The sequence below is a fragment of the Ochotona curzoniae genome, unplaced genomic scaffold (assembly GCF_017591425.1).
Source record: "Ochotona curzoniae isolate NIBS_2020 unplaced genomic scaffold, NIBS_Ocur_1.0 scaffold_4506, whole genome shotgun sequence".
NCBI lineage: Eukaryota > Metazoa > Chordata > Mammalia > Lagomorpha > Ochotonidae > Ochotona > Ochotona curzoniae.
The window spans coordinates 52,716,291-53,004,648 of NW_024467119.1; the positions used below are offsets into that span (position 1 = coordinate 52,716,291).

Genomic DNA, 288,358 nt, shown 5'->3' on the forward strand with positions numbered 1-288,358 from the left:
AGAGAGAGGGGGAGAGGGACAGAGATACAAACAGGTGCAAAGATTGCTGTAGTGCTAGCCCTGGAGGGGCAGGAAGGGGCCGAGAGCCTAGCAAGGCCGCCTTCCTCCCAAAGGTCAGCCCAAGTGAGGAAACGCCTTGCCAACCCGTTTTAGACTTTGACCTCCTTAACTGTTAGATAACAAAGTTGTGTTGTTATACACTAATAATTCTGTGATGATTTGTTAACACTGGCAATAGGAAACTGGACTCATGATTTTTCAATGGAAATTTAGAAAAAAACGGTTACAAGTGAAATGTTTATATATTTTGCTGTCCAATTAGTATGTATGCAAATTGATTGAGCTTGATAATAGTGTCTGCCCAGGCATCCTGTCTTGTTCAGGCTCAGGAACAGCCTGCTTGTGTGTGTGTTTCAGTTGTCCAATGGCATCATCTCCTGAGAAAAGGAAAGCACTGCTCCTGCTGTACTCCCGATTCTGTGGCTTGTTAAAATCCGTTGTATAAAAGCAACGTGTGCCCCTGCAGTCCCCTTGCACTGCAGATCTGCGTTGCTGTGTTGCTCATACGTGACTGCAGGGGATGCTTCACCCTGTTTGCTGTCTGTAAATACTGACTCCCAGTGACTCAGGGGTATTGTGCATTGTTGATCCCAAACACAAATCTTCCACAGAAAAGGCAGAAGGAAAAATCTGGAATTTGGATTTTGGTCAGGCTAAACTTGCTTTTCAGAGTTTTTTCTTTATCCTTTTTTTAAAGCAAAACCAGAAACACCATATTTTAAACCGTATTTTCCCTGAACGCTGGAGGAGATATTTAATGCATTTTTAGAATGTGGTTTGCTTCAGTGTTGGTCTCCTCCCAGCCTCCCCCTCCCAGCCAAGCACTGGAAGAGAGGCTGGAAGAACGTTTGCGTTGAACAGGTATGTCTGTTCCTTGTGTGGGGCAGCTGCAGGCAGAATCAGGAAAGCACAGATTTACCATAGTGATCAGAGGCAGTAGAGGCCATTGATTAGAAAGGCCCATTGGTATTGCCAGCAACTCTCCAGAAAACTCTTAGCCATACCCAGGAAACTCAGTGATTGTGGCTGGTGTGGAGCTTTGGGGAGAGGGTTGATCAGGTAGTTTGGAGACACTGGTTTTTTTTTTTTTAATTTTTAAAAAAATTTTGACAATCTTTACATAGGTAATTAGGGTAAAAAGGTTCAAGGGCTACAGGACAGTGGATAAGACTAATATTTTCTTCCATATTGTTTCCTTCATGTTTGAAGGGGGATATTAAGCGAGAAGGCCCACCCAATTTCCCACCCTCCCCAGGTCCCGAATGTAGGGCATGCTCTGAGGATCTTGCTCATGTGGTTTTGATATTTCAAGAGTTATGAATCGCTGCCAGTCTTGCCACTCCAAGCACTATGAGGTCTTTGAAAGTTCCACTGATTGACATAGTCCATCATAGCTGAGATGGTTGGTTGACCTGTTTTGTCTTCTCTCTTTTCTTGGTTAGGGTTCTGAGTCTAGCATTTAGATTAGGAAGATCTCCAAAGAAACTTTGAGGTGTTCTCCGACCAGATTCTTGTATGTGCTAGCAAGTACAAGGCTCGGCACAGTCCATGGCCCTGATCAGCTGGTGGTTGTAATTGCTGGGTTGGTTCTGTTTTCACTCCCGACTTCCACTGGAACCAATGGGTGTTTCAGTCCAGCCTGGTTCTGCCCAGCACATACTTGGCCCTCACATAAACCAGTGGGAGCTGCAGCCTAGTTGGAGCGACCCACAATAACCCCCACCAGGCCCGCCCCCTACCCTGGTTTGCCAGTATATGTAGCAGTAAACCAGTCTGTCCCACACCCCATTCCACCCCAGCCGCTGTCTTAGTTTTATGCCCTCCCATGGAAGTGGTAACCCAAGAGGGAGGAGCCCACTATTTTCCTCCCAGGCCTTTCCCACTCCCTGATTATGCACTCTCCAGATAGTTCTGTGGTTTAACTTGACAGAACTAGCCCCCAGTGCCAGCTTCTGCCAGCTGATGCTGTGGCTAAGCCCAAACCACCCTCACCCACTCTAATTTTGTTTGCACCAGTAGGAATAATCAGCCCAGCCGGCTTTTCCCTGATCTAGTCCACATGAGGCCCACAGGTGTTGTAGCCCTGCTTAGTCTGGTCTCCCCCCATCCCAGCTCATGCTCTCCTGCGGGAGTAGCTGTCCAGCAAAGGAACCCTCCCTTATTCCCCTGCCGGCTCTGCCCCCTCCCTTCCTTGTTCTCACATGTGCTGTTGGGCACTGCGGTCCCTTCCGGTACAGGCAACCTCACCCTGGCATTCTGTATTGTGCACTAGTCTTTGTTGCGACTGAACCTGGCTCAACCTATACTGTTCTGGTGCTTGGATTTGCCAGTGGATGACGTGGACAGATTCAGCCTGGTCTTCCCCCGACCCCTGCCAATTGTATGCCAGTGGGTAACTTTCCATGGCCTGTTCTGGGCTGTTTCCTATCAGAAGACACTGTTTAGTATGGAGAACATCAGTTTACTTTCATATGATTCGAACCCCTGCCCCTCCCACTAACCAGACCTTGGTGTAGCTCAAATACCCAGACACAACTAGGGTTTCTCCTAGAAGCTCAACTGTGGGTTTAAAGGACATTTGTTTCATTTAATAAACTGTTTTTCAATATTTAAATACTTATACTTTGTAAAATATATGTAATATTTATCATATATAAGCATGATAACAGGGAAGTATTAATACATACCAGGAGGGCCTTTCATGTTTTCTAGTCTGGGGGTTAGACATGCTCTTTCTTCTGTCTGATGTACTCATTCTGTTGCACTTCATTGAATCAGATGGCACAACTTTAAGGGAAATCTGCTGAAAATCTCAAGTTCAACTTAAGTACCTACTCCACACCTTGAGTACATAAACAGAATAATGTTTGTCCTCATGTGTATCCTCCACTGAATTAGAAGCTCCATGAGATCATGTCATTTAGTTAACCCCAATCTGCTGCTTTATTAAATAACCTACTATTGTTAAATAGTAAGTGCATGTCTTCTTTTGGTTGTTTATTATTTATTTTTTACAATAAATCTAGTCACCTCCATAATTCACACAGCTAAAATGAGGAGCAGCAGAAAGAAATGTTACACATGGCACTTAGCCAGTTGCTTTTGATTCAAATAATCATGATTCCCCGTTCATACCTCTTGGGTGTTTTTATGTTGGACAAACCATTTGTCAATTGGAAAACACCACCCCCCTTTTTCCCCCTGAGCTGTAGGCTGAATGTAGCTACAAGTTGTTGGGAACATTCTCTGCAACTTCAAAATGTTTCTGTCAGTTTAATATTCCTGTGTCTTAAAACAAGAAAATCATGATTTGCCATTTCCATAGATCAAATGCAGGAATTCGAGTTTGCAGTGAACGCAGCACAGCTAATGCAAGAATATGGGCTCAAGAGAGTTGTCAAAGGCATCCCTTTCCCGTAGGGAGGAAGGTTGTCTTTGTGAATGGAATATTGAGGATGTTTCACTAGAGAGAAAATCCTGAGGGTCTGTCTGTCTTCGGGGCAAAGCACAGTATTTTAACTCTCAAGAAAAAATCCATAAATACTTCATTTCCTCTCTACTTTTGACTTTACCTTAAATTCTCTATTTATTTTTTTCCAGTCACTTTTCTCTAGTTGCTAAAACATCTCTGAAAAAGCATTTTGATTCTTAAGACCTGTGACATGCCTCTTTAAATTCAGCTGAAACTCTGCTGCTCTCTAGTGGGCAGACCATCTAAAGCACTGTTTGTTCCACAGGAGATTTTACGTGGCTTTTCTCCTAAGCGTTGTGCAGGCTTAAGTTAGATTTTCTGCCCCACACGAAGAGAGCTTCTCTAGTGGCCAAATACAAAATCACAAATTCCACCTTTAATCATCCCGCCATACTTGTAGACCAGTAACATGGAGACGTGTCTTGCAGACTGGGCAGGCATGACAATAGCTATTATCAGATGAACTAGATGAAGAATGTGAACCATAAAAACCCAAACAAAACCAAATGTGCAGGGTGAGGCAGTGTCTCATGTTTCTACCCACCCAGCATGATCCAGTAAGAATGGAATGGATTGGGACCTTTACAATTCAAACAGAGAGCTAACCAGAATACATACCTATGTTGAAACTAGACAGATCTGAGCCTAAACCCAGCCCATGTCATTTGCCAAGCTTTTAACTCCTAAGCCTGGCTCCCGATGTAGCATAAGGCTGGTGGTAATCTGCTTCCACAGAGTTGTTACGGACTTGAAGTGAAGAGGATGGAAATTGTTGTCCTCCAGGTGGTGGTAAAGGTGTTAATAAAAGCGAGACTATGGGCCCGTCATGATCGTGTATTGGTTAAAGTCCTCACCTTGCACTTGCTGGGATCCCATATGGGCACTGTTTCTAATCTTGGCGGACCCACTTCCCATGCAGCTCCCTGCCTGTGGCCTGGGAAAGCAATTGAGAATGGCCCAAAGCCTTGGGACCCTGCACCTGTGTGGGAGACCTGGAAGAGCTCCTGGCTCCTGGCTTCGGATTGGCTTAGCTCCAGCCACTGTGTTCACTTGGGGAGTGAACCATCGGATGGAAGATCTTCTTCTCTGTCTCTTCTCCTCTTTGTATATCTGCCTTTCCAATAAAAATAAATAAATCTTCAAAAAAAAAAAAAAGCAAGACTATTACTGAGGGAATCTGTGCTAAGAAAAAAATTATTTTAACCCATATTTTTCTTCAGGAAATAAGATCACAGATTAGTTTCATGAAAGTTAAAAAGCCCCTTCTCTCTCCCTAAAATCCACCATTAAAATTCAAAGCCCCCCACCTAATAATCATACAACATTCATAGCTCCTTGTTCATTCTTTTTATTTTTTACAAAGCATGAAAAAATGAGGGAACAATGGACAAGTGAAGAATTTGCACAATGGAAAATGAGTGTATCTCATTCAAGCAGATCAGAGGTGGATAAGTGTTCTTACAAAGCAAGTTTGCCAGAGGAGCCATCTGATACGATGCCCAAGGTGAAGGAAAGGGAAAGAAAAAATATCAACATTCACAATGATTTAAAATGACTTAAAAGTTAAACATAATATACATAGTAACTCCTTTATCCTAGTATAAAAATAGTGCCAGAAACTATATATTTGTTCAAATATATTGAAAAGGTATAAGAATACAAATAGATATTAACAGTGGCTAGTGATGGTACAGAAGATTTTTAACTGTAATAGAAATTTACATTTTCAACTATTTACAGTGCTTTCAACAACATTCATGAGGACGTGCTTACACAGGGTTTTGATAAGGATATGGAAGGGCAAGTGAGCTTTAACACTTTCTTCTTCGCTCCCTCTGGTAGAGCAGAAGGGGTCCAAAAATGAAACAGTTTAACAGTGCAGAACTCTGAGTAACTCCTGTCTGTATAACGTGTTCTTTAAGCAACCAACAGGTTAAGTGATTTGTTTTTGAAAGAAGACAGGATGTTCATGGATAGATTCTTACTGAATTTTAGGTAAAGAAGATACACAATACATGTTATGAGAACAGAAAGTGATATACTCTACCCTAAGTTTTATCACCCCGTTGGCAGGATCAGAGACTGTGACACAGTGTGCAGAGGCTGTGAGCTCCTGGAAGTCACTGCCATGTCTCCCAGGCTGAGCATAGCACCTAACAAGGCGCGGCCCTTTCTGAAAGATGAACTGATGAGTGACTGATACCTAGTCATTTGATTGGGCCACCTTGGTTTAGCTAAGTTCACAGTAGAGGATGGGAATACATTTCCCCTCTCATTTTACATCAGTCTTGTAAAAACAGAGGCAAATCACTTGGCCTGTGATGGCCTGGTCAGCTCCATCATCATTGTGGTTTGTTCCTTGGGCAAGGCACTGAAGGAGCTCTGAGCCTCATAACCACTAGTGACCTGCATGGGAAGCTGAGTCTTTGCTTTGTTTCAATCTTGGAAATGCAACATAAGAAATGACACACAGGACCAGCTCAGTTGCTCTTCAGTCCATGATTTAATTTTCTCAAGTGCTCACCAGGACACCCTGGGGTATACAAAGTAGTTTCTGTGATATTCTCCTTTAAGAGAAAGGCTTTGCCCAAACTCACTGCCTCTAGTGCCTAACTTGCTCAGAAACACAGAAGTTAAGTAATTTACTCAAGTTCACACATGACTGTGATAGCGCAAGGCCAATCCCCTGAAAGGAAAAAAAAAAAGGTCTGGCAATTTAACAGAGACCTTTGAACAGGTGAGTGAAATAGTGGCAACTTTTCTGCCTGAGAGTTGAAATGAAAGCTATGTTACTGTGCTCTAGCTACACAAACACCCTAGGATAAGAACAACTTCTTGTCAGGTATGGGTAATATAAATATAGGATAAGGTGAAGGAGAAAGATTTTTTTTAGTCAACTTAAGAAGAAATGAGAACGAAAATATTCACATATGAACAAAAATTTTAATTTGTGCCCACGTACCGCAGATAGTTCATGTATGGAATGATTTTACTAAAAACTAAGCATCATTTGGGCCAATTAACTAGCCCTAAAGAAATACTATTGTTTTGCATTTACTAAAAATATTGAACAATAAAGTAAAATAGGCATGGCCTTGCCCTATTCCTAAATACTCAACTAGTGAAGTAAAGTAAACCAATATCCAAAGGCAGACCAAACAACTTCTACTCTAAATATATCTTATTATTAAATAATACACATGTAAATCCTCCATCTATCATGTCTTGAAAAAAACAAAACAAAATAAAAACTTCAGTGAGACACCTTAAAGGGGTCTAACTAACCCATTGAAGTGCATGACTACATGCTTTAGCATAGCTGCTATATTACAATGTGTGTGTGCTAAGAAGGTAGATTTGTTAAAGATTACTGTTCCTTAAACAATCTTCCTATACTAAGGAGTTATGTATGTGTGCACAGCTATTTCCTAGTAAGTAAATATGACTGTTTTAAGTGATAATCTGTATAATTTACACACCAGTGCCACCAAGAGGCTACCTGACAGATTTCATCAATATGACATAAAAACACTCTGAAAATACAAGTATTACCATGGTAACGTGTAAAACATTAAAGAGTTGATAAATCCCTAGATTATCTCTTACTAGTATAAAATACTGGAAATAGAATTTGTTTTGCTGTTGTTTTTTATACCAAATTATATATAAAAAGAAAGCGACATCACTTCACAATATATATACATATCCAGGATTTCAAAAAATATAGTAAGTTGAATATAGGTAGTTTCAGGGGGGAAAGGACATGAATGACAAATGTGCTTTTGTGAAAGGTCTCTGAGAATGCTGTGCTAGCATATTGCTAAGAGATGTTCTATCCAAACTGGTGATATTCCCATCAGCTCTTTTCTTTGGGTAGTGGGGTTTTGGAGCAAACAAATCAAATCTCTTCCTGCTCTGCCCACATCCAAACAGAAGCTACTCATTTCACCTTCCATTTCTCCAGTGCTAAAGAAACATGTAGCCAAGGGTTTACAAGGACAGTGGCACCCTAGTTAAATGAACTCAAATCCAAAGAAAATGTTAACTGTATTGAAAGCTGTGGGAAGGCAATAACACTAACAGCAAACTAAGGGCCAGTGTTTGGGGTACACACCCACACTTCTGTGATTCTAGATAGATTCATCCTATAAACAGCTGTTTCTCAAAACACAGTCAGGTTTTACTTGGGGGTAAGGTGTCTTTTCTTTCTGTTCCCTCCAATTCATGTTTGATCCAAGTATTGGCAATAGCCTTTTACTCTTTACATAATTTGAATTTTTCTATAATGTCACTTGATGCAGAATACAACATTCACTTTTTACTCCTCTCACTGACAGTCATGTCTCACTTCATTGTGTCTCAACTCCTTCCCTCAGGGGTATCTTCCCACAGAATATTGCACTGACAGATCCTCTCTGAATCACACCCATCCCTTAAGAAGACAGGGACCAGACCGACTCCTGCTTTACATCATATGGATGAACTTGAAGTGATTTGGATTGATAGACTGCACTTAAAATGGCGTTTTCTATTGTCATTTCTTTCTCAAAAATAACAAATCAAATAAAACATGTTCTTCATGTCCTCACAGTCTTTCCCTTAGTTTCAGAGTCTTAACTTTTTTGTTGACACTATTTACTGTTGACAAATACACATTACCCCCCCAAAATCCACTCAGCTTTTAAAAAAACAAAAACCTTAATGAAGGCCTTAAATGTCACAGAATGTGTTCAATTTACTCCTAACCTACTTTTGAGAAAAGATTCCAAACATTCTCGAAAGTCTAGTAATTCACAGAACACAGCAAAAAAATTATTTGAAATCCCTACGCAAACACAAAAAACAAAAACAACCTCAGTGCAAGGAAGCTACTTGCCTTCTGCAATACACAAGATGCTCCAAACAGAATTCTCATGAGAAATGAGGTTATCATTGATCATCTCAGCTCAGTGGTGTAAAACAAATATACAGAATATATGCTATAGTCTAAAACACTTCATGCTATGCTCTCAAGAGTTGTGCAAAAATAAAAATAGAGCAGTGGCAAGTATAACCCAAGTCTGTACAGTGCATAGGGACACCAGGCAGAATGCAAAATACACCAGCTCTGTAAACTTCAACTCTGCAAGAAACTGGCTGCTCAGTTCCGCTTGGCCTGGCTGCCTTCCCCATTGATCAGCATCTTCTCCTGCTGTTCTGCCAGAGCCTGCCATTTCTGCCTATTTTTTCTGCAGCCATCCAGCAAAGGGAAACAGTCCTTGGACACGTGAGTTAGAGCCTAAGGAAAGAAAAAGAAAGCAAACATCTGGGAGGACACCTGGAGACAAGGCTTGTCACAAAGGGCCACGTCCCACACTCAGCTCTTGAGCATGCCCACTGTTGGGGTCAGCACAGGTTGTATGAACACACAGATCCTTTACAAGTGAGTCCTCTTAAGTCAGGCAGGTAAGAAGGATGTGCTGAGCAACTGAATGGGAAAATGCACACATTCCCAAATCAGTTCATTGAGCACTGGATACAGGTCTAAGTGGAATCTGGTAGTTTGGAGGAAATGGTACATTAGGTTTCTATGTAGTTCACTCTCTCTAATTTCAGCTTCAGGGGGAGACAGTTTTTGCACTTTTCTATAAAATGTAATTATGTAGGTTTTTATCCATGATTTTAACAAAAATTAGTTAGTAACTAATAACTCCTAGAGTTATTTTTTTTTTTTTTACCAACCATAGTACCATAATCATTTAACTCCAGTTACGTTCATTGCAGATTTCTTTGTAACAAGGACATTATTGAAAATGACAACTACTTAATAACAGGTTAAGATATATTACATCACTATTCTGTAGCCATTAAAAGTGTCACACAAGACATTTTAACACAGAAATATGAATATTGTGAATATTATAAAAAGCAATTTTATTGAAGCAAGAATTTCATAAAGTATATAAACATAATTATCTCTGAGTGGTGGGATTATTGATGATTTTATCTTTTCTGCTTCTTCATGCTCTGATTGTTCTATCAGAGCATGTTATTTTTTCAGTATGGTTAAAATCCACATTCATATCACATAGAAAATGAACCTTTGCAGACAATTACATGAAGCATACAAGGGCAAATCTATAATAGGTCATCTGATTACTATTTTGACTATTTTGCAAGGATGGGGGAAAAATGAAAAGAGCCATTATTATTTTTAATGGAGGAACACTTTATCCAACAGATAAGAAAAGCATCTGCTATGGAAAGAACAAGCTGATAAAGCCTGTTTCAAACCCTGCCGCAAGGGAGATCTTGTGAACGGGACTGGAGGAGTGGCTTGCTGGGCAGAGGTGGTATGCAGCGGTGTGAAGGCCCAGCACGTGCTGCTTTTCCCCTCCGCTCTGTATTGTCTGCATTGCCCCTGGAGAGTCTCTTGTCCCTTTCTTCTCATATCCCTCAGCAGCAACAGCTTCCTTACCAGATTCTTTCCATGGCTGGCACCCAGAACCAGTGGTGAACGAGAACTGGACTGTAGAGCCAGTTTTCACATTAACTACTTGTTGGGGTCAAATACTCCATATTTCTGGAAGATAAACTTTACTAATGCAATCACCAAATATATGAAATATCTGTATTAGAAAATGTCTAGGTCTTGACATTTTATGATAATGTCATGATAAATGTTGCATTCCCAAATAATTCAAATAGTTTTCTGCTTAAATTCTTAAGACAGCATCTATTTTCTGTGCTTGTGTCAATAACATCTAAACTAGTAAATTGTATATTTTAGGGAGGATGCATTTGTTTAAAAAAAAAAAACAACAAACTCCAAAAGCCAAGTCAGTGATAAATGGAAAAGGAAGCCCATAATATGTATCTGGCCTTCTAATCCTCATAAACATTTACTTGAGAATATTAAATTTACATGAAAACAATGAAAAAAAGTTGTGTGATATTGCTTTTCCTTATTTAGGCTAACATGTAGGCACTTAATACTTAGACTTAAACTAATTACTTTTTTGAGAAGTAGTCATCATATAACATGCAAACATGTTTACCAGAAAAAGAATCAATATTACTCAAAATTTTTATTTCTTGTATTTTTTATGTAATAGCAAAATACCAATGGATAGTACTAATCTGTTTAAATTACTTTAGGTTATAATTCACAAGATAGTCTAAGTAAGACAAACCTATTCGTTTTGATATAAATACCTCATACAGTTGCAAGCAGATGGCATCTATGAACCCAACTTGCATACTTGGGATTTTGTTTTTCTTCTCCCTGTTCATTAGATCCTGGAAATATAATTAAAAATATGAAAATATAGTTAAAGAGTATAATGCAACTTAACTCCAGAAAAAAATAATGAAAAATCTGTGGATTAGCTTAGATCAGATAGCAGCCGAATGAATAAAAGAAAGAGCAAAATCATCCCAAAAGACAGAAGTGGTTTAAAGAATCTCTTGTGGATACATCCTCTATGGGAAAAGGTAGTGTATATCAAACATTTCCACCTTGTGAGCCCTTTGTTACAGCAATTCTGGGAATTTGTCCTAACGAGATAACAAAGCATGCCACTGAAAAACTCAGCAATGTAGATGCTTGCAACATTGCAAACATCGTTACTCCAAAGGAAGTGGGTAAATTATTACAGTGACTTCATGTAACAAAAAGAGCATTTGTTACAATAAAAAGTGGCTATTACATGGATAATAGGGGTACAAAATAATACTTGCCAAAATCATTTTTGTCCTCTTTTGCATTCTCTAATGAACACATATAATTTTTCTAATATGAATGGTGTTTTAAAATAATTAGAAAAGGTATGGCTGAGAGATTGCACAAAAGTGTAAAAAGAAACTGACAATGAAAAACTACATTTTAATAATGCCTCATACCACATAATGCAATGCAATAAATTTTTAAAAAAATAATGCCTCATACTTACAGTTGGCTCTATGTTGAGTTCTTTTCTCTCTCTGTCTCCTTGATCAAAAAATTCAGTTGCCACAAGTTCTGCTATCTGAAATAAGTAACAGACCAAGTGTTGGCAGTGTAAAACATGCAACTTTTGAAAACAGATTTTTAATGAAGATGAGAAAATATTTCAAAGCTATAGTGTTCAACCACATCAGCAAAAATCAGAATAAAGCAGTATGAGTAACAAATTTTATATGCTTTTTTTCAAATGTGTAACTAATCACAAGAGTAAGGTTTGTGATTTTCTGTAACAAAGCATGAAAAAAGCCCATCTAATTTCAACTCACCAACGTGGAAAACCCGTGTGCCCATCCTTGTTTGTAATCAGTGATATTTATTAAGCACCTGATAATAAAACGTGCTGTGAAAAACACAGTATCAAATAGGCCCAAATATCCCAACTGGCTGACCGGTCTTTTAAGTTTCTTTTAATAGTAACATTTTAAACATTTTTCATTGCAAATGCCTGTTGGTGTTGATGAATGGGTTAAGTTATTTATTTATATTGCTGTTTCCCAGAGTCTGGCGTTTGCAGATTTGCATTCTTATTATATTATTATATTATATTATCATGATTCCCTGTATGCTGCATTTCCAGACACTCACTGGTTTTAAGAGCTAGAGACATGATTAGATTGAGATTTTAATTAATTCATTCACAGATTAACCTGGGGGTGTGGGCATGGCTACTCCATAGGTTTGCTGTTTAGTTCCTCAGGTGGGAGTATAAAGTGCTTGATTTCTTGTCTTCTGGATAATTATCAGTTATTAATGATCTATGCCTACAAGTGTTGTCAAAAGGTGATTGTCAAAGTTAAGATTCCTTTTTCATAATTATCCTGAAGTGTAATTTGTATAAGAAAAGGAGAAAAATGTGTGGTCTCTTCCACTTTATTATTTTTGAAAATAACATGATTTTTGGACCAAGCATGGTAGCCTAGTGGGTAAGACCTTCGCCTTGCACTTGCAGGATCCCACATGAGTGCCGTTATGTGTCCTGGCTGCTCCACTTCCCATCCAGCTCCATGCCTGTGGCCTGAAAAGGCAGTCAAGGACAGCCCAAAGCCTTGGGACACTGCACCCACATGGGAGACCTGGAAGAGGCTCTTGGCTCCTGGCTTCAGATTGGCTCAGCTCAGACCATTGTGGCCACTTGGGGAGTGAATAGGTGTATGGAAGATCTTTCTGTCACTCCTCCTCTCTGTATATCTGACTTTCCAATTACAACAGCAGCAACAACAACAACAACAACAACAACAAATTTGTTTTAAAAAGTCGTAAGAAGAGAAAATAACATGATTCTCAGTCATTCACCAAATCTGACTGTGGAAGATTTTAAAGATTCTTTATTGTTATATTGAACACTGTGATTTAAACATATTTAATGTATTTGAACCTTTGTTAATGTGTAGATCTGTATATTTTGGTCAGAGGGACATTTTTGAGTCAGTTCTTCATCTTGTGGACATACCCCCACATCTTTGCTTTCTGGTTTAACAAGACAGTGTAGACTTTTCCGCAATGGTTCCAGCTCTGGCACTGAAATCAGCCTGTTTCCTAGAGCCCTGATTCCTTTAGGCTGTGGTAGTTAGTGTCCGTGCTCACACTGGATTCTTTTTTTATCACTCCTGGGTTACTCACTATTGTTAAGTCTATTTAGGGAGTAGAGATAGAATACCACATACGTTCATGCAATAGTTCCAGTTCATACTTAGGCCTATAGGATTTTTGCATAACTTCATTTGCCTTGATTTTTCGACTCATCCTGAAAACCTTCGTTCTCAGCAATTTCACATTTGTGGTCATGTCACACCTCCCATACCTACTAAATATCAGTACAAAGTTACCACTAATATGATTCTACAAGCTTTTTTGTTTGTTCCTTTTGGCTTTAGGGTACTTGTTACTGCATTGTGCAGAATGAATTAGTTTCTCTTAGCTTGGTTTTGCAACCAAATTCAGGTTTGCTTCATTTTGTTTTCAAGGATCAATGAGTTATTTTATAACCGAGAAAATTATTAATATGATTCTCAGGTTAGATCTACAACAAGCACACTAAAGGAAATTTGCTCTTATATCTCTTTCCTCAGCCTTATCCTCTCCTTCCTCTATTGGAAATCATTAGCTGTTTGGGGTTTAATCTGCTTTTAAAATGTAAACAACCACAAATCTATTATCATATTTTACTTTGGTAGATATATAACAGCACGCCATGCACATTTTCTTTTCTTTTTTTTCCAATTAAACTTTATCTTCCTAATCGCTTCCCAGCAGTAGATAGTATTATTTCTCATTGCAGCAGAACAGAGCCTGTGTTAATGTACTATTTATTCAATCACTGTTCTCTGACACTTGTAGTCTTTTTTTATTACAAATAGTACAAAAAATGAATATTTTGTAGATATCTTGTTATATTCTTTCCAGCATATCTTTCAGATAAAGAGTTCTAGAAATTATGATAAATGTGTGTATATTGATACACTTCCAAAGGGTTGTACAAGTGTACACTCTGTTTTTTTTTCCCCTACAGTTTACCCAGCAGAGTAGGTTGTAAAATTTTTGGATTTTTGCCAGTTTAACTCTTAGGAAATGATTTTCTCAATGAATTTTTTTTATAAAGTTGATTTTACATAGTTTGATCTGCATATATATTAAACTCATTGTATTTAAATTCAGAAAAACAAGTAATGCACACTCCACCCAAGATTACAGATTATTTCCATCATCCAAGAAGGTGCCTTCTTGCTCTGTCCTGGTATTTCTCTTTTTTTCCCACTTCCCCCACAATTACTGTTTCAATTTCTCTCATAAATGATTAATTCTACTTATCCTAAAATTCACATAAATGAAATCAAAAATTTTTTTATGTCTATCCCATTTCGTTCCACATAATGTTTATAAGAGTTTATATGAGTCATCCTTGATGCCATGTGTATCAACAGTTTATTTTTATTGTTGAGCCGCTATTCTATTACACAAAGGAATATGCTTCCAGATGTTAAGCCATTTTCCTTTTGAAAGATGTCTAAGTTGCTTCTAGCATTTCACATATGGCATTAATATAGTTTTAATTTGCATTTCTGTTATGATTGAGGATCTGAAAATCTTTTCAAATTGGTAAAGGCCATTCATTTTTTCCTACCAATTTGTATTTAAAAATGTGCCCCACTTTTCTTCTGTAGGATGGTTGGTCTTTCTCTTCCTATTTTTTTTTGCCAAGTTCTTTGTGCATTAGGAATATAAGATATTTGTTACATATATTTTTTGTTAGTTTTGCATTATCATTGACATTGCTTTTTGTTTTTGTTTTTTTGCCATGAAAATTTTTTCTTTTTATGTAACTTAGATGATCAGGCTTTTCCTTTGTTTCGGAATGTCAAGCTGAGATTAGAAACGCTTTCTCCCTCCTGGGTTATCAAAAACTCCACATGTACTTTTATCTATGTTGAACTCTATTTCACTTGAAACCCAATCATGTAGAGTAGAAACAATTTTGGTTTTTTCTTCTGGTTATTTATTTATCTCTAAATACTTAATCAGTGTCTACATTTGTCCATGTATTTCAAATGCTGTCTTATTCTATACCTAATGTCCTATGTAATGCTTGATTTTCTACTGCGTTCCATTGTCTGCTACCAATATCCAACTTTTAATTTTAGGGATTTTCTAGTATTGTTTCCATGTCTGTCAAAAAAAACCCCTTGTTTATGTGTTCCATGTTTTCAAGGATTTTCTGGGCATTTCTGATTCCCTTCTACCTCCCAAATGAGTTTTGACATTAGTTTTCTTGACTTTTGAAACAAAAATTGATGGGATTTGTATTCCAGTTGCATGAAATATAGGAATTAACGTAGAGAGGGAGAAAGAATGTATACTGATGAGTTTTTTAAGAACACAGAGTATCGGGCCCGGTGGCATGGCCTAGTGGCTAAAGTGCTTGCCTTGAACACACCAGGATCCCCTGTGGGCACTGGTTCTAATCCCGGCAGCTCCACTTCCCATCCAGATCCCTGCTTGTGGCCCGGGAAAGCAGTCGAGGACGGCCCAACGCTTTGGGACCCTGCACCTGTGTGGGAGACCCAGAGGAAGTTCCTGGCTCCTGGCTCCGGATCGACATGGCATCGGCCGTTGTGCTCACTTGGGGAGTGAATCATCGGATGGAAGATCTTCCTCTCTGTATATCTGACTTTCCAATAAATAAATAAATTTTTTAAAAAAAGAACACAGAGTATCTTTCCATTTATCACAGTCTACTTTTAAAATAATGTTTTCTAATTTTTTTCATAATTTTAACTTTTCTTTGTAGTTAGATATTTTATTAATACTATTTATTATTCATAAATATGGCCTTCTTCTCCATTATGTTTTTAGCTAGTTTGCTTGGTTAGGGTTTTTAATTGCTTATTGTGGGTTCAGGGCCAAAAATTCAGATATAAAATCTTTTATGCACAAATAGAGATGATTTTAGTTCATTATTTCTAATACTGACGACTTGCATTCACTCTCCTTTCTACTTCCACTGGTTGATATGTTCAATACAAAGTTTCTTTTTTTAGATTTATTATTTTTTATTTTATTATTTTATTATTTATTGGAAAGGCAGATATACAGAGAGGAAAGACAGAGAGGAAGATCTTCCGTCCAATGATTCACTCCCCAAGTGAGCGCAACGGCCGATGCCTTGCCGATCCGAAGCCAGGAGCCTCTTCTGGGTCTCCCACATGGGTGCAGGGTCCCAAAGCGTTGGGCCGTCCTCGACTGCTTTCCCAGGCCACAGGCAGGGATCTGGATGGGAAGCTGGGCTGCCGGGATAGAACCGGCGCCCATATGGGATCTCGGGTGTGCAAGGCGAGGACCTTAACCACTGTGCCACCGCGCTGGGCCCCAAAGTTTCTGATCATTTGAAATAAATCATATTTTAAGGAAGTATAATTACTTCAACATGAATAGATATTACATGTTGACAAATATCGTTGCTCTATTTGTCTATATGATCATATTTTTCTCTTGAGTTCTATAAACATAATGAAAACTACTGTTTAGAACTGCAGTATTTCACATCATTCTGAAATTAGGTGTTGGATTGACTGAATTAATAAAGAATGATAGGGCCTGGTGCTGTGGCCTAGCGGCTAAAGTCCTTGCCTTGAATGCGCCAGGATCCCATATGGGGGCCGGTTCTAATCCTGGCAGCCCCACTTCCCATGCAGCTCCCTGCCTGTGGCCTGGGAAAGCAGAAGAGGACAGCCCAGAGCTTTGGGACCCTGTACCTGTGTGGGAGACCTGGAGGAAGTTCCTGGGTCCTGGCTTTGTATTCGCACAGCACTGGCATTTGCAGTCATTTGGGGAGTGAATCATCGGACAGAGGTATATAGATATATCTTTGCAATAAACAAATGAATCTTTTAAAAAAATAAAGAATGATAGTCCAAAGGTTGAACGGTGCTGTTTGTGAGGAGAGAGATCATGGCTCGTGGGACTTCACTGTCATCAGCACAGATGGTACAAGAAATAAGCGTTTACTATAGACCAAGTGTTGCCATTTATTTCTCAAAATAATCATATGAAGTGTACATCACCATCTGGGAAACTGAGGTCCAAGAAGAAGTAACTCACTCAAGGATAATATCTTATAAGTAGCAGCATAAAACTACAATATAAATAATCCATGCCCAGAGCATGGTCTAGTGACTGTCACCTATTTACTTCCCTGCTTCCATAAATTTCTTTCTCCTTAGTAATTTCCAACATTTTTAGTTTTACACTCTATTTAGGTTCTTTTTCATTTAAATTTATTTTTGTCCTCTAATAAATACCATTTGCTACTATAATGAGACACTTGAGAGAAGCTAATTTTATAAATAGAAAAAGTTTCTGACATGATTTTGGAAGTTTAAGCCCAGCTCAGGCTTTTAGGATCAATCCTCTCAAGACTTAGAAGTTTAAATGGCTAAATGAGTTTGAGGGCTGTATCTTAGTCAAATCATAGCACTTCCCACAAAACAATAGGTGGAAGAGGTTAATTAAGAAGACAAAAATGGGCCCAGTGCCATGACTCAATGGCTAAATCCTTGAGTAGTAAGCTCTGGGATCCCATACAGACACTGGTTAGTTCATGTCCTAGCTGCTCCAATTCCAATCCAGCTCCCTGCTTGTGACCTGGGAAAGTGGTGGAGGATGGCCCAAGGGTTTGAGATTCTGCACCTGTGTGGGAGACCCGGAAGAAGCTCCTGACTCTTGGCTTTGGATCAGCTCAGTTCTAGCCAATGTGGCCATTTGGGGAGTGAACCAGCAGATGGGAGATTTTTCTGTTTCTCCTCTCTGTAAATCTGCCTTTCCAATAGAAATAAATATATCCTTAAAAAAAAAAAAAGGCAAAAGGGTGGTGGGGGACAAGCATTTAGCATAGCATTTACGTTGTTGCTACATCAGATTGCCTGGCTTCAAGTCCTGTCTTTCTGATTCCATCTTCCTGATAATGCACACCTGGGAGGCAGCAGGTGCTGGCTCAAGTACTGGAGTCCCTGGCACTCCTATGGCATTCCTGAGTTGACTTCGTGGCTCTTGTATCCCTTATCCCCACATGGTGTGGGTTTAGGGAGCGAACCAGTAGATGTAAGACCTCTCTCTCTGCCTTTTGAATAAGTAAAAATAAATAAGTGAAATTTTAAAAAAGAAAAGAAGAAAGAAAAAAATTCAGTGAAAAGACATATTTCCTCCCTCTTCCATCCTTGCCCCTATTTATTATGGAATAGCATAGGTGAAGATTACCTTTGGTAAGTTATGGCCTGTCAGGTTAGGTTTCTCATCTTGTTTTCTCAGCATGTGTGTTCATGAGATGAGTCTGTAGTTACTGAACTTCAACTCTAAGCAGCCTTGTGTCTTGACCAACAATCTTAGTGCATTAAGGCTTACTCAACATGCAGTCTCAGAAACAAAAAAGTGTAGCCATCATATACCCACTGCTTTTTTGTTGTTGTTGCTGTCCCTGGGAAGTCTTCTGGCAACTGATTATTTGGAAAGGATTTATTTCTATTCCCCTAGTCAAAGGCCCTGATCAGATCCCCCTGGATATTCTGTATCTACAAGTTTTGTACTCACACATCCTAGACATGTTAAGTTCCACCTGTTAATACCTATTTGGAACTAAGATATAACATAGCAGGATAGTTATAGCATGGTAGGTTAACCCTAAGAAATAATTGTGCTGCTTCTAATGTTAATGTTTTTAAAATATTTCAAAACAAATAATAGGGAGAGGATTTTGAATATTCCCAGCAGTTATTGACAAGTGAACCAATGATATATGTCTGAATTGATAGATATGCCAAGTATTCTGATCTGCTCATTCTGCATTGTATATGTGCATTGTAGTAACACACTGTACCCCATAAATAGTTAGTATGTGTCAATTAAAAAGTAAAAAACAAAACAAAACAAAACTGAAGAGTACAAAAAAAAAATCCTAAAGAATGGGGGCCAGTGTGGTGGAATATCAGGCTAATTCTTAACCTATAGTGTTGGCATTCCATATGTGTGCTTGGTTCTAGTCTTGGCTACTCCATTTCTGAGCCGACTTCCTCGGACAATGGCCTGAGAAATCAGTGGAGGGTGGCCCTAGGCCTTGGGACCCTGTACCCACTTGGGAGATTAAGAAGAAGCTCTAGGCTCCCAGCTTCAGCTCAGCTCAACTCTGGCCATTGCAGCTATTTGGGAAGTGAACCAGCAGATGAAGATCTCTCTTTGTAATATTCTGACTTTCAAGTAAACAAAGCTTTTAAAAAATTCAAAAGTCAGAAACAGTGCTAAAATCCAAGTTTGTCAACAGCTAGGTTTTTAAAAATTGTGATAATATACATACTAGCTTTCTTAATATAGCTTTCAAATATTAAGTATAAGTGAACCTTATAAAAGGGAAATCCTTTTTATGCACATCTGTCTACTTTTAATACTACTGGAGAATTAGGTAAGAGTACTAGAGCTACCTTAAAGAATAGAGACCGTTCTTATTTTGACTTGAATGTTCCTAGCTGATCACTAAGTGACCTACCCGTTGTTGAATGGGCCAGGGCTTTGTAATTGCCGAAAGATCACAGGCAGTCATCAGCATTGCTCTGTGAAGGAAAAAGAAATCCAAGACTCCTATTAATTCCTATGTGAACATACACACTGAGGAAACGGTTATTAGTAAACAGTTAAAACCCAATGAATGAGGGGAATGGCACCTGTCATCTTCTGCAAGACTAAAGAAACAGGACTTACATAAAATCTGTTGCAGTGATAATACGGTGCCGTTGTCTTGGTTATCCTGTAAACCACTGGAATTTGCCCTCAAATTTTTTTTTTATTTAACTCCACAGTTGTACAAAGAAAAATGACTAAATATTAGATGTTACTATATGTTTTTTTTTCCCACCGTTCAGTGACAGTAAGATGAAAGTACAGTCATTTCTAATATTTGAACACTTAAAGATGATATCAGGTATCTTACTGGTAGAAGTCCTCTCTCAAAAATTATGGCAGCTATCTTAATTCACTTGACAGATGTACTGGCTTTTGCAAGAAAATCTTCTGGAATGATTAAGAAGCATCTGCTGGAGCAGTAGATAAGTGGAAACATTAGTGGATGGTATTTTTCAGTTCTTCCTTTGTCAGGGCAGCAAAGTCCTTATTGGTTTCTTGAGTCAGTAATATGATGCTTTAAAATAGAATCCTACAATTCTTGCATTGAAAGTGGTTCTGTCTTTAACAAAGTGTCCTCCCTTGTCAGATCCAAATATCTTAGAATCCTTTTAATTTGAAGAAATGGGCAAAAAGGCATTTCTGTAATCTGGAAACACTAAGCATCATTTGTACCTCTAGTGACACTCAATTTAAAAGCATAGTCTCCATTTTTAAGGCCATAAAGAAAATGCATTCTACTATAATTCTCTTACACAGACTCTCTTGTGAGAAACAAATGCAGCTGAGCTATTTCCAATCACTATTTGCTCCCAATTTCATTAATGATTTCAGTAAGAATTGCCAATACAAACCATCTATTCCAAAAGAGTTTAAGTATCATTCTCAAAAGGAAATATCAAAAAGTTCCAGCTCTATTGTATACATTTCTATGAGTGGTCCTAAATCAGAAGAGTGGAGCAGAGACTTGGAATTTCAATTGTAGAAAAGTTATGCAACAATCACAGAATGCCTGACTTTGAAAGGTGCTATCTAAAAAAACACATGGGCAGCCACTAAGTAAAGTATTCCTGCAAAACAGTGGGGACATTTGAATATTGTTTTCTTATACTTTGCATTTTCAATCACATGCTAAGTCATAGAAATCTATGTAAAGAAGTGTTGATTTCAAAACTACTACTGTGATGTATCAGGCAGTATGCATGTATGTATCTCTATTAATGACTCCTTGTTCCCTTTTATGGATCTAGTCCTTACAATGGCGAAAGTAGCATTAATAGTAGCAAAGCGGCAGTATGACAGAAAACAGAGGGACCAGTGTACTGATCTTGGAAGACAACTCTTCAATTGCCCAGTTCTGCCATCGGTGCTGTGCCAGCATCTTGCTCCTACAAACCTTGGATGTTACTTTGAGCTCTCTCATCCCAAAGATTTAGGAAAATGAACAAGGGAATCCTGAAACTTTGTATAATATTCTATCACATTTTCAAGCTCTGTCCAAAATAAAGGAAAAATTCATTCAATTGAATTTGCAAATGCATTTGCTCTCAAGTAGACATATTCACTCCTTTGTACAGCACTCTGGAGAAGTTCGAGAACCTCCAAGATGATCATGTTCCACAAATAACTACTTTAAAAGCTGCTAGAGAAATTAGTTGGATTACAAAACTTTGGCTCAAAGTATAGAAAAACTACTTACAAAAATAACTCTTTCTGACGAGGGTCTTCCACATCAAATTGGTTTTTTCTTATAAGCTCGAAGAATTCTCCTCGCCTCCTTGAAAGTAAAGAAAAAAATACTTGGTAATACTGAAAGGTTGCCAAGCCATTATCTTTTTGGTCTCCAATGACTCACAGAGCAATTCTGGGGGGAAAAATGGAGACCCTAATAAAAAATTATTATTTAAAACTGGGTAATATTTCACCATCCTCATTTTATTATTTCATTGGGTAAAGCATTGAATTTCATGTAATTCTTAACTTTAGATCCTCAGTAGTTTCCCAGTTTTTGAGTATTATTTTTAAGAAAAATGAGTTAAAATTTGGATTCTCTGAGGGATTTATGATGTATTAAGTTCATGAATAATAAGATCTAGATGTTTTAGTTTTTTTTTTTTTATTTTTTTTTTTAAAGATTTATTTTTATTATTTTTTTATTGGAAAGGCGGATATACAGAGAGGAGAGACAGAGAGGAAGATCTTCCGTCCAATGATTCACTCCCCAAGTGAGCGCAACGGGCCGATACTATGCCGATCCGAAGCCAGGAGCCTCTTCTGGGCCTCCCACGCGGGTGCAGGTTCCCAAAGCTTTGGGCTGTCCTCGACTGCTTTCCCAGGCCACAGGCAGGGAGCTGGAAGGGAAGCGGGGCTGCCGGGATTAGAACCGGCGCCCATATGGGATCCCGGGCGTGCAAGGCGAGGACCTTTAACCACTTGCGCCACCGCGCCGGGCCCTAGATGTTTTAGTTTAATTTCACTTGTTTATATATATCATGGTCTAAGGTAAAAAAATGTTTGGGGTTTCTTTTGAAGCAGAGAAAGATCAAGTAAAATTAAAATAATATTTGATATTCAATGAATATATTATGTCTGTATCCAATGACTATTCACTGGGTAGTGAATATTTCTTACATGTCCAAAGTTGTTAAACATCTTCATAAGTCCTAAAACAAGGGTTGTTCTTTTCATAGTGTTTAAAATCTAGTGGAAGGAACAAGATGCAATGCAAGCAAAACTTCTGTAATAAAATCATGTATGATTATCAAAAATGAAAAATGAATTTTAAAAAGATTCAGAAGAGAGACCTCTGTGGCTTGGAAAAGTTGGAGACACTTTGCAGCTACAGATATTTTTCAAATTCTCAGTGATCTGATAATATTCTGAACACACTGGTTTATTTTCTTTTCTTTTGTTGTAGTAACTTTAAAGGTCTCCAAAATCCAAATGAAAGAGTGGCAGGCAGTTACTTTGGAAGATTTACAATAGTGTATATCTGGCATTTGATTTTGTGGGTTCTATTCATTTTTATTTCTCATAAGTGTGACTAAAAGCCTAGATGTGAATCCCTGTATAGAGGAAGAGAGACTTACATTACAGGGAAATCTTAAATGTGAAACCTCTCATTTTCATATGTGCAATCTTTAATTATCACAATCTATAATTTGGAAACTAATGATTGCCTAGATGCGGGAAAGTATGTTCTAGTTTCTAGAGAGGGAGTTTAATCATACAAATGCATAAATCACAAATACCACCCCAAAGCATGCTCTGACTTTAGAAACTAACTGCAAAGGTCCACATCAATACTCCTCTGACAAAATCAAATAAACAGAAACAAGAGAAATTTTGGTTCTTTCGTCTACTTGCCTAGGCTTGGATGACAGCATAAAGGAAATGTGAAATGAATACAAGCTGGGTGAATGAGGGAAAAGGATGGAAAGCGGGTGGCCTATAGACTCTACAGATAATCTGACTTGGAATGACCTTCAGATGGCTGTTTGATTTACACAGAGCTTCGGAGACATAACAGTAGTTTCACATCAGAAATAATTAAGTATCCTGTAATTTTATCAGTAAGGAAGCCAAAGAAGGAAAATTTTCTGGCTACTGTTAAGAAACTGCTCCACAATCTGACACACAGCTTTGCCAGAACATCTACCCTGGTAATATAAAACTTTCCCAGTGTAGATGTTAAAAGTTTCCAACAAAGCAGACATTTCCAAGATTTATTTCTCACGGTATCTCTTACAACTTACTTAATGTACAGTGCTAGGTCTGTAGCTAAAATAGCTTGCTTGATTATTTTCAAGGTGGTCTTGTATTCTTCAATGGAGAGGCCACTGAGAATTTGATTGCCCTTTATAAAAAAAAAAAGAGAGAGAGAACCATCATTAGTATCCCTTCAGAAAAAGCTGCTGAGAGGAATATCTTAAAGTCAAGTCACAAATTTCAATGTATTCTGAACTCATGAATATGGAAGACATTTCTGTACTTAGAGTAAGTACTGGGAAAAATTTCCCCTGTGCATGAGTGCCTCCAAACTATCCTGTTATGTAAATAAAAACAACTTCATGGTGTTACAGCTGCCTACAGAAGCGTGTTTCCCAACTCTTGACATGTTAGGTCTGAGTCCAGACTGAAAACCTAATAGCTACTTTTCCTATGGTCAGATGGACCACGATGATCTGATAGCAAGATTGAAAACCAAAGTGGTATTAATACATATTAGGAATGGAATGATGAGATTTTAAACAAACAAAAGTTATTGTTCTGTGGCTTTTGTAATAAAAGCAGTAGCATTTCTGGTGTGGATTTATGTACTTTTAGATTTGTCAACATAGACAACAGTGTGTGTTCCTTAGGAACTTGTCTAAACGGATGGACAGAGGGCTGGTTAGTAAAGGTGCTGGCACAAAGAAGGTAGAGTTGAAACATCAATAAGGAACATTTCAAAGGTGGCCAATCCACGTGTGAATCATTTCACTTTGTTCACTATCTAAGCATGTTTTAATGTCTTTCCTATAATTGAAAGTATACAGGGTCTCTAATCTTGAGCTAAATAAAACGCACAATTTGGGCACCCAGAATATGTTCAAAACAACATTTGTGAATTGAGTCAGATATGCTTGCTAAATCCCAAGGCCAAGGAGAAACCCAGAGGCTTAGGAATGACACTGGTGGTAAAGGATTTCTTATGAAGATAGAACTACTGCTTGTGCCAAGCTGGGGGCAAAACGCATTGGTTAGGGGCATGGGGCATGGATCTAATTAATGACAAAAAAAAAAAAAACCCTGCAATTACAACCATAGGCATCATTTTAAATAGGAAATAATTTTAGACTCTTGGCCAAACAGAAAACCATTCAGAAAATATTTTGATACATTGATTTATTTATTATACCACAAAAAATTTCAAGTGGAAAGTTTTAGTATTGTATTTTTATCTTTCCTCTCAAGAGCAGTGGCTGGATAACTGTCCTTAAAAAGATGAAAAATATTGAGATCTTATGATTTGAGCCAGCCATATAAATACAGCCAGATTCTTCCTATGTTAAGTCAAAATATGATACATGGTAAGTTATATTATTTAGTAACAGAGGTAAATATGTCACAGTGTTGGGAGCTATATATATATATTTTTTAAAGATTTATTTTATTTTTATTGGAAAGGCAGATATACAGAGAGGAGGAGAGACAGAGAGAGGAAGATCTTCCGTCCAATGATTCACTCCCCAAGTGAGCACTACGGCCGATACTATGCTGGTCCGAAGCCAGGAGGCTCTTCCAGGCCTCCCGTGTGGGTGCAGGACCCCAAAGCTTTGGGCCATCCTCGACTGCTTTCCTGGACCACAGGCAGGGAGCTGGATGGGAAGCGGGGCCGCTGGGATTAGAACCGGCGCCCATATGGGATCCTGGGCATGCAAGGCAAGGACCTTAACCACTTGCGCCATCGCTCTGGGCCCCAGGAACTATATTTTTAAAAATAATATTGGCATATTTTCTTTTCCTGGAACTGAATTTCAGTATTTAAGATTACTTATTGAAAACAGTAGAATTAGAGAGAGACAGGGAACCAAATTTATAATAGCATTTTTTTTTATATATAATAGTATGTTAAAATATAAAATTTACCTCAAACACATAGAAAGAAAATTCCAGTAAATGTATTAGATAATATAAACACTCCTGAAAAGCTTCAGTTCTGAAGACTTGTACAATAAACACAATTTGTAGGAAAAATAGTGTTCAGGCATACCTCTCAAAGCCTATACAGCTTTGGAAGAAGAGCACAAACCAAAGCAAAGGCTAGTCCTCTGGAGGTCCTGCAAGCCTGGAGGCTGCCCTGAGAGCATTAAGAATGCATAAAACTGAGTAGGAATGCTGACTTGTTAAGGACCCTGAGACGATGCAGATAGGACTGGACTACTGAGACACTGGGGCTATTCAGGTAGGCAATGAAGAATGAATCATGTGCCAAGAGCCTGCAGCTGTCCAAGTGAGACAGCACACACACACACACAAACAGAGAGAGAGAGAGAGAGAGAGAGAGAAAGAAAGAAAGAAAGAAAGGAGTGTACTCCATCCACTGATTCAATTACCAAATACCCACAAAGCCTGGGGCTGAGGCCAGGAATTAGAAACATAATACAGGTCTCCTCGAGAGTGGCAGGGACTCAATTTTGCTGCCTCCCAGGGCCTTCATCAGTAAGAAGCTGGAGTAAAGAGCCAGAATTGGAAATCAAACCCAAGTGCTCGCTGATGGTGGTGGTGGTAAGTCTTAACAAACAGGCTAATTACCAGCTCCTCAAGGAAGTATATTTTTAATATTGGTCAAAGGAAAAGGACTATTTGTGCTGAAGCCAAGTGGAAGGTTTTTTTTCTTTGTTGCTGAAGATCAAGATTGAACTCCCAGAATTCTGGCAGGTCATATCCCAGAGAACCTGTGTATAAAATGATATAGCTCCCAGAGTACACTGGCATCGTTCTTCTACTGAGCATTAAGACATAAACTGTGCTCGCTTCGGCAGCACATATACTAAAATTGGAACAAGACATAAACTAATTTACAGGAAACAATTGCATAAAGTAGCAAAATTGTACTGGAGCATGTGCAGCCTGGATTAGGAGATTTCCAAACTGGTTGCACCTTGGACCTTCACCCAATGCAGTGGTTTAGGGAGAGAAGAAAACACTCCCTTAAGTTCAAGCATGGGACAGGTGTTGAAGTCCTTGTGTAGTTTGATGTGTAAATTTGTGACTAGAGTGGTGCAGGCTGAGTGGGCCCCTAATAGCTATTATTGGGGGTGTCCCCACAGTGAGGGTACTTTGCAGAGATCATGAAACTACCCTTAAGAAAAGAATTCAACTTGAACATTTCCAGGCACCAAAGCATAAGATACCCAATGCATAACAGTATATTAGGAGTGTTCCAGCTCATCCTCTATCTTATTTTCCTGTTCCATTCTCTGAATTTGGACAAGTAGGAAACCACAGGGATGACTGAGACAAAATTGTGAAGACAAGAAAAGCCAACCATTGCATAAGGAGGAAAACCTTAGAGTTAAAACTAGGTCCAAACTCTAGGCTATTTATTATTAAAGACTGGACACGGTGGATCCTGAAGTGAACTTGATTGGGATCTTAAGTATGCAAGAAATTTCAAGTAATCAAAGAGTGTTTGTTTATAAAGTGGTGACCAGGAAATACACTGGTATCTTCAATTTTCTTCCAGATTAGGAAAGAATTGGTCCTGCTGAGCAAACTTAGTGATATGGTGATAAAATGTCTTAAAGGTTACATACCATACATTGGGTTTGTTTAATATAATAGCTCCAACTTTCATTTTTCTTTATTAGAAAGGTAACACATGCATAAATGAATGTGAAAAATAAGAAATAGAACAATATTAATTTCATTAGGTGAACACAGCTATTGTTAATATTCTGGTGTATATTTCTCTAATCTTATTTTCTTTAGCACAATTATGTTTTGCATTGCATATATTTTCTTACATAGATAAATATTCATATAAACCGAGTTGTTCAATAACTCTATTCCTGCACAAAAGTTGGTTCATGATGAGAAACTTCAATAGAAAGATGGAAAGGCAGTGCTTTTTGTGAAGGCAAACCCTAGAACCATAAAAACTGCTTTCACTTGATTAGAAAAAGAAATCGCAGAATTAACAGAAAGTCACAAAATACCAGTTTTGTTGCTAAATTGGAGTAGCCAAGTAGAGTTGAGTAGTCAAATTTCCCTTATCGGGCAACATTTAGACAGTTTTGGCTGTTCAGAGAAAGAGAAGGTTGTGAGGATCTCAAATGTTTTGGCTTTGCCTTCCTTACCCAAAAAGGAATAAAGTATGTTCAAGAATTTATGATGCTGGGAATATGTCCAAAACCTAAAAATAAAACTGAATTTATAAAGCTCTCTTTTAAAATTCCACAACAATAAATTAGGTACTTACTGGGCTATTAAGAATCATCAGGCACTGGTCAAAATGATGGTGTTCCATGATTGAATGGCAGTAGAGCTGAGCAAGTGGGTGTTCACTTCTGAAAAATATTTTGTGGAAGAAAGAGGAAAACAAAATCAATTTTCCCAATAGGTCTATCAATTTTGTTTTCTTCTTCTTTGTTATCTAAAATAGAGGTAACTTGACAAAATTAGGCAACCTATTCATTTTTTTCCCATTTTGCTGAGAAAAGTGTGATCTCTGAAAAATAAATGAAAAATTTCAAATTATTTTCAAATATCAATGTAACTGATGCTAGTTTGAACCACTTCATTTAAGACTGATGAGAAGTAAGGAATAAGGAGAAAAACCTCATTTCTCTAGACATGAAAAAAATTGCCACAAGGGTTTTCTCAATAATACTTCTCAAATTCATACCTGTAATTGAGTTAAAGTGTGAAATTTGCATGCTGGCCTTTCCTACAAGATATTGCTAGGGGTGAAAATCAGCTTATTCATGTGGATCTCAGTCCAAGGGAAGAGCTTAGTGCGTTGGACCGCCACTAGTGTGAGCAAAGGAAGCTGAGGGAGACGAGGACAATCAGTGCCCACGCCCCCTTGGAAGGAGAAAAGATGGACATGTTAACTGAATCACAAGATCCTCGTGTGTAGGGCTCAGGCTCCTGGAGTGCAGGCTGTCCTGCCAGCTGTGGAAATGGAACTTGGACAGGCTGAACAGACACTCTGGCTGGTGAAGAGACAGGGAAGGATACTGCCCTCAGTTTATCGTATGCATGGGACAGTCACAAATCAAGTCCTAGTATGACATCCACAGTCCCCCACTTCATATTTCTCATGACCCCCTCATATGCGAGTATCAGGCAGGATTTTTGCTATTTGCTCTTTAAAAGAAAATGTTTGTGAAAGTGCGTTTTTAAAATTTATGGGAACGTGGTTTATGAATTGTATACCAAAATGTTATTTTTTCAGATAACCAAATCATGATTTCACTTTTCATTTAATTTGTTAAAATAGAGAAACTATTCAAGATTGAAGAAATTTAACAGAGGAAAAATATGGTAGACAGAAGCTTGAGGGCAAACAGAGCAGTCAGATGAAAACTAAGGAGAATGGGTAATCTAGCCCATTCCCATGACTTAAATTTTTCTCTCTACGTTGACTTAATGTCACTGCCACTGTTGTAACCGTTCCTAGTTTCATTTTTGTCTGCTTCTCTCCTGTGTCTCCATCCTGTTTATTGAGCTGTGCTGTGAGTTTGATACATTACTCATCACTGGCAAATGACAAGACAGCAAATGGAGTAACATGAGCAGATTTAGGAAAAATGGCAAATTTGCTGGAAACAAACTTGGGGAGGTAGGGAGAACACTTGTTAGGAAACTCTTGGGAAAGAGACAGCCTAGATGAGAGCGTGAGCATCCCAAAGGACAAGAATAGGTGGGTGAGTGTGAAGGGAGGGAGGGGGAAAGAGAGAGTGAGTGGAAAACAGATGTCTGGGAGTCAGACTATATAGGAATGGCAATGAACTGGGAGTGAGATGAAGAATACAGAAAAATGGTTAGTTCAATACTTCACATGTCCATTTTCAGGTGCCTGAGACTGGTCCTAATGGATGCAAAGGTTTCATTCCAGTTCAGGGCTAGATGTACAGATTGGGAATGTGTCCACATGTTAGTGGTCACCTTAGCCATGGGAGTGCAGGATATTATCTGAGAAGGTGGCCCACCATGTGAAGACAGAACCAGTGGTCACTTTAGTTTTGAATGTGCTTTGTGTTCTATATTCTATATCTAGGTAAACTCTTTTGTCATTATTCAGTCTAGATGTATTAAAATTAGTCAAACAATCGGCACTTGGTCACCCCTCCATTTAAAATAAAAGGAAAAGCTTCTAAATTGTTATTTTCATTCATATAAGAAATTCAAGGACATGTGGTAATATTTATTATACAAAGTGATAACTATGCCTAAGCTTATTATCGTGTTAGCTGGCAAACCTCTTGAATTTGGTATTTGTTTTCCTTTATGATAACAATTATCATGGACTGAGAGCCTATAACATGTCAGACATTGTGTCATGCAGTTCTTATTAATGCTTACACTAAATGTTTTAGGATGTTTCCATTCCTCATTTCAAAATTCTCACTCCCATTTCTGCAGTAACTGAAGTAATGTCCGGCCGGCTTCATGGATGTACTATCAGACCTCAATCTGGTAACCACGGGAAGATGCCTTGTACTGGCAGACCCTGCATCACTTGTTCTGCCCTGACGCTCTTTAACCCCTTGGCTACTTCCCACTGGAACACTCTCTGCATTCACCCTTTTCAGTTTGGAAGTGTGAAGGAGTTAAGGAAGGGCTGTGTGGCCACCTCTGAATGAGTACAGGGACCCATAGAAACTGGCTTTTGCCTTGTAGGTTAAGTTCCAGGACCCATTTCATAAAATACTTCAAAAAGCACTGGCGGGACTGCGTACCAGTTGGCTGTCTGAATAACTTATCCTTCTACTGACTTTCCCTTCTGCCTTATTTTACTCCTTCTGGCCCTGCATTCCTGCTCTCTGTGATCACATTCACTAACGAAAGAGATGTATACTAACTTAACCTAGGCTAGCCTTCTGGGTAATGTGCAGGCTGAAATTTTCTCTAACACTGGCACTTTAATATTTGTAACCAGAGGCTCACAGAGGCTGCCTAACTTGCTCACATTAATGTAAATGGTAGAGGTAGGATCCTGCACGATCTCCTGACCCCATAGTACTTTGCACATAGTCTCAGCTTACTGACGTAGTTAGAAACTGGAGTAGGAAATGCAATTAGGTGGCTGTAACACAAACAAGTTAGAACCCCAAATGCATATTACATTTTCAGATGGTGCTGAAAAGGACTGTTTCCCATTAGAGAAAATTCTTGGCTTGTGAGATAAATGAGTGCAAATTGTGTTTGTCTTTACTTATGAGGACATTCTAAAAATACAGATTTATGAATCAGTAAAGGGTGACAAATGTCCCCAGTTTCCTGTTTACAAAAATATTCATAGAAACCACAATATTCTACATCCTTTTGCTTTTCATTTTTTTTCCCCAAACACAAGACTCTTAATTTGAGGTTGCTGTAAAAGGACTTATTTAACTGACTACTGCTGCAAAATTTTATTCTCAAATTGGTGTCACTGGGATTATTGCATTGGCATACTCTTCTTGCATTTTCCTCTGTCCAGCACAGTTGTTCTACTCTGAGAGTAGAATTAAGATGCCCAGACAAAAAAATAATCAGACCAATATCCTGAAATAAAAACGTTTAGAAACCAATAAAAAATATGAAAACCTATGAGAAAAACAATTTTTCTATCCTGGGGTTCCATTTTATCAATGCTAAAAATGTCCTCCTTCTGTTTATCATCCATATATATTACTCTGGGCTTCAATCTGAACTTTGTACCCTACATCAACTCCATTTAGGTTCAGTTTGTTCTATTAGTTCTCTCCAAATCTTTACTACGATTTTATCCTGTTAGCCAGGGATTCTTTGGCTTTCTCGTCTCTGCAATCGTATTCCATGACACAAATATTCAAGCCAGTGACTCAGACATTTTGACCTCACAGATCTTTGACCTTATTGATAGTACTGTTTCTTTTAACCTTATCTTTTGCCATTCCCTTCCAGCTAATGATAAAGCAAGAGCTTGAACTCCTACTTGTCATGAATAGCTAAAACCTGCAGAGCTTTTGGTGTGTTTCAGGTACCATTCCAAGCACTTTACAAATATTTGTTTTTCTTTAATTCTTGTCAAAAACACTACGTGACAGGAAATAGCATTACCTCATTAAACAGAAAAAAAAAATAAAAGGAGATTAAATACCTGGTCTGTGGTCAAATAGTAAGATTAGATGTCAGGATTTGAACCAGGCATTACACTTGATTTGGCTTTAACTACCATAACCATCACAACCTCTACACAGTGGTAGAAGGACCAACTAACATACAAAGTCCTAAAAAGAGTTCCAAGTACCACATAATAAGAACTATATTAAATCTTAGCTTATAATTATTTTTAGCATCATTATTTGACATTGGAACTAACTGAACTTGCATGTTTAATTTTTTACATATTCTCATTTCGAGTCTCTCAAGACCTCCAATGTCTCAGGGATGATTTCATTTCTGAGTATAATGGACTCGACCCAGTTTGATTTCATAAGTGATTTGTGTCTTTGGAGAACCCTGTTGTTTCTCTCAGATCTTGCCAGCCCTCTCTTACCATAGTGCCAGTTCACGACTCCAGTGCATTTCTGTTTCTCTCTTACAGGGCAGACCGGACCATTGTAGGGTGAATTTTCCAAGGTCTAATTAGTTTTCATGGTCTGATTGTGGCTACCAAGGCTATTTTTTTTCTGATTTTTTTTGTACCTTCCATCTTGAATAAAAACATTCAATGATCATTTTGCCTCTTTTACCTATTTCTTAGATATTAGTTTCCCCTCATTGCCAAAACTTCTTTACCCTCCACCCTTCCCAGCATAATCACTTCCAAATTTTTGAACCAGAAGTCATATTTCCCTTTTCTCCTGCATTTAAGTAGATGTTCAAAAAGGAACCAAAAACGTTTTTCTTTTAACCTCTAGCCAGCTTTCAATTTATCGTAGCAGCTTTTGGGTGGAGTTCTGTGTCATCCTATTTTCTACCCATTTGCCTTGTAAGCTTACTTTCAGACTTTCTGACTAAACACTACCTTTGTTACACTGTATGCTGTATTGGCTCCTTGTTTTTCACTATATAAAACGCCAAATGCATTAATTTCATAGCCCTGCCCTAGAAAGGTCTTAAAACATTCACCCTCTTAGTTTTCATTCCTACTCAGTGTGAGCCTTGAAACTACTGCCAAGCTAGCCATCATCAGTTTCACGAAAATGTCCACCTTGTAACATTCCTGGGATATCTTGATCTTGTTGCCTCCAAATCCTATCCACTGTTTACAAGCCAGTTAAGTCTCACTTCCTCCATGAAAAGTGAAGTTGGACTTTAATGGTCTCAGCCTGTTTATTCTCTGTTGAGCATTTACAGTCCCCCTTGTTAAACAATGCAGGACTCACTAGATATTTTCTTGAAGTGATCCCCCCATTATTTCATGAGATTATGACAATTTCTTTAGGTAGGAACAGAATCTTAAGAGGTAGTAACTGCTCATTATCCATCAGGTATATATTAGCTGTTATGCTAATGCAGGGAAATTCTCTATCTAACCCAAGTGTTACAGATCCTCTACTGGGTGTCTATACTTCACATATTTTGTTCCTGTTACTGCGTATTTGAAAAATAATAATTCATTATCTACCTCAGCCACACCTTCCTTTATCTGCATGGGAGAATTTAAGCATGCACAGTGAACTGTGAAGCTAAGTATTTCACCAGCCTACATATGCTAGTCCCTCACAATAAAAGTCTTATCAAAGAATTACATAATGAATTAAGAGACATCCTCCTCTTCAAGGAATACCTTACTTCAAAAAAAAAAAACTTCTGAGATTCAAAAAATGAAGAAAACTTTAGTTTCTATAACTTTGCTATTACATGGTACTTTTTCTTTTTTTCAGTATTGCACTTATGTCTGTGTCTCCCTTTATTATTTAGGTTTCCTTTACATATTGATTTGAATATCTGATCAGATCCAGACACAGTGTGCCTTTTTAGATGGATATTTATATGGGAATGTTTATGGTAGTCCTATTCTCCCAAGAGTTCCCTGGCTAAACAAAATCCTACTTTGAGTATACTCATTGACCAATGAGGAAAGAAAAAAAGGAAACATCCCTGGAAAATTCTTGGCTTCTCTTACTCAAACCACAAGGATGTAGGAAGAAATAAAAACCTCTGCTACTGTTCTAACTTGAAAAAAAAAAGTTATTATTACTTGATGAAAATCTGCCCTGCGCTGTATGTGAAAGCAAGATTCTGTAGTCTATGATTTTTTCCCAGGCCATTTATTTTTTTGAAGAGACAAGGACATTTCTCCAGATGTTTTTGCAGGGAATTATTTTAAATAAACAAAGGGGGGAAAAACCCAGTTGTGCTTTGTTTTCACTCTAGAGTAGGGCAATGTAGTGTTCTAGTGCAATACATACATGAGAGGTCATGTACTAATCACATGACATCCGGTTCTGAAGCAGTGGGAGAACGTGACCCACGCTGACCTCTAGGTAGTGGCTGGTCAAAAAGCTATACCATGTGTCCTGGCTCTGCACTGCTGATCTCTTCATGCTGGTGTGTTCCCTTTCATAACTGATCTCAGTATCCATGGGAAGTACAACTCATATGACAGAGCCCAGAGGACAAGAGACATGCCATCCAGTCAGTTCTCCAAAATATTGGATTTTCAAGAGGAAACAGCCAGACCCTGACACTGGAGCAAGAGCTTGCTATCTGTTCCCATCAGAGGTCAGTGGAGGACATGGTTGCTACATCCCTACAATTCTTTTTACATGAAGTTTTCCATTTGTTTAGATAAAGGGAATGTGATTAGAGAGCTTTCTGGAATTCTTTCTAGATATCAGACAGCTGGAATTTCCTTAAGAGAGATCTCTCCATTAGTTAAATCACTTGCATACTTTAAGAAAATGCTCAGTAGTGAGATATAGAGTCTTCAACCAAATGTTTGGAAAAAAAAATACAAATATCATAACAACTTAAAGATTTAATGAAACATATGTCACCTTTAAGATCTTATTTGCTATTGTAAATGCTACTTCAGTGTGGACCTTGAAGATGCCTGAATAGTCTTGTCTTAAAGGTTGAAGAGAGGTGCTGGTTCACTCTCCAAATGATTTCAATGCTTGAGCTGGGCCAGGTCAAAGCTAACAGCCAGGAGCTTCTAGTGGGTGCATAGAACCAAGAACTTGGGGCATCCTCTGCTGCTCACCTAGGTATATTACAGGGAGCTGCACTGGAAGTGGAGCAGATAGAACTAAAAGGGGGAGCATATGAGATGTAGGTGCAGGTGATGGCATAACATGTTGCACCATAGCTTGTTCCAGGGATCTTTTTCTTAGAATCAGTCTAGGAGAGACTGTGGTGGTGATGGTACAACCAACTCTAGCACCTACTGTACAGATTTAACAGTTATGTTAGTGTGTGTATCAGAAATGCTACTTGGTACTGTGTACAATCTCGTCAAACTTACACCAAACCCACTTCCACTGCCCAAGGCCAAGCAGAGACTGTAGCAGATGAGCAATCCAAACCCGGGTCTGTCTGCACAGCCCAGCCTCCTCGAAGACGTGCTCTACTACTTTCATTAATACCAGATGCTGCCTCCTGCTTAACACTTCCTAAGCATGTAGGGCTGAGCTAAGCACTTTTCAAATATTATCTTTTCTATTCTTGGGCAAAATTCTACCTTTTCCAAACTGGTATTAATAGTTTTCTAAAGAAACTCTTAAGCTGTGTACACATGAACTAAAGCAAAAATCCTGGTAATTATCTAATAAAATGAGAATCTCAACATCAATTTTTTTCAACTTTGGGTTGTAACATTACCAACAGAAGATTGGACATAATATTATTTTTTTTCACTTCCCTTAAATGTAACCAGATTATGTTATCGAACCTTCACGAGTTTAAGTTGTGTGCCATCAGATTTTGCTATGGCTCTAACTTTAACAAAAATACAGTTAACTAGCAGTAACTTTTCCTTGTTTCCCTGGGGAAAATCCCACCTCTGTATATAAGAGTTATTGACACCACGGTGATCCAGATCATGGCTTAGTGCAGCAATCAGCAAGGCAAGTATCTCCAGGTCAGTTAGCTTGTTCTGCATGATCAAAGGCATGGAGGAGAGAGAAAGACATAACTCAGTAAAGGGCAATGTGTTAAGTCTTTTCTGTGGTTTGTTTTTTTTTTTCTCCCACTTTATATCTTTACAATCACAAACTTTTTTTCTAGAATCCTATTATCCAGGAAATTGGCTGTATTTTATCATACAGGATAAGGCTATGACAGATGTTCCTTATCAATAGAAAGTAATCTGTCAATAGTAAATTTCACTAATTCTTAAACATGCAACAATCAGCTCTAAAAATCCTGAGTTTCTTTCTTTCAGCCCCCTGCAGAGTCTGCTGTTGTACTGTGCTATCAGTTTCTGGGTTCTTAAGGAATGTGAAGATGTGAATATTAGATGAAATATCAGAAAAAAATTATTAGGAATGCAAATTTGACTTTAAAATTTGCATAATATATTTCCAACTGAAATGTGTATTAATTTTGAGCATCTGCCTTTTGTTTTATCCATACTACTATACTCCTTTATTAATTAAGAGAAAAATAGGATAAAATTATCACCATCTCTTTTCTGTTGGAACTCTCAACATTCTATACAGGATTTACAGTATATTTGAAAAAAATTTTATATATTTTTTATTCCTTACAAAAAATAGGATAGTTTTCAGTGGTGATAATCTTCTGGTCCTTTCCATAACCCCAAAAACATAAGTTATTCTATTTTTTATGAATGTTTGCTATGGCAGGAAATACTACAATATCAACTTCCTTGTTGGCAACAATCAGTTCTTTTAGATCTGTTGAGTTAAAATGTAAACCCTATAATCGTCCCCAGAATACTATTTTTTAGAATGCATATGGTTCAAAATGAGCAAGGGACTTCTGAATTAAAAACAGCTACATGATGGATGCCTAGAATCACCTAGAATAACTAATTGATCTAAGGACAGGGACATGGATAAAATTTGGCCTGGAAAGGAATGAATTACTTGAATGTTTTCTTTACTGATCTTCCCTCTAAACAGTCTCTGGTCAATGTACATGAAACCAAATCCTTAACACAAATGAAGACTTGTAAAATTGAGTGTTCTAAGACAAAGTACAATGGAGAATCCTTGAATCATCTGTATAGCTGCATGCAAGTCTTGGGATAGGTGTTGAAGGATTCTATGATGGAGCAGGTTGAGTGTGAACAACAAAAATAACAATAATATATACTTTTTTACTTTCTAAATACTGTAGTATTTTCCTCTGTAGGAAATACTTATTTTTCCAAAGCTATTTGCAGTATACATTTTCAAAGCACCCATAATTTATTCCAAAAACTTTACATCATGTATGCATAAAATTTAGTAACTAAGTATGTTGCCACATTAATCCACTTTAATTAGAAAAACATTATTTTTAAGTAGTGCAGCATAAGAAATTTGGAAGACTGTGCAGTATGTTTTACTAAGAAGTAGCAAAATGTCCCAACTATATGGATGGCTCCAAAAAGTACCTGGATTTTGCCTGCTTTAAGAGCAGCAAACATGCACTGAGCTGTGTTGAAAGCATGTCTCCAATTATGGTAGGCAACATTCTTCCGATAATTCTTCTTAACACTTAAAATCCATCTGCACAGAACCTTTAGGAAATAAAGCATAAAAAGTAACAATAACAGCTCATGCTTATCACACATTTACTATGTTCTAGGCACCATACAAATCAATCATGTTTGCCCTTTACAACTGTTGAGAGCCACATTACTGTTTTGACCATCTCACAGACAAGAAAATTGACACTCAGACCTTACTGAAGGTCACACTGCTAGAAATGTGAGCAGTTTGATTCTGCAGTCTACCAAGTTGAGCACTAAGTTAGCCAGACTGGATATAAAATGTGAGATATCTCTAGGAGAGGTCTATCTGGAATGGTAGGATCCTAACTAGCTTTTGAAAGGGTAAGATAGCCATATGTCATCCATTAAGAGTAAAAACTCATATGTACAAGAATGCACTTTGCGAGAGCCAACATCTCAGCCACTCTCAAATTCTTCCCACACTCCTGTGGTGTGCAGCTGCAAAGGTATTTAGTGCAAAGTTCTGGGCTGCGAACAAAGTATACAACACACATCCAAGGACAAGTTAGAGCTACAAGTCCCACTATCATAAAAATCTTTGTTCTTTTAAACTATGATTAAATATCCAGGCGGAAGTACTCCTTGGTTTTCAAGATGTAACCTTTGAAAAATATATGCAAAATAAAGCTGTGGGGTCCATAGGAAAAAACAAACAAAGTTCAAAGATGGAAAAAAAGAATAGCTTGTTAAGCAAGTATCACAAGTTGGGTTTAATTCAACATCTAAGTGGTGTGTTATGTAAAATACCCTGGGACTCAGGGGCCCTAAGCATGGCTATGCTGTGCTTGTGCTAACGCCAGAGTTAACCTCTCTTCAAATGCGGATGATTTACTAGACTTTGGTGGATTTGCAAAAATAAATATGTGCTTCTCTCTTGCATATATCACTGGAGATGCTTGAAACACAAAGAGCATTGCCATGGGGAAATGGAAAAAGTAACAGAGAAAAGAATGCTGCCCTGACAATATTCAACATGATATAATCGGCCACAGAGGTAGGCCTAAACAAGGTTTCTCCATTGTTGACAGAAACTGCTGACAGAGGATATGGTAGAAAATGGAATGCTTTCATGTTCTCTCATTTCTCTTCAGATCTTTTTATTTCTATTCTATGTCTCAGTTCACCAGGAATCCTGATAACAAAGAACCTATTGTTTCCAAGCTCTTCCTCCCTGAGTTGCTGCATTTCAAGCAGAGGACTTGTGCGTGCCTATGGCTGACATGTTCATTTTAAGTACACTGCAGCTTCTTTCATTATGACCATTGTTGAATAAAGTTCATCCAGAAGATGGTGGATTAATCTCATTAGGGAAATTTTTAAGAGCTATAAACTGCCTTTGAAATGTTTAGGAACTATAAAATAGCATGTTATAGAAATAACTAGTGCAGCAAGAAACTGCACAATAAGTATCTCTACTCTCAGATAAGAGGGCTCCCAGTGAAACTGTTAAACACACTTTGACAATTTGATATTAGACTTACTAACATTGCCTATATCTACAATATAATAATACACGTAAGTAACAATGTTAAATTGGTACTGTTACTGAAGAACTATACCTGTGTAATAACATGGGAGAAAATGATGGAGGTGGAAACATGGGGTGGGAGAAAGTAAAGAAGGGGGATTCTCTATACCTACAAAACTGTATCATGGAAAGTAATAATAACAATAAAATTTTAAAAATTACACAGTAAAGTGCAGAAATTTAACCTGTATATATGCCCTTTAATCATAAGTGTACAGGTACAAATACATATTCACACATGCCATATAATGTGAAGCAATGATCAGAGCGACTCTGTGGAACATAATTTCTGATGAGTTATTCTATTAGATTCTGTTAAGACAGATTTAACAGAATTGGACAACCCAGTGGATATCACAGTTAGCAAACAACTACATTTAAGCTCTGTTTCAGATTTTTTAATCAGGAGGTTCGGAATAGCATACAGGAAATTTTGGATATGCTGAAAACACAAATCAGTAACTATATTTTGTATACAATTATTTATAGTTGCTTGTTCTTTAGATGACTGTAGATAATATGTTTGTAACACATTGGATCAATCACCAATAATTATGGAAGGATTCCTAAGAATGATAGGGACAAATGGAAGAAACAGAAAACAGGTCAGGACTTGCCTTTCAGAAATTGACTCAGCATTGAAAATAACAAAAATGCATACATCCAGGAAATAAAGATAACACGAAGAGTGCAAATTTATAAACTGCTAAGCTGTGACCCAAGTGGCATGAAGTCAATTCCAGAGTCCTTTCATGGAGAGAGACATTGAGTCAGGCTCTGAGGAAAAGTATGTTGTGGCATGGAGTAGAACAGGTATAGCTCAAGAGAAAAACGACATGTAAGAGACAGAGGGTGAAACTGCCAAAGAGACCACGGGGAACTGGAATGCCTTTGGAGGCCGAGAACTCAGAGGACATTCCCCCCGCCCTCTGGACCTACCATACGGGATGGAAGAAGCCCGAGCCCTTCATCGCGGGACTGAGAGCCATCGGAACAACAGACAGGAACCCTGATTGATCCTCAGAACCAGAACAGTAAACCTCCTTCGGAATTGGGGAGAGGAGCTTTCTCTAGCCCTTGCTTGGTTCCAGCTTTGGGTCCTCACCCTCTCTGCAATGACCATTGGGATTGCTCCAGAGCCCCCCCCTTCAAACACACACACAAGTTAGAATAGATAGGCAGAGAACAAAAAGGAAAGCCTGATGACCATAAACTCATACACACTTCACTACAGAGGACACAAAGATTAAGTACTCCTCAACAAGGTACTGAGAATTTCTCTGCATAACAGCCCTCCTAAACTGTTTCGCACCTCAATTGTTGAAATGTCATCGAAGTAGTCACAGGATGTGGTTAAGAACTTACTTACTTGATACTATGTCAGTTCCACAATATTGTATATCGTTGCTGATGTTATGTTGGGGCTTGTAACTGACCGGGATTTTACTTTGTTGGCTCTAACTTTGGACCAGAGAGGGTCTCCCCAAGAAGCTGTTGAACTTATCCGGACGATGAGATGCTGGACTCTATGCTAAGTATAGGCTCACAGGGAAGGAGTCTCAACTGAACTTGAACTGTGGACACGCAACAAGGTGGAGGAATCCACCATGGGGGGAGGATTGTGGGAGGAGAGGGGGGAATTCCAGTACCTAAAAAGCTGTATCACGTAATGCAACGTAATAAATTGGGGGAAAAAAAAAGAGAGACAGAGGGTGAAAACAAGCACAGCACATTCAGAATATGTTGCAGAGGTCAACAAGAGGCAGTGCTTACAATTGTTACTGAAGAGTTACTTAGGATTCAGAAGCCAAGCAGAGACATGAAGACACATCCATCAATATGAAATGTTCTCTGTCACAGCAACTTCATAAATCTTAACATCCTTCTCTAGCAGTAACATTTTAATTTTATCATCCTAACATTATACTGACAGCAATATCTGAAATAAACAAAGCAAAAGAGGCAGTACGGCAGGAAGGCCATTCAGAATGATTAGGATGCTCAAGTTGATGTTGGCCAGATCCAGAATAGTGGTTATTCAAATAGAAAAAGAAGGTAGGTGAATCAGATTGGGAAGAAATGTTTTCCCAATGAACAAAAATCTAAGAAAAGATGAGAATAAATATTACAGCAGAAAGTTTAAATATCTATCTTCAATACCTAATCATCAAGCGCTACCCTCAAGCCAAGCAAGAACAAAATCTCAACTTACATACATTTCATTTAAAAAAAAGGACCACACCAGTTTTCTGAACAAACCCTTTCACCAGAATCATCACTAGCTTCAAGCATACGAGCTCTCAGGAACAGAAAAGGATTTGAGATATTAGGTAGATTTACAGGTCCTACAACTAGCAAGATGCAGTGTTCAGATTCACAGTTTAGAACCTCTGGCTAATGAGATATTCATCTCATTACTAGAGAAGGCTGCTACAAATGAGGCTTGTAACCTGCAATAAAGAAATAATAAAGAAATTGGATGATTGTAACCATAAAATTTGGCCCAAGAATATGATAACTGACCTGGACTCTGAGTGTTAAACAGGACCTGAGACACAGGTGCACACATACACAAAAGCACATTGATAGATGTGCCAGCACTCCATGTATAAGCATATCAAGGCTCTTAGTGGGTGTGTGTATGGGGGGGCGGTAATACCATTTACCCCTTACGAACATACGAACATACGAGGAAAGTGACAATGTTGAGAGATCAACTGCCCAGGGAAATACGACATATTGCTGGTAGATCTATGACTCAAAATTCACAATCTTCCCACTCTACACTGCAGTCTCAACTCCTGTGCTTGTAAGACTGGAAGAGAGCTTTATAAACAAAATGACATTACATTCCTTAACACATTCTCACAAGAGTCAAGTTTTGTTAGCGAAGTCTATGGTCCATTGTTCTTTTTTCCTACCCAGGAAAGAGGAACAGGTACTGCAAAAACATTTCTGGAAATACACATTATGAAAAAAAAACTATATGAAAAACGATTCCAATTTTTTGCACAAAAATAGACACTTTAATTCTTTTGTCCACAAATTTTTGAAGTGATCTCATAGGACATTTGGTTAAACCAAGGGAAGGCAAAAACTACAATCAGGAACCCAGTAAGGCCACTAATGATGCTGTATTAGTTTTATCTGTATTCATCCTTTGTTTTTATTCTGAACTGTGAGGCCTTTGATAGCAGAGGGAGCTCGCTGCTGAAATATGCACCTGGCCTAGTTCTGAGTACATAGTGTATGCTAATACATTTCTATCCTATGAGTTAATGGAATGCTAAATGGTAGAGGCCTTTAAGACATTTAATTTTTCGGATAAGAAAGCTATATAGAGAGACCAGACATTAAGCTTATCAGAAAAGTAACTCTGAAGGCAAGTTACTGAGGATTTTTCTCCAGCTGTCCCTTCTGTTTTCCCTTATTCTTTGATGCTACAGAGTTCCCTGATCTCAGCAAACTGATAACAAAAGGCACTGATTAAAGTCTTGCTATTTCCTGAGAGGAGAATAAGATCATCTAAGTGATTAAAATCAGTTTTCATCTTCAGCTGATATAGGTATGCTTGGCTTTACACTAATCCCCTTCCTCTCTGTGTTCTCCCTTTGGGCATCCCCCCATTGCTGCCCTGCTTTGGATTCCTCAGCACCTACCACTGTTTCCAGCTTGCAATCCCGATGAATGGTGTACAAGGTCCTGCGTAACTTTCTTACCTTGCTATCCAGCTGCTTCTCTTGCCACACTCACCCCTCAACTACTGTTCTATACCGTTTGCATGGTTCTCACTTCTAGTACCACTCTCGTTTGTTCTTCAACTTAGTGCTGGCATGGCAGAGAACCTAACATATGTCTTTCTGTTTCTTTAAAAATATCAGGTATGTACTGGGTGATAGAACCTTAATGGATGAAGCTACATTATCCCTGTTCCTTACTGGCACTCAAAACCAGTTCAGTACATTCCCCTCACACTCACCCCTGGGCCAGAGGATGCAATCTAGGTAGCCACACACACACACACACACACACACACACACACACACACACTTTCCTAAAGGACACCACTCTTACCTCATGTTTCATCTGGAAGTTCTGCACGAGGTTGAGGTCAGTGAACATCCGAATTGTGCACAACGCTGTTTCCAGATCGGACAACTCGAAGTCACTGAAGCTGAAGTCAGTGATTTTAAGGGTCTGGGCGGATGGCACCACAGCAGCCTTAGGTTTGAGGAGAAAAAGAAAGTACAGTAAGCTGGTAATTAAAGCCACAGTGGTTCACACAGTTTTTTTATTTTGCTGTAGGAATATGGCACATTGTGGTCACTGTTTTCCCTTTTTAAGTGGTGCATTAGAAATATAACAGTACAGGGACAACTTCTACTTATTAAAAAAAAAAAAGCCTGAGCCACATGGCAGTAAGAAATATAGGTCCAGCTAGCTTAGGAGGAGAGCACGGAATGCTGCTGTGAGACTGTACTTAGAACTTTAAATAGCATGAAGATGCCTAATGATTTAGCGCCTTTATGCATCCCTGTACTTATTCATTCAACACTTATTATGGAGTAATCATTCTGGCACCATCACAGGGGTTTTGGCTGAGATCCATGCAATTATAATAAATACTGGTAATTTCTTCAAACATAACTTGTTGTTTCCCATTAGTGTTTCCACTGTCCCTTCTACTACTCCTGTGAAAGAGCCTGCTCTTTGCTCAACTCCTTTTAAGATCTCCCATTTACTCTGCATTTAGTCTGCCAACACTTGGTGAAACATCTTAGCCACATTAGGTTGAGACTGACCTAATGAAAAGAGCTTTTATTCAATTTGAGAAAGAAAGATGAAGAAAGTGGAAGTAGGTCCCTAAACCCCTTAGGCTTTCTATAAATATCTGAGATGTCATTAACTCCGCTTTCCTGCCATTTTGGTGAGAGAGGAAAAGAAATGGATACACAATAAAATCGTACAGAACAGCCAAGAGCCCCAGAGTAGCACACCACATTCAAGGGCACCTGCATGTTCTCTTGCTCATCCTGGTCTTCAGCTTTCGTTTCCGGATCCCAAACCTGTTTATAAACAGAGAATGCCACCCTCTTTCTACTCTTATCAGTCTTTCCCAAGACCAGAATTCACAAGAAAACATGCATTTTGTTAAGTTAGTTCCATGGGATAAAGTGTCGGCTGAACTGGACAGAAAGAGAAGGACTGAAAATGTTTACATAAAGGCTTTAGTTGTTGACCCCAGCCTCCTGCATCCGCGGTGGAGCTGTCAATCTCCGTAGGGAGAGCGTAGAGGTGGACACAAGCCCACCTTTTTTTTTTTTTTTTTTAACTCAAAGCAGATAACAGCTGCTTTCCTTATACTGCACTGGACAGGAGAACAGATGTTTCCTTCCTCAGGGCATCATTATTCTTATGACAGGAAGTTTTCTTTCTTTCCTTCCACAAAGAATTCTCTAAAAGCTACAGGGAAGGGGGAGCCAACACAACTTGTACTGCTCGCCAGGCACACTCTACTTCCCAGCCCCTCTCCATGGAGCAAAAAGAAGCTTTTGTTTGGTTTTTCAGTCACGTCACACACCACAACTCAGACCGTGTTAGCTGACCCCATGTGGACACGGAGGCCTCTTCCTTTAGAGCTTTTTGTGCTTGGGAAGACTGAGTTTCTGGATTCAGAGGATGGCTTACTAATGCCATGACAAAATTAGACATCATTCAGATGTATTCTTTCTAAAGTCTGCTTCTTTGACCATGACAAGAGGATTCAGTGCTGTTTGCCTGGGAAGCTTAGGGATAATGGTGACTTTATATAAACCCACCACTCTTATCATATCATAACACAAAATATTCTAAGTTTTTACTAAAACAGCTGGCCATTAAAATATGTCATAGTTCTGAGACACAGCAAGTATGTGTAAGTGTAGATGTTAACAGCTTTTTATGTGATGGTGCTATTCAGTAGAATTTACAAAGTGAAATTTTTGAGTCGGAGCTGGTAGTGTGGCATGGTGGGCCAGTTCCAGTCCCAGCTGCTCCACTAGTAGGCCAGTCCCCTGCAAAAGGCCTAGAAAAAGCAGCAGAGGATGGGCCAAGTGCCTCTGTCCCTGCTACCCATGTGGGAGACTGAATGAGGCACCTGGCTTCTGCTTGGCCCAGCCCTGGCTATTGTGGCCATCTGTGGAGTGAATCAGTGGGATGGAAGATCTCTCTCCCTGTCCTTCGCTCTCTTTTTGTAACTCTTTCAAAAAGGAAAATTCCAAGCCTGACTTCTTAAAAGAGGACATTATAATTTATTGCATTATCATCTTTGAAGACTAATAAAGATAACACACTTTAAATATTCTGTATATCAACAAAGTTAATATACATACAAATGGGTATGTATATTTTGATGGTTTAATAATTCCATTTAAAACCTACAAAACTGTAATACCACCTAAGCCACCAAAATATTGCCCATATCTCTACATGAGAACACATGCCTGTGAGTTATGAAGCCTCAGCATTTAGCTGAATTCAAATATGGTTAAGTTAAGCTCTTGTGGATCCATACTTTTAATTTGTGCCACATAAGCCAAATATGGACCACAAAAAACAAACTCATTGAGTTAAAGAGTCAATCTAATAAACAGCTTAGTAGTACATATTTTCTTCTGGGTTTTTGATTGAATCTGTTAGTCTAATAAAGAAATTAGTTTGTCCTGAATGATAATTTAAAGGAAATTCTTCACTGGAGTCACATTTTAAAAAACATTTCAGATATATAATCATCAACCCCGGAAGTGAAATTCACTGAATGGGATCAGAGCTATCTGAGAGGCAGACTGTCTAGAGTTAGCAGAGGCAATGGTCAGTCATTAAAATATTTTTATTTCCCAGTGACCTCAGGGCAAAACAATTGTTCTAAATACTACAGGCCTGTTAATGAGCTAAATACGAAGCTGGTCACCAGTTGACAAAATCATAAATCAGCTGCAACATTTGCAAGGTGAAGCTTGTGGTGACTGATGTTGCACAGACTTTTGTCAAACTAAACCCAATGGAACCTCTCTATTTCTTCAAACTGTGAAGTGATAAAATTAGATTAGACTAACTCTTAGATTTAATAGTTTCTGAGTTTAAAATGATAGCGTTTTTATGGATTTCTTAAAATATTAGTGTAATATCAAAGCAGCCAGAACCCAGACACAGTATTATCCTGCAGCTTGGGGACTTATAGTGTATCCTGAAATCACAGCCTTGCCCACCTCCTTGGGTGAAAGTTAGAACACAGACTAGCAAAGGATGGAACACCACGCAATGGGTAGAGTATAAATTCTTGAATAGCTATTTATAATTTCATAATGTCCTGTACTTTACACTGTTCAGTTACTATCATTATAATTATATAGTATGAAATTATTATGTCATATCTATACAACTATTTATTAATTGTTATATTTGTAGTATCTAATATAAGGCCTGCATAGAGTAGGGAGAAAATATTGAATGAATAAATAAATAGGATTTTATTTCTCAAGCACCTAAAGAGTTCTCAATGTTATGCAGAGATTTTTCATATAGATTTAACTTGGCAAAGAGTTATAGCACAGCCCATAAAGAACCAGATAGGGACAGAAACAACATGTTGTTGTATAGTTCAATTACTCATCCTATTTGCTTTTGAAAAATGTTAATTATGTTTTTATCAGCATAATGAATATTTAATTAGTATAGTTTGAAAATCAGTTTCAGCTTGTCTTATGTCAATCAAGATCAATTCTCTTATAAAAATTTTGGAAACACAGGGTGATAAAATATCAACCAAAATTTTCCTACTTTTTAGCATCTCTGGTATGAAGTTACTTAAAATGATCAATCCTGGATCACTCCCTACAAGTACAGAATTGATTCTACTTTACAAAACAAAGGGTTTTTATGTGCTCTAGTAATACATGATGGTTTTTCCTGAAGTTTTCCATCTATTGGTATAATTCACTGGGTGGCTCATTAGTAGGATGCCTTAGTATATGATAATGACATAAGAATCTTGATGCTGCCTGCTATTACTAGGTATTTAAAATTGATTTCCCATACCCTTGTCCGGGAACAAAGTATTCCTGCACTAGCAGTAATGAATACTCAACAGGAGTGGTGATGGTGGCAGCATCCATATCAGAGCCTCTGGTCACTGTAATTCTGTGTGGCATACTTATTCTAGATGAAGCAGCTGTGGCACAGAATCATCATATTTTTACCTGAAATCACAGGGCCTCTTGATTTGTCTAGCTCTCATATCAGATAGCATGCTTATAAATTATCTTGGTAAGTCGATTAAAGAACTTGCCCAGCAATCATGTAGTGATATTATTATCATGACTTAAAAATAGCTTTATAGGGCCCAGCATGGTAGTCCAGTGGCTAAAGTCCTCGCCTTGCACATGCCAGGATCCCATACAGGCAATGGTTCTAATCCCAGACACCCTGTTTCCCATCCAGCTCCCTGCTTGTGGCCTGGGAAAGCAGTGGAGGACAGCCCAAAGATTTGGGACCCTGCACCAGCATGGGAGACCTGGATGAAGCTCCAGGCTCCTGGTTTCGGATCGGCTCAGCTCTGCCAGTTGTGGCCACTTACAGAGTGATTCATCAGATGGAAGATCTTCCTCTGTCTCTCCTCTCTGTATATATGCCTTTCCAATAAAAATAAAGAAATCTTAAAAAAAATAGCCTGATAGAAGAGACATAAATAACTGACATATGCAGTTTTAAAGTGCAAAAACAGGAACGTGTTCGGAGCTGGCATAAAAGATCTCTAATAACACAATGATAGGGAACTCATGTCTACATGAAACCACACTCTGTGGTTGATATTCATCTTTCTAAGCTTATCAGTGACTTAAGATAATTGTTAGTCCTTATTTTGCTCAACTAAGATTATTGGTCACTGTGAAGGCCATTTACACAGCAGAAACAGCACATTTGTGTCCCTATTACACAAGTATGGAGGGGAGGGTGCCTTTTGTTTATTCAATAGAGAAATGAAAAAAAGTAATAAATTCATAAACTACATGGTCTTCTTGAAACCCATAAAGCATACATTAATGGGAAGTAATATACTTGGGTAAAGTAAAATATAATGACCACTTGAAAATCAAGTTTCTTATTTTTGGTGGATGCCTCATGAAAAAGGTTTATATTTAGCCTGTGGCAAAGTCTCTGGAAACCTCAGGCGAAAATAAAGCTATCTGACTACACAATTTGCTCAACTGTGTATTCTCTATACATAGGAAAGGTCGTGCTGTTATCAAAGACATCCTGCCTGCCTTAGGTCTGAAACATCAATTCTCAAGAGCCAAAATAAAAATTGTGGAAACTAGAAACAACCCCCCAATGGCCAGCTGTTAAGAAAAGGCTACTCACTGAGAAAGTTCTTTACTGAGTCTGCAAAGAAGGGCAGTGACTAAATGTGTTCTGCCATAAATGTCAAATTCTTAAAATTAGCTTCAGTGTTTTATAAAGCCATTCTGTTACATTACTTCTTATTATTTGTTCAGTATAAATGTTAAGAGGAAAATAGATCTTAATGTCAATGATCTATTTTCTAAGGAAATTATTTTCATGGATAAAGTAGTATAAGAGATAACAGTCTAGTTCCAAATTTTTGGGTAAAGCTGCCTTGATAACCATCACATTGACTTTACTGAAAACTATTTTCCCTTTCTCACTTCGAATATGCTTCAAAACATGTTTTAAAAAACTTAGACCATTAGTTTATCAGTTTACTAGCAATCATTTTTCTCTAATGAATAAGAGAATACAAATGCAAATGAGAAAGAAATATAGAAAGGGCAATGAATGACACTAGAATGCTGTACCATTCTCTATGCCTATGTCGGGATAGACTCAAATAGAAGAATGATGGACATGTAACTGTTGTTGAGGGACTAAACTAATTTTATAAATAGGACAAAACACTGGGGGAGGTACAGGGAGTAGGAGGGCAAATCCCTGAGCCTAAGGAAATGTATCATGAAAAACAAAGAATTGAAAAAAAAGTGTCAATTAGTGGCTCACTGGAATTCTGCAGGACTGTCGCAGAGTTTTTGTGGCATTGTTGGAGAAAGGGGGGTGCCTCCCAGGATGCACCCAGGGTTCAGTGATCTTGGATTCCAGGATCCTGGTTGCCAGTTGATCCTAGAATCAATTCTTTGTCGTCTAAATTTTTTTCCATTTATAATCTGGCTATCCACTGAGGCTTCTTACATTACGAAGGAATGTGATGATCATATTTCTTAAAGAATTCTGATCTGTACTGCTTTTGCTGTCACAGATTTGAGTCAGGTGCCTGGTTCTGCCTCTTGCAGCAATCACAGAGACTGGGGCCACGTGATATTTCTGGTTCTGAGAGGCTGAGGTTCAGATGAGGTGATTTCTGTCCCAGGAAATCTGCCTGAAGCACTAAGCTTTTCATCTCATCATTCTGGCACAGGAAATCCTTCAGGATCACTAAAGTGCTTGTCGGCTTCTAGATTGATCACTTCTGATTAAAGACACTACAATAAGTCAGAAGCTGAAAAGACTGAACTGAATGAGCACTGATCCTATTGCAAAACTGAGGGGCTTGTATACCTTAATAAATACTTCTTGACTGCTTTTCGAGCAGGAAGGGAAGGCGGAAAAGGTAGTCAGTCAACATTGAACAAGAATCCAACCAGTCACTTTCTGGTGGTTTGTTACACTCTGATATCTTAACTAATTTTCCAGTTACCATAGCTGTCAGTTAGGGTTCTTCTATTGTTATTTTAACAATATACCACTAGGATCAATAAAAGGTATCTGGCAAAATGTTCTGTTTAAGTCTCTGTTTCTGTTACACCCACTTTTAAGCTAAGAAAAGATTAGATTAAAAGTGGGATAAGCAATTCGAATCAAGCAAGGGGTAAAAATAAGGATCTTGAATTTCCTACCAGTTTCTCTGTTATGATCTGAGAACTTTTCCAGATGGGCACAACTGTTTCATATGTTTCAGCAAATTGTTTAATTCTTTTCAGAATACATTTTTTAGCAAGCAAAATTAAGTCTCACCACTGCTATTTAGTATAATAAGTTTTAGCCAGAGCCATTAACCAAGAAACAGAAATCAAACAGGGACAAAGGTACAAACTGCAATGACAAATTCAAGCTATCCCTGCTTGCGGATAACATTATACCCTTTATTGAGGCTCCCCTCTACTAAGGGGAAGCGTAGATTCTTCTAAGAGATGCTGAAACTCATAAGACAGTTTGGTAAAGTTGCAGGATATAAAATCAACACAGAAATCAATAGTCTGTGTGTACAAACAACTCCATAGCTGAGAAAGAACAGTCCTGTTCACAATTGCTACAAAGAAACCTTAAATATCTTGGAATGCATTTTATAAGGTTAAATCTGAAGAAAACAAAAAGAAATAAAACTAAAAATGGAAAAAAAAAGCCTTCCACATTAGTTTGTTGGTAGAATTATTATCAAAATGTTCATACTAACAAAAGCAATTTACAGAATAAGTGTGATCCAAATCAAACTACCTATGACATTCTTCTCAGATCTAGAAAAAAATTATACTAAAATTCATATGAAAAATATAAGAGACCCACAGATATCCAGAGGAGTTTTAAAACAAAGCTGGGGGAATCATAATATCAGACTTTAATAGTACTAGAGGGGAGTTGTAATTAAAACAACCTAGTACTGGCACAGAAACAGACATGTAAATTAATGAAGCACAACATATATTCCAGAAATTAACCCATATATCTACAACCAAATAGTTTTTGACAAGAATACTGAAATCAATTCAAGGAAAAATGCTAGTCTCTTCAACGGATGATTCATGGAAAGCTGGATTCTACATCTGCAGAATTATGAAACAAAACCCTTATCTTTTTTTTTTTTAAAGTAAGGTATTTTTTTTTTTTAAAGATTTATTTTTATTATTTTTTCTTTGGAAAGGCGGATATACAGAGAGGAGAGACAGAGAGGAAGATCTTCTGTCCGATGATTCACTCCCCAAGTGAGCACAACGGGCCGATACTATGCCGATCCGAAGCCAGGAGCCTCTTCTGGGTCTCCCACGCGGGTGCAGGTTCCCAAAGCCTTGGGCCGTCCTCGACTGCTTTCCCGGGCCACAGGCAGGGAGCTGGAAGGGAAGCGGGGCTGCCGGGATTAGAACCGGCGCCCATATGGGATCCCGGGCGTGCAAGGCGAGGACCTTTAACCACTTGCGCCACCGCGCCGGGCCCAAAACCCTTATCTTACATGTTGTACAAAAATCAACTCAACATGGATCAAATGTTTAAATCTAACAACCTGATAACATCAGATTACTAAAGCAAAACATTGGGGGAACTCTGTATGAGGCAAAAGATCCTTGGAAAAGACCCCAGAAACACAGGCAATGGAATAAAAAATAAACAAATGGGATACATCAAGCTGTGCTGCAAAGGCAACTGTCAACAAACTGAAGAGGCAACCAACAGAATGGTAAGAAATTTTTACAAACTATGTAATTGATTGAAAATATTCAGAATCTATAAAGAGCTCAATAAATTCAATAAAAGTAGTACAATTCAGTTAAGAAATGGGCAAAGGACATGAATAGGTAATCTTCAAAAAGATTGTTAAAAAATTCTCAGGAAAATTAAGTAAAAATGAGATTTTACCTCATCCTACTTAGAATGGCTATCATTCAAAATTAAAAAAAAAAAATGCTGGTGAGGATGTGGGGAGGAAAAAGTACCTGAATTCAGTGTTGGAGTGTACTCGTACAACCAGTGTGGAGATCAGTGTATTCTACCATGCGTCTAGATGCTATTCTTGGAAATATACTTAATCGAAATGAAATCAGAATACAAGAGAGCTATTTGCACACCTATGTTCCTTGTAGCTAAAATCACAATAGCTGAGATACAAAATCAATGCAGATGTCCATCAACTGATGACTGGATAAACAAATCGCTTTAAATAAGCTGTATAGAATAACACACAGCCATAAACAGAATGAATCCTGTCTTGTGACAAAATAGATACAACTGGAGATCATTATGCTTAGTGAATAAGGCAGTCTCCAAAAGACAGAGATCATTTTCCCCTGATCTGTGATAACTACTCTACAGAATACAAAGAGTTATATGAGTGAGATTGACATGTTGATATTTGATTATTGTTTACAGCCTCTGTCTATACTCTTAAGGAACAATAAAGTTTTTTTTCCTACTTGTTAGCTGTTGAATTCTGTCCCTAATGTGTTCAGTCTGTGAGTAAACAGTGAATTGAAAGTATGCTACTGCAAAAATTAAAAAGAAAAAAAAAAGAAAGGAGAAAGGAAAAGAGTGTGTGGGGGTGCAGGCAGAGAGTAGATTGAGAAGCTTCACGATGCTCCTACTTGTATTGTTAAAGACATGAAGTTTGTTCACTTGACAGAAATAAAACAAATTATCCAAAAAATGAAAATTAAGAAAAAAAATTGACAGCTCTACAAGTTATTTTTACTGCAAGTAATTAGACATAGGACAAAGACAGTTTTGGTAATTGTTGGGTGTTTCAGACACCTGTGTAGCCAGCCTGTAAAGAGATTTCTATTGAACTGAGAGAAAACTGGAATTGAAAGCAGTTGCTGAAATTCAATTTAAATGAATTACTTGACCTGCAAGCTATGTAACCCTGAATTTCTCTTTGCAGCTGCCAGAAATCTATTTTCCCAAATGGAACAACAGATGGTTTTGAACAATACAACAATGCAGCAATTTTCACTTACTCTCAGAGTGTTGTTTTTTTCTTGCTAATTTTATAAACATAATTGAGGAAATAATTTTCAGATTTTTCTGAGAAACCATCTATTTTAAAAGTGAAAAAGTTTAATATACTATTGACTTTTTAGCATTTTATGTAGAATTTGAAAAATTTTTATTTACCTAAAACAACCTAGGAACATTTTAGAACTAACTTAATAGCCTTGCAGAGTTTCTACGATCTACAATATGTATCCTGTCATGTGATAATTTTCCAAGGTGCAGTACACTTTTAGAGGAAAAGCATATCTTCTCAGGAGGCAAAAGGTAACTGGAACAGTTAAGCCTGAGGCAAACGACAAATTTAAATGCATGAATCTTTGTAGAAACATTTGGTACAACAACAGGGGGCAGGTATGACAATGGTGGTCTAGGACTATAATGGAGTTGATATATTCCTATTGTTTATGACAGCATGATTGTCTTTGCCTTCTACAGAGTACATTTCTCATGTATTTGTGGTGATGCTAGTATGATCAAACTGCATTGCATTTGGATAAAAGTATAGCACATATAATTATGTTCAATACAAAAGACTTAATAATAAATGACTATGTTACTGGCTTATGTGATTCCTAAACTATGAATCATTATTTTAGATCTGTATTCCACATACAGATCAAAGTTTACTGAAAAACACTATGCTATGTTACATCTGCAACAGCTTCTTGTGTCTCATAATTACTGATTCTTGTGATTGCATCAGGAAGTCACATGGAATGAATATCTAGGTGTGTGTAAGTCCACCATTTCTCATCCAATGATGAACTCATCTAATGATATCTGTCTCAGAACATGTCCCCACCATTAAGTGATGCCTGAATGTAACATAATAACTGCTCATTGCTTCAAACATCATCATGAAAAACACAAAATAATTATAGTCACTTCCATGTTAGACCAATTTTTCATAGAATCTTAACCTTTCAGGTGAACTCATCTAAAGTTCCAAGAATAGTTTTGGCAAAATGATTCCGTTTCCTACCTACTGCTTTACTTACCTGAAGATGTCTCCACATTTATACCCCCTTCCTTTCTAACTGCCTCACCAGTGCTGTGCAATGGCTTTGAAGCCAAGATGGTCCAGATTTAATAAGTGTTGAGGTCCTGAGAAAGCCCATCTATATGCCCTTTTTTCAATTCCCTTTCACAAGATACAAATAATAACAACCATCTATGTTGTTCCGGCTTAAATGTACTCAGTAAACAACTTAGAACATGGCAGGTAAAGGAGTGGTTATTAGCATCCCTGTCCTTTTTTTCTGGCAGCAGAAATGACTCCTGAGTAAGCCACAGCAAGACCCATGTCTCTCCCCTTGTTTTGCATGGTCCTTTTCATACTTATGCCTATATCTTCCAAAAAACAAGTTGGGTCCCTTGATTGTTGAGCAATCTCTGTTCACAAATTCACAGAAAAATATTTCCCATGATTCAGCCAATAACCTTTGTATTTACTGCTCCACTCCATTTGACTTTTAAACAAAACTTATTTTAAATCTACTTCCTCCATTTTCCCACCATTGAAACTTTTTTCTCAGAATTCACTTCATCACCAAATCCTTCAGTCTTATCTTAGTCTTGTTTCGTAACATTACTACAAATCCTCCAAAATACTCAGCCACACAAAAGTTTAAAATCCTATCTTTTTCAACAAATGGATGTAACAAGAGATCATTATGCTCACTTTAATAAACCAGTCTCGGGCTCGGCGGCGTGGCCTAGCGGCTAAAGTCCTCACCTTGAACTCGCCAGTATCCCATATGGGCACAGGTTCTAATCCCGGCAGCTCCACTTCCCATCCAGCTCCCTGCTTGTGGCCTGGGAAGGCAGTCGAGGATGGCCCAAGGCTTTGGGACCCTGCACCCATGTGGGATACCCGGAAGAAGTTCCTGGATCCTGGCTTTGGATTGGCACAGCATCGGCCATTGCGCTCACTTGGGGAGTGAATCATTGGATGGAAGATCTTCCTGTCTCTTCTCTTCTCTGTATATCTGACTTTCCAATATATAAAAAAAATCTTTTTAAAAAAATAAACCAGTCTCACAGAGTCATATATTTTCTATAATTTCTGGTATCTAATACATGGAATACAAGAAAAAATGACATACATGAGTTTATTATCAAGAATCCACTCCACATTATCAAAATTGGGACTGGATTTAATTTCTGATCAAATAGCTTATGGAGTGCTCCTTGAAACTGGTTTCAAAAAAGGTCAGCTAATGAATTTTGATCATATTGTTATTTAGTATATGGTGAGAGAAAAACACATTGATATGTAAGTGTGTTGCAGTACTTGGTTGGGATAACCTTGATTAGGGTAATGAATATTTGAGGCACTTATATATTTGTAACACAGTACTCCTATAAACCTTTCTCCCTACTTCACTGTTACTTTTCAATCTTAGCAGCTGCTAAGAGCACCTGCTCCTTCCAGCTTAACCTATACTCACGAGACCCATTCCCAGTCTTCTACACTCCTCTGCACTCTCGACTCCTATGATTCCTCTATCATGGAATGTCAAGCCCCAAGTCCTCACCTCTGGTTCTCACCACCACCTCATCACCACTCTAGGCTGCCTTTTCTTAGAGTTTAAGAAGTTCACTTGGTTGTTCCACCAGCATCACAAATTTATCTCACCTAAATCAATTATGCTCTTTTTTTGTTAATAATTGCCACTCTTACTGATTAATGGCATTGTTCCTTGAAATACCAAGTTCAAAATATCAGAGTTTAATTTTGACTACATAATCACATAACAGATGTTATATATAGGGCTCTGGAGGGAGACTGTGAGCTTGTATCCAAAATCGCCCACTTCATGACAATGTGACTTCAAGAAAGTTACTTGATTTCTTAGGCATCAGTGTGATCTTCCTAACTCACTTATGTGGTTTACATAAGAAAATGTACATAAAAACAAGACACAGTTAGCATAGGATGATAATGACAATGAACCATTCAAACTCTCCATTTTTAATTGACTCTCATCACATTTCACATAGGCAGATCTATGTAAGTCACAGCCAAGGCATTGAATTCAGAAGGCAGTCTTGGTTGCGAATGCATTACGTGTCTTAAATATTCATGACTCCAATCAAAGCCATTCCAACCAAGAGCTGAAACATACTATGTGTTTTTCTCTTATCATATACTAAATAACAGTGTAATCAAAATTCACTAACTGACCTTATTTAAAATCAATTTCAAAGAGCACTCTGTAAGCCATTTGGTAATATATTAAAATCTTTCATTCATTTATAAAATAAGCCATAAATTATTAATTCTTGATAAGGTGGAATAGATTCTTGGTGATAAACAATCAGCTCTACATTGTCATTAGGCAAATTACGGACCTGGGAGTCACTGGTATTCATTTCACCAGGAACTGAAAATTAATTTCAATGTTGGCCTAAAGTAGATGTAAAGATAAGACAGAATCATGTAATATACCGCAAAGTCAATAAAATCCGTTGCCTCTTGTCCTGTACTGTCAGTGACTTTGTACTTCTGGAAGACAGCAAATCACAACAGCAAAAGAAAGAGTTGCTGAAATATATTTGAGCATTTACCTAAATAATTATAAATTTTATTACATGCTGAGGGGACAAATGGTAGTAAAGAAAAATATACTCGTGTAGGAATTTGATGTCGGCAAATGGTAATTTTTAAGAAGAAAGAGACTTACCGCTAAGGACTGGAGCTCTCTTGTCTCTTCCTCTGCTGCGGAAGCATGATAGGACAGAACCTACAGGGAAGAAACGCAGAGCTCAGGTTGAAGAGAGCTGGAACGAGGAATGCAGACCTGGGGTTCAGGCATGGCATTTCATCAAGATTTCTTCCCCAAGACAGCCAGCCTCCTGGGAAGAGCAAGCTTCATCCGCTGCTTTGTGCAACAGTCCAAGTTCCAGACTCAGACTCTGCTGCTTCCTTCAGAGAAAGTTATCACCCCTACATTCCAAGAAAACTCCTGTAACTTCCACTCCGGCAGTGCTGAGGTCATGAAAACACTGTTTATAAGACACATTAGAAATAACTACGGGCTCAAACATGGCTGAAAATTTACAAAGAAACAGGTTAAAACAAAACAAAACCTGACTTTAGTTATTTTTGCTTATATAAGGGGAAAACAACCTTTATGTAAACTGACATTTTCATATTGATATGTGGAAAGAAGCTGAGAAATAGCCCGCATATGAGGCCTGTAATTAAGGTAAAACTCATACAAAAATGTTATATGGCTAGGATTTCATTTATAGGTACTTAAGGACCATATTAAACTCATAATTCTAGAGGTGAGAAGAGTTGTGCTGACCTATACAGCCCCCATAAACCACAGGTGACACTGAGGCTGACAGGTCACACCGTAAAGAGGACAAAGCCGGGGAATTTGCTTTCAACTTCTGCTCCATGACACTTTGCGCTACTCTTGTGGAGTTTAAGAATCAGGCTGACGGGCCCAGTGTGGTAGCCTAGCGGCTAAAGTCATCGCCTTGAATGTACTAGGATCCAACATAGTCACTGGTTCTAGCCCCAGCAGCCCCGCTTCCCATCCAGCTCCCTGCTTGTGCCCTGGGAAAGCAGTCCAGGATGGCTCAAAGCCTTGGGACCCTGCACCCGCATGGGAGACCCAGAAGAAGCTCCTGGCTCCTGGCTTTGGATTGGCTTAGCTTTCACTTGGGAAGTGAATCAATGGATGGAAGATCTTCCTCTCTATATCTTACTTTCCAATAAAAATAACTAAATCTTAAGAAAAAAAAAACCTGGGGAACTAAGAATTGTTGCCTTTGGTCCAAGTGACTCTGACGTGTCATAGCTGTTCACATTTGCTGCCGACGTCACAGGGGCAGGCTGTGGAAAGATTACACTAAGACTGGTCCTGTGAACTGGTCTATTATTAAATGAAGGAAAAACCAAACACATTCTAATTAAAAAAAATTACCATAAACTGAAAATAACATGAGTAAGAAACAATTTTTCCAAATGTATTAGAATATGAAAGATGCATTTGATGAATGTTAACTATTTTATTATCTCTGTTTAATTGTTATTGTAATATCACATCTCCTAGATCAAAATGTTTCATTTTCCTTGGGACACTGGAGGGGTCTGCATCCTCGTTTCACAAACATTATCATAAGGCGAGACCTGTGATCTCAGGAATAACTTCACATCACAGCCTGAAATTGAAAACTTTCTATACCAATTGAAAGCTAACCATTCATACACTCAACAAAAACACAACTAAATTCACTGGGGACGATATTTGGAGATTCTGAATACAAGGGTATGATGTCTGAGATTTGCTTCAAAATAATGCAGTGGAAGAAAAGAGTACACAGGAGATGGGGGTTATAGATAGATGGGGGTTAATGCTGGCTGATGAGTACAAGGGATTCTTAAACTAGTTCATGGCTAGCTTCGATGTACTTCTGTAATACAAACCCAATAAAAACCAGAAAAAATGATTAAAATGATATGCGTATACATTAACACAAAGTATACATTCATGCATATAGTTGAAACTATGCTTTCATGTACATGCATGTATAAATTAAAACTTCCTGAAATATGTATATATAAATATGAAATATATTTTCATTTATAATTTTAAATATCCTGGTTATTAGTTAGCCTTGTTGGATAAAGAATATCTTTCTATTTTCTGATATTTATTTATCAAGGATAGGAGGAAAGGTTTCTATGCCCCAAACATCAATTTTCACTGACACCAATTTGATAAGAATAGATATATTTGATAAGAATAGATATATTTGATAAGAATAGATATATTTCATAACATTATAGGAATGCCTAAGTAAAAACATTTATCCATTCAGTAAAGTCTACTCCCTTAAACTGGCCTATGATGTAAGAAATCTCCATGTTAGGCAAAATACATGCTTTGCAGCCAGCTGGTGAAAAATACGTGGCAGGGACTGGCTTCACGGGAGGCCTATGCCACTGCTTCATGTGCTTCCAGCACATTCGAATCTCCCAGGGGCACTCTGGATACACAGACCATGGAGCCTACAAGCTTCAGCTCACCTCTAATGTGACCATTTGCTTGGCCATGGCTCTCTCCACCGCCTCATACATTTGTGTATTCTGGATCCCCAAGCCACAGAAGATGACAAAAGCTTCCAGAAACTGTTCATCGTTGCGGTTGAAAGGCTTAACCTTACCAGTATTCTCCTCCATCTTATTTACAAGTTGGCAGACCCCTGTAGCAATTGAAGAAATTGGGCATATGTTACTTCAGTGATCATGACTTTGCATTGACTTTGACATCCATACCCCCAGATTAGCTACTGACTTTGCTTTAGGAATGCCTCGTAGCTCCAAAAAGAGCAAATGAATCCTCACAACTGTGAGCCAAAAGAGTAAAAAATAGGTTACAAGAGAACCAAGTTCACATGCTCCTAAATGCAAAATGCCTGAGTTCATAAAATACTAGACTCAGTCATGCAGTTTAGATCATCTGAATCCCCAAAGACAATCTGTCCTTTGGAAGCTAATTGGATTTTTGTATACTTGCCAAGAGAACAATTTTGATATATACACATCAGAATTTTAGGTCACACAGATTGCCTTTCCTGAGAAACCAGAAGTTAAAAAACACAATTATGGACAGAACAGAATGAATAAATGCCAGGCAATTCACACAGTCTCTAATTTCTATTATGTAATTAGTATATCTAGGAGAACTGTATTTACAGACAACTTTAATGAAACCAATGCATGAAAATAAAAATGACCATTAATTTAGAACTCTTAAACAGATATAATCTTTGAAGACAATCATAATCCCTAAATCCTACCTGTCTTGGAAAACCAAACTTCTAGTCCCTAAGAATGGAAGAGTCCATCAACATCACGCCTATCGTTATTGAACTGATTGTTCTGTGAGATTCTGAGTCTGTTGGTTTCACCAAGAGTACAGTGAAATAGCCTGCCTCTAGACAAAACACTTTAAATCTCTATCACTTTATTTCCAAATATATAATAGACTTGTACCAAAGGTACACTGGTGGTACCGGCATTGTGCAAAATACTTCTGTAGACACATGTTCATTAGTGCTCACAATTTATAGTATAAGGTAAGTGTGATCACCCTATTATTTTTAAGATTAGTTAATTAATTATTTTTATTGTTAGATTTTATAAGTTAGATTTACAGAGAGAAGCAAAAATAGAGAAGGATCTTCCGTCTACTGGTTTACTTCCCAAGTGGCTTCAATGGCTGGAGCTGAGCCAATTTGAAGCCAGGGGCCTCCTTCAGGTCTCCCACATGATGCAGGGTCCCAAAGCTTTGGACCATCTTCTATTGTTTTCTCAGGCCACAAGCAGGGAGCTGGATGAGAAGTGGAGCTGCCAGGATTAGAAACAGCACCCATATGGGATCCCAGTGCTTGCAAGGTGAGGACTTCAGCCATTAGGCTACCACACTGGGCCCTTATCCCTATTTTTAAAGAAAGATTTATTTGTTTGAAAGGCAGACCCTACAGCGAGGGTGTGGGAGAGAAACAAGGAAGGGGTAATGGGAATAGAGAAAGAGAGAGAGAGAGGCAGACAGAGAGAACTGATTGACTGATTTAGAGTAACCTTTCCACAGGTTTACTCCTCAAATGGTTGGAATAGCTGGAGCTGGGCCTGTCTGGAAATCAGCTCCAGGAGTTTCCTCCAGGTCTCCCATGTGGGTGTAGGGATCCATGGACTCAGACTACCCTCTCCTGCTTTCTCAGATACATTTTTGGGGAGCTCCATCAGACGTGGAATAGATGGGACTTGAACTGGCCTCTGAATGAAATATTGGCACTGCAGGTACTAGTTGTACAGGCTACACTACAGCAGCGACCCCACTGATCTTATTTTACAAAAGAGTTGTGTTCATTCAAAGCCTGTCAGCTACCACACATGGATCTGAAATCCAAACTTCTGCTCATTTTTGCACTACCCCCTTCCACTGAGGTGCTAAAGGGCTCTTCACCACACTCAGCTGTCAGATCACTTCTGGCTGCTCTCTTTGCATGTTGTCTGCCTTAACACCTACCCCTGAGCTTTGCCACAGCAGGATGGCTCCCTCAATGCCCTCCTAACCAGTGTCTAATCCCTACACCTGCTCCATGAGGAGCTCTGGAGGTCACTCGCCTTCCAGGTATAGCTGGCACTTCTCTGTTCTCTGCCTTTAACACTATCATCTAGTTATCACGGTGGAGTTTTATTTTTTCTCTCAGCATCTCAGCAGCAAATATTTTGGGCTTAGATTTTTTTTTTTAGTCCAATTTCATTAGCTAGCAACATGACTGGCAAATAGCAGAAAAAAAAAAAACTCAGTCAATTAGAGAATGCAGGACTGTAGCTATTACCCAAACAACTTTCCCATGAAGATTATAGTCTATTGGGCTTTATTTTTCCTGGAACACAAAAGGATTGTGTAAAATCTGTGATGACATGAGAACATTTCAAAAAGTTCATGGAAAGTGAAAATAAGAGATAAGTTTGCTTCAGTGCAGAAAGATTGGGAAACTCTGCCTATTTTTTTTTCTTTCTTTCTTTTTTCATGATATAAATGTTCCACAATCGTTTACAGTACTCCTCAGATGCATGGATTGTCTCTTTCCCAGCATTGGTGTGTGCCTAATTTTTACACGACAAAAACTGTGTTCTTTTTGTTCCTTTTAAGGGTCTACTTTCAACAGAAAAGGCTTCTATGTGTTACCTACCATCATTAGTATGACAGTAATGACTTCTCTTAACCAAAGAAAATGCTGAAACATGTTTTATAATGAATTTGGACACGATAAGTAAAAACCATGTACTAAATGCAAGTCAACACTTATTTTAAAAGTGCATATCCCAATGTACAGAAAAAACACATGGGTTACGTTCCTCCAGTCTTTGTGAATCGCCAGATTATAAATATGGAACTGTTTATATAGGCTCTGGCTGTGTCCCACATCACATTTTCTTGAGAGTCAATGCGTTTCATGCCCTTAACACTTACACCACAGTGGAACTGCCTTTTCATTTTTACTAAATTCTTCTCCTACTTGATGGTCAGCTTGCATAAACAAAGCTTTTCTTCACTACTTCATGGGAATTCCTATATGTACAACAAGGGAAGCATAACAAGGAGGAGTGGATGCAGGCGGTCAGCTAGGCTTATGACTTAGCTAACTGTTGCACTTAGCAGTTTAACCTATGCCTCAGTCAAATTCACCCTGTGAAGACTGGAGGTGCTAAGTCATACCTCTGGAATTGCTTCCACCTCATTTAAATGGAATGTCAAGTATATAAATATGAAGACTCTGCTATATCAGCCAAGCTCAGAACAGAGCAGTTAACACGTGTCTGTGTTACCACACAGACAGAATTATTCAGATTCGGGGCAAGGGAATGCATCCCAAAGACAAATCATTCATGAGTCATTGATTGAGCTCTCCTTGGAAGGTAGAATGGGCAGCCGCTCTGATATAGTTCTCATTGCAATCCCATTGATCTCTTCATACCTTATAGAAAAGTTAATTATATCAAACAAAAATATCTAAATTTTAAAAAAGGCTATAATGAATGTTCATTCAAATGAAGGTTGTCATGAGAGAAAACTTGGTCCCATTCGCAGATAGTTTACACAGCTGTCATTAATTATGTAGAAGACTGGATATAAAGTATAATGTAATAGAAACTAGGAATTTGAGATGCAATGCCTGCTAGTAAGTCATAGGAAATCAGATTCATTTACACATAAAAGCCAGTTAATATAGAACCAAAAATATAAGAAAGCCATTCAGCAAAATTCAGTAAGTGCAGGCATAATGGGGAAAACCAAGTCGGATGGTAAATCAAAGGTTTAATATAATATTGAAAGTTCACAGATTTCTTTCATATAGATGCTATTTCACTTGAACATGACACTGAAGTCACCTCTGAAAATAATCAAACCACACAGTACTGCAGGTGCGGGTGTCCCTAACCTCTTGGCTTTTCAGCAGAAAAGGGGCCAACTCTTCCCTTGCTTGTGGTCTTCTAGAGTCTCACACAATACTGATTCCAAAATAAGCATGCTGTCTTATTAATTTGTAAAACCCATCCTAATCATGTATCCTGTCCTTTGTCAGTTATCTTTATACCTTAATTCTCTGATTTGCTGAAATGCCATCTTATAAATGTTTATTTTTTCAATTATTATTACTGTTTTAACTTTTCTCAGTTTTGAAATTAGAATAGCTTGTCATAGTTAATTGATTATTATTTTCAATTATTTCATAGTTATTTTCTTTCTTGGAGATACATAAAAGTTTATCTTTCAATCAATGGTATCTTATTTATAGAGCAATGAAATGTACTCTGTTCTATAAAATCACAAAATTATACACAACATATTAGATTCTGCATTTTGATTTTCTGCTGTGTTCCATCAATTTTGCCATCTCTTCTGGTACATTTACTGTAATTTATCTATTTTTTTAAAAAATAATTTTTATTATATTTTACTTTTTTTGAAGGGAAAGAGAGGAAGTGCTCGCTTCTTCCTACTGGTTTACTCCCCCAATACCTGTTCCGGCTGGGGCTGGTCTACATGAGAACTGGGAATGAGGAAGTCAATCCTGGTCTTCCATGGGGATACTAAGACCCTGATTACCTGAGTCATTGCTGCTTACCAGGGCGTGCGTGATCAGGAACCTGACATCAGAAGACAGAGCTAGCAATTCAGTCCAGAGACTCCAATGTGAGATGCAGTTTTCTTAACTGCTGACCACTAGGCTAAATGCCCACCCCTGCTGTAACTTTGATGATATTATTTTAATTCTTGATCAGGCAATTCTGTAACTATGGTAATAATTCTTTTTTATAATGTTTTTACAAATGTTGATTGAGAAAACTTCTGAGCCTTCCTATAAGTTGGACAAGGGCATGTATGTACTAAATTGATAAAAATCTGATCTGGAGAGAGTTGATAAGTTAGAAAACAGAAGCAAATCATCCAGAAAGCACTTCAGGTGTTAAGGACTTTTGAGTTAGTAGACTTTTAATTAATTAACTAATGTTAAAATTTTTATTTTTGAAATTTATCATACAAGTTTGTATAGTCTGGGATTACCCTCCCCCCACTTTCTGCCCCCAACTGATTTTTCCCATAAGGTCACACTCTTCCTAAGGAGTTACATTTCCATCAGTCTGCTATTTAAGTGTGCCCCGACAATTTTGGTACGGACAACGTAGACAGTCTATCATCCTATTGTCTAGATATATCCAACTATAGATCCCATTGTCTAGATATATATCCCAATTTTCATTGGGAGTCCATCTTTTGTTTGGAAGCAGAGATGCATGTTGTACTGTGTCTTCATTTCTGGATATGAGCTTTTCTTTTATATATGGTGCCTATTTCTGGCTAAGTTTGTTCCTTGTTTACATGTTAAATAAGATTTATTTCCATTTTTTCCCCCTAACAAATTTGTCTCAGTACATATTAAAGTTATTTCACAACCAGATACTAACTAAAAACACTCTTTTTTTTAGATACATACTCTTACATGATCCTATTAGGGCTTTCCATTTAAATCATCATTTCATGTGAACTCATTTAATTTTGCTGTCTCTTTCTGTGTCTCACCTTATTCCATTTTCTTATCTGATAGCTTTTATCAGAATTTTTAAAATTATGTTTTGCCTTTGTATTATTTTTTTTGCTTTCTGTGGGGCCAATAGTTAAAAAAAAAAACCCACAAAATTTACAATAACTTTTCCAATTGCTCCCATGAAAAACTTAAAATATCTTCTGAATAGATGGTGAGAAAGAGAAAAGTCTTGTTTTTTGAAGTTCCCTGAATGTTCAGTTAAAATAAATGTTATTGAGGCATGCAGGTTAAATTATTGTTTGAGATGCCAGCATCTTACATGAGTGCCTTAGTTCCTGTCCCCACTACTCTGCTTCCCCTCCTGCTTCTTGTTGATAATCTTGGGATGGCAGAAGATGGCTCTTGCATGGGATACTGCCACTCATGTGGGACTACAGGATGGAGTCTCTGGCTCCTGGCTATGGATTGACCCAGCCTTGGCTGATGTGGCCATTTGCAAATAAATTAGATGACAGAGCTTTCTCTCTCTCAGCATTTGTGTTTTTCAAAATATATGAATAAATATTTTTTTAAAAGTCATTTTTAAATAATAATAAAATATTTAGGCTATATATTTTCCTCTGAGTATAGCTTTGGCCACGTGCCTTGATTTTATGTTAAATTGATACAATTATTTGTATAAAAGGGTACAACTGAATTTTGACTTTTAATTTTTCTCATTAGGAGAATACTTCAGTGTCTGAATTTTTCCGCCCAACATATTTTTTATTGCATATTTCCAGTTTTTGTGTACTGTGATGTATACAAGCAACTTCTATGTATATATCATTAATATTTATTAATTTAGATAGTTATTTTATGAAAATTTGTATTTTTTCAAATTTCATATTTCAAATACAAAAGAAAAATATATTTTGAATATATTTCAAATGTTATTTCAATATAAAAGAAATCTTTTAAATGCATTTAATTGTTAAATTCTAGTGCTTCCTTATTTTTTTTCTTGTACTTTATTATTCTGTGAGAGATAAACTAAAGGTCTACTATGACCACTATTCTATTTCTACTTATGTTTTTAATAGTTTTGGCTTTTGCATTCTAATTATGCTGATTATTAGCAATGATGCAGGTGTGTGTCCAGCTTAAACCCGCTAACAGAGCAAGTGTGAAAATACAGATATGTGTAACTTAATCATGAGGACACTCCCTGAGAAATGTGTCATCAAGCAATTCCATATTGTGTGAACATCACAGTGTGTGCTTACTCAAAGCAAGACAGGTCTGTCACCAAGCAATAATTCCACATATTTTGCATACACCATAGTTTTGCACAGGCCAATGGTGACTGAAATGTAGTCAGTTATGTGAGAGAGTGACAAAATTCACTGTGGAAATAAGAAACAATGTTGAAATATATACTCAGTCTCAGTCTCTCTATGTGTATATATATTACATATATATATTCCATAACAAATGCATATTGTATTTCTCTGAAACAATGCACAGTACAGTGCTGTAATTTTTATCATGTATTTTTTTTTTGTTTGCTTGTTTTTACAATCAAGGAGACAAACACAAGCTCTTCAAAGTGGAGATGTTTCAAGCATTTTTCTGGATGGTAATAGACTAATTTCTTCAAAAAAGGCATCAGAATATATGGTAAAATGATGGAGAAAAACAAAAGGGCATATTTTACATGATAAATACGGGAAACAATGGGGTAAAATAAGTTTTGAGAAGAAAAAAAAATTCTTTACAGTGTTGGAAGTCAAGTGGTAGAAACTCTGTGCCAGTCAGAGCTCTAAGCAAACATTTGATGATGTGAAACAATACCTCAGGGAATAAATGGAATGCTACAACAGACCCTGGACTGATCTAATGGCTATAATTTCATCTACATGTCAGTAAAAGGGGAAAAAATGAGGAGGACAGGAGAAAATGACAAAAAACAGACAAGTCTGCCTGTCCTTCTGTATATGACTCAATAAGGCTTCTCTGTCAGAATCACCTGAGCTTGGCATCTGGTTTGTGACTTGCAAGACAAACGAGTTGAAACTGGGATATTGCCATGCTGCAAATATGGGTAAGTAAGTATGGTTCAGAGCTCAGACTCTCAGTATTATCACTTCAACAATAGCAGGGAACACTGCACGTTTTCTCTGTCCTAACTGAGCTCAACTTGAACAGCCTCCCTCTGCTGCAACATCTCTGTGTGAATCATGGCTTTGCGTCCCTTTCTACTTACTGGGAATTTTTCCTCTCCAAAAAATACCTGTATACTTTTGGTTCAGTTATCAGGTTGGGTGACACAAAACAGATGCCAAGAGAAGTCTGATGATTACAAAGGCTGTCTTTCAATTTTGTTGTTCACTTACCTGAAACAGCAACAAAACCAGAGCATGTGAATTGAATTCTGGAAGCTTCCTGGGTTCAACTACCCAGAGGTACGGGATGCACTCTAATTATTTACATCAAGAGCAAATACACTGGGAGTCCCCTTCCTAGTCAGGTGCTATTTGCACCTCCTCTACACGGCTCTTTCCATCTGTGCACAGCAAGAAAGAGCTTCTGACCATCGCTTCTGCCAGCCAAACCTGTTCCCAGAGATGACCGTAGAGGGAAAATGAAGATAGGGCTTACTGTCTGAGGAGTTGCTATTCTGTCTTCCTTCTTATGACAATGTACTGGTAAGTATAGTATTCCTCCTGGATTTTAACTTGACATTTTTATAGGTTATAGGCAGCTTTATAGTAAATCTTTAGACTTACATGAAAATCATTTTAAAAATAACATTAAAAATGCAGCTTCCCCTCCTTGATCTGCCCAGGATTTTAGAATGTATCATTTGTGTGGTATTGCTAGTAAGGCAGGCTCTGCAGCTTTCTTCTAAGGCTTTCTTAGGTATCTTGCTAGTGATCTTTTTCAAAAGAGAGTCTACATGTTCATAGGCCTCTATTCTTTTGCTCTGAGAATGACAGAAGAGTATAGTTGACCAAAGAACCAAGCTGGGAGTTGGCACGCTGCCTCCTAAGTTACTTTTGTGTGTAATTCTTTGGGTTCAGGATTTGAACTTCAGTCTTGCTGATTTAGAGTCTAGATGACAAACTGGGGACAGATTTCTTCCCCTCTCTCTCTCATGAAGTCATAGTTCCTAATTTGACAACACTGATTTATAAAGCCAGAATATTTATTAATGCACAACGAAAAATAGATTTGTTGCACGAACAAGAGTCTGTGTACCTGCAGCTGCAACCCATTGCTTCAAGTCCACTTTGCTAATTTACAGAGGGAAGCAATTGTCCAAACATCTAATGTATTTGAGATGACATGAATAATGCATTCACTTCTTATGAGCTAATCTACATTGGAAAGAAAAATAATCGGAACAAGGGAAGTGCAGATGGGTAGGCCTGGAATCCGAGCAAGGGAAGTCAGTGTCACGGAATGTTTAATGGCAGTAAGCCGAGGTATCCATCTCACACTGGGACGCATATTAACATTAGCAAGGGACTGGAAGTGTTGAGAGGCTGCTGGCTACAACCTGCAGCATGCTTCATCTCCACCTCAGTTGTGGCGTGTCACATGGCCAGAATCCTCAGTACATACCGACACTACTCTGTAACCATCTCCGCCTTCAGGGACAAATGTTTCCTCACCTCTGGACAGAACTTAGATAGATGCTTCAAATATCTACCTTTTGCTCCCTGCTTCATTAATAATCCCTCCTGCTCTCTCGTTCTGCTACTTAACATAAATAAGGTTACTGTCAAATCTTGTGACCTGAAATTGTTCAGATATAAGGCAAATTTACATATGTAACTACTGCTTCCTTTAGCTACGCAATGTTAAAGTTTAGCATTTACAAGTCATTCTATATTTTCTTTATTTTTAGGTTTTTGGGACAATGATAATAGTTCATATGACTTTTACTATGTCAGTCGCAGATGGTTGACATAGATAAAAATGCCAATTCTCTGCCACATTTTAAATGTAAATGCAATTTAAGAAAATGTTAATAATAGGAGAAATGTTGATAATTTGTCCATTCCATCTTTGCTATAATGTGTTCTTCCATTATTCCTGAAGAAGAGCATTTTCATAACCTTCAGACGAGACAATAAGCTCCTGCAGTAAGGGTTTCTGCTGTGTTCACTGATTTATCCTAAGTGCCATGAACAAAGATGCTTCCAATAAATGTTTCCTGAATGAATGAATCAATACAACCTACATTCCAAATTACATTAAAAAAAAACCCTGGAAACCAGGAAGTAAGATTCTAAAACATTACACATTATCAGTTTGATGTCTCCCATTTACTCTATTAATTTTCAACACAATACCATTCTAAACTGAGATATACTTCTGAACAGGATTATAATTACATAGTTGTTAACAAGGCTTAACAGACATCTGTTGACACTAATATAAAATTATTTACAAATTTTCTCACTTTCTACTTTCTTCAACATTTCATTTTTTAAGTTTGTGCTTGAAAAAAAGAGGTAGTTGGGAATGCATTTAAAGCAGAAGTGCAGCACAGAGATTAACAGAAAGGCCTTTACCTATGACTTTATTCTTCTTTCCATTTTTTATAGGTGTACAAAGCAAACTTCGAATGCACTGCTGGCTTACATTTCCTGTGCTTTCATTCTAAATAAAAACAAAAACAGAACAGTTAAAATGAAAAACAAAACAAAACAAAACAAAACCCCAAGATTGGTTTGTTCACTATAGGCCATATGAACCATATGGCATTTGTCAGCCCAATAACAGAGTCCCATTTATTAGCTGGAGAAAGGCTATCGCACAGGAAAAATACATGTTATAATGAAGCTCACATAAATGCAATGTAACCCCATCAGTCTTTATTTTATAATAGCCAGGATTTATAGTTTTTCCACATGAAAATTTCCCAAGTAATTTTCAGTAAAATATTCCTGTATAGTATACCAGCTGAACAGATATCTCAAATGAATTCACAGGAGGTGCATAATTCAAAAGCATCCTGCCACCCAGAACACCATGTTGCAACAATTCTTCTTTAGATACCAGTGTTTCTATGGCTCACAATATAAAAGTTCCAAAAAGCTCTCCCAGATTTGCAAATAATAAAATCAAAGCAGCTGCTTTTCTGACATAACTGTAAGAAAATGCCAGAATGCAAAGTTTCAGGCATCCAAGAAATAATTTTCATGGCTTTGCCATCAAAGAAAACAGTTCCTCAGTTTTTCTGTGGAGCAACTCACTACGATAGATTACCATCTACACATGTTCAAGTCTAATGCAATTAAATTTATGTGGATAAAATGAGGAACACCAGCAATGCCAGCTAAGAAATGTAACTGACATTATTATGTAGGTAATAAGTTATCTAGAAATTGAATGAGTATATAATTCATTTCTACATGTTTTTGAAACCTGCAAACAGTACAGGGAAAAACACCTACATACAGCACTCAATAAAGTTTTGTAAGATGTTTTATTGTATTTTATCAGATCAAGGAAAGCATGGATTACTTCTCAGTCAATTCATTTGAGGACTGTCCTTCAGTTGACAGCACCTGCTGAAGTATCCAGTGAGAGGAAAACAGTCTTTTAGTCTCACATCTGAAACTGGGTTACTTACTGTCCAGGGAAATCTTTTATCTTTACTGACATCTGGGATATTAAGTGGTTCCATAGTATTTTTGACATATTGAGCATACATGTAATTGATTTTGTTTGCATCACGTTCCCTGTGAAAATAACAGATATCAGTTCCTTCAGTGGCATAAAAAAGAAAATCTAAACAGTGAATAAATGATAAAAAAGAAACACAGCAGTCTTAGATGAAAGGGCAAAATCTATTATGCTAATTGAAAGATGCAGCCTGTCAATTTGCTTAATGATTTATAACTCTAGTAGCACCTACAAATATTTTACAAAGATAAAATTCCACCATTATTTAGTTACCTAAAACAAATTTACGGTATGTTTTAAGTAAGGCTGTACACTCCTAATCTGAAAGTCAGAAATCTAAAACACTGCAAAATATGAAAGCTTTAAAATAATGAATGAGAAAAATTCCACAGCTGACTTTGATAAGTCACAATTAAAATGCAGGTATGCTGTATTTTTTCAGGTTATGTGCATAAGGCATATGTGAAACAAAAATGGATTTCTTGCTTATATCTGACTCCCATCCCTAAGACGTATCATTACGTATAAGCAAACATTCTGAAATCTGATGCTTCTACTCCCAAGAATTTTGGATAAAGGATGCTCTACCTGTATCACCATAAACGGCCATGTTGATTGTTGATCTCATTCAGCGTAAGATTCACAAGGTTTGTCATCCATGATTTACTTACATATTTTTAAAAATTTACAGGATGACTAAAGTCTAGCATGCATCTTGCTTCCTCAAGTACTTTTTTTGGTAGTTATCCTAATAAAACATTCTAACACAGGAAAGGAAAAATCATGTAGGCCTTGAAGAATGTTAACACACTCTTCCCTCTACTTGAACCATTTTCTTTTTTCCCTTTTTTTCTGGTCTCCTCTTTCTTAAGCATTTTTTTTCTTCATTCAGCTACTTCCCTTTTTTTTTTTTTCTGCTTTGAAGGACTTTATGACACTTTCAAAAGTAAAAATTTTACCTCCTGCCAAAAATTTTATGAGTACACAATATTTTTAAGCCAAACTTTTTCAGTCTCTTTCTAATGGGATGAACCTAAAAGACTAATTTGATGTCAGATGATTTAGTGCCAATCCGGGGAGGGGAAATAGAATGTAAATATTTTGCCATTAACAGCTCCGTATGTTCTTCGGTGATGGTGATGAGGTTGTCAAAGTGGATCTTCTTCTCCCTCCATCCCTCTTTCAAATAAATATAAATCTTTAAAAAATCACAAGTCTCTTGAACCTTTTTACCCGTTAACTATGTAAAGATTGTCAAAATAAAAAACAAACAAACAAAAATTACAAGTCTCCACATATAGCTCTTGTGCATACGAGCTATTCAAAAACAGTTAACTTTGACGTACATGGCTTCTGAAACCAGACTAACACTTTCAACCTCATCGATCAGGTTATAGAAAAGGACTTCCACAAATAAGACATGCTTGCTCAATTGTAGTATCTCTAACTGAAGAAACAGGAAGGCCCACTAACAGGAGATATTTAAAAACACACGCCTCAGGCACAATGTTCACTCATTCTGAATTCTCAAAGCCCCAAGGTAACTTCGTCTGTTTTCTGTTACTTGCACCCAACTTTCACAAGCTGCTCCTTGGCACAGTGGTGTCATTCAGTGTTCTCAAATGCTAGCGTTTCTTCAAAGACTCCTGCAGTCTAAGGGCTCACTCCTGGCCAAGAAGGGTTGCTTTTTTGTTTTGTTTTGTTTTTTAATCCCTTGCTGTACATTGAAATTAAAATGCAGCTTCATCAAGCTAGGCACTGACCACTTCTTCAGCACGTATCAATTAAAAAGAATAAAAAGGAAGTGATAGAAAACTAACATAGGATTAATGAAGTTGATTACTTTTGAGACTAAACTGATAATCTGTGAAGGCATGCAAATTATCATACACAGAAGATGTCATCATATTCTCTCGGGGCCCCATTCTATCCATATTGTCTGCGTGACATCCAAAGAAACATTAAAAGGATGTTTAAAACTGCAGATACTTTATTAACAGCAACAGACTCCAGAAAAGTAAATAAGAAAAATCTGCAATAATGGTGAGAAATAAAAATCCCACAGAAATCAGTCTCACACCAATCTTTAAAGAAACAATAATTACCATCACCATTATGTCAACAGCAAGAGCCAGCAGAAACTCAAAATGGTAAAGCAAATTGTAAGAGGTCGTAAATTCAGAGTCCCAAGAGTTGACCAGAGAATGGAAACACTACAATTACATATAAATCAACAGATTGTTAATTCTTTTTATAATCTTAAATTTTTCCTTAGGTTACCTTAGTGAAAAGTATAAACCAAATTTATTAGAGTTCCAGGATTTCATGTCTCTTTATTATTTCATAAGGGATTTTAATAAATTCTTAGTTCTGCACTCAGCAAACACAGATGAAACATCTGTTCCATTAGACAAACGTATATAGAACAGCAACTCCCAGAAAGAGCTTCCAATCGAGTTCAGGGCTGTGCAGAATGAAAAAGTATGAGCTGTACTAATTGTGAGGGTAGAGGCTAGACCAGAAGACTTTGTTCAAAACGTTGGAGTTGCTGAACAGCATAGTTTAGTTTTTGGTGAGATTAGGCCTGAGATCTAATTTTTAAAATAAAATTTTAAATGTATAAGATTAATAAAAAAAAAATCTTTTACTGACCCATTAGAATAAAGAATAGCTTTGAAATACTTCGCGGACATAAAGCTTTTAACTTCAAATAACTGCTATTCCTATAAAATTAGTGAATCAATGAACTAAAATGAGTTTTTAAAACATTCATACTCATTCATACTGATTTATGGATTGTTTACAAACAAAACTTTGTTTCAGGATTGTTTTGAAATGGTTTCTTAAGTGGGGGGAGGGTGTGAGAAGGGCTACTGATTTTGCGGTACAGAGAGTTTAGCCACTGTTTATGACACCAGCATTCCATAAGGGAGTACTGGTTTGCATCCCAGCTGCTCTGCTTCCTATACTGTTTCCTGCTAATGTGTCTGTGAAGGCAGTGAATAATGGCCCAATCTGAGATGCCAGAATGGGATTCCCACCTCCCAGCTTCAGCCACCGAGACCTGGCTGTAGAAGCTGTTTGGGGAGTGAACCAGCAGACAGAAGTTCTCTCTACCCCCCAACTCACCCTCTATCACTCTGCATCTCAAATAAATATTTATTTTAATGTGTAGATACCTTCCATTTTGTCTACAAAAGGGAAATGTGGTATTCATCAGAAACAAATTAGATTTTGCTTTTGCTGTTTTAAAAAATGCATATTCACCAGCAGAGGTCACTATTCTACCAGGTCAGTGGGCTTGCTCCCCATCTTCAAAATTACAAGACATTCTTGTATTAATAATAAAAATCAAAATACCAACAGTCTATAGTTATATAGACCTAAGACCTATGCTAGGTAAATATAAATAATTCATCATTTCACACTTTAATATGTATATATCAATTTTTGTATTGTCCTATGAAGATAAAAGTAAATAAGTAGAATCAGTGTGTATGTTTATAGATATAGTGGAATCTATATTGCATGGGTTTTGATTTTTTCTGTTAGTTTCATCTTTTCAAAACACTTTTCTTCTGATTAACTTCTTCACTGACTCTCAGATCATACAGTAGCATCATTTTCTGCAATAAGGTTCTTGATTTTCATTTCTTCAGCTACACGTTAGGCATTTTTTAGCATGTTATTTAACTTCACAGTGTTGTTAATTTCTTTTTTCTTCCTGACGTTGATTTTGTTTAGTGGCTTTTCATTTAAGGGGATGTATAGTAACTGTGTAATGGAGACTGTTATATCTAGTAACATGTCATTTAATTTCATGGCATTGTAAATTTCTATTTTTCTTTGTATTGTTGATTCTGTATTATGACTTTTCATTTGAGGGGATGTATAGTAGCTGCAAAATGGAGACTAACATCCAGATGTGAGGATACAATATAATATGCATTTCTACTTCCAGACAAAGAAGGACTTGCAATGAAACTGTGTGCTATATCTTGACAATAGGATGCTGGGCTCTCTGCCATTGTCCATGCCCTCAATGATGGACATATGACTGTGTATGAAGCACTATACTTTAGTAATGATATAGAGGAACTAGGTGGGGGGGGGAGGGAATTGGGCCTGGGATATGGGAAATACCAGGAGCCTATGGAACTGTGTCATAAAACGATAGTAATAATAAAAAAATAAATAAAATTTTTAAAAAGAGTAAAAAAAGGTAACCAAGATGTTAGAGCATTGTACAATCAAGATAATATATATTAGTAATCTTCTAAAGGATAATAAATTTCATAACTGAACAAAGCTATATGGTTTAGTACCAGAATTTAATTATACTAGGTCAGTCATATATTACTGTACACTAAAATTTTTGTCAATGCAAACTAATGCAATGTCAAATGTGGGAGAAAATGCAAACAGCATGTGTTTAAGCAAAGAATAGGCTTGGGAATAAGATATTAAGCTTCAGCTAATGACCAATAAGAAAAAGGGAGGGTAAAGATTGGCAATCAATTATGACCATGTGAATTAAAAAACTGGGCAGACACTACACCCCACCATCTTGACTATCCATTCCACACCCTTCTGCACACAAGCACACACTCAGGTAGACTTTCTGAATCCAAAGAATTTCTCATTTGTGCAGTTGTATCTCTGTCCTCTGTTTTTTCTAATTTTTTTTAAAAAATAAAAGAACTTTCGTTATATCACATTGTTCATGTAGCAGTTTCACAATAATGTGCTTTGATATTAATATGCCTATTTACAAACTAACAACTCTAAGCCACTGTGGGATCAGTAGTTTATCCACCTCCATAGAAAACTTGAGAATGAGACACAAGAGCCGAAAGACGAGGGGAAAGGAGAAAGGGAAAGGTCCACGCTAACGGCCACGCTTGTTGCCTCTGCAGACCTCTAAGCTCTCCACCCCACAACTCCTCTCCGGCACAGCAGAGGGGGACCAGCAGGGGCCCGTGGTATGGCCAGGGACTCATGAAAACCAGCAGGGCCCGCATTACACATCCAGGGACTCTGAGGAAAACTGGTAGGGGCCTCACCACATACAGGGACCCGAGGAGGACCAGCAGGGGCCTCACCACACACCGGGACCCCGAGGAGGACCAGCAGGGGCCTCACCACAAGGGGACTGAAGGAGGACCAGCAGGGGCCTCATCACACACCGGGACCCCGAGGAGGACCAGCAGGGGCCTCACCACACACGGGGACTCTGAGAAGCATCAGCATGGAGTTCCGCACCACACCATGAGGAACTCCATACTTGCAGCTGCACATTCCAGCAGTTTTCTGAATATGATCTGCAGAGATGTTTTTTACATTATTCTGTTTCTACTTACAAATACCTTTTCCCCCATTTTAAAATGAGGAATTTTTAAAATATAGAGTATAAATAAAAAAAAGCTGAAAGAAAAGTTAACATCCTGCTGTTGGTTTGAACAGTTTTTTATTATTTTGTCACATCCCAACGGCCTTATCTATGCATGTATGTGTGTGTATATTATTTATTTAATATATTAAATATCAATGGATCTACTTATTTACCTTTGGCTGCACCACGTTAAAGTAAGTTGTAGACATTATTATACTTTATCCTCAGATGTTTCAGCATGAATCTCTTAAAACTAAGAACATTCTTCAACTAATGATAATTGCTTTAATTCCCCTCACCCCCCCAAAAAAGTCACTATCACCCATCTAGTATCCAGTACATACGCAAATGTCCAACTTTTCTAAAAATGGCTTTGGGAACTGTTTTGTTTTGTTTTGTTTTCCACTGGGATCTAATCAAGGTTTGAGTAATGCGTTTAGCTGTTAGGCAAACAACACCAGTGCTCTCCATCCATTTTATTCAACGATAGTGACCTAGAGCCCTTGTCATTTATGTTCCAGAATGTTCTATAGTCTACATGTGCACAAAGCTAATTTCTAAAGTGCCAACACTAAGATACATAGTCACTAAGAACCCTAGGATATTCAGTGACACCACTCTACATGAAATAATTCTTTATTCAATCAATTGCCCTGAAAAAAACCTATCAGGTTGTATAGTTAAAATCATGTTCTATTTCCACCTGAGGATTTTAGATACCATATCAATAATAGAAGTAAAATAGTGGGAAAAATGAACAATAAGCAATACATTCCTAACATATTAGCCTAGAAAATGCATATTCCTTAGGATAGCTTATCACTTGAAAAACGCAAAAGTTTTTTGTTGTTGTTGTTGTTTATTTTTTTGCCAAGGATGAAAAAGAAGTACAATGAAGAACATTTGGTAGTTTATATCCATTTAAAATTCTTCAGAAATTTGAAAGTTACATACCATCTTTATATTTTATAGTGTAAATTAGGATAACATCTATAAGCTATATCAAGTAAGTCATTTAGGTTATTTTTTAGTAACATAGCAGCATAAAATGAATACAAATTTGAAAACAGTGAAAAATGTGGAAAAGCTCTAAACTACTATGGAGACATCTGATCTGTTTCTAGGTGAGATATGTGTGCTGGCAATGAACGTGGGTACTATAAACTTCCTGCTGTTATTTAAATCCTCAAGGGCAAGTCCAAATCAGAACAGCCTAACAGGAAACTGTGTTTAGAAGACAATGAAATTTCCAGTAAGGGTTTAATATGCAATGAATAAAACTACCTTAAATACAGTATTTATAGGTTTTTAATTAATCTGTTCATATAAACATTTAACTGAATATTATAGTGATTTTAGCACAATTCACTGAACAAAATAATTCTCAGGCAGATTAACTGTAGGGAAATAGAGAAGTATATTCACAAATAAAATTATTTTGGAGGAAAACTGGCCTGTAGGTTATATTTATATGTCTTTAGTCTGACAGATCATGAAGTAATTCATTAGTCAATATTATACACCTGTAATAAAAATAGAGAATACATTGTTACCTTGTTAAGTTATCAGATGATTTTTCTAATTCTTCACATTCCATGTGGAACACGCTAGAAAAAGAATCCTGAAAACAGAATGACCACTGAGATGTTTTAATTAAGTTTTACAAAGCTATGGATGCTATTTAGACACAGAATTATGTACTGTGCAATTAGACACTAACACTTTTCATATATTTTTACTTATCCTCAAATTATACTTGCCTAACTACACATTTTATAACATCCTCAAAGGTAATTTCTATCAATCAAGGCTTTGTTTACATAGCTTTTGATTTTCACTTGCCAAAAAACTTTGAGTACTATTTTGTCTTTTCCTCTTTATCGAGTATTAAATCTATTCACTTCAAAATTTCTCTATGTTCCAGCAGGCCTTTGGTGTGGTTCTGCTTGAGACACCTGTGTTGGCTGTCAGAGTGAGTGGCAGTGGAGCCTGCCTCTAATCCCCGACTGCAGCTTCCTGCTGCTGAAGACCGTGGGTCGTGCCAGTGATGGCTCAAGTGCCACATCCAAGTGGGAGAGTTCGGATTCTGTCCCCAACTCCCAGCTTTGGCCTAGCTGTCATGGACTTGTGGAGAGTGAACAAACTGATGAGAATTTTCTACCTCTCCATAAACAAACTAAAATTTTTTTCCAATTTTCTACATTTATTCAAAGTACTTAAATCTTGTCATTAGACACATATTTATTAATGCTAAATTCCAGTTAAAGAATGCTTCTTTGAAAAGATGCGTCATTCAGTAATATTTTAATTAAATAATGTGTTATTATTACATCATGATTATGGAAACATATTCATATATAAATATAAAAATATCTAAAATATACATTGTATACAAATATATAAAATAATTGTGAACACTTTAGAGAAATGCTTTCAGAGTTATACTGAAACTCAGAATGCATACTTGTATCCATTTACAACAGAATATAGAAGAATTAGAACAAAATGAAGAAATAGAACCATGATGTGATAATCATGAAAAAAACAGTACCTTTTCTTTTGCCTTCAGTTTGATGTTGGCTCATATTAAAATGTTTTTAGTAAAAGAAAAATTGTAAGATAAATGAGAACCAAGACATCTAATGCATTTTCTAAATCTAACAAGTTGTCAAAAAATGAACAGAACATGAGGTACAGTGCTATGTGCCACTGATCCAAAAGAATCTGCTACCATGACAAACGGCAGAAGCATGCACTGAATGCTAATTAAAGCGATGTTTAATTTTCTAAAAAAGAAACGTCTCATGTATAACTTTCAAATATTAAATGCTAAAGAGCAGGTCATGAAAAATGATGAATTTACATATCACTTTAATGAATTTTGGCCTGAACTTTAGAAGGATAGTTACTACCTTAGAATCACCTCTATGCTAAGAATTTTATAACTGATTGAAAACACAAAATAGGAGCTGGGAAAATACTGATCAGGTTTTAGCTCAGTGATCTATTATTTGATATCCTATTAACTATATCTGTGTATTAATCAATACTTCTTTTTGACACATACATACACAAGATGAATTGGATTATGTTGGATCATATAATCTAGTCAGTATCTGAGTCAATTAAACATTTTCAGATACTCTGTAAGCATTCAATGCCTTTTGCTATTCTATGTTTTCCCCCAATAGATCAACCCAGATACCACATAAGGATTGCAACTAACCAACAACAGTGGTAGCATCACTGTTTCCTGTTAATTCAACAATGAACTGCCTACGTGTAGACTAAAGGAAAAAGAAAGCACCTAATGAAGGAAGAATATTACACATCGAAAAAGATTTTCCATATCAAAAAGAAATATTCCACCAATAATGGTTCATAGGTTGAGAATGAAGAAAATTTCAGAAAGAAAATTCCTGGTGCTGGCATCTAGCATCTTTTGGCAAACTCCAGGCAAGTGGCCTGTCAACAAGCACCTGGCACCACAGAGCACATCATCTTTACCATATCCAAAAATGTTTTTCATTTTACAAATAAAAAAACTGAGATCTACCAATTATAACAGTTTACTGGTTTCCTTCATTCCCTCTCTCTCTCTCTTCTTTTGACTTACTTCAGAGCTGGAGCTGTGGTGCTGGCACCCCACAAGCGCAGTGTTTTAAGTCTCAGGTGCTTTACTTCTGAGCTTATTCCCTGCTAAAGTGCCTGGGAAAGCATCTGAAGATGACCCAAGTGCATGGGTCCTGCCACCCATCTGTGAGTCCCAGGTAAAGTTCCTAATTACTGGTTTTGGACAGGCACAGTCCCAGCCGTTGTTACCGTTTGGGGAATGAACCAGTGGGCAGAAAATATTTCTCTCTGTAAATCTGCCTTTCAAATAAATAAACGAATCTTTTTCTTTTTTAAAAGAATTGAAACCTTAGAAAAAGAAAGATTTATTTTATTCATGTAAAAGGCAGAGCTACAGAGAGAGAGAGGGAGAAAAAGAGAAAGAGCTTTTCCAGGTCACCAACATGAGTGTAGGTGCCCAAGGACTTGGGCTGTTTTCTTCTGTTTTCCCAAGAATATTAGCAGGGAGCTGGTTCAGAAGTGGAGCAGTTTGTTCATTTTGGATGCCTGCACTGCAGGAGGCAGCTTTATCTGCAACAACACCACAGAGTCAGCCCCAGTTGATTTGTCAAGGATATGGGATTTTATTAGTACATGTAGATATCCTCTCTGTATTGGGCAATATTATCCAGTTTCTAAACAAATCTTGATGAAAAGAAATAGGTGTAATCAACGCAGTTAAAATGGGAATCAATCTGTTCTTAGCAATTCCCAACAGTGAAAGACAGAGAGAGAGAGAGACAAAGGGAGAGACAGAGAGACTGAGAGAGAGAGGAGAGGAGAGAGGGATCCTCTATCTACTAGTTCACTCCCCCAAATGGCTGCAATGGCCAGTGCATGGCCAGGTTGAACCTAGAAGCTAGGAACTCCACATGGGGCTCCCATGTGGATGTCAGGGCCTGAACACCTGAGCAAACTTCTTCTGGTCTTCCCAGGCCGCCAGTAGAGAGATGGATCAGAAGCAGAGAAGCCAAGACACAAACCAGATGGCAGCATCACAGGTGAAAGCTTTGCCAGATATACCACAATACTAGCCCCAAGTTCTGTCTTTACGAAAATAAAAAAGTCATGTTGTGTACTCACGGAGCAATCTTCATCCACTATGAAAATGGTGCATTTCTGCACCTGCATGAATGAGATAATAGTGGCAGCTATTTTCTTTAAAATTACTTCTAATGATTGTTGCTCTTCAAAAATTAAGCTAGCAAGGTCAAGTAGCACCTAGGTTTAAAAAAAAAGTAGAGGTCATTATTTAGTAATTGCAATTATTAAAGCAATGCAATGATGTACAAGCAAAGTATAACCAAGTTTGTATTCAAGTATTAAATGTGCTTCCATACTAAATCCCTATTGGTAGTTAATATAGAAAGAATAGTGTTTAAAATCCCAGAGACTGAAGTCAGAGTAATCAGTTTTTAATTCCAACTTTCATTTCTGTGAGATTTGTGACCTAGGAAAAGTTTTGGAAAACAGGGTTACTAGCACAAAATCATACGTCTATTAAGGGCGAAAATATCTGTAAAGCATTTTGGATAGTATCTTATACATAAAATGCTACATGGGCGGAAAGGAAGCATTTCAGGCAAATGGAATTGAGCTAAAGCAGCACACTAAAAGCTGTGATCAAGCTTTATGGGAACACAGAATACAAAGAGAAAAACTGAGATCACAGGATGAAGCAGAGAAGGAACCATCAAAGCCTTGAATACTTTTGAAGCAATTTGGACTGTGCTAGATTGCAGAAGGAAGTGCTGTGCTGACATTTGTGTGTTATGAATGGGGACTGAATCAAGGGATGGCAGGAATGAAGTGGGAAAAACACATAAAAGTACAGCTGAAGACAATGGAAGCTTGACACCTTATTAACACAAGTTACTCTTTAAAAATATTTATTTTTATTGGAAAAGCAGATGAAATTCATGGAGAAGAGAGACAGAAATATCTTCCGTTCACTGGTTCACTTGCCAAATGGCAGCAACAGCTGGAGCTGAGCTGATCCAGTCAGGAGCCAGGAGTCTTGTCTGAGTCTCCCAGGTAGGTACAGGATCCCAAGGCTTTGGGACATCTTTTGATGCTTTCTCAGGCTACAAAGAGGGAGCTAGTATTTGGGAAGTGAACAACAGATGGGAAGTTTCTCTCTCTGTCTCCCCACATACCACCTGTCAAGCAAATAACAATGCAAATGAAAGATGAAGAAGCTCAGTTTGGACACTTCCAAGAAACGGGACAACTCAACAGAATGCCTAATACAACAGAGTTTGAGGAGGAAATAAACACCAAAAAGTGAAGAATACAAGGGCAAACAGTCTAAGGAAATAAGAAAGGAATTCAGAAATATCACAAAAAAATAGAAGGATACATAAAAATAATATCAACATGGTCATAGAAATCATAAACACCTTTTCAAAAGGAACTGTAGAATCACAAACCATAAAGTACAGAATAGTGAATAAAGAAAGAGTTGAACACACTATTTAAAATCATTATAAGACCCACACAGTAACTTCAAACAGTGATACGATGACACTGGAAGATGAGGGTAATATCAAAGGGGCATCATGGCATAGTAGGCTAACCCTCCACCTGCGGTAGTGGCATTTCACATAAGTAGCAGTTCAAGTTCGTGCTGCTCCACTTCCAATCCAGCTCCCTGCTTGTGGCCTGGGAAAGGAGCAAAGGATGGACCTTGTGTTTGGAGCTCTGCACCCACATGAGAGATGTGGAAGATGCTACATTCTGCACCCTGGCTTCAGACTGGCTGAGCTCCAGTCATTGCAGCCATTTGGGGAATGAAGCAGCAGATGGAAGATCTCTCTCTGTTTCTCTTTCTCTCTCTCTCTCTGTAAAATCTGTCTTTTAAGTAAAAATAAAATATTTAAATATTTAAAACACTTAGGCTGATGAGTACTATTTAACAGTGACAAAACAACTCAGCATGGAAAACGGACAGGAAAATAACAATTAGGAGATACAGGTAAAACATTTAGAAACTCAACCAACATGTCTGGGATTTTTGTGAAACATGCATTCATTATTTGCAGAACTTTGTTTTTAGAGGAATGGTATCCCTTTTCCTCTTTACTTGCCAGACTTACCTGGTTTCTCCTGTTCTCCAGTAATGAAGTCTCATAGAGTTGAGCATTGTGAAGAACAATACCACAAAATGCCAAATAAGCAGCAAAGTCCTAGAAAACCCATAAGACAACAGCCAAGTCAGAACTGTCCACACAATGGCTGAGCTATATTTTCTGAAACACAAAACACATCCAGAAGTATTTACACTTCTCATAAATATGAGGAAGCCAGAAGCATAGATATTTGTTCTGTATAAAACTGGAACTAGTGCAAACCCAGTGTTGGCAAAATGACATGGTGTCAAATATTAGTACGACCATGTGTTAGATGTAAACTAATAAGGAGAAAGAGGAGAGGGACTAACAAAGTTTTCTTTATATCATTTGGAATAGCAACTTGATCTGCGCAAAATTTGGATCTATTCTGAGACTAAATAGTTTGCAACTTGTTGCTGCAGCAAAAGAAAGCTCACATCCTCGTTAAAAGCAGACTAGCAATAATAGCTTCAAAGCAAAGATTTATAAACTTGCAAATATTAACTTAAATAGTCTCTTTTTAACATGGATTTACTACTTCATAATATACTAGTATGATATGCTTACAATCGTATTAATTACAGGGTAAAAGAAATCTTTAAGCAGCATGCTATTTCAGAATTATAGCTTTAATTTTGCCAAGATGTGATAGAACCTAAACACTGTAAATTACTTGACGAGTGGTTAACATGATGATGAGCATAATGATGAATACAACAGTAATCTAAGAACTGTCTTTCCCACTTAAGAATCTCAGGTGTCATTAATGGAACAGGAAGTCACACGTCAATAACTGATTTACAGAGGTCCTTGGCATTTTCTGAAGCAATTCAAACACGGGTTAATCTATCTGCAGCATGGAGAGAAAAATGACTGTCTTGTATGAACATCTTCCACATCCAAAGCCTCTTCTCCTCTTCAGTGGAGCAACATAAATAGCAATGGGCTTGGAATAGGAAGAATTCAGTCACAATGACATGCATATAATATGACTCAAGAAGAGAAATAAGAAAACCTGCCACTAGAAAGAAGTTAGAAACATGCCGGGGAGCTCGCTTAAATGGTTAGCACATCAATGTGGTGTGTACTACATATTCACTCAGAGTTGGATGAGAAAGAGTAATAAAATAATGCTTACTGCTGCTTTTTCTGAAGCAAAATTCACATCATTCAGACTGAATTTGCACCTTGGCGCCCCACCGTCTGTGTGGAAAGCTTATAAAACATTGGGAAATTTGCTTCATCAGGAAGCAATTCCAGTTTTCAGCCAACCTGGCATGCTGATCTTGGAGCAACGTTTTTAGGGTGTTTTCATACTCAAGGTTGAATTTCTCCTTTTTTATTGTAATTTTTTTATTACTATTAAGCTGACATTGAATTTCTTTATAGCAGTGACGAAAGGTCAATGAGATGGTTAAAGCACTATCCATTTTCTTCTATGTGGCTCCAACACACAAGGAGCAGAGGGGGGCTTGGTGGCGTGGTGAGAACTTCTGGGGGAGTCCACACACTGAAACACCCAGTCTCTCCCAAATTAAATCAAAACTGTATTTAGCTGAAGAGATACTTCTGGTTCTTTTAAACCATTTTTAGCCATGATGCTTTATGAACTCAACCATCTTGGCAATGGGTGATCCTTAGAAGTGCATACAGAGCAAGAAGAAAGCATTTTCCAAAAACTAGCATCATGCCAGACAGAAATTTTGGTACCTTTTCATCTTTTTCAGTGAATGTCCCACCATTTCCTGATTTCTTGTTGATGGCTTGGGCCACGCCAACAACCTAGAAGGAGAGAAAAGTGACATGTTTTTCCATGACTGAATGACTAGTATAAATTTATGTCCATGTGTTTACAGTAGATACCCCAGAGGGCATTAAAATAACAGTTAGCTACAAAATGCTAAGTATGGTATTAAATAGCACAAAATACAAAACAGCCCAGCATTTGGACAAGTTCTGTATCATATATCACTTGCCTTTCCCCCAAACACTGTCAAAGAATGTGTTTAGTTTTATGGAGAACAAACTATATTGGAGTCTGTGATTTTGCCCTGCATTGGTGGATGAATTTTTGAAATCACTGAAAGTAAATATTATACTGTAAGTAAATATTTTCCATAGATTTTGCAAATAACCAATGCATTTTTATTTCATTTTGAATAGACTAGTCAACGTGTATTTTATATTAAGTACATTTAAAGAGGGCTGGGGTTCCCTCGCTAAGAGTGTTAACAGGACCCACGGGCCAATCACAGCAGGAATACGGGGTGATAAGGAAGGCAAAAAAGAATCTTAAGGTAGGAAGGTGTTATAGCTTCTTATTATTAACAGATATATTTTGGGAAAAATAAAAATAGAAATTAACAGGCTGAGCCATATTTCAAATATACCTTAAGGTATTTGAAAGACAAATTACACCTCTAGAGCCAAACTTTGTGAATATACTTTAACTTTCTACAAAAGGTTTAGCAAGACTTTACAAATCCTCTCATCTTCCAGCTTCAAAGTGTATCTCCCTGACTTGCTTAATTCCAACTTCGGTATGACTTTTTCCATTAGTCCTAGAAATGACTCCAACTAACTTACTTTTGGCTTCTCTTTATTTATTTGACTCTTTCCTTCCCTCAAGGTAGTACCCATGAAATAAAATATTATCTTCCAAATGGTTGTATTTTAGGAATGTGCAGTCTCTAGTTTTCTATGGAAGTTTCATTCTCATTTTTTTTCAGCTCACTCTAGATACTTAGCTTTAATTTTAAAAAAGTATGTAAAATTCCCTCTAGGGTAGCAGAAGATGGAAGGAGAAATAGATCTGCAACAACTCTAGATGCTTAGCTTTAATAAAAAGCATGCAAAATTCTCTCTAGGATAGCAGAAGATGGAAGTGGAAACAGATCCATGATGGCTGAAATGGTTTCTGTTCTTTTCTGCCCCTTTCTTTTACGAGAGAGAGAGAGAGGAGAGAGAGAGAGAAAGGAAGGCATGGTGACAATAATAAACAGAATTGTGCAGTTATCTTAAATTTTATATGGTTTTAAGATTTACTTATTTGAAATAATGAGATGGATGATGACTAGCTAATTAGCTCCCATCTAGTGGTTCCCTCTCCTAGTGGCCATAGCACGCAGGGTTCAGTCAGGTCAAAGTCTGGAGTTCTGAAGTCCAAATGGGTCTCCCATGTCAGCTTAAGGAACCCAAGAACTTGGGCCTTTTTATTGCATTTAGTTCAAAATTTTTTTTTTACACTCTAAGCTGTTGACAGCTTTCTGCACGTCTTAATCTCGGAGACAAAACACCTAGGAAAGCTCAGCCTAATGTCAGACATGTTCTGTAGCCAGGATTATTCGCTCGAAACCAAGCTGATGGAACCATTGGGGGTCATTGTGTCTAGTATACAGTAGCATGATCTAACTTGGTATTTTAAGCGTTCATTAATTCATTCAGTTCCTCAGCTGAGGTGCCTACTATGTATCAAAGATAAAAACTTTGGAATAAAGACTACACTGAAGGATCTCAGGATCAAAAATGGGTAGAGTTTATATCATTCTCTATACTTACAATGTCAAGATATACTTAAATAGCAGAATGATGGACTTGTGACTGCTGTTGAAGGACTAAACTATTATTATAATATAGGGGAAGGGAGTTTGGGGAGGGTGGAAGGGGAAGTCCTTGAGCCTAAGGAACTATATCATGAAAAATACAGAATTCAGAAAACAACTGAACATAAAAATATTTTGAAAAAATGGTGCGTCAACATACAATATACTGTTTGTTTATTTTATTTGAAAGGCAAAGCGTTTATTTTATTTGGAAGGCAAAGAGAGAGAGTTTTCAACCACTAGTTCATTCCCCAAATGCCTTATAACAATTGGGGGCTAAACCAAAATAGAAGCTGAAAACTCAATCACGGTCTGTAAAGTGGGTGGGAGGAAGCCAACTACTTAAACCATCACTTGTTGCCTCCCAGGATATGCATTAGCAGACTGCTGGAATCACAGCCAGGATTGGATCCCAGTGACTTGGACATGGGAAGTGTGTGCCCCAAGTGGATCTGTTAACTGCTACACTAAACACCTGTGCTAAAAAAAATGGCTTTACAGAATAAAGATTTAATTCCTGAATTTTCATTTTAAACAAGATGAGTTGAAACCAAGGAATTACACAGTTTGAGGTATACTTCATACACTGTTTGTACTTGAAGCTATGTGGTACAACATGCTTGACAAGAAAGTAGGCAGGGAGAGGTCTGCTTGCTCCAACACACAATGCAGGATGCATGACTCACCTAGTAGTTAACTTGTCAGGATATACATGCCCCGTATAGGACTGAGCAGCACTCCTGGTTTTGGCTTCTGATTTCAGTTTCTTGCTAATGCAGACACGGGGTTTCCAAAAGTCAGTGATAATGGCTCAAGTTGGCAAGTTTCTACCACTCACGTGGGAGACTTATGTTGAGTTCCTGTCTCCCAGCTCTGGTATTGGTCTAGCCATTGGTGTTTGGAACGTTAAACTGGTAGACGGGAATTACACTCCCTCTCTCTCCAAATTAATTTTTTAAAAGTAACACCTTAAAAATTATTTTAGAGGTGGACAGAGAAAGGTAGAGCTCTCAGCTGCTGGTTTATTACCCACATGCACATGACAGTCAAGGCTGGGCCTGAGCTAGAGGCTGGAACCAGGAGCTCAATGCAGATCTCCTATAAGGGAGGCAGGGCTCTAAATACTCGAGACATCACCACTGACTTCTGGAGATAAAGTCAGGAGCCTGGTCCAGGCATCATATCTAGGTGCTGTGGCACAGCATATGGGAGTCTTAATTGACATCTTAACCATTGGGCTAAATACCCAATGCCAGCTGCTTTTAAAATGGCCAATAAACTATACTCATACTAATGGTTTAGTATTATATTACCACAAATTGACTTGTAATGATAGTTTTTTCTTCTAAGCCTTAAAAGAAAAATAAAATCTGCACAACGTAATAGTTCCTTGGAGTCCCCTAAAATTGAGGTAAAAGTTTGCATGGGCCAGTTAGCTCACTGTAGTCCATGGCTGCTAACTCGATATTCTCAACCTAGACAATGATCTGTATGTGGAGTGTCCTAATGATGATATGGGATTATAGGGGAGAGATTAAAAGGAAGACAATGTACATATTTTATGCTAGGGGGAAAGAATCAATCCATACTAGAGTGGCAGAAGTAAACAAGGCCCATTCCCATTGGATATACAGCATCTCCCATGGAAGTGCTAGAGCACTTAAAACCAGATTTTTCAGTAGACATGGGGATTGTCTCCAGAACTCTCTCCTTATTAAAACCTAAACCTCAGTCTCAATTTAGTTCTTATCTACATGCTTTATACTCTGGATGGTAAGTACTGTTTCTAACTCTAAGCTAAAGTTTTCTACCTGACTAAAAGAACATAGTCTTGGAAACCAGGTGGAGTTTACACCATTAGTCAGTTTTGATGACTATATTATTTTCTGAAATTTATGTATGATTGTTCTCTTCAAATCTGTCTTTCTTCTCCTTCCTTTAGATACTAGTTTCTGTCCTCTGCAGGGACTGTTTTCCATGAGACGTTCATGTTTCTTGAGTCAGGCAGTGAGCAGACCCTATGATGATGTTTGTCCTTTCACTGCAACAGAGGTGAAAACTTGTCCTCTTTTGGTGTAGGCAGAAGCAAGCATCCCTGTTGCTTCTCCCAGCTGCTATATTAGGCCCACGGTCATGGAAGGAACTTTGCAAACTTAGACTTTCCACAGGCACCAACTTCATTCTATGGCCTACAGGTGTTACCCTCACATACCCTACTCTCACTAGATGGAACCTTGAACCTCCATGGGCCCATTTGGCTTTTGGTCACTCTATTTTCTCACTTCAGATTTTTTTCTTGAGCTCATCTGTGTGTTTTAAAAACTGGCTTTGGTGAATTCTAGCTTATGCATTTTTCAGTCTGCAGAAACCTAGTTCAAAGGTTTCATTCAAAACTTACTTGGTATTTCCTGAATACTAGATATTTGCTGCTTAGTTTTTTTAAAGGAAAATGTCTTCATTAGACAACTTCATGATATATATGAGTGTATTCATATATTTGTGCATATTATTGTATGTATTTTACATATTTATACATACGTACACAAACACACATATATGTGTATATACATATATGTATGTATTTCTTCTTTCTGGTAATTGGTTATTTAACTTAATGATTCTATAGATTTAGTAGTAGCTAATTTCTCTAAGGGATGATTAGTGGGATATAATTTCTATAAAAAGCAATGCAATCAAGTTTGCTTAGAATTATCTGATGAGGAAAATTTATCTTATGTGTATATGTGGCTCCATTTCTAGATGGATGACATTTTAAAGCAACCCTGATAAAAAAACATCAGACAAAAATAGAATAGATGAAAGAGTGTTTGTTCAAGGTCAGACAATGAAAGACACAGAACAAGGTAATTCCCTGAATTTTAAGAATTGGGAGCAAAACTAGTACCTTCTGCCCTCCATGTGTTGATCCAAAATCATCTGTTGCTCCTTTAAGCAAATTAATTAATTTTCTTCAGGTCAAGTGGCTGTTAACTAAGGGTCTTTAAATGTCAGGTTTCAAAGATAGCTTTCAGTGCAAGACTCTCTCAGCCATTATAGATGTTAAGAAAAGTCCCTACCAATGTCAACTTCTGCATCAAAAATACTATTCACTGTTCGCTATCTTTTAGCTGCTTAGATGCAGGTTCTCCATTATTACTTTTTTTTTTTTTCTTTTTAAGTACAAAGAAGCATCTTGCTTTTTTCCTTTTTCTTCTTTCTTTCTTTTTTTTTTTTTTTTTTATTGTACTGGTACTTTCCACAACACAAATGGCAATTTTCTTACGGGATTCCCTGTCCTTTTAGTGACACAAAGGGCAAGACCTGACTCTTACTGGGTGAGCCTGGTGGAATGTGACAGCTGGCTGTTTGGGCAGTAACTGATCACTGGTGCAGTGAGAAATTTCTTCCTTCATAAGGAGCTGTCTGACATTTACTGAGGTCATGAATCAATCCCTCTACGTGTCCCTGTTCACAGTTACAAGGATGCCCAGCATGGAGACTAAAAACAAGGGAGAAAAGAAATCAGAGTACAATCTTAGCTATCTCTCGCCACCACAAATGCCTTCATTACAATGATTCCAGGTAGTCTCACCACAGGTAAAAGGCATAATGTACAATGAAACAAAACCTTCATATGTATACGAGCCAGGAGAGAATCCCTTTCCCTACCTTCATAGTTCCCAATGCTCTTTTCAAGCTTTTCTTGACTCATTTATTGATCCTGCAATAAACACTTCATTCAACAAACCACTGAATTCCTAATACGCACCAGTTACCATTCTAGGCAATGGAAGACACAATCACGAGCCAGACAGATAAACACCTCTGGTCTCATGAACTTTGATGCCTAATCAGAGAGTGTTGGGCTTGGAAGAGAATTCCATCTCCATCCTCTTACCCTCACCATGGAACTTCTTCTGGCAGTTGTGTATGCCATACATCTGACAATGTATGATATTCTCCCTTTAAACCTCATTTTCTTGGGCTCGGCAGTGTGGCCTAGCGGCTAAAGTCCTCGCCTTGAACGCGCCAGGATCCCATATGGGCACTGGTTCTAAAACTGGCAGCTACACTTCCCATCCAGCTCCCTGCTTGTGGTCTGGAAAAGCAGTCGATGACGGCACAAAGCCTTGGGACACTGCACCCATGCGGGAGACCCGGAAGAAGTTCCTGGATCCTGGCTTTGGATCAGCTCAGCTTAACCCATTGCGCTCACTTGGGGAGTGAGTCATTGGATGGAGGATCTTCCTCTCTGTCTCTTCTCTTCTCTGTATATCTGACTTTCCAATAAATAAATAAATAAATCTTTTTTTTTAAAAAAAAAAAAAACCTCATTTTCTTTACTCACTCTGACTTTGTAGTTACACCATCTACCTTACGGGGTCACCAACACTTGCAGTGTTCTGAATGCACTCAACGCTTCTGAGATATTTGTTGTTGATGATTACGTAAGATTTATCAAAAGGGATAAAAAATGTTTAGAGTGATATGTTTACTAAACAAAAGGCAATAAAATAATAATTAATGATATTTGCCCACTTTCCTCCACTCTTTGATATTAAGAGATCCATCCACAGCTCACAACTTTATAAGACAGTGAGAAGCTTCTGTATTTAACAAGATTTTAATTATGTAGAGATAAGTTTCAATGTACAAGCTAGAAGGACTTGGGCAAGGTGGGGAAAGAAAAGATGATGTCACCAACTTTTGATCTGGAAAGTACAGAAAAATCATGGAGAAAAAGATTGTAAGCATCCCTGTCTTCATCATCTAGAATAGTGGTGGTAGGGGTCTTGCTAAAACACTTTCTAAGCCCTACCCTCAGGATTAGATTCAGGAGACCAAGATGGGGGCTCAAGAATCTGTGTATCCAAAAGTTATCAGACAGTGCAAGTCCTATTGGCTCAGTGATTAAAACACTACCATGAGAACCACTGATACATGGAGTTATTGATGGTTAATATTTGGTGAGGTTTTCCTTATTGACAATATTATTCACATAAAATTAGATTGGACTGTCTCTTCCTAATCTCATTCATTTTCCTCCCATCCCTTTCCCAACAGTCACCCTTGTTTATTGCACTTTCTAAACACATAAACCTATATGTAAGGCATGGTGTGTTTTTCAAAACACTTAAATAAAATCACATTGAGGCCAGCATGGTGGCATAGCAACATAAGGATGCCAGTTCTAGAACAGGCTGTTCTACTTCCCATAAGCTGGTTAGCTGGCAGAGCAGTGGAGGATGGCTCAAGTACTTGGACCCTTGAATCCATGTGGCAGACCAGAATTCTGGCTTCCAGCTTCAGACTGGCTAAAGTCTGGCTGTTACTGGTATTTGGAAAGTGAATCAGTGGATGGAGGATCTCTCTATCTCTGTTTCTCTCTCTTCTCTCTCTTTCCCGCCTCCCCCTTCCCTTGCCCCCGTAACTCTTTCAAGTAAAATCAAATAAACCTTTAAACAAACCAATAAAAAAATCCCCAAACATCACATCATTTGCAGTGGTTGGCAGCTTGTACAGCCATCCAACGTTGTTACTTAGGGCAATATATTTAGATTTGGCACATTCATTTTGTATATAACATTCCATTCCACATCAACTTATTCATTTACCCTGAAATGATGGATATTTGAGTTCTTTTACATTTTTTTTTTGCATTACAGATGATGTCTGCATAGGTTTCCTTGTGCACAAATAAAGCTTCCATAGCTACATTTTAAAAGGGATTATAGAAACATACTTTTACTTGCAATGCATAAGCGTTTCTGTCAACACACATTCTCATCAACATCTAGTATTGTTAGATTTTTCCCATTGTATATTTGTCAACCTGTCATAAAAGTGAATTCTATTGTTTCCATTACCATTTTGCTGGTGACTAGAGAGAACGAGCATCTTCATTTTTAAAAACTGGCCTCCTTGGGATCCTCTTCTGTGTTGGCTATGTGTGTCTTCACCAATTTTGACCTGTTCAGTTGTTCAGTGAGGTTACTGGGCTTATGAATTTTAGAATGAATGTTTGACATTTATTTAAATTACCATGAGACTGACTCTTTTTGGGAAGTGGGAGTTGTGATCTCTTTCATACGAATATTGTTTAAACACCTCTGGACCCATGGTGTATCTCCAAAGAATGTCTATGTGTCTTCCGAGATTGGAGACAAGACAAGCATGAGTCTAGGAGAATGGTGTTTTTAGTTTACTCTCCAAGCTGAGTATGAACAGGCAACCAGGTAGATGAGAAGCTTCTGTGAACTTAAAAGACTGAAAAAAAAAGCAGTACTCTGAAATACCTGGCACCAGAAATGAAAGAAGTCTTCATAAAGTTTGTGGGAAATGGAGTTTAAAAAAAATGGGAAATTGCTATAGATTTTACAAAGACCCCTCGTACATAACCAATGCCAGGATTTCCAACATAGTTAATACAGCCCTTCCCCGACAAACACAAATTCATGATGATAAAAGGATTACCACTAAAGAAGGTAGGGCCTGCCTTGTGGTAGGCATTTTGTGCCTGTGCATTCATTCTACCCTTGCCACAGACCTGGAAGGACCTGTCACTGTGAGGGAGCTGTGATGCCGAGGGAGCTGATGTTCAAAAGAGGCCCACAGTGAATCTTGGAGTACACACACCCAGATGCCCACCTGCGCTGCTCCCAAGGCCCATGTTCCCAAGCCCTAGGCAACAGCTTCATCATGAAACACTGCAGATGTCCTGCCAACTATTCTTGTAAATTAAAAAAACTTGCAAGAACCAACTATATCATAGCTTATTCTCCATATTCCATATGTACACTTGCCTTGTTAATGCATGTTTTGATCAAAGGAAATGAACAACTTCAAAATTTGTAACTTTAAGAAACAAACAAAAAATCCAAATTGGGCATCATATTTTGATGCCCAACCAAAATATAGGCATTACATATTTATTTTCATGGACTTAGTTATAAATCTTGTGGAAATTTTCATATCAAAAACATTCATCCTATACATACACACACAAAAAATCAGGAAATTGTGTAGTCTCAAAAATACAGATCTTGAAGAAAAAGCAAAATTAACAATATAGTGATTGAGATGAGAACAGTGCTAGGGATGGGTGGTAGGAATGGACGGGTGTTAAGTTACACAGATACATACACATTTGTCAAAACTCAGCAAATTATGCATTAAGATCTGTGTATTTCACTGGAGACGCATTGCAATTCTGCTATTTAAAATATCCCACGATTCTGTGACTGCTGAAGGGCTGTGAAGGAGGGGCTCCCAGGGGAAGTGTCTAGCAGTCAGAGTCACATTGAAGCAGTCTGAGCTTCTCTGCTCCTTGACTCTGATGTTCCCCAGATGAGGCCAGAACAACTGTAGGCTCTGGGTCGGGGGAGGCAATAGATGTTCTGTCTTTGGAAGATCACACGTGGAGACAGTCAACCGGACACTGAGTTCCTTTCACACAAGGTGATGCTGGGTATAATTCTTGATCCTGGTGTTTATTTTCATACATTTACATGTGCACTCACATGTGCAGATACACACACACACACACACACACACACACACTCCCTCATCCTTGCCAAATACTCAACTCCCCACCACACTGGCTTTTAAGCAATGAGGTAAATTCCTCAACTGAGAAGCACAGGACCCTATTGCATTTTAATTAGAGCCTTCTATCCCATGGGATACAGAGGCTCAGTCCTGAGACAGAACAGCACATAACCATTGTGAGCAAAGTCTCCTTATATGCCCTTTCAAAACAGCCAGAGACACAAAGGTTACATAGCAGAGAAAGCCTGCTGTCTTTCCCAGGGCAGGATCTGTTCCGTGTTTACTGTTGTTGTTTAACTTTCCATTCCTCCATTTGTGTCTGGCCTTGCAACATTCTCAAAAAGGACAAAATGGACATTTTCTGAACTCCTACTAGGTGAAGAGCTCCATGGTAGAAAATGCCACATTTTTTTCCGTCCCATGCAACTTTCAAAATCACCATGTATGTTTAGACTGCAGATAGCAGATGCCTATAGCACTGACAAAGAAAGTTGCTTGGGGTATTACTGCTCTTGAGCCACCACTTACAGTCAAGTAATTTACTACAAATCTAAGCAAATCTGATCAAAAAGATGGAAATTCTACACCCTGTACTTTGTATCAGAATAATTCCACTTCTGCGCATATCCACCTTTATACATTTTATTGCCAAGCATGGCTTAAGAGCCTTGAATTTAATTAATGACTAAGATTTATTTTTAAGGGTGGTATTCTGAGTGCTGCCAGGTGCTGGCCTGCAAATGCACAGGCTTCCCTTGGTTAGTGTTGTTGGTTTTGGAGTCTGTTAAACCAAGTTCTAGTTTTGTTAAAGCACTGCCTGCACATACAATAGGGCATGTCTCTACAGTCTGGTAAAATGCTGTGCTAATAAAGCCCGCTGATAGTTACAGGGTAAAGATGTGTGCCCATGATGTGTACCTCAGAAAAAAAAAAAAACAGAAGAGAAGTAACATAACAAAAGTGGTAAGAAGGATAGATTCTCATATAAAAATTAAAGTTGGTATTATAGGGGCTAAGAGAATACTGTCTTTCTTACACTCGAATTCAGTGACAAAGGACTAATGTTGCAACTGTGCTCTTCCAACGACATCTATAGCCAGAGGAGCGTGGTATCATTTTCATTTAATGTAGCAGATGTGTGCATGTAATTTCTTTACATTCAACACATCCTTCACTTTATCCTTCCTATCATGTCATCACAACCCAAGCAATTTTACCTCTAGGTGGGTTTCCTCCAAATGAAAAATGAGCCTGAGAAGATAATCACATCCCAAAACTTAAAAGCTGATTTCCTTCTCACCAGTGAAACGCCCGGTGTAGGTGTTAACCAGCAAAACACAGAGATTCCCCTCCTCATAGCTGTGCCACAGATCACACACTAGAGTCACTAATGGCATTTGGAATCATTGCTCTCAAGTCTAGCTTTTATCAAATGAATATTATGCCAGTCTATAAATTATATTTTCAAAATGAATACAGTTGGTTGCTAGCTTTTCAGATACAGTTGCCAATAAAGGGGAAGCAAGGCAAAGGTGTATAGAAGTGCAGCTGCAGAGTATGATGATGCAGGGCACAATTTCAGCTCTACAACTTAAACTAGAGATGACATTGGGTAAGCTTCCAACTGGGCTGAGTTACATTTCCTCCCCTAAAATGGGGATGGTAATATCAACAAACAGCAGTTAGTATTCATTTCTGAGTGTAATAATGAAGATTGTAGCAGCACTGCTATTTAGCACAGGGATTTGGATAAATTTCTACTTGGGATCCTTTTGTTTTTGTCAACCAGTTTTGGTGGCTCTGCTTTAAGATGGTAAACAACCTGGAGAAAAGAGTTTCACTACAAGTTGTCAGGCAGATCAGAGCATTGCTTAAATGTCGCCTCCTCTATGAGACATTCTTGTCTCATGTCCTTGTAGTGATTACAGTCTCTTAGTAAGAGACAGGTGGTGAACAATGCAGTGAGCCAAAATGTAGTGTGTCAGGTGTGACTAAATGCTTATGGGTGATGCAGCAAGCAGAGTAAAAAAGCAAGCTTTTCATTAAAGACAGTGAAAGAAAGTCTTACTGAGGTGTCCTAGGTGAGACTTCCAGCCAGTGGCAACAGTAGGTGCACAGTGGGCAGAGTATGTTCAAGAGAAATTAGAAGGAAATGGGAATGGTAAACAGGGAGAGGACAACTTTTTCAAAGTGTTTTTCTCCGATGCTAATCAGAAAAATGAAAGGCTATGTGTAGTCCACTGGGGGTGGGGTGGGGAGGTTTACTTTAAAGATAGGAGAAATAGCAGCGTGGGTGTCTACTGACGAACAAACTGAGTGGAGCGGAAAACTTCAATAATTCTGGACATAGAGGGGAGACCTGCCATGTTGTGCCTCTGAGCAGAAGCTGAGATGAGATTTGGTGCATTAATGGGATGCTGATGCTTACTGAGTGGCAGTTCATCCCTAAAAACAAAGAGGAAGCGGGGTATATGGATTCAAATGCAGGAACTGAGGAAGGAAGCGGTGGGAGTTCTTCTCATGGCTTCACCTAGAACTGCAGGGAGGCAGTACAAGAATTTGGAGCAGGAAAACAAAGTAAAAAGCTGGAAAAGAACAAATGAAAAACAAAAACTAACTGATTTTATGCCCACACAACATTTTTCCCTGTCTTGTTTTAGGATGTTATCACGACTCTGATCCCACTCCCAACTTTGTAACTTATCTCAACATCCAGAAAGTCTTTTAGATTCTTTTTCTCCCCTTATTCTTTCCCATAATATCAGTTACACAACTTCACTAACAGAGTGTAAGGATTCCACATTCGTGGTTCTATAGTTTCCAGTCTTGGCCCACTGGCCCTCTGTGTTATTGCTAAACCCTCCTAACCAGCTTTCCTGCCTCTGGACAAAGTGCTCTATTTCTGAGCAATCTTAGAAATTACTAAATTATCAACTCCTTTCAAGTGTCAGACACCGTGTCTATGGGTTACAGGTAGTAAACGAAGAAAATGTTAAAACTTAATGCTACAGATACACAAATGTGTAAATAACAACACATCTCCTAGTCTTAGAGAAATATAAACCCATCAGCTCCTTCGCATGACACTAGAAGGCATCTGCTGTGCCTATCTGTATGGCCTCATTTTCAGGTACTTCCTGCTCTCCAGTTTACACTCCAGAACATACTGTTTCAAAGTAGACACATTCTCTCTGTTCTTGCTCCAAGAATCGAGGCTTAACGCCATGGTGCAGGAAGAAAGAATAAAGTCAAACCAATCAACATTCCTGTGGATACATAGTGGCAAAGTACTTCTAATATGCACAGTCACTTCACATGTAGCCATGGCATTAGTGGCAGAGCCTTTTAAGTCTTTAATACCTCAGTCATTTACATCTTCTTTTTTTTTCTCAGTATTCCTCTTTCGATTCTCTATTTTCTCTTTGCCTTCTGACTCAAGCCAATCTTTTTATTTGTTTAAAGATTCATTTTAAACTACTATCTTTCTAACATTAGATAAATTAAATACAAAGGGGGCCAGAGTAATGGCTTAATTGGCCAGGCCTCCTCCTGCCCATATGGGTGCTGGTTTGTGTCCTGGCTGCTTCACTTCCCACCTAGCTCCCTGTTTGTGCTGAGAAAGAAGTGGAAGACAGCTTAACACCTTTGCACTCTGCACCTGAGAGAGACCCAAAAAAGGCTCTTGGCTCCTGGTTTCAGATCAACTCAGCTCCAACCACTGCATTGAGGAGTAAGCCAGTGGATACGATGTTTCTATCTCTCCTCTCTGTAATTATGCCTTTCCAATAAAAATAAATAAATCATTTTTTAGTCCTAAAAAAACTAAAAAAAAATATCATAATATTCAAGAATACCTCAAGTTGTTCATGGAAAATCACATTAAAAGATATTATTGATATCCATGTACAAATGGGATCTTAAAAAAATTAATAGAGAATGTTTATCATATAAAAGCTATGTGTAGATTTCAAATACTCTTGCACCAAAATAAATTAATATTTTATTTTCAAAAAGATCATTTTATTTTTATTTGAAACGTAGAGTTACACAAAGAGAAGGAGGAAAGAAAGGGGAGGGAAAGACAGGGGAAGAGAAAGAGAGAAAGAAAGAGAGAAAGGGGTTATATAACCATTGATTTCTACCACACCCACAATGGCCAGCACTGGGGTAGGCTGATGCCAGAAGCTTGGAATTCTATCTGGGTCTCCCATATTGGTGGCAGTGGCCTGGGTACATTAGCAAGGAACTGAATTGGAAGGAACCTATGGGACTTGAACTGCATTCATTTGGGATGCTATGTTACAGGTAAGGCTGTACCATATCACTGGTCCCTCACCAGAGTCGTGAGCACCAACTCATTCCCTTTTGATAAACCTAGTCCATGTTGCTTCTGGTCATTCATATTTTTTAACACATAAAAGATTGAGAATAAAAGACTGTTAAACCAAATAAGGATCAATTAGTACACATAATGCAAAATTTAATCATCTATCATAGTACTTTTGGTAAGCTTAAATGATCTCTGTAGATTTTTTTTGGTCCCTTTCTCTTCAACAGGTAAAGTTTCATCCTCCTCTAAGTCTTGGTAGGACTTAGCACCTTGACTCTCCAGGACAGAAAATGCCAAGAGGCACGATAATGCACCATTCTGAAAACTAGGTAAGCTACTGCTGATGCCAAGCACACTCCTGGGAAGTTAACTATCACTGCTGTCCTGCTACAAGGACACCAGGCAATTTATGGAGAGTCCCATATGACCAGGAACCAAGACCTACTACTGTGACGTTTTAGAAGTAGATGCTGAAGCCAAATTAGGAAGTTTTGGTCTGTATCTTGGGTGTAGCCACCTGAGAAACCCAAGTTAGAGCCAATCAACTTAGAAAGTCCCCCCAAGGGTTGCCTTTATAGTACAATGGATCAAACCACCACTGCAGGCATCCCATACTGGTTCTCTGTTGCTCCAATTCCAATCAGGACCCTTGCTAAAAACCTCGTGAAGGCAGCAGGAGATGACCCAAGTACCTGGAACCTTGCCACTCTCCCAGGAGATCTGGAAGAAGCTCTTGGCTCCCAGCTTTGGTCATTGTGGCTATCTAGGATATGAATGAATGGAAGGAAGCATGCTCTCTTTCTCACTGCAACTCCAACTTTTGAATAAACAAAATAAAGCCTAAAATAGAGACATTTGAAAACAACATTTCTACTGGCAATCAACTTGGCTGAAAATAATGTACAAAGATATGCATATAATTTGTTAGTCCAAATCCATAAAAATTAAGGATCTAATTACGTGATATTGTGTCACACATTAAATGAGAAAACTGTGGTTATCTATGCTTAGTGTCAAGCCTGTAATATTCACTATTTGTGAACTGTATAAAACTCTTTAAAAAGTCATATACAAAAACTTTAAGCAAAAAGTTTTTTTGTGTCATACAAAACTTCTGTAGAAGAGGAAAACTTTTGTATAAAAGCAAAAAGTTTAGCATATTGAACAATTATTGAATAATTATCCCATAAGGACCAATGAAAATAAACCTATTGAAAAAAACACAGCCTCTGTACAAATCCTATTTTTTGAGCATTAAACATAAAATATGACTTAGAGAATCCAGCATTAATTTAATTTTCAGTTGAGCTTTTATGTACTCTTTCTTATTCTCTTGGTTCAGCAATATTGACTCAGGGATTTACTATTAGCACAGCGTTTTCATCTGCTTTTCTTATGAAATTTTTTTTCTTAGGAAAGTATTTCACATCTTCTTCATGAAAAACACTTGTTCATTATTTAAAGGGCAATGTGGAAAAAAAAAAGAAAGGATCACCACCATTACAACACCAAGTCCAGAACAAACAGAAACTTTGTGGAGCGCTTCTGTTTTGTTTCCAAAATAAAACTACAGGAAAGAATACTGCCAAGGAATAAATGCAATTAACAATTTATAAGTTTTTAAAAACATATTACCAGCCAATTCTTTAAGACTAAAATATATCTAGATCCAGTGGCAGAGGTTGCTATTCAACTTTGCTTTTTAAAAGTTATGGTTCATCTATTTTGACTTAGAATTGAAGCTTTATGAATAAAGCGTCAGTGCTTACTTGCTCCAAGATTACTTGTCAAATTTAAGAATGCCCTGTCAGTCCTGTGAACATGAGATCACAGGCAAGGGTCTGCTGTGCCTCCCCCTTCCTGGAAGACCAAGCATCCATCACTAGAGCATTTACCTGTTTCCTTACCTAAGTCCATGAGGTCAACACAGTATGGGGATTTTCTCTCTCCTCAGCAGTCTCTCGAGCAACTCAACTCACAATCTAACTTTTGAAGTTATGCATTAAATATCAGACTGGACATTCATCTTGTTGTATTGTTCAGACACTGAATTTTTATTACATAAGATCTATGTCTCCAAATTGAAAAAAAAATTAAAAACAGGTATCTTCTTTGCCTAGACTCACACTCTACCTATGAAGGTACCTTTATAAGTTGGTGGGAAAATGGAGTTAAAAGTAACTTTAGGGGCCCGGCGCGGTGGCGCAAGTGGTTAAGTCCTCGCCTAGCACGCCCAGGATCCCATATGGGCGCCGGTTCTAATCCCGGCAGCCCCGCTTCCCTTCCAGCTCCCTGCCTGTGGCCCGGGAAAGCAGTCGAGGACGGCCCAAAGCTTTGGGAACCTGCACCCACGTGGGAGACCCAGAAGAGGCTCCTGGCTTCGGATCGGCATAGCATCGGCCCGTTGCACTCACTTGGGGAGTGAATCATCGGATGGAAGATCTTCCTCTCTGTCTCTCCTCTCTGTATATCCACCTTTCCAATAAAAAATAATAAAAATAAAAAATCTTTAAAAAAAGTAACTTTAATTAATTAACTAACTACCTAACTAATTGAAAATCAGGTCTACAGCAAGAAGGAAAAATAGAGAGATCTTCCATTTGCTGGTTCACTCCCTAAGTGGCCACAGTGGCCAGAGATGAGCTGATCTGAAGTCAGGAGCCAGGAGCCAGGAGCTTCTTCAGGGTCTTTCACACATGTGCAGGTTCTCAAGGTTTTGGGCCGTCCTCAACTGCTTTCCAGGCAGCTGGAAGGGAAGCAGAGCAGCTGGGTTACGAACTCGTGCCCATATGGGATCCTGGCACATGCAAAGTGAGTACTTTAGCCACAAGGTTACTGTGCCCAGCCCAGAAATAACTTTTAGCAGGCATTTGGTACAGTGGCTGGGATACCATTTGGGATGCCCACATCCCATAATGAGTTGGCTGGGTTTGGGAACTGGCTTTGTTTGACTCTAGATTTATGCAAATGCTCACCCTGGGAGTCAACAGGCTCACAGCTTCTCCCTGTCCCTGCCCTGGATGTTGTGGGCACTTGGGGAGTGAACCATTTTATGCAGGCTCTCTGCCTCTCAAGTAAGTAAAATATAAATTTAAAAAGTTAAATATTGATGGAGATCCAAGATGGCTGGAAAAGTACAGCTACGCTAACTTCAGTTGCTCTAGGGTATGAAAAAAACAAGGGAAGGACCAAGTTTCCAGGGGCCTGAATGATGGAAATTTTAAGCAAAGAATTGAAGCAACAATGAAGACTGCATTTATTTATTTATTTATTTAATTTGAAAGTTGGATAAACAGAGAGGAGGAGAGAGAGGAAGATCTTTCATCCAATGATTTACTCCCCAAGTGACCACAACGTCCGGAGCTGAGCCGATCCAAAGCCAGGAGCCAGGAGCTTCTCCCAGGTGCAGGTACCTAAGGCTTTGGGCTGTCCTGACCACAGGCAGGCAACTGAATAGGAGGCGGGGCTGCCGGGATTAGAAGCAGTGTGCCCATGTGGGATCCCAGGCGAGTGCAAGGCAAGGACTTTAGCTACTAGGCCACTGCGTTGGGCCCAAAGATTCCATTTAATCAGAGAGAAGACAGAGAAACTGCTGCAGCCAGCCCTGTCATGAGTCACCATTACACCACAACCAGGTAGGGAAAAACAGCTATGTGCTCCACTGCCCACGACTTTAGGTGAACAGAAGGTTCACCAGCACCCCTGGACTTTGACTTCAGCCTGGGGGTCTGACTGGGGTCTGAGGAACGGTGACCCTTGGAGCACAGAAGCTGCCTTGCTTCTCTCTCCTCCCCAACTCCTGCAGAGCCATACTCAGCTGTGGAAGGTCAGGCAGGGCTACTCTGTTCCACTCCTACCAGCGCCAGAACCAGCATCAGGAGCAGATGCCATTTTCTTAAATGAGAGGACTCTGCCTGCCCACAGCATTGGTGATATTGCCTGAGGGAGAATCTTACAGACCAAATGTACTTTGAGTCCAGCCTGAGTGCTAATGGAAGCTCAAAAGTGGCTAGGTGTCCACCTAAACCGGCGGACTGAGAGCACACTTCTGGTGTCCCATTTGCCTCTCAAGGGCCCTGGGCAAATAACAAGAAAGAAGCACCATCTTAGGGTGAGTACAGGTTGCCTCATCTCTCACAAGTGTGACTAGGGGCTTTTATTAGAGGGATAAATCTGTGGTCCCACTGAGTTTGAGTCAGGCCTGGAGGGTTGACAGCAGATAGGGCACCTGCTTCAGCCTGTGAGGTACTCCCCTCCCCTTGATGTCACTTAAACAGCCAAGGCAGAACACCAATAGGCAGCTGGTTCTGGGAAGCCTTGTGAGACTAAGAGTGGATTTCCTGCTCCCTGTGACTGTGGGAATCCTGTGTGTCCTGACAGTGGGGATTCTGTGACTGTATGAAATGGCATGGTATATAGCTGGGTGTCGGGGCAATCATTGGGTCTGGTTTTAAAGGCTCAGAGCTCCCTGACTGCCTGGGGTGATTCATTGCTGATGGTTCTATAGTTGCATCGAGGGCCACACAGATCCTTTGTGCAGTGTATACATACTGAGGGTCTCCCAAAGCACTGATGACCCTGGCAGAGATGAGCTTAGGCAGTGGATCACACCAGTGAACATGATCACACCGTTGTACCTGCTAAAACCAGGAGAGCTATCACAAATTGAGGGTGTTACTCTGGGCTCCCACATCACATCCAAGCATTGAATAGGGCACCTGGGACTGATCTAACACATTCCTCTGAATATGCACTGAAGGGTCAGACACTCCACTAAGCCACAGAGAAATATTTCCAGGAAAAAAAAAAAAGAAACAATACGAGAAAAGCAACAAGGATTTCCACAAGTGCCTAAAAATAAACAGAAATGCAATTAGCATGAACAGGAAAGATAATTCCCCCAAAGGAATACTAGAATGTGAAGATAAAGAGATTGATGAAATGTCTGAAAAAAAAATCTTAAAAATAATTGTAAGATTATTAATGAGAAGCAAATTCATGAATTATGAAAATCCATACATGGCATGGATAAAATCTTTCCCTGTGGGATTCATATATAGAAGAGGAACCAAAATGAAGTGTTAAAAATAAGAATTGGATACGTGAAATAAAGAATCCACTGGAAAGTCTTAACAACAGACATGGTCAGGCAGAAGGAAGAATATCTGAGCTAGAAGAAAAACCTTTGGAAATATTTGTTAGAGTAAAAAAAAAAAGAAAAATGAGAAAAGCTGAAAATAATGCTCTAGATTTTATGAGATGCTATAAAATGACCTATATACTTTTAGGTAGAAGTTCCGGAAGGTGTGGAAAGACAGAATGGATTAGAAGGCCTATTCTGTGTAATAATAATTAAAAACTTGTGTAATTGGAGAAAGGGAAATCCAAGTATAGGCAGCACACAGAGAAGTTCTTCACCAGCACACATTATAGACAAACTGTCAACAGCAAGAGATAAGGAAAAGATTCTAAAGTGTGCATGAGAATACCTGATTACCTTCAGAGCCTCTCCATTCAGACTGACTGCAGATACCGCCTCAGAAAAGAAACCCTACAGGCTAGAAGAGAATAGAGGGGCACAGTTCAAGTTCTAAAAGAAAAACTGTCAACTCAGAATACTGTATCGTGCAAGGTTCTCATTGATAAATGAAGGTGAAATAAGGACCATTCCAAACAACCTTAAGTTGGAAGATTTTGTCAGCTCCCCTCTGACCTTACAAATGACACTTAAGAATGTGCTACACACAGAAAAAGAGAATAATAGTCATCATTATGAAAGAATGTGAAGGCAGAAAATCTTCAAGTAAAAATACAAAGGAAATCCAAAGCAAACAATAGGAATACCTTTGGAAAAAATGACAGGACCCAGATTGTTACATATCAATAATAATGTTGAATGAAAATGATCTAAGTTCTCCAATTAAAAAATACTTACTGGAAGACTGGAATAACAAAACTTATTTGCACATGCAAGAAACACACCTCACCAACCAAGATGTACACAAACTGAAAAGTTAAAGAATGTAAAATGATACTCCATGCTAATAGAGAGCAAGAAAAGAACAGGAGGAGCCATCGTAACATAAAACAAAATAGGCTTAAACATAATAACTGTCAAAAGAGACACAGAAGTCATCTCGTAATGATTAAGGGATCAATTCAACAAGAGGATGTGACTGTAGTAGATTGTTTATACCCAATGCCATGACACCTGGCTATTTAAAACAAATACTAATGAATCTAAGGGAGACATAGACTCCAATGGTAGAAATGGGGAACGTCAACACTTTACTTACTTCCAGGGGCAGATCAACTAGCCAAAAACAAAGAGAAACAGAGCTAGTTTACATCATGGACCAAATGGACATAAATGATATCTATAAAGCATTTCATCTTATGGCCACAAAATATGCATTTTTTTCATCAACACGTAGAACTTAATCTAGAATAGACCATATGATAGGCCGTAAGGCAAGTCTCAACACATTCAGAATATTGAAATCATACCATATATCTTCTCTGATCACCACGGAATGAAGGTAAAAATTAACAACCCAGGGAATCCTAACAAATATGCAAACACATGGATACTGAATTGTTTACTTCTGAATGAACACTAGGTCAAGGAAGAATTTAAAAGGGAAATAAATAAGGATCAGAAGTGGATGCCCATTCTTGCCAAAACTACAATATTGGAAGTTTTATCCAGAGCCATTAAGCAAGAAAAAGAAATCAATGGGATACAACTTGGAAAGTAGGAAATCAAATTATCCCTGTTTACAGATGATACAAAACTATACATGGGAAAACTAAGCGTCCACCAAGAGACTACTGAAACTCATAAGAGAGTTTGATAAAGTCGCAGGATACAAAAGCAACACACAAAAGTCAATAGACTTTGTATACACAGAAATGTTGTGGATGAGAAAGATTTTGTAAAGTCAGTACATCCTCAGTAGCTATTAAAATTTTAAATCTCTTGGAATGAGTTTAACAAAGATCTAGAAAGATCTCCACAATGAACTTATAAAACATGAAAGAAAAAAAAATAAAAGGAGACACAAAGAAATGGAATAGTCTCCAATGTTCATGGATTAGAAGAATTAACATCATCAAAATGTACATAGAGAAAATTACAAATTCAGTGAGATTCCAATCAAAATACCAACAACATTCTTCTCAAATCTAGAAAAATGATGCTAAAATTCTTATGGAAACAAAAGAATCTTAGAAAAACAAAAAGAAAGCCAGCGACATCACAATACAAGATTACAGGACACTCTCCAGGGCAGTAATCAAAACAACCTGGTACTGCCACAAAAGCAGACCTATAGACCATCGGAACAGAATAACTATTCCAGAAATCATTCCATGCGTTCGCATCCAAGGAATATTTGACAAATAAGATAACAGTCCCTGGAGTGAGGACAATCTCTTTAAAAATGGTGCTGGGAAAATTGGAAGTCCAAATGCAGAAATACGAAACAAGATTCCTATCTAACACCTTACATAAAAATCAACTGAAAACTGATTAAAAATATACATATATAACCGAAGAGCATCAAAATACTAAAGGAAAACATTGGGGGGAAATGCTACAAAACATTATAATAGCAAAGACTTCTTAGAAAATTCCAAGCAGCATAGACAATAAAAGCAAAAGTAGACAAATGTGATTACATTAAGTTAAGAAGCTTCTGCACTGCAATGGAAACCTTTAACGGACTGACAGGCTACCAAAAAAAATGGAAGAAAATAATTTCCAACATAATGGAAGAAAATAATTTACAACTACACAACTGATAAGAGGATTAATATCAAGTATTTATAATGATATGAAGAAATTCAACAACATAAGAAACAATCAGTTAAGACATGGGCAAAGGACCATAACAGCATTTTTCAAAGATGAAATTCAAATGGCCAAACACACAAAAATTTTTGAGGATCACTAGCCATCAGGAAAATGCCAGTAAAAAGCACAATAAGATCTTATCTGACTCCAGTTAGAATAGTTATATTATAGAAATCAGAAAGCAATAAATGCTGGTTAGCATGTGGGAGAAAAAGCACCCTAATACATTGCTGGTGGGAATATAGACTAGTACAGCTAATATGAAGATTCTTCAGAAATATGAAAATCAATCATATGATCCAGCCATTCCAGTCCTGGAAATGTTCCCAAAGAAAGTGACATTCACATGTTAAAGACTTACCTGTATTCCCATATTTACTGCAGCTCAGTTCATAATAGCTAAGAGATTAAATCAACCCAAATGCCCATCAATGGATGACTGAATAAAGAAAATGTGGTAAATATACACTATGTAATACTATTCAGCCACTAAAAATAATGAAATACTGGGACTGGCATGATGGCTCAACAGGCTAACCCTCTGCCTATGTAGCCAGCATGCCATATGGGTGCCAATTCATGTCCTGGTTGCTCCACTACCAATCCAGTTCCTCATTAGGACCTGGGAAAGCAGCAAAGTATAGTCTAAGTCCTTGGGCTCCTACACCTACACAGAGACCTAGAAGAAGCACCTGGCCCATGCCTTCAGATTGGTTCTGCTCTGGCCATTGCAGCCATTTAGGAAGTAAAGTAGCAGATGGAAGCTCTCTCTCTCTCCTCTTCTTTCTGTAAGTCTATGTTTCAAATAAAATAAATAAACATTAACAAAAATCCTCTGTTTTGCAACAAAATATATGCAACTGTACACCATCATTCTTAGTGAAACAACCATGTCTCTAAAAGACAAATACATGTTTTCCCTAATTTTCAATTAAGATACAGTGTGCAAAAATGGAATTTTTATGAGCATGATTGGCATTCTGAGATTGATTTATTGCTTATAATCCTTGTCTATATTTCCTGAGGAACAGCGCTTTTTTTTTTTACTTACTCTCTATTAAATTCTTTACCTCAAAGAGGCCTGAGCCTGTGATTACAGATTAAGCTAAAAGCATTTCTTTGTAAAAATTTAAAAACCAAAATAATCTAGAATTAAGGAGGAAGCATGGTGGGAACATCGGGAGGAAGCATAGGGTGAGAAATTATGCTCCTGAACATGTATATATGCATTCAGTGTGTTCAGCTGATAGATTTAATATTTAATCCCTGTGCAAATAATTCTTGAAGACCATTCACAGTTTTTTCATAATACTCATTTTCCATGAGGTTTTTAAAAGTACTTTCCTATTGCAATGTTTAAATTTTTTTCTCAAAACAGGCTTTTTCAAGGCAAATAAAACAGTATTTTGTAATGAGTAGATACAATCATAAACCCATATTCTACAAAAAATTTTTTGTATGCTGCAGTTGGACCTACACATCTCACTACATTCATACTTTTTGGTGATTTTTAGTCTTTGTTTATCAATTAATTTATGTCACAAAATTTGACTGATATTTTCTTGATTTTTCTTCAATTTTTTATTAGAAAGGAAGCCATAAACAGACATTTCTCTAAAATGTTCCCTTATCCTATAAAGTTCATGTCATAAAATTCTCTAATGTTTTTGCTTACACTAAGGAATTACCTGTATTATCAAGTATGATAAAATCAAATCAAGTTAGTAAAACAGAAAGAGAGGAAAAAAGATCTCTGGTTTTATACTAAAATTCTGCTTGAAAACTAGAACTGACATTCAGCCATGGCGTGTGTTTCAATCTAGCCTGGAGGATATTATTGAATATAATCTCTAACTCAGATCAATAAGAAATTTCTACAGAGCTTGTGTTATTTCATGATGTCCTTCCTTCTACCCCAGCTCTACCTTCCCTAGTGATAAACAGAGGCAAAGGCAGTAGGCCACAGCGACCAACAAAGCTCTAAGAAAGAGTTACTATCTAGGGTCAGCTACGATGGCGCAGCTCCTATAAATAAAGAACACTGGTTGCCACCATGTCATAACAAGCAATACTTCAGAATCAGGTCAGCTGAGCCAGAGTGAAGGGTTGAAATTTCCCTATATTTTCTTACCTTTGCAAGTAAAAGAACTGAAAACTGGTCCAAGTGGCCCCGGGTGAATAATCTAGAATTATGTCTGCAAGAAATGTAACAGAGGTCCTAAAATTTCACGTAGCTGCTGCAATATTTTTCCATTATGATTCATGTGCGTATCCTAGTTCTCTGGAGCAAACTGGCCCAGATTAATATAAAACATGCTTCCGTAACTCTTAAATCCCTGGTAGCCACTCCTCATGGATGTTTGTTAAGGTGGTAAAAGGCTGTGACTATGATTAGCTCTTTGTGTATGTGTGAATGGGAGTGCGTGTGTGTGAGAGAGAGGGGAAGAGCGAGAAAAAGAGAAAGGGTGAGAAAGAGAGAGAGAGAGACAGAGAGAGGAATCTGTGTGCGGAGTACTTTGAACACTGACAGAGGAGGGCCAAAGTAAACAGCCTGGTCTCGCTTGTGCAGCCGGCAAGCCCTGCTTCTGCACCGAGCCACATTAAACTATCCATGTGGCTCCCACCCTCACCCTAATCAACAGCAATTTAGATGTTGACTGCCATGTCTCAAATAAATGCTATAAGGGAGGGGAGTACAGCACCCTCAGTATCCACAGCAGAAGGTAAAGCAACCTTCTGATTCCCGCGATGCCCTTGTCAATTTGGGTTTGAATCTCAATTTCACCAGTTTGGGACTTTAAGCTCCCCAAATGTTCCCTTAGTCTTCTCATCAGTCAGATAGAACTAAAATAATGACCATTTCCTAGGGTTGCTGGACGATTCCACGAATTGGTATTGTCTACTTCTCTAGAAGAGTTGCTACAGGGTCTGCGCACATCTCACTCATCTGCACAGAGGAGCTCCAGGGGTCACTTCCAGGGTCCCCCATTCCTCCTCAGTCATCGCTCCATCTGCTGCCAGTGCTGGCTTTCTTCTCTGCCTGTGCTGCTTTCCTTTTTTTTTCTCCTCATTCATTTTTTCAGCATTGTTTCCAGCCAGCAGCTCCCTCTGGCCTTTCCAAAATAAATTGCTTTAGCTTCCTCAAGCTTCTCCAATTTTATTTTTTTGTTTGCTTTTTTTTTGTTTGTTTGTTTTTTTCCATTTTGCCCATTGACCCCATTCTCCTAGGAAGTAGGGAAAAGGGAAGATTAAAAAAAAAAATCTATCCTCTAATTCCTTTCAAAACTTGTCTTTCCAAAAGTTTTGGAAAGTGTTTCCACTTAAAAGAACAAAAACAAAAACAAGAAACATTAATGAAAATAAGCCTTGAGGGGCTGGTATTGTGATGCAGTGGAATAGGTTGCACTTGCAATGCTGGCATCCCATGGGCACCAGTTTTAATCCCAGCTGTTTCACTTCTAACTCAGCTCCCTGCTAAGACACCTAGGAAAGCAGTGGAAGACAGCCCAGGTGCATGGGCCGCTTCACAAATATGCGAACCTTTAAAAAAGTTCCTGGCTCCTGATTTCAGTCTAACCCATCACAAGCCACTGTAACTTTCTATTTGGAGTGTAAAACAGCAGATGGAATGTTTCACTGTCTTTCTTCTCTCTTTTTAAGTCTGTCTTTCAAATAAAGAAGACATGAAAATTTGTAATTAGTTATAATACTTTACTAGAAGAGGCAAATGAAGAGCTTAGCTATTTTAGGGACTCTTCAAGTTCTGGCTTTACACTTTAATAGTCAACTTTCAGCTGCTCTGCTGAAAACAGCTTTCCAGAGTTGGCACCTGTGTCTTTAAAACCCAGTGTCACGAAAGGGCAGCAGAGTATTTTGGAAACAATCAATGAGCAATAATTTAACAATCACAATTCTTTCTAGGTTCCTTGGTAATTAGATAGTATGAGTGTTAGTCGCTCTATATCATTGAACCTATGCAAAGAGAAGATACCAAGTTCATTTTCCCTGATTTATGAGAAAAAGTGAAAGTACTTTCCTTTACACTTAAAGTTAGTTGCAGAATAATAAATAGATATATGGGAATAGTTAAGTCAGCATATTAGGGCTGAGCATGGTCTCATATGGTCCCAGCCGGCTAATTATTTGACTAATGACTTATGCCTCTTTCACTCCCTGCCTTAGTTAAAAACTGTTAGCCATTGTTCCTTTTTATGTCCAGTGTGCATGAAACTATGCTAAGTTCTTTTTAGTGCATTTAATCTTCCTAAGAACTTTTTGTGGCAGGTCCTTCTATTACCTCCATTTTGCAGGCAAGGACATGGAGAAGCAAGGGGCTCAACCAGGTGCACCCTGCTTGGTCAGCAGGGAGGTGGTAAAAATGGGGCTGGTAAGCTTCTGACAATCAACCTTAACAATTATTCCCCAAGCCTTGCCTGTAACTCTCTTTGGTTTCAGATATTTCCTGAGACAGAAAAAGAAGCTATGTGTGCAAACAAAAGCAAATACTGTGTTGAGTTTTGTTTACATAGCTGTAAATTCCAAGACGCTTCCGGAAGTGGTGTATTGCATCATGTTAGTGGCCTTGGTTGTTGGTCAGCCAAATGACCCTTTGAGCCTACATAAGCCACACTGACAGGGTAGTCACTCTTCTGACAGTTTGTCTTCATTTCCTTTCTCTGAAGAAGTCGTTGTCAGAGGAAACCATTTTGAACTGGACAGCATGAATCTCCCAGTTTTATGCTGTGAGGACATGATGTGAAAACACTCACTTGCTCCAAGCATTTCATGAGAAAAGACCTCAGTAACTTTACTGGAAACTTACCTTTACTAAGAGGTGACCCATTCCATTTTCTGATAGTTGAAAGAAAGTAGATATAAAAACCCCACACATATTGTCAAAGGGTGGGATTGAGGAAGGAGGAAGAAATGATTGGCTAAGGAGTGCAGCAGAGGGTCTAAGGTGACAGGAATGTTCTGTGTGTTGGCTGTAGTGAGGGTCCCAAGGCTGTACATACAGTTGTTAAAATGCTCATCAAAGTGCACGCTTAAAATGTCAATTAACAATGATTTATGTTTAGTTAGCTGAAAGGTAAACAGACACAGCAGGAGACCAAGAGAAAGAGGGAAAGAGAAAACACAAGAGGGAGTGAGTTTTCCATCACTGATTCCCAAATGTCTGGACCATCAGGGCTAAACCAGGTGAAACCAGGAATCCAGATCTGTGTCCAGGTCCCCCACATTGCTGTCAGGAACCCAAGCACTGGAGTCACCACTCACTGCCTCCCAGGATGTGCATTAGAAGGGAGCTGGATCTGCTTTGTCAAATGCCCACCCCTTAAATGGGTACATTGGGCCATTGATCAACTACACTTAGATCCAGCTTGTTTCTTTTCACTTAAATCATCCTCACTGGTAGTCACATGGAGGAAGAATAGGGATTCACAATATACTTTTTTATAGAAGGGGAAGTCCCATGCACCTCACCATAGTGATTTTATTCGCATGGGATCCCCAATTTCTGCTGAAGCGATTCTTCAGGCTACTGAGAAAGTGCACCATTCAGGCTGAATCCCTTTACTGGCTTAAAGTTGCTTTGGCAGCCCAAGTTTTCCTATATGCTATCAACTAAACACTGAACATTGTCTTCTTAAGTGCAAAAAATCATAGTCATTGCACTGATTTCTAAGTAGGGTTGTCAGATAGAAATCTGAGTCAAATTTGAGTTCATATGAACAATGAATTTTTTAGTATAATTATATAATAATATAATCTGTATGGCATGGGATACATTTTAATTTGAAACTTATTGGTAATATTATCATCAAAAATCTTACATTATCATATTACATATGAAATTTTTATCTTATTTATTCACTCACACACTTAGCTAGCTATTTAATTTCATTTAATTATGTAATCTCATATGCATATCATAGCTGCAAATCTTTTTAGTAACCACCGCTGGAAGGCTCTTCTTACATTCTGCAGCAATCCTCAAAGATTGAGAACTTATTTTAGATTACTACGATGTACTGACTTAGGACTTTGTGAATCAAAATGTGATCAATTTAGGATGATTCCTATGCATGTTAAAGTTGTAGATACACTAATGTTAGAAATCTGTGCTTAAGGAAATATTTCACAGCATTGATATGCAGAGTGAATTAAAAGGAGACTGACTGCCAGTACAGAAATCCCTTATAAGTAAGTAACCCCTTACAAGAACATTTTAAAAGCTCAAGTATTAATTCAAGATCTGAATTACAAAGTGATAGGCAGTGGCAATGAAAATAAAGGAACTATACTATTATAATGACAAGAGAGACATTGTAGATGGGGGAATTTGGGGAGGAGGGAAAGGAAATCCCAGAGCCTATGGCACCATATCATGGAATAACAAAATAAGTAGTTTTTTTAAACTGGAAATAAACAAACTGCAATAAGAAATACTCTAATGGTAAAAAAAAATTGAGACTTGGTAACTGGAAGAAGGAAAGAAAAGAATGAAGTGAGGATTTTTAAAACCAATCAAAAGCATCAAGTACAGATACACCTTGACCATGATGAGGTTACATACTCCTAAATCATCAAGAGGCAAATATGTTGAATAGAACTAGCTAGATATCTCAGTTCAGCAACATGGTACAAGGCAGAGTATGGGTTATTTCCTCTTCTTATGTATGATAGACTGGGAGTTGCAGCTGTTGCACACATCCACCAGAGAGTACTATATTCCAGACAGGAAAAAATCAAGTCTAAAGTATGATCTCTACTGAATGTATATCATTTTTTCATCAGAATGAAAATAAATATAGTAGTTAAACCACTGTTAAGCTGCAAACTGTACTTGTTAGATGATAGAAACTAATTCTCAATGTTGGCTGTACATTGCAATCACTTGGGAGTTCTTACAAATGCTGCTACCTGGATCTCAGTCCCAGGGATTCTGACTCAAGGTAAAGCCTGGGCTTAAGAATTTTTGAACCCTACCAGGTGATTCTAATGTGCAGCCATTTGTTTTCATTAAAAGTAGTATGACTCAACTCAGGCCATACTTTGGTATTACTTGGGAAGTTTCTAAAATATGTTAAGATCCAGGTTCTGTCCTTAGAGATTCTTATATAATTGTTGTTATGATTAATTTTAGCTCACCTGGTGCTATGGTTTAGATGGGGCCTAAGTGCCCTACTGGGTTCAGTTATTGGAGGATTGGCTTCAAGCCACTGGGGGGTGTACTCCTGGAAAGTAGTAATTATGTAGTGCTTTTGGAGATCTTCCCCAAAAAACACTACTCTAAAAAGCCCAACTGTACTCTCACTCAACTTCCTTTATTTTGAGGCCTATTAGAATTGAATGGATGCAGGCACCATGTCCTTGGACCTCGAAAAGTGTGAGCTAAATAACTCCTTCTCTTTGTAAAGTTACCTGCCTTGCAGATTCACTAATGCATTTGGGTTAAGGAATAGTTAGCAGCTGGTGAACCATTATTTTTGAGTGTGTATGTGTGAGTGGGAACAGCCTTTAAGCCAGTAGAATGAGAGGTCCTTTTCAGGGAATGGGTGGGCATTTTATTCAATCTGCTGAATGCTTGTATAGAAAAAGGCAGAGAAAGAATAACTTCATGATCTCTTCGGAAGCCTGGATTTCCACCTTCTCCTGCCCACAAACATCAGAAATCCAGGCTCTCAGCCTTGGGACTCTGGGACTCACACCAGTGGCTCCCCACAACTTCGCTGACCTTAGAACTCCAAGTGAGTCACATCACTGGCTTTCTTGGATCTCCAACTTAAAGGCAGAAAATCATGGGACCCATTAGTTTCTATACTTGCATGATCCAATTCCCATGATAAGTTCCATCTTACATGGTCACACTCAAAAGTTCATGGAAGATAGAATTATAAGCTTATTTTAGTGCAAAATTTCTGAAATCTATGGATTTCAGAACAAGGGGTCTTCAGAAATCTCACGGCAATGTGAATTATGAAAAAAAAAACACATGAAGCTTTCAAAATCTTTTGTGCTAAAACTTATTTTTCATAAACTTTAATAAAATATTATTTCTTTTAGTCATTGGAGGAGTGCAGATAGGGAGAGATGGAAAGAGGGAGGGAGGAAGAGGAACAGAGAAAGAGAAAAACAGAGGGAGAGGGGGAGAGAAGGAGACAGGGAATGGGAGAGGAAGAGACAGAGAGAGAGGCAGCAGTGTTTCTATTGGCTGATTCACTCTTCAAACGCTTGTAATAGCCAGGGACAGCCCAATCTGAAGCTAGGAACTGGGAATTTGGTCTGGGTCTCTCCCAGGTGGGTGGCAGGGACTCCAATATATGAGCCATTATCTGCTACCTCCCAGGGTGTAAATTAACAGGAAGCTAGAAACCGAAATGAAGGACTTGAATACAGGCACTTTGATAGGGGATGCAGACATTCCAAGCAGGATTATAATCGTTAGGTCAAGCCCTTCCCCTTCTCAAATTTGTGAAGAAAACTAATTGGGTTTCTTTGGAGAATCCTAATACAATTAATAATACTGTAGAATTTTCCAGTTGGTTGTATTGCAAAGCCAGGGTTGAGAATGTGAAATTGAAATATTAAGTTTAATTGAAAATTAATTTTTTTCCAAGCTATAAAATAAAATAAAGAATCCAGTGCTAATGGAATCAATCTTCTAGGTAAAATACAGGCAAACACATTTTTATTTTTTTTGCTAAAATGTCATAGTGAAATTATCCAATTAGCCACAATTTCCATTTCTTCAAGATCTCAATTGAAATCCAAATAAGTCAGCTAGTGACCATCACACGCACATGCCCATTTCTGAAATAAGCATGCTTCAGACAGTTTGGATATAACAGGAAATATACTAATTTGAATCACAGCCACAATCATATATTTAAGCAAGTAAAAGGATCCAGGGAAGGAGGAGGGGAGAGAATGACAGGTACAGTATTTTTCCCCCAAGTCAAAGGCCATAAGGTCTGGTACAATTTAATCCCAGAACCAAAGTCCAGAAAATATGAAGCAGAACACTGACATACTTCACAGCTAACTTGTCACCACAGCATCAATTCACACACATACAAAGTGAAAAAAAAAAAGTTTTCAAAGAACAAAATACTTTCAAATACTTTTCATAAAATGGAAAATTGGCTTACCTCTTCCCTATGATTCTTAATTGGCATACAAAGAATACTTTGTGTCTTGTAGCCTGTAATTTGGTCAACTTCTGCATTGAACCGAGGATCCTAGTAAGGAAAAAGAAATTCAATTTAATGACTGACTGACTCAAAGACTGATGTAATACTTCAGATGTATTAGATTAGAGAACTATAACCTTTGACTTACCTCATTGCTTTGGGTAACAATTTTATTATTGTGAAAGGCATCAAATCACTTTGGTACATATCATTTTTGACAACCATAAATCTATGTTGTTTTTTTCTCTTTGAGCAGCTAGTGCTTATGAGAACCAACTCCAGACTTGAATAAATGTAAGGAAATAAATGAAACCCAAAATATTAACCTCTTTAGACAGCCTTATGTGAACTCAGGAAAAAGTGGCGTCTCTCTCTACTGCTTTAGTACAATTTGCCTGTCCCCATCCTATTCCTGATTTTACCATGCCTTCCCAAGAGGAGCATTTTTGCTTCACAAACTGTCTTTTCTTTTTTTAAAAGATGATTTATTTTTATTGGAAAGACAGTTTTACAGACACAGACAATGATGCTTCATGCACTGGTTCACTCCCCAAGTGGCTTCAACAGCTGGAGCTGAGTCTATCTGAAGCCTGGACCCAGGAGCCTATTCCAGGTCTCCCATGTGGGTGCAGGGTCCCAAGGCTTTGGGCCATCCTCAATTGCTTTCCCAGGTGGCAAGCAGGGAGCTGGAAGTGAAGTAGAACACCTAGGACATTATCTGGCACCCACATGGGATCCTGGTGCGTACAAGGCAAGGACTTAGCCACTGAGCCATCAAACCAGGCCCCACACCTTTTCTAAGAGCATGTCATCTCCCAAATGATCTTCCCAACAGGTGAGATTCCTTCCCCTTTACATGGTTACCCTTATATTTCCTCAATATTCTGTACTTCCACTTCAGGGGATCATGAGAATTGTTGTTGCTGCTCATATGAAAAAAAGAGGTATCTGCTCAATCAGATTGTAAGGATTTCCTTCCTCTTTCCAAATTACACGAAGCACATTCTATGCATCTAATAATAATCTCCACCATCACAGTTTTGAGAGGTGTAAAAGTTCTAAATGTGAGCTACAGGAAAAAAAGGCAGAAGGAAACCTCATATTTTAAAATTGGGTTCTCATCTCTAGCAGGATTTTGCTGTTGATGATTACTGAATTCCCAACATTTATTAGTACAGGAATTCAAAGACATTTGTTCCCAAATATTACAGTTATCAAATGAGAACATTTTGAATTTATTTTAACATCAAGCCAATCTTCAGTGTGTGTGTAAGTGGTTCTGGGGAGTGGGTGGGACCACAGCAGATAAAACAAACAGAGATACAACAAGTAGAAGAGGTAAAATCAAATGGAACACACATCTCAGAACATAAGCATCTGAACGAGTGTTTTTCCCTTCAAAGTTTTGGGAAGTAACTCACTCAACCTAATAATAGCAACACTGTCCCTAAGTCTCTGCATTTGGAATTCCCTTCAGAGACTATGGAACATCCACACTGGAAAATCCTCATCTTTTGAAGGTCATTACATTAAAAAAAGAATCAGTCTAAAATCATACAAAACTAAATCTGTGAATGAAGTAGGTGATCATACTAGATTCCATCAATTTGGGTCAAAAATGAGGCCAGTTTTCTCTCGAGAGGGATGACCTTAGTCTTAAGGTAATTTCACAAGAAATGCTATATATTTTAAAAAACCATATAAACATTTTATATCATAAATATGGCTGTATTTTTGCTTTATTTCTTCAAACATGCTGCAAATTACATTAGTTTATAACACAGAGCAAACCTTGGCTGAATGTATCTAGTGAGACAGCACTTACTCTCTCTTTAGGTATTTAGATATCTGAAGACTGCAAAGCATCTAGAGAGCTGATGGGAACAATATATTGATATATTAATGAAATGGCAAGTTACTGACAGATAGTGAATTATTTCACAAATTCATATCCAACAGATGATGCATCATCTATAATTATTTTTCTAATAAATAGCTAATTCATAGTACACATTTATAAAGAAAAGCATTTAAGCTAACTATATAACCAAAACAGAAGAGTTTAACGAAAATTAGCAGGATTCATAACTTTGAGTCTTTTTTTTGAACAATTTAGATTTTGGATCTCTGTCTACTGAAGTGGTTCACTTCAAGTGGAATTGCAAACTTCTAATATCTCAAACAGTTTTCCACTAACAGTGAAAAAACAATAGGAACAGAGGATGTCTAACCCTCTAGTTTCCTGGAAAGACATAAAACATGGTAACACTATTAGTATTGTAATTATTCCCTTCAGATTACGAGATGTAGATACCCTCCTGCCGTAACTCAGTAACTGTTACCAGATTTATCCTACTGCTAAGGATAAAATATGTGAGATCTAAGTCACAATGCAAAGAGGAAGGGCTTATGATTGTCAGGCAACATTCTTTCCGCTTGAGGATATTGTCCTGCTTTGCGAAAGGCACATAGGACCCACATGGAACAAAAGGAGTTCCCAACTTCTGAAGTAGTTAGAACGAATAATGGAGGGTTGATAAAAGACTGATTATTTACATTGCACGTGATTAGCACAAAAATCCTCTGAGGAGATCAGCAAACATTATCTACTAAAGATACAAAGATGAAAGATCATATCAGTTAGGGAAAAGTTCAAAAACACCGGAGTTCCTAGCCAGCCACAGTGGGGTTTACTAAGCTGTTCAGGCATCAGTTGAGCCAGACAAAGGCTAATTTCTTATGAGCAAGGTCTACAGTATATCGCTGGAGATACTCCTAAGAATAAATTCGTAACAAAAATAGATGTCCCCTAACAAAAGATGAGACCAAGTCTTATAGAATCAAAAGATTCTACTAGTAATTTTACTACCTATCAGAAAAAAAAATTAGCCTTGTTTTAAAGGATGTCTAAGATATAATTAAAAACTACTACACATGCATTGGAAAAGGAATGCGACCCATTGTGAAGAGAAAAGAAAGCAACAGAAAATGACCCTCTTAAGAGGACTGAGATAAAAGTAATAGCTAAGGATGTTCGAGTAGCTATCGGAAACAGTTAAAAATGTTAAGAGAAATGGAGTAATAACAAGCATGTAGAAATTTCTTCATTGAAAGGAACAACTATTAAAACAGTCAAGAAAAACTCTAGAACATTAAAGTATAATATGTAAAATAAAAAGTTCACAGAATTTCACAGCACATTGAAAATAGTGCAAGAAAGACTTAGGAACTTCATCTTAGATCATCAGTCATTATCAAGACTATTAAGAGGGAAGAAAATTGGGGAACAGTAACATAATCCTGCTTTTTTGGGGGGGGGACTATAAAGTATGTGTACCTAGAAAGAGCTGAAAAATACTTTAAGTAGACGGAAGAAAAAAATTTCCTAGGTTAGTGGAAACCTTAAGCTTATGCTACTGGTGTGAAAACAAAATATAGAATGAAACAGCTGAAATAGAAACGGTATAAAGGATGGTTGACTAACTTCTCAATAGGAAAATGAAGATCAGAAGAAAAAAAATGTTAACATTCTTTCAAAACTTTAAAGACAACTGCCATCAGCTCTAAGTGGTCTAAATATTCAGTGAAAATACTCTTCAAGAATATAGGAAAAAAAACATTTTCAGAGAAACTAAAACAGAATGCATTACTAGCAAGCTATAAAAACTATTAAATTGTACAATTTAAAAGGAAACTATTAAATTGTACAATTTAAAAGGAATCTGTAGAATAAAGAGCTTGGAAGTTGACATGAATGTATGAGTAAATATATAAAGAATACAGGAGAAACATTTTAAATTTTTGTATAAGGAAATTCTCAATAGAGAAAAGAAGAAAAATCATGCAACTTGACTATGTACTGTGAAACCCAGCTCAGTGTCAGATTAGATAATTGTATCAAACTAAAATATTGTGATTTTCACAATTATTTAGAAAAAATATTACCAAATACGTTAACAAGATATATCTCCAATTTATTAAATGGTCCATAAAAGTTACGTGCAAGTGTCATTTATACGCTCTAAAGGGAACCAAGCAGAGGGAAGAGCAAATATGATAAGGCAAACATAGCAAAAGGTAAGTCACTGGGGAGTCTGGGAAAAGGGTATAACAGAAACTTCCTATTCTTACCTTGCAACTTCTCTGAGTTCAAAATTATATCAAAATAACAGAAACAGGGCCCAGCGCAATGGCATAGCAGCTAAAGTCCTCGCCTTGAACGTGCCTGGGATCCCATATGGGTACCAGTTCTAACCCAGGCAGCCCTGCTTTCCATCCAGCTCCCTACTTGTGGCCTGGGAAAGCAGTGGAGGATGGCCCAAAGCCTTGGGGCCCTGTACCCACATGGGAAACCAAGAACAAGCTCCTGGCTCCTGGCTTCAGATAGGCTCAGCTCCGGCTATTGCAGCCACTCAGGGAGTGAGTCATCAGACAGAAGATCTTCCTCTTTGTCTCTCCTCTTCTCTGTATATCTGACTTTGCAATAAAAATAAACAATTCTTTAAAAAAAAAAAACCTAACAGAAAACAATGAAAGGAAACAACACAAAGATCTTCTTGGGCTTGTTTTCTTTCAAAAAGTGTCATTTTTAAGATAATGCCTAAAAGTGATTACAACATTGGACAAGCACAGACACAGCAGTTCTCAAATTGTATCCCTGGGGCACAATTGCTCCATGACAGATTAGATTTATCTAAATTAAAACAGTGGCTAGTGTTCTTTTTGTCTCCTAAAGTTCATTCCAATACTCATTTTATCCAGCAGGAATTCACTTAGAGAGTCCCTATTTCTTTAGAAATGATCCTGATAAATCTATGAAGTAGAAGGTGAGACCTGCAGTGAGAGAGAAGGGGAAATTGGTTTCTCTGCAAAAAGAAAAGAGGGCAAACTGAAGCTGGGAAGAATAGCAGTTAGGTGGCAAAGGCCATTCAGGGGCAATAGGAGCCTTCTAGAAAACCATCCAATATGTATATGAGAACTGATGGAGCCTAAGGAATCCTACATTTGCATTCCAATTGACATGGGTAGAAGAAATGTTTTGACAAAGAAATGCTGTAGACGGGAAATGGTAGGGAATCTGAAGTGTTATGGTACATTCAAAGAATTCAGAGAACCTACATGGATGATTGTCTGCTACAGAAAGAGTCACTGAACCTCAGGGTTCATGCAGCAAGCACCAACAGGTGTCTGTGTTCTTCTGAGAATCCCTGGGCTAAGCTGCCTTATGCCTGTCTCCCATTCTAAATATATATATGTTTATATAATATAATACCATATTATGTCATATAATTATATTTAAATAGCTGCATTTTCAAAGTTGCATAATTTGTATCATTTTCTGTTACAAAACTATAAAAAAGTGAATCAAATGCTCAGAACTTTCAATTAATTTACTGTACAAGCATATAGATATATATATATTTATCATTATTAGTGTTATTGTACCACTTCAATCCAGCTCCTTGTTAACATGCCTGGGAAAGCAGCAGGAGACAGCTGGAGTCCTCGGGCTGGTGCTTCCTGTGGGAGACCTGGATGAAGCTCCTGGCTTCAGCCTGGCCTCGTCTCAGCTGTTGAGGTCATTAGGGCATAAGTTAGCATATAGAATATTCTTTTCCTCTTTCTCTCTGTCTCCCTCTTTCTCCCTCTCTGTCTTGCTCTATAACGCTGCCTTTGAAATAAATAAGACAACTCTTTAAAAGTAAAGTGTTCTGTGGCTGAGGCTGGCATTGTGGCACAACAGGTTAGGCTGCTATTTGTCCTGCAGACATCTCATATTGGAGTACCTGTTTGAGTCCCACCTACTTTACTTCTGATCCAGCTCCCTGCCAATGTGCCTGGGAAAGTAGACAATGTCCCAAGAACTCGAGCCCCTATCACACATGTGGCAGCCCTTCCTGTAGTCCTGTCCCAGTCCCAGCCATTGTAGCCATATAGGGTGTAAATCCAGTGAATAGAGGATTAATCTGTCTCTCCCTCTCTCTTTGTCACTGTATTTTTGAAATAAATAAACTATATCTTTTTTTTAAAAAGTATTCTTCAGTCACAGACTATAAGAAAAACTACTACAAAGGGTCATTTTTACAGATGCAGGTTTATAAAGGTACCTTGTGTTTACAAAAATAGATTATAATGTATTTTCATATTATGGCTGTTTTTACAAAAGACCACAGCTTTTTATTTATTCAAATTATGAATGATGCTGAGTGATAATCTGTTAACCTACTGACTTTTGCTAGTATTAAAATATAGATTGCAGATCAAAACATATTGTTTTTTTTTAAGCCTACAGTTTTTAGTGAAATTCTTGGGACATGAATAACTTTCACAAGGTCACTGCAAGCACAGATCAAGGTTACCTAGGGTAAAGTAGCAATGTTAAGAATCCACAGGCTAAAGAGCTTCACGCTAGGAGCAGAGCAAATCAAGGACACTGGCTGTATGAAACGGCAGTACAGGAATTAAATCATTATTAACTGCAAACACAAAACAGTACACTGCCAGGGGTAAGCATTTGGGATATCAGTTAAGATGCTGCTGGAGACACCTGCAGTCCCTATTGAGGGCGTGTGTTCCAGTCCTGGCTCTGTTTCCACCCCCAGCTTGCTGGTGATGCGCATTCTGGGAGGTAGTACATGATGGCTCAAGTGCTTGGATCATTGTCAACCACATGGGAGACCAGTTGTGAACTCCTGCCTCTGATCTGGTCCAGCCCTTGACTGCTGAGGACCTTTGGGAGTGAAGCAGTGAATGGACTTCTCTCTGATTTTCAAATCAAATATAAAAAAATAAGCAAATAAATTCAACAAGTATATCGTCAAGTACACTTAAAGATGGTAAGCAAAAGTAGGCACACAGCACAGAGGTTATAATGCTGCTTGGGATACTAGTACCCTGTGGGTTCAAGTCCTTCTGTTTCCAGCTTCCTGTTGTTACACGCTTCAGCAGCAAGCAGAAAGCAGCTCAAGTACTTGGGTTCCCATCATCCACAGGGGGGACCTGCTGCTGGCTTCATCTTGCCCAATTGTAGTGAGAATTTCAGGAAAAAGCCAGTAGATGGAAAATCTCTTTCAGTCTTGGTCTCTCTACTCTCAAAATAAATTTTTAAAAAGGGACAAAACTTAAAAGATCATAAACACATTCAACAACATCATGTAAGAGGAGAAATCCAGGGCCTGGACACATTTAGCACCATACAAACAACGTATTTTCAGAAAAGCTGTAGCACAAAGCTGAAGCTGTACCTCCTGCACTTGGGGTTTAAGTGCCACTGAAAAGCAGAAACCAAGAGAAGTGAGGAAGGGAATTCTGCAAATTTGGCAGCAGTCCTTCGGCCATGTCCTGAACTCGCTCTTGGATTCTGCAGAGCTCTAAGAGGTCACAGAGATAGCTCCATGACAACTAGGAAATATTGCATGGAGAAAAAGAATGAATCAATTGCCTGTATAGAATGCAATCTGAGAAACATCTCAGGAGGCAAAAAATCTCCTTTAAACTATCACATCCCTAATCCTTCTCCCCAGAGTTCCTCACCAGAATTCCTCAACTTCAAGATTTCAGGCAACTCAGAGACTTCTTTACCCTTTATTTTCATTTCTTATCAGCTGACAAGTTCAGCAGAGGCAAAGTTTTAACTAGAAATCCACCTCCTTCTTTTGACCTTTAAGGCAGAGTCCTAATTCAAGGTCCTTGGTTTCTCTAAGTTAAACTGCTACACGTCATCTTCTATGCTCTTGCTGTCTAGGATTTTTTCCCCATGACTGGTTGCTGAAGCACCCACTAAACCATACTAGTTGATTTTCCGAAACATCTTGAGTTTCTCCTCACTGTGGTGTGGATGTGGTCTGTTCCTCAAGTGTCTATATTTTAGAGACTTGCTTCCCAGTATGGCAGGAGGGTATGGTGGGAAACCTGTAGGATATGGGGCCTGAGGGGAGGTCTCTGGGTCACTGAGAGCATTGCCCTTGAAAGGGCATAATACTTCTCCTGGTTCTTGTTAGAGTCGGTTGTTAAAGGACCCCACCTTCCCCCTGTCATTTCCTCTGTGGAGATGTGAGCTCTTCCTTTGGTTCATGTTCTCCCATTGTCATCCACCCTGATGTGATACGGCCTAGAGTGCACTCATCAGAACTCAACTGATGTAGGAGACATGTCCTTGAACTTAAGAACCAAGAGCTCAATAAATCTCTCATGTTGATCGAGTTTTCATGTATCAACTAAGATATGACTAGCATGCTCCCCTTGGGTCAGAAAAAGTCTATTTCCTAGTCTGGTATTCAAGATCCCAATATTGTTTTGGTCTTTTTACTATGGTTCTCCAGTGTCTAGGTTCTTAACCACACATTTCCATGGTCCTAATTCACCGTCTCCTTATCAAACTTCTCTTTACATCTGGATCTCACCATGAACATATCTTATTTTATTAAAATAATTTATATTTCTGAGGGTCCACATTGGGCACTGCTTCTGCAGAAAAGTTTACCTAAACTTTCCCATCTAGATGTCATCTCCTGACTTTCCGGGTTCTATCATGTTTCCCTTAATGTTTATTATCTACTACATCTTCTATTTTAATTCAACAAATATTGAGAACAATTATACACAAGGTGTTGCACCAGGAACCAGGAATACCATGGTGAATAAAACATGACCCTTTGAATTACATAGAAGAAATCAGAATTACTAGTGAATCTCTATAGTGTTACTAAAGTAGATTGCTTTAGCCACGGTTCTGTCAAGATGATACAATATTTTCATAATATAAATGTCATTCACTTGAGATGGTTTATGTCAAAACTACAATTCTATTAGTAAATGGAATAATTTTAAGTAGAAATTTGCAGTCTCACAATGCATTCTTTTAAGCCCATCATTAAAGACCAGGGTATTTTTGTAGCAAAAGTTGAAGAAACATCAAATCTTTCCAATAAAACATTTTAGAGTTTCTATTTTAAATGACATTGCTAAGTTTATTATGGGATGGATGGGGGGATACAGGAAAGGAAAATCAGACTTTATTATCAGTGGGACTTGGAAGGAGTAAATACGATGAACTGAATAAATTAATAAATAAATGGGGGATGATTATGGATTGTTTTAGAAGCTCGGAAAAATCCTCAGATGTTTGTATTAAGATAACACAGAGCAATTCCCAGTGATTAGATAGGTGTAAGAATACAATTATGAGATGAGTTATCTTAAATTAATGTTAAAGAGGAAAAACAAATTTTCTCATAGGCCATGTCCTTGACGGAACCACAGTAAAGAAACAGTGGCATTTAAAAGGGATGGAAATGCTTACCATCCATTCCAGGTTTAAATAAATACGCATGCCACTGCATTTCATGCTAGCTCAGCTGTGGTCCAGCGCCCCAGCCCCTGCTCCCTGGTAGCCTGTTTACCTCATAGGCATCCTTGATGTTCAAGGGCTCGCCAAGCGCTGCCACATGACCCACAATGCCCTTGTTCCACTCTAGGCGGATGCAGCTATTGGAAGCTTCTTCTAGTGTTGATCCTTCGGCCACATCAAAGAGGCGACTGATAAGGAACTTATCGTTGGAACTGTCCTCACAGACAAGGAACAGAGAATAGCGGTCGGCAGAGATGAGTCCATGGATGTGTAGGAAAATTTTGTGGCACAGAGCTGTGACATCCAAATGGCTGGAAATGTCTTTCACCAGCTCCAAGAGTCTCGAGCACTGGTCCGCTTCGTCATGCTCAAACCGTGGAGGGGTTAGAGGCATCTGTTGCTTCTTGTCCGAGTCCGAGAGAAAGCTCACGGTGCCTTCGGAATCCTTGACCACAATGGGTCGAAGGGGCCGGTCAAACTCAGATGCTGAGATTTTCCTGGTAGGTGTTCCTGGGGTGCTGCTGTCGGCACGAGGATTTGGCTGCGAGGGGCAGGAGCAAGACTCAGGGTGGCCTCGGACGGCTTCCTTGCACACAGGGATGGTATGGACTCTCTCAGCGAACCATGCGTTGACCATTTCTCTGCGGGACAAAACATGCAGACACGTGAGTGCTGGAGGAAAGCGCACTCCCGAGAGAGCTGTTTTCAATCCTGTTGCAGGAGGCGATTCTGATAATAATTGGATTTAGCATAGAAAATAAAAACAAGATGGTTTACTTAACACAGACGTATTTGGAAGAACCATAGAGGACAACTGCTTCAATGAAAATATTAATAAAATCTAACTTAAACATATATAATAATTTCAGATATTTGACTTGCAGCCTATCAAGTGTTAAGTTGGTTTCTCACAAAATTAGCTTCCTTCAAAGTGAAAGACATTAAATTCCATTCACCTTAAGAAAATGTAAATGCGTTCATTTGATGTTTAAAACACATAACTTGTTCTGAAGTTAAAATATACAAATACCGTGAACATTTAAATTTGACTTGCTAATATGCATAATATGCTATAACTATATGTAAACATTTATTAGTTTTAAAGGAGAAATGGAAAGTATAAATAATTTGATCCACTGTGTAGAAAGATAATAAATGGCACCGGCAGGATGGCTCAAATGGCTCATCTTCCACCTCCAAACACCGGCATCCCATATGGGCATCAGTTTGTCTCCTGGCTGCTCCACTTCTAATCCAGCCCCCTTCTTATGGCCTGGGAAAGTATCAGAGGATGGCCCAAAGCCTTGTGAACCTGTACCCATGTGGTAGACATGGAAATAACTCCTGGATGGGAGTTTTGGATGGGCTCAGCTCTTGTTGCATTCATTTGGAGAGCAAATGAAAGATCTTTTTTCTTTTCTTTCTTGTCTTCTTAAAGATTTATTTTTATTGGAAAAGTAGATATACAGTGGGGAAAAACAGAAAGATGTTCTTCATGCACTGGTTCACTCCCCAAGTGGGCGCAGTGGCCGGAGCTGAGCCGATCCAAAGCCAGGAGCCAGGAGCCTAATCCAGGTCTCCCATGCAGGTACAGGGTCCCAAGGCTTTGGACCATCCTCTACTGCTTTCCTAGGCCACAAGCAGGGAGCTGGATGGGAAGTGGAGCAGCTGGGACATGTAACAGCACTTGTGTGGGATCCCAATGAGGTCAAGGCGAGGACTTTGACCATTAGGTTACCACATCTTTCCTGCCATGTTTCTCTCCTTCTCTCTGTAAATTTGCCTTTCCAATAAAAATAAGTAAATCTTAAAAAAAAAAAGATAATGCACTTTTGTAAACATTATACTGGTAATGCTTATTAATCAATGGCAAAAAAGATTTCTTTATATAAAAGAGAAAACTGAAAGTAAGCATTACCTAAGTTAATAATTCAATCTGAGAAAATTGACGTTATTGAGGTTTTTAATGTACCATCCTAAGACAGACATCAGTTTGAGCTAATGCCTGCATGGTGGGTGACTTTTTCAAACAAACATACCAGATTATACGCAATCCAATGAGTATTGTTCAATTCAAATAACCTCCCTTGGACTATTGTAACAGTGCACCAATTAATAGTGCCAGGACTTCAGACATGTTTGTACCTCTTCATTTGAAATGCTCTACTAAAACAATTTATAACCCAGCAAAGAGTATCAGCTTTAAATGTTTATATATATATATATATATACACTTGAAATGTAGTTACACACACACACACACACACACACACACACTGAGCACGACAAAGAGGGAAAGATCTCCCTTCTGCCTGCTCACTACCCAAATGTCTGCAAATAGCCAGGCCGGACCAGACCTAAGCCAGGGGCCTGAAACTCCATCTGGGTTTCCTTCATGGCTGCCAGAAGCCCAAGCACTCAGCCATTATGTCTCTCACAGGGCATTACCAGGAAGCTGGATCTAAAATAAAATAGCTGGGTCTTGGAATGGACATCCCCACACGGGATCCCCCTGTGCTAAGTGGTGTTTTAACACACTTCACCTAAATGTCTGCTTCAAGAATATCAGTTTTAGCTAAAAGTCAGATCTTGTCTTTTTTTTTTAACCCCTTCTCTCAAAACAACAAAAACAAAATCCCCAAAACCCTAGGATTAAAATTCATTTCATTATCTGTCTTTAGATAAGACTGGGTTTTTTCCGTAAATCAAATTTCCCTGCAAGAAATAAAAACTTCTTGCCCCTGATAATACTTAATCCACGATGGCATGATTGTTTTTCTACCAAACAAATGATCAAAATTAAAATGCTTGACAATAAATAATTTTGGAGAGAGCGTAGGGATATACTTTCTCATCTTTCTGGTTCTGGTAAAAATGAATATCATTTCTTTGGAAGGCAGCAAGAAACATCTAAATTTTAAAATGTATCTATATTTTGTTCCAGGGATTCTATACCTGTAGCAAATCTAAGGGTACTTACTGCGGTACTGCTGTTTGATATAGCAAAAACAAAAATCCACTTAATACTACCAGAAGAAGGCTGATTAAGTGCATTTATGCAATGGGATGCTAGGCAGTTATATGTACTGATACGTGTAATCTTCATCATTTACTAAGTGAAAAAAAAAGAAGCCAACTACTAATTTATGATTCTTTACATTTATGCCAGAGTCCCTTGGTTCTTTTAAATAAGCATGTATCATTTGTTAATCATGTCTGACATGTTAGAATCAAAATAAAAATAGGATAATATCTCATATTTTCTGGCACTGGATACAGTCAGAAAGTCTAGATCTCTTTGGGAAACAACTGTCAAAAAACCACAAATTTTGTTGATAGGAGAAGTAAGCCCAAGAGATCCCCTGCCATGTAGCAACTACAGTTAATAACAAGGTAAAGTACAGTTGAAAATTACCAAGAGGGTAGTTTTTAGGTGCCTGCATCGCATACACACAAAAGGATAAGTATGTGAGCTAATGTGCATGTTAATTAGCTTGATTTAAATGTATACATTCATCAGAATATCAAGTTATATGCCATAAATGTATACAATTTTTGTGAATTAAAATTTTGTAATCCTCTATGTAAAAGAAATTGCCTCACTGGTTTTATCAATTGTCTGGCTTTATAATAAAGAGATATTAATCATTTCAGTCACAAAGAAAGTTATCTGTACAATGATCACAAGCATTTCTATACACAGATTTCACAAACTTATGTAACTTCTCATTTATGACAATATTCATGAATGTAAATAAAGTTTTATTTCAAAACACATGGAGACACATGAGAGCAACAAATTTTGGGAAATGTCTATTTAACTCCAAAAATTGTACTAGTGGTAGTTAAGACATTGATGTCAAAAATGCATTTGAAGCTGACAGAAATGAATGAGAAGATTTTCAACAGAATTGATTTGTTAGAGGCTGCAATTATGGCACGGCAGGTTTAGCCATTGGCAGTGGGAGACCTGGACAGAGTTCCAGGTTCCTGGCTTCTTTGCTGTTGTAGACATTTGACCATTTGAGGAGTAAACCAGCAAACGGAAGAGCTCTTTCTTCCTGTCATGTTTCATGCTTCCTTTAAAAAATAAAGAAGCAGAAGCAGAAGAAGAAAATAATTAATTTGTAAAATGTCATATAGGAAAAAGCTAAATGTTTAATATATCTGATGTGATTTTAAATATGTGATATAACTAAAATATTGCATCAATGTGAAATAGGCATGTGAATTATTTCAACAGCAAATCTAAGACTTAGCCCAATTATATCCTTTTTAATGGAAATGGAAGATGGGCTTCATAGCTTTTTAATTTAAGCAGATTTAATACATCATATATATGATATGTTAATATGTTATAGATTCATATACATTAATATATAAATACGATATGCTGAAAATATATAATCTAAATTACAATTTTAAAACTGTAATTAGAATTTTATACTTATGTAAGAGGCAAAGACAAACAGCTTATAACCACTAGGACATCCCGCAAAAACTGCAATAATTGGACCAAATCAGAGCCAATTCCAGGAGCTGGATACATAATCTAGAGCTCTCAAAAGGGAGATAATGACTCAATTATTTGAGCTATCACCCCTGTTTCCCAGAATGTACATTAGCAGGAAGCTGTAGTTAGGAGACACAGACAAGCATTGAACTGAAGTACTCTGGACATGGGACCCAAGCGATCTTAACCAGCATTTGAACAGCTAGGCTAAATGCCCACTCCTGTTCCTAATTTATTTTAATTAAGCCACCTGACAACTCCATACGGATGTTTAAATAGATAATATTGTGATGGGGTAAGCAATTGGCCTAGCAGTTAAGACATTGTTTGGGACAGGTCCACCCTCAATTTCAGCTTCCTCCTACTGTACCCCATAGGAGGCTGCAATGTGATGGCTCCTTAAGTAATTGGGTTCCTGATAATCACATGGGAGACTGGGCCTGAGATCCTGGCTCTCTACATTGACCAGTCACAGCCCTGGCTGATGTAGGCTTTTGCAGAGTAACACAGCAAATAAGAGCTTGATTTGTCTCCTCTCTTTTGCCCTCAACATGTAAATAAATGTTTTTTAATAATAAAAATACTTTTTTATTTTGACTTATTCTTTTAGAGATTTTTTTTCACTGTTGATTTCTTTTTTTAAAAGATTATTAAGGATTTATTTTTGATGAATTTAAATATTTGAAAAAGATGTATGTTCATGTGGACTACTGACTGGGATGGGAAGGGTTGAAGATTAGGGGAAAGTGGATGAGACTATTCTTTCCAAGTTTCTTTTTCTTCTAAGGGAAGTGGGGATAGAAGGGGAAAAGCCACATTCAGCATCCTAACCACATCAGCCCCTAGGGATGGTGAACGGCCACCTGATGTCATCCCTAGGTCCCTGATGTGAAGCATGTTCTGAGGGTTCTGCTCAAGTGATTTCTATAGTTCTGAAATGATGTTGATTTTATTGTTCCAAGGATGAGGAAATCACTGCAAGTTCCCTTGGCTGACATAGTACACCTTGGATTCTCCATTCACCCAGATACTTTCTGTCAATGCCTGGCTGGGAGAGTTGTCCAATTTGTTCTGCCCTCCATCCTCTGCTATAGTACTAGATGTCCTCTGCAGCCTCAATGGGCTGCCACATCCATTATGTGCATCTGGGCATGCCATCTACTGCACCGTAGGCTGGGCAACTGAGGAGGCTGAATTTTGACTGGCCTAGCTGAGGAAACTGAGATTGAGGGGTGGACCCAACCAATACAGGAGGATGACCCTAGAACTTGGGACTTCTATCAATGTGGGACACCCAGATAAAGCTCATGGTTTTGGGCTGGCCCAGCGTCAGCCATAGTGGCCACTGAGGGAGTCAACCAGTGGATTGAAGGGCTCTCTCTGTCTTCTCTTCTCTCTATATAATTCTGCCTTCCAAATAGATAATTTAAAAAAATAATAATTATTTTCAAATAATTACATTCTGATTATTAAGACGAAAAAAGCTTTTAAAAATTCCTGAAACTGGTCCTGTTGCAAAAGCCTAACATAAAGTAAAGCCCTTTTCTGTTGTTACAGCTTTGCTGGAAAATTGTTTATTCTGAGAATTAGCATAAAGTTTTCATTATAATCTAAATTTTATTTCATTAAAGATACATTAGGGACCTGGCATGGTAGCCTAGTGGCTGAAGTTTTCGCCTTACATGCGTCAGGATTCCATATGGATGCCAGTTCATATCCTGGCTGCTCCACTTCCCATTCAGCTTCCTGCTTATAGCCTTGCAAAGCAGAGGAAGACAGCCCAAAGCCTTAGGAACCTACAGCCGTATGGGAGACCAGGAAGAGGCTCCAGTCTGCTAACTTCAGATCAGCCCAGCTCAGGCTGTGGCCACTTGGGGAATGAATCAGCAGATGGAAGATCTTTGTCTCTCCTTCTCTCTGTAAAACTGCCTTTCCAATAAAAATAAATAAACCTTAAAATAAAGATACATTCGTTTTCAGAATCTGTGGCTCCATTTTTTAAGATCACATTTCAAACCAACATTTTTTTTTTCAGTGATTGCTTTTCCATTTTTATAAAATGTACTTGGAGGTGTCCTTTGTTTGCAAAGAATTAGTCTCATTAAGCAAAGATTTCCATGAGGCCCTCTGTGGAGTTACACAGACCCAATAAATAATGAGCAACCCAAGGCTAACTGTTATACGATCTCTTCTTCTTCAACTTTTAGTTTACGTCATGTTCAGCAGTTAAGTTATGTAGAAGGCGGACACTGCTGGCCTGTGAAGTGTAAGTGTACACATGTAAGGTGGAAAAGATGAGTGAGTAAAGGTCCCACACTAGTGACTCAAGAAAACCAGATGGTGGCTCTGACTTGACAAATCACCTCCACGGTCTGGGACAGAATCTCTGCTTTCCTTGTAGAGGATTTTGAAAGACATTCAATTAACACTGGGGGAGGGAATGTGTGTACATCATTTTAAGCTAGTGAGGCAGGCATTCACAATATTGCTTTCTAAATTATAAAACTGAATTAAATGGTCAGAAAAAAAATATGCTACTATTTGGTCTACTATTTGGTGATAAGGAATCAAGTTCAGGTTTCCTATCCCAGATTCTATGACCTGTAAGAGTCTAAGTTCCCACAGCAGCAGTGCTCATCATGAAGAAAGGACTCCCTCATGTCTAGCTGAATGTGAACGTCAAAATCAAATTCAAGCAGAGAAGGCACAGAGAGAACAGGACCAACAGATGCTCTAATTTTCCTTCACATTCAGAGCATGAAAGAATGACACACTATCCCACTGAGAGAAAAATTCTATCTCACAGGACGCAAAGAACAAAGATTTTTGAAGATAATACCATTCGTGTCTCTGAAAACAGGTCATGTTTTAAAAACGTAAAGCAACACATGGTTCTACAAAAATATCTAATAAATATGTTCCAGAGAAGAGTCGTCCTCAGGGTTTCTAGAGTCAACTAACAAGAATACAGGCTACCCATTAAATAAACAGTAACTGTTTTTAGCATAAATGTATTTTATCTGGCACATCTCATTATTCTATAGAGTTTTTCCTAATTGAAACTGTGGTGATTAAACAACAAAGAGAAGATGGGTGCTCTGCCGTATATGAATGCATTTTGGGAAATCACATTTCTGGTGTTATTGCTGAGCGTGCACAGGGGACTATCATTCTGGGTACAAACACTGGCTCCTCTGTACCCTCTCTGTTGGAGCAGAAAATTCCTCCTCAAATGAAACATTTATTTAGCACTCAAAATCATGTCACATATTCTACAGAAGGGGGAAAAATCCTGTTGTCTTTTTATAGGAGGGAGATATACTAATTGCCAACAATGAATTGTAAAATATATATAAGGCAGAAAGGCAAAGACTGACAAAGGGACATATCCTATCTGCTGGCTCACTCCTCAAAAACACACGGTTGGCGCTGGGAGAGGCCAAAAGCCGGGACCTTGGAACTCAGCCATGTCTCCCATATAGGTGACAGAAATCCAGTGCCTTCTGCAATCACCCGCTACCTTCCACAGTGCCCATTAGCAGGAAGCTATCATTGGGGACAGAGCCAGGGCTTGGCTCAGGTACTCAGGTATGGATACCAGCTCCCCTAATGGCGCTTTAACCACCTCACCAGACACTCACACCCTGCTTACTTTAGCAATGTTTGAGATCATGGAGAAACTGTTTTCAGCCACAAGTCCTGAGTTTCAATCTTAGAATTTGCTACTATGGGGTGTAGATCTACTGGGAAGCTATCTTCTTCCTCCAAGTTTCAATTTCATCCCTGATAAGACAGGAAAGATATTTCCTAGTTCAGACCTCTTCATGAAGCACAAGGTGCCATCTTCAGCATGGTATCAAGTCAGGAAGGGCAAGGCAGCCAGCAGGGGGTAATTCTACTTCCAGCTACCACACTATATAGGTGTGATGGTAAATCAACAAAAACTTTTCTGGAGTTCCAGATCTTCAGTGGTAAATATGGACTGTTATAACAAGAGATCTGTAAGCTCCCCCGTAACACTTCCAACTGACCAGGACATGGGCCTCAGGTCTGTCAATTTAACCCTTTTTATCTCTCAACTTCTTTATTTTTAAATGGGGAAATGTCTTGACTCCTCAACTTAGAAAACACATGTGGAAGCATGTCAGAACCTTGCAAGTACACGAGATTTTGCTTTCTCCTGCACCCTATGGGTTCATTCCGATGGAGACAGAGGGCTGGAGTAAGGAACTGTGGCTGTTCTTTTCCTGAAAGTTCAGCCCAAAGGATCAGGAAAAAGGATGAGGGTGGAAGGTTGTGTTCCTTGTGGAACAAGCCCACGGGCAGAGGAGACTCAGGTAGTTTGGATGTAGGCTACCAAGATGCATGAACTGTGTACACTCTGCAGGTATACCTGGGCCAAAGCAGATATTTTCCAACTGCCATTCTTTACACAAACTCACAAAGTTAAAAAAATAAAAGAGGTTAAATTACAGCATGGCCATCTGAGTAAAACAAGCCAGAAGCAAGACCTGCTGAGGTATTTTTCCCCTTTGCTATAAGCACTAATAACTCAGTCTCCGAGCTTGGTTGCCTAAGCACGTCTTTGCTAACGACCTGCAAAGCTGGGAGCAATCAGAAAGCACAGCGGCTTGAAGTCTTTTAGTTGATTTAACTTTTACAAGGCTGTTAATGAAAGACAACAGGCCATGGCCAAGGGAAATGCAATGAAACTGCATGCCAAGAATGTATAATCAATGACAGGATCCTGATGTTTCACATCCCATCCAAGTCTTCCCTGTTCCTCACCAAAAGCTGTTTTATTCTCCAGTCTCTTATTTCTTATCTTGCTACGAAAAAAAAAAAACTTTCTTACTTCATATATGAGTTGTACTACAATCGTTTTTTTTTTTAAGTTGGTAAATTGCTTTTGTACTTAACATTTTACAGCATGTCTTAAAATGACTGCAGAGATCCCAGAGGATGCCAAGTCATCGGAGAGAGTCATTCGCTTCAGGTAACACTAATGCCACTATCACTAGTAGGTTCACACTTGCCAATATCCCAGATGAAGGCTCAGTCTCACACACAGTGAGCAAAGAACCCAAAAGATTCATATTAATTAGACAGCAAGAAATAAAACCAAATGCAAGTTGCCAAACCTTGCCATGAGCTCCTGTCATAAATGTGGCTTAAATCTTTTTAAACAATGATTACAATCCCAAGTTTATTATCCTGATATATGACTTCAGGGAAGACTTGCAGCTCCAACTGCTCATACAACGATGATTGTGCAGCAAAACCAGTGTCATTAAGAATAATGGTTAACACATCGGATTTCACGGGGTTGCTTTATCCCTGCGCCCTCCATGTGAGGTTACCATGCAGAGCAGCACTAACTAACACCATAGCATTTTCCAGTATTGGATGTTGGGAGTCTCAAGCAATGTAGAGGGAGAATGAGTTCACTTGTGAAGGAAAGAATAAAAAACAAAACAAAAAAAATCAGAGCAATTCTAGGGTAAAGGAAACCAAAAAGGTGAATGATCATCAGTGCTTCCAACAGTCCTGACAGTTTATCGAAATCACAGACATGGCAGAAATGAGTGCTATGTATTTCATTCTATACATTCCCTGTGCTCATATCTGCAGAGTACATAAAAACGGCACTTAAAAAAAAAACTACTGCCTCAGTGAACTTTATCATTAAAATAAATGCTACCCAACGGGTGTCTTTCTTTTGTACGAATATCGAAAAAAGTTCTGTACGTCAGGCACCTTCCAATTCCTAGCATCTCAAAATTTATAAGTTAATCAATAATATTCACAAAAAACTATGAACACTCATAGTCTGTGAGGAATCAGAACTTGCCCCGATTTCCAATTTTTCATTTTCTCTCAAGATTATTATAATCCTATCGCAGGAAGGAAAGCAGCAATGTGAGGTTTGTGTTTTAGAAACTTTTCACTAACCTAGTCACTGCACAGTAGACAAGCGTCTACTACCTAAAAGTATTAACTAGGATATGAAAAGCAAACAGTGCTTTAAAAATAAGGGACTCACACACATAATGTCTCTATCCTTGTGGATCTATGTAACAGTAATGGTCCTTCCATGCTTTAACTACTCATTCCTCTTAGAAAAATAAGTCTTGAAAAAGACAGAAGTGCTCTGAAATCCACATCTGATATTCTGGACGTCTCAAAAGGGAAAATTAATTAAAATATGCTGCCTAGGATTTATGGGATATTGGCTTCTAAAAAAAAAAAGTAAGCAGAAGAAAAACTTATAGCTCAAAGTTAAAATCCTGGTAGAATAAAACCACAAATGACAAATACAATTAAGTGAAACCTACTTGCAGAGTGATGAGTTTAATGTGTCTTACACTTGGGCCAAAATAATTGCCATCAAAGAATAAACATCCTTTGAAAATATACTGTTCTTAGGATATTTGTGTTCTAATGCTAAAAATATAATTGTGATGGCCTAGTACCTAAGTTTCCAGTCACTCTATTTTAAAATGTCATTTGAGATTTTCTCCTTTCCATACTCTACAATTATATATGGAAAGTAAAGTCACTTGGGCAAAGTCTCCAGACACATCATTAAGCAACGTGCTTGCATATTAAGAGGCCCTGGGAGAAATTTTAACCTCTTCCTGAATACATTCTTCCCAATAGTAATTCCATGAGCCTTTGCTTTGCTTCCGTCAACACTGACAATGACTTTCACTATAACATAATGGTTCTTAAGGTGCTAGGGTGGGTGAATCTTTAGGGTTCCAACACAGTTCCCTTTTTTCAAAGACTAAGACAGTAGGTACAGTATTTACTCTTTCTTTATAAAATGGAAATAATGATTACTTACTCCATAGTGTTTCTAAGAAGATTAAAGAAAATGACACATGCAAAGTGATAGGATAGATTTCTCTGGCACATAGTGTAAATAAATGACTATTATTATCTCAAATTAATTGAAAATCAAATCATGATGCTTTAAAAAAAGATTTATTTAAAGAAAAAGAATATCTTTAGTGGGCTTAAACAGAATAATCAGATGTTTGCCATTGTTGCTTCTTTAAAGGCTCTAATTTAAAAGCATCACATTCTCTATACTTCACACACACAAAAAGTTGCTTTATTATTAGTATTTTTAAAATTAAAGCTGCAAAAAAGTGTATTCCCTACACTAATATGAGAATTTTGTGAATTCTACATAAATATTAGGGAATGAACATTTAATTGAGGAAAAAAAAATAACTGCTTGACTATAAATACTTACAAATTAATTTTCCTAAAATAAGTTAGAGACTATCTTTTTTTTTTTCCTCCAAAAATCAGCGATAACATTGTTTGACAAATGTGAAAAGATATACAATAATTATCAAGGGTGGAAAACACAACATTTCCATAGCCCTGATTTTAAACTGGGGTGTTTTTAATACTTCATAAAAAATATTTTAACTCCTTTCTGTAGGTGATTTGGGGTTAAAAATTTACTTTTTTTTTGTTTTTTTTTAACTCGAGGGGGCTTATCTGGGGGAAGATTCTAAACATAGCCTAATGCCACCCTGGGTCTCAAGGGCAGCTACACAGCAAGTCCTTTGGGTCGTCAGTTTTATGGAGGCATTTCTAGGGTGCCTGAAACTAAACATAGGAAAACTTTGCAGGCCGCAGCTGCAAAATTCATAACGCCCGATGCATTTTCATGTTTATAAGTCTACTATTAAAATGTCAAGCTTTCATCTTTCACTACTTTTTTCATTAGTCATGTGAATTAATCACCAATCCTGGAATTACAAACAGTGCACTAAATTTTCTGACTGGAAACGAAGGGCGACAACTCGTGTGCACATCTACTAAAATTATCTGTCGGGGAAAATGCAAAAAATAACCCACACAGAAAATGATGCTGGATAAATTTCCTGCTCTTGGAACCTTACTTTATACCATTATAGTTATTCTCGTCACAGAATTTGATCTGAATCCATTGCTCAAATTTAGAAAAATTATCAAAAGAACAAAACTGTTCAATATGAGAAACTGACCCGCTGCTCTCCCGGAAAAAAAGCAAGAATTCCGAGAGTAGATAAAAATTTAGAAGCTGATTTATAAATCTCATTGTCTTTATTCTCAGCCCCTCTTTCCTCCCAGCTGAAGGCTGATTTGGGCCACTCATAAAGTTCGTGAAGAGCAAGGCTGGTGATAAAATCTGGGGTCTGGACTCCCCTTCCAATTCCCTTCCCTGTAACTTCCAAAAATCCTACATAAGCGTCTAGCTAAACCATCTACAAAATTTCATGTAAAAACAAGTAGGGCACTGCAAGTCTATAAAATCAGTACGCGGATGACAGCTGCCATGTACCAAAATCAGGGAAGGTCAAGGTTTGTGACTGTATGTAAGGCTGTGATAATTCTTAAAGTAAAGTGGTAAACTCCTGAAAATCATTACTAACAAAGATCAGGAAATATGTACTATACCGTTTAGTTTTTTAACAGCACTATGAGCTCTATGAGGTTCCATTTTACAGAAAGAGTATATGATGCGCCCCAAGTTATGCTGCTAGAAATTGTACTGGAGCTGAACCCTAAGTTTGTCTAGTTGAGGGCCTTTATTCATCATAAACAGAAATCAATTCAAAGGGCTCCCACCAGGTGGTGGTGCCAGTCTTTGTGGCACATATATGAGAGATCTGCTCTCTCAAGTAGGGGGTGCTCCTGATAGTGTCTCGTGTCCAGCAATGTTTAATGCCCTGCAAAAGTGCCAAAAGGCATCTCTCACACAAGCAAATCACTGTCACCCTCAGATGCCAGCAGTCCTTCTCCTTTTGAAAAGCACTGATTTAGATGAATGGAAGACTAACTCCCTATCACAGAGTACTAAACAAAATGGAGACTCTGCCACAAGTTACCTTCAGTGTTACCATGAGTAGTTCACTGAGGGTTGGCATGGACATTCTGCTTACAATTATTTGGTATTTCTAAGTTATCTCCAGCTGTGAAAACATGAGAAGCTTACTGGAACCAAATATAAATAAAACTCAGAATTGCTCCGTATGGTTTTACATTCAGATTTGACCGAGAGCTGGAAGGGGCATAATGTTTTGTGATTTCCTATGCATTCAGATCTTACGGTAATGAAAGATGTTTCAAGGAAAAATTACTACATCCTAACAACATCAGAAAAGAAAAAACAAAACTGAAATCTATTCAGCAGATATATAAATTGACTTGCTTCCCAGTTTAGATATGGGAAACACGGAACCGGATTGGTATTTCTCAAACCATGATCTAAAAAAAGCCTTAAGTGATCCAGACTAGTATGTTATGAAGATCTGCATGTTTCCTATGACAATGTTTTCATTTTGTGTTTTGTGTTTAAGCAATAAAAAATAAGATGAAAGTGGTATGCTTTAAATTACCAGCATAAGCATCTGATAACCCAGAACTGCCCTGCAATTTTACTGTTCCGGTTGGGATTTGTGTAGAGAAGAAAATAAAAGTAGTAAATCTAACGCACAAATATGGTTTTACACCCAGTAAAAGCCAAAAGCTGGTATTCTGTGTAACAGAATAAGAATTTCACGGTTGTTCAAACAGGAGACCCAGAAAGAGAAGTGACTCAGCATAGGGCAACTGCAGCAATGGCCAGCTGGTCTCACCACACTGCTCACTGGGCAGTCAGGGCCATATTCACCCAGCAAGGGCGATTTAATGAATGCTGTCAGTGTGTATTTGGCTATGGTTTTATCATTTTGCTCATAATTAGCTTAAAATTTATTCTGGTATTACAGGGGCATAAATGATGCAACTATGATTAAATTATATTTACTTTTATTTATTCTACTTTGAAAAGTTCCACATTATCTAACCTTAAAATAAAAGGAAATCAACACTAAGTATAGAAGATTCACAGAACCTCTGCATCTGCCCATATCACTTTTGGGGGCACTTTTTGTCCCCTCTCCAATGACACATTTTACTCACTATAGGCTACCTGCTCCAAGCAACTCTGCGGGAGTGGATACAATAGTTGGTCCAGTAAGGCCAGCGTGTTTCAGAGAGGAATAATACAGATAAGAAGGCACTGCTCTAATACTAGATGCTTAAGATCCACATCAAGAACAAACCTTTCCATTATATGAAGAAGGCATAAGGAGAATGAAAGCAATGCAGGTTAGAAGCAAAAGATAGATGGATGGATGGATGTATAGATAGATAGAGGCAGATGGTAAGATGGATAGATGTAGGTCCAGTCATATATAACATCTGTGAAGTCATTTGGTCTGGCCCTGCCAAGGCAACCAGAGACATGACTCAAGATTCAGTGGCTACACCAGGGTACTTTTTAATTGATCATTTTGTAAGGCCTGTGATGTTATAAATATCCAAACAGCCCTTAGCAGAAAAAGGTTCCCCACTCCTATAAGGAAGATAGATGGAAGGAAAGGTGGACAGACATATTAGTGAATTAGATAAATGAATGAACGGGTCTTCACAAGGTTATTTGATAGCTGATTTTGCAGCTAAATCAATCTCTTAATTCTTTAATTATGTGAGTTAACTTTGTATAAGCTTAAGTGGGTTTCTGTCACTTATTGACTAAAAGCTTTTTAATTACTGTGCTGGAGATCAACAAACACCTATTTCTTTAATGGAAGTACATCACTGAAAAAAATTAGACTATATGACCCCTCCAATATTCAACAATCCTGATTCTTACATATGTTAATCATCTCAAAAGATCAGTATCTTGTCTCTTACTGTGCCAATAGTATAGGTATTCAGCAGAGTACAGATGATTCTCATTTTTTATAATTATCTCTACAGTTACAATATCAAATGGGGATTTTATTTTCCTCTCTCAAACTTATGCACAAAAAATTATTCAGAGAAGGTAATCTGCAAAAAAATTATTCTTGCTTTACAATTCAGAATCAGGGTAACAATAGAAGCAAAAGAATAAAGATGTTAACAAAGGCTCATAATACTATAATAAATGAGCCCTCCAACCCATAAAATGAAAAACTGGAAAAACACACGTCTTAAAAGCCTTTAACAAAATGTTTTGGAAAACTTACCAAAATGACTCTGACAGACTTAACACTCAGTTTTCATTACCTATGTTAAACACTTGGTGGAAAATGAGCACATTTTCCTATCTTTCAGAGAAAATGAATAAAGCAATTGCATAAAAAATCATTCAAAATAAAGAGAATACCAAGTCAGTAATAAAATATTTACAGAGCTAAATATCAAGTGAATGACTCATGTGAAAAGACTTTCTTGAATTTTTATTCCTAGGTATACCTCATAGACACTTTTTTCCTGAGAACCTGATCTAACAGATGCTTCCAAGCTGTATCCATCAGCTGTTAACTCTGGTCAACCGAATCTCTGTTCAGCTAAACTAATTTCATAGGAAGTCCTGCAAAGTCAGTGGCTGGCTTGCATCCTAAATTCAGAAATTAGTCATTTGTCAGCTGTCCAATTACCAGTCAAACCACTCATTTCTTTAATGATCCTATAATCCTTACCAGGTTTTTGTTTTGCTTTAATTCTAGGAAAAGATTTTTATCCTACAATCAGTTTTGAAGGCAAAAATGTATCTTAATACAACAGTTATAGATTAAATGACTCATTAGGTTGAGGGAGGCATTTGGCTTAGCTGTTAGGCTGTCTGCTGGGTAGGTGACATTCCAAATCAGAGTGCCTGGGTTTGAGTCCAAGCTTCCTGCTAACATACACCCTGGGAGGCAACAGCGATGGTTTAAGTGGCTGGGTATTTAGCACTACAGCAGAGACTCAAATCAAGCTGAGTTGCTTGTCCCTGATTTTGATATGGTTCAGCCAGGCTGCTCTGGGCATTTGGGGAATGATCCTAGGGCAGGAGCTCTGCCCTCCTCTGTCCCCAACTCTCAGATTAAAACAAAACAAAACAATATATATAGAGATGAACTAACACATACCATGCAGGACTCTTTAGCTTTTTGGGGTATAAAAGAGATCTTTCCTGAGCAAAATGAAAACACCGCAGGAAATTTAAGCAAAATTCTAAGCAAATCTTCATTTTTTACATGTGGGAGGAAGAGGGGCATCCTGTAAAGATGCATTCTCTGTAATCAGATACAGTTGAAGGTTCAAGTCACATATAGGACTTAAAAGCACTTATACTTTAAAAGAAACTATAGTAGAGACTAGAGTCCAGTTAATGTGGGTGGAACTAGTTAGAAAGGAAACTTTCTGGCCTAGCATAACCAGAAGGTTAAAAAGACTGTGAATCTTGAGGCATACTGGCCACGTCTACAGACCTTTGGATCACAGACTGAAAACAAACAAAAAAAGCTACTGAAATTTTACTGCAAATCTATGCTAAGTATGCATTACATTTCACAAATCGATTTATTTCAAGGACTAACTACCACTGCACCCACCTTTTTTTTCCCTTAAGTTCCGGCCCCAAAGTGGGTCTAGAGTCTGGAGTTTGGAAAATGCGGGAAAATGCGGGAAAATGCGAGAAAAAGAAGGGCAAAGAGAAACATCATCAACGAGAAACAAAATTTCAGGGGCTGCTACAGTTTCCTCGAGGTGGGAAGAATTCATTCCCTAAGAATGGCTTTGAGGGCGCTGTTAAACGGCAGTTCAGAGCTGGCTGTGCGGACACTAGTTAGAAGCAATAAGAGAGAAAAAGAGCCATTACTGCAACATAATTCCCATTGTAAAAATACTATGTATAATACAAAGTGAGATTGGGTCAGTGCCCAGAGGGTTTTATTATCTTCAGCACTAACATGTGCCTACCAAAATATGCTTAACAAATCACTTGTCTGAGCATTTCGGGAAAGTGTATATTCCAACATAACTCTAGAAACAACAACTTTTAAATCTGAATAGCTGTGTTCATTTCCACCACTTGATTTTAGCGTAAACACCTTGCAAGTAAGGATGGCACAGCTTCTAGAAATGACAAAATAACCGGAAAGAAAGAAATCCCACACATAGCACCTCAAACTTCACGGGATTCAGCACAGCTTTTTCCTGTCAAATGGTTATCACACAGCACTCCATGGGAGTGTAAAGCATCGGTTTCTGGACTTTGATCCACACTGTCATAAAAACTTGTTCTCACTTAATATTTCCTATTTCCAGTATATGCCAAATATTCTCAAGCCTCTGCCTAGTACAAAACAAAGTCATAAAAAGGCCGTCCTGTCACCCTTACAATATTAAATGACCCAAAACAACACCACCCACAATCGCAGGGTTGATTAGGAGCTAAGGAAAGGTAACATTATTCTCATGTGCTGTCAAGAATAACACCAGCTGCTAATGGGATTAGAATCACCAGGGCCTCGTTGGTGAGTCCTCAGTTAGCACAGCATCTCAAGCCTACAGCACTGCAAGCCGCCCAGACCCAGGAGGGCGGGAGCCTTCCAGATGGGATACATTAGCCTCATGCCAAGTTCATGCCACTGGATTATGTTCTGAATTGTTCAAAAGGCATCCTCAAACGAACACGAACAGGGTGTGATGAATAAGGAGCATCGATGCCCATGCTCCAAGGCATTTAGCACTGTATCTGAAGGTCGTTGCAGGAAGCCATGGGACACATTCGCAGTCACTGCTTCAGAGCCAAGAAAGGTTACAGGAGCATGAGGATTCAGAAACACTAGAACATTCACTCTGTTCATCAATAACTCCACATCCAGGGATAGGATAGGATACAGAATTAGGTGTGATTGTCAAGTAACAAGTCAACAACGTGGAAATGGCTTCATCAGGAAGCCTGCTCCCTAGCTCAGATGAACAATCTGAGCAAATCTACATTTACTTCAGTTCCTACCATGTGCCACTTGAGTCTTAATCCTTTAGAGCTATCCATGGGCTCCTAGAATCACAGCCAGCACCCATTCTACACTTATAAACTTAAGAGAAGCAAAAAATAATAGTAATAATAATAAAAGGGATCTGACTTTCTAGCTAAAAAAAAAAAAGCCACAAAGTTAGAACGCAGACAATAAGTTTTTACCACAATCATGTGAACCACACTGCACTCGGCGATTTGACAGGTTTATGATCAACTGATATCCAACCTCCCAGGCTATGCCACCAAACACAGAGCCAAACTGAAAACCTTTGGGTGCACACAAATTCTTAGTATGTTCCTGATACTTAAAAGTCTTAATATTTTAAGTTTTGATACCACAGGCCTACCTTACCCTCAAATATTCTACGCTTTCATTTTCCATCATATACTCATCATAAACTCTTTAACACACATGAAAATGATCTGCCTATATTGCTACCATAAACCAGCTTTTAGAGATGTCTCTGGCAGCCTCAGAGGATGGGACTTCAGAGGGAATACTCCACTTTTGAGAACTGGAGTTTTCATCTGACATTAATGTGACCAAATTAACTCTTCCTATTTGTTTCCCAGGAAGATGCTGCTGCACTTTCAAAGTTTCGGCAGGTTCTGAAAGTGAAATGTTCTTGTCTCAGAGGAGTTACTCACCAACACCCGGGGGGAAAAGAACGCTGGAAGGGACACGACTGGCCAAGCTCCTCTGGTCTTCACTTTTAGATCATCTGTCTCAAGAAGCACCCCACGAACATTAAAAATCAGCTGGATTCCAGACTCCCGCCCTACTCCCTGTGCTCTAATTCAAGGACAGCACGGGGTGGGCAGTACGGAGGGAAAGGAATGCCCCAGCAGCAGGCGTCTCCTGACTGCTGTGGGTCCTCAGCTGGTTTCAGGGTCCTACCAACGTTCTTTCCAGGGTTATCTGCGCTGCCACCCCCCTGCAGACTTGGGATTTTGGAGGAAGAAAATGAAAGTTGGGAGGACTTTGAAAAAGTCATCATTTATGTCTTGACGCCTCTGCCTTTATCAAAAAGATCTTGGAACTAATGAAATTCATACCAACTCTGAACCTTCCTCAGGAAAAACAGCACTGAGGGAGGGAAGCAGGGGGCAGGCGAAGATCCCCAAGTAAAGCTTTCTGAAAGATTAAAGATTAAAAAAAAAAACAACCTCACAGTTCGTTTGCAAGTGGGCATCACCGTGCCAATGTGACCAGTGTTCCCGCCACTACCATTCCACACCAGGTCCCTACCGCGCCCCCCAGGGAAAGTAGAAAGCGGGTGATGCTGCAGAAAGTACCTTGTTTTGTCTCCAAAGGGCAACATAGCAAACGTAGAAAGTTCGTTTTCGAACTCCGCAGATCCCGGAGTCTAGAGGGCTCGGGGGAGGGAGCAGACGACGTGGCCAGGTGAGGTCCGTGTCACCGAGCCCACTCCCTTCCAGCCCCGGTGGCCGCCCGGGTCTCCACGAGCCGCGCCGCCCCCTGGCGGGGAGCGCTCGGCAGAGGTGCGGCCGTGCGCCGGCGGGTGGGAGCCCGGCACCCAGCCCCGGGCTGCTCCTCCACCATCACAGCCTCCGCGTGCTTCGCTCTCCTGGCCCTGGCGGCCAGCACCCGCTGCCCTACGGCCGCCGCCCCCAGTCGGCCGGGGCGGGCGGGACTCGAGCCCCGCTCTCCAAAGAGCTGGGACCTGGAACCAGCCGCGGTGCGCGCGCTGGCCTGCCGCGCCCCCGGCTTCGCCCCGGCTGCTGAGGCTTCCCGGGACCCCGGCGCCGCGCACTCTGCGCGCTCCACCCTTCTGGTCCCTGGGCTCCGGACTCAGTTCCTCCCCAACTCTCCCGAGAGCGATTCCCACGCACTCCTCGATTGCTCGCCGCGCAGCCGCGCTCCCAGGGGCCAGGCTCCGTGCTCCCCGCCCTTCCGCAGCGGCAGTCCGGGCGCTGGGCTACCGACCCGGGGGAAAGCTGGCTTGCGGGGTGTCCGCGCTTAGCCCGGGACCTGCCAGCCTCCCAGAGCTACGCTCCTAGAGGCTCCTCTCCGGCGCCCTTTGTGTGCTCTGATGAGAGGCTTCCTTTTGAGAGCGAGAGAGCGAGGCGAGAGAGAGAGAGAGAGAGAGAGAGAGAGAGAGAGAGAGAAAGCGCGGGACAGGGGACTGGGAGGGGTGTGGGGGAAAGGCGATCACACTCACTTTGGGAGGGCTCCGGCATGTTGCTGCCTAGGGCTCCCTCGAGGTCTCGTCCCTACCCTGGGCTTCCCCGCCCCGCCAGGGCCAGGGCGTGGGGCACGGGGGAGGAGCGGAGCGGCTGGGACCGAGTTGTAAAGGGTGCTTCCGGAGCTGCTGCAGAAAAGGGGCTTAGCCAGTGTTCTGGTTTTGCCAAGAGGACTTATGGAAAACAAGAGGGAAGGCCGAGAGCGGATGTGGGGACTCCGAGGGGCGAGGGGGTGGCGGTGGGAGGAGGGGTTGGGTACAGGCACTTTGGTATTTGAACTTTACGGGTAAGTTGGATGGAAACCGACGCCTGGACTTTTCGATTGTGCTTATTTAAAGCCGAGGTCTCTTAGCCAGTAAGAGGACCGAGGACTTATTTCAAAAAGCAAAGGACCGGGGAGCTTGAGTTAAGGGTGACCGAAAGGGAAAATTCAAGAGGGAGAGAGAGAGGTCAGGCTCAGGTCACGATCCGCGCACAGGCTGCGTCTTCCGAGGATCCTCTTCTTACCTGGTGGCTTTTCTAACAAAGTAAGAGAAGGTAAAATCCCAGTGGTCGTCCAGCCACGCTTCCACCGAGTCCTGGTCTCGCGGCTGCTGCTGCTGCTGCGGCCGCCCGGAGCTGGGGCCGGCCCGTTCCATGGTCTGCGCCGCGCGTCTCCGCGGGCTCGCCACGGCTGGAGGCGCGCTCGGGCCGGGGTCCCTTCCGTCGGAGGCTCCGGCCTTGAGAGAGCCTCTCCCCCTTGGCCGGACTGGGGTCGGGCCGGCTTTGAGGGAATCTGCCCCGGCTCTGGGCCAGCCTTCTGCCCCGCCCCGCCCCTCCCTCCCCGGTCCTCAGGGCTCCCAGGTGTGGCGGGCGGGGCCGGGTGTCGGCGCTCCGCGTCCTCGCCGGGGTCTGACAGAGACGCGCTCTCGCAGGTTCCCCCAGAGTCTTGGTTCTCTGGCGGCCACCAAGGGGCCCCGCGGGCTGTCCGGAAGCCTAGTGGCCGCGACTAGAAGGAAGGCGAGCGGCCGCTGGGGTGCGCTGTGAGCCGGGCCGGCTCCTGGGGAGCGCGCAGAGGTGACAGTTGGGTGTGTTCGCGCGCTCGCCAGGCTAGGGGAGGCGAGGGTTGCCATTTAGGGGACCCTTTCCAAGATTTCCCCGGAAAACGAAAGCAGGTGCTCCTCTGGGTTCTTTCCCCCGGCCCTGGAAACGAGAGAGGGTGGTCCCAATCGCTTGCTTTCCTGTAGCCCAAGACTTGGAGCAGGGGGGAACCGGCACCCACCTCATTCTGAAACCCTCCGGCCAGAAGCCTCACCCAGGTGGGGGTGGGGGGAAGGGGGCGAGTCTTAGGTGGCCGACCCTAGTGATAACACCAATAAGTATGAATGAAGTGACTTTAGCGGTGGTTGCACTTGGCACCTCCTTTTCATAAAAGGAGGGAGATTTTCTGGAGAAATAAGGGCACTTCTGTACAACAAAGTGAAGTTGAAAACACGGGAATTAACAGCTGAAAGGGCCACTCTTCCCACTTAATATGAATAGTCCCTACTCATGCTTAAAAAAAATGATGTCTTCCTTTCTTTGTCCTCATCCTCATTTCCCTGTCACACATCAAGTTTTAATACTGGGTTTTGCAATGACCTAATTTTTTGGGCAGAATTAATTTGGGAGTTTTATGTTGCACAATGTGTGAGTGACACCATTAGTAGTGATAAACTGCAAATGTTTCAGCTGACATACTTTTACAACACCCCCCCCCCCCCGCCAAGTGTTCTTGACATGAGTTTAAGGGACTTACTACTGGCTACATGCATCCACACAACTCAATGAATGATATGGAAAGTTTAAAAAGAAATGTCATCCAGTCCCTTATTGCGTGGCCTGCCTTTCTTGCAACTGAATAATTGTCCCTTTAGGATTACCGTTCCTCTGAAACCTTACTGTTGCCTGAAAGTTCCTACACCCAATTAAACGCAAGCAAAGCAGTAGGATGTGGGGGGAAATGTGTGTGATACATTAAATCAGATTGTTGAATGACGGCTGTAGCCTGTTAGTGACGATGATACTGATTGCAGTGCCCATTAAATGGACTTCCTTCTTAGTGTTCATTTTCCTCCCTGTGGAAATGTATGCTGTCCTCCAAATAGGAGGTCAGTTATGATTTAAAACTGTGCTTACCTATGAGGCAGGAAATGAATGTCGTGCTTGGATTCTTTGCCTTGTTGGTTGTACTGATTAAATAAACGTGAGGCCTGTGTTGTGGTACAGGTGGTTAAGCCACTGCCTGTGAACGCAGCTGCTTCACTTCCAATCCAGCTCCCTACTGACATGCTTGGGACAGCAATAGAAGGTGGTCCCAGGGCTTGGGTCCCTGCACCTTCGTGGGATACAGGGATGAAGTTCATGGCTCTTCACCATGGCCTGGCCCAGTGCGGCCATGGTTGTTTTCTGGGGAGTGAAGCCGTGGGTGGAAAATCTCTCTCTGGAACTCTGCCTTTCAAATAAGTAGGTAAATCTTAATAAATAAATAACCAATGCAATGTTTCAACGTGTCCTCTCCAAATTGGTACTGAATGTAATGGTACAAAAAAAGGTGGCACCTTTAGGAAGTGATGGGGCTGAGAGGGCGCAGACCTCATGCATGGGTTAGTGTCTTCTCCAAGGGTTTAGAGGACAAGTTCCTCCTTCTGCTCTTTCCACTCTGTGAAGATGCTGGTGCCTCTGCAGGACATGATGCAGCAACAAGGTATGGGAAGCATGAGGTGGCCTTCCCTAGACACCTTATCTGCAACTACCGAGAAACTGCCGCTTGCACAGCAACCCGCGGCTTCTCCCAGCAGTGACTTCCCATTCTGTATGCAATAGAGGGCAGGATGGGGGCTGTGGTAAAGACGGGTTATTTACGGACCAGATCACAGGAATTGGGATGCAGGAGTGTTTCAAACTTTTCTAGTCTCTGAGACACACTGATAAAATTTGTAATAATAATTTCTTCTAACATGAATGTGTGTACTCTAATATCAGCGTATTTTAACTGCCCTACTCTGACCTTTTATTTTCCAACTCTATTTTATTCTTATCCCCAGTTTGTTTCTTATGAGTATGTTTTAACTTGATCTGGTGGATTTCACTAAGCAATTCTAATATTGTCTTGGAATGAAATAAAGATAAGTAAGTGGTAACCATTGCCAGAAAATGTTTCTAGTGTTATTGTTAATAAACAGGTGTGCAACCACTTCACACCAAGAACACCAATGGGTTCTAATGCCCTAGCAGCAGAGTAAAATATCAACACGAATATAGCTTAGAAGATTCGGCATTGTTCAGTGCTTGTCCATCTCTCCTGTTGGAGGTTTGGTCATTTCACTAGAAAAAAATCCATAATTAATGAAATTCTTTTTCCACCAAGAGATCACACCATCTAGTTTCTTTGGGACAAATAATCCTATAACATGTAAGATAAAATATTACTGAAGTGTACCAAACAACTTTGTGGTAATAAATTCAACAATTTAAGTTAAATATACAAATCATTATAAAAAACAGGAAACCCAAACTGGGATAATATGAAATTAGAAATTCTATTGAATTCATTAAAATGTTGAATTTTTAAATTATAAAACATCTTCCTAAAAGGAAAAGTTCAGGTTCAAAGAGCTTCATTGGTGAAGATGGTTAAATATTTCAGGGAGAAGTCATCCCATCAACATTACATGTAACTTTCATTAAGTCAGAAAAACTCCAGTTATGAAATATAATGGAGATATTAGACAAAACAACATTCCTCATGGTATACGATATCTAATAAATTATTAATGCTGAGTCCAGCAGCAGGCAAAGGAACATTTTAAATATATCTAGTGACTAGATGTGCTTTACTTCACTTCCATATTATTGCTTTGACTTGAAAATTGTAATATGACACATCATGCTAATCAAATACACAAATGCTCTTTTCAACTGATGCAGAAAAACCAATTATCTGACAAGATTCCATACCACTCATGATTTCAAAAATCTTTAGCAAAGAGATAGAAGCATACTTTACAATTTGATAAAAAGGCATATTTTTAACAGATTTATTTGTCTTAAAGGCAGAGTTGCAGAGAGGGAAGGAGGGGAAGAAGAGAAGGAAGGAGAGAGGGAGAGAGAGCGAGGGAGAGAGAGAGGGAGAGAGAGAGTGTGCTTTTCCATCCATTGGTTAAGTGGCCAAATGGGGCAACAACCAATCTGGGACTTGTGCTAGGTCGCCTCTGGGAAGCTGGCATATGAGGCAGTGGCTTAATCTATTAACTAACAACACTGGCTCCAGAGTTAACAGTCCTGAAATTACTTTCTTTGTATCTAAGCTTAAGAAAAATGATCAATTATATTTACATGCACCATGAAATCTAGGTTTTTTACTGTTGGAAAAGAAAATTACACATATGAGAAGGTGGCAAATAGGAGTTACATTGTGATATTGATATAGAATTTTAAACACTTATAAATTAAAATTTTATAAATATGTAATTTCAAATATGTATGTGGAATAGTCACATGATAAGGAAATACAGGCAATTTCTAAGAGCTGAGGGCAAACTTTAGCCAACAATTTACAAGGAGCACCAGCCAGCAAGAAATTGAATCCCCTACACTTAGAACCAGGAAGAATTAAATTATGCCAATAGCTTGAGTAACCTCAGAAGTTGGTATTTCCCAAGTCAAGCCTCAGAGAATATCACTATTCCTGACAATACCTTGAGTATGGAAGTCTGATATTGGTACAGAAACAGAGAAGAAGATCAATGGAACAGAATAGATACACAAGAATGGTGCCCACACAGGTATAGCCAACTATTCTTTGACAAGAAAACTGGAAATAATTGAAGGAGAAATTTTGGTGTCTTCAACAGTTGTCCAACAATTGGATAGCAACCTGCAGAGGTAATAAGTAAGACCCCTGCATGTCACATTATGCAAAAATCAGTTCTAAGTGGATCAAGGAGCTAAATCTGCACCAAGAAACCGAGAAACTATTGGATGAAAACATAGAAAGCACTCTCCAAGATATAGGAATGGGGAAAGACTTCTTAGAAAAGACACCAAAAGTACAGGTAGTCAAAGCCTAAATAAACAAATGGGACTACATCAAACCAAAAAGTTTCTGTACAGCAAAGGAAACAATCACCAAAGTGAAGAAGCAACCAACAGAATGGGAGAAAATCTCTTCACACTATACAACAGATGTGGGTCTAATATCCAGGGTTTACAAAGAGCTTCAGAAACCCAGTGACAGCAAAACAAACAACCTTGTGAAGAAATGGGTGAAGGAAAATAAAAGGTATTTTTCAAAAGAATAAATTTAAATGGTTACTAGACATTTGAGAAAATGCTCAGGCTCCCTAGAGTCAGGGAGATACCAAATGAAAACCACATTGTGAGACTGGCCTACAATCAGAACTCTACTAACAAAACCTGCTGATAATGAATGTGGGAAGAAAGGTACCCTCCTTCACTGTCAGTGGGAGTGTAGACTAATACAACTACTATAGAAGTCAGTATGGAGAGGGCTAAGAGAACTGAAAATTGACCTACTGTATGTCCCAGCTATCCCACTGCTGGGAATACAGTCAAAGGAAAGAATGGCATATGAGAAAGGGATCTGTAATCCTATATTTACAGCAATGCAATCTACAATAGCAAAGACATGGAAACAGTCCAGATGCCCATCAAAAGAGGAGTGGATAAAGAAACTGTGGTATGTGCCAGAATCCCATATGCATGCCAGTTCTAATCCAGACAGCCTTGCTTTCCCATCCAGCTCCATACTTGTGGCCTGGGAGAGCAGTTGAAGATAGCCCAAAGCGTTGGGATCCTGCACCCACGTGGGAGACCAGGAGGAGTCTCTGAGCTCCTGGCTTCGGATTGGCTCAGCTCTGGCTATTGTGTGTGCTTGGGGAGTGAACCAACAAATGGAAGATCTTTCTCTGTCTGTCTTCCTCTCTGTATATCTGACTTTCTAATAAAAATAAGTAATTCTTAAGAAAAAAAAAAAAAGAAAAGAAACTGTGGAACATCTACTCCATAGACCATTACTTAATCATCAAATGGATGAAATGCTACCATTTGCAACCAAATGGTCCCAAGTAAAGACAATTATGTTTAGTGAAATGAGTCAATCTCAAAAGGACAAATATTACTTGTTCTTTCTGATATAAGGCAACCTTCATGCAAAAATATAATATCAATAGCCCTTTCAATACTGTTTTTGCTACATCTCATGGGTTTTGATATTTTTGTTTTTATTTTCATTTCTTCAAAATAGTTTCTTTTCTCTTATTAAATCCTTCACTGACTCATAGGTCACACAGTTGCATCATTTGCTCCAAAAAGGTTTTTTATTTTCTTTTTCATTTCTTCAGCAACACATTGGTCATTCAGAGCACGTTATTTAAGTTCATGGTGTTGTAATTTTCTTAACTTTCTTCCTGTTGCTGATTTTTGTTTTATGACTTTTCATTTCATTCATATTGAGATGTGAAGACACAATGTAGTATACATCTCTGTTTCCAAGTCACAGATAGACTTTCCAATGAAACTCTTAAATATATCTTGACAAAGGATGTCTTACTCTCTGCCATTGTCAGGATACACTTAAATAGAAGAATGATGGGCTTATTACTGCTAATGAAGGACTATACTATTGTAATAATAGAGGGGAAATCAGTTGTGGGAGGGAATTTGGAGAGGGGGTAAGGGAAATCCCAGAGGCTATGGGATTGTATCATAAAATAAAGAAAGCAGAAAGCATACATGATATTTGATATGTTAACATCATTGAGTTTGGAAACATGAAAATGGTACATGTGCCCAATTATTCAGATTTTAAAAATGTATTCCAGAATGTGTTGTAGTTTTTAGAACAAACATCTTGCACACACATTCTGTTAAATTAGCCATTGTATTCTAGAGAGGTACTAGAAGAACCGGCCTTTGAGGATTATTGAGTGCGTTTAGTATCCAGCTTTCTCAATGCTGTTCTCCTCTCAAAGAAACCAGCAGTTTTTATAGAATACATTCCGGATCTCAGTCCAGGGAAGTGCCAGATTTCTCAGATGCTCGCATGTGGGAAAGCTGGATAGTGTTTCTGGCTCCTGGCTTTGGCCTGGCCCAGTCGTTCTGTTGCAGTCACTTGGGGTATGAACCAGCTGATGGAAGGTCTCTCTCACTTTGTCTCTGTCTTTTCCTTTCTGTCTACCTCTGCCTTTCAAATATATGAATAATCATATTGTTTATGTATATGTGTGTATCTTTTAATTATTTATTTATTTTAAAAATTGACTTTTTAATTTTATTATTCCATGATACAGTTCCATGGGCTCTGGGATTTTCCTTTCTTCCTCTCCAAATCTCTGCCCCCAGCCCACAAATTTCCCCCATGTCATTACAATAGAGTAGTCCTTCACAATCAATCATAAGTCTGTCATTCTGCTACTAAGGATATCCTGACATTGTAGATATGATCAATGGCAGAGTCCAGCATTTTATTGTCAATAATCAAATCTTTAAGAAAAAAAAAATGAAGAAATATAAAAACTCAAAAAAAAAGAAAAAAAATGGATGAATCTAGAAAAATACTATGCACTAAGGCATTTTGTTCAGTAGGTACTCTTTGGATCAATTTAAAGTAAATCAGGGTGTTAGGTACGTTGATAGATTGTAAATGTACTGTATATAAATATTGCAACAATTAATATTTGAAGAAATAGTGTTTTCTTTTGGTGGTCTTTTAGAGACTTGCCATTCTTTATCTTAATGATGGCCCTTTACTCTTAGCAGTGCCAGGTTTGTGTGGTACAACAATTTTCAGTCAATAGTTCTATAGCACATCTTTCAAGGTGCTATCAGCAAAGATCACTCAATTCTTTAGATACAACATATTATTCAATGTGTAAATTTAAGTCTGATCTTAATTCTGAATTTTAAAAAAAGATTGATTGATTGATTTGAAAGCAGAACAACAGGGAGTAAGAGAGAAAGAGACAGAGGAAAAAGAGAGGGAGAGATCGTCTGTCTGTTATTTCACTCCTCAAATGCCCACAACAGCCGGAGCTGGTCCAGACCAAAGCCAGGAGTCAGAAACTCTATCCTGATCTCCCTCATAGGTACAGGACCTCAGATACTTGGGCCATCATCTCTGCTGCCTTCCAGGTATATTAGCAGGAAGCTGGATCACAAGAGAAGCCGCTGGGACTTGAACTGATGCTGTCCAGTGTGGCTTTACCGGCTGTACCACAAAGCTGGCATCCTAGTTGGTTTTCGGTTTTCAGCAGAGTCAACCTGAAAAGAGAAGCATCCTGCTGTGGTTCAGTGATGCCTGAGAATGCAAAACATTCTCTTGCTCATCTAAGCATGGGATTTCCTACCCATGTCTCTTGGTGTGCAGAGTTCATGATTACAAAGGCTGACCAACGTGATAAGACATTGCAAAGAGAATGAGGAGGAGCAGTTGCTCTTCACAGCACAAGTCATATGTAGGGGAAACGGGGCCACATTAAGCCAGGAGGGATTTGGGATAGCTACTAGCACATTTTCCGACATAGGATGTAATCCACGTGGATTCAAGATGAAAAATGACTATGGAATTTTTCCCTAGACAATTTTCCATGTGGGGTGGACAAGCTTCTGTGTCAAGGCTTTGAAGTCTATCTTTGAGTGCAGCAATCCCAGTGTTCCTGGGGTGCTTAGCTGCCTTTTCGGTTGCATAAGGGCAGTATGTTATGCCGAGGAATTATGTTGCTCTTGCAAACAAGTAATATTAACCACCCACAGAAACATAAACTAACATCAAGTATTCACAGTCATAACGAATCTGTGTTCATCTCGTCCACGTTTCTATTAGAGATTCTATTCTCTGAAGAAAACATCCTACACCGGGCAGAGTGACTAAAAATACAATAATTAGTTTAGAAAGAAATAACAAGGAGTGAAACCTAAGTCGACTGCATCAAGGTGTGACACATTTAACTAAAAACCGATTTTAAAAGTAGGTCATTTAAAATAGACCCTTCAAAAATTGAAAGAACAAAGTGTGTTTTTAAAAGAGAATCTGGAGAAACAGAGATGTACTGATCATTAGTTCCCACTCTAGAAAATCATTTGTCTTTCCCTCATAAATTATAGGTAAAAAAAAATTTAGTTAATGTTATAATTACCATTTAAACAATCTCAAATGACCTTCTAGACACAAATATGGAGCCTGGCATCTAATTTCTTAAGAAAAAATCTGACTTAATTTTAATGCCAGAGAAAAAGAAACTTAGGAATGTACATAATTTTTGCTTTTTTTTTTTTTAGGAAAAAAACATTTTGCAACTTAATAAGATCAATTAAAACTCAAGCAAGTCCTCAAAGATCCTCAAGGATGTCTGAGACCGGATCTTGGCTTGCCAATCATAGAAATGTCAGTGCCACATTTTTTAAAAACACAGCATGCTCTCTACTTTCCAGGGCTTTACACATGGCTGGAATGTTCTCACTCACCTTGGCTTCTGGCTAACTACTACTGTTTCCTCTGCATTCAATTTAAAGGTCACCTGCTCTGAGAAAGAAAGAATGTCAAACAATCCAGTTCTTTCTTACCCTGGCTCCCCCAAAACACACACACATACCACCACCACCACCACCACCATCACTATCACCACCGCAAGATATTCACAGCAACTGAAAAGAGGTGGCTTCAATATACCTGACTGGCATAATGAGGTAGTGCCCATTGTAGTAACCCAGTAAGGAAAGTGATTGATCCTTTTTAAAATTCAGGTTGAGACTTGGTCCCAGCATAACATTGTGGAGTGATATTGGGGCCTGTAGGAGGAATGAATGATAGTCTTGGGGCAGTGAGTTTTTAGTCTCATGGAACTGGATTGATAACTCAGGAGTGGTGTGGTTGAAATGTCTTCCACACAGGTGTTCTTCTACAATGCACTAGCTTCTCTTTCCATGTCTCTGCCATTAGTTGTGCCCATGCAGCTCTCACCAGAGGCTTCCTGGATGACAGCCCATGCCCTTGAGCTTCACTGTCTCCACATTATGAACCAAGAGAAACCTTTTTTCTCACACACCTTGTTCTACAACACAACATTGTTTAAGCCATCATGATTCATCTCCTTTTTGTTCATTTTTGCTTTCTTCTTTGTTGCTGACCATTAGGCCCATTTCATCTGCCCAATTCACTGGAGTATTTCTCTACATCTTTAGGTGGGATGCTACCAGATTCAGACTCATGAATAAAAGTTCACTAATTCTTTAAATTCATTGAAATTTTATTTTTGAACACATTTTTAGCTTATTATTTATATCATTTCTGATTTTTTGTAATCTCTACAAGGTGGAACTTATTGTCAGTAATGGATCCCAAACTCCCACATTATTACTTGTTATATATCAGATGTTTAGTGCTTAGTGAAGTATTGAGTACCAGATTAGAAAGTCTTTGAGAAAAACAAGGCATATATGTCCCATATTGTCTAACCTAAAATGGTATAATATGTAACTGAAAATATATACATACTGATATTAAGATAAATCACCTAAAAATGTATATACAAGGGAAGTTCCAGGTTCCTGGCTTCAGCCGGGCCCAGTCTTGGTCATTCTTGCCACTTAGGGAGTAAGCAAGCAGATGGACGGTCTTTGTCTCTTTTTCTTCTGCCTGTTCCTCTTTCTGTGTAACTATGTCTTTCAACTAAATAGAGTAAACATCTCTAAAAAGTCTGTATCAATCTTTTGTAACTTCTCTCAGGATTTCATGAAAGCAGCAAGATGCCTTCTGAGGTGGACATTAATGTGAGTGCCCTTGGTGATGGAGAGTCCAATGAACGGAGTTTAAATAAAGGAGACAGAAAGATGCCTTGGATCGAAATTTTTGTTCTGCTAAGCATCATACTGTTGTCTGTAGCTGTAGAAATGGAGGAAAGGTAGATACACTCCCTTTGATGTAAGAGATGGCAGTTTATACAAAATGCTGCCATTCTGGGTCTCTGGTGAGCATTGAAAGGGACCTGGGATTGATGTGCCTGGAACTTCTGTAGGAGAGGGACAGTCCATATGTGCTTAATCTCTATGATTTAGCACGGGGTAGGAGGAAGTGTGCCAAGCTGAATTAGGGTGCCACAAACCAGGTACAGAGGAAGGCAAGAGCAAAGACTTATTTGAGTCAAGCAGGATGGCTCAGGTGCATTTACCCTGGTGCCTCTGTGCTCTTGGGCTCCTTCACTTGTGTAGCCGTTTGAGTTTCCAGGCAGAACCCCAGCAATGTGGTGCCATGCTGGCTCAACTGCCGATTGGCTAAACCAACAGATTCCATACCAATGTTTCCACTTCAGACTTCTTCAATAACAGCAGGCATTTTTTAGATTCAGCTAGAAGGAAGTCGAGTTAGGAACAGATTTAGTTTGATTCAAATTGGAGCATCTTTACCTGATTCAAGCCCAATTCTGTTTGTTGTTTCATTTTGTAAGCTGCTCTGGAGTGACAATGACTTGCAAAGGTTGGGGCTGGGAAAACACTACTCCAGTAATTTGAACTGAAGGACATGAGAAGATCATTATGATCTTCTGCTACCTTTATGTGTGGAAGTTGGTTATGAAGGTCATTCTGATCTACCTGCCCTGGAATCAAATCATAAGACCCTCAGGTGGCAGGACCATGCTCAATGCCCAGGGCGAAGAGCATCCCCACCCTCACTCTGTTCATTGCTATTAACTTGTACCCTCTTAGTCCATTCATGTTGCTCTACAACTATCCACTTCTTTTATAGGCTGTGTGATTTCTTTAGGGTGTTTGGAACTTCATTTTTGAAGGCTTCAGTATCATATAAAACTTTGTAAACTAAATGTGTTATGATATTCTTGCGTTAATCTCCCTTTTCTTAGCAATATCAGCCTTGTAATCCATTCCTGATGAAAAGAATGTTTCTGCCACCCACACTTTGGAGTCAGCTGGCCACAGAACAAGGACCAAATTTCTATTATAATGCGAACGTGCCCCCATGATCTGTTGTCTGAACAATGTGGATAGTTCAAGAGAAACTGGAACTTTCTGATTTGAGAATTTGAAGCGACTTAGTTTGAAATCAGAGTACCGGGCTGGCATTTGACATGGTGGTTAAACTGTTGCTCGCACCATTTGTAGGAGTGCCTGGGTTGAAGTCCTGGCTGTGCTCCACATCCCACTTCCAGTCAATGGAAAGTAGCAGGTGTTGGCTCGAGTGGTTGAAACCTCATTACCCTTACAGGACTCAGATTGAGTTTTCAGTCCCTGGCTTCATTTTATAATCACTGGACAGGTATTCAATGATTAATAAAAGATTCTAGAAGTGATGCAATGTAAATGCTATTTTTTTGTAGACTTTGCTACAGAAAGTATAAATTTGTTTGGTCATTAATATAAACTGAAAGTAACCAAAGTTAGAGTATGGCTTAAAAATTTTATATTTATTTGAAAGGCAGAGAGAGAATCTTTCATATTCTCCTTATTCTTTCTCTAGATGTCTGCAATAGTCACACATAAACCAGGATCCCAGAATGAAATATGAGTCTTCCACACACTGGTGTGTGGTAGGAATTCAACTGCTTGAGCCACCATTTGATACTTTAAAAATTATACATTTGGGCTGGCATGGTTCCATAGCAGGCTAAGCCTCGGCCTTTGGTGCCAGCATCTTGTATGAGTACCCACTGGGATTCTAACTGCTCCAATTCTGATTCAGCATCCTGCTTATGGCCTGAGAAAGCAGCAGAAGATGGTTTAACTCCTGGGGTCTGTACCAGTATAGGAGACCCAGAAAAAAAAAGCTCTTGGCTTTTAGTCTTGGACAAACCTAACTATGGCCATTGTGACCATTTGGGGAGTGCCGGAAACACATACTCTCTCTCTCTCTCTCTCCCTCCCCCTTTCCATTTCCTTCTCCTTCTGTAACTTTGCATTTTCAATAAAAATGAACAATTTTTAACATGCACATATTTAGTATAATGGAATGGATAGCAGACTTAGGACTTGAACCTCTGGGCTCTGATATGGGACATGGACATATTAGTGGTAGTTTAACTTACTGCATCAAATGCCTGCCCCAAGTCTAGCTTTTATTATTATTATTATTATTCCTGCTACTACTACTACTATTATTATTTGAAAGGCAGAGTTATATAGAGAGAAGGAGAGACACAAATGGGTAGTTCTTCTGTCCCCTATTTTTCTCCCCAGAGTGCTACAATGGCAAAGGTAGGCTGATTTGAAGCCAGGAGCAAAGGAGCTTCGTCCGGGTCTCCCATATAGGTTCATGGGCCAAGTACTTGAACTATCCTTTGCAGCGCTCCCAGACTATTAGCGGTTGGGATGCTATATGGGATGCTACCACAGAGGTTTTAGCCTACTGCAACACGACACAGGCCACTTAAGTATTTTCTTTTTAAGCCTTCACCTCATATTGTGCTATTTTATGCTCTCCATAAAAACAATTCTCCCGGATTGACACTGTGGAGCAGTGGATAAAACCACAGGTTGCAATGCTAGCATCGCATGTGGGTGGAATGAGAGTCCTGCCTGTTATACTTCCAATCTGACTCACAGCTGATGTGCCTGAGAAAGCGGTAGAAGATGACCTAAATTCTTGGATCCCTGCTCTTAGGTGGGAGACCAGGAAAAAGCTCCTAGCTCCTGGCTTTGGCTTGGCCAACCCTGGACCATTGCAGCCATTAGGGAAGCAAAACAGTACATCTCTGTGTCTCTCCTCTCTCTGTAATACTGTCAAATAAATTATTAAAAAATATATATATTTTTAAGAAGATGTTCTTTTTAACTGGCCCTCACAAAAAGAGAAGACACAGGCATTTGGTGGTGCTAGATTTTGAAGATACAAGAGGTAGCATGCTGGCCAAAAGACTGATATATTATAGAGGGCCATCTTTCTTGTACTTGGGAAACTGATGTCCCAGAAATTGTACTGTGGGAATGATGTTATAGTTTTGAAGAAAGTGCTATCTAAGTGCTGATTAAGACTACAAAAAAAAAAGTTGTTATACTGAGAACACAAAAGTAGAAATCGAGAGTTAATGTGGCTCTTTCCCAGTGATATCTCTGTTTGACTAGAACATTGCTATGTAATCTGGCACCATAGTGGGAGGTGTGAAATGAACATTTAAGGGTTGGCAGAGTCATTGTATGTGCTGGATGCACTCTTCCTTTGCAGGTGCACTCTAATCCCTGGAAGGCTGACCTGTAGGTGTAAGCTGTTCCTTTGCCTTGTGGCTATTGGTTGACCTCATTAAGAGAAAGCAGGTAGGGCAGGAGGAGAATGAGGTCAGAGTGGCTATTAACCTGATTTGGCAGACTAAACGCAGTGGGAAGTGCTGTTTCTTTCCTTGAAAAGTGGAGTCAGATTCTCTCCCCTGTGACTGTGAACTGGTCAATCAGATTTGCCTGAAGAAATGAACTCAGACTGCCAAGAAGTCATCATGGACAGCTTGCAGCCCAAATCAGTCCAGGTCTCTTGGAGACTCACACTCAGGCTCTGAGCTGCCCTGTAGGATGCCAGTAGGCCTTGAGACTGCTCCACGGGAGGGGAGCCTCAGCAAGTGAGACATGAGGAAAAGACTGTGTGGAGATAGCAGTGCTGGCCATAGGACAAGCCTTCCCAGGCAGATATGCAAGTGATGATGGCATTTTGGTGAACATTCCGGTCACAGCAGCTATATTGCAGAGAAGAATCAAGTTACTGAGCCAACAGCCAAGCCCCAGTCTGAGACCTAGTTCCCCATCAGCTCACCCAGCCAACTGCAGCTGGACAGCCTGATGCAGCTGAGGCTCCAGGTTTTGTGAGCAGAAAGGCTCCATCCCCAGTGCACTCTGCCAGGATTTCTTACCCACACACTCATGAGTGTGCATGCATTGTCTGATACTGATAAGTCTTGGGCCATTTTTGCCCAGCGGTGAATAACTAAACCCTTAGAGGCCTCCACATTGGGCCATCCTTGACTGATTCTGTCCTGTTGCCCCAAAATTCTGCTGATAGCCCTCTTCACACATGAAGGTATTTGAAAAAGTTCGCGGAAAAATGGAATTATGAGATAAGCTAATACTTTTTCATAGTATGCATTTTAAGGTACTTTTTGAGGACTTCCTGTGGTTTCGTCCGGATTCTAACCCATGGGAGTAATGGCCACCTGTTCTTGCTGAGTGTGGTGTGCTTTCATGTTGGCTGTGTTTTCAATAATGCTCACCATTTAATCAAACCCTTGTCTTTACATTTTCTGAGTTACTTGGTATGAGATTGGCTTCCTTTCCTGCTAAGGCTCAAGATTATATTGCAGAACTCATATACATTTCTGAAACACTTATTTCTGTAAGTCAGAGTTGAGTTTAGAGATAGAGAATCTACCATCAAAGTGGCTGTTGACAGCACTGGCCAATTCCAATCCAGGCTGAAAACAGGAGCCAGGAGCTTCACCTGAGTCAAACACTAGGGCCATCTGCTATTGCTTTTCCATGGCCATTAGTGGGGAACTGGGATGGAAGTGGAGCAGCTGGAACTTAAACAGGTCCAAATGGGTTGCTAGTGTTTCAGTTGGCAGATTTACCCACAAGGTCACAGCATGGACTATCATATACATTTCTTAAAATGTATGGGGGAAGAAAAGCTATAGTGTGCATGGAAAAGCGACCAAAAAGGTAATCAAGCAAAATAGTACACTAATTTACTTGCATCAACTATTTATATCAAGTAATTAATGTGGTCACTCTAAATGGAATAGTTAGGATACTTGGTGACAGAGTAGTTCTTTGAGACTGTTCCTAAGGTTTTCAGGATTCCATGACTTTAACTTAGACTTGCTCTGCTTGTGACGAATCTGGTTATTTTCTGGCATACCAGTTATATCTTATGTATCATGCACCACTTTATATATATGCTTTTTTTGTTTGTTTGTTTGGAAAGGCAGAGAACGAGAGATAGAGAGGAAGATCATCTGTCCGCTGGTTCACTTCCCAAGTGGCTGCAACAGCTAGAGCTGAGCCAATCTGAAACCAACAGCCTGGAGCGTCTTATGGTTTTCGCATGGAGGTGCAAGGTCCCAAGGCTTTGGGCTGTCCTTGACTGATTTCCCATGCCACAAGCAGGGAGCTAGATGGAAAGTGGGACTGCTGGGATTAGAATCGGAGGCCCATATGGGATCCCAGCGTGTTCAAGGTGAGTACTTTAGCCATTGCACTATTTGCCAGGTCCTCTTGTATCACTTTGTTTTGCTTTGTCACACTTTCTAATCACAGGCAATCTTTAAAAAATAGTAACCCATTTAATCTTCCTACTAACCTGGTTACCAGAGATATGTTATTGTCACTGTTTCACAGATGAGGACACTGGGGCCTGTAGAGATTGTATAATGAGCTGAAGATCTGCCTGCTAAAAATGGCGGTGCTGGGCCTAGAAGCCATGCAGTTCATAAGCTTTACCACCATGAGCTACTGGAAAGGCCACCCGGAGATGATTAAGGGAACAGGAAAAGTGAGTTCGCTTCTTTGGTCTTATGTGAGATGGACTCAGTGAATGTCAGAACCTCCTTTTCTTGAGGCATCTGGAATGATGGAGGGAGAGAAGAGTACAAGAGGACCTTATAAGATAGACTCTACAGAGGACAAGTGTAGATGTTCCTGTTGAGTGTAATTACCCCAGCACTTAGTGACATAGAGCAGCAAGGATTGTGTGATTCAGCAATGTAGATGGAGTGCAGCAGGATGGCTGGTTCATTCTATCTGGGCTCTCCGGTCAAAGACAAGACCGAAGATGGTTCATTCACTCTGAATTGGATTTCACTGCCTCTGTAGGCTGGAATGCCCTTCATATCTTCTGTCATTTCAAAAGTGCCTAGAGAAATGCTGCCAACAAAGTGAAATAGACTGGGCAGTAGGCATGGGCAGGTGAACAAAAGTCCCAATGTTTTGCTGAGGGCACAGTGAAAGGCAAGCAAGAATGTGTTTTGGAAGGACACCAAATGTCCCTTGTAGATCTTTAGGTGAATGCTGGTAGAATTGGCAATGCTGCCATTGATAAAGTCTGAATTACATTGAGTGATATGAGATAGCATTTATTTTCAGGTAAAATTCTAGACAAATACTTATGGGAAATGTCATTAGTGTTTAGGGTATTTTTCAGTGAAGTTAATAATGGGTGCTGATATAGTAGTACAACAGGTTCGGTCACTGCCTCAGATGCTGGCACATCATGTATGAAGGCTTGTTTCAGTCCTGGTTGCACTGCTTCTTATTTGTGTCCCCTCTAATATGCCTGGAAATGCAGCTGAGCATGGCCTAACTGCTTGGGTCCCTGACTCCCCCAGTTGGGAGATTAGGATGGATTCCTGGGCTGTTACCTTCAGCCTGTCTCATCCCTGGTCATTGTGGTCATTTGGGGAATGAACAAGGGAATGGGAAACCTCTCTGTGTCATTCTGTTTTTCAAATAAATAAAATAAATCTTTTTAAAAATTAACAATAAGCAGACTATTCATATTTGATGATTAAATGTTACTTTCATTGTTTTATTGTTGGCTGTTTTCAGTCAGCATCACTGAAGTGTTTAAGTGAAATTGATAGTTTAATTGGATTACATTAAACATTTTTGCTCTTGTTCAAGGTAATATAAACTCACATATGTTAATTAATTAGCTTTATTTAGCTACTCTATAATATATATACATTCCAAAACATATGCATGATAAATCTATGCAACTTTAATTTTTTAATTAAAAAAAATAAATTGAAAAGGATATGAAGTCAATGAAACTTTGAGATAGGCACATTGCTTTGTTCAACTCATCAAGCCTGTACATTGATGCCCAGGTTAAGTAGTTTTATATACATAGCAGTTTATTCTTCAGAGGTCAACAATCTTGAATTCATGCAATGTAATTTCTGGGTTTTATCTTTATGAAACCAGCAAGAAGTGAGCTGAGAACAGACTATTGCATGACAGGCTTTGGATTTTATATTCCAATCATTTCTCTCTTTTAAGAAATTCATTTATTTTTACTTAAAAGGCAGATTTACAGAGAGGGGGAAAACAGTCTTCCTCCCCACTGTTCACTCGCCAAATGGCTGCCAAGGATGGAGCTGAGAGGATCTGAAGCCAGGAGCAGGAGCCTCCTCTGGGTCTCCCGCAGGGTTGGGGGGTGGGGTTCAAGGACTTCACCCACAATCTCTGCTTTCCTGAGCCACAAGCAGGAAGCTGGATTAGAAGTGTAACAGTCGGATCACAAATTGGCACCCATATGGGAAGCCAACACTGACAGTCAGAGGATTAGCCTCTTAAGCTACTACTGCTCTGGGCCCTCTAATTATTTTTTTTTTAATCTTGTTTTCTTCTAGAAGCTAAAATATTATCTAGCTAGTTGTTGATTAAAAAAAAACAACAACAGAGATTTTAATTTTTTCCCTCACTTTACCATACAAGTAAGAAGGCATAACTCAGGAAATCAGCAAATGTGTTTTTTTAAGCAAATGCCTATTTAGATACCTACACAAAAATTTTGTCTCTTTCAACTATTCTCAGAGTGAAAACAAAAAGTACCTGTCAGGGGGGTCTTTGTTGTCCAACACAGCACCTGAGCAGTGTGGCAGACAGGCTATAAGATCTCCAAGATATCCATATCCCAACCCTCAAGGCCAGTGAATATCTATCCTTAAGGATACATGGGAATGTGCATGTGGCATTACGCACCTTAAAATAGGGAGAGGAGTTGGTCCTACTTCATGGATGGCAATATGCCTTATAAAATGAAGGCAGGGAGAGAAGGTGATGTAATAACCCTAATAGAGATTGGCTATAGATGTGGTTGCAAATAGATTTTAAGGTGGTATAAAGATTAGGTATGGCCATAAACAAAGGAACACCACATATATCTAGAAGTTGAAAAAGATAAGGGTGGATCCTTCTCCAAATAGACCTAGCCTGAAGACTACTTGATTTTAATTTCATGGGACTTAGTTCATATTTCTCACCTTTGGAACTTCCAAGAGAATAAAAATATGTTGTTTTGGATTAATACATTGGTGGTACCAAGTTACAGCAGCCCTGTGGAACTAAGAGAGGTCGTTTTCCTAGTGAATAGAAAGAGGCACTATTAGTTCAAGACATAATTTGTTAAGTCTCATTCCTAAAACAAACAAACAAACAAACAAACAAAAAACAACCCGATATTCGGTTTGTTCAAAGAACCAAAGAACTTTAAGGGGACCTATACCAAGATGCACACCCAGAAATTTAGAGTTAAAAGGAAACTGTCAGAGGAGACCAGTTACTCTTTTTTTTCTTTTTGCCTCAAAGATGAATTTATGTATTTGGCAGTCAGAGGAGAGAGAGAGAGATCTTTTGTTCACGGTTCATTCCCAAATGACTGCAGTGGCAGGGCTAGAGCTGGCTGTAGCAAGGAGCCTGGAACTCCATCCGGATCTCCCATTTGGGTGGCAGGGGTCCAAGCACTTGGGTCATCTCCTACTGTCTTTCTAGGCACATTAACAGGGAACTGGATTGAAAGAGGAACAGCCATGACTTGAATTAGAACTCTGATATGGGATGCTGTCATCATAAGCACCAGCTTAGCCTACTGTGGCACAATATCAGCCCCTAGACCAGCATGATCCTGAGCAAGCCCTAGCAACAGAGAAGTCCAATGGAATACATGAGAATGATGCTTACTTAGGAGAGGGGATAGTTGAGGTCAATCCAGTTTCAGGTTAAGATTTTGAGTATTGTTGTGGAACAGCTGATCTGGTAGGATTTGTGATTTAGGATATGAGGATGGAGGACCTAGGTGTGGCTTTATGTTTTTAGGAAATAATGATTTAGCAAGTCATTATGATCCAAGAGAACTTTCCACCAGGAACCTAAATGAGAAGCAATGTTGTCTACAAGGGCAGACAAGAATGTAAAGAATGTTCAGGAAAGTTTCAACAGTAAGGTTATATGACAGCAAGAAACGATGATAAGAGTATGCTGACTGACCATCAGTCCCCTCCCCTCTTGGTCTTGGGCAAAGGTTGCCTGATTTGGAATCAAGTTACCCTGGACGCTGCTACGTTAATGGGACAGGAGGATGAATATGGGACAAAATTTAACAAGATGTGCTGGCTGACTTATTAACAAGACTTGTTTTGACTGAGTGATTATTTAGATAGATCTAAATAAAAGATGTGCATATTATTTTTATTCTCTGGTTTTATGAAACTGGTCACTTTAACAACACATGCTATTTGTTTTGAAAATTAAAAAGATTTTTGCTTGCCCTATATTTTTGGAGATCTGCAACTAAATTAATAGTTCTAAATTCTTTACTCTTCAAATCTTTTTATTAAGCTTTATTTTTATTGGAAAGGAAGATAAGATTTATGGAGGGAAAGAGATACAGAAATATCTTCCATCCACTGGTTCACTCCCCAGATTGCTCAATAGCCAGAGCTGAGTTGATCTGAATCCAGGAACCAGGAGCTTTTTCCAAGTCTCCCATGCAGGTACAGGGTCCCGAGGCTTTGGTTTATCCTCCATTGCTTTCCCACACCATAAACAGGGAAACTAAAGGGAAGTGGAGCAGCTGGGGTATGACCCAGTGCCCATATGGGATCCTGGTGTTTGTAAGTGAGGACCAGGCATTGAGCCATCCCACCAAGCCCCACACACAATGTTATAATGCCATAAAACAAAATGATTTACATTTACATGCCTTATCTTGAACATAGCTACTCTAAAAGCACAATCAAATTACAATTAACATATAATGTACTTATAACAATAGTTTGTACCTCACTCTGCTCTGATTACAATTACTTCTGTTCTAAAATCATTCACTTCTATTGGCAAGTAGCCAAGTAAATCCCTCCCTTTTAAACTTTGTTTCTGACACTGATTACCTGAACTATACATATGTTATGAAAGCATTATACATACATTAAAAGAAACTAGGGACAGTGTTGTGGCAGAGGGGGTAAGGCCATCACTTGCTGCACAGTCTCCCACTTGAGTGCTGGCTCAAGTCCATATCCATATACAATTCAGCTCCCTGCTAACATACTTGTGAAAGCAGTGGAAGATAGTCTAAGTACTTGGGCTCCTTCTGGATGCATGGAAGTCCCTGATGCAGTTCGAGGCTTCTGGCTTCATCTTAGTAACACTGCCCATTTGGAAAGTGAACCAGCAAAAGGAAGATTCTCTGTCTCCATTTCCCTTTCTCTCTAACTCTGGCCTTTCAAATAAATGGAGAAATCTTTAAAAACCAAACCTAGCACTATGCATTGAATACAAGAAATATTTGTTAAAACTTAGTTAGCAAATATATAATCTGAAATGCACAGTATCACATAAGTATGGTAAGTACATAATGCCTGATAGCATTTTTTATTTATTTACCTATCTATTTATATTATTATTATTATTGGAAAGGCAGATACACAGAGAGAAGGAGAGACAGAGAGATCCTCCATCTTCCGGTTCACTCCCCAAGTGGCCACAATGTCCAGAGCTAAGCCAATTGGAAGCCAGGAGCCAGGAGCTTCTTTCAGGTCTTCCATGTGGGTACAGGGTCCAAAGGCTTTGGGTCATCCTCCACTGCTTTACTAGACCACAAGCAGGGAGCTGGGTGGGAAGTTAGCAGCCAGGATGTGAACTGGTGCCCATTTGGGATCTCAGTAGATGCAAGATGAGGATTTAATCATGAGGCTATCATGCCAGGCTTCTAATAACATTTCTAAACTCATACACCGATTTTAAAAATAGCAGCTACATTGTGACCTGCCTGGTATATAAATCTCTTCAACAAAACAGTGCAAGGCACACCATAAATTTGAAATGACTACAAAAAGTCTCCTGACTGAATGACTAACTCTACAAAATATAAATCCTTTTCACAGAGTACAATATTGCCCTCTCAGGTTTTCTATTTGCTTTTGGGTTTTTGAAGGGCCACATTTTGAGTATGACCACCATTCACCATTTGAAATTGCCATTTCTGCTGTTGCCAGTCTTCCTCCCTCCCTTCCTCTAACTATACCCAGACTTTATAAAGATGCTTTCTACCATCACACCCAGATGGGGCTTCAGGAGAGTGTTCCCTGACTGTGGTTTCAGTGCTATCTCCCTTACATCACAGATGAAGCCAAACCTACAGGTAGGGCCTGTGATATTCTTTTGAGAATGATATATGATCCAATTCATGTGAGGAGTGGGTTTTAAGGAGCCTTGAGGAAGACTCATCATAGCAATGAAGGATTCTAAGAGGAACTCTTTTTGACTGTTATTTGGGTCCTTCTTCAGGTTGTTTTGCTCTCTTGGAGATTCAACTTCTGTTAAGAGTAAGAAAGTGAATGAAAGTCAAAGGAGAAAAATCACCCAAGGCCAGTCTTCCTTCCCTTTTCCTTCTAGTTAATTAAGCCAATAAATACCTGGTTGTTTATGCTGCGGTGAGTTGGACTTGCTGTTATTTATGGCTGAGAGTGTTCTAACATCTTATTTTAATCAACAATTCTGCTGTAAATATACTTCTGGTGTTGAGACAAAAATGTAGAAAAAGATCATTCTAGTTCACAGTATCAAAGGGATAGCATTTAGGCAAACCCAGAAGTTTGTGCAGCAGGGACTGTTGAGTCAGATACCCACCTTGTAAAGACTGCATTAGTTCAACAATTTGCTAATTCAAATATACCTGTTACTCTGAAGACACTGACCTCCAACTCTCTAACATGGTACATCATGCTTTTTTAAAATTTTAGTTTTGATAATGTTTACATAGCTGATTAGGCCAGAAAGAGTTGAGAATCAGGGGAAGGAGGGTGAGATCATTGTTTCCACATTGTCTTCTTCTTCCTGTATCTGAGGGAAGGAGGAAGAGAAAGGGAGAAACCACACACCAGCTTCCCAACCACCTCAGTGCCTGGGGATGGAGACTGGCCACTCGATGTCATCCCAAGGTCCCAAACGTGGAGCATGCCTCAAGGGTTCTGTTTAAGTGGTTTTGTTAGTTTTCAAATGCTGCCGATCTCACATATCCCCTGATGAGGCTATCCTTCAAAGGTCCATTGGCTTGAACCTTTAAAAAATTATGTTTCCTGTTATGACAAGAAACCTCAGCAAAAAAAAAATTAGTGAAGTAATGTGAAGAGTGAAGATGGGTATATAATTTGTGTCTGAATATTGTGTGTTAATGCCACGTGAAATGTATTAAAATTTTACCTGAAACCTCTAGCAGGTTTTAAAATATCCAATAAATGAAGACAAGGCCATGAATTATTTTTAAAGCACATATGAAAAGCACCACTAAGACTAGAATGGTTAATATTTGTTTCAGGATATGCATTTGATTTAGTGGGAAAGATGTCATTGAAGGGGTCAGTACTGCTATATTGTGCGTTAAGCTGCTGCCTGCAATGCTGGCATCCCACATTGGTGCCTGGTTTGAATCCCAGCTGCTCTGTTTCTGCCTCATCTCTTGCTAATGCACCTGAGGAAAAAGTGGAAAATGGCACAAATGGGCCCCTGCCAGTCCTGTGGGAGACCCGTATGGAGTTACAAACTCCAGGCTCTGGCACCAGTGAAGGTTTTGTGGGCATTTGGGGAGTGAACCAGACTACTGGAGCACACACACACACACACACTCTCTCTCTCTCTCTCTCTCTCTCTGTTTCATAACTTCTCCAAGAAAGAAAAAATATTTCAAGTGGTAGAGATAGTGGTAACCTTACGATGAAGATTTGACCCTTTGGAAGATTGGGGCAGTATACACAGCCTCCCAGACGTATAACCTCTCTAGGCTTTGAAAAGATTACGTTAAGCAATTAGGCCAAAACAATGAATCAACTTTGTTCAAAGATCTAGCAGGGAAGAAAAATTACCAATTTGTAAGTTATCGTTTATTTACATTCAAATTCCAAAAATGAGGCTGATAACTTTAATAGAAGTGCTTTGGTAAGTATAGAATAGACTCATATTGTGGTAACAATTTTAAAGGTTTTATTTTAAATGATTATTTTTGAATGAAGCTATTTTCTGTTATAAAGAGTGGTGACCTTTGATGTATGAAGGTGATGAATGGTTTAATTTTCATCCCGATCAGCGTGTATAGTACATTTATTTGAAGAAAGGGGCAAAACCTGATTCAGTTCTCAGGGAATCTGGAAGATTAGCCTCTGGAATCCAGAGGCATTTCATCCAAATATTTTTGTGTTTTCTAGAATCGATAATTGGTCTCTTTAATAAAATTGAATAGTAGCATATCTGATTAGAATTTGTTCATCTTTAATTACAATATTATCATTAACTGATCTTACAGTGTTTTCCAGCACGTACCTGATGATGACTCATGATGTTAAACATTTATGAATAATAGTTGCACTCTTTAAACTATGACATCCCATGTGGGTGCAGGTTTGGGTCCAGGCTGCTCCACTTGCTAACCAGCTCCCTTCCTGCTAACGGCCTGGGAAAACATTGGAGAATGGCCCAAGTCCTTTGGACCCTACATCCATGTGAATTGGCTTCAATGTTTGTGGCCATCTGGGGAGTGTACCAGCGGATGGAGGATCTCTCTCACTTTCACTCTCTTTCTTTATCCTTCTCTCTGTAACTCTGACTTACAGATAAAATAAAAGGAAATGAAGTACATTAGGTTGTTTTAAAAATGTGTGCAAAATGCTACATTTAAATATTGTTATTTTCCATCTTGGACAGAAAAATCCAGGTTGTTTAAGCCACATACTCTCCCCATAGGCAGAAATAGCAGCCCAACATCTTTGTTTAAACAAAACTTAATTACTGGCTGTATGGAAAATCTAGTTTCAATACAAACCAGGGAAGACATGAATAGACAATGATCAGAACATCTATCTTTCACTTAGTGCTACATTTAGAAAACAAGACAATTCTTAAACATCCTTTAAATGTCTGTCACGTTGTCTACTCAAGCCTGTTTCTGATACTAAATAAAAATTTGGTTCTATGCAGAAATATTTGTCCTTTAAACTATTTTTTTTCTGCAAGAACTTAAATTGGAAATTTCTAAAATTGTTTTTGCTATCTTAGCATCCAAACAGGCAATGCTCTGGGGTGGGAATAAATTATGAACAGAATAACTCAGCTACTAATTCACAGGATCCAGAAAGATCCTTCTGGTTTTTTCAAAGCCCATTCAAAAAAATTTTTTTTTGATTCATTGACAGAGAATTGTGAATACCTTTGTGTGAAACAAACTGGAGTTACTTGAATTGTGAAAGCAGACTGTGATAGAAGAGAATGCTGTTAGATCATTTATTTTCTGTTCATTGTGTGAAGAAATGTATCCCATGAGGTCGTTTGATTTGTATTTGTATTCCTAAAGTAAATATTGCTAGGGATAGCTTCCTGTTTAATGTCAGACCAGTCAACTGATTATAGAAATCTTCCAGTTGTGTTGTAAATTCCTTCACACAGATTCCAACATAAAGGTTTCATGTTGCTTGATATGTAAAATCCAACTATTTCTCATATTCAGATGTTCACTGTGGCGTATTATACTTCCTAAGAGATGGGAATTACTTAACGAAAATAACAGTCTTTTTAAGCTCTGGGACTGTGTCCCATTTAGGTCAGCATTTAACATATGTCACATTAATTTTTAGACAGAAATTAAATTAGCTACTCTGGCTTCCTGGACCTTGGGAAGTTACAGCTCTTCTGTCATTCGTTATCTGCTCAGTGAAACCCCATTGGTTCTCTCATCCTTCCTACATCTGTTGCCACATGCTGTGCCTTTCCTGCTGGTTGAGGCGATAAGCAGGCTGGCCCAGCCTCCTCTAGAGCTCCAGGACCAGCTGCCCCTGGACTTGATAGAGGTTTTGCTGCCTCTCCCTTCTGCATCCTCATTCTGTGTTTCTGTTCCATGTTATTCCCCAAAGAGTGAAACTGCACTGTCTCCTCTGCCACCAACTGTCTTCTCTGAATTCCCTTCCTCGCCTTTCCTGCCCTTACTACAATCCGCCAGTCTCTCTGCTCCCTATCGTGGTGGTGGACTCTATCTCTTTTGTGTTTTCTTCACTTCTTCATTCTCTGGCTGCTTACATTTGAATTCATTTCTTCTACTTTTCACAGACTTTTCTCTTGAAGATATTGTTGCAGTTATCCTCTGCTCTACCAGGCCCAACATGAAAGTCTCCCTTCTTGCTGAGCTTGATCTAGCAGCAGCATTGCATCCAGTGGGGCCACCCTCTGTTGTTTTCTTTGCTTAACTGTCACATGGCTGTGCTGAGCTGCTTTAAGTCCTTGGTTGTAGGCTGCCTGTCTCTGTGGCTGAAGCTTCTTCCTCTTCCTGTGCAGGATCTGTCTTAAACTCTTCTATATTCACATTTATTCCTGGTAGCCTTAATTCTAATCTTGAGACTCCAAAAACTGAATGCTCAGACAGGGTTGAACAAAACTGACTTTTGGTTTCTAGTTGTGACATAAAGATCAGAAACAGAGACAAACTATACAGCATCTTTCTTGAGTCTATGGCCATCTTCCCATCTGCTATCCTAAGACCCAAGGTGATGGTTATTTATTCATTCATTTGATAAGCGCTCATGGTGGATTATGTGAGCTCCATGCTTCTGATAGTTTCTGGCCTTTGCCCTTGTTTTTATGTTTTTCTTGGGTAAATGCATTCATTTCCATTGCTTAAATCTTAATAATCCCTTAAGTTCATGTCTCCAGTTCTGGCTTTCTCCCATATGCTGCAAACTTAAACTTCTACCTTACAGATTTCCACATCAGGAGCAGACATTTCAAATTCAATATTACAATCCAAATGCAATTTTGGTAGAAATTGATAAAACACAAACAAACCTTGATGTTCTTCCTGCTCAAACCAGAGATGAGTCACTCTCAATTTCTCCTCTTCCCTCAGCTCACAATGCTTTTCTCAGGTCAGTCTCACTGAATCTGGTCACTTTTTCTTTGCTCCTACCAGCAGGGCTTTGGGATTGACTTGCTGTAGCCATGTATTCTCTAAGACTCCCAACAAGACATACCTACACTGAAATCTGAATATTTCACTTTCTAGGATAGCAGCTTTAGGGACCCTCTGCCCTCCATGGAATAGAGCTCATGATTTCTTTCACTGTAAGGACAAAACCTTAAAGTCTCATCAATCATCAATTCTGCAAAAGCTCTTAAATTCTGTCCCAAGAGCAGGATGCTCAATTCTTCTTGTCTTTACTTTCATCCTCTATGTCTTGTGACACTATCTGGCGCTCTTCACGCCCCAGGGTTTAGCTTGTGTCTCCTCTGTGTTATGGTATCTTCAAGAGATCTGTTCGTTTCCAAGTATTTCATGTAGCATCTTTATTATATTCCACACTGCGTCTGCTTTATCTGTTGGACATAAAAATCCATGTAGATAGAAAGTGTGTATTTTAACTGTTGTAGTTTTAGTCTTTTTATTTCTGTGGGAACATGGGATGTATGCCCTCCTTTCAATGAATAAAGCTTACAACCTGCAAAACTTTATAACTTAAGGAACACATCCTTTTCTAGAATGTAATAGTTACTGACTTCTTGTTGGTTTCTATTTATCATTTTTTGAGGTTTTTAAAATGAAAATATAATCCGTAAACAGTACATTTTACCCTCTTAAAACATACGAGTTAGTTGTGGTTTTTGGTACATTCCATATTTGGTTTTTGGTGTATTTTAGATGGCAAAACTACCATTATTATCTAGTTCTGGAATATTTTTGTTATCCTTGAAAGAAATTGATACTCTCACCTTGCCCACCAGGTATGTTAATCTAATCTTTACCTTTATGGGTCTGCATATGTTGAATTTTTAACAATGGTAAAATTGTACAATATGCAGCCTTTTCATGTCTGACTTTTAATTTTTTTTTACTTTCCATTTGTCTTAGATATACTATTATATGACAATATAGATTTAAGGTTAATGCATTAAGTTTTTTTGACTAATTACTATTTCTTTTATATAACATTACTTCAAAAACCTCACGGAAAATGGAATTAAAAATGTGAGTTTACTTTGGTACAACTTTTTTTTTTTACCTCTATACATAATCTGAGTATATTTTCCATGTGTTGTGGAAAAAGAATGTTTGCATCAAAATATTTTTTTCAGGAACATAAAAAAGTATTAAAATTTATTTGAAAGGTAGAGCTAGAGACATACATAAAGATTTTCCATCCTTTGGCTCCCAACAAAATCACAAGAGTCAGGACAGGCTGAAGCCAGGGATGAGGAATTCAATCCAGGTGTCCTAACGCGGGTCGTAGTGAATCAAGCACTTGAGCCATTCACCTGCTGCCTGTTAGAACACACATGAGCTGAATGTAGCAATGGAGTGGGGAACTGAGGCAAACCCAGGCAGTTCCATAGGAGATGCCACTGTCCCAAGGTAATGGCCTTAACCCTTGAGCCACATGCCTGCTCCTTGTGTCCCACACTCTTGTATCATGTCAACATCTCTTGATAACTAGTTCTCATGTTTTTTTTCTGTTCTTTTTAAAGATTTATTTATTTAGAAAGGCAGAGGAGAACCAGAGAGGAAGATCTTCCATCAGATGATTCACTCCCCAAGCAGCTGCAATGGCTGGGGCTGAGCAGGTGTAGAGCCAGGAGCCCAGAGCTTCTTCTGGGTCTCCCACGCATGTACAGGGTCCCAAGGCTATGGCCGCCCTCGACTTTCCTCCCAGGCCACAAGCAGGGAGCTGGATAGGAAGCGGAGCTGCCAGGATAAGAACCAGCGCCCATATGGGATCCTGGTGCGTTCAAGGTGAGGACTTTAGCCATTAGGCCACCACACTGGGCCCTTTTTTTCTGTTCTTAACCCACTCAACTTGTATCCTTTGATAACGTAAATTATAGTGAATTCCTTTCTGCTGCCAACAATGGTGCTCAGTGTTTATAGTAGGCTTCATCAGCTGCATAATTTTTTTTTTAAAGATATAGTTTTATTGGAAAGGCAGATATACAGAGAGGAAGAGATACAGAGGGGAAGACCTTCTGTCCAGTGTTTCAGTCCCCAAGTGGCTGCAACGGCTGGAGCTGAGCCAATCTGATGCCAGGAACTATGAGGGAGCTTTTCATGGCTGTGGCTCACATCCACACCTGTGAAGTCTGAGTCTCGTGGGTCTGTTTGTAAACTGGCGGTGACATCCAGAGTTCCCCTTGCACGTTGCTTTCAACTCGAGACTGTAATCAATCACATACCCATAGTCTGTAAATTTGAGAATGTAACATTCAGTGTGGATGACACAGTTTTATGGTTACATATGTTCTCTCATCTTGCAAATTAGCTTTTCATGAAATGAGCCATGAATATTATACTTTCAGGAAAGCTTTTCTTTTGGTTTCATTTGCCTTCCATTTCTCCATAGAAAAAGAGGCACCCTAGACCCCACAAATGACAATTCTTTAGGGTACCCCCCTTAACATAATGATCCTGACTGCAGTGACCCTCTTAACATAGGGTACCACTGCAAACATTTGGGTTTTCAAATCCCAAATCTGTGATCTGATTAACCCATTTGGTACATTCATTTAACTCACCAGAATGTATTGCCACGAACCCACTGACAAAGAAATACTTTCTGGACACTTTTCCCTGTTTTTAATTTCTAAGGTAATATAAACAGAAAGTTTAGAAGTCCACAGCAGAATTTAAGAAAGATAATGGTTTTGGGTTACATCAGTGACTGAAGCAGAGTGCAACACAATGCATTAGCCTTAATTTCTTTCAGAGACTTTGCCTCCTTCCCTTCCTTTCCTCTTCTGCAGTCACCTTGGGTCTAAGCTAGAAATCAAAACAAAAATTGAGTTCTAATTATGATCTTCATTTGGTGCTATAGGAAAGAGGCACAAAATGAAGATGATAAAATAGTGAGAAAGACAAACGCAGGCTGAGAGCATGTGATGCTCAGATTCTGGGTGTGCTGGCAAATTGAATCTTAGCTGGGCAAGATGCTTATTTCTTCCCATTGATCCTTCTTCTATCCTTGCTTCCTCTCTTAACTTCCTTTTAAAATGTGGGTTATCATATGTTTAAAGTTGTTGGATGCAGTACTTGCCAAAATTAATGTGCATAGAATTCTTCTGGGGATTTTGCTACCTGGTGAATCTGAGGAGGGATCTGACGGGCTCCACTTCCAACAAGATCCCAGGTAGGGATGATGCTTCTTCTGGCCCTAGGCCAGAGCCTGCATTTTCAGATGCCTGATAATCCAATATTGCCAAGAATGTCAGGTGGGATGAAGTTAAGGGCCTTCTTGATAAGTAAGGAGAATAAAAGTCATTTTCTGTTCATTGAAATTACTTTTCATATGTCAGGGAAAAAAATTAAATTGTTTTTTCTGGCACCATTTGGACTTGCCAAAGAAGGCTATTTATTTATTTCTGGTCCTTCAAGGACATATCAAAATGATGCTGTGCTACTTTCATCCTAGGTATTCTTATTAAGCTGTTCCATCTACTTTTGCTTTAACAAAATTGTTAAAGCAGATAACATTGTTTTTCTGGTTTCCAAGTTACCTTGAGATTCCTTATATTTTCTCTTCCAGTGAATCCCCTAAACTTGTTTAAGTTAATAACTAATAATAAAAAAAGGAATAGAGCATTAAGCACACACTGCGATTTATTGAAAAGCAAAGTCACAGAGACAGGAGGAGGCAGAGAGAGGGAGCTCTTTCAATTGCTGGCTACAATGGCCAGGCTTGAGCCAGACTGAAGCCAGGAGCCAGGAGCCAGGAACCAGGAGCCAGGAGCTTATTCTCTGTCTCCTATTTTTCTCTTGGTTCAGGGGCCCACACACTTGGTCCATCTTCTGCTGCTTTCCCAAGCACATTAGTAGTTACCTGGATGGAAATTGGAACAGCTAGGACTTGAACCGGTGTCTGTAAGGGATCCAGCTCTGGAGGTGGTGGCTTAACCTAGTGTACACAGTGCTGACCTGCCTCTTCATATTAACTCAATGAGATCTCGTTTTCAGTTTGCAGATGAGAACACAGCAAGTTGAATTCCTGTCATGGAAAGAACTCATAAGGTATGGAGCTGCGATCTGAACCTAGTGCTTTCTGCTTCTTAGATTCTTCCAAATCTCTTGAACTCATTCTGATTAGATATTTGCCTATGTCCTTCCCACAATTAATGAGAAGGGTTTTTGTGTCTCTATTGCTAAAACCCATCACACCATTTTTCTCTCTAATGCTTTCCAAATAAAGCTTTTCTGCTGCTGTAACAGCTCTCAATACATTTTGAAAATGAAGACCCTGTCTTCAAGCCAAAATAATCCAGATAAAGATTATATCTCAGATTGCCTTTTAAAAAATTGGTGTAATTTCATATCTCTCTAGCTTTTGCTCTGGATGGTTGACAAGATACTTTCCAATAAGAGAAAAGAAAACCCCATCATTGAGACAACTCAACTGAAAGAGGTGTTAGGGATCTGCACCACTACAGATCACACAGCAAAGTCACAGACCATTACCCAAGAGAAGACCTTAAGCCTGTCCTCTGAAGTAGTACACAGAAAACAGTGATCATAAAGGAAAATTTTAATTATTGTATTAAAAGTGCCAATGGTAAAATCATGATATTATGAAAGTAAAAAGGGGGCCTGGCACAATAGCATAGTAGTTGAAGTCCTTGCTTTGAACTCTCCAGGATCCCATATGGGTGCCGGTTCAAATACTGGCAGCCCTGCTTCCTCTTCAGCTCCCTGCTTGTGGCCTGAGAATGCAGTTGAGGATGGTTCAAAGCCTTGGGATCCTGCACCTGCCTGGGTGATCTGGAAGAAGCTCCTGGCTTTGGTTTGGCTGAGCTCCAGCCATTGCAATCATGTTGGGAGTGAAACATTGGACAGAAGATCTCACTCTCCTTTCTGTATATCTGCCTTAAAAAAAAAAAAAAGAAAGAAAAGAAAAAGAAAGAAAGAAATGGGTTAAAAATCCACTGGGAAAGTTTAAGTTTTTTTTTAAAGGAAAGCAAAAAGGGCAGATACAACATGGTAGAAGATACTTGAAACACATAAAACACACAGCATTCATAGGCACATGGGAGAAAAAGAAATATTCTATCAAACTGGTAAGAAAAAGGTGGAAAACAACAGAAATTGTTGCAAAGCATGGCGCTTTATAAAAAAGGCACGTAGCTATTTCCAGAAAACATGAAAATGTTTTCAACCTCATTTATCATCAAGAAAATGCAAAGTAAACTAAAATCACAGTTGGTTATTCTGCCCCCTGTACCTTCCAGAATTGCTAAACTTAAAAAAGATTGACAAAGCTGTACTCAGGAAAAGGCACGAAACACTTGCAACTCCCATATGTTGTTACTGGGAATGAACCTCAGTATATTAAGTACTTAAAGTCATTTGCCAATAAATATTGAAACGAAAACATACACAACCAATGATGCAGGAATTTCGCTCCTATATAGGTGTGTAACAGATATGCCAAAGGCAGAATGTGAGATAGGTAGATATGCATTAACACACACATTCATAAAAATCAGAACTGGAAATATTCCAAAAGTCTATAAACCTAGAATCGATTCATAAACTTTTTTTGTCATTGAATGAGATATTGCTTGGTGATGAAGGTTAATAAGGTGCTACCTGAAGACGTGAAGAACCCAGCACGGTAACCTAATGGCTAAAGTCCTTACATGGCATGTGCCAGAATCCCATATAGGTGCTGGTTAATATCCCAGCTGCTCCACTCCCTTCCAGCCTCTCTGCTTGTGGCCTGGGAAAGCAGTCAAGGAAGGCCCAAAGCCTTGGAACCCTGCATTTGCATGGGAGATCCAGAAGCGGCTCCTGGCTCCTGGCTTAGGATCAGCTCAGCTAAAACAAAAAAAAAAAAAAAAATCAAGATGGCAGAATAGGGTAAGGACACATTAAAATGGACAGAAAAACATTCAATCAGGATGAAGCAGAGAGGACACATTGCAGGAAATAGGAGAGGACAGAACAACAGCAGAGGGGCACCTGGAGACTGACAGACATGGGAAAGCAGTAGACACAACGGTATGGTGTTGCAGTGACTGATACTCCAGCAGTATTCAGCGAACAGCAATCTGAACTCCACCAGTAGTCAGAACTCCACCAGCAACCAGGTGGGAAGGGACTTTCACTGGGAGCATGGGAGGTGAACCCAGACAAAGAACTGTCTGTCCTGCTGGTCCATTTGATCTGACCAGGAGCAGAGACAGAGCAGCAGCTTTCAGACGGGCAGTGTGAGAACAGGGTGGATTTCACAGTCTGGTCAGCCCCCTGGAGCCGAATTGGGCGCCATTTTGCATAAGGAGGCAAGGGCAAGGGAAAGGACTGAGCATACGCTGAGCTGGGAGTGAGCTCATTTTTGACTCAGTGAACTGCATCCACGTGGCATTCTACGGGTTCCACGCAGGGCAGGTCTGGGTAGCCCTTGGATCTGACCGCCAGCAGATCAAGAACTGTAGTGGTAGTATTTCAGGAGCTATTTTGTACACTGTGGCAATAGCTTTAGTACTGCAGGGGATAATAGTGGACTGCGCATGTGCTGATCTCGCAAGAACTCACTGAGTCCAGGAATTGCACTGGTCCCACAGGAAAATAATACAGATTGTGGCATCCTACGGGTCAAAATAGGTCCGTGCGACACCTAGACCTAACGTCCAACAGGTTCCAACGAGATCAGCGCCACCAACAACCTAACTAGAAAAGACACATGGTGTCTCTCTAATCCTGGGACCTGCTCCAACCAGAAGAGGGAGAAAGGTTGCAGAGATAATGGTGCAGCCTCAGCATGGTATCACAGAAGCAGGAGAGTAGTGAGCCAGGAGCTGGGGCTGTGGAGACCACGGTGGATATCTGACATAAGAACCCAGACCTGGAACTCGCTGTAGGTTGTGGCACAAGTGGCTGCAATCAAAAAGTTGTGTGCCAACTGCAATAAGTAAAATCGCATTGTAGACCTGTGGGTGACACAGCTTAGAAATCTGCCTCAAGGAGAAAACTGCTAACTAGAAGTGCAATGACCAAGAGCAAAAGAAGAGACAAAGGCACAGTGAATATTACTAAAAACTCCCCTGCAAAGGAGCAAAACCATGTGCCAATCCCAGAATTAACTGAGGAAGACATCGAGAAAATGGGGCATACAGAATTCATAAAACTCATTTTAAAGCTTCTGATCAAAAATAAGAAACACATACAAGGGTTCAAGGAATTTAAGGAAGCAATAAAGCAAATCAAGGCTGGTATATCAGAAATTAGGGACACAGTAGGGCAAATTAAAACTACAATGGAGAGTCTCCAAAATGGAATGAAGCAAGCAGAAGAGAGAATCTCAGAACTGGAAGTTATTTCCTGTCACCATGCGGAAACAAACAAAAAGATGGAAGCAGAGCTGAATCAGGCCCCCAAAAAAAGTATTCAAGAAATGAAAGACACTACTAAAAGGCCAAATATAAGAGTTATGGGAGTCCCAGAAGGTGCAGAAAGAGAAGCTGAGTTTGCAAATGTATTTAATGAAATAATAAGGGAAATTTTTCCTATTATGGTGAAAGAATTGGGAAACAACATCCAGGAGGGGCACAGAACTCCCAACAGGTTTGATCAAAAGTGAACTTCACCACAACACATGATCTTCAAGCTCTCTTCAACTGAACATAAGGAAAAGATCCTTAAATGTGCACATGAAAAAAATCAATTGACATATAAAGGAATATCAATTAAACTCACAGGAGTTTAAACTCACAGGAAACTGTACAGGCAAGAAGAGAATGGAGTGACATATTCCAGATTCTAAAAGAAAAAAATTGTCGGCCTAGGATAACATACCCTGCAAAGCTCTTTCATCTTTCAAAATGAAATAAAATTCTTCCATGGTAAAGAAAAGTTGAAAGAATTTGCCTCTTCCAAACCCGCCCTACAAATGATACTTCAAGATGTTCTCTTGACAGAAGAGGAATAGCACCCACCAAAACCAAAGGCAAATGTGAAGAACATCCCAGTAAAATGACAACAGAAGACTAAATCAATTAACAACTCATTCCTAAAATGACAGGACCAAAGTACCATGCATACACGTTAAACTCTGAGTGTAAATGACTTAAGCTCAATCAAATGTCATAGATTAATAGACTGGATTAAAAAACAAAACAGCATCTATTTATTGTCTAGAAGAGACACACTTCACCAACAAAAATCATCGGAATCTCTATTGCATGTGTTTTGATGTTTTCTGTTAGTTTCATCTTTTCAAAACACTTTCTTCTGATTAAATTATTCAGTGACTCGTAGATCATACAGCAGCATTATTTTCTTCGAGAAGTTTCTTGATTTTCATCTCTTCAGCTACACGTTAGGCATTTTTTAGCATGTTATTTAACTTCACAGTGTTGTGAATTTCTTTTTTCTTCCTGTCGTTGATTTTATTTCATGGCTTTTCGTTGAAGGGGATGTGTAGTAACTGTGTAATGGAGACTGTCATATCTAGCAGCATGCTATTTAACTTCATGGCATTATAAATTTCTATTTTTCTTTTTATTGTTGATTTTGTATTATGACTTTTCATTTGAGGGGATGTATAGTAGCTGCAAAATGGAGACTAACACCGAGATGTGAGGATACAATGTAGTATGCATTTGTACTTCCACACAAAGAAGGACTTGCAATGAAACTGTGTGCTATGTCTTGACAATAGGATGCTGGACTCTCTGCCATTGTCCATGCCTGCAATGATGGACATATGACTGTGTATGAAGAACTGTATTTTGGTAATGATATAGGGGAACTAATGGGGGGGGGAGCAAAGAGATAAGGGAAAGTGCCAGGAGCCTGTTGAACTGTATCATAAAATGATAATAATAATAATAATAATAAAATGTTAAAAAAAAAAAAAGATCATCTCAGCTACAGCCACTGCGGCCAATGAGGGTGTGATTCAGCAGATGGAAGATTTTCCCCTCTGGCTCTCTTCCTCTCTATATATCTGACTTTCCAATAAAAAAAATTTTTTTTTAAAAAGATGCTGCCTGAATCTAGTGAACACAATGCCCAGAAAAAATTAGACATGAAGAGGTTCTTATCATGGTTGTGTTCCTATGACACAAAAGTTGAGTGATAGTGTTGAATATTAGGATGGTCATTGTAGAGAAGGTAGTCCATGAGGTTGTCTCCCAAGGTACTTGAAATGGCACATTTCTACTATCTATCTATCTATCTATCTATCTATCTATCTATCTATCTATCTATCTATCTATCATTACCATCTAAATATCTAATTTGAGAACCTGGGGTGGGAGGAAAAGAGGAGAGAGAGAGAGAGACACAGAGAGAGAAAGAGAGATCTATCTGCTGGCTCACTCCCCAAATCTCTAATAGCTGGAGCTGGGCCAGACTAAAGCCACACACCAGAATCTGAAGCTGGTACTCCACATGAGTAACAGGGACTCAAGCACTTGAGTCACCTGCTGCCTCCCATTATGTGTGTTAACAGGAAGCTGGAATCCAGCAGAGCCATGGCTTGAACCTGGTTCCTCGATATGGGTCATGTAGATCTCATCCTCTGAGCCAAGTGCCTTGTTTGGAAATGCATTCTTTTTTTTTTTTTTGTCATTTATTTTCTGTTTTTTTTTTTTTTAAAAATTATGTTTTTGACAATCTTTACATAGTTAATTAGCGTAAAAATGTTCAAGGGCTATAGGGAAGTGGGTAAGACTATTATTTCCATATTGTTTCCTTCGTGTATCTCAGATAAAGGGGGATATTGAGGGAGAAGCCCCACCCAGTTTCCCACTCACCCCAGGTCCCAGATGTGGGGAATGCTCTGAGATACTTCTCAAGTGGTTTTGACAGTTCATCAGTTATGAATCGCTGCCAGTCTCGCCACTCCGAGCACTATGAGGGCTTTGAAGAATCCACTGATTGACACAGTGCATCATAGAGTCTCCATTTGCCCTGTATTTCGCTGCCAACATATAGCTGAAGTGGTTGATTTACTTGTTTTGTCTTCTGTCTTTTCTTGGTTAGGGTTCTGCATCCGGCATTTCGATTTGGGGAGATCCCCAGAGAAACTTTGAGGTATTCTCAGACCAGATTCTTGTGTGTTCTAGCAAGCACAGGGCTCGGCACAGTCCATCGCCCCGATCAGCTGGTGGTTGCAGTTGCTGGGTTGGTTCTGTTTTCAGTCCTGACTTCCACTGTAACCAATGGATGTTGCAGTCCAGCCTGCTTCTGCCCAGCACATACTCGGCCCTTACATAAACCAGTGGGAGCTGCAGCCTAGTCAGGGCGACCCACAATAACCCCCACCAGGCCCGCCCCCTACCCTTATTTGCCAATATTTGTAGCAGACTAGTTCAGTCTGTCCCACATTCCATGGAAATGCATTCTTTAACCTGTGGTTCCCCAGGTGTGTTCACTTTGTGAAGCCTTAGTGATTTGCTTAGGCCTTACATTTATGGACATGATACACGTACTCAACTAGTTTTATATTATTTTGTAATAAAAAATAAAGTAAACGAAGGGATAAAAATCAGAGTCTTTGTGTTTCCAATGATATCTTTTACTACTTTTTCTACCTCTCTAGCAAAGAAGCAAGAGGTTTTTTATTCCATTTCTTTGCCTTGCATCACTGAAATCTATTCCTTTAAATGTGTTTTAATGACACTTGTAAAATATGATTCTATTACAGTTTTTCCTTCTTTTGATTCCGGGTTTGCCTTTTCCACATAAAATCCATTTTGTATTCCTTTTTGAGTTCTGATTTGACTCTGCTTTTTGTCATTTTTCCATTTGCCTTTTATGTTTCAGGACAGTTCTGGTAATAATCCCATTTGACCTTAATACAAATGCATTATCAAACATTAAACAAAGACCCAGCAGTGTGGCCTTAATTCCTACAGCTTCTACAGGCCATTCCATGAAACCTTTAAGGAAACAAAGGCCCCTGTGAATGATGAGACAGTTGCTTCCAGGGGACGTGAAGCTTAGATCTGAGTTGATGATCTTTGGAAAAGAGTGCAGATAATGGAACTAGAGAGGGAATGTATCTGGCCACAAGTGAGAAACTGCTCTGCCATCACAGTGTGCCATGGATCGCTTCACACGCTGGCTCTGGCTGCCACCCAAGGAGTCTGGGCCAGCATGCTGCGAGCTGTTGGAAAAGGAGTGAGTTCAAAGGTCTTCAAACAGGGACTTAAGTTCAAGATTTGACTGACTGTGTGCTCTGGGACAAGCAATCTAGCCTCCATGACCTGCAACCGACAGCTCTATAATAATGGAAATGAGAAAAACTACACCACAAAACCGCTGTAGGGATTTAAATTACATAGATATATAAATGTCCCTAAAACATAGCAATTAGCATTTTTGGATTTTAAAAAATATGAACTCCATTTTCTTTTCCTTTTTTTTCTTTTTAGGTATCATATGTCACAGCAGCAGTAGTTTGCAGTTTAGATATTTGATGTTGCATCTGGCTTTGGCAATAATAGGTTCTAAGCTATTTATTTCAAGAGTACATGTTGTATCCATATATTTTGCTTTTTGAATTTTCCACATGAAATCTGTATCCCAAGTAGAATTAGAATATAATAAGTACAACCCCCCCTCAAGGTGGCTCTTGTCGGGGGCGTCCCTGCCGGACGGAACCCCGCCAGGGTCTTGGCCACAGCCCCCGCTGCAAGGCGGGGACAGAGGCCCCGGCCTTGGGTGGGCAGTGCACCAAGTAGTGCCAGGCTCTGCCTGCTTGCCGCCCAGTGGCAAGCTCTGGGGTTTTTATGATATGAAATAGCTGCTTAGGGACACCCATAAATAAGACCTCCTTTAGCGCAGATACATGAAGGAAGCGGTATGGAAGTGATGGTCTTGCCCACTTCCCTGTTGCCCTTGAACCTTTTTTTACCCTAATTAAATATGTAAGGAATGTAAAAAAAAAAGAATATAATAAGTACATCTGTAAAATTGTTTTGATAGAAATGCAAATATCTGATTTACTTTCTCAAAGGAAAACTGAGAAAACACAAGAGGAGGTTTTAATTTGCAATTATAATCCCTACAGCTAAAGTGTCACAATTGTAGAGCAACTTCTTAAAGATCTGCATATAATTGTAGTGACTTTAGAGGAAGGTACATTTGGCTACTTCTGATTATAACCAGTTGACTCTAGCTTTCAAAAGAAACGTGTTACTGGAAAAATTGTAAATGATACAGGTAAAGAGGATTCTGATCGCAATCTTATTCTGTGTTCGAAAAATTTAGGGAAATGAAAACAAGTTGCCTTGAGGTGGCCATTAGAGATTAGAAGTCAATGAGTCACTTGTCTTCTCCGAGCTTGAAGCATTAGAAAGTAGACACAAAAGCTGAAACAAAAGAAAACAAACCAGACCAGCAACCTTGTGCTAGTGGCTGGTAGAGCTGGATTGGACTCTGCAGCTGGAATCCAAGCTGAGAGTTGCAGGGCCCCAACACCCAGGGGTAAGTTGGTACTACGGTGCTGACACCCAGAACATTTGGCTTGCCAGCTATGGAGAGGATCGTGGGGTGTATGTCCTGGCAAGCTCAAACTCTGCAGAGTACACTTCAGGAGAGAACGATGAGATGTCTAGACTTATGTACCCTTCCCATTCTTCCCCCAGAATCTGTCTTGCAGAGCAGCAGATGTTCTTAAAATGTCAGGAAGAAGTCATTTACAATGTTACATGCTCTGTAATCTCATCTAGTGCATTCATTTGTTTAACATGCATCATTCAACTGTTTATATTTCATCGAGAAATGTCAACCTAGTTTGTACCCAAATCATCATAATTTCAGTTTCTTCTTTTAAACATCTGCCTATTTATGAGAGAAAGAGAGATTAGGGGAGAGAGAGAGAGTGAGGGAGACAGATCTGATTCCTTGTTCATGCCACAAATGGCTGCAACAGCCAGTTCTAGGCCTGGCTGCAACCAGGATCCTGGGACTTTTCATCCTGGTTTCGCACATGAGTGGCAGGATCCAAAGTACTGGGAACATCATCTGCTGCCTTCCTAGGTATATTAGTAATAAGCTGAATTGTAAGGATACTGTAAAATGACACGCTGATATGGAATGTAGGCATTCCAAGTAGTTGCTTGAATCCATGTATTCTACAGAATGCTGTCATTTTTCCTTATTCACACTGGCATGTGATTAGCTGTCAAGTTTTTAAGATTCATTTTGTAGTCCCAGCTGTAAATCTCTATCATAAAAATGTACAACCCAAAGAGATAGAGAAAAGTAACCCTCTCCTAGGGAGAGGGAATGATTTAGCACAGTGCACTCAGGATACAATGGGACAAAAAAATGAATTTCTGGGTACATACAACAGGTCCTTTAAGACTAAGAAACCACAAATTAAAAGTGGTTTCGCTTTATTAGTTCACCTGAATATGTAATCAGTTTGGTGTGAGCCTCAGGAACAACCACAGTTCAACTTTGAAGACGGAATTTGTGGTTAGTTCTTTCTACTTCATTATGCAACAAAGGACTTGAAACATCTTCACTGTTACTGAAAAAAAAAAAAAAAGGTCAACTCTTGTTCAGAATTAGGGCTGCTAAGGCCTTAACATCCAGCAGGAGCAAGCCAAATAGAGGCCCAATGAGAACATTGTACACATGATTTCTGCGATTTTGTTAAGCCGTTTCTGAATTAGGAAAACTCCAGGGCCTGGATCAATGGTGGTTGAAGATGTGACCTTCAAGAGCATGGTGTCCTGGGCCTCCATGCACAACTAGCACTTCTTTGGGAAAACACACGTTAGCTTCAGCTTATCACATGGTGATACTATGTTCCTTCTCTTTCCCTTGACTATATGGTTGTCCTCCAAATAAAGCCTTATTTTGGAGAAAATAGTCAATTCATTTTGTACCTTCTATCTCTGTGACTGTTTAACACAAATTAAAGTTGATAAAAAGATGCTTTGCATAGTTCTGACAATAAAAAAAAATAAGTGACTTTAAAAGGACATTCTTTCTGGACGGGCTCAGGAAATTTCCTTTTGTTTTCAGAATACTCTGTGTTTAAGTATCTTATTTATTATTGGCAGTTTCTCAGGGATTTCAATTTTCTCTTTCTCTTGGTTAGTGCAATTGGTGTAAAGATGTTTTCTGAATGGGGGAAAACATTGTATTTTCATTCTGTTGCTCTTTGAGTTTCATATGAAGCAGAATAAAGACTTTTGCTGGTTTTGGGGGGGAAAAAAAGGACATTCTTTTTCCCGTGTTACAAAACAGAGGCTAAGCAGCTGTACTTCAGCTGAGTGGGTTGTTGTCTTAAGATGGTATTTCTTTCCATTTGTGCTAATAGGAAAGTGTAAACAACAGATGCTACGAAAGAGCTATTGCTCCATCTGTCTGCATGAGCTCCAGACTATTTCTGTGTTTTTGTGAATGCGGTTGGCACCTCCCTACTGTTACAAATGTAGTCTTTTATCAACAGGTGACTGGTAACTCATAGCCTGTATACTGCTGAGATTTTGGGCAGTGACAATTTTTTATTCCTTTAAGCATTTTATTGCTATGACATCATCTGAACTTAGGGTTTTTATATTCCAAAGATACTGAAAATTCCTTCAAAGTTCTTGCTGATCTTAAGTTTATGACCAGAGACAAATGATTCATCTTACTCAATGATTCTTTTTTTACTTCTTTTTATTATTATCATTTTATGATACAGTTCTGTAAATCAAGGGATTTCCTTTATTCTGTCCCCAATTCCCTCCTCCCTCACTGAGTTCCCTATATCATTACTACAGTATAGCTCCTCATACACAATAATATGTCTACTATTGTGGGTATGGACAATGGCAGAGAGTCCAGCATCCCATTGTCAAGATAGAGTAAACAGTATCACTGGGAGTCCATCTTTGTTTGGAAGTAAAGATGCATAAAGCATTGTGTTCTCACATCTGGATATGATAGTCTCCATCACACAGTCATGATAAATTCCCCTTAAATGAAAAGCCACAACAAAATCAACAACAGGAAGAAAAACAGAAATTTATAATGCCATGAAGTTAAATAGCATGCTGCTAGATATGACAGTCTCCATTACACAGTTATTATACAGCCCATTAAATGAAAAGCCACACAACAAAATCAACGACAGGAAGAAAAAAGAAATTTACAACACCACGAAGTTAAATAACATGCTACTCAATGACTAATGTGTCACTGAAGAAATGATAAAGAAAATCAAAACCCTTCTTGCAGAAAATGCTGGTACTGTATGATGTATGAGTCACTGAAGAATTTAATGAGAAAAAAAGTGTTTTGAAGAAATGAAACTAAAATTAAAAACATCCATGAGATATAGTTTTGGCTGATCTTGGTTGGCGAGATATGTCTCCTGTAGGCAACAAATAGATGGGTTTTGCTTTTTAATCCAGTCTTCTATTCTATGCCATTTGATTGATGAGTTTAAGCTATTTACATTCAGGGATAATATAAATATATGATAATTTGGTTCTGTCATTTAGCAATGAGTTATTCATTGATTTAGTCTTCTGTTGTTATTTTCCTGGGATGTTCTTCACATTTGCCTTTGGTTTTGGTGGGTGCTATTCCTCTTCTGTCAAGAGAACATCTTGAAGTATCATTTGTAGGGCAGATTTGGAAGAGGCAAATTCTTTCAACTTTTCTTTACCATGGAAGAATTTTATTTCATTTTGAAAGACAAAACAAAGCTTTGATGGATATGTTATCCTAGGCCGACATTTTTTTTCTTTTAGAATCTGGAATATGTCACTCCATTCTCTTCTTGCCTGTACAGTTTCCTGTGAGAGATCTCCTGTGAGTTTAATTGATATTCCTTTATATGTCAATTGATTTTTTCATGTGCACATTTAAGGATCTTTTCCTTATGTTCAGTTGAAGAGAGCTTGAAGATCATGTGTTGTGGTGAAGATCACTTTTGATCAAACCTGTTGGGAGTTCTGTGCCCCTCCTGGATGTTGTTTCCCAATTCTTTCACCATAATAGGAAAAATTTCCCTTATTATTTCATTAAATACATTTGCAAACTCAGCTTCTCTTTCTGCACCTTCTGGGACTCCCATAATTCTTATATTTGGCCTTTTAGTAGTGTCTTTCATTTCTTGAATACTTTTTTTTGGGGCCTGATTCAGCTCTGCTTCCATCTTTTTGTTTGTTTCCGCATGATGACAGGAAATAACTTCCAATTCTGAGATTCTTTCTTCTGCTTGCTTCATTCCATTTTGGAGACTCTCCACTGTACTTTTAATTTGCTCCATTGTATTCTTCATTTCTGATATATCAACTTTCATTTGATTTATTTCCAGTGTGATGTATTCCTTGAATTACTTGGATGTCTGCTTTACATGCTTCTTGTTGTTGAGAAAAAGTTTTGTAACAAGTGTTTTGAATTCTGTATCTCCCATTTTCTCGATGTCTTCCTCAGTGAACTCTGAGGTTGGCATAGGGTTTTGCTCCTTTGCCGGGGGAGTCTTCAGTAATATTCACTGTGTGTCTGTCTCTTCTTTTGCCTTTGGTCATTGCACTTCTGGCTATCAGGTTTTTCTCCTTGGGGCAGGTTTCTAAGCTGTCATCCACAGGTCTACAATGCGATTTTTCTTATTGCAGTTGGCTCATGGCTCCTTGTTTATAGTCACTTGTCTACTCCCTCCATTGAGTCCCATGTCTGGGTTTATGTGTTAGACTTTCACCATGATCCATAGCCACAGCTCCTGGCTCACCAGTCTGCACTTCCTGTGATATTGTGCTGAGGCTGCACCATTGTTTGTACAACCTTTCTCCCACTTCTTGTTGGAGTAAGTTCCAGGATTAGGGAGATACCACGTGTCCCATATAGCTAGGTAGTTGGTGGATCATGCCAGATCGTGTTGGCCATTAGGCCATGAATTCTTGCTGAGCTTAACGCATGCACAGCTCACTGTTGTCCCCTGAAGTCTTAAATTCTTTTCTACAATGTGTGAAATGGCGCCTGATGTGCCACTACTAGAGTCCTTGATCTGCTTACCATCAGGTCTGAGGGCTACCTGGACCTTTCTTGGGTGGATCTTTGTTCCTGGTGGAGTTCTGGCTTCCAGTGCAGTTCAGATCACCACCTGCTGAATGCCGCTGGCATATCAGTCACTGCAATACCACACCATTGTGTCCACTGCTTTCCTGTGTCTGTCAGTCTCCAGGTACCCCTCTGATATTGTTCTGTCCTCTTTTAATTCCTGGAATGTGCCCTCTCTGCTTCACACTGGCTAATATTTCTATGTCTGTTTAAACGTGTCCTATTTCACCATCTTGATTCTCATCATATTTCTCAATAATTCTTAACTAGAGTGCAAAGATGGGCCTTTCAAAGAAAACAGGTGATGTGGCCTTAATGGGGCCAACATCAGAAAGATGTTATATTAAACACTTCAGAGCTATTCAACTCTGGGAAGGGTTAAATCTGCTGTGCCTTCAGTAAGAGCCACAGAATTATTTTTTAGAAGATACATTTATTTTGGTTGGGGAGACAGATTTACAGAGAGAAGCAAAGAGAGAGAGAAAGATCCTCCATCTGCTGGTTCACTCCATGAATGGCTGCAACAGCTCAACCAAGCTGATACGAATCCAGGAAGGAGTTTCTTCCAGGTCTTCCATTGAAGTACAGGTTCCCAAGATCTTGTGGCCCTCCCTCTAGTGCTTTCCCAGGCCATAAGTAGGAAGCTTTATGGAAACTGGAGCAGCTCAGACCTGAACTGGTAGCTGAATGGGATCCTGGCACATGCAAGGCAAGAACTTAGCCATTGTGCTGGACTCAAGAGCCACAGTACATTAATACAACTGTCTTCTTCCACCTGAAGAATTCAAGCTAGATAATGCTATGATTTACCCTCCAAAATCAGCATGCCTGGCTTCAACCCTGGGTACCACTTTGCTACTAGTGTGACTTTTGGCAATGCGTTTCACCAACCTCGTTCTCTATATTTTTGTTGTTGAGTGGAAGGTGCTAATAATGAATATATATAAGTGAATTGCTGTAAGAATTCCCTGCACTGATTCAAATAAATCAGATAGAACAGTGCCTGGGATTCATTGTGTAGGGTATTAATAGACTGTCCTTTCTAGTACTTTTTTTTTTAAGAGAAAAGAGAGAAAAGGAAAGATGCAGAGGAGGTCTTCCATCTGCTGGTGCACTCCCCAAATGGCTGCAACAGTCAGAGCTGATCTGATCCAAAGCCAGGATCCAGAAGTTTCCTCTGAATCTTCCAAGTGGATGCAGGAAGACGTGGCCCATCCTCTGCTGTTATCTCAGTCCATTAGCAGAGAGCTGGAAGACAAGTGAAGCAGCCAAGACTAGAACTGGTAACCATATGGGATGGCAACACTTCAGGCGGAGGATTAGCTTTTAATGCCACCTTGCCAACCCTTCTCCTGAGTGCTAAGGAGATCCTTTTCATTTGTTATTTATGTATGATAAGGCAAAGTTCAGAAGCTGACAGTATGAACTCAGCAATATCCAATGAGTGATGATATTCTTTCATTTAGATTTGATTACTTTACCCTCTCTTTAAATATTGCAAAAGGACTTGGTGGGAAACAAGTATCTAAAATAGTTTTAGCCTTGTGGGTTTCAGGCCCAGGCAGGCATCTTGGGAAGTTCTGTGCTCTTGGAGCTCACACTTGCAGCTTTCAATCCTAAGTTTGTGCCAGAGGGACTTTTTCAATTACATGTGCAATGGCCCTTTGTTCACACAGAGACAGAGGAAAAATAAAAACATGATTTCTATTATTGCTGTTTTTATAAGCAGGAAACGATAGGCTCTAGAGAATGAAGCACATTTTTCTGGTTGATTTTTCAGGTCAATGACAACTAAATAAAAACTCAGATTCTATTTGGTTTATATGAAAATGACACAATTTATATCAGAGTGTTAAATAAAGTAACATTCTTTTAAAATACCTGCAAGGTATTATTACCGCATAAAAGACATGGGCCTTAAAGTGTGCCAGACATTGCATTTATTCCATTTGTATGATTCACTTTTTTCAAAGCATACAACTGCAATGTGGTTAGCTCTCCAGTCTATAAAAGGAGACTAATGAGGAGTTTGGCTTGCCATTCATGCATTATCTCCCCAGGGCATCCTTCCGCAGTCATGTCAACTGTCATGCATATAACGCTATAGCCGGATGCACAGAACACCCAAACTGGTTGGCCACCTGGCAGGCAGATATGATGGCGTGTGTTCCTGAGAATATGCAGTGTGCTTATGGGCTAATCTGCTAAGACAAGAGCAAGACAAAGGAACTGTCATGTCTAAATTTGTTAGAAAGTCATTTCGTGCTCCAATGCTGTTCCCTTCAGGCTTGATTGTGGAAACCTTTTGTTCTCAGTGTCGGAAGAGGCAGAGTTATAATGTGGCGCATTCATCACTGATGATGCTAAACTCTTCCAGATTGTTTTTGCTTGGTGAATCTATTCCAAGACTAAAAATTTCCAAGATCTTCACGTTTGATGACCTTCAGGTCTTCCTGTGAAAATTGTGTTTATCAAACACCTTAACAGGTAAAACTCCTCTCTCTACTTAGCTACCCCAGTATCTTAATATTATGGAAAATAATTTATTAGCAGGAAAAACAAGAATGGAAAGTGTCGTTGTCTACAATTGTCAGGGTTATCATGCTGTTTTTATCCTTTGTTTACAGTAACATGTTATATTGCAGTGATTGGTTGAACTGTTAGATTAACTTCCATCTGGTATACTGTTCTTTGTTTCAAACATATTCACTTCCTTGAAAGGCAGAGTTACAAAGAGGGAGAGAAAATGAGAGAAAAAGAGAGGCTAAGAGCTGCACCAGGCCAAAGCCAGAAAGAGGAGCTTCATGCAGGTCTCCACATCGGTACAGATGTCCAAGACCTTACCCTACCTTCCACTACTTTGCTGGATTGGAAGTGGAGCTTCCAGGACTTGAACTGGCACTCATGTGGGATGCTTGCTTCATGGGCAGTTCCCTAACCCACTGTGCAACAGGACCAGCTCCAAAAATAATTATTTTCAGACCAATGACCTAGAGCAATGATACCCATGTGTAAGCTTCAGAGGAAAACCTGAGGAATTCTGTGTTAAACAGATTGCTTTAAAGAAGAACATATAATAATATATAATATATTAATATATGTTTATGAATCTCCAAGAAGATATGACATGGCACAAATATAAGCCTATGTAGCAAGGGTATTTTTTGAAACTGAATTTCCATATCATTAGACCTAATTACTACATTTTAGTCTCAAGGATATTTACTGCACTTTCTGCCAGGCAATAATGACCCTTGAAACCTTAGAATTGGTAAGATCAATAATCAAACTATATATTGCTGCCTAGAAAAATAATCACTGAATACTTATTAAACACAAATTTATATTATAGAACATGGGAATATTTTTATCATTTCTTTATTTATGATTATTATTATCACTTTATGATACAGTTCCATAGGCCCCGGGATTTCCCATACCCCACCCCAAATCTCACCCCCGCACACCAAGTTCTCCCATATCATTAAAACAGCATAGTTCCTCATAAACAGTCATATGTCCATCATTGAGGGCATGGACAGTGGCAGAGGGTCCAGGATCCCATTGTCAAGACACAACCAACAATTTCACTGGGAGTCCATCCTTGATCAGGAAGTAGTGATTCACACTGTACAGTATTGCACCCTCACATCTGGACATGTCAGTCTTCACTACAGTCATTGTAAATTCCCCTTAAATGAAAAGCCACAACAAAATCAACAACGGGAAGAAAAACAGAAATTTATAATGCCATGAAGTTAAATAGCATGCTGCTAGATATGACAGTCTCCATTACACAGTTATTATACAGCCCATTAAATGAAAAGCCACACAACAAAATCAACGACAGGAAGAAAAAAGAAATTTACAACACCACGAAGTTAAATAACATGCTACTCAATGACTAATGTGTCACTGAAGAAATGATAAAAAAAATCAAAACCCTTCTTGCAGAAAATGCTGGTACTGTATGATGTATGAGTCACTGAAGAATTTAATGAGAAAAAAAGTGTTTTGAAGAAATGAAACTAAAATTAAAAACATCCATGAGATATAGTTTTGGCTGATCTTGGTTGGCGAGATATGTCTTCTGTAGGCAACAAATAGATGGGTTTTGCTTTTTAATCCAGTCTTCTAATCTACGTCGTTTGATTGATGAGTTTAAGCTATTTACATTCAGGGTTAATATAAATATATGATAATTTGGTTCTGTCATTTAGCAATGAGTTATTCATTGATTTAGTCTTCTGTTGTTATTTTCCTGGTATGTTCTTCACATTTGCCTTTGGTTTTGGTGGGTGCTATTCCTCTTCTGTCAAGAGAACATCTTGAAGTATCATTTGTAGGGCGGGTTTAGAAGAGGCCTATTCTTTCAACTTTTCTTTACCAAGGAAAATTTAAAAAATTTTCAGATATTAATTTTTCTTTTTGTTATTATTATTCTTGATTTTCTTTTCCATTTCTTCAGTGACCCATTGGTGATTCAGTAGCATATTATTTAACTAGATGGCATTGCAAATTTCTATTTTTTTCCTTTTGTTGATTTTGTTTTGAGGCTTTTCTTTTAAAGAGATGTACAGTAACTATGTAAGGGAGACTATCATATCCATTAATGTATTATTTAACTTCATGGCATTGTAAATTTCTATTTATATTTTTCTTCCTGTTGTTGATTTTGTTTTGTGGCTTTTCATTTAACAGGATGTATAGTAAATGTGTAATGGAGACTATCATAACCAAATGTGAGGATGCAATGCAGTATGCATCTCTACTTCCAGGACAAAGATGGACTCCCAATGAAACTGTTATCTATAACTTGACAATAGGATGCTGGACTCTCTGCCTTTGTCCATGCCCACAGTGATGGACATATGACTGTGTTTGATAAAACTATACTATAGTAATAGTATAGCAGAACTCAGTGGGGGAGGGGGGGAGGAACTTGGGGACGGGGTAGGGAAAATCCCAGGGCCTATTGAACATGGGAATATTGAATCAGATATTTGGATAAGACTTGTGGAGACAGTAACTTAGAATGCAATGTGTATTCAAGGAATATCAGGTCAGTATGGCAGAGGCAAACTCTTGCAGGGGAAGAACAGTAGGGATATTTTGTTTGCTTATTTGTTTAGCAGTTTTTGTCATGGATTAGTACAACCATCTGATTGATTTCACTGCCTCTGCTTTTGCTATTGGATTGAGATTAGTTTCTGTGTGTGTGTGTGTGTGTGTGTGTGTGTGTGTGTAGGGGTGAAGGTAGGTTTTAAAAGTGGTTAATTATCTGCATCAGAGAGGATGGGAAGAAGAATTAGCAGTGACGACAAGGAACACAACAGTGTACAGTCAACAATATTTTCTGGCAGCTTAGAGGAGAAGCATGAGAGAAGGCGATGGATTCAGGATGATGCTGAAGTTGCATCTTGGGCAACTGTTAATAATGCATTCACAGAGAAGGAAAAGCAGGTTTGTGGAGGAGAGTCAACATTTCAGTATCAGCACATGTTGTATTTGTGACTTATATACCTCATATACACTGACTTAGCAGGTATTAAGACACAATCTCTCTGTTAATGGCTGATGAATGGCATTTTAATATTCACCAAAAATTATATAACACTCCACTTCATGAAACAGATGTCACTTACACTGAATTCTTTAGTTTTTATTTATTTTATCTTTTATCTTCCACTTCATTTCTAAGTACTTGATTGCTGTTTAAAATGTGTCTCATTCATGGAAAAAGTAACCTGGCTTAAAATATTTCCTAATGCTGTTCTACCCAAAAAGAGAAAACCCTAAACCTTCTCCATTCGTCTCCTTGGCAGTGGGAACAGGCAGGTGAATAAGTAGTTGTTCTCCATGGCTTTGTTTTCAAAATGCACATCCATGACTAACTCATAACTGTGACTGTGTCAATGGAATCGCTTTTCTCCAGCAGTTGAAAGGATGAGGGAGGCAGCTGGGAAATCACCAGTGGCTCAGGAGAGGTAACCATCCTCACAAGGGTCCTACTGTTGTGTTTATCTTAGGTGTGTATCCAGTTACATTTCCCAGGTTCCCTTGTACTGAGTTGTGAGCGTATGGTTGAATACCAGCCAAGGGAATGTGAGTGTAGGTGCCGAGTGTGCATCTTCCAAGATCAGCTTGGGAAGTTTTCCCATTTAAAGCGGTGAGTTTTCCTCCACTTGATTTGATGAAGATGACCATGATTATATTAGAAATAACATATTGAAGATAATGGAGTTAGTGCTGTGTAAGGGCAAGTCACTGAATTTCTGCTCAAAGGACACTATCTTGCAGTTGAGATTTTGTCCTCTGACCTTTATGAGAGTGGGGCATAGATTTCTGCTCTGTGTGAAATTTATGACAGTGGCTGTTTTATTGAAAACAAATACAAAGAATGAGATGAAGGTCCAAGAACAATGCTGGCTTACTGCTCTTTTCCCCCATGTAGCCCTGCAGTTCAGAGTCCATTGTTTCTCTCAAGCATCCCAAAACTATATATTGATAGTGGAATTGCTGATGTTTACTTTTATGTTTTGACCTTTTAGTTATTTAGAGAGAGAGAGTGAGAGAGGGAGACTCCCAATTGTTAGTTCACTATCCAACAGCAAACAATTCTTTTTCCTACATGGGTGAAAAAATCCTAGCAACTTGAACCTCAAAGTTCCTTCCCAGGGTCTGCATTGGCAGCAATTAAGAATCCGGAGCCTGAGTCAGGACTCAAACCTGGGAACTCCGAAATGCGATACAGGCATCTTACTAGATCAAATGCCCACCCCAAGTGTGTACTTTTAAATGTAAAGCTTAAGCTAAAGTCATAAAACATTCTATCTACTAAATAATATTGACTTAAGTTTGATTTCAAAGATGTACATCTTTGAGGCCTGAGCAAATTAGCAATGTTATTGAGATGTTCAGTCCCCCTAATTAGATTTGCGTTGCCAGCTAAATCTGTTTATGGAATGCATGGTGGCATTTAGAAATCTAATTCACTGCTCTACTTGAAAATGTCTGTGCTGTTGGATAGGAGCTTTAATGAAATATTATATCCTCTCTAGAACGGTGCTTATTACAAAAGTAGTTTTCTTACAAGATTTTGTTTATTTTGTTTACTTTTTATATATTCATTTTGAGTAAAGTCCATATTTTCAGTTTCATATACACGTGTCTGTAAGACAAAAATAGATTTGTTTTCCACGTGGGAGCCGTCCTCTGCAATGACACCATGTGAAACGTGTACACTTCAAAATACAGAACAAATTGTAAGAAAGGCTGTGGATTTTCCAATCTAGTACTTAGAAGAAACTGGTAAGTAAATTAACACTCGAAAAGGAAATGACAATATTTGAAGCTTTTATCCATGTACTTTGACACCAGTGAGTGAAAATCTCCTAGTATTTAAACTCTAGTTTTGCGTGTGTGTGTGTGTGTGTGTGTGAGTGTGTGTGAGTGTGTGTGGGGGGGCAGACACTATCTGGTTTACTCTACATTGAGTGCTGGCAAACGAGCTTCTCTTCCACAAATAACTCTTCTAGAAATGTGGCAGAATATTGCATGTATTTACTTTGCTTGTACTATCTCTATTAATAATAATAACCACTACTACTAATAAAATTTTATTGATCTTTTGCTGTAATTCAGAGACAAAGTCAGTTGCGCATTGCTCGGGAAGCTTTATACTCTTCCCAATCATCCTTTCAGGTAGCAGTTGCTTCTTCCCATCTTCATAGTGAGGAAACTGAAATAAATAGTGGCATGATCTGCTCCAGGGATCTAGCATGTTGGACAAAAATTAAGATTTGGACAGTTGGGCAATCTACTTCAATAGCCAATCCTCAATGTTCCTGAAAAAATTTTATTACATGTAAATCCATTCATCATTTTTATTGATAGTACATGTTGGACATTAAAGTAAAGGTAATATAGGAAAGTAAAAGAATAAGCTGATTATATTATTACTAGTGTTGCTTTGCAAGGATGGAGTAATTATTATAAATAATAAAATATATTTTATATTAGTATTTATACTTACTTATATTACCATACTAGTGCTATAGAGAAAACTGAGCCAGGTTTTAAATGCTGAAAAAAATTTTAACAGGTTCTTACTTGTATTCATATATTCAGGGAAAACCTTAAGCTATTTCAAATAGGTGCATATACACATAACACATAGGCTGTGTTATTTGTTTTTATTTAGTTTTTTGATTTTTATTGATTTTATTTATTTTTATTGCAAGGTCAGATGTATAGAGAGAGGAGGAGAGACAGAGAGGAAGATCTTCTGTTCAATGATTCACTCCCCAAATGACTGCTGTGGCCAGAGCTGAGCTGATCTGAAGCTAAGATCCAGGAGCTCTTCTGGGTCTCCCTCGTGGGTGCAGGGTCCCAAGGTTTAGGCCAACCTCGACTGTTTTCCCAGGCCACAAGCAGGGAGCTGGATGGGAAGCAGGGCTGCCGGGATTAGAACCAGCACCTATATGGTATCCTGGCACGTTCAAGGCAAGGACTTTAACCATTAGGGCATGGTATCAGGCCCAACCCCCCATATCTTTTAAATATAGCTTCAGTTCTAGTCCAGTATTTGGCATACTGCTTGAATAAATAATGTTTACAAGTCACGTTTCCAATAGACTTACTTAACTTTAGTAATAAATTAATAATAAATAAGTTATTACCTAGCAAATTTACTTTCAGTTGTCTACAATAATTTCTGAATAATCACAATATGTTGAAAGATTTATTTCATCTTTATTTAAAAGGCATAATAAGAAAGAGTCAGAAAAAAAGATCTTCAACCTGCTGGTTTATTTCCAAATGGTCATAGCAGTTGGGGCTACGTCACACTGCAGCCAGAAGCCAGAATGTCACTTGGGTATTGCATGTGGGTATAAGGAACTAAAGTTCTTAGACCATTTTCCTCTCCTTTCCAAAGAGCATTAGCAAGGAGCTGAATCAGAAGCAGAGCAGCCAGAATTAGAACTGGCATTATAACTTAGGATGCTGGTACCACAGGTGGTGGGCTAACTTGCTATATCACAAGCTGGTCCCACATAAATAATTATAAAATAATTATAGTCATTCAAAATTAGTTATTATAACTAGTTTATATCCCTAAGGATTTCAATTTTGATCTATAACATGCTTTACATTATTAACATGATTAGGAGGCGTTTTCTTCCTGGCACAAAAGTTAATGACTGACTAGTTCAATCCATGTCAAATTCTCATAATTTTTAAGTTAATGTGTTTGGAGTTAATGACATTATATTGCACGGTCAAATATGCTAACTAGAAAGACACGTGCTAGGCCTGCACTGTCCAATGTGATAGTTATTAGCTACATGTGGCCATTTGAGTTTAAATTTAAATGGATTAAGTTGATATAAAATTGAAAATCCAGTTACTCAGAATATTTCCATAATCACAAAGTTCCATTCGACAATGTTGTTATAAAGAAAGGGAAATTGAAAATATGATTCAATTATATTCAAAGATATTTGCAAACTTTGCTGGCAATTTGTTATTTTCCATCCCTTCTCAAGACACCACACTAAGATGAACATAACTCAATCAAGCTTAAGTCTTCTCTCTCCCTCGTGCTAGCTTTGGAGAAGGTTCTGATCATAGGTAAAACAAGTCTAAATAGAGGAAGAATGAATGCAAAATCAAGATGTAGGGACATGGAAAAATCACACAGCTTCCCTTCTATATGATGAAATAATATACCCTACAATACATCAGAGATGAGTAATTGAATTTTTGCAGCTTTGAGTGAATGAAAATGTTCTTAGAAGAATAAGGTTTACTGTGTGACTCACCGGTTGACTGATCAGCCTAAGATCAAATGCTACACATGAAAGATGGAATTAGTAATAAAAAATGTAGATGAAGATAGTCAAATAGCTATGATCAAGAAAATCCATCAAATCTTTTCTTGATGCTTCCCTCCTTAGAACATTGAGATTCTTGGTGTTTTCTTCCTTCCAGAAATCACCTCTTTCAGTTTTCTGTTGTTATAGTTGGTTTTTAAACAAGCCCACTCTCTCTCCCCTTGACACTAAATTCCTATTCTGAATGTTTCCATCTGGGATTCCTTTCTCAAATTCAATATGAAGAAATGACTCATTCCATCCTAGTGGGTTTCCAAGGCGATGGCACAGTACCAGCTGTGTTCCAGATGAGTTCCACTTTCATTGTGAATGCGTTTACTCCTATCCTTTTGTTGACCCAATTACGGTAGATCACTCTAATTAGATCTCACATGGTCACCATCTTTTCCAAACTGCATTTTAGGCTGTCTCTTTTCCAAGCACAATGTAATAAAAATTAGATTTCAAAAATTCACAAGGACAAAGAAAAAGATGTGTGCAGATCAGTGCAGACATATTTCATTGCACTGTTTAACTTCTGTCTTTTTAAAACAAACTCTACCTTTGGGAGAAATACTGCAGGAAACATTGTCTCATATATGTTTCTAAACATAGCTGAGACACTGAAGGTCAAATATTTAGCAGTTTAACCAAAGTTTTCGTGTCCCATCAACGTGCAATCATGTCTGAGTTTAATATGAATGTGGAGAAGATCTAATTTTTTTTTTCATCTTAGGTCAGATCCTAATTCAGTCAGGGATAGGAGTCCTCATCTGTGTCAAACATTAGATATATAATGAAAACAAAACAAAAGCTGTCATGGCTCTTGCAAATACACTGAAAAAGAACATCAAAGGAGACGAGGCTGCGGTGGTCTACAATAAGCACATTGAAGGCTCTGCCAGTCACAGAAAGGATCTTACTCTTCTCCTACAAAGAATGGGAAGCCATAGTTTTTTTGGGGGTATATGGCTTGATCTGAGTTATGTTATTGAAAACTCACTTTGACTGAATGTTGGTGAATTGATTGCACGTGTTTAGGATGGATGTGGGGAGTCTGCTTAGAGAGCCAGAGGTATCTGTGACTTTGGTTCAGACTGGTGGTCTCAAAGAGTTGTTTGGGATCTCAAGGGATTCTGCAGATCCTTTTGCAGGGTCTACAAAGGAAAAACATGTTAGTAAATGTCCCTAAGTCAATACCTCCTTTTAAAATTGTTTTGATATTTACACTAATGGTCCAAGAGTCTTATTTCTGGAGATTTAGCTCCAATTGAGGTAGAGCTACTCAGTTACGCTAAAGGTCATTAAGTTCTTCATTTCAATGTATTCTCAGTGGAAAAACCTCACTTTCCTAAGAATGTCCATCAGAAACAGCTTGTAGGATACAACCAGGACTCCTGTGGTTGTCACCTAACAAGTAAGCCATCTTCCCAGAGAGAGGAAAGAGGAGTCTACAGAACTCTATGCTTTGATATTGATTTTGATTGGGGGAAAACTCAGTGGCCCCACCAACTTCAAGTCGAGGCAGATGAGTTGGCAAGAGACAGGGTGCTCACTTAACTCTATGAATGGAGAGCACATTGCTTTTCTCCCCTTCTACACCTAAAATCAAGGACCATATTCCCAAAATAATGTGAATAGAGGCAGTGGCGGCCCATGTACCTCTGGAATATTTTGTTTAAGGCAGAAATTCATGGTCCCACAGACTTGGAGTCTTGGCAGATGAAATGGTGGGGTGTAGGATACCCACTTGACCCTGTGAAAAGGGGGCACATTGCTTTCTTTCCTTTTCCCCATCAGGGCACCCACTGGCCAATGAGGGAAGCACCATCATCCCAGGATAAAGCAAGCAGAGTCTGGTCTGGAGATTTTGTTGCGGGCAAGGTACCTATTTGGCATGGTGCTCCCTTCTGCTTCTCCCACCAAAGTGCCAGACTCTTTTTGCCAGGGTGGAGCACCAATCAACCTCTGTGGAGCAGTGGCTAGCTCCAAGCATGGGATAGCTCCCTCACTGCATGGGGATGTTTGCAGGGCCACAGAGTGGATCCCTTGCAGTCTATAGCTGTGGGAATCCTCTGATTGTACAATAGGCTAGTAAACAGTGGCTTGAGGGCATGGCTGGATCTCTGTGTAATTCCGGAGTCCAATTCTGGAATTTCTGAATGCCTTGAGTGTTTGGAACGGACATAATGACAGGTTCCATGGCCATGCTATGCAGTATAAGAATTCTTTGTGTAGTTTGTACTCCTGAGTGAGTGTGGAGTGCAGGCACAGAGAATGGGGAAGCAATAATCATATCAGCCAGGGCATCTCCTTGCCACTACAGAAAATGGAAGATATTCATACTGTATAGCCTGAATGCTATCCTGACCCACCCACAAACACCAGCCCGACTCTTCTGGTCTTCTCCAGCATGTCCCTTAGATAACTCCTAAAGGTGCAGACATCTCACTGTGCTAGAGGCACATTACCAAAAACAAAGACTTCAGAGGAAATACCAACTTGTGTTTTCCAGATGTATGTAAATAAGTGTAGAAATACAATAAATGCAGGCGAGGAAGACACTGTGACTCCCCAAAAGGAGCACAGTGATACTTTAATATTGGACTGTGTGACTGGTGGAATATCTAAAAAGAAATTCAGAAGAATGATTGTAAGATTACTCAAAAACATGGAGAAGCAATTACATGAGCTAAAGAAATCCATGAATTGCATGGATAGGAAATTACATTGGGAAATATAAATAGTAAAGGGTAATCAAGCTGAAATGTTAGAAGAATGCAGTATGTCAAGTGATAAGACAATGAATAACCTAAGCAACAGATTTGGCAAAGCAGAAGAAAGTATATTTGAGCTGGAAGACAAAGCTTATGAAATATTTCAGTCAAAGAAAAACTAGAGAAAAACAATCTACACAGTGTTCAGTATCTTTGTGATTTCATCAAAACACAACAAATCTTAGGTGTTCCTAAGGAAGTGGAAAAGTAGGATGACCTAGCGAAAAATATTCAATGAAATAACAGCAGAAAATTTCACTAATTTGGACATCCAGGTATAGAAAACACACAGAAATTCATGCAGACATTGTCAGAGAAGCACTTCACCATGACAATATATATTCCAACTTTCAAAAGTAAAATGCAAAAAAAAAATTGCAATATATGCAACAAGGAAATGCCAGATGTCCTTTAAGTGATTTCTCATTAGGTTAACAGTAGAATTCTCACCAGGAAACCTACAGGCTATAGGAAAATGGAGAGATACATTTCAGTTCTAAAGAAAAACTGTCAGTCAGAATACTATGCCCAGCAAAGTTTTCATTTGTTAGCTAAGGTGAAATAAAGACCTTCCAAAACCAACAGAAATTGAAATAATCTGTCATCACCCGGCCAGTTTACAAAAGATACTTCAGAATGTACTACACACAGGAACAGGGAAAGATAATGAAGAATGTGAAGGTAGAAAACTTCATAATAATAGTACAAAGCAAGCAATGGGAATATTTGTGGGAAAGGGTAAGACTTAATTATTATCAATAACATTGAATGCAAATGAACTCAAATGTTCCAATTTAATGACACAGATTAAAAAGCAAGATCTATCTGAATGCTCTCTGTAAGAAGCATGCATCACCAACAGAGGTTGACACAGACTCATAGAAGGATGTAAAAGATATTCCATGAATATGAAAATTTAAAAATGAACAGGAGCAGCTGTCTTAATATTACTCAAAACACACCTTAAGACAAAAGCTATTGGAAGAAATAAAGAAGGTCATTAGGTAATTATTAATGAATCAACTTAGTGAGATGGGATTATAATAAATGTATATATGCCCAGTGCTAGAGCACGCAGCTATTTAAAACAAGTATTAATGGATCTAAATGAAGACATATACTCCAATACAATAATAACAGGAGACTTTGACACTGCATTTTATCAACGAACAGATCAACAGGAAAAAATCAACAAAGAAAACAAAACAAAACCAAAAACAAAACAAATAGCTAACTACACTGTTGAATAAGTGGATTTTATTGATATCTATAGAAAATTTCATCCCACAGCTGTAGAACATACATTTTTCATGAGTGCATGGAATATTCTATATGATAAACCATATGCTAGGCCTGAAACCGGTCTCAACCGATACAAAATAATTGAAACCATGCCATATATTTTTATGACCACAATAGAATAAAACTAGAAATTAAAAACAACCTCTAGAAAAATATAAAAACAGATGGAGGCTGAATAACATGTTCCTGAATGAAAAGTAGATCATAATAGAAATGAAAATGGAGGATCAACAACTCCTTGAAACAAATGAAGGCGACACAAAGTATATCAAACCATAAACAAAACAGTAAAAGCAGTATTTAAAAATTTGTAACAATTAGTGCCTGTGTAAACAACAACAACATCAACAACAACAAAGTAATGTATCTGATCCAATGATGCATCTCAAAGCCCTAGAAAAACAAGAACAAAGCAAACCCCACATTTGCAGGAGAAAATAAGTAATAAAGATTAGGGAAGAAACAAACAAAATTGAAATAAAATACGCAAAATGTCACTGAAATCAAAAGCTGGCTTGTGAATAATGAAAAGAAAAATAAACCATTGGCCTTATTAACCAATAAAGGGAGAAGACGCAAATAAATAAAATCAGAGGTGAAAAAGGTGATGCTACAATTAAGGCCATTGAACCAAAAAGAGTCACTAGGAATAAATACAAAGGGCGATAGGCTAACAAATTGGAAAAATTAGAATAAATGGATACATTTCTGAATACACACAATTTATCAAAATTGAGAAATTATGACATAGAATGCCTACACAGAGCTTAGTATAGATTAAGTTGGTAATAAAGGCCTCCTAGGTGAAGCTCAGGACTGGATGATTTTACAGTTGAATTCTACCAAACCTTTAAAGAAGAAACAATCCCAATTTTTCTTAATATATTGAAAACATTTGACTCCCAATGAAGCTGGTAAATATATCTTGACACTAGAGTGCTGAACTGTGTACCATTCTCCATAGCTACAATGTCAGGATACACTTGAATTGAAAAATGATGGGCTTGTGCCTGTTTTTACAAAGTAAATTGAAAGTATTGTGATTGCAAAAACTAAAAACAAAAAGGAAGGAAGGAGAAAATATTGATGGAAAGAGAGAAGAACTACAGTTTTTATCTTAGAATTGTGTCTATGAAATACATAAAATTTCCACCTTATACTAATAATGTAAAAAATTATACACATAACATATGTATTTTCCAAATGTTAATAGAGCTAAATGGAAGATTAAAGAAAAACATTGCGGAGCCAACATGGTGGGGTAGCAGGTTAACACTTCACCTGTGGTACAGCCATCCCATAAGGGCCCAGGTTTGTGTTTTGGCTGCTCCACTTCTGATCCAGCTCCCTGCTTATGGACTTAAAGAGCAGAGGATGGCTCAAGTCCCTGGGTCTATGCACCCATGTGGGAAGCCCAGAGGAAACTCCTAGCTTCTGGCTTTAAATCTGCTCGGTTCTTGCTGTTGAGCCATTTGAGGAGTAAAGCAGTAGATGGAAGACCTGGTCCCATGCCTCTCTCTCTCTGTAAAATCTGCCTTTCAAATAAAATTTATAAATTAAAAAATCATCAAGAAACATAATAATGGTTGTGTTTAATAATCCTACTCCTGAGCATGCATTTCTTTAATAATATTTCTAACAAAATGATGAAATCGTTTGCTGGAGTGACTGCCAGTTTCCCAAAGTCTAAACTATAGAAATTCTGTGTAGCAGAGACTGTGCTTAAGTGAGACAGGGTGTGAGGATGAATGCTCTACCACCCACATAGGAAGACAGATGAAGATGCCAAGAGCATAAGTAAATATATCACATCCTTTCCTTTGGGTCTGTGTCTTCTCACGTGGAAGAGACACAGAAATCCTGAGCACGCATTGTCTCAGTGAGCTGATCACACTTCCTTCAAGTAACGGTAAAGAGGACAGCCTGGGTTATGGCTGTTTTCACATAAGCGACACACAGTTTTACTAGCTTTCACTTCTTGATGTAAAACTGACCGATATCTTCTAGCATCAATACTTCCTTCATGGCAATAATATGAATTTGGTCTCTCATGAACTTCTTGGTCACATGAAATATCTCAGCAGACATTGTGGCTTACAGCAAAACACCCTGGATGTTGATGTGGAGCTTTTGAATTACGTCATAAATTTGGTCTTGTATCCACAGTTTAACATTCCATCTCTTGGATCCAGTATAAACATCTTAATGTATTTGAGAGGTAATGTCTCAGGTTAAGCATATCAAATACTGTCAGGAGTGTTTTTGATGTTATGGGGAGACTTTTTGCAAATTCTTTACCTCAGTGTGCACATTGTTCTTCCAATGAAAGCATGACAGGGCACTCACGGAACCTTCTGTAGAACCATGTATGTGTCTGTAGGATCAGTTCTTGAGAAGGTGCTGGGTAGCCTACAGATCCAACTCAAATTTCTGTAGAATTGATATGGTAAAAGTGACCATTTTACAAGTCTGAGCTTAAGCTTGAACGATCACATCGCAACCTTTGAGAGAAGATGGCAGAGAATTTCTCAAGACCCTAGCTGTAGATGAGAAGGCACTCTGAGGAATTCATATCATCAAAGTCATCAGAAGTGTCAACGATCTCTTTCCAGTCACTCTCAATGACAGCTTCAGACTCCTTTACATTGGATTGTTGTCACCGGATCAGGAATCCTGAGTTTCAGCCATGATTCTTAGAGACTCCATGTAACATATTGTCTGTCCTTTCATAACTTGTGTTTTGAATACATCACTTACATCATACTTCAGTTATTTGTTTGTATTTAAATGGAAAAATCTAGCCTCCGAGGCATTGGTTTTTCCTTTCTCCTTTTATGCATTGTGATAATGTATTCGGAGGAGAAACCATAATTCTATTATTTTTTAAAAAGATTTTTTAAAAAGTCAGATATACAGAGAAGAGCAGAGACAGAGAGGAAGATCTTCCAACCGATGATTCACTGTGCTTCGCCAATCCGAAGCCGGGTACCAGAAGCCTATTCCAGGTCTCCCACACAGTTGCAGGGTCCCAAGGCTTTGGGCTGTCCCCGACTGCTTTTCCAGGCCACTAGCAGGGAGCTGGATGGGAAGTGGAGCTGCTAGGATTAGAATTGGCGCCCATATGGGATCCCGGCGAGTTCAAGGCAAGGACTTTAGCTGCTAGGCCACACCGCCAGGCCCAATTTTACTATTTTTAAAATGCTACCTTGTTTTAAGCAGCTCTAGAGTTGGTGTCCACATAGGGAAAAATAAGGTGTTAAAGAATTTTGGACAGCAACTTTGATCACATCTTAGAATACATAGTAAAACTGATAATTGGGACAAGAAAATTAGTTTATTAATAAGCAGTTTTCAGTCTTTGAAGGATCAACGACACAGTTTGTGGAGTTGCTTGTTATTTCATCTTTGGTGTTGCTTTGTTCTCTTTTTAAATTTCTACACTGAATCTTTGCATTATCCATTAGAACAAATGTTACTGCCTGACTAGTGCAAATAAAGGTTTTGTGACACCTCTTCGTTTTTACCGCTTTTTAGAAGTTCTTCAAAAAGTGATGAAGCTGGAGGAAGTCAAAACAATTAACATAATTTAAATTTGTTTCTGTTTGAAATTATTTCATTTGAATTTCTATTTGTAGGTTTCAAATACCCATTTTCCAAAAAGAGAGATCTGTTTAGTTTTATTCATGTTCCACTAACAAGGACTAGACAGACTACTTCAATAAAGTTCACTTAAAATCGCTAAGAATTTTGTTTTTTTTCTGTACCTGTCTACAGAAAAGCTAAAAGACATTACAAAAAGTAGATAACACTTCTTTTTCCAGAATGCCTTCCCTTTCATGATTCGAAGTTCTATTTCCTGAGAAGGTACTGTGTACATCTGAGAACATTTGAGCAAGTGCCTTGGAAGATAAACAGTGGAAGATAAACAAAGCGCTGGCCTTCAGTTATATCGGGGCCTTCCAAAAGAAATAAAGTGACTGGTTAATCTTTTGAGAACTGGAATTTGCTGAGCTGTTGGCCAAATGAATGTTTAAGAGTTTGCCTGTGTATCTGTTTGTGCATATGCTCAAGTGTTGCCTCTGCTCAAGGAAACAGCAGGAGGACAAACATGACTGCTGATCCCAATCCAGTCAATGTCAAGTATTGTAAACACAGTTCCCGTTCAAGAGTTCACGTGTGTGCATGCACGTGAGAATATGTGTGCATGTGGAGTGTGATGAAAGACAATGGGGAAAAGAAAAGGGAAGAGAACTGTTACCATCAATCTTTTTTTTGACACTCAGAGACAAGCAACCAAAGTCCACAATTGATTTTTTCCTCATAATTTCTGATGTTGTCATGAGTAAAACCAGTTTGGGTCCCTCTAAGCCTGAGTGAGGATCCAGCAGTACAGGTTCAAAGTCTTTATGTTTGAAAATTCACTGATGCTTTGCTATAAAACAGCTGCTCTTTTTGCCTTTTCACTAAGTGTGTGTGTTTACGTGTGGGCATATTTTCCAGCTATCTTTCAGGATATCAAAAAATCACTAAATTTATATGCACAGAAACACAAAACTAGCACTAAATTAAAATTTCAGCATCCCAGGACAGCATAGAAATCCATTGTATGTTCACAGGAAAGAAAGCTAGTGCTCCATGTGTTCTTGGATATAAGACTTTAACTTAATCAGTATCATCAAGCCACTCTTTTCCCCAGTCTCTCTTATCTACAGCAGCCTCTGAACTGGTTATACAGACATTAGAAAGGAGAATCTTTGTTTGCAGTGTCTTACAGGACATGGTGAAATAGGAGCCACACAAGGAAAGTCAAGACACTGTTGTAGTTTACAAACACACATGCATTACAAGTCAAGACTAACATAAAAGAGAAACATTTTTCTGCAAACCACAAAGGAAGGAGAATTAAGCAGTATGAAAAGAATTTGTGCATATAATTACAATAAGTTCCAGTATCACAGACTTGACTCTGCTGGAGATACAGCTTTACATGTGGGTAGAAAAGAAAGATCTTTGGAACAGAGTATGGCACAACCGGTCAAACCTCCTTTTATGATGCAACATCCCACATAGAACTGGTTAGTATCCTGGCAGCTCCAGTTCTGATCCATCTTCCTGTGCCTCAGAAAGCAACAGAAGGTGGTCCAGGTTAGTTAGGCTCCTGTCACTCATCTCAGATATGAGGATGGAATTCCTTGCTTCTGGTTTCAGCCTGATACAGTCATGGCTGTTGTAGACATTTGGGGGATGAACTAGCAAATGGAAGAGATATCTCTGTGTAACTGGTCCCCAAGCGTTTTGGTATATGACCACTGCCCTCATTGATGCCACTGAATTTGCAATGAAATTATGTTTTGGAAAGGAGAAGCTATTTAAGTTGAGAGTAGCCACAGTACACATTTTTATCTTCAAGTGAAATACTACATTTCTATTATATTTAGCTCAAATCTGTATCTATTCCTTCGAGTGACCGACACAATTTCATTATCAGAAAAATGTCAATGAAAGTTATTTAAAGTATGAACTTAATATTCTTCCTGATTTTTGAGTAATATAAAAGTATTTGTTGAAAATTGTAGCAATTGTTGATTAAAATATACATAATATGTGAAGGCACATTTTAAATAATGGTAGTGCTCTTCATTGTTTTATATTATTTTAAAGCATATTTTGATAGTAAACATAAGTATAGGGCTTTAGCTGATCATTAAATCTTTAGTTGAATCAAATTTTAGAAGAAAGCAGCCTTGTTACTTCATAAAATCTCATATGTTAATGCCTCAGTTAAGAAATAATTTTATAAAATGCTTTACTTGGATAGTATCAAACTGAATGATAAATAAAGTTACCTTCAAATATGCATATCTATTTTATTTTGTATATGTGATAAAATGCTATTTGTTTAAAATTAGTTCTAAATGCTGATGATTTGGGGGGAAACCATTATACTTTTCAAATATCTCTCTTTATACTGTATGAAAACCTTTTTCTTTCATTTTATATCTCATTTCTTACATATGATGTCTCACCAAGACATGTTATTGTCTCTTGGTAAATACTCAAGGTCATATGCCATCTAAAGCATAGCACACTGATCTTGAAGAATAATAAATAATTTAATTAAAAATAAATTTTAATTTTTCTAAATTTTAAAGAATAAGGAAGCTAGGTTAATGTGGGGGTATATGTGATTCTTTTTATTTCATAGGAAGAAATTTAATTGTTCTTCAAATGCAGATTAGTTGAGCTCATTTAAAGTTTCGAAATTGTATGTGTAACTGAATTGCTGAGGTTGTAGAGGTTGTGTCACTTTCTACTGAGTTTAGTTTATAATCCACGTGGGAATGTATTCAATAATTTAGTTTAGTTCTAAATAGTATACTCTTAAATAAAGATAGTTCTCATTGGAAAAAAATTTTCATAGCTATGTATTTTTCTAAACATAAGTGGATAAACATTCTGAAATCAAAGTCACATCAGAAAAACTAGCCCTAAATCATCTGCTGGACGGAAGTTCATGTATACTCAGGATTCATGGGACTCTAGTTCTGGCTGAAGATTTTGTAAATAAATCTAGCACAACATAGTGGACTGGAGGTTAGAGGCTATTTAATATAAATAAGCAAAAACAGAGCTCTTACTTGACATACTATATTACAGAAGACTTTCCGCCAAGGTTTTCAAGAATCGGAATTCATAACCAAAAGCCAAATATGTCCTTGGAAGTCAATGAGTAGATGAAAATATTCATCAATTATGTGACATGTTTTAAAACATGCTTTTAGAGACCCTGAGCTACGGACTATTCGAAATATCCTTACAATGCTTATTCTGGGTATATGCCCACAGTTTTAATTTCCAAACTTGGGATATGACTGAATTTTATTAAGGAAAAAAATAGGTACTGACTATGTGTCAAGAAGGACATAACATCTCTTTTGCTTATAGCAATCAACAAGGTAGGCAGTCTTTCAATTGGCAAATAAAGAATCCGGTTCAAGGTGTAGAAACCAACATTATGAGTGGTTCTCAAACTTTATCCATTCATTTATTTATCATGGAGAAGCAAGTACACTTAATGCTTGACTCACTGGGAAAGCAATGTTGAGCTCTTAGAAGAGGAAAATGGTGTGATTATCACATCTGTGGGAAGCCCAGCAAAGATTGAATATATACTGGGTCATTGCATCAAGTGCTTTTTTTTTTTTTTCAAGAGTGGGATGGTAGAGTAGGAGCTAGAACTTGCAGAAGAGAATCAGGGAGAAAAATAGAATATGAACACAGACCTGTACATCTGGAAGATGTGGAATATGCCTACATACTTGTACTTTTCACCTTTTCACTGTAAATCTCAAGGTGCTGATGGACATTGTTTTATTGCCCATGTTATTCATCTTTTGTCTCTCTTTCCAGTAATCATTCTACACTCAGGTTCCTGACCATTCACTGGTTACTATACATATATGATATAGCCCTAGATATTAATAGTTATAGGAAGTAGTAGAAACATCTAGCTTTCCAGTGGCTTGACACTTTACCCTCAGAGGAAAAAAAGTAAAGATTCCTTAAGTTCAATTCAATGAAAAATGAAATAGCACTGTTTCTCAGAAGACCGTCTGCTATGCTGCTGGTTCATTGACCCTCTCTTCTTTTCCCAGAACCAACTTTGAAGATCCATTACTTTCATCTTTGGAAATTTCCTTCCTCATTTAAAAAAAAGTGAATCAAAACAGAAAGATAATCCTTATAGGAATCTTCTATTTCATTTTGTTTTAGGACTTATCTTATTTGAAATTTTGACTCTTTTTTGATTCTCCAGCCTGAGCAATTCATCAGCAACCCATGACCCAGAAGAAGCAAGAAAACAGAGCTAGAGTTGGCAAACAGTCACAGGAAGACAAGAATGATTTTTAATCACCTTTGACATAGCTTCATATGAGTCTCATTAATGTTCATCTACTTCAGTATTTTATTACCAGTTCAAAAAATAAAAATAATATGACATCACATTTAAAATGTCAGTACATCCCACCTTCTTTCAGGAATGTTTAATCACAGCAGTAAACAGCTGGAATGGAATTTGTTTCTCCATCTAATCATATGCATTCAGTTGCCTTGGGAGAAAAATAATGACTTTTGTAATAGAGTAGTGAAGTATATACACTTTATATGTGTATTTTCATTATTATTATTCCAATGATGATCAATTTGTGAGTTTTTGTTTTCAATGTGTAGCCATTAACTGTGATAGAAAATGTAAAACACTTGAATTCTCTTGTGTTTGTCTCAACAAATCATGTATATTTGGTACAGGGATATGAAACTGCAGAGGAAATAACAAAAGTATAGAAATTCAGAGCATAGAACTGATGGGAATTGGTTAGAGATTTGTAGCAGGAATTGAGCAGAATGGTGAACCAAATTTGGCAGTCAGTTTTTGTAAGTGGTAGCCACTTACAAAGATAAAAAAAACTCTTGACAAGGGCATTTGAGAATGGCTGGAACCAAAGAGTGGAGGATGGGTGCCAGGAGCAAGGAGATCATGAACTGCTGACATAATACAGGAAGTTGTTCAAACAGTTGTTTGGATTACAGATCTGAGAACACATATTCTACCAAATTCTCTCTCAGTCTCTTCCTCTCTCTTAATCATGCTACTGCCTAAATGATACATAGGTCTTGGGTTTGAGAACACAGCAGATATTAAAAATATTTTCTGTGTAGCAGTTGAGGTCAACATTTAGCAACTTACTTGATCTAAGAGCTTGGTTAGATTTTAGGCACCATAAGAGAAAAGGTATTGCTTTAGAAGAATTATTAGTGGAATAAGGATCTCATCTTATATTTGGACTTGGAATTTCAATGCCTGTCTGATAAAGTGGTGCACCAAAAACCTCAAAGAGGCTGTCTGAGTGAAGTGATTTACATAGTTGGAAAGTGTCTTCAAAGAGGAAGGTGTCTGGGGACAGAAATAGAAAGAAACATGAGTACTAAAGAGGCTGCCTTTTTAATCATTGGGTCTGCTGAACTTGGTCTGATTGCTGAAGGAGACAGGGGCTGCACAAATCTGAAAGATCCGTTTTGACTGACATAGAGGTAATTATCAAGTAACTTGGGAACCAAGGTGATGAAGCAGGATACAGGTTAGCAAAGTGCATCATTTTCACTGTATTTACATGTAACACAGCCTTATTCCCAAATAATAAAGGTTGTTTGGATTTGAAAATTTGTACTCTAGAAGAACCAGGACAGCAGTCAGCACTCTGGGCTGGGAGCCAGCATTAAGTACCACTCTCATGTGCTTCTACAGCCAAGACTTCATCAAACAGTGCCAGACAATAAGATCTCGGAGGAATGCTTGCCATGTTCTCATCTATGCATTTGAGTACTACAAAAATTGGCGGAGTAAACTCTATGATTGCACATGGAGGGTCATGAGACTTATTGCTGTTACTTTGGTCCTGTTGGTGGGCCCAGGGTAGTCAGGCTTTGGGGAAATGGGAATTGCAATGGAAAAGCAGTTTCAGAATAATTGCTGGAATGTAAGAAAAAGAAGACCTTTGGTCATGTCCTTCTAGTGATTCTGACCTATAAAGTCTTTGATGACTTAATGGCAAATGTAGAATATGAAGTTTCCCTGAGTAATTTTGATGCTGATACCTAGGAAAGAACCATGGTCTTATTGAGTCAGAGGACATGGCTAGCAAAAGAGAAGAAACTTAGAATCTTGCAGGTATTTCCCTTTTTGACTTCATTGTTGTCTATCCTCATTTTCTTCTCCATAGCTTTCCATATTCTCCTAAAAATAACTTCATTTCTCAGGGCAACTCTTTGGCATAAAGAAGAAAATGCAGTCCAGGACACATGCATCCCATATTGCAGAGTGCCTGGATTTGATCCCCAGTTCTCCCAATGCCAGCTTCCAGGAGACAACACACTTGTTGGGAAACCTGGATTGAGTTCCAGGCTCTTGGCTACTGTGTGCATTTGACAAACAAAATTATGGTTGGGAGATCCTCCTGTCCCCATCCATTTGTCTCTCTGCTTTTCGAGCAAAAAAGGCAAAACTTAAGAAGTATTAAGTACTAAAAAGTATTTTGAAAAGTGTATTCCTTTTCCAAAATGCTGATCTTTTTAATTCTTCAGTGAAGATTTCTCTCAAGAATTTTGTGAATATTTAGCCTTCTTTAAACTCTTAGATCCTTCATGCTTGGACTCAGATGAAAAGCCAAGTTAGGAATGTAAACATCCTTTTTTTTTTCTTTCTTAGAAGAAAATGGTTTGCACAGTTACTTTGTTTTGATCAGCTCAATGTTAAACAATGTGTGGATAGTTTTCCCGAGGCATCCTCTCTTCCATGACTATTTTTTTGCAGTTCAATGTACTGTATTTTTGCTCAAAAGCTATTGATGTAATTTAGACATCAAAGCTTCTTCAGCTTCACTCTCCAGTCTGGCTCCTTAAACTACAAAAATAACCCGCCCGAGTTGCAACCATGACAAGGGTCCCTCATCGCACACACCCTCATTCACTCCTGTGTAATAGAACCATGTCTTTCTCTTGTGTAACTCGTGATATTACAAAATCTGGGTTAGTGACCTAGCTTGAATTCCTATTTGAACTCTCCAATGACATCTTAATTCATTACTTGCAGTTTTCAATCCAGTTTAATTCTTATCTTCTTGAAACAAAGCTAAAATATAATAACTGCAGCAATTTTCTTTCCAGTGCAAAATTCCCAAATACCTATTATATTAACTCGGAAAAGAGAGGTCAAAGTGAGCTCAATGATTAAATGTATTTCAACTGAGAAATTCAAGGAGACGGATGAGATCAGGCTCTAGCTTGAAAGAGTCAACTTCCATAGAAGAAGGAATCTGAGTACCGAAGGGGAGAAGTAGTGTTTTAAATACTGGGAAAGGAAGACTCTTCAGTCTTGGGAATGTAGTAACCTGGTGGTGAGCTGAGTGCCCTGATGGAGACTGACCCGGTATACTGCTTGGCAAGCACCACAACTGTTCTGCTGGAGGGAGATGCGTTCTCATCTGATATGGTCCACCCATCCAGGGAGGTGCAGTGTCCTGAGAAAAGGAAATGCCATTCCTGTCAACTGACAGACTGTAGAATGTGTCATTCAATCCTTCTTCTTTTGCTATCTTTGTGGGTACATTTTTAATTTAGAAGTTAATTATGCAAACTGGAAGTTCAAAATAGTTATCTAAATGTTTTAAAAAATATCTATTTTTTTGAAAGAGAACCTTTTGTTTAATGACTTATTTGATCATTTGAAAGAGAGAAACAAAGGAAGAGAGAAAGAGAGAAAGGAAGAGAAAAAAACTTCCACTGGTTCATATCCCAAATGGCCACAACAATGAGGACTGGGCCAGGCTGAAGCCAGGAGCCAGGAGCCAGGATCTTCTTTCTGAGCTGCCTAGAGGGTGGTAAGGGTTCAATACCCTGAACTGTCTTGATTGTCTTTTCCAGGCTATTAGTAGGGTGCTGAATCAGTAGTGGAGCAGCCAGAACTTAAACTGATATCCATATGGGATGCCAGCATTGCAAGCAGCAACAGCTTTACCCACTGTCACAAAAGTGTCTGACTCAAGTGTAGTCTTTTCACCACATAATGATGCCTCACACCACCTCCAGACTCGTCAGAAAGTCCCCAGTGGCAAGAAGACCCTTACCACATGTGGCGCTTTGACCTTGAGTCTCCCAGCTTCATATATTATGGGCTGAATAAAACTCTTCTTTTGCTTAGACTGTGATTCTAACCATAGTAGCTGAAAATGTACTAAGGCAGGGCCACATCTTTTTAATGCCCCTAACTTCATCTGGCTGCATCCACAAGACTCAATAATGTTTTCCCGATTTATATAACTGCCATTTTCTCAATTGTATGAAAGTTGTTTTTCCAAACCTACCTATTTTTTATTGCTTTGCAGTTTATCATCTAAGTCAAAGCCAGCAAGACAAGCCCTTGGACTTCCCCATCTTCTGCTTTTACTGTGCTAAATCCTTCTTAATGACTGGTCCAATCATTTACTTCAGGGAATACTGAAACAGAAACTTGAATGTTCATTGTCCTGGAAAAAAATGAAAATAAGAGTGTCACTATTCTGTAAAGATCCAAACTGTCACACAGACCAATCTCCTTACTAAAGGTGAGCGGGCCAAGTTCATTTCCTGGGTAACAGAAATATTCATTAAACAGCTTGTTTGATGCATGTCTCATGGGTGATTGGGATGGAATCATAAACTTCTATTCTTTTGTATTTCATATGTAAGATTTATAGGAATAATATACAAAAAATAAGGAAATGAACACATCGTATATGGATGTTTTAAAATACCTGGATTCTTGGATTTAAACTTTGAAGGCTTCCATTCATCACCTACAGGTATACATTGAAACTTCACACATGTGGGGACTGGAGGAAAAGCAGAATGCATTGTTAATCCCATAGACTGGGTAAGAGGCAAAATTATGTAGATTTTTTGATCATGTTTTAACTTTTTTTAAGCATTTAACACAAAATTCAAGATTCTGTTTCTGAGAACTTAAGGAAGGTAAGGTGATATCTGAATTTCCATCTGATTCTGTGCATAAAATAAGGCCACAATAGAGGTTGAGATGCTGCTGTTGCAGTGCCCCTTAAGACACAGCTTGAGTTTGCAGTCTATCATAAAAACATTAAGGAGTGTCCGTGTTTAAAATGTTACATTTTTTGGAGATGAATTGAAAGAGGAAGTAGGTATGAGCCTTGCTTTAGAAGGAAGCTTTAGTCTGGTGATGGTGCTGGACTGGAGAGTAAATACATCTTATTTAGGGAGCAAGCAGAACGGAGGTTGTGGAGGAAATGCTGATGGTGAGTTGAGTAGGTGATGCCGTAGCCCACAGTTCTTATAGCAGAAATGTCATGGTTGAGGGTTATCTTTTAATCTTCATACTTGCAACACCCTCTGAGAAGGGCCTTGTGCATTAATCCAGTTGGAATCTGGAGTTAATTAATATCATGTATGCTTGCACCAAACTTGCTAGTCTTTCTAAATATTAACATTTAAAATCTCTATGGTTTTAAACTTTGGAAGAGCTATGTCCCATGGAAGATGTGAATAATGTATGGATCCTTTCCAGAAAGAGGTTGTGGGAGAGGCGTGTGAACTAGTACTTCTTCCTTAATCATCCAATATCTTTACACCTCATTTTCTCAGAGTGAAAAATGGGAATGACAATATTAACCCCACGAAGTAGTTGGGAGAACAAAGTGAGTGATCAGGCAGATTCCAGAGCCAATGTATAACAAGAGATAGCAATTACACCCTTATTCTTCCTTTTGGCTATGAGACTGTTCTCCATCACTGTGATGGAGACAGAGAGGCATCCAAATGAAGGAATGTTCCCTGAACAAGGTGTAGGTGATGAGGATAGATGAGTTTCACACCCTGGTATAAAATATGATGGAAAAAGAAAACCTGAGACTTTCACAGGCGATTGTCTGTGGGAATTTCCAGAAGAATCCATAAAGATATTGTGAATTTGTTGCTCTAGCAACTGATACTTGATGGGGCCTTAATACAATAATCATGCTAATAGTATTCATTTCAATATTGATGGAAAATGCACATTAACTTATTATGTACCAGGCGTCATGCTTAGCTTTGCTGACACACATTTCCTGCTTTGTAATATGAATTTATGAACACAACAAAATAAAATAATGCGGTCTATAATATTTCATCTAAAATTCTAAAAAAGAAATCTTTGAAAATGAGCACTTTGAAGCAGATGATTCAGTAGAATTACAGAACCAACATATCCCTGTTTTTGTCTTTGTCTCAGGGAGAGGTGGTCCTCATGCATTGTGAAGCAGAAGTGGTGGAGTTAAGTAGTGTGTCTCTCTGACACCTCTGTAATAACACTATGCGTTGCCATGATGAAATGACGATCTGACAAATGTGGCAATTCACCCTTCTTGCAGGATTCTGACTAGGTAGGTCAGGCCTTTCTGAGAGCTCACAATTCTGAGCTCTGAATGTGTGCCAGGTTTTGCTTTGACTGTCTTCGTAAACTTATTTATCCTCAAAATCATCCTCAGGGGCAGATGGATTCATCACTTTTCCTACACTACAACCCAAGTAACTGAAGTCCAACAAAGGGGCCCAGGAGTCCAGGCACACCAAATAATCTCTGAACCCAGGTGACACGGGTCTGGGAAGCTTTGGCTTAATGACTGCATAGGCTGTTCCGTTTGCATGATGGCACTTGCTGTTTTCACTTTCCAGGTGCAAATGCTGAGCATGATATGCCAAGTGATTTGTCTATGATAAAATGTTTGTGTGGCTTTGGACAATTTACTGAATCTCTCTGGGTCTAGGGTTACTCTCTATAAGGGGAGAGGGGTAGTGATTATACTCAGTATGCAGGATTTGCTGTGAGGACTGAGTTTAAGAACTTGAGCACTGTTGGACACATTTTCAGTCTACATATTTTAGATTTTGCTATTTAGTGCAGCCAGGCCCTGTGGATGTCACAGGAAGAAAAAGGACACGATGCAAGTCAAACTTCATGCAAAGATTTACCGTAGAAGAGGGAAAAGGGATACTATTTTTTCAGGCATTGGATCAGGTCTTCTAGGTCTTTGTTCCCAGGTTCATCAATGTCTTGTGACTGTCCTGTTGTGTGAAGCATTTATTGCTTGAGGGTGAGAGTAGGTACAGAACAAATTAACCTTCTATTATTCTTTGGGATCTCAGGCTGACATTTCTAAATCAGTTGTAAACCTTTAGTCATAAAGCCACACTTTGTGGAAGAGCAAAAATTCTTCATAAATACCAAACACTTCCTTTTGCTCTTAGAAGTCTGGGATTGGCTTGGTGGTGAAATGTTAGAGTGCAGTATTTCTAAGAAACCACAGCACAAAGGAAATTTTCTTAGAATGGGAAAGAAGATTGTCTTCCACTAGAAGGTTTATGATTTGGAAAAGAGATACAGAAAAGTGGGAGAATATGGGAAGAAGTGGTTTGACTAAGCCAGGTGGGGAGTACAAGGGAGAGGGAGGAGTGAATGGGATTGGCTTCTTAGCAAAGCCCTGGATTCAGGAGGTGTCGGTAACTCAGCAGTGTCCAGGTGAAGTCCGATGTCTGGGGACATATCTGCAGGCTGCCTCACAGAATCGTGAGGAAATCAGTGGATGGTTCTTGGATGGCCCACAAGGTGATTTTAGACAATCAGCTGGACAGGCAAGAGCTACCCTGGAGTCCTTAGGACTAGAAAACCTGACAAAATTGAAAAGTTCTGCAGAAGAGATGCTGTTACATCATAGAACAAACACAGACCCCTTCAGACACACCGGTGTAGGGTATCCATGATGAGTGAAGGAAGACCCCCACACACAAAAGAAAAAAACAGTGTGTGGTGAAAGGTTCTTTTCTTAGCCATGGTACTGACCCACACCCAGACGCCAGCGACGCGGGAAGCAGGGACAGGGGAACAGTTGGAAAAGGTAAGAAACCATTGTGACAAACTTGAAAGGACTAATTTTTCTCCCAAATGCTTTAAAATCGAAGGAAGCACAATTGATTTATTTGCCCAATTTATTTATTTATTTATTTAAGGAGCAGAAGGGATTGGGCTTCAGAGGATACCTGAGATCCAGTATTAAATGTCCCTCCTTTGTTTTTAACAGCTGAATGTGCATTTCATCCTTACCACGATATTTTAAAGGTATGGCAGGCTTTTCTAACTTATGTCAGAATTTGGCCACAGGAGATAATGAGGTTGCATAATTATTTTCCATATATAAACAACTAGAAAGCTGGACTAAGTTTCAAAACAAAAACTATCTTAAGATTCCCAAATGGATAATATAAGGCAGTGATTTTTGAGGAAAGAAAAGCAAATGAGGTGAACCCATGTTTGACCAGGCTTTCTGTCTGGAGGCATTTTCATGGCAGCACAGGGAGATGAATCCAAGCGAACCCTGGCTCTGTTGTGATTGGAGAAGACAAACATCAGCACTGGAAGCAGCCAAAGGTGCTGGAAGATCTATGCTCCAAGTATCCTGGGAAGAGCCCTGTTGACCCTTTGGCTGAGTGTCACTGTGCAAGTCCATCATTACACATAAGCAGTTGCAGAGGAAGAGAGTTGAATGGACTCCTGTAGATCACAGCGGCCTGGGAATTGTTTGAATTGCCATATGCCACAGTGAAGAGACTTCATGAACTGTATGGTACGTGTACCCAGAAGAACCTGAATGGCAGTGCTACATGAGCAGGCAGGAGGAAGGGAGTAACATTATATTCTTTCAACTGTAACTATGAACTATTGAATCTATTCTCTTTTTATTAATATCACATTGGCATGAAAAAAATAAATTATCAAATAAAAAAGTAACTTTATGTTAACCTGGATTTCAAAATATGACCAAATTTGAACCTATGACGTACAACATTCAATCAAAGGTGCTGTTATATGTGAAGAAAAAAAGAAAATGTAACGTATAACTTGGAGGAAAATCAGACAATGGAATTGATCCAAATGAACATAGATGGTAAAATTAATTCACAGACAGGAAGTTTATGGGGCAGACTCCATGGTGTGTCTGACTCGTCCTCCATCTTGCAGAATCTATATCCCGTGAGGGCACTGGTTTGTTTCCTTTCTGCTTCAGTTTTTGTCCAGCTCCCTGTTTAGAACCTGCAAAACCCACAAAAGCGCAAGTCCTTGAGCCTATGTGCTCACGTTAGAGACCCCGAACAAGCTCCTGGCTCCTGGCTTTGAATCAGCTCAGTTCTGGTCATTGTAACCATTTGGCTAGTGAACCAGCAAACAGAAGATCTCTCTCTCTCTGTCTCTTCTCCTCTCTCTAAAATTGCCTTTGAAATAAAAGTAAGTCTTTAAACAGGTATTTTAAAACTGTACACATCATACATATATATACACATGTATACATATACATACATATGTAACACAAAAAATTTAAACATATACATGAGAAAAGAGTAAAATTAGGAAAGAAATAAAAATGTAAAATAGACTGCAGTGGCAGTTTTTAAATAATGAAACAAAGCAATTATACATTTAATATATACTGTATGAGATAAATAGCAAATAAGATACAACAGAAAATATTATTAAATATGAAAATATAGTTACAGTAATTACAGTATCCAAAATAAAGCCCAGAGAAACTTTTTTTTTTAATTACAAAGTCAGATATACAGAGAGGAGGAGAGACAAAGAGGAAGATCTTCCATCCTATGATTCACTCCCAAGTGGCCGCAACGGCTGGTACTGCACTGATCCAAAGCCAGAAGCCAGAAACTTCTTTCCAGGTCTCCCACGCGGGTGCAGGGTCCCAAGGCTTTGGGCCGTCCTTGACTGCTTTCCCAGGCCACAAGCAGGGAGCTGGATGGGAAGTGGAGCTGCAGGGATTAGAACCGGCATCCATTTGGGATCCTGGTGCGTTCAAGGCGAGGACTTTAGCTGCTAGGCCATGCCGCTGGGCCCAGCCCAGAGAAACATTAACGCTTAGTCACCTGTGAGTCAATCAAATGATTTAACACATGTGCAACTGGATTTACAAAAAGAAAAGGAAAGTAACAGAATAAATATTTGGAGATATAATGACCGAAATTTTTCCAAATTTGACAAAGATGACCCAAAGTCACATATCCTAATGGCAAAATAAAGTCCAAGTTAAATAAACAAAGGCAAAAACCTTGTCAGGTTTGATCAGAACTGCTGAAAAAATGTTAGAGAATCTGAAAAGCAGCAAAAGCCAGAGACACAGTTCATACAGACGAAAAACTTTTTTTTTTTAAACACAGCACATTTATCATCAGAAATAGCACAAAGCCAAAGAAAATTGATTTTGTTTTCTATTTCCTTGATGCTAGCTTAAGGTTCTATATCCAGGGGCTGGTATTATAACACAGCAGGTAAAGCCACTCCCTGCCTCACCAGCATCCCATACACGGGCAGGTCTGTGTCCTGTCTGCTCCATTTCCAATTCAGGTGCCTGATAATGTCCCAATAAAAGTGCTTGGGACCCTGCTACCTATATGGAGACCCAGAAGCAGCTCCTAACTCCTGGCTTCAGCCTGACTTTTGGGCTATTTAGGCAGTGAAATAATAGATGGGAGATCTCTGTCTCTGTAAGTCTACCATTCAAACCAATCAGGTAATCAATCAATATTAAAATATTCAAAAAGGGAAATACAGGCATTAAAAGGCAATAAAAACTGTATTCCTTGAAAGACATAAATGAACAAAATTAACTCAAAGAGAAATATCCCAAATAAACTATCATCTGTTTAGGACATTTTATTTGTAACTAAAACTTTTCCACATATAGAACTATAAGTAAATTAATTAAATTTATCAAGCAATTAGTGAAGAAATAATGCCACTTTACACAGAACCTTTAGACAACAGTAGAAGAAGCTCTAACTCATTTTATTAGGCCAACATTGTCCTGATGTCAAAGCCAAAATATTACAGGAAAAGAAAATTATAAAAACTTTTCTTTAATAAACATTATTGCAGGAGCCATTAATGAAATATATAGCAGCAAACTGCATTTAGTGACGTGTAAAGAGAATAGCAATTAACTGCTTCAGTTTTAAAAACAAGGTTTATTCCAGTAAAACAGAATTGACAATATTACAAAATCAATTCATATTTTTACATTACTTTTTTAAAGAAAAAAGATAATTTGGAAATTAGAGTTTCATAGAGAGAGGGAGATATGCAGAGACAGAGATTCTCCATCCTCTGGTTCATCCCCTACATGAATGAACTTGCCTGACTGGTCCAAAAAAGGCAGGAGCCCACAATTTCATTTGGGTTGCTCATGTAGGTGCAAGGGTCCAAGCAGCTTCTTTTCCAGGCATATTAGCATGGAACTGGATCAGAAATTGGGCAAATGGTCCCAGTCACAGGAATCTGCCTAGCTTGCATTGTACTTAGACAAGTGTTGCACTGCTGGGAGAAAAGCAGGCAGTAGCTGGTGGGTATTCTGGGCCATGTTAATGCCAAATCTGTGTTAACTATATCAGTATGCCAGCATGATTGCTTATTCTTTCTTTTCTTTCCTTTCCTTTCCTTTCCTTTCCTTTCCTTTCCTTTCCTTTCCTTTCCTTTCCTTTCCTTTCCTTTCCTTTCCTTTCCTTTCCTTTCCTTTCCTTTCCTTTCCTTTCCTTTCCTTTCCTCTCCTCTCCTCTCCTCTCCTCTCCTCTCCTCTCCTCTCCTCTCCTCTCCTCTCCTCTCCTCTCCTCTCCTCTCCTCTCCTCCCCTCCCCTCCCCTCCCCTCCCCTCCCCTTCCCTTCCCTTCCCTTCCCTTCCCTTCCCTTCCCTTCCCTTCCCTTCCCTTCCCTTCCCTTCCCTTCCCTTCCCTTCCCTTCCCTTCCCTTCCCTTCCCTTCCCTTCCCTTCCCTTCCCTTCCCTTCCCTTCCCTTCCCTTCCCTTCCCTTCCCTTCCCTTCCCTCCTCTCCTCTCCTCTCCTCTCCTCTCCTCTCCTCTCCTCTCCTCTCCTCTCCTCTCCTCTCCTCTCCTCTCCTCTCCTCTCCTCTCCTCTCCTCTCCTCTCCTCTTCTTTCCTTCCTTCCTGGAGCAGTGAAACAATGTCTCAGATCTATCAAAAACAATTCCAGTAACACCTCATAATATTCTTCCCCACATTTGGATCTGTAAGATGACATCAAATGGCTATTCCCCCTCTCCAGGTTCTGATGTGGTTTGTCAGCAAGGAGCCACTTTCACTTCTTCCTCTGAAACCTCTGTAATTACAGGAGGGAAAAAAAAAGTCTATATTTTTCCCACCCATTTTCCTCCCTATCCTAGTCAGTGGCCCATGTGGGCATGCATACTTCTCAACTACGCAAACAACACTGAACATTAAGATAACTAAAAAAAACAAAAAAACTAAAAAGAATCTAGTCAATTTTTTTTCTATCCTGGACAGGTTTTCTTGATGAACAGCACATTCATGGACACATACATACACACACATGCGTCCATAAATAAAATACTTCATTTCTCGTTAAATGTTTTTGCTTCGTCCATGAGCCAAGACTAAATACCATCAGGGAGCAGATGGTTCTTCCAACTACTCTTAGGAAGCAACTTTAGATTTATAGGGAAATAATTATCCATCAAGTTTCACAACAATTCTCAAGTTACATTTCAGCCTGATGTTGAAAAATGGGTAAAATTTAGTATGACTCACCCGTGTCTTTATATTTCATTTCCTAAGCTGTTTAGAAACAACCAATAGAATTAATCTGATGTTATTTTTAGGTTTATAATATGTTTACTTCAATGAAGTCACTAATGTTCCTGTTTACTTATATGACATTTCTGAATTGTTCCAATATATCAACATTATGATTTTTTTGGTAGTTTCTCATGGGCTGTATTATTTTACTTTTAGATATTTAGTCATATTTGAAGTATCATATTCTCTCCTGTTGAAATAATAACTTTTTCTTTTTTTCTCCCCCCCTCCTTTCTCCTCCATTCTCTTCTCCTTTCCTCTCTTTTGCTTTGCTTTTCTTTTTGTTGGAAAGGCAAATGAGATTTACAGAGAGAAGGAGAGCTAGAAAGATTTTCCATCCGATGGTTCACTTTCCAAATGCCCGCCATAGCCAAAGCTGAGCCAATCAGAAACCAGGGTCCAGTAGCTTCTTCTGGGTCTCCCACATGGGTGCCGGATCCCAAGGCTTTGGGACAGCCTCTACTGTTTTCTCAGGCCACAAACAGGGAGCTGGGTGGGAAGTGCAGCAGATGGGGCGCAAATTAGTGCCCATATGGGATCCTGCTACATGCCAGGCAAGGACTTTAGCCACTGAGCCATCACTCTGGTATATGAGGTAATAACTTTCTTTTTAAAAATATTCTTCAGAGGACATGAGCAAATCCTTGTAGGTTGAATTATTTGGATGGATTTTCAAAGCAAAAATAAATAAATAAATAAATAACTGCTACATTTTTAGCAGCAGAAAACTTCAGAGAAATAGATGCCCAGTGAAATCACAGTAAAGCCTCCTAAGGATAAATCATCCCATATCACTCACTAGAAAGCTGCAAAAATTCAAAAAATGAGGGGTCAGCATTATGGCATGGTGGGTAAGCGCTGTTTTAGATGCCAGCTCCAGTTGGATTCCTGGCTGTTACACTTGTGATGATGCTGTGTGATGATGCTCTTAGAAAGGCAGCAGAAGATGGCCCAACTGTCTGTTCCCCTGCTGCCCACCTGAGATTGGCTCCTGGCATCAACCTGGCTCAGTCCTAGCTGTTGCAGCCATTTGGAGAACGAGCCAAAGATCCCTCTCTCCCCAAACCCCTGCCGATTGCAGTGCCCTTTAAATAAATATGCAAAATAAACAAATCTTTCGTAGGTAGAAAAGCAAAAAGTGATAGAACACGATAAGATAGCAAGATAAGTAACTTTCTAAAACATATCAGGTCCCAATAGATACATATTAACAAATGCCAGTTACTTTCAAACATAAAATATAATTACAGAAAAAAGATTTTGAATACTTTCTGCCATATATAGAAAATGCAGACTCGTTTCAGGATAGGTTTTAGTTGGCAGTATACGCAGCAGTCCTTTTAGGGTAGATTATCTCAGTATTTCCTTGGGCGGGGTTCACTACCCAGAGTCTCCAGGGCCAGGGCTGGGACCAGGAGCAGGGAGATCAATCTTGATCGCCTCCATGGGAGTTGTGTGCATAGTCACTGGGGACATCATTGCACCTCTCAGGGTTTGCACTGGGAAGAAGCTGGAGTCAGGAGCCAGAGCTGGGTCCTGAACCTGGATATTCAGATGTGTAATGTGAATGTCTTCACTTGATCTTAGCCAAAAGGCCGAGAAGCGATTAATGTGAATGTCTTTATTGGTGCACTAAATACTCCCTCCAAGAACAGATTCTATTTAAACAGCTTTTGGTTTCTAGCTTGTGGAAATAGTTGAGAAAAAGAAATAGTCATTTTCCACCCTCCTTCTTCACAAGTTGGATCACAGAAACAGAAGTTTTTTTTTTTTTTTTTAAAGATTTTTATTTTTATTATTTTTTCATTGGAAAGGCGGATATACAGAGAGGAGAGACAGAGAGGAAGAGCTTCCGTCCGATGATTCACTCCCCAAGTGAGCGCAACGGGCCGATACTATGCCGATCCGAAGCCAGGAGCCTCTTCCGGGTCTCCCACTCGGCTGCAGGGTCCCAAAGCTTTGGGCCGTCCTCGACTGCTTTCCCGGGCCACAGGCAGGGAGCTGGAAGGGAAGCGGGGCTGCCGGGATTAGAACCGGCGCCCATATGGGATCCCGGGCGTGCAAGGCGAGGACCTTTAACCACTGCGCCACCCCGCCGGGCCCGAAACAGAAGTTTTGTCCTTATCAAATTTTTCTGTCCTTTCTGATGTGAACTGTGATAGATGGGAGGAACAGAATGAACAGACTTCTTTTATTTTCTTTCTCATTTTCTCAACTTCTTTCCCATTGTCATCACCAAGTCTTGTTCTCAACCTTGCAGCTGCCCAAATGAAGCTGTACTCACACACTGTCAGTGTGCAAGGCATGCTGGATACCTGGAGCATATACTTGGACTTTATTTTGGTTATTTTGTATTTGTCATTTTCAACCCTGTATTAAGGTGTATGTTCTGCTATAACATACAGTTACATCCAAGTTAAAGTGTAAGGCACTTTTGTTTTTAGATCAGGGCCTGGTATCATGATCTAATAGATCATCTGGCATCCCATGTCAGGGTGCTGGATCAGATCCAGGTTTTTTGCTTTGGATCCATGTTTCTACTGTTGAAGCTCAGACAGGAGTGGTTGGAGGCCCAAGTACTTGGGCCTCTGTAATCTGTGTGGGACACCCAGATGGAGTTCCTGACTCTTGGCTTCAGTGTAGCCAAGTTCTGACTTGCCATTGTGGTTGTGTAGGGAGTGATTCAGAAGACAGATTCTCTCTCTCTCTCTGTCAAGTAAAATAAATCCATTTTAAAAAAAGAATGTTCACCTAGTGAACACATCATGTAGGCAGTACCCTGTAGTGGACAGCACTGAAATGACTACAAAAGCATGCAGAATTCTGATTTTTTTTTTTTTGACACTGGGAAGTCTCACTCTACAGAGGTCTTATTTCCACAGCAGTCTGCTGAATAGGAAAGCAGTTGATCCTTCAGGAGGAGTATTTGCTCTTCCTACCACTCCTCAATTCCCCTAATTGTGAAAGCAAAGGCTGGTTGCTCTTGGTAAGTGCAAACAGTACAAATTAAAATGACTGTGGAACTGTGACTGCTATGACAGCCAATGAGGGAACAAACATACGCAAGGAATGGGAGGCTGATGAAATGTTGTTAAAATGACAAGCAGTTTGACTATGCTCATTTGAAGGACCAAAAAAGAATGCAGAGTTTAAGTTGCCAGCACTTATGTGAATATCACTTGGAATGAATCCTATATGGGGGAGAGTTGGCGGAGTCTGGGTGAAGGTTATATACTCCATCTGCCTGGGTCATAGGACAGAAAGTGTTCCCTGGAGGCTCTGCCAACTTCTCTAGCTCTTGTGTGATTAGAATTGTGTATTTACATTTCTGTTGCTTTCACTTGATAAATGTCCACTACTGTAGGTTGCAGTTAGATTCTCTTTAAATATACTTGTTGAAACTAATTAGGTGCCTCCAAATGAACTCTGACTGGTAAGTGGAATATCTTTTCTTATTAGCAATTTGCGGAATAATTCAGCTTGTATTGTTTTACTACCCGTACTCCCACCCCACCTTCCTCTTTTACAAAAGATGGCTAGTTTTCTGTTCAGGTAATTTAACTTCTTTCTAGTGGCCTGGCCTTGTGATTTCATAACTCAGTAATATGTTCTTGGAATTAGCAATGGATGGAATGCTTTTCTGGTCATGGAACCAAGAAAATGGAAGGAAATCTGTTGGGGAGTATTTATGGAAAAAAGCTGGTCATCATGTAAAAAAGAGCATGTTTAGTAGATGCCACTTTGTCTGATTATGATGTAAACTGATTAATTGACCAAAAGCTTCATTCTGAAGAAAGCAATGTGGAAAAGCCAAAAGATCTTTAGTCCTAATGATGTTGCTAATGCATTTAATTAAGTAACTCTGGGGTTATCTAACCTTAGAATTTTTTAGATGAAACAATAGATATCACAACACTTAAGCTAGTTAGGCCAGGATTTCCTGTTTCTTGTAGTTGAAATCTTCTAATGGATACACTGGGGGAAAGACTTTATTAATGATTGGTTTGCAAGCAGTTAAAAGACCTGTCAGATTAAATGGAAAGTTCTTTATTTCAGGATCATATTCCAAATAAATTATCCTAGAAAGAAGAGAGAAATTGGATTGTAGAAAAATAGAAGAGATCCATGAAAGGGAAGAAAGAAAGAAGTAAAAAGAGAAAGAGAGAAAAATAGAGTAAGCAAGAGATACTAGAATACATTCTAGAAAATTTAGTCAGAATAAAAGTGTTTAACACCTATTGTAAATATGTATGTACATAGATATGAATGTTTCTTTAAGATAGATCACATAGTTCAGAGATTGTGTTTCTGGGGATCCTTGAATAGTTCCATAGTTCTTTAAATTACTTAATCCAAATTATTAATGATGCATTAATTCAGTGAGTCCTCTCATCTACCCTTCATTTGTGACAAGTTTCCATGTTGTGCTTCTGATCTTAGTTTTGTTAATATTTAAACATAAATTAAAGGGTTGTGTGAACTAAGCTTTGTTTTTGAACCTGAGTTACCTATAAGCTCTATATATTATAATACCCCTTTATCTATGGAAGACACTTAATCCTGTCTATGTAGTTAGAAACTCTGAATGGCTTGAATCAGGAAGCCAAGAGTTCTTTGTTATGATTAATTTCCTATTCATTCAGAAGCAAGTGTGTGTGTGTGTGTGTGTGAGAGAGAGAGAGAGAGAGACCAAGACTGTTATATGCTTATTTTAAAAAGTAGTACAGAATCGTGTTATTTAATAGAAACTTTCCAGTATTAGAGAAATCACACAGGAGGGAGGGAAATGTATTCGAGGATAAGTCAGTAAGTAACTGGTGACACTTCTATAGTCACAAGTACCAGAAACCATACACAAGGCATCTAAAGTCTTATGGAAAGTGAGTGGGGAGGCAGAGAATTGTCTGAGCCGTAATGAAGTGAGGTCCCAGATTTTGACTCTGCAAGCTATCCCCCAAGGGTTAAATCCAGCTTGTCACATGCTTTTATGTGGCCTGTCATCAAGGAATGGCTTATGATTTTATTTATTTTGTACATTATTTTTTTAAATTATTTAAAAGAATTAGAGACAGAATATGAGAGAAACAAAGATTTTCCATCCATTGGTTCACTTCTCAAATGGCCACAAAGGCCAGAGCTTGGTCAGGCTGAAGCCAGGAGCCAGGAGCCAGGAGCCAGGAACTTCTTCTGGGCCTTTTATATGGGTGCAGGGGTCCAAGCATTTAAGCCATCTGCTGTTCTCCCAGGCACATTAGTGGGGAGTTGGATCAGAAGTGGAGCAGCCGGCGTGTGAATTTGCACCCATATGGGATACTGACATTGCAGACAGTGGCTTGACCTTAGGACTGAGTTTTATCTTTTAAAATGATTAGGGAAAAAACCCATAAAATGTGAAATTTACACATGTGAAAACTATACAAAATCCAAATTTCAGCAACTATACATATATTTTTAAAAGATAATGTTGCTCATAGCCATTTTCCAGATAAGAAGACAGATTGAGTAGTTGCAATAGAAAGAAATTACAGCAAATAATAAACTATTTGAATCTTGACCTTGACAGGAAGTCTACTGAACCTTAGCATAGATAGCCTAAACCAGGGCCTCTCAAAGGTCAGTACGCATGTGAGTCACTGTGGATCTTGTGAAAATGCAGATTCTGAATCAAGAGGTCTGGAGCTGGGAGGAACTGAGATTGTTCTTGTGTCATCAACTCCCATCCGGTGTACACACTGCTGGTCTAAAGGCCACACTGTAAGAGTCAAGGGTCTTATTCAAGGTTAGCAAATTTATTCTTAACTCAAATGATGTTGTGTTTTAGGATCTCAAGGGTTTTATGACTACTTGTGTTCTAGGAGGAAAGCAGATTTACACATCACATAAAGGCATAGGAGTGACTATTCCAATAAAAGTTTATTTGCAAAAGTACATGTTGGACTGTGTTTATCTTTGGGCTATAGTTTTCCCTTTGTTGGGGACAGAGTATTAGCATGAAGTGTCCATCAAGGAATAGATATTGTTCAACTGTCAACTTGCTTAACAGTTCTCTGACCTTCTACTGAAAAATAATAAGGTTGAAGGCAAAAATAACTTTGATTGGGTACTTCATCTATGCCAGCTTCTATACAACATACCCAATGCTTACTCTTACTCAATCCTCACAACTGACTAGGCAGTAGATAATATTATTATTCTAGTTATAAATGGGGACTTGAGTGTCAGAGAAATGTTATGTACTCAAAGCCACTGCAGAAACTTAGTGGTGGACCCAGGATAACACATAATCCATAGTTTTGGATGTTGATCTATAGAACGCATTCATTCACAGGAGTGTTACAAGCTGGGGGGTCTGTGCTGTGAGAAGATTCCCCTCCATCTGGAGGTCTGGCGCTCACAGATCTGCACAGTAAGAGAAATGCCTATAGAGTCAACATTGAAGGAGGTGGCAGAAAACAGGATGTTCAACTTAGGGAGGAAAAGTTTTCTGTTCATGTCAGACTTCATACTTCACTACATGGTGTTGATGTTAAGATTCAGTCAGATCTCAGAAAACAGACTTTGCATAGCCTTGGAGTTCCCATGCTCCAAAAATGAAAGTACTTTACTTTGTAATAATGTGTTATTTTAGGCATCAAAAACTAAGGCATTCTGCCTTCTCTGTACACTTTGGAATTTTTAATTATACCATGAATGTTCCTTCCAACCACAACGACTGAAATTATGTTTCTCTTTCCAAATTCTTTTAGATTGTTTCCCTCTTCTTAGCTACAGTTACTGAAATAGGGAAAGGACCTTGATTTTGGCTGAAAAATACGATTGATTTTATTTTTCTTTACACTTTTATTTCTGTGTAAATTTGCACTTGTAGGTAAGGCACGTATCAGCACAACTATATTATAACCACTTAACACAATGCTAAGAACACAAACATTGTAAGAATGCTTTGTAAGATGCTTCCTAGACTGTCAGACACAATATTAGATAATAGATAAGGTACAGGGATGAATAACTATGTTATGCTTGTGAATCATCTGTTGAGAAATGTAACTCTGTTGCCTTGATGATTGATAATAAATGTCATTTTATGAACAATCAGTGTAGGTAAAGGACAAGTAGGAATGAAATCAGTTTTGTAAAGCTCTAGATGGAACAAGAACTTGAACTACGACCTTAACTATGAACACATAGAGAATCATGGATTTTTGGAGTCAGACCTCTGCATGATCTAATTTAGCCATTTCATGCTATGCTTCTGTGAGTCCAAGGAAGTCCAAATTGATTAAGTGAAATTTTTAATGCTGCTTTCTATTTCACCATGGATGCATAGCTATTTTTCTTTGAATCTGGAAATATGTATTATACTAATAGAGATTTGGAATAAAGTATCTCAACTGGCAGGCTTCAAACAAGAAAAGTATAGTTTCATGGTTCTGCAGGAGGGAGGGCTGATGTGAAGGTGGAGCAGGGCAGGGAGAGAAATAGAGTGGAGAGGCAGGTCTTGTGATTTTGGCTCTCTCATGGGTCGGTGAGGCAGCTGAACTGAGAAGTTACCCAAATGATCATGAATACCCAACAAGAAATTTTGGAAATATTTTAAGAAAATTCCAAGTACCACAGGGAAACTCATTACTGCAAGTTATATTTCTCCAAAATGAATTTCTGGTTTCTTTTATTTTGAGAAATTACTTCAGGGAGCTATCCTTTGTTTCTCTGTAGTGATTCTTGGTCCTATCAGTGTGTATTTGGCAGTTTTTACCAAGTGCTGGCCAGGACCGTGTTATACATCGGCTCCTAGTCAAGCAGTAGTGAGCATAAATGTTGTATATGGATAGCTTTTTCACTTTTAGCCTATAAACTTAAAAGCACGATATCATAAATTTTGGAAAAATGAGACAAGTGTTAATGTATTCATCTGAATCTATGAATCACTAAGTGAGAATCTAGTAGAATGAAAAGAATGCTAACAGTTCTGCTTAATTGGCTATATATTGTACAATGGAAACTGGTGGCATCTCAAAATGTGAAACATTCTTTTTTGAGTGTTCTTGAAGTTCTTTAACCAACATAAAACAGATTCTAAATTTCGTGGCCCTAATATTCTTTTCTTGAATTTTCAAAAAGATGAACTTTCAACATGATATGTTGTGTCACTGCTAGCTAAAGGAATGCTTCCAGTGTTGAGCACTAAATCAGAATTTAGTATTGTAAGATATGTAGCAGTTACGGGGTTTTAAACTCTAGTATTCCACCACTTGTGAGATATCATTTCTTTATGGAGTTTCCTGTGGAATAGCAACTCAAAGCCTAGGGGGATGCAGAAGGAAAATGAAAACAACAGTTACCCTTTTCCATCTTGTTCAGATGCACACCCAGAGAAAAACGTTAAGGGCTAACACTGATCTGCACTGCTGACAATGCAAACCTGCTGCACAAATACATCTGTGCCACAATTTCAGCTTCATTCTAAAATATACAACACAAAGGAGAAACCAAAATCCAACCTTATTCCCAATATCCAGCTGGTCATCATTAACGTGAAGAAGGGCCCTGTATCCTAGATTGCTTTAATAGACTTCATGTAGTAGAAGTCTCTGGAAGTATCTGGAGCTAATATGTGACAGCAGAAGGTAGCAATGATTGTGACTGACCTCTTCAAATGTTTATGCCAAGTTCCTGGAACTAAGCAGGTAGATGACCTGGAATCAGTTGGGCAAGTCAGATGTACGATGGCCTTTCATAGTGAAGCGCTTAGGATCTAAACAGACTCAGAGAACTGTCACGTAGTTTTGCAACTCGCATAGTTTTCTAGCAGTTTAAAAGTTTTCCTAGGGTGAGAAGAGATGGAGATAGGGAAGGAGTTGGAACTGAAGAGAGAGAGAGAGAGAGATGAAGATGGAGATGGAGACAGAACTTCCACAGACTTTATGTCTTTAGGACCATGAAAGAGGGATGGGAATCAATATGCCTGCTTTGACGACCAAGTGATTTCCTTGGTTACAATTCAATTTAGGATAGTATACTTTACATCTTTTTACTCAGAATGTTGGTGTTAGAATACAGGCCTGGAAACATTTAGAATCAAAACACAAATGCAAGAAATGCTGGAATTTTAGTCTACTTCTGGACACCTGCAGTTGAGTTTAAAGAAAGATCAACTAAAGCTCATTCCTCTGCACAGAGGTTAAAAGTGATGGACAAACCCAGATCCACACAAACAACCTTGCCGTTGGTTTTCTGGCCTCCTCTGTGACTGCACAGTGGGTAAACTGATGACCCTTACTAGTGCACAGAAATCAGCTGTGCTGACTATATCATGCAAGTACAAAACAACAAACAAAACTCTTGCCACTGATAAATTTTCAGAATTACAGTGGATGGAGGGAGCAGGACTTTTAACACATTGGAAAAAGTGGTGTTATAAATGTCTGCAATTTCCAAAAGTGCCACATTGACGTGAGCCAAAGGGAAAATAGGGTGGCAAGGATTATTGTGCTTCTATGTCTGCAGGATGAAATCTGTCCACTTTCTATAAATAAAAGAAAGCAATACTTCCATTTTTAAAAAGGAGAATGGAAAGAAATGTATTATTGTGATGACACATATTAGGAAGAGGTAAATGTTTTTCCTGTAGAAGCTGTGCTCTGGCTGAACTAGAATGTTCTAGTGTTGTATAGAGCATAGATACCAGTGCTCAGGGCAACTGCATCTGAATCTGCTGTCAGAAACATGTTTCGGGCTTAGATTATGTGTTTAAACCAGCAATCTAAAGTTTGGCCATACAAAGTGATACTTGGACTTCTGTGAAAAGATTCTGGAAAATAGTGTGGTGATTGGTAATCATCATTTTTATCTACAGCAAGGGGCAGGAGAAAAAGAATTGCCAGCTTTTAATGCTGTTCTGGGATTTACATTTCATATCAGATCCGTTTAACCAGCAAAATGCGGAAGCAATTACATATGAAACCAAGAAACTGAAGTTCAAAGACAAACAAACAAAAAACCCCCTGTTTTGTCAGACATATTTCTGGAATGAACCCCCCCAGCTGTGGGTATTTTTATTCGCTGGTCAGTGATGACATGTGCTATTCTCACTCTGCTAAATTAGCCACAAAGAAAGGTTTACTTTGGTGGTTGGAAGGTATCTTCTTTCAGAATTTTGATGTGGCAGCACATCCCTTAACAGCTCATTTCCTGAGGGATACTAAACAAGATCCAAACCCAGAGAAAAGAAAAGTTTAAGATCTCTCACCTCCCTGTGAACCCTTGCCTTGTTTAAACACAGAAAACACTCTCACAATCCGGCTTCAACTGAAGCCTGCCACAAAGGCTTACATATTTCTTATGCAGAGACCCAGAGCCCATTTTTCACCAGAAAAAGAAAAGATGTCTTTACTAGCTTTGTGCTCTGCCCAAACATGAAACTGGAGCTCAAATGAATGAAGCAAGCTTGTCTTTTTTTTTTTTTTCCTGTTACAGTTGAGCAGGAGAAGGCTCAATCACACAGGGTCTTCACATCTTTTGGTTCTGCACTAAAAATATGAATGCACTGACTACACTATCTACATATCCATAAAGAACCTCACTTTTAAAATTAAGTATTTCATAGCCATTGCTCTTCAGGCACTTGCAGTTTGAAAGGTGGATATGCAATATTTTAAGTTTATGTGTAAAAGTGAATGTGTGGGGTCATGGTAGATACCCCAGCTCAGATTGGGAAGATGAAGTAGCCTGATTGTCAACGAGACAGGCTGGGGATAAGTAAAATTTTGTGGTGTTTGTTGAGCACACTGTGACTAAAGAATTGCATCCTGGAATTACATGAGGGATGCAGTCATCAAATGAACATGCACAGTTAATATTAAATGGTAAGTCATGGGCATTTCATAGGTGGTCTTTTGATGCTTTCATCTGACTCACAGTAAAGGGTTACCAATGCATGTATTCATGTATAAAGTTACTTGTCAAATAAATGTGTTCTCAGGATATCAAATTATTGAATCAATACAACACATTCCTCAAAACAGAGGAGGGATAGCAGAAGATTGGCACTACATGGAGAGACTCACTAACGTGTCTGGGTAAAGTGACTATATACCCTTGAAAAACATCATTGCCAACTTCAAAATAAATAGAGTTATTTGTGGCTAAGCCTAGTCTAACTTGATGTGATTGCCTTATGTTCTTTAAAGTTAGTAGCAGCAATTCCTGAAAGTCTCAAATTGGTATTTTTTAAAAAGCAAAGATGGTTTTAAATGCTCTTTTTTGGAATGCAGCAAAATTACACAATAGAGTTTATTTTTCTTTTGCATTTTATAAAAACCCCAAGACTAGCTGTGACTCATGAGGAACCAGTTGATAGATGTTTCATAACCAGCTCTCGAGATAGGGGTTCCTGGTCATAGCACCTGACAGTTAACATGGTGTAAATATTCACACAATGGCCAATTGTGACACCTACCAATGGATGCCTACAAGTTCTAAAACCTCCTGTAAACTTAACAATTGGCTCCAATAAGGCAAGATGAGCCAGCTCCAGCACACTTGCTATTACTATTTTTGTACAGATCATAAAAACAATCTCTAAAACTTCATTTGTCAAATATGTTACCAAAGAGGAGCATGGAGCCTCTCTGACTCTGGGCATATGATCCTCCCCAGACCTACCGAAGGAGGGAGTGCATGCCTGGCATGAGGATGGCCAAGTGTTACTGTTGCTGCTTTATACAAAATTTTATGGAATCATATTTTTCAAAGTATATAAAACTCAGTGAGGAAAATTCTTAAGCTTGTAAGATGAAAATTAAATGTGCTTCTAACGAGATACAAATTTTAGCGCTGCCTATTTCGTATTCCTGTTGGAAGTATTGTGTCGATAAGCAACTGTGAATAAACTATTACTGCCAGTGGCTCAGCCTCTTTCTTCACTGTGTTTTACATTTGTATTTCTCTGTCACTTCTTCTTGGGCATCCTTTCCCCTTAAATCAATCCCTCTACATCAATGTTAATTTATTTTACCAAAACAAATGTCCTTATGAAAGCTCTACGTCAACCAGAGTGTTTACACAGTATAACTAAATGATCTTATTTTTCTCCTTTGACACGGTTCTTTGAATGAAAGAGACATTGCTAGTTCGTGTGCCAGAGTATGGGGAACTTTCTGAAAAAAAAAATAAGGTTGGAATAATTCTAACTTACATGGAAATGCTAATAATGTAGCAAAATGGGCTTTAGTTGTTTGTTTTATCAGTCAAAACTGAAAGTCAAAATGGTAGCTCTTTAGTTTGACCCATCCCATCGACGATTAAAGTGTGGGACTCAGAGGTTCTGTAATGACTAAATGCATGGCCTTGTGAGATGTTTTTTCCTCAGCCAGAAGCTGATAGTAGTTGCTTTCACAACTAATGCACTCTAGCATAGTTCTAAGCTGTATTTTTTTAATAGGGCAAAAACTAGATTCACTAAAGAACACATGGCAGATTATCTCAACTGAGTGATTAAAGAAAAACTTTCTTCTTCTTCCCTTATTCTTCCTCTTCTCCCTCCTCTTCCTCTTCTCCTTCCCATTCTTCTTCTTCCCTCTTCTTTTGTATTGTTAATTTCTGTTTGTTCTAACAGGAGACGTATAATGGCTGTTACCTTGCAACAACAAAGAAGAAAGTGGTTTCTAAAAGGAGTTACTAATCAGAAAAAAATGAGGAAAATGCCATTATCTCTTCCAAAGTTGCTGAGACACGTAAATGCACGTTCATGATTTTTTTTTTTTTCCTGTATTTTGTAACATTCCGGGAACTTCTCATTCGACTCCGTACAACTGATGGGAAGGCTGCCTTTATACACTTGATGAGTGAGCCTCTTCTTGCCTCCTATGAAGAAATTATTGTCCATGATTTTCCTTAGTTGCTGTTCTGTCAGTGGGAAACAGATAGGTCTTATTCTGTGAGTACAGTTGTTATGAAGAAAAACGTGAGCCTTGGCAGCAGTGAGTGCTGCACACTGCCAGACATGCTTCTGTGTATGCTGCCGTGTGACCTCGATCCTTGAGGGAACTGTTCCGTCCAATGCCCCCTGCTAAAATAAAGTACCATAAAGAGCAGATAAACGCTTTTATTTCTTGGAAAATGCTGTTTGGGGATCATGGTCCAAAGTGAACTTGTCTAGAGTACAAGGTGATGTGAACAGGTTGACCCATCTGGTAAGCACAGCTCGCAGACTGCAGCTTCTCTGAAGGGGTGCTTTGCACTGCAGAGGAACTTCCTGTGGGCTTCCTCTTGGGGGGCCCCTGCAGCGTGAAGCTTCCTACTCAGCGCTTGCCGTATTCAGGAGCAACACTGTGTTTCCTGAGTATTTTGGAAACTTAGAACTTTATCATCTCCACCAAAACCAACCAACCAACCAACCAACCAACCAATCAACCAACATCTATCCATGGAGATTATTAATCTGGTGCCTGCTGGCCTTGCAGTGTTTGTGACTTTGTTCCCCTTTAAGTCTTCCTCCCAGCTTTCCCTTCCTAGCATTCCCCACTATCTGCATGTTTTGAACTTCCTGTTTATCTGGGTGTCATCAGTTTATCTGCTTATCATGGGTCATGGTTTGGTTCTCATGGCCTCCCTTTGCTTTGTGCCAGCACCCCTGCAGACAGAACACTGCTTCCTCCCACCTGGCAAAGTCTTAGAATCAACACCACTCCAATCTTTCACTTCTTGGTGTCCCCTGCTCACCACCAGTGAGAAGAATGCCTCTCCATTACTAAGGGAATATTCATTCCTAACCCAACTTTTGAGGATTTAAAGAACATCAGATATTGTAGTTTAGTTTCGAGTCCAATAACATTCTGTAAAAGAATAGCATTGTGTTTTCCAGCTTGATTAGTAATGATGGCTGATGCTGGAGAGGAAATGCAGCTGAGAATGGTGGGATTTTAGAAATTTGGGAAAAGGAGAAGCAAATCAATAGTCTCCTTTGTTCTATGCATTTGCTTAAGCATTTTATAGCTCTGTGCCTAGACTCGCCTCCAATGCTGTTGGGACTACACATTTACTTTATTTCAGGTTCTTCCAAAGTCAAATCTTCAGGCTGATCAGCAGATAAAACATTGAAATATCTCAGCAAGCTAAATACAAAACAGACAAAACCAAAATTACTCAAACAAAAAAATATTTAATCAACTGAAATGTTCTTGATTTCTGCTTTTCTGAGTAACTACGCTGTTATGTAAACAGCATGCTCTGTGGTATCATTAGTATGTGTTTAACTGCATCTCCCTATCAACCTTAATCTTCAAATATGGTGTTTCCTTTAATTTAAAAGCATTCAGAGTTCCCATCCCCTTATTTTCTAAGTTGATGTTGAGAGAGGTTAACTGTTGCCCTAGAAACACTCAAAACATCAATTTCCCTGGAGCAATATCTCACTAATCTCAGCACTTAAATCAAATGTTTAGTTAGATCTTATTTAGTGAGTACTTTGAGGCTGATTAAATAACCATTCAGTGCCCTAGAGCAGCCAAGGGAAAAAGCTCAAAAGTTACCAATTTCGTGACCCCCTCCCTGGGCCACAACCCCTTATTCAGGGATCAGTTTTGTCAAGACCACGTGATGACCTGCAATTATCACTTACTAATGGTAATTGCAGAAGTACATTAATTTATAGCTCAATATGTAAACACCCTTTATGCATTTTTCTATTTTTCCTACACATGGCATTTGGACGTAGATACAGCTGCTCGGGATGTATTTTTACCTTCAAAAAAGCTCTCCAGGGAGAGATTTGTCCATTTCGCTTCCTCTTTTTTTGAGGAATGAGAAGAGGACAGAGACAAAATTGAGAGATGCATCTCCAGGCTATTTGATGTCACTGGGGAAAGAACTGGACTGGGTTTTTTTGTATCACAGTCTCATTCAGAGATTAGATGGATTTTGGATGGAATGTCAAACTATGCCTACAGGTGAATTCATTGAGTCATGGGAGTTTGTGGGAGAAAGAAGCCAAAACAAAAATTGAGATGAGTGATAATATCAACAACAGCAACAAATTCTGAAACCTGACTCATAAATCAACCATAGATTTTGGAGGGTGGCTCTAAAAATCTATGTGGATTGACAAAGAAAATGGCATTCCAGTGGTTTTGAAGTGATTCTCCATTAGCTGTGAGACCACTGACAAGCACACCATTGGCCTGGGCAGAACATGCCTGTTCCAAGAAGACGGGGGAGTGGGGAGGAGAATGATGCTGCTGTATTCCCATTTCAGATGTGAGAAAACACATGCATGAGAAAACACATTCAAGACTTTCTCCCGGCTTTCCCAGATCTCTGAAACAAAATGGCCAGTTGCAACAGAGAATTACTTGTACAGGAGCCTACTCTAACAAACACCATGATTTGGAATTTACTTAGCCTATTTTTAATAATTTACATTTACTAATATTACTGGAAATGTTGGCCATTATGAATGAAAATTAAATATTTGAAAATAATTTATAGAAAGGTATTGCTTTTTAATTGACTTAAATGTGGAACATGTTTGTTATGTAATATATCATGCTGCCTTTTTCACATAATTGTTAAATGTGGTGTTTAATAATTCAAAAATGATCACCCGGAAGTTCCAATTCTATGCCTGGGATAATAACTGGACACTCCTGCCACGGAGCTTCATTTTGTTTTGACTCCAGCTGTTCATTGCAGCTTAATTTCCACCATTCAGTGGCTCTCACGATGCTTTTCTGAGATGCCTTAACTTGATCTTAGAGTATATGCCTTCACATCACATAGCTTTATACTTTCAAGATAATTCCTTTAAAAGTAAAAGCCATCCAATGTCAATAAATAGAAGATACCAAGTTGTTTATTCCACTGGACAGTGAAGCTAAAAGGAATTCAGGGGTCTCTGGCCAGCCCCAGCCCTCTCATCTGTAGAGATAAGGACGCAATGTGCCGTGAGAAGGTGCAGCTGGTCAAGGCCGCACAGCTGTGAAGGCGGAACAAGCAGTGCAGCTCAGCACTCCGGGCTCTTGGGAAAGAACTCGCCCCCTGCGTTTCAAGGAGATTAAAGGCCTGAGCATATTTTTCACATCTGTATTTGAAAGGATATCCATCTGTAACACAAATCATGCTTGCCAGTTTCAGTATGTCTCGTGTGCCCTTCATAGGTTACATCGACAGTCTTCCAGTCGCCAACCTCACGCCCTATCGGGAGCACACGCTCACCCCCAGGGACTAGGGCACTGGGAGTCTCTCAGCAACACCCACCTTCTCATCTGTTACCAAGTCGTGGTAGAATTCGGAATCAGCTGGAAATATTTGTTACTTCTGTAATGTTCACCATTTAACAAACACGGAGGGAAATGTACTCACTGATAGCTCATTCTCATTTGGCATCTTTATCGCTTAAAAAACTACCATGAAGATACTGCTTCTAAGGGACAGTTCAACTTGGGCCACAGGTGACATTTACCGTCTCAATGCCTAGAAAAGAATGTTTAGCAGGAGAAAAATCTGACTCTTTTTGTTTTTAACCAGGAGGAAGTGTGTTTACTCTCCATACCAGCTCCTGCCTCAGTTCCCTTGAGGGTAAGTCCAGTAGCACCTATACATTTATTGAATCTTCACCAGCTACTAATCCTGGGACAAACCCTTTATTTCCAGGATCTCATTGAATTGTCACAGCCACCTAATTCTTATTTCATAAGGGTGAAGGAGCTGAATGTGGGGACTGACATCCAAGCAATGTCCATTCCGTCGTTAGTTCTGGGTCAGAAGATACAGTCCTCCAAGGAGGAGTCTGCTTTCCAGGCCCAGCATCATTTGGGTGCAGGCTGGATTAGCAGAGACCTTCTGGGTGGAGTCCTGGCCAGCTTTAAGTTTGACTGTAGCAGCGATGGAGGGCACAGGCAAAAGATTGCTGGACCAGGGTCCCTGTTTGGCTGATTATTGTGTGTTTTTCAACTCGTCATTTCCTTGTTAATCTAGTGAGAAGTTTATCACACTCCCCTCTCTGAATCTGTGGATTTTGCACTTGCAGTTTCAGCGAGTCTCAGACTGAAAATTTATGGAAAATATCGTGTCTCTAATGAATGGAAACTGGTGTTTTTTTCTTGTTACTATTCCCTAAATAATACAGTATAATAAGCATGAACATAGCATTTACACTGTAGTAGGTGCTATAAGTAATTCATAGGACATTGAATATATATGTGAGGATATACATAGATTGCACGTTAATAACATGTTTTTATTTCTAAGATTTTTATTGGAAAATCAGATTTACAGAGAGAAGGAGAGACAGAGAAAAATATCTTCTGTCTGCTGGTTGATTCCCCAAGTGACCGCCATGGCCAGAGCTGAGCCAATCCAAAGCCAGGAGCCAGGAGCTTCTTCTGAACTTCCCATGTGGGTGCAGGGTGCTAAGGCTTTGTGCTGTCCTTTACTGCCTTCCCAGGCCATGGACAGGGACCCAGATGGGAAGTAGAGCAGCTAGGATAGGAACTGGAGCCCATATAGGATTCCAGTGCATGCAAAGCAAAGACTTTAGCCACTAGGCTACCACCCTGGGCCCAACATGTTTTTATACCAGGAACTTGGGTTCTTCAGGTTGTGAAATCTTTGATGGTCCTGGAACCAGTCCTACCACATGCCAAGGGACAACTGTATGTTCTAGGTTTTCTGTGAGGAGGGGATGAGATCACCCTTGCAGAGTTTTCCACAATGCTAGACACATAATATCAATGCAGACAACTTTTGGCAGTGATGACCAAAATGTGAGACCTAAGCCTTGTCTGCTTTTCCAAACCCCACAGTGTCCTGGGAGAAAAAAAAAAAAAATCTAGGTGATAGTCTGGGGACTAGAGGTGTGGGATTTGTCCTATGCTTTAAAAATCACAGCCTCTCCTTAGTATTACTCACAAGAAAATAAAGCAGACAGGCAGTCAGCCATCCTTTGAGGATGCGGGGTTAACAGACTTAAATAAGACAAAACATAAACTCGGGGTATTCCAGATCCTTAAGAAGCCAGAGAAGGAACCAGCATTGTGTTGGGGGGATAGAGAGGATTTAGAGACCGGAAATTCAAAAGCTATAAAATAGACCAAATTGAATGTGGAAAATATTTTAAAATGTTGGCAAAATTCAATAAAACCCTGAAGTCAGAATACATCTACTGGGAAATGATATTCAAAACACATGGCAAAAGTATTATACTGTAGTGTGTCTACACAGTAAAAAAAAAAAAAAAAATCAAAACCTTGGCAATTCGCACTACAGAGTAAGAAACTATTATTAAATGTTTTTCAAGCAAAATATTGAAGAAAATCCTTGTATGTTGACTCATAAAAATGGATAGAAACATAAAAGGGGACTTACCTGGCTGGCTTTTTACATTCATTAGTGGAAAGGAAGAATAGGCAGGGAAGAGGGCCAAATAAGAGGAGATAAACAAAACAAAACAAAAAAATAAATGAGAACAGCTGAAGAATGCCCACATTTGGATAGCCACATCCACGTGGCTGATCTGTGTGAAGCTCCCTAGGCACCTGGCATAGACTGGCACATGCTACCTCTGCAGCGCCCCCTCTGGTTTAAGCTGGAGTCCACAGGAGTTCTGCCCTCATGCACACAGCAGCAGAAGGGTTCTTGGAAACATGAACTCTGATCATGCTCCTCCTCTGCTCCTTCCTCATCCAGGGCTTCTATCACATGCACGGGGGGACCTGGACCATGGAGATTCTCTGACCCCAGTGTCTCTTTTCATCTAGTGAATGACTATCTGTATAAAGCCTTCAGGATGGATATAGACTGTATATCAAATGGCACATTCAAAAAGTAACTGTTGAATGAAATAAAGAATGAATAAATCAGTAGGTATGTGAGGATAAGGGACAGTCAAAAAATGTTTGCAGTGAGAAGTTTCAGGAGCTTTTCATTTCCTCTGTGTACTTTTCTTCACTGGTCAAAGCAGTGATCGAATTTTTTTGTTTTGTTTATTTCCAAAAATATCCAAATAATAGAGTTCAGTATGGTGGCACATCAGACTAATTCTCAGCCTGTGGCTCTGGAATCGCATACGGGCACCAGTTCACCAGTTTGAGTCCTGGCTGCTCCTCTGCTGATTGAGAGAGAGAGAAATGGAAGATGGTCCAACATTTTGAGCCCCTGTACCCAAGTGGGAAAACCAGAAGAAGCTCCTGGTTTTTGGCTTCAGACCAGCCCAACTCAGGCTATCGTAGCCATGTGGAGAGTGAATCAGTGTATAGAAAAGCTCTTTCTCTTGCTCTGTCTCTTTCTCTGTCACTCTGACATATATATTTATACACACATTCTATTTCTTTAAAGCAGAATTTGGTATATTAATACATAGGACTCATGATAAAAATTAGACAATTAGGAGAAAAGGACATATTGTTGTGGAAAGGGTATAATTCAGAAGTTTTAAACTTTCTTCCTTATTGAGAAATCAAATAATTTGGCTTGTGTTTATTTGAATAGGTTTATAAGAAGCAGGCCTCTAAGGAGAAAGGCAGTTTTTGTTCTTTCTCTTCATTACTAAATTAATGTAGGATTATTTATAAACTCAGTAGCTTTCATTGTTTCTAGAAATTTTCATGTTGTTGCCTATCAAAGTAGGAGTTTGGCTCAAAAGTGAAGATTCTCATGTTCCATATGAGAGTGCCAGGATTTGTTTCTCAGATTTGCTTCTGAGTCCAGCTTTCTGTTCCTGTACTCCCTGAGGGGAACAGTAATGGCTCAAACATGTAGGCTCCTAGTGCTGACATTGGGCAATGGGTTGTGTTCTGGACTCTTGGCTTCAGTGGGCACCTGGGAAGTGAACCAGTAAACATAAGATATCCTCTCTGTGTCTCCATCTCTGTCTCTTTCTACCTTTCAAATACATGCAAGCAAATAAAATATTCAAAAATATTACTTAGCAATTTATCTGTGTATTTCCTAGACATGGACAGAAAGCTTCCTATCTAAGAATCTGGCTGCTACGTCCAATATGTGTCATGCAACATGTGTTTACTGCAATGAAGACAAATGAGTCTGTTTTCCAAGTCAAAAACCAAATAATGAGTGTATGTTGAGGCATTTCTGGAAAAGTGACCTAAGATTTCAAATTACTTTGAGGTACATTAAAAATGAGATGGACCAATGGATGAACGGAACAATCAATGGATTGCTAGGTAGGAAATAAAATAAGATAGTAAGATGTTAATGGCAGAATGTAGGTGCTGGCTTGCATAGATCACCAAAATAAAATTATTTCAATTTGTGAATATTTAAAAAACTGTGAGCATTTTAAAGTAAATTAATAGACTTACATATTTTAATAATTCAATTTAACCTTTCTGTTCAAAAAAAAGGAAAAAGAAGTATAGATTTTCTAGTGAAAACCATTAGTAATATTGCTGGATACCATGGGTATTAATTCATTTATTGTATAGATCATTTCTGGTTGGACAGAGATTTATTTTGATTATTTAGTAGTATGCCTTCATCAAGTATTATTTTTACTTGAAGTATGTAAGTAGCAATGATAGCCTAGTCTCTCCTATTAATTAGGGCTTTCAAAGGCTTATGCAAAACACCATTCTCAAAATGACAAATCTTTGAGAGCTGTTGTGCTGACTTACAATTAGCACTGTTAATAATAGATTTTCCAGGAAAAAAAATTAATGGTTGTGAAACATTTTAAAAATCTAAACAAAGTGTCATTGTATATATAACTTCAATGTTTTCTTTGTTTCCCATGTGATAAATAGGCAAAAAAAATTTGGTCTCAATGCTATTACTTCTGAAAACACGATTCTAAAAATATGTTCATTCAATCCCATGTGCCTCACAAATTGCTACAGACACACATGGCAGCAGGCATAGAATTTCAATTCAGTTGTTTTCTCTCCTGTTCCTTCTTTTCCTTCTCATTGCTATTCTTTCACCCCCTTTTCCTCCTCGTCCCATTCTTTCTTATTCTGCTTTGGGCTACCAGAGAGAGGGATGCAGTCATTCCTACATGCTCATGTCAGCTATTAGTGAGAGCATACTGCGCAAGTTGAATTTGGAGTGGGGGCTGTAGCTGAGGGTTTATTATGTTCCAGGTACAGAGATCAGCATCTTGCAAGTTTGTTGATTCCTCATAATGATCTTAAGATATAGGTACATTTGGTAGAAAAGGAAATTAACATTCCAAGATGCCACTCAGAGTCAGTGATGGACACAACCAGGACACACCCACACAAGAAAGTAGGGTGTGTTAGGGAGCCCTGGGCCAAGGCTCCCTAACAGGCCTGTGCTGTCACTCCAGCAGTCACCGACTGTGTGGCTCAGGGCAGTTCTTCCCGCTTCGTCAAGCTTCCTAGCCTCGCTCAATAAAGTCAATGGTCTAAACTAATCGTTCATGAAAGATTTTCTATTTTGACATCTTGTCACTCTGTGGTACCCAAGATATACCTAAATATAGCTTTAAAAAACAGATTTCAGAATACTGGACTATACTTTTCAAAGTACATTCTATAGGATATTAACATTCTGAGAGCTCTCCTTATACAGCTTGAATAAATGCCTGTCCTCATTAGAAATTCAGAATGTTCCATGTGACCCCACATGATCCATAGACACAATGGCTTCATTCTATCTCTGCAGCTGAGGCAGCACTTACCAATTAATCATGGAATCCATTCAATGACTGCACCACACAGACTATCTCATTTCAATATATATGAGTGTGCAGAATTCATCAGAATTGATTGTATAAAAATATATGGACCCAACAAGAGAGAATTTGTGGTTGGTAGGACTATCAGTAGTTTTGGAGGAAGGATTTGGAGCCATGTAACTCCAGTTGGCACTGAAGCATCCAGAGGCTCCAACACTGGTCAGGGACAGGGAACCTTAATAGAATAGATATCCATTCTGTCACTGCTTTGATCAATGAAGAAAAATACATACAGGAAAGGAAAAGCTCCTGAAACTTCTCACTGTAAACATTTTTTGACTGTCCCCTATCCTCACATGTCTATTGATTTACTCATTCTTTATTTCATTCAACAGTTACTTTTTGAATGTGCCGTTTGATACACAGTCTGTGTCCCGAAGGCTTCACTCTACACAGATAGATATTGGCCCTTGATGGGATTTTACCAATCTGGCATGGAGTCTCAAAACAGTTCTGTGATTTCTTGCTTTATGCCCAAAGTAGCAGAAAAGTTTTTTTTAAAAAAAGGCAAATCCTTAGCTATGCAGGAAGTTATAGGTGGGTCACAGCTGGGTCGTGGTCACTGGACCAAGTGTAATGTTGAAGTTGCCATGAAGCTGGAGGTGATGGGTGCGAAAAGGACCCTGGGGTAAGTTCAGGGACTCCTTCTATAGCCACTTGTTACAGAGATAAAGGCAATGCCCTCACTACCCAGAATTGCACCAGGCTGGAGCATGTTGGCGTTCTGCACTCACTGGGCACCACAAAGCCCCAGAGTGGCATGCCAAGCCTACCTGTGCCCGTGGTAGCATACCTTGAAAGCAGTCCACCCCACTAGTGCTCAGAGCTCTGCATAGAAGCTTTCTGTCTAGAGGCTCTGGGTGTGAACATCAACATAAGCTTGGGTTGATACCTTTGGACTTTAACATGTTTTGAGTCTCAGGGTGAGTAGGCCCAGCTTTGAGCTCCAAGGCATCTTGCAAGCTTCCTTTCCTGCTCGACTCCCCCATTGCCAGAGTGAGGCCAGTGGTGCGGGGTGCAGACACAGAGGTCTCCTGGATTGTAGGCTTCAGATATTTGAGCTGCAGAGGTGGAACTAAGGACAGGGGCTGGAGGTTCAGTCCACTCTGAGTCACTTCCCAATGGGCCAGATGCTGGGACTCAGCGTCCTCCCCCTCCACCACGGTGGGAGCATCTCTGTGCTGGGCTCATTGGAGCTTGGTCATGGTCATTCTCCTCTCCCTGATTTCTTCAATGTGACTTTTTCTATTCTTCTGCTAAAAGGAAGTATGGTCTCTCCCCAGGCTTGAATCACTCTTGTGAAGGTGCTGTGCTGCATGAACGGCTGTTCCGATGGTGTCGCTTGCACAGGTGACAGCCAGACAACTCTCCTCAGCTGCTTTCTTTGCTCCCACCCCACTTTAGGGTCATAAATTCTCTTTGTGTTCTTATTTTTTTATTATTATTTTAAGTGAATATTGATTTACTTTAATGTTTTTCTTCTCTAATAGCGAATAAAGGCAATACATTTCCTTTGGAATATGGCTTTAATTAATGATAGTATTCAATAAATCATAATAGGTTCTTTAGTGATTTTTGATTATTTTTCATTTAGTATTTTTTCCACTTTGGTCTAAGAGTTAAAAAGATATTTAAAAATGTATGTCATTAAAAATTTTGGCATGTTTTATTTATGTATTTTATTTGAAAGGTAGACACACACATGCACAGATGAAGGAACAGAGGGGAGAAAAGTGGGGGGAGAAGAGAGTGAGAGGGAGAGAGAGAGTTCTTCTATAATTCTGGTTCACTTGCAAAGTGTCCACAATAACCGGGGCTGGGCCAGATCAAAGCTGGTAGCTGAAAATGCAGCCTGGGTCTCTCACTTCGGTGGCAGGAGCCTAGTTACTCCTGACGCCATCTGATGCTTCCCGGGGTGGGCGCTAGTAGGAAGCTGGGTTCAGCTCCAAAGATGGAATCCTCACGCAAGCACTCCACCATGAAATGCAGGAATCCTAAAGAGCGTTTTACCCAGCACACCGAATGCTGCCAGCCATCCTCTGTGAGCTTAAATATGTCGGTAGATGTAAATAACTAAGCTACAAAATTCTCAGCATAGTTTCTAACTGGTCTTTTTGGTTATTCTAATTTCACCGTATTGTGTGTGTGTGTGCTACTAAGTCTAATTTAAGAATATATGTATTTCAGTTTCCAACTATAAACACATTTTTAAATCACTCTTTAAATTTCCTAATTGGAAAGACAGATATAGAGAAGGAGAGACAGAAAAATCTTCCATCCGTTGCTTCACTCCCCAAGTAGCTGCAATGGCCAGAGCTGAGCTGGTCCAAAGCCAGGAACCAGGAGCTCTACCAGGTCTCCCATGCGGGTGCACAGTCCCAACATTTTGGGCCATGCTCGACTACTTTCCCAGGCCACAAGCAGGGAGCTGGGTGGGAAGCGGAGCAGCCAGGATATGAGCCAGTACCCATATGCAATCATTGGTAGATGTAATGTGAGAACTTAGCCACTAGGCTATCACGCTGGGCTCCAAATTATTTTTTGATTGTGATAGTTTTTGCATCATATGGTTAATATATGTGTTGATTAGAAGTTTCATATAAAGCATTTTCTTCATAAATTGTCTTTTTATCATGATAATATTTTCCTTCCTAACAGGTGTTTTTTTTTTCCTTTTGCATACATTTGCTTGACATTTTCTTAATTATCAATTTTCTCAATTAATTTTCTCTTTTTGTTCTGTATTTTGGTATCATGCAAATGGCTATTTAAATGTAACAGCCTGATGACATTGGCTCATTGATAAAACTTTCCTCTTTTTTGTGTTAATTTACATTAAAATTTGCTCTTTTTATTCTTACGTCTCTGGTTTGTTCAGGTTGCTCTTCATTCCACTCCTATTGCCTTGGCTTTCGGCACCACCATTATGTGGCTTATAGTCAGACACATAGTTTTGTGTTACTGTTTATAAACAAGATACCAATTTATTTTTTTACCAAATCATTCAGCTTTTAAGTGCCAATCCACTCACTCTAATCAGATGAATCCTTTAGTACACCTGAATGTGCTTATGTTCATTGCTTCCTTTTAGCAGACGGAAAGTTGGAATATTTTACTATTCTGCCATCATCTCTGTCTAGATTTTGCTAACACAGTGAAACATATTTAATCTAACATATTTAATGCTTTTAGTTGAATGTGTCCCTTTAAGAATTCTTACTTGAGCCCTGTGCGATAGTGTAGTGGTTAAAGTTCTCGCCTTGAAAGTGCTGGGATCCTATATGGGAGCCGGTTCTAATCCCAGTGGCCCTGCTTCCCTTCCAGCTCCCTGCCTGTGGCCTGGGAAAACAGTCGAGGACGGCCCAAAGCTTTGGGACCCTGCACCCGCGTGGGAGACCTGGAAGAGGCTCCTGGCTTTGGATTGGCATAGCTCCAGCCATTGTGGTCACTTGGGAGTGAACCATGTGATGGAAGATCTTCCTCTCTGTCTTTCCACCTCTCTGTATATCTGCCTTTCCAACATAAATAAATAAAAACATTTTTAAAAAGAATCCTTACTTAACACTTAGAAACACTTACTCAGAAGTCTTTAATTACCTATTCAGCTTTAAGCATGGATACACAGTCATACGCATACAACAGGTACGTGGTATGTGTGTGTACATACATCGGTGTGTGGATGGGCTGTACTAAACTCTAAGTTCTTTGTTCAGCTTGTCATAAGTCTCTCTAGTACCTCAGTCTCTTTCATCTTCCTCTTTCAGGTTGTCGTTTCAGTAGATTCTATGTTCTTTGTGGGCTCAAGAGGGTTTGAATACAGACCTGAGAGTGCCGGAGCCCGTGAAGAATGGAAAGCACGACGCATCCTGCCAACTCACTGAAGAGCTTTGGGACATGAAGCCGACTTGAATGAACAGGGAAAACTTCGTACTTTCACTCGGACTTTCCCATCCTCACAAAGGGGGAAGTGTGCCTATCACATGCCATGTCTGAAGCTTGGTGTCAGACAGTGTGTCTAAGGACACGCTCAGGGGCCCATGTTGGCCACAGCTGCTTGGGCTAACCAGAGCTGAGAAGTTTCTCTCGGCAATACCTCGACCGCACACTTCACCTCTAGGGTTTCTAACTCTGGTGATCTGGTGCATAATTAACCCATGTTCGAAAGGGTCTCATCTAATTTCCTCCGCTAAGACTTTTTTTTAGAACTCAGTACCTTTCTTCGTAGTTCACCAACACCAACTGCCTCTTGACTCAAGACAGACAAATTAGATTCAAGCCAGGAATGGACAGGAACTAACATATTCATATTTTCTCTCTTTCCAGAATCCTCTCAGAACAGAATTACAGTTTTCCAGTTAATTAATTTTGAAAAGGGTTAGAGCGTCTCTTAAATGATGGAGTAAATCAACAAAGCAGGGCAGGATATGATCATATCTAATATATGAAATGTAGGAGTTATTTTTATTGTGTGTCAAAAGCCTTCCAGTACCCACTGCCCTTCCCCTGACCCAGCTCATGTGATTCCAACCCTGAAAATTGCACTGTCAGTTAGTAATATTTTTGTTGGAAATAAGAGAAAAATCACTGTAATATATTTTATTTTAAAATAGAATTTATTTACTGATATAACCTGATGGAGCCAAGAGGACTTTAACAGATAATCACAATGGACTTTGGATCAACAGTAATCCAGTTACGCCATTTGTGAGTAATTTCTGCATACCTTGTATTCCTTCTTTGTCCAAATTATTCATTTTTTAAAAAGATTTATTTTATTTTTATTGGAAAAGCAGATATACAGAGAGGAGAGACAGAGAGGAAGATCTTCCGTCCGATGACTCACTCCCCAAGTGAGCGCAACAGCCGATGCTATGTCAATCCGAAGCCAGGAGCCTCTTCAGGGTCTCCCACCCAGGTGCAGGGTCCCAAAGCCTTGGGCTGTCCTCAACTGCTTTCCCGGGCCACAGGCAGGGAGCTGGATGGGAAGCGGGGCTGCTGGGATTAGAACCGGTGCCCATATGGGATCCCGGGCGTGCAAGGTGAGGACCTTAATCACTGTGCCACTGTGCCGGGCCTCAAATTATTCATTTTTAAAATTGTGAGGTATCTACCACAACTTCCAGGGATATGAATATCTTGTAAGTGATGGCAGGGAGTGCCATTTCTGTTAGATTCAGGAGAGAAAATGAGAGAGTGTGCAAACCTCTTTTCTAAAGGTTTTCAGCTGACATTAATCACACTTCACTGGTTCTATTAGGAACTTGTAAAATAGATAGTTTTGCCATGGCCAAGTACCTGTAATATACTTGATTTAAACACAGTGATCAATTTAACAAGGATATAAACAGTGCCTACAGTGTCAAAATCACCAGAGTTCTACATTGCTGAATCCAGTGACAGATTCCTAGACGTCGTTTTGCCTGACTTACTGGTGTCAACTGGTTATCTGTTCCTTAAAAGACATTCTTTCCTATAATATCATAATGAGCTGTTTTGAGTTTTCCCCTGACTCTGGGTGCTACAGTTTACTCTCCATCACAGTGCTTCCTTGGGAACCTGATATCTTAGAGACACAGAGGGCTGAACAGTCATCCTCCTTTTTCTCTGTAGAGACTTAGTGCCATCATGGACTTATCAATTCTCATGTCTCTAAGCAAGTTCTATACAGACTGCATCATCACTATCATCATCTAGCAAAAGATATTAAACCAACTGATCATTCTTATCACTAAATGCCAAGGAATCAACAGATTTACTCCTGGCAGAATGGTGTCATGTAGATTCAGCCACTGTCTCCATTTGGCAGGCAAGAATCTGAGACTGAGGACAATGTAAATAACTTGTGCAAGACCTTAGATAGGCATATCCAGACCTTGAACCTGAAAGATGAATTGCAGAGCGATTTGCGCAGCCTGCGCGTCACTACCTCTACTGTGTCAGCAGCTTCTTGGTTTCTCTCATTTCATAGAGCCATACATTTGCTGTACGAAGTTGTCAATCAGAAGTCAAGTGGAGAGTTTGCTCTTAGAAGCTTATTTTAATGCTGACAGGAATGTCTTGAAATTAAAAGAAAATTGTTTAAAATGAACTGTGTATTTTCAGAAGTTAATTTTTCTGACATCATAAAAATTTCAGATGCAAAAATACTAAATACTTCTCTTTAAAAAAAAAAACAAATTAGAGGGTCCAGCACAATAATGTAGTGGTTAAAGTCCTCACCTTGAACGTGCCGGGATCGTATCTGGGCACTGGTTCTAATCCCAGCAGCCCTGCTTCCCATCCAGCTCCCTGCCTGTGGCCTGGGAAGGCAGTTGAGGACGGCCCAAAGGCCTTGGGACCCTGCCCCTGCATGGGATACCCAGAAGCAACTCCTGGCTTCAGATCAGCTCTTCTCTGGCCATTGCAGCCTCTTGGCAAGTGAACCATCAGATGAAAGATCTTCTTCTCTGTCTCTCCACCTCTCTGTACGTCTGTGTTTCCAATATAAATAAATTAAAAATTTTAAATGGATTAAAGATACTAAGGTGAAGAAGCCTATGGCATTCTTGTAAACTTTCTTTCCCTGACTACTGCTTCGGTGACTCCTTTTCTTGTCAACCATCTTTAGAATCCTATCTTTATAAAACGAACCTAAATTTTTAATAAAATAAATGGATAGATGATAATACAAAATAAACAAAATACATCACTTCCTTGTTTTCCATTTGTAAGATGAGTTTTCTCCATTCAGCTGAAGTTGGTTCATATCACTTTCCAGCCCTGAGTTTCCAAGTCGCATTGACACTTGCCAGACCTGGCTTCCCTCACATTCTCTGGCGTTTAACAGTGTCCATCATTCCTTCCTGGAGTTCCATTTCAACAAGTTCTTCTGTGTTTCCTTTTTCCTGTGCAACCTTTCCTTCAGAGCACTCCTTACTCGAAGTATGTTTTAAGTTTGGTTATTTCCAAAGTACTCTTCTTATCCATTTATGACTCTTAAATTATTATTTTAAAGCCAACAAAGGCTAGCGTGGAGGCAAAGCAACTTAATCCATTGCTTGCAGCAGCAGCATCCCATGTGAGCACTAGTTCAACTCTTGGTGGTTCCACTTCCAATCCTACTCCCTGCCAATGAACGGGGGAAGGGTGAAGGATGACCCCTGTGCCCACATGGGAGCCCAGAAAGAAGCTCCTTCCTCTTAGCTTTGGGCTAATCAAGCTTCTAGCCATTGTGGCCATTGGGTGATTGAATCAGTGGATGGATGACACTATTTCTCTCTCCCTCTCTCTTCTTCCCCTCTCTGACTTTCAAGTGAAAATAGATAAACCTCTTTTTTAAAAAAAATGAAAAAAGCTAATAGCCCTAAACATGTATCTTCATATCTTCACCTGGAAAAGTATTAACTCCCTCAGTCAACACATGCAGAACTAGGCAGTCTGACTTGCCTTCCGACAACTGTCCTCTTTTCTATTTTCACATCTGTAGTAGTAACATGCTCCAATTTCTGTGCCAGACCCAGAAAACCTACATTATCTGATTCTTCCTCTGTTCTGTCCCTATCAATATCCAGTTGGTCAGCCTGTGTCCTAAGTTTGCTCTCTCTGCAGCGTGACCAACAGTCTATATTACAAGCATTGTTCATCGCCAGGCTGATCTATTGCAACAGATGGCTCTTCGGACTTTCTGAATCCAGACTTGTCCTTGTAAGCTCTTGTCAATATTTTCTTCAGAATTGCAAATTAATCCCATGATACAGGTTTCAACCTGTAGAGATTTCCTGATGCTTAGAGAATGACTTTCAAACTCAAGAATATCCCTTATGACGTCCTCTATATTCTGATGCCAATCTACTTCTCCAGCCTTGTTTTCTGCTGTTTCTCACTAGTGTTCTCCCACCTTTTTGCTTTACTTCTTGATAGTTTCATCTTAAGTTGCTTGTAGTTCTTTGAAGATAATGAAGTTGTTTAATAACCCTACACAGTTTTTTTTAAGGTGCTTTACAGGTTTTATTCAAGTGAATATTTGCATTAGAAATTCTACTCATAAATGCAATAAACTTCATGTATTTCATGTGTACAGTTTTAATAGCACAATGATATTTTTCACCCTACCCTTCCTCCTTTCTTTCTTCACTCCCACCCCTTGCTTATTAAAAATTTTTGACAATTTTCAGTTTTCTTTGTAGTCACAAGTTTGAGCTTCCACTAGATATACAATTCAACAAGCAGTAAGTAGAAAAATCACTCTTTCTTAAGAATATGTTTGATGGGCCCAACGCAATAGTGTAGTGGTTAAAGTCCTTGCCTTGAACATGCCAGGATCCCATCTGGCCACCGGTTCTAATTCCGGCAGCCCCGCTTCCCATCCAGTCCCCTGCTTGTGGCCTGGGAAGGCAGTTGAGGACAGCTCAAAGCTTTGGGACACTGCACCTGCGTGGGAAACCTGGAAGAGCTCCTGGCTCCTGGCTTCGGATTGGCTCAGCTCCAGCCTTAGCAGCCCCTTGGGGAGTGAATCATTGTATGGAAGATCTTCCTCTCTGTCTCTCCTCTTCTCTGTATGTCTGCCTTTCCAATAAAAGTAAGTAAATCTAAAAAAAAAAAAAAAAAGAATATGATTGGTATATAGAAGACATGCAGGGTAAATACAGACTACAACCCCTCTCCCAAAAAAATGTGTGTAAGCAAAATTGACATTTTGAGATTTCATTGGTTTTTGATTATTTTTATAGGCCTGGACCACCTTATATATCTCCCTTGAGCCTGTGTTCCCATTGATCTCATATTCCTCTGATAATGGCCGGTTCCCACCCTCTGCCTTCTCATGTCTACAGACTGAGTCAATTTCCTTTTTCCTTTTTTGAAACTTGCTCATTCTTTGCTTACTTAGAGCTATCTATTTGAACTTGTTTGGATATTGTGGTACACATTTGACTGTAAGTTCCTTGAGGGCAGTAGTTTTATTTTTGTTGTCTTTTAATCACTTACTAAGATATGATCAGCACAAAATAGGGAATCAAGATTTTGAGCTAGGCTTAAAAGAAAGACAGTATATTATTGTGAAAGACAGATTGTATTAACATAGTTCTGAAAGTTTTATCACCTAGCCTAATATTATTTTCCTGTATACGAAACATTCTTTATTTCTGTGCAGGATTCTGTTAAGTTTAAGTGATTTCCTCCAAAAGTTAAGAATTCTGTGGCATTAAAATGGCATTTAGTTTTATTAACAAAGTACATAAGTCATTTTGTGCTAAAATTCCTAGCATTTTCCTTATGAAAAACTCGATTCTATTTCCTTATGGAAATGACAGCAAATTCAGAGCCATCTGGGATAACAATCAACAATGAAATCAAAATACATTTGATTACATCATTTTAAGGAGTCTATCTATTTTCCATATTCTTGAGTCATCTATTTTTGTAGTTTCAAGTTTATAGCACATGTGGAGATTTAATAATGACAAAAGAATTAATTTTGATTGTTATCAAAAAGAACTCAGATAAGTTTAGCTTTTAAAAACAAACCCAAGAGTTGTGGTAAAATGAGCCTTTTACTTTGTTTAATCTGTTTTTGTAGTTAGAGCATACCAGAAACTGACTGAATTGTCTCCCAACAGTTCTGTTTTTTATTTCTGTCATTTTTCTCAAGTCTTTGAAACTTGATAGAAATAAAACATGGTCCTAGAAATTTAACTTTCCACAAATGACTACAATATTTATCATGTGTTAATTTGTGTCTCCTTTTGGTTTGCAATGGAAAATTCATGAAATTAACCCTTAAAGCCTCATTAAGGATTGATTAGAAACACATGTAGTTGGGCACTAACACCCCTGTCCCATGGAAGTTTTGAAGAATGTGGGAACAGAAATGTGTGTATTTTAAAGTGCTTTCTTAAACAAACTGAAGATGGACATGTGCAAAAGTAGGTTAAAGGTCATGGGGTTTAGCGCCATCTGCAGAGGATGGGAGGTCAATAGCGTGAACACTGACAATGCTTCCGTGTGTTTTTTGAGTTGTTGAGGTAAAATTCACATGACTTAAAATTAACCTTGGCACAGAAGTTAAGATCCATGCATGTTTTTCATAGTCCATATTTTCCATGAATTTGTTAGAGCAAGTTACATATGTATGATTAGGCTTTCTCCGGTTGACTCCATGATCCTTCCATGTGAGTAACATCGTGTCCTTTGTATTTTCAAGGGTGTTTAGTTGGGTGTAAGTATTACTACTCTTTGCTTGTTTCTTGTCTCGGTATGTGTGTACCATGTTTTTTCATCCTTTCACTTTCAGTCTCTTTACTGGTGAGATGAATTTCTTATAGGCAGTGTGCAATTTAATCTTATTTTATTTCATTTTATATTTACCCAGTCAGAAGATCTGTATCTTTTAACAGAAAAATTCAATCTATTTACATTCAAAGTTGTTACTGATAAGACTTGCTTCAATGTTTTAAATTATTTTGTTAATTTTGAGTATCTTGTTATTTTCTTCTTTTTTTAAATTTCTGTTGTTCGGAGGGTTATTGTGTTGATGAGATTTGACTCTTTTCTCTCTTTTGTGTGTCTACACTTTTGTGAGATTTTGTGTTTTCTTGGAATTTCATGATGGTAGTTATCTTTCTATTGCTTCTCAATGTTGGGTTCCCTTAAGCCTTCTTGTTAGGACAGTACGTTGGGGATGAATGCCTGCTTGACTCTAAAAGTCTTTATTTCTGCTTGGCTTGTTAAGGAGGGCAGTACTGAGAGTCATATTTTTGGCAAACAGTTCTTTCAGAATTTGAAATATGCCCTTCACTCTTTATTGAACTTTTAGGTCTCTGCTGAGAAATTGCCTGTCTAATGGGGATTCCTATAATTGTGACTCAGCACTTTTATAGTTTTTATAATTGCCTTCTTATATTACATGATGTTTTAATGCTTTATAGTTGTCATCTGGAGGGCTTTTTTGCAAACATATTGGGGACAAGGATGTCCTTTGAGCCTCCAGTAACTCCTGACCATATGTATTCCCTATATTGGGGGCAGTTTTCGGCTATTATTTCATTGAATAGATTTGAATGTCTTTTCCTTTAATTTCTCCTTCTGGGATTCCCAGTATTCAAATATTTATTCATTGGTGTCCTGACACTCTTGAAGGCTGTCTTTTTTCCTTTTTTTTTCTTTTCTTTCTGTTTGATCAAGATATTTCATATGAGCTGTCTTCAAGTTCAGATACTATTTCTTTTGCTTGACCTAGCATGTTGAAATTTTCAGTTCAGCAGTAAACTAGGACTGCATTTTTCATTTGACTTAATAAGTTATCTGTTTCTATTTTCAACTTTTCCAAGATATCTATGTTTATGCTGAATTTCTCATTCACATCATGTGTCACTTTCATTAAAATATTTATATTTTCTTTTATCTCATGAAATTCTTTTGTAATCATTTTTGGAAATCTTTACTAATCATTTCACAGTATCCTTTTCTTTGGTGTATTGACTGATGTGTTATTTTGGAGGCTGCATGATATCCCAGTTTTTTAGACATCTTATGCCCCTGTGTTGACAGTGAACATCTGGGGGATCAATTGTCTCTACTGCTTCATAAAGATGGCTTTCACAGTGAAAAAGTTCTATCTGAAAAATCACTTTGAGTGTCAATTTGGAAGCTACTTTGGCTTTAGTTCCAGCTGGATGCAGTAACGTGGCTTCTCCTGTACCTTATCCTGCTGTAACTGATGACAGCCCCTGTGAAAGTCTGAGGTGCTTGTTCCCATCCTAGCAAGTAGCATGGGTCCTGGAAGCTGCCTGTGTTAGAGCAGCGCTGCGGTAAAGGTGGCACCAGCCTGCAGTCCCAGTGGGCTGTGTGGTCCAGGAGGCAGCCTACAGCAGCAAGGCTGGTTAGCTTTGTTCTTTCTGTAGTGCCTTTCTAACTCCTTGTATGCTGTGGTGTCCCTGTATCTCTCGCTGACTTCCAGAGTTCTCTGTTTAGCACGCATTGCAGTTACTTACCTGCTGCTTGGTTGATTGATGCATTGTGCTAGCAGTTCTCCAGCTTTCCAAAAATGATTCTCTTCCCTCTGGCCAGATCCGCAGAGGCAGCAGGATATGTAATTGCCACACAGGCAGCATGTACCTTGTAGGTTCCAGCTGGAACCTCCCCATAGATAATGAGATTCTGAGAAATTAAATTAAAAAAAAAATTCTGTGGCCACAAGACTTGAAATGTTAATGTGTATGTTCTGGTTTATGTTGTATTATAACTTATTAGTATGCAATTATTTAATGAAACATAACTTTATTATACAATTTGACAAATTATTAGGAAACACAGAAAAAACTTTCTTAGAAAGACCTAATTAAGTTATGTAAATCTGATGTAGTTTTTCATCTATTAAATTAGTAGTGGATAATAATCACTGATTGTTATTTTGAGATAGCTTTCATCAGTCATTATTTTCCTATTTCTTATTTACAAAATAAATAAGAGTAATAAATAAATAAATAGAATCAGGGCCTCTCTAAAGTAAATTCTCCAAAATTGTGTTCAACCCCAAGGAATGTTTCATTCATGTGGGTTTCATATACCAATATTTACTACATAAGAGTTTGAAATAGAACATTATACTGTACCCATAAAAGTATGCAATTTTTATCAGTTGGTATAAAATTTCAATAAATTAAAATGAAGATTAAAATGCATATTCGTTTGAAAATGAAAGTAACAAAATATAACCATAAACATTTTTATAAAATTATTTATTCAAAAAATGATGATGACAGTGGTTCTAGTTTCATTTCTTAGATCTCTTTAGCAGTTGGATTAACAAGAGGCAGCTGGATTCTCTTACCTACTTTTATATAGTCAGTATTTTGTAATATGTTGCTTTGATTGAACCATATGACAACCATCTGACATGACACAAACATGTGGCTGGAAATTGTGGACCAAATTTTAAGGATGATTGAGATAGAGATAAGTGTAAAAAAGACTTGTTTCTTTAAGTATTTAGATGAGAACTGAGAGTACTTGCATAACTATTATAAATTTTATTTTTAGAATTCCACACTAATGTTCTTAGCATCAAATATTGTATTGATCTATAAGCTGATAGTTTAGTCAAATCTTCCTTCAGTTTTATAGGAAATATATGAGACACCCAGAAGGACTTTGAAGAGCTAAATAAATGAAAATTAATCATGGTTACAAATCTTTCTCTTAGATATATCCTTACTTTGTTTTTACCTCAGAAAAGAATAGGAAAATGTGAAGTGTTGTCAATTGAAGAACTCTTTGAATGATACCATTTATTTATTTTAGAGACAGGTGAAAAGGTAGCTTCAATCCACTGACTTTTTTCCTAAATACTCATAGTGTTCTGGGTGGGACTTGGTCCAAAGTCTCCCATATGATGGCAGGGACCCATCCCTCCTGACCTCCCAGGGAGCACATTAGGAAGGTGGAGTTGGGGGTATAGGCAAGACTTGAACCTGACCCTCCAATACAGGATGGAGCTGGACACAACACTTTAAGTACTATACTACAAACTACTTCCAAACCTTTTGAGAAAAACTAGAATTAGACAGATAACAGACAGACACACACAAACACACATGGAGTGTGTGAGAGGGAGAGAAAAGTGAGAGAGAAAGAGAAAGAGGAATGAGTGAGAAAGAAGAGAGATTTTCCAGTCTACTGGTTCATCTTCCAAATGCTGACAACAACTGAACCTAGTCTGGAACTGAAGCTGTGAGCCGAGAGCTGAATCCAAGACTCCCATGTGAGCCGAGCCATCCTGAATGATTCCTAAGTATGCATTAGCAGGAACCTGCAGTTAGGTCTCAGCCAAGCCAAGACTTGAACTCAGGTAGTTTAATGTACTATCTGTGCATCTTAGCTACTGGCCTCATTGCCCACTTTTCAGAACAATTTTGACAATACCGTGTTTTAGGTTGAAATGATTATGCACAATCATGGCCTTCTTTCTATGTGTGCTCTGTTCTCTGCTTGGAGTTACAATTTGTTCATCTAATGCATAAAAAATAGCCAGTCAATCATCTAAACCACAAAAGTAAATTCTAATTAATATGGTAATGTTCGTGACAACCATCCCATTTTGGATTTTGATATTTCTTACCTAGAGAGGTAAGTATTTGTGGAGGCGAAGACAAGTCATGGGTGGGCAGCTATTTGTGGATGAGCTTGTCATCTAGAGATACGCTTTTTTGTGTATCCTTTCTTCAATATTTCTCTTCAAAGATATCTTTGCTTCATGTTCACTGAATTCTGTCTCAACACAGATGAGTTTGTAGTTAATAGGTGGCAAATGGAAAAAGTTTATTATCACTGTCACTGTGTCACTCCAAAATACAGCTGCATTCAGATATGTTGAATTCAGGCCCATTAGCTAAATAGACAGGTTCCCACCACAATTTTTCATTAACAGAATGATCTGAAGACAGAGTTTGTGGTGGCTCCATTAAAAGAGGCCATTTTAGCACCAACATTGAATTTCAGCTTCAAAGAGTTTGCCCTCCAGTGCCTTTACGAAGCATGTTCCATATTACAAATTGAAATTGCTGGAAGGAAGCTTTTCTTTTATGAACTGAGGATAGATGGTTTTGAAAAGGGGGGTGAGAAAGAAGGAGTGGCATCCATGCCCTGACTTTTAATTTGTCTAATGAAAGTTCATTAACACGCTTGTGGTTGACATATATTTATTCATTGCTGACATAAACAATGATTTTTATGAATAATTTTTGATACTAAAATTATATGCCCTTAACATATTCAGACTATTTACAATGTCATGGGTACAGAAACAAATATATTTGAGAATTGTATGCATTGTTACAAGTTCCTCACAATCTTATTAATTCTAAATAATTAACAAAATATGTAATAGATGTTCAAGAACACAGGTTTAAGGAAGGGGAAAAATTGACGAGAAAGTTTAGCTATTCCAGTTCCCTAGAGCCCTCTTTACCCTCTGCAATCTTCAGAAATATCTTCTGTACATCCTGGTGTGCACCTTTTCTGGTTTGAGGAAGGCCATTGTACAGCACAGATACTCTGTCCCTTGGTCTCACAGAGATGTGAGAATTGAAGACAGTGAAGCAAGCCTACAGTCACAATACAGTGAGTGAGCAATAATACAGGAACCAGGAGAACATCAGTGGAATCTCCAGTCTAAGCTCAGAAAGACTTCTGCTAGAAGACAGCACTCAAGTGAACTGAGCAAATTAGGGACTAGAGGGTGAGGGAACATATGGGCACAGAGGCAAAGCCCAAATCGTGTTAAGACCTGCAGGTTGCATACCAGACTTTAAGCTTTATAAGGGGCCAGTGGAAGCCACTGAGGAGTTGAAAAGGTAAGAAAAATCATTCGCTGGTTCATTTTCCAAATGGTCACAGTGGTTACAGCTGTGCCTATCTGAAGCCAGGAGCCAAGAGCTTCTGGGTCTCCCACAAAGGAGCAGGTGTCCAAGCACTTGGACCATATTCTGCTGCTCTCCCAGGTACATTAGCAGGGAGCTGATGAGAAGTGGAGCAGCAGAGACTCTAATCAGTGTCCATATGGCATGACAGCACCACAAGCAGTGACTTTACTTGTTGCACCACAGTGCTGACCCCTTACATCGGTCTTAATATGGATTCCAATAAAGTCTATGTGTTATGCAGGTAGGATCCACAATAGTGCATGTGGAACACCATGCTTGGCACTGCAGTGACTGCCTCCTCTTGATATCACAGATCGATGACCTATTCCACAGCCATCTAGACAACTGGATACTTTGATAAATGATGCTTTAATAGTTGCAATAGCTTTATTTCAAATGACTATCAGTAAAATTTTACTATGAAATTTAAAACTGATAATGTTTAGTTAAGAATAATGATGAGTATATTGTGAAAGATCTTAAAAGATGGCCATGGAATTAGCAAGAACAATAAAAATAAGGAGATACACGTTGTGCCACTTCTTCCTGATTTAACCCTATGAGCTCATTTAATGGAATACTTAGCATAAGCATCCTTAAATGTTTTTAAAAATGTCCAAAGTTGAGTGTTATTGGGCGCAATGAGAAGGAAATAGTCTCTTAATATTCTGTTCTTGGTCTCAAGGAAAAATATTTTAATGAATTGAGGATAAGCCATTGGGATAGAGGCGGCTGATAAGGTTGTGATACCAGTAACATAGCTGCATCCCTGCCAAGATCTCTATTCCTGCAAAAAACCGCCAGTGTGAGGTTGCCTTGATGAGATCTCTGAGCAAGCAGGGTATGCGCTGTATGAGTCTGCTCTGACCAGGGCTCAGTGCTGCCTCAAACTTTCCTCTGTAGCATCTGTAATCAGGAGTGTACGCTTGCCCCTCGCTAGCTTCTGTTCTCCATGACTGCATCATTAGAAGGTGAGATTTTATATCTATGAAGACCTCTGCCGTATAAACAATGAATATTATTGACTAATTGGGAAACAAAGCTGAGAAACTCATGTAACTCCAACATTATTAGATCAGTATTATCTAGCAAGAGCTGTTTTATTCTTGAATTTATTTTCCTACTTTCATCACTTGAAGTGGAGTAATTATAAGGTAAAATTAAGAAATATTCTACATGTTTATCATTTTTCTCTTCATTATTTATCCCAATAACCTTCACTTACAGACACCTGAACTAACACTGATTCTAGGTGAAAACATCACATTCTGCAGATGAAAAGAAAAAAATGTGTAGCAGTATTTTTGCTGGGACTAATGCTGAAAACGAGGGCACTTTTGAGTTTTGTAAAATGTCTAAAGAATATATGACAGGAAATTCCAGTTGATGACAGAAAAGTGGCTTTGCCAATGCTATCTTTGTAAGAATTGAGCTAAGGTACATATAATAAATGACCTTTAGCCAATACCTTTCCCATTTTCATCCGTAGAAAATCTGGATTAGTAACAACACATAAAAAACAAAAGATTTCACACAATGTTAGCAGCCTCAAGGCATATTCAGATTTAGTGTTTCCTGTGCTCATTTTGCTTATATTATTTTAAGTTACATTGGTAATAGCAGGTAAAATCTGTCAGCCGCCTCCCCCCCCATTCCCTCAATGAGATTTTAATTTTTAGCGTTTGTTTTCCAGTGCTGTCATGTCAATTAATCCTTATAAAAAATTGGACAGAACAATGGCAATATGGTCCTGATACTTAGTTTCCTATTCCCATGATTGAAATGAATTCTATAAGAATGAAACTTTCCTGATTAGTAGATTTTCCTCAAAGATATTGGGTCAAATAAGGGCTTGTTTCTTTTTTTTTTTAATTAGAGATATTTAAATAAGCTCAATTGCACAAATATTTACTGAGCTGGATTCAAGACCTGGTACAATATGCTTCTGAGATCCTGAGATGAGTAAAACTAAATTATTGACCTCAAGGATTTTGTAAATTGGTCAACTATTTTATCATAAAGTAAATTTAGTGCCCAATGATTTATAACAAAACTTATACTAAAAATAAGACAAAGATCATATCTGTGTTAGAGGATGCCAGAAAAGCTCAGTGGCATGAGAGTACAGGTTTGCAAGTTGTTTTCATGAGTAAAAAGAAGGTGAAAAAGTATATTCTCTGAGTTTGTCTGATGGATTATGTCCCTTAAAATTCAACCTATAACAGTGAATTGTGAATTTTATAAACTTTTCATATTTTGCAACCAAAGATCAGGGAAATTTGTCCACAATGATACAGTTGATGAGTGAGGAGTTGGAGACAATGCAACGTGATCCCACTGCTCACAGCTCGGTTTTCTACTTTCTTTTCCTGCCTGCTAAATGTCTGCAAAGAAAGAGAACTCTAGAAGCATCAAAACAAGGATGCTACATCAGTGGGGCTATCAGATTCCATTGCAGTATGGAGGAGTTGTGGGAAAATATTAGGAAATAAGATTGAGAGTGTGTGCCAAGTTCATATATCTTGAAAGATGTCAAATACCAGGGCAAAAATATTTCTTGGACAAACCCTTGGTGGTTGGATAAAGGAGTGACTTGAGAGTTACGGCAACAGCACTCAGTATGGACAGGGGAGAACTCTGTCACCAGAGATACAGTTAAAACAAGGTGGAGGGCAAGAGGATGAAAGGAGAGAGATGATGCAAGAAGTAGTCTGAATAGAGGATCCAGAATTTAAGTGGCTGGAGAGAAAGAAGTCAGAGATGAAGGTATGCAAAAAAGAAGTTCCCATTACCCAGAAGTCAGAGGTGAATTTTCTTTGGAGTAAGAAGCTGTCCAATTGATTTTGTGTGTCCTCGGTTTATGGTCTGGCAAGATGATGTAGGAAATAACACTAAGAGCTGATAATGTGGGTCTGAAGCTCCAGAAAGAGTTCTGAGATAGGGATGTGGGGTTCCAAATAATGATGGAGATTGAGAAGTTGAATAAGAATCCTTGAGGGAGGATGTGTAGACAAAGAGAGGAACCTAGCGATTAATGACAGTTAAGGAACACATGAGGAACCCTGCTTGTGATTGATTCCATTTTTTTCCATATCCTACAGAGGCAAAAAATTCTGTGAGTGCTTCAGGATGCCAGCCATTGATCAAAATTAGAGACTGCAAAGCAAAGATGTTTCAGTTGATACCTTTACTTTATTATTTAGTCATCTTCTGAACCTCATATTTTTTGCTCACTCCTCTAATGATAATCTGTGGTGTCAAGCATAAAAATGAATCCTTTTGAGAGTCCAGCGTGTTTAATATATATTTAATACTGAAATTCATCAGAGATGATTTGATATGTGTTTTGCATTTTATCTAGTGACTTCAAAGCATCCTGAATTTGTTTCAGCTTCTTGTTAGATTAAAGGCTTGCATTTTTTAAAAAAACTCATGAACAGTGAGGAACAAAGTATGACATAGAAATGAAAAAAAAAAAAAAAAGAAGGGGGGAAGCCTTCAGGATTCATAGCAAAATTATAACAAAGAATTTAAAAGTAAAGCTTTCCACTGTTTCTCCTTTCACTTAAACATTATTCTTTTAAATATTAGGATCCATTGATCTGTGTTTTAGGAAGTTTAAACATTTATTGAACATATGATTTGTAAGTGCTGACTTACACTTAAACAGGAGTATTAGCTTTGTGCATTTATTTAGCATTGCTTGCTGGTACATTCAATTTTTTTTTTTTTGGCAGATCACTAATTATTTTCTAAGGGTAGGGCAGGATATTGAGGTTTGTCAAAGGATGAAATCACAGCAATTTAATTAGCTTTATTTGTAATTCTAGAATCAGGCAAGTTTTCATCTCATAAAACACAATAAAAGTCCCAATGAGCTAAGCACATGAGGCTACTTAGGGCAAAAAGGGGCCGAAGAAACCAGAAACAGCAGTAAGAACAAAATCCAAATCAGATTGGTCATTTCAATGTTGTTTTCTAATAAGGCAGAGCGAGAGTCAGAGCAGCAGAATGATCACAGGCTGGTTAACTTGGAGTCACTTTGGTAATGAGTGAAGCAGGAGAACTGATTTTCGTGCTCAGTGAGTTGGTCTGCTTGTGAAGTCTGGCTGACACCTCTCTTGATTTTAGGTCAGATAACCATTTCGTTTCAGTTTGGAACTTTATTCTGAGTATCTCCAGTTTAATTATTTACTGTTCCTTTTTCTTTTAATTTTAATCAGTACTTAACAGGTTAGACACAATTCTGAGAACACAAGGACGTTGCCCCCCTTCCTATCTCCCACGCCTTCCCTCGCCTTCCTAATCTAGACTCCTTGGGTTTAGTGCAAGGGCTTGTTCAGGATGATTGACTCCTGTCCTTTTTATTTACCAGGCTTAATGAGACAATCACACAAAACCGCTTCACTGGAACCCTTTGTGGTTGTTGATGTCTGCCTCACACTTCTGCCACCTTGATGACTCCATCACAGTTCGTACACCCCTGTACCCCAGTGTTTATTCTCCCACTTTGGGCAGTTGATTGACTTGCCTACCACTTTCCACGTGAGTATTTCTGTTCCCACAGAGAACACCTTTTGGGATTTGCCTTTAGGCTTTGCTCCTGTGTTTTGAACCTTAGTTCTCTGTTTATTTAGTACTTGCACATAATCAGATCTTGACAACTTTCTTTAGAGCTAGATCTTAACTGCCTCTTCTCCAGTTTGGCACTCATTTTGAACAACCCTACCCAAGGAAATTAACCTCCTATATTGCATGCATAGAGCCCTACAATATCTTTTTTTTTTTCTCTATCCATGTTAGGTCTACAGCTGAAGCCTCATAAATTGGACTAACAGAAAACAGACTAACCAGAGAAACCCAAACAGAAGTACATCACATAAATACATGTGAGTTCTGAGGATTGAGTAACGCAAAGAATTGGTGAGAGCTTGGATTTATATGACATCATAGTACAAGAACAATAAACATTTACAGAAGAGACAAGACAATGGAAAAGACTGAGCTAGATGTGGTCTGCTGTGGGAAAGCAGGTCAACAAGGAAACTGAGGGTGGATAAGGGCTAGGCTTAGTACGATGTGCAGTGTAGACCCTTTGCTCTCATCTCCAGTTTCAAGTTGACTCTTGTAATACATTGCTGTCTTTCCCTGGAGTGACAGGGGAGTAATACCTTTACAAATTTATGCTCTGGTTTTAGGCACATGGAACGAGAGCAGAGAGCTTTCCTTAAATCTGTTTCTTTTCAGTTGTCTTCAGTTAACAATAATTTTTATGCCAAAAAGTGGCATATTTTGTCTCCCTTCACAAGCCATCAGCTGGGACTTGAAAGTTACTGCTGGTTACATGTGGATCATAAAATAAAATGCGTCTGAAACTGTATGAAAGTTGATCATATTAATTGTATGAATGTTCAGCTTTTTTAAGACTATAACTAGTACCCAAATTGGTATTTTCTTTGTATTGAAAAAAAAATCACTTTGGGTGTTTCTTGAAAAAATGTTGCTTCAGTGGGTCTAGAACATGGCTTGACATTTTACTTTTTCACTGGCAGCTTAGCTCTTTGGAACAAAAAAAAAAAAAAAGGAAAGAAAGAATTTAGGCTCTGTACCAGCAGCAATGGCATCACCTGGCAGTTTGTTAGAAATGCAGAATCTAAGCGTGCCAAGAATGCAAGGCCACTCTCGCGTCCCACCTGAGCCAATGCTCAGGATCATATTTTCAGGAACAACTTTGAGAAATGAAATAGCAATCCTCTCTGAGATGAAGAACAGGCATGCGTACATCTTGTACAATGGTAGGCTCTCCAAGATCAGTGGATTGTTTTTTCTTGTAATAAGGTCTGCTGTGCACCCAGTGTCCACCCGGGCTCTTGTCCACATTGACTCCATCGGACATGCAAAAGGGGAAGCAATGCTCATGTTGTTTGTTGTGTAGTGAGTAGCAAAGTCCTTATTCTGACCCGGAAGTACTTTGTGTTCTACCAGTATGTATTAAATTCTTTCAGGCAAACTTAATAGTTTGTAGGTAGGATTAAGAAAAATCTCAGATCTGTAATATTTTCTATAAACCTATTCCCAGTACTCTTCTGTTGCTCTTTTAGGTCTTGCTATTTTAGGCCAAAGCTGGCTGTAGATCTCTTTCTTTCTTATGTCTGAGATTCTTTGCGCCATGCTCCACAGTCTTAATGCCTATGGGCATGGCTCCCCCGATGATTACTTCACTCCAGAAATCCCGTTTCTAACCTGGACTGTGAATGAACTAAGCCTACTTTGGCTTCAGAAAAAACACTTGTTGTATTCAAGCACATAAATCTTTACTTGTGGGAGATCGCCCCTGGATCTCACCTGCTTGGCCTATGTAGGAGGTCATAGGCACACGGCATACTGTGTCCCTGGGGAACCCATGACAATGGTTTCAACTAACCAGGACCCTAACCTGGCATGACCACTGGTTATACAAGTGAGGATGGTGGGTTGCACCCCAGTTTGATAAGCTTCTTTGATAAGCAAATCTGAGAAGTCACATAGGGACCATGCTGTCTGCCAGCCTATCTTGTATATGTGACCCACAGCCTATCTTTTAGCCGTGAATGTTGTATGTGACCTATGACATGACTGGAGGGTCGAGAGAGATAGACTTGCCTTCTAGCCAATCACAGTGCTGTTGTTGGGTGTGAAGCCTGTTGGGAGAAGCACTTCTGCCTTTCCCTTTCTTAGTCTACGTATGTTTGTGGTTGCATTACAATAAATGGACATACTTGATTAGACTGTTTGTGGTGGTTCATGCTGAAGAACACAGTCGTTGCACCCCTCAGTAGTTGCAAGGGTCTGTTGGATAGGAAACACCAAGATTTACTGTAATTGTGATAGCATTCTACATCTGCACAATAAAAATGTATAGTACATTATATACTTATTGAAGTGGTTTCATAGGAACTGTCTAACTTTTAGTTATTACTTTATAATTAGCCTAATACTTTGCATGTAACAGGTACAGATTAGTTTCCTTTTTAAGCAAATAAAGGAATATATTCCTGAATTCAGAAAGTGATGAAAAGAAAGAAAATTATTTGTAGTTGTACAGGTAGGTGATGTAGAATATATCCCTGAGAAAAAAAGTACCTGAATGAAACTAACCACCCATTGTTCCTATTATTATCAGTTTTAGGGTTTTTTTTTTTTAAGATTTATTTATTTCATTAGAAGGTCAGATTTACAGAGAGACGGAGAAACAGAGATCTTGTGTCCACTGCTTCGTTCCCTAGGTGGCCAGGAGCCAGGAGATTCTTCCAGTTTCCCATGCAGTTGTAGGGCCCCGAGGTTTTGGACTGTCCTTGACTGCTTTCCCAGGACACAAGCAGGGAGCTGAAAGGGAAGAAAGGCCAGGATACAAACTGGCGCCCCTATGGGGGTCCCAGCATATGGAAGGCACAGACTTTGGCCACTAGACTATCGTGCTGGGCACTACTATCAGTTTTTGGAAGTGAATCATACCCTGTATTGTTTTAATAGAATGATTACATTTTTCTTCTTAAGTAACCACTACATTAAAAAGACAAACATACACGATCAAGCCAGCCTACAGTCTTTGTTGATTATCTGCATTAGTTTATTCGTGACTATTTACTCTTTTGAATCATCCTGTCATCCTGTTTCTTTGGATTTGGACAGTCAATCTTTGTGATAACTTCTGGATAACATACACAGAGAAGAAATAAAGCTGATTGGCCCTCAAAAGGTGGCAGCACCTGGGATCCGTGGTTGTCAACACAGGCCAGAAAACTTCATCCCACAACTCCTGCTGCTCAGTACAACCCTGTGGACTTAGTCCTTCCAGCAGTGACCTCCCATCTAAGTCACAGACGACCAGTGTCCCGATTGGAGAACTAAAAATAGAGCAAAAGCAAAGTTCAGGAAACGTGCAGCCTTAGTTAAATCTCATATCCGCATAGCAGAAGGATGTTTTTAGGAGGATGGAAGAGGTAAAGATTATACAGCTTTAGCTCATTGCTTTCTTATTTATTCATCTGCTGCTCCCTGAGTTTGATCCTTGTGTGGCTGTAGGAAGGCACTATAATTATAGGATTATCATTAAATAAATAAATAAATAAATAAGGAGTAGAACAATTAAACCAAATAGTTGATTAATCTTTCTTCACTGTCAATGGTAGAATTCTTGCTTCTTATGCATAATGAAAATCAATATTCCAGTGATTCCTTTAATTTTTTTCTTCAGAAGCAGAGAGAAAAGCAATATGTCTTTTTTAAATTTTTTTTATTTTTTTAAAGATTTTTATTTTTATTATTTTTTTTATTGGAAAGGTGGATATACAGAGAGGAGAGACAGAGAGGAAGATCTTCCATCCGATGATTCACTCCCCAAGTGAGCGCAACAACCAATGCTTTGCCGATCCGAAGCCAGGAGCCTCTTCCGGGTCTCCCACGCGGGTGCAGGCTCCCAAAGCTTTGGGCCATCCTCGACTGCTTTCCCGGGCCACAGGCAGGGAGGTGGAAGGGAAGCAGGGCTGCTGGGATAGAACCTGCGCCCATATGGGATCCCTGGTGTGCAAGGTGAGGACCTTAACCACTGTGCCACCGCACTGGGCCCAAGCAATATATCTTGAATGAGCTTCCAAGGGATCCAGCCAAAAATCAACACGAGCCATGGCTGGGCTGAAACATCCAACAGTAAGAACCAGATTGAGTTGAAGGCCAGTCAGGAAAGGCCACAGTTCCTGCTAGGACAGGAAGTGGACTAAGTAAGGCTGGCTCATGGACCCACCGATATGTGCAAAATCTGGCATTGGGAGAGGTTCTGATGGAGGAGCCTGGGCAACTCCTCTTGCAAGACACAGTCCCCGCAACTGAGTGCAAGCACCACGATAGGCAACAGCCCAGAACAGGCCATGGAAAGTACTCACCAGCATACATTTGGCATGGGTCAGGGGCAGACCAGGCTGAACCAGTTCACATTATCTGCTGGCTAATCCGAGCATCAGAACAGAGTGTGGGTCAGGCCAGGTATGGTTGCAACACAAACCAGTGCACATTACAGAAATCCAAGGTGAGGTGACCTATACCAGATTGTGGCCACAGCGCCCAAACAGCACAGGTGAGAACCAGGGAGAGAGGGGGCAAAGCTGGTAGGGGGAGTGTGGAGGTGCTCCCCTGCTGTACAACCACCCCCACTGGAGAGCGTGGGTTGGGATGAGGGCAGACCAGGGCAACAACACTTGTGGGCATCATGTGAACTAGACAGGGACAAGCCAGGTTGGGCTGACTGTTCCAGCTGGTACAACCAAAAATTAAAGTGGCTGTGGTTTGGTTGGGCTTTGCCACAGCATCAGCTGGCAGGAGCTGGAACTGGAGGCTAAATCTGTCAAGTTAAATTCCAGAACCACCTGGAGAGTGCACAATCCGGGAGTGGAATGACCTAGAAGGGAAATTGTGGGCTCCTCCCTCTTGGGTTACCACTCCCACTGGGGAAGGGGTGGCTAGACAGAAAGGCATCCAACAGCAAATGTGGGGGCTGGATAGTGAAGCTGGTTAGGTTGAACTAGGCTTCAATGCCCATTGACATATATGAGAGCAGAATGGTATGTGGGACAGACTGGACAAGTCTACTGCACATACTGCAAGCAGAGAAACCAGGGCAGGGGGCAGGCTGGGAGGGGGTGCGTATTATGGGTCACTCCTACTAGGCTGCAGCTCCCACTGGTTTATGCGAGGGCTGAGTGTGTGGTGGACAGAACCAGGCTTGACTGTAACAGCCATTGGTTACAGTGGAAGACAGGGCTGGAAACAACCGACCCAGAAACTGCAACCACCAGCTGATTGCGGCAGTGGACTGTGCCGGGCCCTGTACTTGCAAGTACACACAAGAATCATGTCTGGGACCACCTCAGACAGTTTCTTTTGGGATCTCCCCAATTGAACTCCCGGATTCAGAATCCATGGTCTGCCATGGAGTGCAAGTGCCAGAGATGAGCCTCCTCAGAGGCTCAGACGGAGCAGTGGAGAGTATAACCAGCAGCACATGGAGGATATGGCAGTCTATCAGAACCTGCAGAGGATACCTGGCATCACAACAGAAGACAGAACAAATCCATCAACTACCTCAGCCGTATGTTGGCAGTGAAAAACTGGACAAACAGAGAATCTAAGATGGACTATGTTAATCAGTGGATTTTGCAGTGACCCCATCGTGCTTGGAATGGCACGATTGGCAGCAACTCATAACTGTTGAACTATCAAAACCACTTGAGCGGGCCCAGCGCGATGGCGCAAGTGGTTAAGGTCCTCACCTTGCACACCTGGGATCCCATATGGGAGCCGGTTCTATCCCGGCAGCCCTGCTTCCCGTCCAGCTCACTGCCTGTGGCCTGGGAAAGCAGTCGAGGATGGCCCAAAGCTTTGGGACCCTGCACCCGCGTGGGAGACCCGGAAGAGGCTCCTGGCTTCGGATCGGCATAGCATCGGCCGTTGCGCTCACTTGGGGAGTGAATCATCGGATGGAAGATCTTCCTCTCTGTCTCTCCTCTCTGTATATCCACCTTTCCAATAAAAATAAAATAAATCTGTAAGAAAAAAAAAAAAACCCACTTGAACAAGACCCTTGGAACATGCTCCACATCAGGGACCTGGGATGGGTGGGAGATTGGGTGGGGCTTCTCCCTTTATCTCCCTCTTTACCCCAGATACAGGGGAAAAAAAAAAAAACAATGTGGAAATAATAGTCTTACCCACTTTCCTGTAGCCCTTGAACCTTTGTGCCCTCAATAACTATGTACAGATTGTCAAACATAAAGAAAAAAAATGAAAAATAGAAATAAAAGAAATCTTGTCAACAGCCTTCTAGTGTGGGGAGTTTTCTTTTCATAAGCTATGTAAGCCTGATGGCTTCAGTCTTAAGAATGCCTAACAGACTTGGATACAAAAAAATAGCAGAATCTCAGCCCATTTTTCTGAGCAGTCTGCTTTTTTATTTTGTTGTTACACATAAAAATTGACAAGAGTCACCCTCAAGGCTTGGATGGACAGACCTCCCAAAAGTATGGCAGCTACTGGGGTCACCTGAGCCAGGTCAGACTCCATGCTTGGGGCCCTAGTCCCAGTCACTGCTGCCAGGAAGTGGGCAAATTCGAGGCCTGCCTGGGCCAGAGAGATTTCTCCCTTCACGGTAAATACGCTGTAAGGGGAACTCAGCAGGCTGGATCCCTGACTCCACCCACCGCTGCCATATGGCGGGGGTGGGGGAGGGCGGTGCAAGTGAACAAATTCAGGACTTGCACCACAGCACCAAGCTGCACCAGGTTTCACCGAATGGCCACCCAGCAGTGAGTTTTTGAGGGGTGGAATTACTGCCTAGGGGCATCCATAGATTAGGCCACTGTACTTAACATGTATGTCAGGAGTGAATATTGAGGGACTCCCAATGTCAGGACCAGTGTACTTGCTGGTAAGCAAGGGGATTGAGACCTGGTTGTTTGGAAAGAAGAGACTGAAAGATCTGTATTGGTCAGACTGAAACACCTGCCCACATGGGAGTCCTGAGTAGGACTTGTTAGCATGGGACATTGCTGACCACCACACACCAGTCCACACAAAAGCTAGTGCTGGAGGACTATTTAGCAGGGCTAGATCCTAGTACCTGACTGAATGTCAGAACAGGGATGGGTCACATTAAGCAGGGTTGTGTCATCAACCAAAATGTGAGAGAACCAGGTCCAGGTATAGATTCTGCTGGGGATACATGGATCAAACCCTATGGAAGTACAAGTCCCACTGGTTAGCTCAAGAGTTGGGATGATGATGGGCTGAGCTAGGTATGACCATGGAACCTGCCACACTCACAAATATAGGGACCATGAAAATAGTGATTTCACCCACCTGCCTATAGCCCTTCACCCTTATCACTGTAATCAACTATGTAAAATTCATCAAAAATTTTTAAAAAAAGAAAAGAAATGGACAATACTTTGAGTTTCCACAAAAAGGTCCTCAGTTACTACTTGGAATATGGATGTGTCTGGAAAAATGTAACAAAAGAGATTTTGGAACCATTGCTCCCATATTGTGAAGTGCCCTTCACATGAAGGGAGGGAGGATGAGAAGTGTCAATGCAATGAAAATAGATGGTTCCAATGGTCACAGAGGAATCTTTTTAATGACTAGGACAAAAGTCTTGGAAGCATAATTTATTTCCAACAGAAGTTGGTGAGGGATATGCTTTCTTATGTTAACTAGGAGAATAATTCCAACAAAATGTAAATCTAGCCGTATATACTCCTCTGCATTGAAATAATATGGATAACTAATAAATAAAGACTTCCAAATACCCACACCTACACTCACCTACTGAAGAGTGATTAGATCTTCTAGAAAAACCATGAGAACTTGCAAGTTGAATTGGAATCAAAATTGAAAGCTGTGTCCACAGAATGGAAGACAACGTTTCATATATGATGAGCCTCTGCAGAAAGAATTTACAGCACACACACACACACACAAAGAATTTACAACACACAGTAGATGGGAGGAAAGCTCATTCAATTCTTTACAACTAGGAATAAGCTTCAAGAAACACAAGCTTTGTTTACATATAATCTTTACATTAAAAAATGGAAATGTAGAGCAATTGTCGTTACGGAATCTAAGCATTTTGGTACTTATTTTGAATCCTACAACAAGAAGGTAAAAAGTGTACCAGATAAATGAGATAATGTTATAAAAATGCAGAAAAAAATAGTATTTTTTCCCTAAAACTTCTGGCAGAAAAAAAGAAGTTTATGGTAGGCAGAACACACTGCCTGAACAACCTCAGTAATAGATGCTCAGTGATTTCCACCCATCCCTTTGAATTACCAATCCTTTATCTTTATACATAGAAATAAAAAACATGTTCATCTTACATGAATTTTTTAAAAGAAGCAGTTCCTTTAGCTCCACCTTTTGTTAAGAGTAGAAGCTAGCCTTCAGTTTGAAGGAGCTAATGCAATAGCAGAAGCACTAATTGCTGATGAGATTCTGGCTTTATGTATAGCCATACTGATTAAAACTTGATTATGCATTTTGTTCACTTTGTAGCTTGAGTTCAATGACAATCAATGTTAGAAATCACAATTTTGTAAAGAAAATGAATAATCCACTGAAGTATTTTGTTAAATAAACTGGATGATTCCAGCTGATAATTTTAATCCAGATTTGTACCCATTGTGGTCAGAAGTGGGAAGTCGTCCCCCAGCCCTTTCCTAAAAGGGAAATTGACAAATTTTTCCACCATGCATTGGTTGCTGCTTCTCAGCTGTGCTCTGCTTAAAGTAAGTTGAAAGTTCTAAGTTTGACATGCTGTTTGCCGTGTGCCAATTTATTTTTAAGATGTATTTGTTTTTACTGGAAAGCCAGGTTTACAAAGAGGTGAGACAGAAAGATCTTCCATTCACTGCATCACTGCCTAAGTGGCCTCAACAGCTGGAGCTGAGCTGATATGAAGCCAGAAGCCAGGAGCCAGGAGGTTCTTCTGGGTCTCCCACACAGGTGAAGGGTCCAAAGGCTTTGGGCCATCCTCTTCTGCTTTCCCAGCCCACAAGCAGGGACACAGTTGGGAACTGGACCAGCCAGGATATGAATAGTGGCAACATGGGATCACAGTTCATGCAAGGTGAGGGCTTTGGGCAGTAGGTAACCATGCTGGGCCCTTACAGTGTGCCATTTCTTTGTGTTTTACCAACTGCAGTTTGGTGATTGATTTTCAATTTCACATGATGCTGCATTATGGCTGTATGTTCCAGGTACCTAAAAAAAACTTCTCAATATGTAATTAACGATGATTTCCTATTCCATTTACTTGATTTCGGATATATTTTCATTAGAACTAAAAAAAAAAATTGTTAACAGTTCTATATAATATTTTTGGTGAAAAATTTTATAACATTGTAACAAAGTTTTAGGTATTATATACAATATGTATGTATGTTATATACGTCAATAAAAAATTATGGTTGTTCACATAAAAATAAGGCACTCTAAGGATCAATAGAAAATATACTAACTGAAAAAATCAAAAACTTATATCCAAGATAGTAATTTGTAGGATTTCTGTGTCAGATTTGTCAGTGAAGTATTATTTTCATTTTTTAAAAGTGAGAATTAGGGCTCAGCATGGTAGCAGCTAAAGTCCTCGCCTTGCATGTGCTAGAATCCAATATAGGTGCTGGTTCTAATCCCAGCTGCTCCACTTCTCATTTAGCTCCCTGCTTGTGGCCTGGGGAAGCAGTGGAGAATGGCCCAAAAAGCCTTGGGACTCTGCACCTGTGTGGGAGACCTCAAGGAAGCTTCTAACTTCTGGCTTCTGATCAACTTCGCTCCAGCCCTTGTGGCCACTTAGGGAGTGAATTAGTGGATGCAGGATTTCTCTCTGTCTCTCCTTCTCTGTAAATCTGATTTCCCAATAATGAATAATAAATAAATAAAACTTTTTAAAAAAAGAAATTATAATTTCAGTGTAAAATTGCTAAAAAAATATTGATGCTTGAAGATTTGTAGCACAAGTGTTTTTTTTTTTCTTATTGGGCATTCTAATGTATGCTAGGATGAAGTTGAAATTATTTTAGAAACAAACACTATATATTTCTCTGTTATATAGAGGAAATATAAATTATAACAAGTGTTAAAATCTGCTTTTTGAAATCTGTAGAGGAAGAAGCCTGCTCTTTAATATACTGAAACCTAATAAGACAGGAATTAAATCCTAGTTTGTTTATGTTTTTACCAAAGGGGAAAATAAAATTTAGTTTCCATGAATGTCTTGAAGCCCTCTCATATTTGAACTAAGTATTTTATTACTTATTCTTAAGGGGTGAACTTCAAAAATGTGTTCTTTCCATGAAGTAATTTTTATACTAATAATATCTCTTAACCAGCAATACTTTGTTCATCAACAAAGCTTTCTTGGGTGTAACACACAGTCGAGGTGGTGTTTGCCACAGAATCAGATGCAAGCCTATGTGTGACAAGAATCTCTGTCCTCAGGAGAGAAATGCTTGTACATTTAATTAGACCTGTTTAACAACTTTCATCTCAGGACTTGTTTAGATTCTCAAAAAATTATGGAGGACGACAAATCTTCTGTTTGTATAGCTTGTGTGTGTCACTACGTACTACACTGGAAATTAAAGCAAAACTTAGGATACAAGCTTGGGATACTACAACATTTCTTTAACACTCAGGGTGGACTGTTAGCCCATATTCACGGGTCATGGAGCCTGTGGGAAACCCTATTCGGCACGTGTTTGGAAGAAACTGAGAGTAAATAAGGCAAAGCATGCCTTAGTGTTAATGGACGTCGTTCATGTGAGCTCCGGGGAACCTCTGAGGGAGTGCTAAGGACCCCAGAGATCGCCCTTTGGCAGCTGATAAGCCAGAATCCGACCTCTCTGAAGCTGCAGCAGCGGTGCCTTAGGAATACCGTGGGGCTGCGGGAGTGATAAAGCGGGGATTACCACGCTGCTGTATCAGTCTCCAAGTGAGTTTCGATTGTAATAAAAATAAAATAAAATAAAAAGCCATGCTAGTTTTTGCCGAGTAGCTCAGTTCATAAAATGAAGGCATTTCCCTGCCACCTGGTGGCAATTTACCCTAATTAGGGATTGTGAAGTTTTGGAGTGGCGTGCAGTTATAATATATGGTAACTGACGATTAAGAGTTTCTAAATGTTGAGTCTACTGCCAAACAGTATGAAATTATACTTGGAACCTCGGAAACATGCCAACTTAACGCTAAATAGTTCTCCAGTACAATAAGAGCCAGCAGGCTAAGAACTGCACCAATTAAAAAAATCAATAAAAACCATCACCTGGGGTTTTCACTGAGCTTCAAATAAAGTGAAAGCTCAGGGTGGCAGAGGGAAGGACCGGCTTTGGTTTTCCCCAGTGCCTTCGCTCACCAAGTGCTGAAAGGGACTGTTAGAGATGATTATAACTTTCAGGTTTTGAGAATACATCCTTGGATTCTCAGAGTGACTCTCCGTTCAGACAAGTTTCAAAGGGGAGGAGAGTGGCGGCAGCAGGTGTTTGTACAGGACTATCTTGGCAGACGCCAAGAACTTGATGTTAACGTGGGTGGAAAACATGGATCCACTTCAGTCTGTTCTTCTTTCTCAGGTTAAAACTCATTCTCTTTACCCTGTCATGGTCTTCAAAAGGACAGCGAGCGTAGATCTCATCCTCTTACTGAACTGGTTCTGTGTTCCATGAAAGAGTAACCTAGAGATGGATCGATAGTGCCTTTCTTTTTTTAAAATCATAAACTAGAAAGGTGCTCAAAGACATAGTTGCCAATACTCTAATGAAAATTCCTCCATTCGTATGAACTAAGTTTCTTGATACTTTCCAATGTAAAAAATGAAAAACCTGCCTAGATCTATTCAGAATCTTGTTTGTTTATTCACAAACTAATGAGCTTATTGGTAAACATAATGTCATTAATCTAGTCCAGATGTACACTGCTGATAAACTCATATTTTAAGCTCAATGTTTATTTCCCAAATTATGTAATATTCATGTTATTTGACTAGCTATAAAATACTAGCAGTTATAAAGGTAACTTGGCTCAGAAGAAACTTGCAAACATTGAAAGTCTTTGTTTACAAAAACAAAGAAAACAAATCTATAAATACATACATTTATTTGTATGTAAGAAAGTATGATGGGATGCAGAAATATAACAAAAGTAGTATGAAATTTTGTGAGATGGAATTAAGTCAACATGCAAAAAGGTGAAATATTTTTATTTTTATGGTTATTTGTATTTTTGAATGGACATGATATGTTCATAATATTTAAATTCTCAGCAATATTTACAATTTAGACCAATGTTTCATTCTCCTTATTGGAAAGACTATCCATTTAAAGGAATGACAAAACATTCTAAATCAACAAAGAAGTATGAGGGGAAGTCTATAATTAAAAAAAAAAAATAGGATGAAGTAAATGTACAAAAGACTTTGGGGAAGATACTTAGTCTGGTGTCCAAGAGGGTCAACTCAGATGGTGTTTAAATAAAGTGAGGCTGAGAAAGGTAACAGATTCCACCCAGTGTCACTTCAGTACTTCTGTGACAGCAAGAACATTCAAAACTAGGGAGCTTAAGAAAGTGCAGACGGTTCACATGAATGCAGTAAGAAACAACGGCTCAAGTATAATTAAGCTGCCCCTACTCATGCTGGAGTATTCCAAAAATAATAATATTATAATATTTAGAGTTAATTATTGACTACTCTCTTCTTGGTGCATTTAGATTTTGCAGATGTTGTGCAGATATTGGGTGAGTAAACTACCAGATTGGAGCAATTTCTGTAACTCTCTTTTTCTCTTTCTCTCTTACTGTCACACACACACACACACACACACACACACACACACACACACACACAATTCCTGTGTTTGTGTCTGCTTGGCTGATAAATGATTTTTTAAAAATCTTGGGAGTTGAGATTGCTGGATAATATATTAAGTCCATGTCTAACATTATATGAAACCTACAAACTGCTTTCCAAATAGCTCTACCATTTTTCATTCCTTCCAGCAATGTATGACAGTTCCAGTTACCTCTCCTTCTTGCCAGGAGGACTGGGTAGTGTCATGTTTTGTTGTTGGTTCCATTCTGACAGTATATAGTAGTATCTCAGGGTGGTTTCTCTGATGATTAAATAGGCCCAGCATCTCCCCATGTGTTCTTTTGTCATTCGCACATCTTTGCTGGAGCTTCTGTTCGAATCTTGAGTCACTAAAAGAACATAGTTGTGTTTTTATCATGGAGATGTGACAGTCCTTTAGATCTTCTGGACACCAGCTCTTCTTCTTCTGATTGCAATGGCCCCAAACGAGCTCAGATGCTATTGATGTGGCTGTGCTGCTGGGAACTGCTCTAATCTACCTTGGTGCAACTCCTGCTTTCCTATCTATTGAAACCACCGGGAGGGAGACCCAGGAAGACCACGGTGGGCCTGAGAGTTCACATTTCTAGCTCAATCTCAAGAATCTCTGATGCTTCTGTAACTACAGTTAGAGAAGGAAGACCCTAGGGGAATTGAGAAATATTCCCAGAAAACATTACTCTTCAGAAATCAAAGGAGAGACATATTCTTTCAGAAAGATAAAGGGTAGAGAAATACAGAAGATGAGAGAGGAAGAAAGGAGAATAATTTTGAAATTGCGATAACATGAACAAAGATAAGGGAGAATTAGGCATATAAAGTTGAAGGAAAAAGACAAGTATGTTAGGGGCAAGGAGGTGTCACTGGGGAGGTAAACCAAAGTTCCAATATGAAAACATCTTTGGTTTTGTTTCTTTTGGGACACACATTTGAAATATTGCAGTCAGGAGAGTGATGTGATGTGACCGTCAGGACAAAAATATGTTGACTGGAGAAGACAGTGGAAACTGAAAAACTGGTTCCCACAGTTATGCAGTGAGAGATGAAGGGTGCTTGAATTAATGCCATTGTCAAGGGGTGGAAGGGAAGGAGTGTGGTTGCAACCTGTTTAGGAGAAACAATCAACATTACTAGCCAGAAACTGGATGAAGAGGAAGGAGAAGAGAGAGGTTGGAATGGTAACCAAGTGGTGTCCTTTGGTCTAATGAGAAATGTATGAGGGAGGACAGTTTTGTCCCCACGGTGATGAGCTTCATTAGGTGATGAAGCTAAAGACTTCTTGTCTTTCCATTTCCCAATGCCTGGAAGACATTTGCGAGTTTGGAAAGCAGGGGTGACAAGTAGGTTGAAGCTGTAAATTGTGAGTAATCTGGTGAATGGTGGTTGAGGTGAACCTCTGTGATAAACTCACAGAGTTCGGAAGAGAGGAAAGGAGACCAAGGAACTATCCAGGATGTAAAAGACAGAGGAGGGGCCAGGATGAGTTGAAAGAAGCTATTTTCATTTGAAAAAAAAAAAAAAAAAACTTGAAAGAAGTATTTTCATTTGAAATCCAGTGAGGAGATAATATAAATTCAAGACATTGATTTAAAAGTATTTAATTACTCATTTTATTTATTGAAGTGAGAAGCACACAGTCAGAGAAAGAAGGATCCCCTTGCTAGTTCATTCCCTCCAATGCCTACAGCAAACTGACTGGGCCAGATGGAAACAATGAGCCATAAGCTCAGGCTGGTCTCTTGTTGCTGGCTGGAGCCCACTTATTCAAGTCACTTATACAAGCCACCTGCTCACTCATTAGATCTGCCTTAGCAGGAAGCTGGAGTCAGGACCGGTGTTGGGTGTCAAGTTAACACAGATATAGTAACTGGTATCCTAACCCCCAGGCTCAATGTTCAGCCCCTCAGAACAGCTCACATGTGTGTTCATCCCGCATTGATAATAGAGAAGAAAAAAAATTCCACTTTTGTAATTTTGCCAAGGTAAAAGTTAATTTAAAATAAGTTTAACGTCTTGGGTTGTGGAAGGTCTTTCATGCTTTGTTTTCCATTTAAGTCATTAATTACTTCTCACTAGAAAGACTACCAAGAAAAATTGTAATTTCCTTCCTTGCTTCAGAATCTGTATTTAATAACTGAATGTCTCTAAACAGAACCAGGCAATGCAGTAATTACACAATTACTAAAGGTCACTGTTGGTATGAACATATTTCATTCAGATGCAAACTTTGCTGCTGTGTTACAGACACTTTGGAAACACACTAATCTGAACTAGAAATGAGCCCAGATTGGCCACGATTTGATAACAACCATTCGCAACTCGTGTGGAAGTATTTACCAGGTTGATGGTAATTGCGGGCAGGTGGCAGGGTTGGGTCTAACTTTCCTGCCCTGATCTCTATTTCAAGAAGGCCTAGGTGATATGTTCCTTTACAGCTCAGATGTGTTCATGCAGGATTTGTTTTTTAATTTTCTTAAATATTTATTTTTATTGGAAAGGCAGATATACAGAAAGGAGGAGAAGCAGAGAGAAAGATCTTCCCTCTGATGGTTCACTCCCCAAGTGACCACATGGTTGGAGCTGAGCCAATCTGAAGCGAGGAGCCGGAAGCTCTTCCGGGTCTCCCATGCGGGTGCAGGTCCCAAGGCTTTGGGCCGTCCTCTACTGCTTTCCCAGGCCACAAGCAGGGAGCTGGATGGGAAGCGGGGCTGCCGGGATTAGAACCAGCGACCATGTGGGATCCTGGTGCGTGCAAGGCGAGGACTTTAACCACTAAGTGAACTTAGCCTCCGAAGACCTGAAGTGAAAGTTCTACATCTTCTTTCTTAGCTGTTCCTTTTTGGGTAAGTTGATATAATTTATTTCAGTAAATTCTTTACTGAAGCTCTAGTATTGTCACGCACTGAAGAAGCAAAATTAAATTAAAAATTAGCTAGTTGAAATTCAGACATAAAATGACCAGTTTAAAAAAAAAAAAACAAACGAAAACATGAAAGAGCTATGAACAGAGCAGTAGGCTTGAAATCGAGTGTGTTTGTTGAGCAGCAGAAATACAAAGTGAGCAATGTTTCTGGAGATGTCGACTATGGTTTTTAAGACATAAACGTGTGTGTCCAGGATTGGGAATGGAGAAAAAGCAGTGACTGAAGATCAGAAGATTGTTTCAGAGAAAGGCAGAGCAGAATGAACCACAGGTTGTGCTCCGGAACGGTGCGCTGTTTTGCATTGTTACATTTAAAAGATGAGTTGTGGGTTCCTGGTTCAGGAATCTCCTGGAAGGTTCTTAAGCTGAGAAGAACAGCTTCTTAATCTGAGCCACTCGCCGAATTATGAACAACAGTCAGAATCAAATTTGCATTGCTATCATATAACTTAGAAAGTGGCAGTTGTAATGCTTCAGTGAGGCGTGAAAGGACTTGGGCAACGATAGAGAAAGGACACAATTAGTATGGAGGCAACTATTTATGATGATGTTTATTGAACTATAAGGAATACTGCAGGAAGAGTGAGTGAGAGATGTGTGATCTCAAACCCCTGTTTTATTATTTCTGGGCTCAAACTCCTTACAAGTTCCTGTTTCCAGATTCCTTATGCTTCATAATGTGAGAGTGACACTATCTTGTATTAACACCCCACACAATGCTTGGATGTAGAATGCCATTAAGGGGTTGTTGGTACTATCGTGTGCTGAACATCTATGGAACTTTGTTTTCTTACCTCCTGGATTTGTGGTGACAGTAAGGGAAGATAGTATTACTGATAATAAATAACTTTTTGGATAAAGGGTACTTTCACAAGAAAATGTGTTATCATCTACGTTTGTTCCTCACTTGAAAGAAAGAAAAAAATAAACTTGCTTCTCATTGCAAGCTGACTCTTGCAACTAATGTTATTTATTATTTTATTGAATTTAAAAGCAAAATGATGTCAACATAGGCCAATGAAATGCTAGTAATGAGCATCTTTGAGAATTAGCTGCATGAAGGTTTTCCATTGGAGTAGTTAAGGACACAGGATCTGGGGAATGAGTGATGGCTAACTGTGTGTCCTTGGGTAAGGTAGCTTGTCTCTCTGCACTTTAGATTCTTTACCTCTGAATGACTGTAGTCCCTAAGAGTGTTACATGCAGATTCCTAGTATGCTCAGGACCTAACAGTGAATATTAGTATAGTATTACTATTGGAAATCAGTGTTTAAAGAAATAAACTTACATAATCCAGTCACTTAATCTTTAAGAAGAAAAACACCATCTGAAGATAAATACTGTTACTGTCCTCATGTGGGATGATGTTGTTTGAGAATACATACCAAAGCGAAAGTAGAAATGAAGTGGAGGTCAGTTCACCTTATGTAGTGTTACTTTCCTGTATCCTGCTATGGCTCACTTGCCATGGCCTCACCTAACTTTAACCTCTTTTTCTATCAGGGCTGTAGGATAATTTCTGCTTAACAAAATGCAATCAATAGCTAGTAGCATGAACCATGGTTGCTAGGGGGCTGTGTGTGGTATGCTCCTGAACCACGGAGCATCTTGTCTCCTGGATTTCTCAACCTCCCAGTTGACTCCTTCTTCCTGGGAGGGAGAGATACTCTCCATAAGTTCCCTGACTCCACCCCACATCAAGGATGCCCTACACAACTGCCATAAACTCCCCCAAAGTCCGAGGATTTTTAGTGGTGTTCTTCTGAGGGTCTCAGGACTACCCCCACCCTCCTCTCATTTGGTGTCCTGCTTTGTGTGAGCTGATAGAATGCTGGCTTAAAGTCCATTATTATTGAAAGACACTACATAGCAGCCCTTTGTAAATGAAGCTGCAGATATTTATTCCCTGTAAATGGTAGAATAAAGAGTTGGGTGGAAGGTAATGGCTCAGTGGACAGGCACACTATGGACATTCTTAATTCCACATGTGTTAGCTCTTCCCATTTAGATAAGGAGTTGAGATGACTGTGGTATTCAGTTTGCTGTTTAGATCCCATTAGCCCCATGTTTAAAGATAAGATTTGGAATCATGTTGGGCACCTTATTAGAAATGATCTTTACTTTCCAAATGCATTTTGAAATCCTCTTTCTCATATAAGATGGCAGGTTTTTGGGTACGGCTATTACTACCTGAAGTTTCTTTATCTTCATGAACTATTCCTTTTTAGGTAAACAATCAAGGTTTCCACTGTTGTAAGTATTATGGCTTTAATCACATTCTTGTATTCATTATTTGGAAGCTGCTTTGGTGGGGCTTAAAGTGAGTGCCTCTAATGAACCAAGAAAAATAAAAGTTTGACCCTTAGGAGGATCGTTTGCACTCCTGGTGCCAAGGAGGTAGTTGATAAGGCTCAGTTGCCTCAGTGATGCTGATTATGAATGTCATTCATCAGAATAGAAAGAGAAGTGGCTTTGAGCTTCTTTAAATCTGATCCAGAACTACAGTAACTTATCCATAAGCCATATCTTCTTTGGAAAAAGATCAAGGACCCCACCCATGTGTGTTTCCCCAGAGGTTTTTATTTATCTCAGCGTCATCATTGTGTTTCATCATTCTGTCATGTAACTGCCACAGGCTCTTCCATAGCATTTTGGATGATTCTGTTACCAATAAGCAAGATTTAAAAACACTGCAAAACAAAACAACTTAGCCATCTGTCAAAAGTTTGTCATTGGTCTTCATTTTGAAGAGGCAGCAAACGAGTTGCAGATGGAGCAGGATTTACAGTTCCCTGATGCGACCTCAGGGCTTGGCGGATGTTTCTTTCAGTGTCACCACAACACAGCATTTAAAACTTCTACTTAAAAGGAGTCCCAGCTTAAGAGAGGTTGGGCGGAAAGGAACTATCAGATTTTTCTCCAGGCCAAAGTCCAAGGTCACCACCACTTGCTGGGAAGGGTAGACTCAGGAAGAGAAAAAGGTCTGTACGTGTCCAGAGGTCCTGGAGAGTGGCCACACTGAACTGTTCAGCTTCTCCTCCTCCCTTTCTGATGCTTGTCTAGCCAGAAACACTTGGAGCAGTAGTCACAGAGTGGTGACCAGCCTGCAGGCTGCGAAGTTGAACCTGCATTGCTTTCTTGACCCTCCCCGCTCCAAGCAGGTCCCCTTTATTGTCCTTTGTCATCACACCTAATTATTTTCTTCATATCATCTCCAACTGTTGTGCCGGACTTTGAAATCCCCAGAAAATCATCGAGTCTGAAGTCGGTGCTGAGGCATATAGGTGGTTTATTCAGGTTAGCATGGCTGGGCAGGGGAGGGGTAGCCACAGCTGAGGCTGCTGTAGGATCTGCAGGAAGGACAAAAAGAAGCAGTGAGCGAGCCAGAGAGAGCGAGAGCCCAAGCTCCCCAGTTCTTATACATTTTAGGCTATTAATTATACAGTCATGATTTAGCAGGCTACTATTGGTGAGTTTGAAACAAGCAACTTTCAAAAAGTACAAATCGATGAGCTATAGGGCGGTGGATCTTATCAAACACCAGGTGCCTCCTTTCTGAGGAGTGGTCTGCCTACTGGACCTGCCAGGTGTCCTGCTGGGTCCAGAAGACTATCAGGCTTGGAGTTCACATAGCCCCCAGCCAAGCCATTAAGGCAGGATCACAAAAGGCAGAAAACACCTAGGTTCTTCACAACAAGTATTGTGTATGTATACTAAAAAAAAAAAAAAAAAAAGCTATTCATGCATTTCAACTTCAACTGTACAAATCTGTTTGGCTCATGGAAGTTCACTCACAATGAAACATGGCTCATAGCACGCATTCAATAAAGATTGATCAAATAAAGGTTGATTCAATGAAGGTTGTCTGAATAAATGTTGAACGAATGAATGAATGCTGAATGTTCCAATGTTGATTGAATATCCTCTACTTTGGTCTTTATCTGCCTGAATAATATGTTTTCTTCCTGATAACTTTTAAAAAATAATTAAATTGAATAGTATTTGTCACTTTGGTGCCAAAGATTATATAAGTTCCCAGTCCCCCCCAACAGTTAGCATTGGAATTCCTTTGGAAAGAAACTTTTTCCTGTAGAAAAGTATTTCTAGGAGCAGGCTTTTTCTTGAGCAGGTAAGACCCGCACATGCAGTAGGAAAGTACTTAGGGTCAAGTCTTCGCAATCCCTATTTTCAGATTCCTGGAAGTGTACAGCTTGTTATGGCATTAGGAGCACATGACTGCTCAGGCATCTGGATCTCTCACTTGTGGGGAGACCTGATGGAGTTTCTGGCTCCTGTGTTTGGCCTCAGGTAGCCCTCACGGGCCCAATGCAGCAGCCTAGCAGTGAAAGTCCTTGGCTTGAATGCACCAGGATCCCATTTGGGCCCTGGTTCTAATCCCGGCAGCTCCACTTCCCATCCAGCTCCCTGCTTGTGGCCTGGGAAAGCAGTCCCAAAGCGTTGGGACCCTGCTCCCACATGGGAGACCTGGAGGAAGTTCCTGGCTCCTGGCTTCGGATCGACACAGCACTGGCCTTTGTGGTTAGTTGGGGAGTGTGTCATCAAAGGGAAGATCTTCTTCTCTGTTTCTCCTCTTCTCTATATATCTGGCCTGGCAATAAAAACAAACAAATCTTAAAAAAAAAAAATAGCCCTCACTGTAGTGAGCATTTCAAGAGTGGATTTTCCTCTCAATGTAAACAAACAAAAAGCAAAGGTGATGTAGATGTTTTGGTTTGCCTAGGGAGACCCTCAGGGCATGGTTTAGATGCTTAAACCTATGTTAGTAGTACATTGAGTTTGGAAAGGGGAGGTTGCTGCATGGTGGAAGTCTGAGAACATCTGAAGAAACAGCTAAGTGTTAAGCAGGTACATGATTTCCCACAGCAGAGAGGTCAGTCTTTCGAAAATGTCATTGCTGTAATATGTGGTTGAAAGTTGTTAACTTGTGCTTTTAATGCATTACTTTTACATAACTTAATTGTATGTAATATTAATTTTGCATAAATTACTTTTATAGAATGAAACTTTGAGAAAATGTGTGTGTGTGGTGGGAGTTTTGGAAAGATCAGTAAAAAGGGGTTATAGCCATTCCTGTCACCGTGGAGCCTGGAGTTGGAACAGCTGCACACATGACAGCTGCGCTTACAAGTGGCAGTGGCCTCATTCTGCTGCTCTCAGTTATTCCTTAAGTTTATAGCTTGAAAGCATCTTTGATTGGCTGCTCTTAGGCTTTAGAAATATCTGATTGCCTTCAATGACGCATGAAGTCTCAGAATCATACTGTGTACTCAGGATAAAATCACCAGTTGAAAAGAAAGGGGCATCTTTTAGTGGCATGTTAAAAAAAAAAGCAAAAATGTGAATTATTAGTGATGTCTTTCCTTAATGCTGTAAATTCATTAGTTTTTTTTATTTCAACCGCCTGTGGAAACTTCTGGTTACTTCAATTGATTTCCCAAGGGGAAAGCTGGCTGTGCATTCTGTGAGAGAATGTCACTTCCTGCCTTTTCGGGGAGGTGGGGGAAGAGGGAAGGCTGGAGCCGTAGGCACTGGGAACCCAGAAGCCCGGGCACCCCCACAGTTACGCCCAATGAAAAGGGAACTTCTGGGGAATTCTCTGCTCTCTGCTCTTCATCTCTGGAGAGCTGGTCCCTCCTTTTCCTGTTATAGGGAGTGTGATTCATAATCTATACACCTTTCTCAAAATTTGTCAAGTCTGGGGAAACATCTGCTACATCTTAAACCTGCATGTTTAAGGGTATTTCTTCTTTCTCATTACATAAGACATAAAGTTCAAAAGTAAACATCATAAATGCACGATGGTACGAATCATGGAGCTTCCTTCCTTGGGACATCAAATTCACTAATGAAAGCTCAAATTTGTTTTTCTTTCTGGTTTACAAACTATAGGAGTATAATAACTTGTTCAAACATACCAATCCACAAGTTACCGTAACCACCACGATGCAGCAAAAATCATAGTGGGAGGCTGATTATAGTCCTACAGTCCCCTGGAATGACTTGCTCTTTGAAATCTTAGAGAGGAGTGATTTTGCCGACAGCTAGTGTTCTATAGATACAAACGAGAACAAAGCCCCTTTCTTTGAGATGCCTTTTTATATGAGTACAGCATGGCTTCATGTGGCCAGTTCCAAACAGCTTTGGAAGAAGTTCCTTCCTGATTTTTCAGCTGAGTTTATATTTACTCTGGAAATACCTTGTATTACTTCAGTTTCTCATGCTCTGTAGATCATTTGTGACAAGTTGAACTTCAAGGAAGAATGCACAGAGATGTGATGATGCTTATAAGGGAAGAGGTTATGATTTGCACTTTGGATCGATTCAGACCAAAAGAAGGTACTTTAATCACATTGCTTAACATCTATGAAAATTGAAGGCCAGAATGTTGGTGCAGCAGGCTATTCCTCTGTCCTGTGGTGCTGGCATCGCATATGGCAACTGGTTTGTGTCCTGGGTGCTCCACTTTTCATCCAGTTCTCTAATTATGGCCTGGAAATGCAGTGAAGGGTGGCGCAAGTCCTTGACACCCTACATGCTTGTGGGAGACATGTAAGAAGCTCCTGGAATCAGATCAGCTCTTCTCTGATCATGGCAACCATTTGGGGAGATTACCAGCAGATGAAAGACATTCTCTCTCTCTTCTGCTTGCTCTGTAAAACCTGTCTTTTAAATAAAAAATAACTAAATCTTAAATATCGATGAAAATAATTTCTGCTGAATTTAGCATTGCTATTGCTACATGAGGTTCAGTGGTTTAAGTGAAAAATGAGAGTGCTTTTGGGGAATTTAATAGTTCCAAAGGAAAACTGGTGTTTAGAATATTTATTACTGTGTGTTTCTAGCTCTCTCTGCATGAGACACTCTTCTCTTTCCTGTTTGTTTATTTAGACAATCTCCCTTCTTTGAGCTGTATTTCCATCTGCAGTGAGCCTCTCTTCCTGACTTTCTGATCTCTACGACATACACTATTTTTATGCCCAGCTTCTTGCCCTAACACATGCTATTGAAATGGTTTCTTGAACCCTCCACTTCCTCCACTGCTCCTGAGCTCTATAAGGACAGAAACCTTGCTTATTCTTTAATTATCCTATCCTACCCAACAAAGAAGTCATCAGTCTAGTGCAGTCAGCTCTCATTAACATTGACTTAACAAATTATTTACCAAACTTTCAAAGCAGCATTTGTATTTTCAGAGAAATGATCAACTATGTTAAAAGAAAAGATCATTACAATCATACTCCTCATGCCGGGCTTTGTGGCACACATTTGAAAGGGGATTGATAGAATATTAGATCACAAAGAGTACTTGGAATTTGTACAATTTATATCATAGCATTTTACATGGGAGAAAATTAAGATCCAGAAAAAATAATGAATTTTTCTAGCATCACGGATCTTTTTCCTGACAGAACCAGTATTTCAGAGATTAAGGCAGCAATCAAAGTTGAATGTGATGAGTTTAGGGTGAAACCTGGGTTTAATGTTAGCTCAACTCTGGCTAAAACATTGACTTATTCCATCTCCATTTTCTTCATCTCTAAATCAAAGAATATGTTCAGGAAAGAGGGTGAGGACAGAAGTTGTTCTTCTGAGAAAGTATTGTACAACTGCACGTCTATACAGCATTATTTGTAACTATTCATTCTTGTAACTGAATGACTATCTAATTCTACAATGAATAGGTGTGAATAGCATTCCTTGTTTTAATAAGGACCTTTGCTATTAGTTCTTGCAAGCACCTGACACAGAAAGAGACACTGATCATTCAGCCTCTCTCTTTTCCTTCAATTTAATTTTCCAGCTTCCAGATTATTAAATAGTACATGCTCTTTGGATTTTGACCTGCAAATAACAAGCTGTCATTTGTAAATTCCTTCCTAAATTAAAGATAATTAGAAGCACCAATTTTCTAGTGATTAATGTTTAGAAGAGAACTGGGACACAGAGTATTTTTGGCCTATTATTTTGTCATTCTAAAATAATGCTGACATTTGGTTCTCATGCTGAACTATTCTGAACAGTTAACTCAGATATCTAAATGTGTGGGAGCTTGTCCTAGTGCATAAATATTTAGGACTGGCATTCAGAGTTAAGGCTTATTGTTGCTCAGTAGGAATATTGAATGGGAAGAAGAGGGGAAGGCAGGAATGGCAAGTGTGGTCTCAAATTTGTAAAGTGTATCAGCTTCATCCTTTCGACATCTCTTCTTTTGGACTTCCTATCTATAGAAACTTTGCTTTTGGGTTCCTAAAGTCATCTTGAAATAGCCAGCAGCAGAGTTAGGACCCTGAGCCATGCAGGAGAAGATACCAGAAAAATTACTTCAAGAGATTTGGGGATGGAGAGATTGCTATAGAAAGAATGTGGTGGCTCCTCACTGCCG

At 39.0% G+C, this 288,358-nt stretch overlaps 1 protein-coding gene across 3 annotated transcripts; it reads right to left on the reverse strand.

Moving 5' to 3' along the window:
• Positions 1 to 8,270: 8,270 nt before the first annotated feature.
• Positions 8,271 to 144,900, reverse strand: PDE5A (phosphodiesterase 5A). 3 transcript variants are annotated; one of them, XM_040966899.1, is made up of 21 exons: positions 144,707 to 144,900; positions 123,688 to 124,276; positions 114,245 to 114,334; positions 83,468 to 83,539; positions 81,743 to 81,832; positions 79,731 to 79,868; positions 76,589 to 76,656; positions 69,591 to 69,699; positions 68,527 to 68,614; positions 58,428 to 58,603; positions 56,068 to 56,127; positions 42,647 to 42,793; positions 36,925 to 37,050; positions 35,363 to 35,457; positions 27,643 to 27,730; positions 23,432 to 23,532; positions 21,376 to 21,453; positions 19,546 to 19,609; positions 11,464 to 11,538; positions 10,727 to 10,810; positions 8,271 to 8,810 (listed from the first exon to the last, which is right to left on the reverse strand). In XM_040966899.1, exons 1-21 carry the CDS (start codon positions 144,835 to 144,837, stop codon positions 8,673 to 8,675), a joined length of 2,607 nt encoding a protein of 868 aa, XP_040822833.1. In that variant the 5' UTR covers positions 144,838 to 144,900; the 3' UTR covers positions 8,271 to 8,672. The 3 variants fall into 3 exon arrangements, with proteins under 3 accessions (XP_040822833.1, XP_040822835.1, XP_040822834.1); XM_040966901.1 differs by lacking the exon at positions 144,707 to 144,900 and adding an exon at positions 144,178 to 144,305; XM_040966900.1 differs by lacking the exon at positions 144,707 to 144,900 and adding an exon at positions 143,291 to 143,316.
• Positions 144,901 to 288,358: the final 143,458 nt, after the last annotated feature.

Bases quoted from the DNA above. Each gene is read 5' to 3' on its own strand.
- PDE5A (XM_040966899.1), bottom strand. From the start codon at position 144,837: ATGGAACGGGCCGGCCCCAGCTCCGGGCGGCCGCAGCAGCAGCAGCAG. The intron at 42,794-56,067 runs GTAAGTCTCTTT...CTCAAACCTAAG, and splicing joins GAGAGCTCCAGTCCTTAGCG to GCTGCTGTGGTGCCATCCGC. The intron at 37,051-42,646 runs GTAAGAGTGGTG...TATTTCCTAAAG, and splicing joins ACTTCCAGATGAAACATGAG to GTTCTGTGCAGATGGATTTT.